The 288358-nt window shown below is 38.8% G+C and overlaps 1 protein-coding gene across 5 annotated transcripts; it reads left to right on the plus strand.

Annotated features, from left to right (window-relative positions):
* Positions 1–8161: 8161 nt before the first annotated feature.
* On the plus strand, positions 8162–196964 carry RAPGEF2 (Rap guanine nucleotide exchange factor 2). Of its 5 annotated transcripts, XM_075708717.1 has the most exons (31): positions 8162–8230; positions 66987–67057; positions 70629–70685; positions 85327–85410; positions 106329–106404; positions 108828–108995; positions 111846–111863; positions 149619–149750; positions 159018–159195; positions 160986–161122; positions 161679–161837; positions 163649–163801; positions 164168–164332; positions 167313–167420; positions 167511–167714; positions 167804–167912; positions 170114–170360; positions 175438–175595; positions 180208–180448; positions 180700–181083; positions 182744–182955; positions 183043–183166; positions 183799–183822; positions 184880–185103; positions 185956–186141; positions 187893–188045; positions 189101–189175; positions 190511–190736; positions 192334–192893; positions 195399–195704; positions 196931–196964. In XM_075708717.1, the coding sequence occupies exons 1-31, from the start codon at positions 8162–8164 to the stop codon at positions 196954–196956; spliced, it is 5034 nt and encodes a 1677-aa protein (XP_075564832.1). In that variant the 3' UTR covers positions 196957–196964. The 5 variants fall into 5 exon arrangements, with proteins under 5 accessions (XP_075564832.1, XP_075564833.1, XP_075564834.1 ...); XM_075708718.1 differs by lacking the exon at positions 189101–189175; XM_075708719.1 differs by lacking the exons at positions 8162–8230; positions 66987–67057; positions 70629–70685; ... (2 more) ...; positions 108828–108995; positions 111846–111863 and adding an exon at positions 128667–128726 and having other exon boundaries at positions 189101–189223.
* Positions 196965–288358: the final 91394 nt, after the last annotated feature.

Raw genomic sequence — 288358 nt, forward strand, 5'->3', positions numbered from 1 at the left:
TCTACCCCACAGTTAGTGACGGCCTACCTGTGCAGTGCTGCTTATTTTTGTCAGTTCCTTCATGTCACTATTTTTGTATTAGTCAAGGACTTCTTGCTCCAGCTTAATTCAGTAATTGAATTTACCATGGTGCATTGGTACAGAAGCCAACGGAGGTCCCAGTGGAAACAGGGATCCCTTTGTATTAAGTTCCCTACAAACAGAAAGCAATAGAAAGTCTTCATTTTCACTGCTGACATTACTGGTGATCGTAGAGTTTGTGGGAAACAAACTTGGTCATAACAATGTTTTGAACACAAACTATTTATTTTTTTCTATGACCCGTGTAATAAGGGTACTCTTGGACTACGGATGCAGCGAGGAGCTCTGTACACACAGGGTTAGGCATATTGTCATTAAATAGTCAGGAATGATCAAGACAATTCCATGGTAAGCTTAGATCACCTTGTAGCTTGCCTCAGTGTTGATCTATCTTGAATATGCTTTCTTGGGATAAGGTAAAATTAGATTTTAATGCCATTTTATTCCAGGTACTAGATGGTTTCTTCCTCGAAAAATAAATGGAACATAAATTGATGGAGTGTGGTATCACTGATTTGTAAGTAACAAAAATATTAACTTTTCTAGCATTTACTGAACTTAAAGTTGATTCTATCCATTTAAATTGGTACCTAGTACTTGTCACATTATGATATAGGTGTGAATGTGCTTTGCCAGGATATGTATGCACAGCACAGAAACATTCACTTAAGTTCACACCCACACATCCCCATATGCTTTGAACAGATCTAAACAGTGACTGAAGGATGAAGAAGGCTGAACCGCATAAACATTATACACAATGACTATTAATTTCAAAGCAACGGAATAATTTATAAAGGTTGTTAGGAAGCAATGTAAATGCAAATTCTCTTCTAATAAGGACTGGTAGTATCATGTTGGAACATATCTGTGATGCAATATAGTGAGTTAAAGTGAGCGGGGAAGAGCACGGACAATTTCTGTGGAAGATGGTGACAAGAGTAAAGAGGTGAAAGCTGATGGGAATGCGGCATTCAGGGACTCAGTCCAAGGAATAGTTCTAGCATGGGCTGACTTAGCAGTGCAGTAAGCAATGCTCAGTGGCTGAGTGAGGACAGGCATTATCTGGAATAATTAATCAATAATTCATTATGGAAAAATGCTACCAGCTGTAAACTTAATTTGTAGAATAATGCCCTGTGGTAATGCTGAAAGTTATAAATATATTCATATTTTTTGAAACAGCTAGGGCAGACTGAAGCCAAGCACTTCAATCATATATAATAAAGCTGACTTTTTAAAAGAAAGGTTTCATCTGGGCCAAAAGAATTGTGGTGAATGCAGTTAAATCCAGTTGGCATCCAGTCACAAGCGGTGTTCCCCAGGGCTCTGTATTGGGGCCAGTCTTGTTTAGTAACTTTATCAATTATATGGATGAGGGGATCGAGTGCACCCTCAGTAAGTGTTGCAGATGACACCAAGTTGGGCGAGAGTGTTGATCCACTTGAGGGAAGGAAGGCTCTACAGAGACATCTGGACAGGTTGGATCAACAGGCTGAGGCCAACTGTATGAGGTTCAACAGGGTTAAGCGCCGGGTCCTGCACTTCAGTCACAACAACCCCATGCAATGCTACAGGCTTGGGGAAGAGTGGCTGGAAAGCTGCCTGGCCAAAAAGGACCCAGGGGTGCTGGTCGACCCCCTGGGAGTATTGGCCAATGGCCACCTGAATATGAGCCAGCAGTGTGCCCAGGTGTCCAGGAAGACCAATGCATCCTGGCTTGTGTCAGAAATAGTGTGGCCAGCAGGACTATGGAAGTGAATGTGAGTCCTGTGTTCAGTTTTGGGCCCCTCAATACAAGAAAGACGTTGAGGTGCTGGAGCGTGTCCAAAGAAGGGCAACGAAGCTGGTGAAGGGTCTGGAGCACAAATCCTGTGAGGAGCGGCTGAGGGAACTGGGGTTGTATAGCCCAGAGAAGAGGAGGCTGAGGGGAGACCTTATCGCTCTCTACAACTACCTGAAAGGAGGTTGTAGTGAGGTGGGTGTTGGTCTCCTCTCCCAAATAGCAAGCGATAGGATGAGAGGAAATGGGCTCAAGCTGCACCAGGGGAGCTTTAGTTTGGATATTAGGAAAAATTTCTTCATGGAAAGGGTAGCATGGAACAGGCTGTCCAGGGAAGTGGCTGAGTCCCCATCCCTGGTGGTATTTAAAAGACATGTTGTAGATGTGGTGCTTAGGGACATGTTTTAGTGGTGGACTTGGCAATGCTAGGTTAACAGTTGGACTCGCTGATCTTAAAGGTCTTTTCCAACCTAAACAATCCTATGATTCTACGATTCTGTGATGGTAGACAGTGAAAATTGGGCGATCAGTATAGAATCCTAATACTGAAAATAGTACATTTGGAGTGAAAGGTCTTAGTAATAGAGTTAACAACAAATTTTACTCTTATAAATGTTTCACATCTTTGTGCAGGAATAAAATTCCTACCTCCTATGTGTTTCATTTTCATTGCAGAGCTTTACATGTTTTATTCATCATTCTGCATGATCTATTAGATAACTTTATCATCTTCTAGTGTTTTATGAAAAGCAGTATCATTGGATATTAATGATCATCTGGCTATCTACCATTAATATGTATGAGTTAAATTCTTTTAAAGACTTGGCCAGCTTTGAATAAATAGTAATAGTCTAACAGTCTAGATAAATCTGATAGTCTAGATAGTCTAATAAATAGTCTAGATTGACTTCCAGACAATTTCCCCTTTTCATACTTCAACCCAATCACTTAATGTTTGGGTTGTAGAAACTTCAAAAGATTATTTTAAACAACTCAATTACAGTTATTTTAGGAAGAGTAAGTTTGTGTTTTCTTTTAGGAAATATATTGGTTTAAAAACAAACCACTAAAATGTAAGTTTGGGCTTTAATTTGTCCGGTAATGAAGACTTCAAAGGCAGTGAATAAGAATGAAATACTTTTCTTTACTTGGGATGCTATTTATTGAAATATAATATTTGAAATATATGTGATACCAAATATATAGTTCACAAAACTGTGTTATCATATACTTTCATCAGCTGAAATTGCTCCTATGTATATCCTGCCTGTATTAGATTGTGGATGAGGATTTGGAAAGGAGTAGAGTACATTTTTTAACCTATAAATCATTCAGAAATTATCATCTATCTAAAGGGACCTTGTTTTTAGTCTGCCTGATACCTTTGCCATGGTGTAGCAGGTACAATTCAAGAACCACCACAGGGCACCTCTCCTTGCTGGCAGCCTGTCCCAGAGTGCACCAGCACCGAACCGTAGATTTGCTGCTGTGTGCTTTGCTCCATCCCAGAGAAACAACCTTTCACTACAAAAGATGTTGTTTGACTGTTTCTATGTCTGTGGTTAACTTTCTGTTTAAAAAACTCAAAATGCTGTTAACGTTATTAGTAACAGCACTTTGCAGTGCTTTCCGTAAGTCTCAGAATACTTTACGTAAGAAGTCGAGTCAGTACTTTTGTGCCTCTCTTCCCAGAAGGAGAAGCTGAAGCAGATGCTGTTGAAGCGAGGTCTTGAGCACCCCTTCCCCAGTGGAGGTACCAGGACAGGAGACTCACAATCATCTCCCATCATCACTTCCACTCCTGAGAGCTAAGGGGCACACCTATACCGTGGTCACAAGCACAAATGAAGCTTGTGTAGACATACCTGAGCTTACTTCAGAAATACAGGCCTGACCTTCAAGAGTTACTGCTGGTGTGTCCAGCGTTCATCCAGTATGTAGCACAGGGGGCTACCATCCATTAGCAGGCCTCCTAGGTGCTGTTGCGATAGGGATTTCAGCCACCCTTCCTTTTATCCGGGCACCTTTATCGGTGCAGCTGAAGGGAACACTGTGAATTCCTCTCAGACGACGATGTAAATACTTGGACAGTCAGTTCATGTTGGTCCCTGTGCTGCCACCGCTAGTATTAAACTAACTAGTTAAAGCCAGTTTGCATGCATTTCCAGCTACAGCAGAAGTCGAATGATAAATATTCCCAAATGTAGCTACGCAAATAGTGGCAGATTCTGAATAAATGTATGAAATGCATTATAGTAGTCAGAAGTTCTTCTCTTCTTCTTTTTAAGAAAAAACATAAGACAAACTTTGCTTTATGCCACAGGCCAGGCTCTCTTTTATAACCTTTTGAATTTTGTACTGCCTTACAAGTACAAAAGGACCGTAAACCGATGGTAAGCATTCAAGAACTATCTTAGCATGGACTGTGTTAACTCGCTGATATCTTTCTATCCTACCCTCTGGTTCAGAGGCACAGGATGGTGGTTACATACTGTGCCTGTACGCTAGCGATCGCTAGTTGACAAATAGCCACAAAACTAGAGGATGCTGTGTAAAAAACCTAACAAACAAAAAAAACCCAGACGAACAAAAAAAACCCACATGCCCTTCACGATGTTGTAAAGATGATAAAAACTGGAGTTGCAGATGGTAATAATCCCATCCATGTATAAATCTGAAAAGGTGAGACAGCATTCTTGGCAAAACATTGCCATCCCAAAAGACAGCGCACGGAGGCTAATCTTGTTCAAAAGAGATAGTTTCCCCTTGGTAGTGGCCTTCCTTGTACCTGAAATCATTCACCTGTGACTTATAATCCAATAAAATTGGCTTCTGCCCAGCCCAATGGGATGGCTGCAGTTCTCAAGGAGAGCTTTGGAGTGGTTCGCCAGGCCGATACCTCCGTTCCCCTTTACTGTCCACCTCCACAAATGGTTATGAAAGTAACTTTTTGTGTTTGCTGAGAAGGTGCCAGGAGAGAGCTGGGAAGGAGATGGGCACTTCTGAGGGCTGGAGCTCAGCTGCATGAATCTGCTTCAGCTGCCTTGCAGTCTCCAGAAGATAGATGAAAATGAGTGCTTATCCAAAGAAAGGCGATAAAAGGACGTCCATGGGTTTATACTCATACTGACTGTATATAATTTACTAAACTCCCCAAAGAGGCAATGTTCTGTCTCTCTATGAGGGCAGACCCACCTCTCCTGAACAAACCAAGCATTTAACTGTGGGTGACCGATAACTAGTGTCATGAATTAAATGCTGTGTGGCTAAGTCAAGTACAAGCCTTTGAAAGTGAGAGTATCTTTTTAAAAATGAGGGTTACCAAATGAACAAAGAGCTCACAGAAATGCTGAATTTGTTTCCCTGGCATTTTAGTAACTGTTTGACCCGACCATTTCAATTTATCCCTTAAAAGAAACTGAGATATTCAGGAAGGCAGACACTCTGTATTTCTAAGGCAAAATACTTTTCTAAAATACCTTAATATAGCGCTTAGTTATAGCTATTCAAAAGGATATTATGCTGATCTGTCATATTTTGAGTTGCAGCCTTTTCATATTGCTGAAATATCAATACTGTATGCAGTGCATATAACGTACATGGTTAACTCTTGGTTTCCTAGTGTAATATAGGGTAGGAAACCTTTGTAATGTAATAACGTGACCAGTGCAACATCGCTCCCCCCCCCCCCCCCCAATTCCATTGTAAATCAGGCTGGATAAGGTAGACTGAGGAATAACCAAAAGGCAAATGCAAAATGAATGGTAGATTCTGGTATGTGTGTGTATTCGAAAATATATACTGATCTACCGTTGAAGCTGGAAAGCAGGAAAGACAGTGAGGCTAAGAGAATGTGAAAGTTGCAAAAACGTTTGACGCTGTATATTGTATTTGCATGAAAAATAGGGGTTTCCAGTGATAATCGCATGTGTTCTCTAATAATTATTGTCCTTAGTCTGTACCTTGATGATTATTTGCTGGTTTTTTTTTTTCTATTGAGATGTAAGAGCTATTCTAATTTCAGCTAGCAAAAACAGCACAAAGGACAGACTGATATCCACTATGGAGAACATAAACGATCAGAAGCATCTGCGTTATACAGTTATGTTGCTTACAGACACTAAAAAAGGTGTAAGTGCAACATATCCTTAAATATTATTAAGAAATTGTTGAGTATATTTGTACCTAATTCTCTAGCTTCCATTCATTCTTGTTTCTAACAACTCACGTGGTGTGTGATAGGCCTTTGACATACGTCTATAACCATCGAGATTCGTTACACTGATCAGAGCACAGAGCCCCCAAAATCCCATCGGCTGAAGTTAAATATGGCTGTGAATCACAGGTATTGTGTTACCAGATAACGCAATAAAAATTAATCAGAGCAAAACACTTCACTTGATGCTGTTACAGCTAATAGGTCTGAAATGGAACATAATTGCATATTAAAATAGAGTGGGTAGCTCTGTTTTGATGTAGAGATATGAAGATGTCAGGCAAGCTAGTCTGTAGCAGGAGAGAATGGGTGCCCTGAAGTGATTGAGGAGCGGAGCCCAGGAGAGCATTCCTCGCATTCCTGCGGCACTCGCCCTATACATATGCCCCACAAAAAAAGGGAATCTTAGGACTCTGGGTTGGTAAACTGAGCTTCAGAAAATCTGGCGCTTTCCTATAGCTGCAGGCTTGATTAATTTGAAGAAATAGTACTCTCTGGATGATGAATGTGAGGCACATTTAAAGCTGTCATTTTTTAGGGCAAAGGACATTACATTTTCAATCTGTTAGTTTAAAAAAAAAAAAAAATCACCCGTAAGGACCTCTAATAAGCACCAACAAGCAAGATGTAGTCGGGATGGAGAGCCCTCCCTAGTCTTTTGCCATGGTCTGCCCAGAATTATCGGTATTAGCTGCAAAAATATTTTGCTGACACATAAGAGTGGGATTAGCCCAAAGAGTTATCTTTGTTAATGAACTATATGTAGAAATTCAGTAGGTTTAGTAGATTACTGTCTGAAGACACAGCCTGTTTGAGCGCCACGTATGTCTAAAAGTCTAAGGTTTTGTCTCCTGAGACCAGCAGTGCATGTTGTGTAAGAAAAAAGAAACGGTTATCCCTGTGAATTTTTGCAGATAAAAAAACCCACAAATAAAAATTGCACTACCTTGCTTGCGATTAAAATGTGTAAACCCCTGCTAGTGACTGGGAGTCAAACAGCTTTCTTAATGTTGCCATTATTTACATCGCGTGACCCATATCAGCAAAGGGTACACATCGCTTGGAAAAGCAAATACATTAATAGCATTACACTGCCGTTAATGGCACATTAATAAGACTTCCATGATTCATATTTGTCAAGCCGCCGTTGCGATGCGCTCGGCGTCGCGGTAAACAAAGAAAATCAGCCATGTTTGCAAGACCTGTGTTCCATAAAAAACTTGAGTTCACAGGGGAAGAAGCAGCCGCGAGGTAACCCCCAGGAAAGTGTTAAATTAAAGATTTCACACCCTTCCCTTCCTCGGTTGCTGCCCCATGTAGCAATGACAGAGGGGACAGCCGGCTGATAGGGATTACTCTTGAGAGGAGTGACAACAGGTGGCCTCCCCAAAGCGGGGACTCACTAGATCCAGCAGACCAAGTCTTTTTTTTTTTGGGGGGGGGGGGGGGTTGTGGTTTTTTTTTTCTTTTTTCCCTTCCCATGTCCAGCCTGCTGATCGTAAATATCCATAGGGATGCGGGGGGGGGGGGGGGGGTAGAAGCGAGGAGGGGGGGGTCCAGGGAGGTTTGGGGGGGGGGGGGAGGATGCTGAGGTACCGCTGCTGAGGGGGGGGGGCGGGTCGCTGGGGGCCGCGGCCGGCGGGGTCCCCCCGCCGGCCGCGGCCCCCAGCGACCCGCCCCCCCCCTCCCCCGCCCCGCCCCCGCCCCGCCCCCCCGCCGCTCCGCCTCCCCGAGCCAGCAACTTCCCCGTCGGCGAGGCGGGCGCGGAGCCCCCCATCAGCCCGGATGGGAGGAGGAGGAGGAGGAGGAGGCGGCGAGCAGCGGCGACGGTGCCCGAGGGGATGCGGCGGAGCGGGCCGGCGGTAGAGCCGGTTCGAGAGGGAGCGCCGAGCCCTTGTCGCCGCCGCTACCGGCGGGGCTCGGCCGCCGCCTCCTGCTCCGGGCGGCGGCGCTGCTGAGCCCGCGGTGCCTCCGCGCCGCCCCCCGGCTCCTCGCCCAGCGCTCCGGCCGCGCAGCGCCAGGCCGCGGCCGGCCCTTCCCCATCCCCGCCCGGCCGGCGGCGGGAGGCAGGAGGGGGCGCGATGGCGTCCTACGTGGATAACAGCTTCCGCCAGGCGGTGATGAAGAACCCGGCGGAGAGGAGCCCCCAGGTAAGGCGGCCCCCTTCCCCGCACCCCCGCGGCGGGGGAGCCGCCCCGCTGCCCGCCGCCAGCGCGCACCCCCGCCCGGGGGGGAGCCCCAGGGCCCCGCTCCCGGGGGAGCGCGGCGGCTCGGGGGGCGGGTTGCACCCCCAAACCCCCCAGCGCTGAATTCCTGGGCGGCAAGCTCACGGGAAGAAATGCGTTAAGGCGAGCAACTTTCCTCCTACTCCCTAATTTGGAGGGGGGGGGACGGGGACGAGACGACACACGACACGCCAGCTGAGTTTATTTTGAAGGTTGCTTCCGGTAAAAAGGAAAAAAAAAAAAAAAAAAAAAAAGCACTGAAGAGTATAACGTTTTGGGGTTTTTATTTTCCTGTTTTGTGTTGTTATTATCCCGCAGTACGCGGTGGCTCGGGATTTGAATTCAATCCCTGCTTTCGCATAGCTGGCTGGAGCTGGCAGCGCTGTTTCATAATGTTGGGGCTGAGGTCAGCGGTGTTCTTGGCGAGTCCTCGCTCTCCAAAGTAGGGTGAAATCCTTACACAATGGCACCAGGCAGGAATTTTTTAGATACCTGCGCCGGGCTCCTGGAGCCCTCTTTGTCGGAGGAGTAGAGGAGTTGAAGCTGTTCGTAAGCGTAATTGCGCTTGGAGAGGCGAAGAAAGGTTAAATTGGGGACTGGAGTACGTATACAAACATTTTGACTTAACATGACCTGCAAAACAACTAAACTGAATGAGTTCCTTCTGCTCCCGAATGGTTGCTGCAGTGGCTGTTGCTGCCAACTGTCCAAAGACTAATAAGCTTTACACTGATCCCCACATCAAGCCGCGGTTCAATAGCTAATGATACAAGGAGTTACTTTGCTTGGAGTTGTAATGCCATCTGTCCTATTTTCTAAAGGCTTGCCCAGCTCTCTGAGCACTCCCTGTGTTCTGGTTTTGGGGAAGAGATGGTATTACTGATTATTCTGGCAGGCGGCTGATTGGCTGGTGACGTTTTCAAATTGGGGGCAAAGAGGAAACCTTGACTTTCGGTCGGCACCCATAAGTCATTCCTCCTACTATAGATACGTCATTGTGGCAATGTTATTTTTACCCTCATGCTCATGGAATATGTGTGAGAAAATAAAAACTCCCATGGAAAAACAGACTGACTGCATAGCCGTCGTATTTAGCGTGTCTTTTTTGCAAATCTTCTTCCTTTTTTTTTTTTTTTTTTTAAAAAAAAAAACCAACAAAAACACACAACTGCTTCTGGAATGTGTTTTTGTGGTGCTAAAGTTGTTTCTCTGTCCTTGGTTGACCTTTTCCAAATGTCTGTTTGCCTTCAGTGCCGGACCCAGCCCTTTAGCGTGTTGTGAAAGCTGAAGGAGGCCGAGTGCTCTCTCCTGGGAGGACATTCTGCAAACTCGTAGCCAGGTCCCTCGTGTTGGTAGAGGCATAAATTCCAGCCAGGGAAGCCTGCCGGCAGTGTCCGGCCTCGGGAGATGGTTATCGGAGGATGGTCGGTTGTTCAGGAGGAGCGACACCGGTAGACACTGGGAAACCAGTTGGTCAGGTAGTGGGGCCACCAGGCTGGGCTTGGGGGATGACGCTTCCCCTGTGCCACGATCTGTGCCATGCAAACTGTTAAACTTCCTCCTGTCCTGGCCCATTGGCCAGTGCTCTCTGGAAGGGATAACAAAAAAAAAAAAGGGGGGCAGAAAGTAAGAAATGATGCAGTGAAGAAATCAGCCCGAATGCAGGGATAAAGCTGGTGTGAAGGGCACGGAGCAGAGAGCTAAATCGGGAACGCCAGGGCTGCGTTAATGCTGTAAAACTTCCCGAATCAGCAGACTGGAAGCCTGCTGTGGCAATTGCCACAGGAAAAGAAACCCACCCTTAAATCCACGACGCTGACACTGGCCAAAATAATCCACAAATAAGATCAAATTTGTGGGAAACATAATGTGTTGTTAGCACTGGAAATACTTGAAACCGGTGATCAGGCGTGCCCTCCTGTTGCTGCTGGGGAGAGCAGGGCTTGCAGCAGAAAACTCAGTTGGCGTTTTTGTGAATGGCTTGTGTTGAATTGTGTCTGTTGAGGAGTTTTCTAATGTTGGTTCTCTGTTCTGGAAATTCAGTTTTATTTTACAGCAGTATTGGAATTTGAAAGAAATATGCTTATGCACATCATCTTTCAGTCATTAAATAAAGAAAAAAAAGCGTTTATCTAGGAAGACACAAAGACCTTGTTTTTTCTTCCTCCCTTAAAGTAACTTTTTATCATCTCTTTACTTGTATTTTCCTTTCCTTGCTAGGCTATCTCATAAAGATGGTTACTTAATTTTGGCTTTTGAGAAGTCATGAGGTATCTTTAAAGTTGAGAGAGGGCTGGAAAGAGCAAATGTATTTATCATATTCATGTCAGTACAGGAAGTAACAAGAGAAGTATGTTAGTAGTGTATGTGCTGCTTACTTGCGTTATCAAACTCACTGGGGCTCAGCTTCTCCCAAATCATCAGGAGGTAAATATGCGTTTGACATTCCTATTCACCCTGGATTGTCATGGTGCAAATTTGGCAAAATGACTTCACTGCAGGCTCAGAGGAGAGGAGTGACAGCAGGAGAGCCAGCTCGTATTTGTATGAACAGCTTTGAGAACTGCTAGATCTGATACATAATGTCAGAGAAAGCAAACTTAACATTGCATGAACTGTAGTGCGAAAGTCTCTTGGTAATTTTGAACTGGACTGATTTTTTTTTTTTTTTTTTTTAAACAGTGTGTTCTGCAGTTGCTTTGGAAAATTCTTAGCTTTGTATCTCTGGTGGATCCTCACTTACAGAGTTTTTCTGAATTTTGTGAATTATAACTCAACACTCCATTGAACAAAGAATCTCAAAATAAAAAAAAGAATATGTACATGGCCTGTACTTTAACACGCCTGTTGTGTAACAGAGCTCTCCTCTTTAATTGCTTTATTAAACTATTCATTTTCTCTTTGAAGACGTGAACTAGGAAGTTAATTTAACTACTCTGGGGAATCTAACTCCTAAATGTTCATAAATTACAAATGGTTTTATGCCCTTAAGCTGTGAGTAATAGCGATCTATTTCCCCCCCCCCCCCCCCCCCCCCCAAATGTCGTTTTATATGAACTGTTACAGCTTTAAGTCTTTTCGAACCAAATTCCAAATTCTTACTGGCATCATAGGCCATCTTAGAAAGCATGCAGTTTTATACTGGTGTAGCTTAATCTGAAAAAATAGGGCTGCTTTTGTTTCCAAACAAGAGAAGCCGAGCCCTAATCTCTTTCTTTATCCTACAACTCATTTGCATGGCATGGTATGTGAATAACTAGTTACCTCAGAAACTCCGCATACTAGTTCACTGTTTTCATGCCACGTAGTGACGTCTGCAGGAAGAAATTTTGTTTTCAATGTATGCCTTGATGTATGTTAGGTGCCTAAGGTTTTCTTCTGGAAAGTGCCGGTGTGGTACATTGAGGCAATTCAGTACGGTAGTAATGAATAGCAGAGAAGTAACAGCATCAGGCCACATCTTAAGGGGAGAGGGGAGAACTGTACAGTAGGCCTTGGTTTGATACTAGCGCGTCGTTTAATGTCAGAAGACATCTAAACAGGATGCTACTGCTGAGCAGATACTCCCTTCTCGAGCACTTGGGAGGAACAATGGCTTGATTATAGGATGTACCTATGCTTTTTCCAAATAAACTGTCAGCTTGTTCCCCAGTCCTGTTATTGTTATACTTGTGACCACTGATAGCACGATTGTGTGCAATCTTCAGATAAGCCAGAAATGAGCGTTTTCTTCTTGCTATAGTGATCCCTTAGCAAATAAATAGGAGGCGGTCTGGTTTCAGGCGATCATAGAAAATAAGCGTTTTACGTGTGAGTCTGGCACAAAGGATTATACTTAGTCTTTAAGTTCAGGCTTAGTGTCTGTGTGTTTGTATCAAATACACCAGAAGACTAAAATTACCGTTTTCAAAAGAGCTTATTTGGGATTTCTTTCGTTTGGACAACAAGTATTTTGGAGCTTGAGTTTTCATTTCAGGTTTTTGTGACTGTCAACATGCTACCATCTTTTTAAAGCTAGCATTTCAAGAGGAAGATAACCCCTGTTATCATGCTGCTAACAGCAGTATAATGCTGAGAACTGGTTCTGTTGCTAAATTCTCCTGCTGGCTCTCGGTGGCCCTGAAAAGTGTAGGACTGTGACAGCTGATGCCTGATATTTGGCTGTAATACATCGTTATAATGGTCTTGCCATCATGCATCTCAGGGCTTTGTAATGTGGTTATTCAGGAGTAGCTTTAGTGTGAGAAGTTTGGTGTTCTGTTTTTTTAGGGGGGAGCCCGTTTGACCAACAAAATAAGGTTCCTAACTGCCCTTCCCATGGTGGTGTTCAGGCTTTCTGCTGTCTACAGTAACTAATTCTGAAGTGTGGGCATGAGCCCGTTACATTTTGTGCTAACATTGTGAGCGTGGTTAGTAGTGCAGCTTAATGAACAAAGGCTGTTGCAATTTCTTGGTCCCTGCATTTCCCTCTTGCTTGGCAGTTGGCTTGAAGTAAAGTTGCCATCATCAAGTCAGCTGTAAGGGTAATTGGTCTGAGCAAAAAAAGCCCTCCGGATGCAGCAAGGTTTTGGAAACTTGGTCAAAACAGTTAACATCCCCAGAATGTGTCTGATGAACTGTAAGTTAAGTGGTGTCTTTTGGTGGCTCTTGGTCTGTAAGTGGGGGAGATGGATACAGATAAAACAGGAGAAGTGATAATGGACATGTATAGCTAGACCTTTGGCCGTAGACGTTTTTCTTGCCATGTTTCAGCGCTTAACTGGGAGGATAAAAAAACCCTAAAGTAACTATTTGGAAAAAGTGAGACCTTTACCTGACAGAGCAAGTAATGCATTTGTTTAGTACAGAAATAATATAAGAGAATGTCTTTTTGAAGTAAGCATACTTTTTTTCCTCCTTAATTTTTTTTCTTGAGCTAGTATTACTGTGCAGCATAATTTCATGCCCAACAAACTTAACTGTATGAATACGTCTTTCTGTGGCTGATAACTAAAACCGAAACCCCTTGTGTGTCTCAAGTTTTCTTGCGACCCCTCTAATCTCAGTCTGTCGAAGCAGCCCTGGAATGTCTGATTTTGAACTTCCAACATCAATTTTCATGTCCTTCCCAACACTAAGGCCATGTACTGCAACAGGCTGCCCAGTATCCTGTTTGTTTTGAAAGAAAATATGTTTATTTCCCGGTCTTTCTGATGGAGGGTGCATTTTCCCATAGCCGTTCATATCTTTGTTGCTAAGAGCTTTGAGAACATCAAGAACATTGAATTTTTAATTTCTTTTGCAGTGGTTTTCCCCTGTCATTGGGCTGGTACTTTCTGCATTTGTGAATTTGTGTCCTGTAGTAATACGAGTTACACCATCGCTTGCAAGGACCTCGGGGTGATCAGGAAGCCTTCACCTATAGAGTAGAAATGGCCTATTTGAAGCCTTGTCCTAAACACTTGTCTGCTTTCTCATTACATCAGAAGATTGCAGCTCAGTAAGCTGTACGTATCGGAGCCAATATGAAACTAGGTAACTTGGAAAGTGAGGGTTTAACTGTAGCACTGATAAGCTCTGTGTAATTTCCTGCGTGATTAATTAATTATCTGTTTGGTAGAGTTTGCTTTTGATTTCTGCCCTGCTGTGGCTGCAGAAGTGTTTGCACGGGGTTCAGGCTGGGTATGTTCCTGGGAGCTGCGAGCATGGTTTTGACAGCTTTGTGGGCATACTCTCCTGCACTTAAAAGCTGGGAGCGTAACGACACTGCCTTGCCTTCCCATGGCAATCTTGCCTAGGAAAGTTACTGAAGTGAGCAGCGCCGGGCCTGAAGCCCAGGGATCTTCTACTCAGCCCAAGCTTTTTTTGTCTGCTTGCTTCTTAACGCGCTGTTCAGCCGTAAGAGCGTGTGTCTGTCCCCTCAGCGGTGCCCAAGGGACAGCACTGTCCCACCCATCCTCACTCACCCCTCTGGGGAGCCAGGGGCTAGCCAGCGCGGCTGCTGGGGAGGCTGCGGTAGAGGAGGGCTATCGCAAGGCAATACTGATTGCCGTGGCTAGGCTTGCCCTTCTGCTAAAGCTAGTAATAAGCAAAATCATCGGTTGAACTTCTGAGACAAAGACAACTGATAGTTTGCTCTCGTCTTGGGTGTTAAAGTGTAGATCAGCAAAAGTAAATGTCACACAAGCATTTTCCCCAAATCCTGTTTTTCCTTGGTAGAAAGATACAGTGTTCCGTGGATTATGAGGTTACTCATGGAAAACACTTTGTACCTGGAAAAAACACCCAGATGTAAGTGTAATCTCTGAAGATGCTTCTTCTATTGTAATAAGCATAAAATAAAAGTCAGCTAAGGTTTTGTGAAAACAGTCACTGTTTCTTGAACTCCATTATTTTTAAAACTCTGTATGCTTAAAAGTCTTTAAAAGTCTGTATGCTTATGCGAATTATTGAGTGGTAGCTACTAATTTGTTCTGATGAATTACTGATCCGATTTTGATAGCTTTTTTTCCCTAAATTGGAATGCTGCTACCTAATCTGTTAGCATGTTACAGGAATAACCGTATGTATACTGAACAGTCATTGTAAGAACTTTGACTTCCTCATTGAGAGGTTTTTTGTATCCTCATGAGAAAATATATTTTGGCTTGTGTTTTGGGAACTTTCCCACAGTAGGAGATCTAATTTTTGCGAGGTATTGTTTGGGAATTCAAAAGGAGCGCTGGCAGAAAGATAGCTCTACAAAGATGCTTTGTGAAGGGCAGCTGAGCCTGCGCGCCTTGTTTGCTGCAGCCAGTGTTGCAGATTTAATTTGCTGGATATATTTTGCATGAAGGGATATATTTGAATAAGTCTTGAAATGCAAGTGGTGCTCCGCTTCCCTTTTGCTGAAGGTGGTGAAGTTGACCGCTTTTCTTGAAAAGAGAGAGAGAGAGAGGAGCCCTACTGCAGTGCTTTTCTTACAGCTTTGTTTTGGAGTTAAAAATAGCTATTTGTTCTCTCTGGGTATCTCTGTGTTATGCCCATATATCTGTAGATGTATTTCTTTGTGTATCTCTGTCTTGTCTGACCTGAATAAAAGTGATTTAATAGTTGATTTTCAGCAGTTCTACAGAATTCTGGCCAACAATAAGGAGCAGCATGTATATCATTACCTGATTAAAACACTGAAGGAATAAGATAAGGTTAAAATATTTAAATGTTCTTAGAAAAAAAGAGCATGAGCTTCCTTTTCAGCACTGATAAGATTTGAAGGAATTTTCTTGTAATAATGTTTCTACGCATAGCAAGATTTCCCCATTTTTCTCTTATTTGTATCTATTCTGATAAACACAAGCAACAGAATGAAAATGCATCTGGTATCAGTGTAAATTACCTGGGATAAACGTATTAAGTTTCGTGGAAGACATATTGGTCGAGCATGCCTGTTGTTGACTGCCTTTACCAGACTGTTTTTGTTTGCTTGCTTTTTGTCTTAAAGTAAAAATAAACTTGCCTTAATAAATAAAAACATTTATTTCATAGTTATATCAGGTTTCCAAAGGGGAAGAGGGATTCTGTTCCCTGTGGGATGATGCTTTAAAATTTTTGAGGGTGGTTTGAATTTGCAGTTCTGTATTTTTAAGGACACTCTTGCCTCCCATCTTTATTTACTTTTTCTGTAGTTGGGGGAAAAAATATTGGTACAGTCTTTTCCAGTTGAAATTAGTCATTCAGACTTCTTGTCCTGTTAAGCAAAAAATAACCCCAAATTTAGAGGGGTGAGATAGAATGTTAGGCAAATGTGGTTTGTAAGCAGTTGATGGGAAAACAAGGCTGTACCGCCAGTACAGTTGGAAGAAGCTTCTGCTTGAGATTTGACTTGCTGAAACAAAAGGCTAAATCTTTCACGGTATATTGTATTTTTCTAGCAGCAAAGCTTGTTTAAGAGCTTTGTTTCCCATGCTGATGTTCTCTGCTGCCTCGTTTATGCTGATCCAACTGTTTGTGAGGCTACAATATAAACAGGATAAATGATACAATCTTGTTAGCTGAACAAAGGAAAAGTGACTTATTTTTGAGAGGTGGTGTTGTAAGGGTTTTTTCTTTCTAAAATCTAAGTGACTCAGTCTGGTTTAGATTATGGCTCCAAATGTCAGTGTTGGTGCAGCTGAAGATGTGAAGACTTGCGCTGCAAGATTGAGAATAAATGCTTATGGCTGTGTGTAGGAACCTCTGAAACAGCTTAGCCTCCTCCAGAGACTATACGGTGCTCTGTTTTCAAACACTATCTTGAAGTATAAAAAAAATTAAACTGGATGGAATATTATGAGATTTTTTTCATTCTTGATGCATTTCCTAATAAGAATGTTTTTTCTGCTTATGAGGCATAAGTGCAAGATGCTTCTTGAGAGAGAAGTCTTCCATTTTTGTTTGTTCTGAGGATTAACATCAAAGGAAAGTTTTGTAGTAAGTCTCTAGCTCTAAGGTTTTTCCCCATTAAAATATAGCAATGGTAAGAAACCTGGGTAGTAACGCTACCTTTGCATGCACTGAATTGGGTGGATAAGAGATGCTAAGGCCTGATGTATTTTTGTATTGCTAATACCGAATCTTGTCTGTATTTATGTTGCTTTGTTGTATGGTAGCTGAAAAAAGGATGCTGGGGCGGGAAACAATGTGAAGGGAAACTTAATTTTATTGGTATGCAAGTTAAGCCATGTGCACACTTTTCCATTTGGTATCTGAAATCTGTTGGGACATACCTAAAATATGTACCCTATAACGTTTTTGTTTTGACTTTGAGATAAGTGCTTAATCTTGTCAGGAGACCGTTCCCTCACCCCGACAGAACATTTTCTTAAAATATGTAATCTTGCTGAAATCAGTAGTATGTTGTAACTGAGTAGCCAGCACCCATTTGAATGGTTGCGTGGATTTCCACTATTTGTCAAAAGCCATGTCCGAATACACAACGTATGCAGTAGTAAGTATTTAGGTAGGTTTTGCACTGAGAGAGAGACTTGGCTGTGCAATATTACAGCCTTCTTTGTGTCTGTTGTCGGTGTTGCTGTGGGGGCCAGGAGTGCCCTCCCTCAGCTGCATTAACTTGTATCATCGAGGAAGAGCAGGCCCTACAGCAGACAAGATGATCTTGTTAAAGTATCGCTGGATTCTGTGATAGCTGATTAGAAAACATTGCTATTAAAAAGAGAGAGGAAGGGAGCTGACTGTGCCGGCACTGCTGGGGACCTCTGCCTGTGGAATCGTTCGTTGACCCTGGAGGAACCAGAGTCTCCAAAAAGATTAAAGAACTGGAAGAAAAATGCGGGTGCCGGGTGCTGCTGAAGCAGAACGTGTGGCAAAGGTGGTTTGCGTGCTTGGGCTTTTTATCCCGGTTACTCAAGTGGTAACAAGGTGCTGAAAGCTGAAGTGAGGTAGTCGATCTTGATGCACGTTGTGATTTCCTGTTGAGGGTGGTTAGTGACTGGCAGCTTCTCCAGTGAAAGCAGTAAGTGGCCCATCGATTGAAATTACATTAGTGCTGTTCCTTTGTAAAATATTAATTTAGCTTGTGGATGAAATACGTGCTGAGAACATGGAGAAATAGAGTTTGATTGTATAGGTTACTTTCCGTCTGTAGTCTCAAAGGAACAAGTAGCAACTGTGTCTTAAGAAAAAGAATAAATGGCCGTATAGTTAATGGAGGATGCTCTATCTGAGTATAAAACAAGAAACAAGATTTTGCACTGGTTGATGATGAGTGCTGGTCAGGTGGTCTCTCCAAACTCGTCTTTATTAGTGCAGTAGCTAAGTAGTTTGTTCAACGTATTCCCTGCTAAGGGGGTCGTGAGCAGATGGTAAACGCTCCCAGCGAGGCAGTTTTCACTCTGAATTATGGAAAGGTAGTTGTAAGGGTCTCAGCCTGAGTTGCATTTCATGTTCTCCGTCAATCTATTGTACGCATTTCTCGATGGTACATCAAATTTGTTGGGGGTCTATAATATATTTGTTATAAAAAGCACAAAAAAACCCAGATCCCTGTGTGGTCTGAAGACTGAAGTATTTCACATGCACCATAGGTATGGAAACAGAAGTGGCTCCACCAGCTACTTGCTGAGCAGGAACAGGCACTTGCTGGAATGAGGGTAATTGAGTTTCCATCCTTGTCACTGCTTCTCTGTTACTGCTGAAAGCTGCTAATTGGCGCTGGTGCCTTGTTTTAATTCCTGATGATTTAGTTCGAAAATGCCAGCTCCTTGGTCATAGGGCACTGAACGACGATCAGATGGCAACACAGTTCCAACTCAGCTATTAAGAATGATTTGAGGTAACAGCGCCAAGGGAAGGATGATAGTTGTAGATGTTTGCCAAGGTGGAGGAGAGCAGTATATTCCATCTCTGCCAGATTTTAGGTAGCCATCTATTTTAGTGCTGTTAGCTCTTATTTTACCAGACTGAGTATTGATGGATAGCTGGTCTTCACTACTCCTAAATCCTCTTTAAGAAGCTTGCAGACTCTCTTATTGAAGGTAACTTTTAGAGGGATATGGCTTTAGAAGTCGAACTATTTCTGGCCTACTGGATATTGCTGGAAAATGTGATTGTGTACGTGACATGGTGGTGTATAAAGGTCTTGTTAGCTTTGTAAAGGAGTTCTAAGGAACTGGAACAAAGAAATTTGAGATCTGTGGTAGAATACTTTTTTGATCCATGTGAGAAGATGGCATGTTTCTGAATTCCCAGGTGAATTATTCATCATCTTTAAATTTCTCCCTTCTCTTACTTGTTCTTTGTACCTAGCCTAACCCTGTACAATGTTTTAACCTCTCTCTTATTCATTTGATGTCTTGTAGTTTCTCCCTTTCTAAACCTCTCTTGGTGGTGGTTTTTGATTTTGTGCCTTAAAGTCATCACTTCAGTTGTTATTTTATTAGGAGAGCACTTAGAAACAGCAGGGTGGTTTTGGCTAACGCTTTCACTCACATGCATTAAATTCTGAGTGGGAAGTAAACTCCTCTTTACAAATTGCAGTACAGTGTCTGTTATACGAGTTACTGTCCAGTTTTAAAACAAAAAGTACAAATACCCTTAGTATGTCCTCAGCGGAATTGGCATATGTCAAATTTCTAACTTTACTGGGTTGATAAACTAGCATTGCTGTTAAGGTCGAATGTTCTTAAGTGAATTTAAAAGTAAAGAGAAAATATAGGCACTTTCTTATAGTCCATCTTAGCTCGATACTAAACGAACATTTAGCCATGACAAAAGTAACATGGTTTACAGTGACACAACCTACATATATCCAGTTGGATTTGCTGTTGACGTTGGCCCATATTCCAGCATACGAGTTACCTTACATTTCTTTTGAACAAAGGAGGTTTGTTTGAAACAGGTGCTGTAATGGTTACCCTGGCCTTTACAAATAGCTTTTAGGTGAAGTATTACTTCTGTTAGCTGTGGGTAACTTCACAAGGCATCTTGGTTTATTGCGTGAGGTTTCCATTTAAAAAAAAAAAAAAAAACCCACATCTTGGCTATAGCTTCATGATGTTTACTGCCTCATTCATTGCTATTTATTTTTAGAGTGTGCTTGTCGCAATTTGTCAGCCAAATATTGGCCTGTCACCTCTGCTGTTAGATAGCTGCTGAAATGCCATTCCCAAGCCGACTTTTTAAACTGCACATAATGAATTAATACCTATCCCGGTTGTTCCAGGGTAATCTTAGTTTTGGTAGAAAATAATGCAGCTAGAACTTGCCAGCTTTGCAAAACCCGTAAGCGGTAGAAAAAAAATTAGATACTCTTATTAAGTATTGCGACCATACCGTAATGTGTTAAACTCAATTAACATGCTAAAATGGTTTTGAGAGTCTGTGGTAAGTTGCCTGAGCGTGTCGAGAGGCTTGAATGTTATTTATGAACAGTAGTGAAGAATATTTCTAAATCAGTTGTAAAATGAGCCAGGGGATAACAAAGAAATAGCAGGGCCAGTATCTGGGCTGGTAAGACACAGCTACTTATACACTGTGCATTGCTTTCGGAAAACTATATCAGAAATTCTTTTAAGGAAAAATGGAAGTTCTGCTTTATGCAAGTGACATCTGATACCTTACTTGATTGCTTTTCCTGTTTCTTCTGTTTATAGATGTTGAGTTTGGGATTTATCTGAAAGCTAAGGTCAGGAAGTGCCTTCCTCCAAAAATGCTACTTGTTGTGGTTTTCTGGCATGTCCTCTCCCCTCTCCTTCCCAAAAGGAACTGTACAGATAGTATTTTTCCACAGTGAAACACAGATCCTCAGCTCTGCAGATTTCATGCTCTGACTGTGGCATATACTGCTTCACCTTCAAAAATGAAACTTTTAAAAATCATCTCTTGGTGTCTGCATCAGTTATATGACTGTCTGATTAAAATGCAAAAGGTAGTAACCAGTTTATTTTGAATTATTACTGCTTTGAGTAGAGTCTACATGTGGGTTGGGATGTGGAGGCAGAGGAACATAGGATGTATCCTATTTGGTAGGACTTACTTCCCATGTGGATTTTCAGAAGACCTTAGTGACTTTGTTTCAGACAGGAGTATGTATATATGTTGAGGAAATGCTCATCCATTCCCTATGCTTCCACCAATCATTTAAGGTCATGGAGGACCTTAAATGTGAAAGGTCTCTCCCACCTTGGAGGCGATGAGAATAAAAAGCGCATGGCCATGGAACACATGAAGTTTTTTGCGAGTTTTGGTGTATGGAAGAGGTTCTCACCAAGTGGTTAACAAAAGGCAATTACTTAAACCAGTCCTCTGAGAGAGTATGGCAATTCTGAGGGCAGCAAAGATGTGGGAGTGCAATGAATGCTTTTGACTAAATAACCGGTTTTGTCATAGTCGGGGTTCAGTGCAAGGTCTTAAATTCAGGATTGAGTTCTCAAAAGCAGCCCTATTTAGTCATTAAAGTTTGCACTGTTGTTCATGCAGCAGAGCAACTGAAATTGTATGCTTGTGGTATGACCACTTACAGCAAACATGTATCTTAAAGTACTTTTGAGGAATAGCTGTTGCTATAAGGAGTTTAAAATGAAGTTATATTTGAAGACATGATTAAAATCTTTAACTAAACAAAGGACCTGCCCCCAAGTCTTCTTGTGATGTTCCCCTTTTTTAAATTTATTTAAACCTCTGTAGTTATTGAAACTACTGATGACCAGTAACTCCTCCTTTTTGGAATACAGATTTGACAGTATGTTATACAGTCTATAATGACTATTTTGTCATCTGACTTTGTTTTATATTTTTTTTATACTTCCATATGCAGCAAACTAAACTGCATTTAGAACTAGGACTGTCAACAGTAGTTGAACACTTTGTTTAACTTCAGTTTCCTGTATCTGGCTGTTGTATAACTTTGTACAATGGACCTGATTTGTGTTTAGTACTTTGCATTTACTTTTAAGAGACTCTGCAATCTGTTGTCTTGAACAAGTTTCAAGAAAACAAATTGTGAATTTACTTGTCACTGTTTAACAATCTCATCCTCAGTGTGCAGTGCCAGTTGAAAGAGGCTTATGAAACCAGCTCTGTATGTCTTAAAGTTTTCTTAGCTGTTGAAATTCAAAGTACTGACCAGACTGCTTTAAATTTGTTCCAAAAGATAGTGTGGCATTTGTTAAGAAACAACCCTGCTTCTAACCTTCTACTTACCCTGATGATTGGGATATCGCTTTTTAATTCTGTATTTAACTAAGAGATGGGATTAAAAAACAAGTTTTATTTTGATGTGAGTCCCAGTGTTCTGAAGGCGTATGAACTGGACCTGCTCCTTTTTTCGTGGCCAAAATCCTCCATCGGCTCTGCAGAGGGAGAGTGTGCGTTTTCACAACCTTACTTTTCTTTTGCTTTCAGTTACCGTAATAATTAGGCTGCTTTCATGTTTTTCTTGTATTCCTAATTGCTAACCCTGTAAAATAACAGGGACCTACAGTTGAGACAAAAAAAATCCTTAACATCTAACCTCTGTGTCTTGTCTTCTAGCTGTAAAATGTAGAGGGGCGGTAAGCATCTTTTCATTGCTTTGCTGTCTGTTGAAAGTTGGCCTTGGAAACCACTGGAATCAGGTTGCATGTCAAAATGAGTAATTTTGTATTCAATTTAATGAGTAGAATTGGTAGCTGTAAAGTAAGGTGAGAGGCCCCATGTTGAGTGCTGAAGATGATCCTTTTGGCATCCGTTACTCTGTTTCTTAGCTTTGTATCTGAATGCTCTCTAAAATGTTAGAATAGACATTTACCTTTTGAGATGGTTGTGTTGGTTGTGGTTTTTTCAGAAGAAAATGACAAAGTAGTGTCTTTAAGTAGTTGTAAAAGCAAGATGTAATTGTTCTGTAGATGAGCTATGACTGCACCCAGTGACAGACCATCACACGCGGTGGTCTGCAGGCAACGCAAGGGTGTTCAGCAGCTGGTTGTTCATGTTGAGGCATTTCAGCAAATTCCAGCTCTAAGGAAAGTGTGGCCCCTGTGACACCTGCATTGCAGCTGCTCTGTAAGGACAGTCTGCTTGGAGTACACTTCCAAAACTTGAAGATGCTGCAGTCATGAGTCATTTAGAAAATTTTAGTTAGGAACCCGCTGTTTAGGATCGTACATTTATGTACAGTAGCTTTTCAAATAGATTCTGACTTAATTCACTTACAAATTCTTTACTTTGAGAATATTAAAAGGAAATTATTCCTAGGGAATTAATTCTCCATTTTAATCTTCTCAGGCGATCTGTGAAGAACTTGATAAAGGCTTTTCCTGTCATTAAAAAAAAAAAAAAAAAGGGAAGGCAGGGAGTAAATAAGTGATGTGTGAGACCACCTGCTAACCAGAAGATTGTCTTTTGATCCAAGTTAGATACAGAAAATGGAGTGAGAACCTTCCAGGTAGGGGCAAGATAGCAGCCTGATAAAAAGCCAGATACAGAAAAAATGTTGGACTTTTTAATACTTACATACTGGATCATCTTCGTGTGTGTCAACTTGCATATTATACAGCCATCACCTAATTCTGCTTCTTGGATGAGCAGAAGGCTTTTTTCTTTATCTAACTGAGAATCTCCCAGTTAGTATCACAGTTGCGATTTTTTTTTCTTTCTTTTTCTGTCTACTCTCCTCCTTTTACTGTTTATTCTTGCTTCTCTTCACATTGCGTTCACAATTGCAGGCATTTCTGTGTGGGGATCTTTATTTCTGATTGGTTTGTGCTGCTAGGATTCAGCTTTCTAAAATTCCAAAATTATTTACTTTGGTTAATGAACAATGCAAGAAAAAATGCTTTAGGGGTAAATGGGAATTCAGTCTGTCATAATCACTAAAGTGTACTTGCTGCTTATGGACAGATTCCTTCCCCAACCTCAAAAATGCCCCTTTTATACATCTCATATACTGTCAAAATCTGAAAGATAAGTGTTTGCACTGACATCTCTTAGTATGCTGAAATTTAAAAAAAAAACAGGGTTGGTTTTTTTTTTTCTTCTTGTGAAAGTTCTATGTAATCAATAGTCCGTGGTTTACATTTGCTTTTTATTAAAAAAATACAGTTCCCCGTAATAACAACATGATACTGAAATGACACACATTAGAAATGGTTTCTGACTGTGTTTATATTTTAAAAAAATCCATTCAAACATCTGTTTACACTTGGATAAAATCAAGAAAATGTCCTTGCTGTCCTGTAGGGTGTGTGTGGTTTCTTTGGTTTTGTTTCATTTTGCATTAAGAATAAATGAGTTATGGCAACTGAAACTAACTTAGCTACACTGAAATTGTATTGATTGATAGCATGAAATGTTTGAAACAACAGGAATATGCTCTAAATGTTCAGTTGTGGAGTGTTTTTTGTTATTTTGTTCTCATTATGATGTCTTTCTTCAGTTAGTGTGAGTTACAGTTGCTATTAATATAGATGTAACATTTCATAATTATCTTCGGTTTTAACAAATAAAGTATGTTCTTTAAAAAATGAAACAAAACTTCTCCACTTCACGTAGGTGGACTGTAAAATACCATAAATAAGTGCTAAGAATGAGGATGTACTTTCCAATTCGGTATTTCATATTTGAGGTTGCGAGTAGCAGTGTGTCAGTCTTTCCCCTGGTCTGTTAAGGCTGTAATCTGCAAAGTCAGCTGGCAAGTAAATTATTTAAACATTATGCCAGCTTTAAAAATATGGATGGCATCCAGAATTAAGTACTAATTAATAACTTTTAGTGCAACGCTGAAGGTGTTGAGTTGGATTTCTATGTAGTTTTGAGAAATAAGCTTTATCTCGTGCATTTTCTGTTAGCTGCTGCTCGTTTGGCACTTGACAAAGTAGTGGTAGGAAAAATTGTTGATCTGGATAGCAAGAAATGCTTTTATAGTTAATGTAAACTTAGAGTGAGAGTAAAAGGTATATTTTTACTTGTGTAATCAAATATTTTGATGCCAGACTGTTTTGCTCTCTGTTGTCATTAGAGCTGGGAGAGCGAGCAGAGGACTCGAGTGCTCTTTTTTCCAGCCGATTTATATTTGCTACATGAATGTGTAAGGATCATGTAGTCTTCAGTAGCTAATGCAGTTAAACCGCATCCTTATGTGGGTTCTTGGGTCTCCATAGGTTAGCCTATAAAAATCCTCAAAATTCTGAGGGTGAGATAAAAGCTTTCACCAATCAAACTTAATAGCGACAAAAACTATTATTAGTGAAACTGTCTTTGGATGTTTTTTCTGTTCTCTTCCCTGTGGGGCTTGCCCAGATGAGATGCTCTGTGTCAAGCTGAGCACTGCTGTGCTGCTGTCTGTGTAAGGCTTTTATTGAAATAACCATCTGTAATTCTTTTTTTTTTTTTTTTCCTTCGGAATGAAGAAACCATCCTGTAACTCCGTTGAATGCATTTCGTATACAATTAGTGTTTTTCCATGTTAATATAGCCTTTTCTTCCTAATGGAATATCCTCCATTTTCCAAACCCAAGAAAGATAATTTGGTATTGATATTTTTGTCCTGTTTCTCTTAAGAGAAACTTAGTGTAGCTTATTTGGGGGAGGGGGAAAAGTGTTTGTATGCAAAAGAAATGTAGTGGCCAGCTTGCAAGTGTACATTGTATCGTATCTTATGAACGGGTGCTAATATTTAGGAATAATATGGGCAATAATTACTGTCTTGCACAACTTAGAAATATTAGCTGCAGGCATTTTAAAATGTTAATAGCCTTTATGCCCACTAGCCCAGACAGTTTCTGAAGGCTGAGGAAGCTGTTAAATAATGAAGTGCGGTGCTGTTCACCAGAAGCAGCCTAACAGCTAACAGAGTAGGTACTACTTTGTGCGACGTTTTAACATGTAGTAGAAGAATTTTACCACTTTACCAGAATGATGTCTTCCGAAGAGCTTGGTGGTTTTTTAAAGGCTAAGCCCCAGATGGGTAATAGAGGAAAAGGAATGAAATAGAAGAGGATAGGAGGTCAGAGCATGTGGTGGATGTTTCCAGGTAGCTCCTTTTTGCCCCTCTGTTGGCACTTGATTTGTGGTTCTTTTAAAGACATATTGTTTCATTTACCATAGTGGCAGAAGAAAGTAACTTTCAGAGGAAGGTTATGTAAGGAGAAAGTGGTGGACTTGAGTTCATAGCGACTCAGGCCCTTTTTTGCTTAAAGACAACTGAGCCGAGTTTTAAGATAACCTCATTAAATTTTAATTTACAGAAGCAAGTATGTGAATATCTTTTATTGCAAAACAGCGTGAAGGACTTTTTCAGCTTGACCAGCTCATTAACTTATTTCTGGTTTGGTTTTTTTTTTCCACCCGCTATTTGTTGCTTTCATTCAGATCCAGGCAGAAGTGTGCTTTAACTGGAACTGGATTTTAGCAACTCCTTGATTTAAGTGAACTGTATTGGCAAAGCTGTTCATCCACTGACTTAAAAAACTATAGTGTCATACGTAAATCGCATACAGTACTGTAGCTGTGGGAGTTTGGACTGAGATTCCGAGGAGGGAGATGTTGGTGATGCTTATCTGTGCAATGGTACCAGCCTAATTTATGCTCTGATCAGTTTTTACACCAGCAAAAATGCTTTTAACCATGCCATATCACCAAATATTCATTTTGTTCTGAGAAGTGACATAAACTGTACTGGCAAAACAGCTTTTGCAAATGTCTCTGCTTGTGTCAGCTAGGTTTGACTGCCTTCACAGGCTGTTCTTTTTATAGCCCTGTCTGGAGAGAGAGAGAGTGTAGGAGTGATAATAACAGCTTTCATTTTTATGAAATTTAGTGAAGTGTTTGCAGTCTCCTTGATGTCTTCCTGTACCAGTATTACTTCACCAATGAATGAAATGACTGTTAAGCTAACTGATCTGCAGGTGTTCCTAAATTTTTGGACGTCTGTGATGTCGATAGGTGTGTCTCATCTCACTATGCTGCTATTCATAAGAGAAACCGAAATAGTCCTCTAACTTTTTCCAATAGATTACAAAAATATGGTGCAACTTACTATGAATCTTATTTGGAGAGCAAAAAGGGTGAGAGAAGAATGCTAAGGTGACTAAATGTTGCTGTATGAAACCATTAGGCAGGCTGATTTAAAAGTAAAGGTTGGACTACTGACTGTATTTCGTATTTCAGGAGGATGAGCAGGGGCATGGGATGCCGGGATCTTTTGTAGTAGTGTTCTGATCTTACTAGTCTGGCATATCTTTCAAAAAGAAAGCGCTGCTATTGTAAAGGGAGGGGGGAAGTCCATAGATTCGTGACTGTATGGTTTGATGGGAAGGAGAAAATTTTCCTGTGGGGAGACCAGATATAATTTTAGTAAATTAGTAAGATTAACAACCTTTCTTTACTTCTATGCTTGGCTACAAAGCAGTGCTTGTAGGGGGAAAATCAGGAGCTAGTTAACCTTTTTGTCCCTCTTTCGTTGACAATATAGTATCTGTAAACACAGGTCCGATACTTTAAGTTATTACTGCTTAAAGTTGGTTGTGACAATTTGAAATTGAAAGCAACACTGCTAATGTCAATTAAAACAAGCAAGAGCGTTGGGTCCGTCTTGGAGCCAGCTGGCATTGGCTCCATTGGACACAGGGGAAGCTTCTAGCAGCTTCTCACAGAAGCCACCCCTGTAGCCCCCTCGCTACCAAAACCTTGCCATGCAAACCCAATACACATACATTCTTTTTTCTTTACTTAAAACCAGGCAAACCAGAAGAAAACTGAAGGAAGTTATCTGTGCTGGCATTGGTGGATACACTGCTAGCGCTGCTTCAGAAGAGAAGCAACATCCAAAATTAATACATGAAATAAAAGTTGTAACTTGCGAGCGTGAAGTAAATAACACTTCAAGATCTCCATTAAGCACCAATTTCTTCTTTTACAGTAAAGCTTATATTCTGTCTTATTTCTGTGCAGAAACCTGTGCAGAAGCATAATCTAAAACCTGACAAAGGCTCAACGTTTTGTTGCCATTAGAAATGAAATACCTTCACTCCTTGGTGTCTAAGAGAGCCAAGCGTTTCTGTGACTTTAAATGGTCTTGAAGTGTAAGAGTAGGATCCGTATTTGTGTTTGGGATGCTCTTGTTCTCTCAAAGAGTGTATTGCACGCAAGGGGTTGAAATAAAAATCATGGCGTAACGTTCATAAATACATAAATACTTTAAAGTTTTCTTTCTTAATTCTTGGTTCCAAACTATACTGGAGAAAGACGTTATATTTTGGTAATCTGAAAACAGATCTGTTTCCATCATAGCTAAACAGTAATTTTGGAGACAATGCTGCTTGTGTAAACTTTAGAGGCAAAAAATAGACTTCCAGTAGTTGCTCGTTTTTCATAGCTGCGTTGCTGCTCATAGGAAGGTACACAATTTGTTTAATTAAAACTTGCTCTGTAAACAGTGCAAAAAGGTATCGCTTTTTTTTACCTGATGATTCTTTTTATATCCTTTGAAAACTGGCATGCCAAATTTGACAGGAAAACTGACAGTGTGTTTTCTATGTTTGCTTGTTTTCCACATCTGAAGTTAAGAAGGAACTTCTTTAAGTAGTCATAAACGAGATTACCAGATTTAAAAGTGAATCATTTTAGCGCTTTTGACAGCATGCATTTAACAGCACGTGTTGCGCGTAGCAAATAGAGGGAGCTGCAAGTAGGTGGAGTGGTCCGTCAGCAGCTGCCAAAACTGTACACTGGATTGAAGCCATAGCTATTAATCAGCTCTGCTATGAACGGGGGGGCAGGGGGAATCATCAAAAGCCTTTAGGGCGTTGGGAGGGGAAATTCCTTTGCTCTGCTAAACAGAAAAATATACTTTATTTAGTCATCCAGCAGCTTCTTAAGTTCTCTGAACTAGTGGAGTTGCCTTTAAACCACATTTCACTTTGGTGAATTTAATTTGTTGCAAATACGCTAATAAAAAGGTTTTTTTCTGAAAATGCAACTGAGGCTATTGGGATTAATGTATTATCTTGTAAACGAAGCTGCAAAGATTTTAATCTATTAAATTTTCTTTCTGTGTTTCCTCAGATCAGAGAAAGGAAGACATGAACCAAAATTGGTTCTGCTGTTTCTTTCAGGTCTTGCAAATTCACTTTCCCTATATTTCCATCCAAAATACCTTTTCTGAATCCCAGGAAGATAACGCTGTAGTATTTTTAAGTTACAAATTATGCAACACTGAAAATTACTGAGACATTCTTTATTTGTGTGCTGTTGCTCAGGAAATATAAGTTGTGCTGTATTTAAAGCAGAACTCTAGAAGTCGGTATGTTGGTGGAACCTGAGGAAAATGTTTTCTTTCGAATTTATATAAGCTACCCATACTGCCTGACTTCCTCAGATTTAAAGGGGTATATCTGGCAAAACCTCCCACAGTGAGTCACAAACTAGATCACTGATATTTTTCAAGGCCCAGAATTAATCAAGCGGAGTCAATAGTAGTTGTGCAGCTTTTGAATGATTTTTTTAAAATTTTTTTTTTTTCTAGATCACTAATGCTAAAATAGTTGCAAAGATTGGAGATGGATATAGCTATAGTGAGTCTCTGTTTTGATTTGCTTCTTTAAAACTTTGAATTAGGGATTTGGAACAGGGGATAGGGACTATTAAAGAAGTTAATAAATAGCCTAATATGCACTAGTATTTCTCATTTATACTTGAATCAGTAAAAGCTGGATTTTTGTTATGAAACTATTCTGCATAGACTGAAAATTAAAGCTACTCTTGGGTCACGTAAGGAATTCCTGCCTCTCAGTAGTCAAAATGTCACTTCTGTTGCATTGTGATTTTAAAAAAGCCTCTCTAATACAGATCACAACTCCAGAAAAATACCTATTTTGTGTAGCTGTTGAATTTGTTTACATGAACTTGCGTATTTGGTTGAGTGCTACAAGAGGTGGTATTTTTCCACACCAGACAGACACCTTAAAATTTCTCAAATAAATTTTGCAGATAGAATACTGATGCTTCTGGTTTTCTACCTGAACTTATTCTAAAATGTGCCCTTAATATGAAAATAAACCTGATTACAGGTACTTGCATATTTCTGTTAATTTGGAAGTCAGGGTTTCCCAGTTTTTACTATAGTATCTTAAAAGATGTCTACAAAAAGGAAATTTCTGGCTTATGTTTGTTAAGATAGGGACATTTGACAAGTTAAAGGTGGGGTTTTTTCATTCTGTATTGTCACAGCCTCAGCGTTTCTCCCGCTGCATATAACTTTTTCATAGTATAAGAGAAAAATGTCTTGGCAGCAGCGAAATGAGAAGAAAGATGCCATTACTCTTAGGAGATGTAGTTTCGTTAGGCATCCACAGAGGAAAGCTTGCACATACATTCAGGCTGAGGGAGGGGAGTGTGGACCAGATACGAAGTTAGAAAAGGGGATCTTGTAGCTAGTGGAAAAAATAAACCTGCTCCTGAAAAGAAGAGGCCGCTATTAGTGAATGATGCTACTGCTTGCTTTTGACATGAGTAGGAGTGGTACAAAACTAACTTACTTGACAATACTGGCTTTCAAGGCTTTCTCAACCTTCTACAGATTCCTTATTTTGCTGCAAAAGTGACTAGAGGGGAATCTTAACAAAGGAGAATCCTAAATTAGTACCAAAGCATGCAAGGAGGAATGTTGCCAGTATCTCTTTTAGTCCCGACCCTCCTCACGTTTTTCATGTTCTGTTCAGCAATTATGCTGTCAGGGATGCTAACTGATTGACAGCTATGCTTTGCATATCGGACAAGTGAATGACGGGGGGGAAAAAAAAGGTCTTTGTGGCTTTGAAAGAGGTCTGATTTGTGTTGGGTGGAATATATGCGATTTTATGCTGTTACTTAAAATGCAGGATTTAATTGAAAGAAGTAATGCCAGCTCACTTGTGTAGCAAATAGGAAGGAAGTAAACATTGTAAAATAAATATGCAGATATATTCTTGTTTTCTAGGCTTATTAACTTGCTATAATGTCTTCATGGTACTGCCTAGTAATAGCAAAGTTATCAATCCTAGCGATCTCGTTGAGATGGATTTTTTTTTTGTGATTCTTCCATTGTCCCAACTCATAAAGACACTAGAGAGTAATGATACTGTGGGAGAAAAATTAGTAGAAGTTTAATATTATACTGTAATTAAATACCAAGTTAACACGTCTCAATGGAAGACAAAGTACTATTTGCCTGCCAAGTTCAAAGACTTAGCGATGTCCTTGCTGATACTGACCTGATGATAAAGGCCTTTCTTATGGCAACTTCCCTATGTTTGACAGGTTTAGGAGGCTTGGCTGAAATTTCTGTAGTGTTGAAATATTTTGTTGTACATGTTTCTTGCTTCTGTCATTCTCCCAGGTGCAGGACTTTCTAAGGTGAACCACCCAGGTAAACAGAGCTCTTGAAATGCCCATGTCTCTCTCCACTGGAAAGACTGTGCTACATCCTATGAGGGCATTTTTGATGTGCACAATCCTTATGCTTCTTATACATGTGTTTAGAAATATTTTAAACACATCAAAGGACATAGAACAGACTCCCTTGCAATTTCTCTATATACAAGCCTCAGGTTGAACAAAAACCTTAGTGGCCAATTCATTTGAAAGGATACACAAGGATTTCTTGTAAGTACTTGTAATAAGGATTTTTGAGCTCTATGATGTGGTTACACCAATCTGTTAAACACAATGCTGTTAAGAAAAAGGATGTGAATACAGTTTTTATGGGGTAATTAAATGAGGCCTGAAAAGATAGCCCTCTTCAGTCCTGACCCGGTGAATTGATTTAGCTTGCAGTCTCGTTATTTTAGTTAAGAGACTTTTGTAATGCTTGAACTTGGTGATATGAACTACATGCCTTGCTCAGATGCTTTCCAACAGTAAAATAGTAGTTCTGAGTATATAAATTGTATATGTATTGGTTGGCATCTACCATTTATCACCTTAACCTCTGAGCTCCTCTATTCACAAAAACTGTCTTTTAAGGAGTGTGTTCTCTTTCTGCTTCCGTAGTCCATTGTGGATATTGTGGGCTGTGACCTGAGAGAGCTTCTGACAAGGTGCTTAAAGCCTGTAGCTTGGTTTCGTGGTCTTGCTTCATACAAAATGTTGTAAAAATAAAGATTTGATTTGCACTGAAAGAGAAAGTGAGGTATTTTAACCCAAACCAAATATGTAAGTAATTCATGCTGTCCAAGGGAACGTAGAGTTCATTAAAGTTCATTAGTCAAATGTCTAATTTCCTGGCTTTCCTTGTCATGAAAATATTTTCATGTCACTGTGATGCATCTAAAAATAGTGACCATATCCCCATATTTTTGTGCAGTTCCAAACAAAAATGCATCCTGTTGATCATGTAAAAAATATGTAATGGATATCTATTTTGAAAAAAGCTGTTTTGTTTTCTTGAACATTAAGGATGGGGTCACTGGTCAGGAAGAGAGATGTTTGCAGACAGGAACTCTCAAATTTTTTGAACAAAGATCTGTCTTTCAAGAAGAATGAATTATTTTATTCTGTTCTTTAAGTTTATATGAGCCTCAGAGTACCATATAATCCGAATAGAAAACAATGTAATGGAAGCCATTTTCTCACAGTATTTGCTACCTGAAAACAAATGGGAATAATGCATGCTTGTCCTTTCCAGGGGAGAAACCCAAAAGTCCAGGAGTCTAATGTGCTTAGACCAAGCACAGCTTTTTGCAGCGGTGGGGATATTCTAGAAGCTGTAACTTGCTTTAGGGTATGTTTATAATCAATCTTATACTTAGGGATTCATTTTTGTTCAAATCATGTGTGAGTGTGTTTGTTACCAAAGACAAAATTCCAAGTTTGTTAAGGTAGGTATCCCCCCCCACCCCCTTTTTCATAAAGGTCTGATTTCTTGTATGACTTCATTTTGTAAGAATAAAAAGTTAACTCATTGTATATGGTAACGAGTCCTACAGAAAGTGTAGAAGGGTGGATTGATTTTTCCCAAGGAATGTGTACTCCAAATAATGGCAGGGTCAAGAATTGACTGTCAAATATGCATCATGACTGAGGAAGACTGCACCATGAGTGGTGGCAGTCAGCACAAGATGTAAGCCTGAATCATACTGGAAGGTTGACCTTCAGGGTGAGCACAGGCTTGTGATGAGGTGGTGAGAGTTGCGCTGGAATCTCTGAGTCTTGGAAAACTGTTGGTATGTGTTGTAGAGCAGGTGAAATGAACAGTTCTAACAACGCATTTCGGTATATCAAACTATCTATTGCAGTATGTGAATTTGACACACCTGTTGGAACAGCAGGCACGAAGAGAGATGAATTTCTATGGAGTAAACAAAAAATGACCACTAATTCTTGTATGCTTGAATAAGTTGCTATCATAGATAGTCCTGCTGATCTGTAACACTTCCTGAAGGCAGCCTTCAACAGTTTGTCTCTTACTCACCTAGCTTCTGTTACAAATATTTTGCTTCTCACCTTCTCATCGTGATCCTTTACCTGCTTTGACTCCGTAACTTAACATTTTCTGTAACCTAGCTGATAGTCCTTGTCAGGTGTCCCTAAACTCCTTTTGACTTTGAAATTAAAGGAGGTAGATATTGCATGGATTAACTTTTGCCACAAAAATGATCCGAGGGCCGGAACGCGTCTGCTATGAAGAAAGGCTGAGAGAGTTGGGGTTGTTCAGCATGCAGAAGAGCAGGCTCTGGGCAGACCTTCCTGCAGCCTTTCACTATAATAAAGGCGGCTTAGAAGAAAGATGGAAGCAGACTTTTTACCAGGGCTTGTAGTGACAGGACCAGGGGCAATGGTTTTAAACGGAAAGAGGGTTGGTTTAGCTTCGACGTAGGGAAGAAATGTTTTACGATAAGGGTGGTGAGACACTGGAACAGGTTGCCCAGAGAAGTGTGGATGCTCCATCGTTGGAAGTGTTCAAGGTCAGGCTGGATGGGGCTTTGAGCAACCCGATCTACTGAAAGATGTCCCTGTCCATGGCAGTGGGGTTGGACTAGATGATCTTTAAAGGTCCCTTCCTACCCAAACCATTCTATGGTGCTTAGCTGTTACATTTGCGTAACTTAGCAGGGGGAAGGAAAGAAGAGAAAAGGTTGTGATGACTGACTTGCAAGTGTTTTCTGGCCTGGAATTCAGAAAACCCTAGAGAAGAGGAGTGGTAGAAAAAAAGGTGTTTATAGAACTAACGAGAACGTGGAAGGAAGACAACATGGAATCGGAATATTCAGAAAACACGTTTCTAATCAGATAGTGCACAGAGAAAGTTTCCTGCAGGAGGACATCACAGAAACCATGCTGACTCACTCGCTGCTTGGTTGCACGGGGTGGCCAGGGGTGTGCTGTAGAGGAAGCTGGTGTGCATGTGCTTGCGGAGGATGTGGCAGTTGATGCGGTGGTGATCTTTTTGGCTCTTCATGTCTCTGATTCAGTTTTACAGCACAGCTGCTGTGTGGGACCAGCTCCTGTGTGCAACTGTTGCGGTATTTATGAAGTGCAAATGAATAGGATTTGTCTTTGTTTGCAGCAAGGCAGGTTAGAGATAATAAATGGTAATTGTTTGGTAATGAGGGAGGTGTCACTTCCCAAATGAGCTTAAGCTGCAGTTTTCTTTTAAGCAACTGTAGTCTTTTGTTTGCTACAGCGAATGACAACTTTTACATAACAGAAAAAGATGGTGTACGGAAATTATCCTAACACTGAATAAATCTGTTCAAGTATGATCTCATTCAGTTCCCTAAATGGGCTTTGTCCTTACCTAAAGCAGCAGCTGGGAAGTTGGGAAGTGTTGTACCACAGAATACTGGCCTCCCAGAAAGTGCAACGGTGCAGGTTTCTCCCCACCTGCACCTCTTGAAGCTTCTTCCTGCAGTAGGAGATGTTATTTTAAAAATGAACCAAACAAAAACATTTGGGATTTTTCAGATCATAGTGAAACTTCGGAAAAAATGGGATAATGCGTTTCTTTTAGAAGTACTAATTCTGGGTAGTGGGACTTGCCACTCAATACCTAGGCAAAGGATAAACATTGTGCTTTTAATGTCAATATTTTTAAAGCTGGACTCACTGTGCACACTACTTAATGCTGAGAAATTAGTTTAATACAGGAAATCCTGTTTGGGTGCCACTGGGAGGATAACAAAGGAACGTGCTTCAGAAACAAACTTATTTGGCAGAACCAAGAGCTGGTTTTGAACCCTGTTGGCAGACATTGATAGCTCTGACTGTTGGGTTTGTGTGGTATTTTTTGGGTTTTTTTTTTTTTTTTTCCTCGTTAATGTTGTGGCTGCTGTTTTCCTGTTACCTTTCTTGTATTGGCTTTCTTCTTTTTGAATACAATTTTTAATTGGTACTCTACAGCACAATTATGGAATTGCCCCTTTACAGTCCAGATCATAGAATCTTATGAAATTAGAATAACATTATCTGACAATTTTGAGCTGGCATTTTCCTTTCTGTGCCATTGTTGAGTGCATTAATTAGGGTATATGAGGTAAGCAATGGAGAAGGCTGGAGTTCTGTTGAAATGATGCTGGAAGATACTGCATGCCTGATATATAGGTCTGAAAAAGGACTACCCAGAAGGCATTCCAAGGAACCACCTGAATGATTTGAACTCTGATAGAGACTTGGATTTTGCGGCTTTTTCCCCAAGCCTTTACTTTTGGGGGGAGATTCCTGATTAGCAGAAGCCTGGGGTCTAGTAGCACTGAGTATGGTGAGACCACGAGTTAAACCAAAGTAGTTCATAATCTGAATAACTAGGAAAATGTTGTCAGTAAGCGCTTGAGGCAGGGGACTGTTGGGGTCTGAGCAGATTCTTTTGCTTGAAATCATAGACCGACTACTGTTCTCTACTGGTGGGTGTAGAAGTTGGAGGTATGCTCCTGTATGTGGTGGTATGCGATCTGCTGCGTATGGGAGATCAGACTGGTGGTTCTGCATTTAGAACTGATGAACAGCACACTGCGGATTCCAGCTATTACTCTTTTTCTGGAATGTTTTGAGGTATTTGGCATGATTTAGTTGGAGTCCAGCTTTTTGCCATTAAGGTGTTTAATGAAGATGGGCAACTGTACTTTGTGTAGGTTATCTTGATATTCTCTAGTTTAAAGTATCTCATAAACTAGTAAGGTCTCTGTACTTGCCTGGATCAGCTGGTGTCTGGATTTAGTGACTGACTCTAAATTATATTCCTTCTGAATTTCTCACTTTGGGTCGGTAGACTTAGTGCTTATAACAAATCAGAGCTTTTATTAGCAGCTTAGTATTTTTAATGTAACTTTATTTAGCTATACTAGCTTTTCTAAGTTTTTTATCGTGTGCCTAGTCTCATTTGTAGGCACTGAACTATGAATTTGCAGATCCATCTCCCCTTCTCCCTTCTTTCAAAGGAATCTGTTTATAATTTTACAAAGCAAACAACTTGCCAACACTGATTTTTTTTCTTGAGCTGTATAACTGCTGTGAAGCATGAGAAGTAAAGAGCTGAGGGAATACTTAAAGTTGTTATTCTCCTAACTTTAATTGGTTTTGCCCTTCTCACTTCTTACAAAAGAGAGGACTAAATTGAAATCTTCTTTTACAGTAACTATATTCAATAGGAAAAAAATTAAAGGATAAAATGGGGAAGTAATTTTTCATCTTCAAAAAAAAAAAAATGGTGAGGACTTTCCTGTCTTGTTGATTGTGGTGGGTTTATTGAATGCTGAACTGGGCTGGAGTTACTCATGAGGCAGCCCTGCTTCCCCTGTTACCACAGGTGCTGATCAAAAAGGATGCAGCTAAGGATGTAAGTTGGTTTTGGTTTAGCTTTGTTTGAACAAATGTTGCTAAGTCATGTTTAAACTCAAGTTTATGAAGAAATTGATACTAAGTACTGTTCTGTGTCTGTGTTCAGAAAGCTAATTGTTATGTGGGCAGCTTAATTTTTTTCTCAGTAGTGGAGGCCTGCCCGCATATTTAGTTTTCTCCTAGTCCTTTCCTCTAACTTTTGTTTTTCTTAACGTAGCTAAGTGTCTTCAGTGTGCGTTAAGCTAGGAAACATGAGTTTAATACAACTGTGACCAGTTTGAAATTCTTCAGTCACCTTGAATAGCTCAGTGCTGGCAGGAGGAGGAGAGAAAGCAGGAGAAACAAGAGTTTGTACCCCCAAATTGAGCAACAAGTTATTACTGCATGTGGTTCTGAGAAATCCGAACTGTGTTGATCTCCAGAAGATGGAGCTTTAATTATACCTTCTGAAATGTTCCTTGCCCTTATTTATCTTTTCAAAATTCTGGTCAAGCTTTTCTGTCCGGCATTATTCCAACTTTTGAACTAAAAGAACGTGCTCTCCTTTCACAAATGCAAGTGAACTTTTATGTTATATGTCTTACAGCATTGGTGTCAGTTCAGAGTTGCAGGAAAAGGAGAATAAAATGCTTGGCATCTAGACAGAGTGAATCTTGACACTGGGAGTTGATGAGTAGTGGAGGGGGGAAAAAAAAAAGGCATTTTAAGCTTAAAATTATGCTCATTAGAAGAATCTTTTGATAGGTTTTGTGAAGTGGAAAAAACCATAGGCTTTATGTTCAGTGTTGATAGCCGCACTTCATGCAGTGAAGTTTTTGCTTCTCTTTCAACTGTTTTAATTCAGTAATCAGTGTAGTCTATGCAGCTCTTTTTTCTGACAGGATCAGGTAGACACAGGTATTTAAGATGGGGCATTTTGAAAGCTTTAATGGCAAGAAGAGATCATTCAGCTATTTGTAACTCGTGGCTCTCGGGGTGTAGGTGAAGGCTGAAAAAGGGCTGTGTCTTGGAGGTACACAAGAACTACGATTTCTCTGATTCAGCTCATGGAAGAAAATGATCTATGGTTAATATTGTCGCCTTCCTTCTCGTAATTCAGGTGCCAAAAGGCAGGAAGGATAATGGGGCAGGATGTATGCCAGAGTTGAGATAAGTATCAAAGACTCAAGGGAACTCAACTTACTGGTTTGAGTCCTGAAACCAATTACTGTGCCTGGGCTGGTACTAAAGAATGAGGAACTGGGGATACCACTCTCCTTGGTCATATTAACTTCCTAAGTCTCAAACTGATGCTTGAATGTAATCCCAAGTGTCTGTCACTCACTCATCCGCATGTCCTATTTCTTAAGCTGAAAATGAGTAGCCTAAGCGTGGGGCAGACGGTGGGCAGGGCCTCATGAAAAGCGAGTGGTGTCACTCATCAGTAGGTGGTATTACCCTTGGTGAATTCTAGAAACTTCCTAGCTAATCTGTTAAATTGTGATTACTGTTCCAAACAGTAAAGTATGCAACTATAAACCCTTACCTGTGAAATTTCCCTGTGCAAAGCGGGGCACTAGTCTGCCTACTAATAGTAGGAAACGAATGAATTGATTTTTTTTTTTCCTTTTTGAGGGGGGTGAGGGGGCACAAATTGCAGTTCTAAAGTGGGCTGGGACATTCAGCTTGAATGAAAAAACCCTTGCTAATATTTCAGTCGTGGTGGTTTTAATGCTTTTTTAAGCTTTTATATAGCTCTCCCCAATACTACGGAGAGTTGAAGAACACTTCTTGGTAACTCACTGTGCTTACTACTCCTTGATTTGGCAAACTGCACACGCTCTCTATTCCTTTTTATTTTATGGCGAGAATAACCATCATCTTAAAAGCTAAACATCCTAATTGAGGTAATAAATGGTTGAAGTAGCTGTAGCCCAATGATGCCGAGCCTTTGTACTGTCTCCTACAGGTGTTTTCTAATAAAGGGCAGATGGCTGATATGTAACTGTCTCCTCAGGGACAGCAAGTTAGGAGAAGGCAGCTATAGCTTACTGCTTCTAGAAAATAAATCTAACTCCATGTAATTTTCTTCTTTTAAAGGTTTATCCTTGTTTCTGTCCTTGCTAGAAACTTTAAACGGTTTATGTAGCTTTTATTAAAAGCAAAATTAAGAAAGAATACAGAATTTTGATCTTGCTGTTTGATTAAGTTACAAGCCTTTAGGAATTGTTTGTGTGGGTGAGCATGTGTAAATTATCATAGTTTGTACATATAATTTGGAGTATAGGTATTATTAAATCTAAGCAATCAAAAATCACATGATGGACCTCAGCTATGAAACTGGCTTATTAATGAAAGGAGAAAAAAGTTTGTTGTTCTAACATAATGCACTTGAGCCTTGTTTTAGGACTGAAATAGAAGAGCCTCCTGGGTGACTGAATCCATCTTTTGCAGTTACAGACTGTTACGCAGCACAGCATTTCCTAAACTGTTTGTACTCCTTCCCAAATTTCCACTGCAGTGGGGCTCATGTTTTTAGGCCAGCTTTTTCTTCTATTAGCCTGTATATTCTATTTAACTTTATTTCTAGAGACCTGCAATTGCAGTATAAGCTCCTGTGTTGTCTTAACATAGCCAGCTTTTTGGGAATCCTCTCTTGCAGAACAGATTCTTCTCTGCAGCTTTTCTGATTTTGAATTAATTTGAAGGAAATGACTAGATGGGGTCTCAAGAGCAGTTTGAAGAAAGGCTTCAATAGTTCTGCTCTTACAGGATTTACTTCTCTTATGGCTATGCTAATGGGCCCTCAAAACTGTCATGTTATCAAGTAGTATGCAAGTATTTTTTTTTTATTAGTTCATATATGTTTTTGCATTGTGCGTGACTGATTTTTTTTTTTTTTAACATGGTGAAAATCCATTTGTTTATGTATGCTGTTTTTGTCCCCTGACTGCACCCTCCCAATTTGGTACCTTTTGCAGATATTTTTTTTTGTCATAGGCATAAATTTGGGAAAAAGCTTAATAGTGAAAAGATTGGCTTTAAAATCAGCCCACAAAGGTATTCTAGTAATACCTTTCTACAATACTTTGCTGTATTCCTTTTTAACAAAATCCTTGGTTTTTGTGTTTCTGTATAAATAGTTACGTTCTCCAGCTTTAAGAGTTTTCTACGTGGCACTGTATTCAATGTGGTGGTCATTAAAACCATCTAATCTTTCTGGATCCTGACTAAGAATGCAAAAAAAAACCCAAAAAACCAACCCAAATGTAACCAAAATGTAACTAAAAATGTGATTTCGGTTCTATTGTTGCCTGTATGTTGTCATGACTTATATTTTTCGATCTGTGCCTTTTAAATTGGTTCAAAAACCTTCTGTGGTGACAAGCCTGGTTTCTTACATGTCCTGTTTAAATGAAGGCCCTTCAGGCGCTCTGTTCCTCTGTGCGTATGTGCCCATCACTCGACAGATACACTGGAAATCCTAGCATGGGTGAGCTGTTGTGTTTCAGTATTACGGGATGAAAATGATCCAACCCTCTGATTTAGTGCATTGGCCTTTTTGCCTTTTGCTTGCATTTTGTGTACGGTAGTTTACACTTCCATATCCCTTTTCTATTTTTTTTTTTTTTTTGTAATTAATGATTGATGTTTTGCCTCTTACACCCAGTGTTACATGTTGTTCTTGGCTATTTGTAAAGATACAGTTAATTTTGAAGGCGGCGATACCTAATCTCCCATTACGTGTTTTGGAACAGCCCTTTCTTCTTTCTTTGCTCTCTACTAAGGTGCTTGAAGAAGCTTTGGATGTTTAATTTGGCTTGAAAGCTTTAGCTCTGGTTTGATTTATGATGGTTCCACTTGCTATCACTGCACGTCCTGGTGTCCAACTGTGGCCGCAGTTACGGAGCGAGTAACACGGTGTTGAGAATACGCGCGGGCTGCTGCTGAGCAAAGAAGGAGAGGAGACGAGTGCTTGGCAGCGTGGGGAGGTGGTGAAGAGATACAGTTCACAAAAATACCTCTCCAGATTTGGTGTCACTGTTTTAAGACATTACTATGGCAGAATGAGTTCTTAAACTGCATTGGTAATGTCTGAGTAGCGAAACATCTGCAAATGGATGTAAACACATGTAGTCTGAAAGTAAAGCACTTTTACCAAAAGAGGGGAGCGAAAGCGATGTTTCTCATTTTGTCCTTGGTATCCAACAAACTCGTTCCTTTTGTCTAAGGGATGATACATGATCAGACTACACCTGTATACGCCTTGGGTGGTTGCAGATCAAATTTTTTTAACAGGCTGCATTGATTGTATCAGTGTTTTTTTTTTTTTTTCAAAACTATTGTTTCCTCAAACATACAGGCAAATTGATGCCTGTGTCACATAACAAATGCTGTAGGCTAAGCATTGGTGATGTCAGTTAAGGAGAAAAGTGTAGACTTGTTCACACAAATACTCAATTTTGTCTAAAATGATTTCTGAATTACTTTTTCTAGTTCATCTGGTAATTGTCCAGCTTCTGGCTGGGTAGGTCAAAAGACCAACAATATGAGAGTTGCTTGTTAAAATGATGGTTATCCTTGAAGAAATTGAAAAACATTCAAATGCTTCATGTTGAAAAAAGGTAACTCACCTTGTTAACTGAAATAAGGTTAATGTAATGAATCCGTAATTCATAGGGTTCCAGGCTCAGTGCAAAACCTTGAACTAGTTGAGCAGGCAGACTTCCTTTCTATGGAGAATGTTGATCACCTTTGTCCAACCACCTTTCCTCAGAGTGTGCTCTGGCAAAATAATAGCAAATATTAAATCCTAACATTCTGCCCTTGCAAATCCGTGTTCCCAAAGATGAATGGGAAGAGTAAAATTTGAAGATCCGCAAAAGTCTGTTCAGGAGACAGTGTCTCTTCTGCTCAAAAATAAAGAAAATAAGTTCTTTTCACAGACAAGAAATGAAACAAGCAATTTTTGCTCTCGTTCTGGAACAACAAGTTTTCTTCTTCAACTTAAGAGGCCATAATTATTCAGTGTGCAGCTATTGTTAAATGATAACTGTACAAAAAAGATAGAAATTGCACATGCTTATTCATTCACCACAAATCCAGTGAAAGGTCGTAGGGCTAGTAATCATGTGTCTATTTTGTGCGCTGTTTTGGCATTCAAATCTCAGATGCGAGTACAAAGTAAATTTGATCTTAAATATTGGTGCTGTTTGAAAGAATATGAAGTGGTATGTGACTTTTTTTTAAAGCAGAATCAATAAAAATATATTAATGTAAAAGGCTCGTTGTACATAAACATTTGTATAGCAAGTGCCTGGGGGTTGGGAGTTGTGCAGAGGAGAGAAGGAAGGAAAGCTGAGGCTCCCTTAATTTGCTGGTACTGTGATACCTCTGGGAAATAAAAAGTAGGGAGAACAGTACAGGTCATGATCTTTCCTGATCGTATCTTTGCTATGGCGGAAATGCTCAGATGGGTTGTACTGCTATAGCTGTTCTTCTGAAGAGATTGTTTTGCTGGAAAGAAGGGGATATTTCCTTATGCAATAAGGAAGGTGCTTCCTTTTACTTCCATGTCTTTGTGTTCATGCTGCAGCTGACTTGCTCAAATCCTTCTCTGTGTTTTGAGTGGCTCTTTCTTTGCTAACATGGTGATGCTTTCTGTTGTCAATGGCTCGTACTTAACAATGCAACCTCAATGCATATGGTATATAGTTTTGCCTATTTTACGCATGTATTAGAGTAGAAAAAAAAATACAAAAACTGGAGGAGGAGTTGCTTTGTACTGGGACACAAGAAATACCTATGTTAAAATCTGTCTGGAAGTCACCTGGCAGCTTCAGATTTGGACAGCTGGAAATATTTCTTTCTAATGAGAATGTTGTGCGTGGCCTTGTTACAGGGAACAGTCATGCAAAAAGACTTCTAGATATTCAGCTCAGTCATGTTATGTATGGTACCTAATACAGACAATAAATTGAGTGCTGCTATAGCTTATCTGGTATTCAGTTTAAGTAGACCTGGTATATTATTACTGTGCTTTGAGCATATGCTAAAGAAATAATGGTTTTTTTTTTTCCTTTAGTCTAATACAAATTCTGTCAACTTGATCTGAAACTGGAAAAATACCTCTTTGATATTGTATGGGGTATGATGCTTCACAAACTTTGCAGTGTTCTTTTTTTACTATGACATCTTTTTTTAATTGGTGGAATGTGTGTAATGGACAGTTGGGGGGGAAAAAAACCTCAAAAACATTATTAGACTTAAACAATGCAGTTTTGAAGCTTTGTCCAGGGTTTTTTCCAAAAATAAGACAACACACTTTTCAGGAAAAAGGTAAGTGGCAGATAAGTATTACATTAAGATAACTTTGTAATGTCAAGACTCTTGACACATTGCTGTAAAAGTTAATGTGTTTGACTACACAGTTGTCTATCTGATGAGATTGTATAGCTACTGTATGCTATTTTTTTTAATTTATCTGGAAGTTATTTCAAGTCATTGAAATCCTTTGATTGATTGATACTCAAATGTTATTTTTTAAGAAGAATTGGAAAAATATAGTCCTTTCTGAAAAATGATTTGAGAACCTAAGTAATCCATGTTGCATCATGTAAATGTGTGTAGCATATCCTCTTACCAGCTAATAAGTGACTTAGCCTGTTTTCAGATGGGATTTTTTTTTTATTGTATTTCCAGATGTTTGTAGACTTGTGTGATTTGACACAAAAATGATTTTCAAATGGTTCTGGCCATGACTAAGAGGGAACTAGATCATCCGGTAGTCTGGGGACATGTGTATCGGTGCAGAGTCTATTTAATTTTTAATCTAGGCTTATTCCTCAATTTGAACATTTGTCAGAGGGATGAATGTGTGTGGAGACAGCACAATTTGCTGTAAACAACCTCTAATGCTTTTCTTTAATAAAAACATGCAAGTTAGTTATCTGAAGACTGGTATTGGTGAATACTGAGTTTCACTTTTTTCCTCTTGATGGAAGTCACAGTCTTCTGCTGGACACAAAGAAAGAGCCACTAATTGATGCTAGAAGCTTGTGGCAGTGTTGAGTGTTAATTAAAAAAAAAAACAAAACAAGTTTTCCTGCTAGTAAGCAACATAATGCATGTGAACTTTTGAGATTAAAAAGCAAAACAGAGTTGTGTTCTAAGCTGTTGTTCCTTTATTTATAACAACTACACTCATTTTTAAGCACACTCTAGTTTCTCTTGGGTTGTGCTTTTACTGTCAGAAATGCTTACCATTTTCATTCTGACTGCAACTGGTTTCCTTCTTAAGTGCTTCTGACAGTTCTTCCCCCTACCCCCATTTTTAGTGGTTTGTTTTTGTTTTGGTTTTTTTTTTTTTTTTTTCCTGTGGGCATGCCTACCTTTCAAGTCCATGTAGACAACCCAAAACTTAACCCTAAATTTGCCACAGTGGTATGAAGCTCAGTATAGACAAACTGCCGAAGAATGTATATAGCTTGTCAGGAATAGCTATGTATCTTCCTTATATGCATATATAAAAATATGTAATATATGTTTATTTTTAGGCTGTGTAGGACAGGTGCAGTCTTGGTTGGCTCAGGCGTTCCTGGAGCCTGCTGGGATGTATTTTCCTGCCTGGCAGACTGTGGTGTAGATGTGTACCTTGAAAGATGGAAACACTTTTTTTCTGCAGGGTGCGGTTTCTCTGTGGGTACCAGTGTTAGGGCTCGGGGCACACCCCTATCATAGTAGCCTGGCTGATAGGAGCTGCTGTGAAGAGCGAGCTAGAAGACACCTCAGCAGAGGGTCTATGAGTTGTTGGAGAAGGAAAGAGTTGCCCTTCTCCCAAAGCGGAGCAGCCAAACAAGCTCCGCTGCCACCAGCAGCTCCTGAGTATCAGGTGGAGCAGCCAGATCCCAATGGTAGGCTTACTACTTAGCCCTTACTACTTAGCCAGTGCAGTACTGTTGTCTTAGTAGGCTTTCTCAAGAAAAACTTAAATTATACTTTTATGAACTAAAGGTGCTGATGAAATATCTAAGTATTTCTAATGTAATTTAACTGATAACAGAGCTGATTTGGGTTAGTGGATGGTATAACAATGTAATTTGTATCATCAGGAAGAAAAAGTACATCAGAGAGGAAAACTTTGACACGGATCAGTGAAGTTTCAGTATCTGATGAGGGTAGGTAGCGGCTTTCTCCTTTTGCCCCTCGTTGTTTGTGGATCCTCTGCTGCTCACGGCACTGGGATCCATCCTTGTCTCCTTGAGATGCAGTTTCACAAACTGGTGCTGAAGGCATTTGGATTTCCTCATCCTCCCTCCCCTCTTTGTGTCTCCATTGGTCTTTTGGTCACTTGGGGGGTGAGCTCAAAGCGCTGGGTACTTACAGATTGGTTTGGAGTGCGATACATGTTAAACACTTCCTAAACTCATCCTCCTAAAAAAATGTACTCCTATCTTGGTTGGCTGGTAATGCAAGCTTTTATACTATATTTCTTCTATGTCCTCCTTGAACATTTGAGGAGTGATTAAAATAAAAGTAAATATGTACTGATGGACCTTCCAGCTACAAAAATCTTAATGAAAGCTCAGATTTATTCTTTCCCACAGGTGTTTTAAAGTATTGCTGGATGTACGGAACATGACAGCTCCATAATCTGATAAATGAATGTTAAAATACAAAATCAGTTCCACCGCTTAGTGGTTTCTGTCATTATGGTTTAGGTTTGTCTCATGTCAAGAAGCTAGAGTATATGGGAGGTGACTTGCATAAACTATTGTATGTCTCTTCTGTTTACCATTTTGGTCTTTTTTTTTTTTTTTAAGATAGTGGTCCTCTCAATTCAAAGAAAGGAAGAAAAAATACACCTTGACCCTTGCTTCTAATCTTCTCATGTAGCCGATGGACTGCTGAAACAATAGCAGTCCCATCTGATACAACAACATCTTATTTATAGATGGAAGCAGCTGCATCCTCTGTCTTTGCATGCAAGAAGCCCTATTGTTTTCAAGTCACCAGGTTAATGAGACTGTGGGAAAACGAAGGCCTATTCTAAAAGCATTATTAAAGATAATTATTTAACACAAAAAGGAAGGGAGGATGTGGCTGGTACAACTTGTGTCCTAGAATTGAGTTAGGTGCGGTGTAAATGCAGCACTGACAATTTAAGCTATAGTATAGCCCCGAGTTTACTTGTGGATTCTGATATCACGCGTACGTTTGGCTATATCAAAAGCATTTATTTCCACAGGCCTGCAATTTCTGATGACTGAGGGTTGAACATTAAATAAGGTCAGTATGCAGGGTAAAGTCCCTGCCCCATTATACTGCTTTTCCACCACTGAACGCTTTCTACTCGTAAGCTCCCCCTCGGGTGGGTTATCTGCCCGCGCAGTGTGGTTTATCAGCAGATACTTCTTTACCGTCCTCACCAGGCCACTGGGGCAGGGCACGGCCGAGGGCGCAGCGGGGAGCGAGCAGCACTGTCTGCTGGTACAGTTTCTTCAGCTAGGAAATGCTTCTCTGGGATCTGTGACCAGCTGGCTGGCCTCCGAAACTGGAGCGTGGAATTTGGGAGCTGTAATAGGTTGTTAATCCCCCGTTGCCATCCTCATTTTTCCCCTCTGTTGCATGCCCTAGATGGAAGGAATGATTTCTGTCTTCATGTGAGTGCTCTCCCAGGCTTACGGAGGGCATCTGGAGCTTTGTTAAGGGTTCCTGAAAGTCTGTGGATGAGCAGCCGGGACCTCTTCCCTGTCCTGTTTTTGTCAAGTGTCACTTTAAAGACCATAGCCTGTGAAGCAGGGAATACAGCTTAGTCCAGCTTGTGCTCCCCTTCTGTAGCATGTGCTCTTAGGAGCTGTAAGGTGTTTCCCATCTAGTTCATGCTGTGTGAATTTGAAGAAAAAAAAAAAAAAAGCTAAATGGAAAATATTGGATGATAGGAGCATTAAGAGTGAGCATTTTTTTTTCAGTGCAAACTCAGGTGACAGGAGTGCTAGATTGGTTTAAAGTTTTTCATGTGAAATACTCTTTATTAAGAACATACTTTCAAAATTTGTGCAAATGGAAGTCTCTGACTAAATAATCAAGAATGTGTTAAGACCAGTTTGGGTTTCTCTACAACATACAGGAACTCCTCTGGTGTATTCTGTAGCATACCTGTAACTTATAGTGAAGGAGTCTTTTGAAAGCTGTCCGGTCCTGGGGTAAAGCGATTGGATTTGCGGAATCCTTTGGGTAAGCGGACTGAATGTCTGTTTTCACAGTCTACAAGAAAAACAACAAAGATTCCAACAGCCCCTGAAATTTCTAGTTTGACTTGCCTTATTCCAAGTTCTGGGTTATTGAATTTCACTGTACCATCTTCTGTTGAACTGGGATTTGGAAGTCTGACCTGTGATGCTTGCCTGCAGCTGGTCATCAAGTCTAGGTGCCTCAGAGCCTTCTTTTGGTTCAGTGAGGATGAGCTGATCAGCATGGTGTGGTTTTTCTTTTTTTTTTTTTTAAGCTTAGTAAAAAGTTTTTGTTCTAGATCTGACATTGGTTGTTTTTCCTTCCCCTTAAAGCGGTTATAATAGTTTTGGGGAAAGAATCCCATATCTGAATTGTGGAATATATTGAATAGAAAATGTTTTTACAATTTGAGTTTTAGACTTTTTTCTAATTACAATTAAAATTTAGCTTTAGTGTACTGATTTGAAACATTATGCTGTTCCAAGATATGGGATTTCTTTGGGGGGGAGAGAGGGGAAGTCGGGTAAGGCTTTTTTTTTTTTTTTTTTTTTTTTGGTGGGGTTTGTTTTCATTTTTTTGGCATCCATTCCTGATCTTTAAATGTAATTAAAAAGAAAAGACTTATTTTACTGGTCAGCTTGTTAATTGGCTTATGTTTTAGTGTGTTGATAGTAATTTTGGCTCATAATTTAATCCATCTAGACAGTTTGTTTTTTTCAATGAAACATTTTTATTAAAAGTCAGCAAGGTAATATCTTTTTCCTCTGGAACGTATTTTTATTTTTAAAAGAAGCCATTATTAGGGAGATGTTTTGCCCTGTTTAGGCCTCCTCACCTTTCCTGTTGAAAATCTAGCTTCGGTAATCTTTTAGTATTAGACTGCTTTGTTGCATGGATTCTTTGGTGAATAGATTAATCTCTGGGTCTTGTGACTGTATTAATCTTGCCCTGCTGCTTAGGTTTGTTGAGGGATTTCTAATAATGAGGACGTCTTTGTGCTTGGTTTCAAAACAGTTACTGTGTTTTCCCAGGAGTCTAATGCTGAAGTAGGAAACAGTGGACACAACCAGATGTATTAGCAGTAAGAGGTTATTTGGTTACTCTTGGTTTCCATGTTGTGTAAAAAGCTTATAAATATTTAAGTAGTTTTTGTAAGATACTGACCTGAAACAGAACCTTCTAAAAATATATTAAGTGTGGGATTTGGTGTTGGTATGTTCATGTAGGAGATGTTAAAAAGAAAAAACAGACTTTAAAAAGTGCAGGCATTTTATTGCGTCTTCTGATACTTCAGTATGGGTGCTTGTAAACTGTGAACTACTGCTAGGCTAAAGCAAGTACTCTAATAATGTCAAAATGTATTTCTGCAGTAACACAGTTCTTTAATGGCATCCAGGACTTTGGACAATCGCATGGTTTCACTTCTTGCTGAAAAATGTATACTTATCAAAAGAGGTTGTTTGATTTACCTCCTCATGCCTTTCATTAATACGACAGTCTGAATAAAAATGTTGACGCCAGAGCCAGGTATCAAGAGGCAGCGGAATATTTCTTGTGAAGAAATGAAAGCTATTGAGTGTATGTTTGTTGCAAGTCTGTTTCAGCATATTTCTTCCAATTACTTAATTTTCAAAATTTTACTGTTGCTTCAAACTGTTTTCGGATGCTTTTTAGTATCAAGTGAATAGCGAATACAAGAAGCCTTTGTTTTACATGATGCTGCTTGGTCAGGATTGTTTTGTTCTTTGGATAAATTGTCAACCCATAAACCTTTTTCCATATGTGATGTATGTTGTTTTTAGTGAAGCATGCACTCACCAACAAAACACACTCCAGGAGTTAATCTGGACGCATGCGAACCATCTCAGTGTTGTGAGTGCTTTCCAGGCCTCTGAGACTTTCCTCTGCTGGCTTGAGGTCAGAAATAAAACTTATTCTTGGTAATAGTCGTATTAAGCACTCAAACAGCAGGCTGTTTGAGTGAATGAAATGCCATTAACCAGAAGGGCAATGAGAGCATTTTTTTTAATATATTTAATTTGCTTAAGAGAATGAGATTACAGCCAGAAAATTGTCTTGTCAGGCAGCCAGATACTGACTTCTTGGTTTCCATTGCCAAATGCTCAAGCTTCTCCAGCTCACCCCCCGAGCCCTCTGCCAGCTTGTCATGAGAGCCAAGAGTGGAAGCTTGGGCTAGTCCTTTCCTTGTTTGTTGGGCAAAATGTTACCCGTCAGAGATCTAAGCTTTATTTGTTACAAGATCTGAGAATCTGGGTAAGCCGTGTTTACTTAAAAACTAACAAAGCTCTGTTTTTTCATGAAGTCACCTTTTATGTGGAGGTGATATAAAAGTATAATTGTAACTTGAAGGCGAGTAGGGTGCTCTGATTTGCTAACGTATAACTCACTTTTAGTAACCGTACTAAGGGAAACTCGGTATTAAATATTAACTTTAATTTAGAAAGCCTGGAAAAGCTGAACTTCTGTTTCAGGTCACTTGTGTTGGTATGAAGTACTTGACAGGTTTTTGGATTTTTAAAAAGAAGTTACTCGGTGAGCATAAAGAATGTGTGTAAATATTTGTGTTTTGAAGTGTTTGATGTTCCCAACTTGTGCCTTCTGTGTGCTTCCCAGCCCTTTAGCTCGTTGCTTCCAGTTTCTTTGCGTTTCTTGATTTCTTCCCTTCCTGTTGTAAATCTTCCATGCTGTCAGATAGGTTTAAAACTAGCTAGCGGGCTCATAAGTGATGAAAATCAAGACATATACACGTTGTGTACAAAAGCCTTCTTTCTCCAGTCAAGAGAATAAATGTATTGAAATAAAAGATGGGGTCCTTGAGTCACTTGTTTGATATGTACCTTTTGAAAAGCTAGACCTTTGTGTCAACTTTAGCTTTTCCTATCTCTTTTCTCCTTTTCTCCGAATTATCTTTCATCTTTTTTAGATCAGGTTTGCAAGTTCAATCAGTTCATGTAAAGCTGTAGCATAGTACTGATTCCCACTGTCCCCCCCCGGCATAAAATCAAGCTTAAAACCATATTTTCTTTGCTGATAAACCTTTTATAATTCCACTCAAATTACTTCTATAAAATGATTTCTTTCTTTTTTTTTTTTTTTAAGACTTCCTAGGTTTAATTGAATAAAAAAGAGAATTATAAGTAACTTTTGAAAAGTCTCTGTGAAATCAGGCCTGCTGCAACTCAATTAGCTTGTTACTGGGACTTGTGCTTTCTTCTTTGGGTATGTCTTTGGATCAGTGTTGAATACAATATTTGTTCCCCTTCTGCTGTCCCTTGGGAATTCTAAATCACTCACAGCAAAAATAAGACCAGTTGGCCTTGGATACTCCCACTCCTATAGTTACCAAGTGAGACCATACCGATGCCACAAGGTGCTCAGCAATTGCCAAAGCTGAAGAAGGAGAAATACCTAAGCATACAACATTGCTGCTCAAAAAAATCCTTTATTCCACTGTTTATAAAAGTGATGTAATTAATTACCAAAGCATTTAATATTTTTGCAGTAACTCCAGAAAGCTCTATTACATAGCGCAGTACAAAGTCGACCTGTAGACTTACAGTAGCCTGAGCGTAGTGTTGTCCTGTCATGTCCCTGCACCCTCACTGTTGTGACCATTCCCACAAATGCCAAAGGAGGCCCCTGCCCGACACCCCCACCATCCCCAAGATAACAGTTAAGGATATGTTGTTGACCCTAAACTACCTGGAGTTATCAGTGTTCACCGAAGGGCAGATAGTCTTTGCATATACTTCTGTGGCCAACTGTGCTCCCTACACGCACTGTGTGTGACTGTAACCTTAACCTAGTAAATAGCTAACCTCTAATAGCCAACCTCTTACCTCTTACTCAGCTTGTATATTCTGTAAGTTCACACTGCAAGTTAATAATTTCAGAGGGTATGTGTTCTTGCATTCAATCTTGAGTTTAGATTTTTTTTCACGTGCCATTGGAAAGAAAGTCAAGATATCCTTGGAAGGAAACTGTTCTATATTTTCAGGTTACGTGGGTAGAAATACATGACTTCTTGATACACTAAAATGAAAATGTAGTATTTCAAATAAACAAAACACTAAAAACACAAACCAAGGCATTTGCTGTTCTTGACTTTTAAATTCATTCGTAAGTCTTCCAAAAAAAAAAAACAAAAAAACAAACCCACCACAATGGAGTGCAAGTCAATGGCAAAAAAGTGCAGAAGTGACCTCTGGGTGAGACAACTGCATAGCTAAATCATGACTGTCATGTTGGAGAATCTCCTCTGGTAAAACTTGCTGTGGAAACTTGAGGAGCAACTGTCTCTGTCTGTCAGCGTGGTCTTTCATCTATACAGTACCCACCCGAGCAGAGCTGGCAGGAGGGAGCACGTAGTACATGTGCTGCGTCAGACGTAGCTTGTGATTGTAAAGTGATCGCTGGGAGGTTGCAAAAGGCCTTCCCAATCCTCTGGGGCAGAATTTAAATTTGGTGGGGGATGCCAAGGATGCTAGCGGGTGCAGGTTCTCCCAAACTGCGTGCTTTTTCAAGGCAAATTTTGGGCTACTGTATGTACTAACTGGAAGTGCGCAATTAGGATTTGGCCGAAGTGGAGTCAAGGTGTTATGTGAACTGCAGATAGCTGAAATCTGTTGCTTGTGACAGCGATCCACAGCCCAATCTTGCTTTGTTTCTAGTCCATTCAGTTATGGAAGAATACACAGCAAGGATAAGCAGTGCAATCTTGGTGTTCTGCACTCACAGTAAGGAAGGGAAGGAAGCTGTGGGGTCCCCTATTTGAGAACAGCCATAAAGTAGAAACAAAATTTTCAAGAAAATTTTTGCATTGCTGATTGTTTTCATAGATATATCCAGCTGACGTACTTGTTCTAGAGTTCCTGGCTGCTTCCCATACCTTCATAAGTGCCAAAAAACTTTAGTTAAAAGTACAGCTGGAACTTACATAGAACTTTTACCAGATTTTGCAGGATTTGGCTGGCCATAAAATGTGTGGGGCCTTGGAGCTGCTGCTGTATTCATTCAGTCTTTTTCTAGTATCTGAGACTGCCAGGAGAGGTGACAATTTCTTTTCTCCCCTGGTAGTTTCTTAGGGCTCTTTGCCCTGTAGCAGCTGCTTTGAGGCCTCTAATTCATTTTTACGCTGGCCATCAACCATGTGTCTGCCTGTTGTGGCTAAATGCTAGTATTAGTAAAAATATAGAAGGGAATGTAGTAGAAATGTAATGAACTAATTTTTTTTGAATTAAGGATGAGGAAAAGCAAATGGCAGACCTGTTTGCCAGCCTACAGCAATTGCTAGGTTCATGAAGGAGCAAAAAGCCTCAGATCTATATGAAAAAGTGGAACTGGTGAAATGGGTTAAAAATGCTAGTGAGGGAGGGAAGGCAGAAGTAACAAGGACTTTATAACCCGAAACCACTGTAGTTGTATTGCCCGTTGCGGATGAAAAGTTTACAGTCTGACTACTGTTCTTGAACTAGACAATTTGCCTGGGGCTACTAACCATTTGCAGATTAAACAGATAAAATCCGACAGACAAGCCACCCTTTGATATGTTGGACACTAGAAATAATAATCATGATCTGTGTTAAATGTAACCGAGGCTGTTGTTTTAAAAGGAGAAAGTCTCAACCCTTACAGGCTTCCCTGTCAGTCGTTATCTGGATTACACGTGCTGTGGTGATCTTTCAAAGAGAGGTCAGGTCCCGCCGGATGCTTTAGCGGAGACGCAGCACTGCGTGGAGGCAGCAGGCACGCTCTGAGGAAAGCTTGTGACGATGCAGGGATGGCGTGAGTAACTCCTGAGCTATGTTTCTAGACCCGGGGGCAGTGAGCAGGATGCAGAAGACACCTTGGATTTCCACGGAACTAGGTTCGATCCAGCTCTGTTGCTCTTGAGCCGATTCCGTGTGGATCTACTTTCTGCACCTCCCTCTCCAGGGTTTCTGTGGCTTATTTCACCAGCAGAGAAGTGCCGTCTAAATGTATGGAGACTGTTGTGGGTATTGTCAGGCTCCTGACTTAATGAGCCCTTCCCAGTGGGGTTGGACAGCAAAGAGCAGAAACAGTAATTAGCTCTAGTGGTACCCGCAGAAGGCCAGTGGAGGCCAAAGCTAATAACAAGGCTGCCTGGATCTTGGTTCCTTGTGCTGAACACCACAGGTGTGGTGTCCTTGTGCCTCGCCCTCCCAGCCCTCTGCAGCCCTGGAGCCGATTTAGCTCAGTCACTGTGCCCAGCCTCTGTAGCAGTCCTCTGCTTTTAGTCACACCGTCACTAATCATCCCTCTTCCTCTGTGCCCAAAGCTCAGGAGTGCTGCTGAGCACGGTGCGGCCACAAGTCCCACCAGATGCTCCTGGAATAGCCTCCTGGCTACCACCTGGCTCCTGGAGGAGACGGCAGTACTTCTGCACAGGTTTCCCATTTCTTGTCATCCAGCATCACCCTAGGCCATTGTATCTTTAGGAAATACTCACTGCTGTTTGAAATCCCATTTGTCTCTCCTATGTTCTTATACTAGACTCGGGAAAAGGAGTGGAAAGGTGTTTGTCTCTTTTCCATGTTTTAGGACATTCTAGGGCTGTGCAAGCAGGTAATTAGTGTTGGTCATGTTTCTTAGTCCACTCTTAGGAACGGTTAGATACTGAGGTGGTGCTCAAACCTGTTTGGAGTCGGGTTTCTAATAGCATTGCAGGGCTTCTGTGGGGCACTGATGGGAGAGATCACACCTATTGTCCATGGGAGCGCTTTGGGTGGGGGTGGGATGTTTCACTGCCGTGCTTTAGCTGAGCTCTGCTTGGAGTTGCTTGTAGTGTTAAAAGTGAGTTGTCAGACCCAGTGGTAAATGACTAACTCAAGAGATAAGCAGTAATCTCTAACAAGGAGTGTGCATACTTTTAATGTCCAGTTTTGGAGTTCAAACACATGATTTTAAGCTGCTGTGAAGGTATGCATTCAGTGTTTAAGAACAAATGTCTCTTGCTCATCAGCTGATAAGCAGTATCTTGTTAAGATTTTGGTACATTGATGGCTGGCATATGGTCAGTCTACATTAGTTTGCAAAACAACTGGTAAGCTTTTCCATAACAAGACTTGGTTTTAAAGTTTGTAAATAATGATGCTGAAGATCTGGGCCAAAATACTGTGTTATGAAACCAGGGTATGCATTTTATTATACACGACACATTCAGTGTTATACCTCTAACTCTTTTTTAACTTACACTAAGCAAAGCATGTGGCGTATGCTACTGCTCTGGAAAGACTATGGAGGTTGAAAAACCTGTTTCCCTTTAACATGGATTGGATTAAGATTCTGAGAGACTGCCCGCTGCTGTCCTGTGGATGGGGTTTTCATGTGTCAGTGTGTTTGGTTTCTCCATCCCACCACACTTGGTGTTGGTCCTTCGGCAGCCGCGCCACCCGCCGACTTGTAAGTGTCTGTCTTGGTTGAGGCTGGTGGGGGAAGAAACTAGCATAACAAATGGAGGGACATTCCTGAACTTTAGTAAATAAATAAAAAAATCAGTTGTGACATGACAGCCATTAGCAGTTATTAGATATTAAAGTCTAGTTCAGTAGGCAGTTTGTAGACCAGCTGTTAAGCAGTCTCTGCTATTGGGTTGCCTTGTGTTCTTAACTACGAAGCCCCTGGTCACAAAGAAATAGCTGGCAGTATCTCTGTCTCTTCACAGTTGTTGGTGAAGTTATCGAACAAAAAATACAGAGCCAGCCAAGTCAGGGAACAGAGTAAGCAGTAAATCGGCTTTATTCATTACTTCTAGACTTTTCAGGATCTCGTGTGGGTGTGATGGTGTAAGGGAAAATCATGTCCCTATGACCATCTCTGTAACCTGTGCTACAAATGCAGCATTTTAAGGTGTAGAGTTGGAGATTTGACAAACAATATAGGTGTTAGGTCTTGGTGTTGAGCTGTCTGATGAATGGAATTGGGTTTAGATCTGATGGATCCCTTCAGCAGGTGTGATGAGATGCAAGAGATTTCAAAGTGCTGAGAAAGAGCTATCTAGAGCTGCTGATGGGGGATGTTAAAGAGAAGGGTGTTCCCAGATTCCCTCTGAGTACGGTTTAACAGTACAGCCAAACCAGTTTGAATGGCTTGTTCCCTCCAGAAGGGATTTTTAGGGGCTGGCAGAGTGTTCCATTGAAGTTTCACTGTGTGACTTCTCTCTTTAGATTCTTTAAGTTTCAGTGCTGTTCCTAGTAGTTCTCCCTCATGGGTGCAGTGCTGGGTAAGACTGAATCAAGAGAGTTGAGTCCTTCCCCGTGAAGAGCAGTGATCCATTACATCGGCTGAAGCCGCTCTGTGTCACTTCATCTTAGCAGGCAGAAGCAGAGCAGATGGGCTGAACCCGGCTCATCCGCCTGCTCTGCGGCCAAGCCAGGGTGGTCCTGTGTGCCCTTCGTGATGGGGCAGCCTCATGGGGGCTGCCTGCGGGTACGCACATGACCTCTGCTCCTTGGACTTGGACCATTAAAGGGTTCTGACCCTTTAATGACCCCTATTAGCCCGAGTCAAATAGGAGGTGGCTTTGGCAAAGTGGGGTTGGCTCACTGAGGCGTCAGATGCTCTCCCAGGGCCCGAGAGAAAGTTCAACCTGTTTGGCAATGGAAGGCTGTTAATTTGTTTTTTCCATCTTGTTTTATGGTACTCAGAGCTGCATTTAGGTTGCAGGGTGGTGACCTGAGAGGGGCTACGCTTCACCACCTCCATAACCCTACAGATGCTTGACCTCTATGGGTGTTTCCCCATTTGATTTGAAAATTTCTTAGGTGGTTGGTGTTCGGCTTCTAAGAGTGCAAAAATCTGCTCAAGCTGGATCAGAGCAGTGTTCCCAGTAAGTCCAGGTGAGATGGAAATTGATTCATCCCCAAGTGATATTTAAAAAAAAACACCCAAAACCTCAGGTCCCTTTCAGAATCCTACCGTTGCTCATAGGCAGGAAAAAATACCCCTAAACCCAAAATAAACATTTGGAGTTATTAAATGCAGCCTCTGTTTCAGGAAATACCTGAGCTAACAAATAAACTCAGGCTTGGAGATTATTCTGTGGAAAGTACTTTAGCATTTTTCTAATGTTTGCCTCCTTTGCACAGAGGAGTAATCCCAGCACCGGGAGGATGTGACCACCAGCAGCTTTTGAGATGAATTTTTGGGTGAGGATTGATTTGACATACAAATATGCACTTCAATGTGATCATTTGCCTGATAGTCTGGGAATAATTTTCATGTGACCTACTGTTGATGCTTCAAGTAGGATTAATATCTAGTGGAAGAAATGCTCTGAAATATGCTGCTGTAAGTTTAGCTGCTCCAAAAAAATAAATGAATACGGTTATTTGTTATTTGATTTCATGTCTTTAAAAGATAGCAAAGCTTTTGTTTGAAGTGTAAGCTGAACTAAGAGGAGTTGTATGATTGAATGTTGGGAAAATTGTATCCGTCTAAATGAATCTTAATGCTTTGTTTAAACACATGAATATAAGAGATGTATATCGGGGTATAAACCTTTGAAATTAGGTGTGGTGTAATCTCTTCTCCCCCTTCCTCATGCTTTTATTGTATCTGCTTTTTTATTCATAAAAATAAAGAAGCTAAGCAATACAATTTTTCTTAAATAAAACCAAAACTGTCCAAAGCAAAAAGGAATGGTGCAGTTTTACTTCGGCTAATATCCGCTGTAGCCTCAGTGGTTGGAAAGGCGAACTTTATTTTTGTTTTGTGTTTTTGTTTTGGTTGGTTGTAAGCCAGCAATATAAAATGGTTGTAGGCCAGCCACAGAACATAACTCACTGTATTTTCTGTTGATTATAGTACTACTGAGATACTTCTGTTGCGAGTTCTGGCAGAGCGCAGTTTCCAACGCGTGCTGGTTCTTTTGTTTCTGGATGGGGGTTGTCATGGTAATAAGCCAGCGAGCTGCGGCGCAGAGCTCCGTACCGGCTCGACTCGGGGTCGGTGGTGGCCATTTGCAACAAGTGACATTTGGAGGGGTGGCCGGGGTCTCCCGTGGCATCAGGGGCTTCTAGAAAATCCCAGTTTACAAAGTGGAGGAGGTCCTGATGCTCTGGGTGATTCTGGAAATGCGCGCGTTGCTGGTTGGGTTAGGATTCAGTTGTGCTGTGCTTGGGAACTGATTTTTCTCAACCAGAGTGTGAGGTTTGTGTTTCTGGGTTGGTTTTGGTTTGTGGGTTTTTGTTTGTTTGTTTGGGGTTTTTTGTTTGTTTTTTTTTTCCTTTTTTTGCTTGCTTGGTAATGGAGAAATGCAATAAGCAGGGGCTGGAGCATGATGATGTTCAGCACTCGGGACAGTGCTGAAACCCCCAGTTTGTTGCTGTGATTCTTCTGTCCCAATGGCACAAGAAGGTCTACTCCAAGGTCTTGTTTTAAAAGCAAGGTAAAATACTGTTATTCCCAAGAAGTTAGATGAAACGTGAACAGCTGGGACCATTAAAGCTTCAGATGCAGACAGATGATCACAGGTGACTGTGTGGAGGTAGGCTTACTGGGTTACCTCTTCATCGGCCAAACAACATTGCTGCCTTAGCATCTTACTAAATTTACAAAGCTTGTTTGCAAAGGGAAGCTTAAAATGTTCACATGAGCAGCTGTCACAGATCAGTTGACAAATGACAGCTCCTTAATATCACTGCAGCTTATTTGCTTGTGATTTGGAATACCATTTAACAAATCTGGTACGCTGTGAATACCAGTATACTACAAAATGTATGTCGCTGTCATCATTAAAAATCACCGCCTTTTTAATGATGCATTTGAAAAAGGAATACTGTGTAGCTGTGGTTACCACTTGGCTATGATGTTGAAGTACCGTGACCTAAGCTTTTACAGAAATTAAGGTTTCTCAGAAAATAGATTGCACTTGCCCATTACAAGGAAAATTGTTTGAAGATTTAATTTAGGCCAAGTCGAGTGATGTGCTGCCTTCATGGCAATTTGTTTGACTGGCTTAGTTATGCCTAGCTTGTCTGGACTACAGTCCTTGTTCTTAAACTGGCATCGTGGATAGTAACCCTGGCTGCTTTGAAACCTGTAGACTAATTAAGCACCCTAAAAAATCCCCACCACCAGCAAAAGTACCTGAGAATTGTCATATCTTAATCTTGCTCTGACAGCTCTTGGGGAAATCCTCTAAGCAAAGCTAACCACTAACCCTATTTTTAGTAGGCAACCCTACCCGATATACTGTGGTCTCCTTCTCCTGGCCACCCTAGTTGCTCTTCCTGATGTTGTTGTCTAGGCTGAGGTCCTTTAAAATGCTTCTATCATCACAACTAGGTGCCAAGTAGGGGGTTACTTTTTGGCTGTTACACAAGCATCCTGGATTTATCACTTGATTTCCCCTGTTTGGTTCTTTGTTCCTAATTAAAAAAAAAAAAAAAAGTTATTTAAAAGCTGCCAACCTATAGTCATCTGTATGTGGATAAACTTATATAAAACTCATCCAAGCTACAAGTACTTGTTTAAAAATAAGTCCCCCTGTATTTAGTAGCTGATATATTTGTTAGTGCAAAATTGATTTTCAATTTAGTAGGATATTGAGTCTTATTCCATATAGCTAGTGGAAAATATGGGACAAATAACAGTCTGTCTCAAAACAATTTGAGACTCTCCTTAGCATTACCAAAAAAAAAAAAAAAAAAAAAATCCCCTAGGAACTAGCATAACTCTGCAACAAAAGATGTGAATGTGAAAAAGGAGAGAACAGATTTAATACAAGCTTCCAACTGTTGGCTATAAATATTGAAAAGGCGTGAAAAGGCAATTATATTTTTAATTGTGAATAACTTAAGTGCCTTTCATAATTACGACTGTGCAGTCAGTAGGAGAGGTCTTTTGTAGTGAATCCATTTTGTTTGCATTTGGACATGCGACCAACGTTTGGATTTTTGACTACAGAACTTAGCTTTTGTGTTAAGCATTTAATTGTCTGACTTTGGAGAGTCTGGAAACCAGAAAAGAAATGCATGGCACTACCCTGTAATTTCCTACGCTCATTAGTTTGTTCACTGACTTCTATGAGATGGCAGGCTTTAATTTCCCGTCTATGCTTTGCACGTTTATCCCCATCTTATGGGATGATTATAATAATGAATGTCTTAATTTTTTTTACTGTATTCTGCAAAAAGCTTTATGACCAGCAGGATATGTTGAATCAATTGTACTAATCTTGAGCCAGTGTTAAAAGTCTGTTAAGTGTGGGTGGGTCATTGAACCTGCTGACTCATTTTTATACATTTGAGCAGGTTCTGCTGGCAGGATTGAAAACCAAAACCTGTTTATATTATTATATGTAAATCTGTGAAGCATTACATGGAAGTAGAGGTTTTTAACCCACTTGCCATTAGAAAAAAAATCTAAAATGCAAAAAAAAAAAAACATGTAATGAAATTGTCCTTTGAGGGAAGCTCATTTAAAAAGACAATAATTCACAAACAAACAAAATATATTTGAAAGACAAGAAGGCTGATTTAAGTAGCCCATTGAAACATCTTGTTTCTCCACAGCTATTTTACTGTGATCGTATGGTGTTTCTCCAGCTTCTGACTTTGAGGCAGTAATGCAGTTGAAGTCTTTGGAGAGCGTGTTTTTGTTCTGTACTGGGATAACTCCCAATTAGGACAAACTAGGAAAATGGGGTTTCTCCTTTTTTCTTTACAAGGTTTTGGAGTTGTTCCTGATTAGCTTCACGTGTGGGTACTTCAGTTCCAGATTAAAATCGCCTGTTCCTCCTGTTTCTAATCCAGTTTAAAAATTCCACCCGTAACCCAGAACAAATGTCCCCACCCTCCCCATAGTGCAGCTAAAAATAACATTTTTTTTTGTGTCAACAAGTCTTAACAAGATCAATACAATTTCCATATTCCTTTTCCACTGCCTAGCTGAAGCAGAGTAAGTGAAGACTTGGGTTGGCTTGATGGCCTGTAAACGGCCCTTCTGATAAAGGCTGATTTCCAAGCTTAGTCATGCCTGGTTGCTGTGGAATAATGTTTTGTCACAATTTTGCTGAACTATAATGCATGTTAGTCGAGACAAATCCGTATAGGTTTAAGGTGGTAAAATTTTTCAGAGCTTTAGTGGCCGCTAACACATATGGCTGAAGTTCAGATAACTAATTTGGCATTTGATGGCTCTAACAGACCTTTAAATTGAAAAGTTGCCTTTAAGTCCCCGTCACCTGTTTGGAGTATGAGTAAGAAGGTATTTGTTTTTCTAAACTCCTCAGTTTCAAATTGTCTCATCATTGACTTGGAGAGCTGCGGTTTTGAGGTAAGCCAAGCTAGTGTCTGGAACAGGCAGTTTATGAAAAGGTAGATTAGGCTGGTGGGTGGCAAACTGGGGACAGCAAAGCTACTCTATTACAATCGGTTGTCTTCCTACTCATGTACGTGGCTTTGCTCCTCACCTGTCCCCAACAATACTTGTTCTTCCTTCCCACCCCTCCAGTTTGTACGTTTTTCCTGTGCCAAGCAAAAGAAAAGGAAGAAATGGTAACGGCAATGTGGTGTGATGGATGGTGCTCAGCAGAGCAACTCTGCTGAGCTGAGTCCCCTTGAATCTGTCATGAATGTTGAGTTTCCAGGCTTGCAGCTTGTCTGGGAGCTGCTGGTGCTGCACCTTGGGAAGGGGAGGGCTGTGTTGGGCTGGGTGGTGGCTGGATGGGTCTGGCTTGCTCTTGGCAGGAACGCAGGAGTCCCACCGGAGCAGAGAAGGTCAACTGGGATCTGAAACTGTGCTAAATGTGGCAGATGAACAGGATAGGAACTTCTTCAGTCCTGCTGTGAGATTGTTGAAGAGAGTGGCGTCACCTGATTCTGTAGGCTTTCTGTTTGAAAAATCAGATTTCAGTATTAAAAATGTCAAGTTTGGCTAAAGGAAATGTGAATTGTTTCATATGCAAAACTGATAGACCAAGTTTTGTATCCTAGACTAAGAAACTGAATGTATTAAGAAGTAGCAGCTTTATTCTACGTTCAGGAATGAACTTTTGTTAGTCTGATGGCTTACAGTTTTTTATATACTTCAAAACAGACTGATATAAAGGAAATAGTTGTTTCAGGTAAATTTACAAAAGTAAATTACATAATCTATATTAATCCTTAAAATATGGCCTATGGGATTTCATTCACAAAAGTACCAATTTGGGCGACTTGACAGATGTAATTTCACTCACTTAAATATTTAATTTATATCTGTGTAGCTGCCAATTCAGCATCAAAGTCAATAAATTGTTTTCTGTAACTTTGGCTTTAGTTTTTTTAAGCCATGGATCTCTATGTAGCTTGCCGTACACTAGTAAGAACGGCTTGCAGAAAAATGCGGTGGTAGCTTACAGTGAAATTAAAAAGAATAATCTATCTTAACTGGTAGTGTGATAGTTTGGATTCTGGCAGGCTTCCCATGTGGCTGCCCCCCACCCCTGAATATGAAGGTCCTGATACAAGAAAAAGGATGTCAAATATTTGTAGTACATGACAAATACTTCATTTTAATCTCTTCAACAGATTAGCCTTGGTATGGCTCACTGATAAGTCCATACATACCTGGGCATGCTCCTGCGCAGCAACCATGACTGTGTTTAGGTTTTTTCCACTGCTGGGAAGCTGGAGGTGATGATGAATACTTCATCTTCATGTGTGCGTGGCAGGGATTTTGGTATCAGTAATACTGGATTTTTTTTTTTGTCATGGTGTGAGTTGTTTTTTGTGGTTTTGCTCCTGACTTCTGGCAGCTTAATATTTGCAAGATGTGAGGTCACCCTTAGGGCAAAGTCTTGCCTTCGGAGATAGGTTCGGCTGGGATAACTGGCATATATATATATAGATATATATATATATAAAAAAAAAACAAAACAGGCTGCTATCTCTGAAGGCAGTAACTCACGTCGTCTCCTGAGCTGCTGTTGGTGAGAACCTGGCATGTTAGTGTGAACCAGATGTGAACCAACCTACTTAGGAGCAGACATGTCTCTTCTGTGGACACGGAAATTTCTGTTTAAGCCAGATGGAATCGATGTTGCTGTAGTTCTTTTGGCAATGCTGGTGCTGCTTTGGCCTTGGTGAGCCAGTACAGGCAGGCAGGTGCTAAATCAATGCTACAGGAAAAAAGAAAATATAAATGCTTGGTGTAGCTACCTGAGTGGCTGCAGGTCAAATGATTTCAGGTGCTGGATTCAAGAAGAAAAGGGAAAAAGACAGGATCCTGCTGGTATAAAGAGAGGCAGGACTTCAGCAACCCGAGTTTGGATTGTGGCTTCATTGCTCAGTAGGCAGATCTTTTTCAGCCTAAGGTGAACATCAGGTGCTTTGAAAAGATCCCTTTTTTTTTTTTCTTTGTCCAAGACAGTGAATTAAGGAATTAGCTTTTATTTTATTTTTACCCTTTGATTTAAAATAAAGCAAACTATTATAAGATGAAAGTTTCTCTCTGCTTGTTTGCCACTTCACAGAAATGAGTGGATTTCTCACTAAGAGAGCAATGAATTTCTCGGCTCAGCATTTTGCTTTTTAACCGTGGCAAGGATGAATAGTTGAGTTGGGCCTGTAGTTTCACATCTTAATGCAAACTAGGACTGAAACCAGTGTAAGTCTGCGATTTTTAGAGAGGTTTAACTTTTTCAGTCCAAAGTAGCAAATTTTCATGCGTCTATCACTTTACTAAAGTAAAAATTTCTTCATTAGGCTAGTATGAATTTGGGGTCAACATTCTGGTTTGGGTTTGTCTGGTTTGTGTAACTGGCATTGCCCAATATGTTTGAAACACAAATGAAATGGCTAGAAATGTCTGGGCATAAACATATGCAGATTTTTATTAGAATGGAGAGCAGAGGTAAGGTTGCAGACCAATGTGTTTCTACAGACCTAATTGAACTTGAGCTGTGTTAAAACTTGAGTCTCTTCATTTTGTTTCAAAGTACAGTCAGAACTTTAAACTGAGCCAGCTGACCCTGTGGAAACAAACAAATTAAGAAATAACACTGAATTAAACAAATTTCGGGCTGCTCCACACACAGCAACCCAAGCGTATGACTTTGGCTGCAGTACAAATGTAAGCGTAGATTCGATTTCAGTCGTTTAGCCTTCATTTAAATAAAAACACACTTTAAAAACTGCCCTAATTTGTGCTTTGCATTTAATTTTTGGTTTTGGAGTTTCCAGCGAGATGTTTTTTCAAGCTGTTGCCGCAATCTTGATGTGGAACTTGATTCTTGTAGCAAGATCAGCTGAGCCTTTGCATTGCTTTTGCTGTCATCCTTGTTCGATTCTGCAGGCTGGATAAAACTAGAAAGCAGAAAATTGGTGGTTCCTCTGTGCTTTTGTATAAACAGTCCTTCCTGTGGCAGAATATTTAACCAGTTAACCAGTTGTATCGGTTAGCTTTGCTTTTCTTGACTTTTATAAACTGTTATAAAGGTATATTTTTTTGAAATAAAGGGAGAAACTGTGTAAAGAATGACTTTTTCTGAAGTTTTGATGGCTCAGTCTGCCACCTGGTGGGAATTTGAGTATGTCTAGTGTAAAAACACCCGCAACCAAAAAAAAGTCTTGGACCGCTGCTGTCACCTGCGTGTTTTTATATATTCTGTGGATTAGTTAGAGGCAGCTTTCAGGGACACTGCATGCTGGCAGAAGTGTTCGTGTAAATCACACTGGGGTTGAATTTAGCTGCTGCTTTAAGGTTTTCCTCAACTAGCTGGCATAAATCACAAAGGCAGGTTATGTCCTTGAAAGACAAATGTCTTTTTGTGAGAATTTAAAAACTTTAGCTTTTTGGAGGTTTTTTTTTTTTTTTGTTGTCGTTGTTTTTAAGAATATCCAAATTGAAAACTTCTATAGCTTACATGCCGACTTTTGTGTGCGTGCGTTTTTTTTGTGAAACGGCTTTTTTTTCACCACTGTTTCAAGCATTTGGAATCTATTTAGGATTTTACAGCACTTGGCACAAATATTTCTGAAGGACTCTTTCATTCCATTAATTCACTTCTTAATTAAGAAGTTGAAACAGCTATTTATGTTCAGTAATGAGGATGTTTGCTAAGTAAGCAAAGCATATTTTTTTTCCTGAGATAAATGGAAAACTGAGGTGACCTATGACAATAACTTGATATTCTGATTTTATTCTTTTTTTTTTTTTTTTCAAATTGCTTTCCTACTTTTTAATGCTGCTGACTGACTGGAAGTGTGCAGTGTCTACTGACTATATACGAAAATGTCAGCTTTTTTGAATCAGCTGTAGTTTTCTGTACCTTGCAGCGTTATGGAGAACTTAATTGGAAGCAATGGTGCTGGCTGTTACTTGAATTTCAATGCCAAACTTTTGGTGCTAGAGGGAGCTCTTTCCTGATAGATACCCTCTGGAAAGGTGCAGCTTAAAGAACGGGCTGCAGCACCCTTCTCAGAAAAGTTGTCTGATTTAGTGCCAGTGCACATCAGGTGCAGTGTTATAATGACTATTTGCTTTGGTAGGACCCCACTGTCTGGAGCACCGGTCTGTTTTCTTGCTTTTTTTGCAAGTCAAAAGAAACACCTTAGTTATCTCTGTGATGAGATGTCTTCAACTTTATCTTCCCTGTATGGCTGCAGCTAGCAGCCATGATGGAAGCACAAGTAAAGATTTGTTTAGGGGCTTTTTTTTGTTGGGTTTTTTTGTGTGGTGTTTTTTTTTTTTTTCCCCCCTACTCCCCTTTTTCAGATCTCCAGGTGCAGATTTGAGAGGCAAGGAGCTCCACTGTCTGCAGTTCCTGGTGTGGGGACCTATGGGATGTATTTGCAAATATTTGACAAATATGCTTATATTTTGAGGAGGGATTTTTTATTTTTTTAAAACCTGTTCACTAAACTTATCTTGTCTTTTGCTTGTGAAACTAGTCAAAATGACACCTTTCGGTGATTGCATTGCCCCTGCTTTGAGTCCCTTCAGCTGCATTTCTCAAGGAACATAACCTATGTTCTTTACTGCTTTGTACATCTGCAAGAGTTGTCGCTAGGTTTGTGTCACCCAGCAGTTTTGGAAACCAAATGTCCATGGATCCCTTTTACCATGCTCTTCCACTTTTAGATCTGTGGATCCCTGTAAGCCAGAATCTTTAATGGTTCTTTATTCATCTGTGAATCCTTTACTGCACATAAAATCTGTGCCACTGAGGAGAAACCTCAGTGCAAGCCGGTGGCAGAGGGTTATTCTCCTTCTGTTCTGTGTCTGCTTGTTGTTAGACAGACTTCCTAGAAATGAATTACAGTAGCACCTTCTGGCCAGGCTCTTTTCTATGTAATCCACTGCTGTGGGCATCTTCATAGAATCATAGAATGCTTTGGGTTGGAAGGGACCTTGGGAGATCATCGAGCCCAACCCCCCTGATCCACAGTGGTCCACTCCCAGCTTCCCACGGCAGCCGGTGGCTTGTGCAGCAGAGTCTGGCATGTCCGGATGAGCAGCGGTGGTGCCACAGGGACTGCTGGGCTTGTGTCTTAACCCTGCCGCCAGCGCAGGGCTCCGGGGAGCCTCTGGTTGCCCCCAGCCTATCTGGCAAGCGAGCAGGTCACTGACTGCGGCAGATGTGCTTTCACATGCTGTTATGAGTATTTTAAAAAAAAAAAAAAAAAAGATGGGGGCAAAAAAGCAAGCAACTACTGTATTTTCTCTTCAAAGCCTTCTACGTGTAAGGTCCCTCCATCCCAAACCATGCATAATTACTTTTGCCCTTGATGTGTCCTCTGCTCCTCACAGGACCACCAAAGCCCCTAGAGGGCAAGGGAGCAGAAGGACCAGAACAGAAGCAAAATCGCAGTATTTTGGCTTGTGCATTTCCTTTACTTTTTCAAACTGAATATTTGCTTTTTCTATTGTGAGAAAAAGATGTTCTTCTAGATTCTGAATGAAAGACATCTATTTAGTCTTAACCATTGAGTGTAACTCCTGGTATCTTTTCTGATCTGTACCATGGTTTAAACGAGTACAGTAACGTTTCTACACTTAATGTATTTAACTAGATTTTATTTTTATTTTTCCTACTTCAAGTTCTCTGTGCAACTTCAGTCCTAACATCTTTGCCCAAATACCACATCTAGCATTCTTTCATTGGTCTGAAAACCAAAGTATTTCTGTACTTCATGGTCAGTTTAAATAAACAAATATTTCCTAGTGACCAAATCTGTCATAAATTTATATCTTTGATATATTCCATTACTTGCAAACATCTTTTTACAGTAAGTTATGAGAGTGTTTGGTATTGGTGTTAGTTTATTCTCAACTTTGTCAGCCTCAGCTAGTGGTTGAGAGCCACTGCTCCCTTCAATGAATTGTGGACAATACATTGCCTCTTAACTAGCCTGTGCAAAAAATGGGTAATGAAACAGCATCAAACCCATGAGCTGAAGTTAAATCATCCTAGAGGTTGTGGGCTGAACTGATGCTTTCTCTTAAGTGCTGCAGTGATTTTAAGTATAACATCAGCAAAGCCTCTACACTGACATTAGTGTTTCCGTAGTTGCATCTTAGGAAGTTTTAGTCTTGGGTGTTGTTTTCACATCTTTATTAATAAAGTTTTGTGAGCTGGATATTGGAGGTTCACAGTGGTTGAATGTAACACTTTGCCATGTAACTAGGACTGTATTTATGATTTTTTTAATTATCTCATGCCAATAATTTTCTGTTCATGCCAACTTTTTTTGTCATTTAAGTTTGAGGTTTACCCTCCATTTGAAGAGGATACAATTTTCTAAGTATTGATATGCAGTGGGGGTTTTTTAGACTGTTTTGTACTTTTTTTTTTTTTCTTTCCCCTGAACATGAAAAGACCCATTTCCATGAGCTTACTTTATGGAATAAATCAAGGTTTTAGGGTACATTGGCATTGGGAAGCAGGACAGTGGTAGTTGCAAAGTAGCTCACTGGACTTCTGGACCAGGCTTGTTTCCTGGGCATGAGTAACGACAGCAAAAGCAGGAAGGTTGCCGTGTTTGTATTTTTTGATGTGGACTTACCATCATTCTTCCCCAGGTCAGGTTCCAATGTATTCAAAGGTATTCCTGCAATGTGCCTTTAACTTCTTGTAAATGTGTTATTCCAAATATTCTTGCTGCCCCTATCAGGAGAGCTGTGAATGCTTTGCAAAAACAGTATTTTAACAGCTTGTACCAAATTGAGAATCCTAATAAAGTTTTCCTTATGTTTGCAGGATTTGGAGATTGTGTATTCCTATTTACATGGGATGGAAGCCTTGTCTAATCTGAGAGAGCATCAGCTAAGGTATGATACTTTATCATTAAAAACACATATATGTTAATGCACTAACAAAGCAAAGGAACTACTGTTCCTTTGGTAACTATACACTACTCTTGTGTACCTTACCTCAAACTGAAAAGCTGGCGATCATGGCATCCTTTTTTTCCCTTCTTTATTGTCCTACCACTTACTCCTTGTGTGTGTGCATATGTGCATCCCTGTTTGTTCCTTCTGATTTCTATTATGGATGTGTTTGTTTTTCTTTTCAAACTTTCAGACTAGAAGTAAATGCTTTATATACAGAGTACAAGTTTCCAGTCCTGAAAGTTCATATATAGTCCAAATCATTTTTGTAATATGATAATCATGGGTCTGTTATTCAGCTTCTGTTTCAGTTTGTGCTTGCTTTCATGTGGAAGTTTTAGACAAATCATGTGCTACACACATAAATGATACTTAGTAAAAAAATTACTAATAAATATAATCTACATATTTTTTATTAAAATACTTCATGAAGCAAATAAATTCAAGTAAAAACTTCCAGATGAACATCCTATTTTCTGTAAAGACTTGCATTTGTTTGATTTTTCTTTAAAGTACTTGTTTCAGTTGTCCTCAAATAAACATCTTACAGTGGAGGTTTCTAAGGGTATTTAGACATCGGTGTGAGGCTGGCAGGTACAGAAGGAGGCCTGTCCATGTCCTGTACGCTTTATGGGGACGGAGGGTGAAGTACTGTTATTTTGCATCCTAGGGTTTGCCAACATTTGCCACATCTGAAGATGCTGAAGCAACTTTGACTTGATTAATGCTGGTTTAGATTCTAATTTTTGGCCTCTTGCTTCATCATTCTGTCAGAGTCCACATTCCCAAGCCAATATTCTGTAGTTTGGAGGAAAAAAAAAAGGCGGGGTTTTCTTTTTCCGAAGTGCTCAAGACACATTTTGCAATATGAATGTTGACTTCAAAGTAGTCTCTGTAATGACTTCTGTTTTGGAAGGAAGCCACGATCACATTCAGTTAAAGTATTTTGTGTTATGCTATTATATGCAAGACTTCTAGCACATCGAGTTTTGCATAGCTGGAGTTGAACCGATGTTAACTTGTTTACAAAGATCAAAGTGTGCACATATGGTTGCGTGGTATGTTGATGTGTGCTTTTTGGCTTCCTGTGCAGAATGAGGTTCTTGCTGAGGAATGTGTGGAACTCGGGCTCGCTCTCCCAGCACAGTGAATTCCTAGAAGAGAGCTTCTGTTTACAGTACCATACATGGAAAAGGCTGGGCTCCAGGCAGATGTGGGACAGAAAGCTTTTATAGTGTCCTTTAGGATACAACATTTTTTTGTGGCGATGGGACGCCACAAAAACCTCTGAGATGTATTAAAAACTAGTGTATTAAATATAGCCTCTAGTAGTGAATACCATACCTTATGGCTTGCTGATGATGTCATCTTGAATTTATTACAGTTGTTTAGGAAGCAGAGAAAGATCACGTTCGAGTGAAAATTAAACACGAGTATTGACCAGAACTAATTCAATTTTTTAAATATTTGAGGGAACAATCTAGTTCGTACTACTTGGTCACTGTAACTTCTAACTGTTCCAGTTTAACGGAAGAATTGAAACACTTGGCTACCTTCTGTAAGAGGCATTTTCTCCCCTATTACTGTCCTAATAACGGGACCAAAGCGCTGTAAAACTCAGACAGTGCCAGTGGTGAACTTTTGTGACTTTATCAAGAATGTACTTCCTTTGCTCCCAATTCAGAGGGGAACAAAAGTTGCTTGTTAAAGTGATTCTGTTTCCTATAACTCCTACTCTTAGATGGCCCATTGCCCAGCATCACTTCAGACCAGTGGGGTACAAACTATCCTTGAGCAGTATTTTAATTTTTAAATCTGACTGCTAGCAATGACTTTTCTGGTCTCTTCTCACCAGTAACCTCATGTCTGCTTTCCCCCTCCCTCTCAAAACAGAGGATCAGAGAGAGAAGGTGAGGACCCAGGAGGTAGAAGCAGACAGTAGCTTTCTGGTGTCTGTAAAGGATTTGGGCAAGACCTGATTTTATGGTGGGGAACAGCATCTGAAAAAGAGGTGGTTCTGTCATTCAAAAAGGTCTTTGCTATACCAGGAAGCAAGAAGATTTTTCATTAGCTGAAATTGATATACAATGCATAATACTTAATTATATACACCACAGAAATTGTCTATAAGAAAAGTTCTCAAAGATGGTCCAAAGAGTAGATCTAAAATACTGGGGCAGGGGAAAGACCGCGGTAGTAAAAACTTGACTTTTTTTTTTTAAGCAAACAAAATGAAGATCTCAATTTTCTATTCACATTTTAGGAATTATCAAGATATCACTCTAAGCCTGCCACTTCTGGACAGAAAAAGCATTATTTGTTAGGGGGCTGAACTAATAAGTAAAATCTTGCAAGAGATGAGTGCTAAGGTAACTTCTGTAGCAGCCTGTTGGCTATTGACATGATGGGAAATGGCAATAAGAAGCCTTTTAAGTGTCCCATCAAACTCAGATCAACTTCCAGGCCTCAGATCAACTTTTTTGAGACTTGTTGCCTGAGCAGGAATGCTTCAGCACTTTTGTCCACTTAGAATACCATTGCAGGCCGGTCATTGGTGCGCTGAGGTTCTGATGATTGATCCTGCGAGGAATGAGAATTTCCTTCCCAAATTTAAATATAGTTCCTCATTTGAATGTTCACATGAGCCTCTTGGGCAAATCTCTGTCTGACTGTCTGTCAAATAGCCTTGGTGTTTGCAGTTGGCTTCAGAGCCATAGAAGGTCCAAGGGAGGTGGTGGGGTTTACTTCCTTCCCACCCCCCCCCAGTAATTTACAGGGTCCATTTCCTTAAGACAATAGACAGAAATGGCATGTTGATTTTTTACAGCAGGTTAACATTGCATTTCCTAATACGTGGTAAGTTCTATTATAGTTGCTCTCTATTATGCCGCATTTGTCAGGCAGGCAGTGAATGCAAAAGTGCTTTAATCCTCCCCTCTAGACAGACAATTTTTCCTGCAGGAAATTCTCTCCACTTTGAGCCCTCTGGGACTTCAGCATCAAAATCTCATGGTTATTTTTAAGTTGCTGGATTTTAGCAAAATGAGAAGCATCAATTTACCATGCAACATAATTTCTTGTTTTATCTATTGGGCCTGACTTGAAAAAGGGAGCAGTTTTTATATCATGGTATCTCTGATTAGCATTACAGATCATAAATTTCCATCCATTTCTAAAATTCTGCATTGTTTCCTTATAAAGCAACTTTTATCACATCAGTTTATAAAATGAGATCAGTATTGTTGTACCTGTTCTATAGAAATTTTTTTTAGGGGAGCAATTACATCTGTTGTCCTAAATCAAATCTGATCTGGGATGAACTAACAACTTCAATGCTTAGATTTAACAATTTGGTCTCTTAAATTAAAAACCAGCTTAGCTTTAAATTAGTTGTTGAGTTTCTGCAAGTGCTGGCAGCAAACATGGAAATGCTGACTAACTTGAGAAAGTGAAGTCTTTGTGGCACTGATAGGAATCATAATTAAAAATTACTTCTTTCCTTCTCTTTCAGACTGATGTGTGAAACGGTTAGATATGAAAGACATGAAGCAAATGAAGTTCTGTACTAGTAAGTATTTCTGCTTCTTTTCGCACGATGTTGAAAGAATTAATTCATTTTAAAGTGTGTTAAGGACAGCGTTTAATGCCAACTCCCTCACCCAGTGCACAGTCTGTAAACATAAATGAGCCTCTTCATTTTAATCGTCAAACAGAGGAGAAATTTGCTGGTGCCAGGGAGGGAGCTAACAGTGACTCTTGCTTGGTGATGTGTGTTGTATTAATTTTTGTAACCAGTGAGATTATATAGAATTAGGGGATGTGGGATGTCTTCTCATTAGAGTAAGTTGTCATTTAGTCTCACTTCAATTTTGTCAAAGTAGTAGCAACCAGCTTTTCGTGCCAGAGGTGCCAAATTGACATATCTATCACGGCTTATAATTAGCAGGGTGTGATCTAATGTCAGCTCAGATTTTACAGCAGAGATCTGAGGAATGCAATTGCTTCGTTTCTGCAAGCAATTTACTGAAACAAAAGATTTGCCAGGTTTTCACTTGCTGCCCCTAAACCAAACTGTAAATGCAGATTTTTCTGGGTTGTCTGGTAATATTTGAACATTTAAGCATACAAAGAATGCACCTGTATGCCTCCTTTTATACATGTGTAATTTCTCCTGTATTGACCATCAGGAGGAAGATGTGATTGAACAAACTTTAATGCTAAGCCTTGACCATTCAGCAAAGTTAAATTAATGTCTAATGAACACCAGTAATCAGTTATGTATGGGAAATGCACAAGGTCAAAATCTACAGGTGGATAGATAATTTTAATTAGACCAATATAATCTTTATTTGTTTTACAGACTAATTTGCTAGTGACCATTGTGCTGGTGATTTGTCTTTTTCTAGGCAGTTGGCTTGTGTCCATTATATGTACTAGAGTTTTTGTTCAGACCCAGTATCTTGGCTCATTCTAACTGTTGGTTTAAATTTGAATTATATGCTGAATGAATCAAGGCTGCTAGTTATGCATATAGTCAAGGCAGGCAAAAGTTACACCAGGAAATACGTGCCTGAGAAAATACGGTTCACAAACAGAAAATTGTGAAATCTGGGTTAATTTGAAGTGTTTTTTGCAATTCTTTTGCACTGATTTCCTTTGTTGCTCCTTTCATGTGACTTCATTTTCACTTTGGTTGTTTGCTTGTTATTCCTATTTACTCGCTTCTTGACATTTTTTTCCCCGTGATTTATTCAGTAGGTTTAATGGGCAGTTTGGCAGTTTTTGGATATAGACACTAATGCAAAATGTGCTTGCTCTAGCATTTCACATCTCTGATTTAATGTTTAATGGGCTAACAAACACAGAATATTTTTTTTAATTTAAAAAAAAATTAAAAATGCAACGTTTTGAAGCCAGAAATATGTTACTCTGAGTTGCAGCTTTACAGACTATTTTAATGAACAACTGGAGATCTTGGTAAGAAAATCCCATGGAACCTGCAGTCTAATTTCAGTATTCTATTTTTAGGATAATTAACTTGGAGGAATCCTTTTTTTGTTTCACAAGTTCAGCATATATATTGAAGATGTATTCTTCTAAAAAACACTATTCCAATTTTAAACTCTGCACATTTGGAAAAATTCTTTGAGTACAGGAGATAAGCAATGTGACAGCCAGGTTAGAATCAATCCACTTGGTTATGAGCTATAGGAGATGAGCTTGGAGCATACAACCTGGTCACTTTTTATTGAACATGCCAGAATTTATCACTTGGAGTTCTTATTTTGGTCATGAAGGCTCAGGTTTTAAAAAAGCATTAAATTTGAACTCTAAGTTACAACTTTTTTTTTTCCCCCGCTGAGGCTATGACTTGCATTGAAATCTGAAATTGGGTGCTAATCTTCTGTGTTCATTAGAAATACCTATTAAAATAGCTGCAAATGTTGGAGCTGTTAATTGACCTGTGTGTGTGACCTCCCTGAGGCACAACTTAATGTCTCAATGCAGATAAGCTAAAACTTTATCCCTAAATGCTAACATGAAACCTGCTGTGTATTTGATCAAAACTTTTTGATCGTGAAAATTTTGTTCATATCTGCATTATCAACTGTACTTATAAAAAGGTAAATTTCTATTGCATGTATGCAATGCTGAAAATAATTATCTGCATTCAGTACAAACGCTAATTTTTTATCCTCTGTTTTTTTAAAAAGTTGTTAATTTTTGTAGTATCTCTATAGATTTTTTTTTTTAATGGCCAAAGGGATAAAATGGAACACTGTTTAAAATTGGCGCATCTCATCTGCATTTACTTTACTATCAGCGGGTGTACATGGTAGTGACAAATTCTCAAACCCTACGGCCATCTCCCTGTTTAAATGGAAACTAGGTTATTAAAAGTGGCAGTTCAGCTCAAGTTATTCTTCATTTGCCAGTCATCCTACTACTTTCATTTGATGGAAAGTTAATGATAAAAAAGGCTTAAAACCTGCAAGGCAAAATTTCAGAATTGAGGTTTACTTGACACATATACCTGACTTTTTTTTTTTTTTTTTTTAAATCTACTACCTTTATTCAAACCTACTTAAAGATCCCATTTAAGAAAATACTTAGTTTGGTCACTTGATATATATTTTATCAGTAGTTCAAAGGAAAAAAAAATAGTTCTTTTGCATAATAGTCATTCTAGATGTTTTCAACAGTAAGTTTCTAATTAGCATTTTCTTTGGAAACCAGAGTTTTGGCAGATTTTTAGGGGGTGTGTATACCTCTTGACAGTTGAACAAAATTTTTCAGATCAAAATTTAAATATTTGCTATGATGGCAGAGAGGAATTAGGTAATTAGGAATCTTTGGTAATAAATGTTTTGCTTACGAACACATGAATATGTCTCTAATAAAAGAAGAACCTCTTTTTTCCCCCCTCATTAGTAATATAGGGGCTGTATGTGGTTTTCAGCCATGCTGTTTGATATTTCTGTATGAATGCATCAGTGGTGTTTGGCTTACTCTTTCTGTAAGGAAGTCTTGTATGTCTTTAAGCTTCCGTTATTTTCTTCTCTAAAGATACTGGATTGGCAGAAAATATTTCAAGTTTAGATAACCTGCTGTCCGAAGTCACTTGATAATAAAACCTCATGTGTTTCTGAATTGCCATGCTGTAGGACAACATGTTTTTGTGATCACATTCTCTTTAGTTTCTGTGCAATTGAACCTGGAACTAACTTAGCTGTGCTTATAATGTTTTTAAAAAACTACAGAGAAGAACCCAGCCCGTGTTATTGTAAAGTGTGTTTTAGTTTTTTAGAGAACCTTCCACTCAAAGCCTGATAGAATATATGCTCCTACGTCCCCCATGTCCCTTCTGAGAAGATTGCAAGATGTGCGTTTTGGAATTAAGCTCTAATCAGTAACAAATATCTCAGTCTGTAGCAATTTAGTAGTATGCTAGTGGTTTTGATTGTGTTGATTCTTAGAAAAGGGCAAGTGTTTAAAGAAGAGTAGTTATCGCTTGGACATCTTTAACTGAATTTTAGTGTTAACATCTATGGTTGGAAAAAGCTCTTGTCTGATGTCAACATGTTTGTGTGCTTTCATGTCATTCAGTTGTGCAGCCTTCTGTGCTTTAATGAAATTCAGTGTTTTCAGAGAACCGTATTGTGAAACAAAAGTAGAAGGCATACATATAAACTTGAGATGGGAGAGAAAAAAATGTTACAAGTAAAATTGAGTTATTACTACAGAGAATGTCCACAGCCGAAATAAGAAACAGCAATCTCTTAGTTTCTAAATTACTGACTGTAGTAGGCAGGGCATGTAACAAAGCCCTGTTTGTACAATTATGTTTTGTCTTGCTTTTTTCCCCTCATTCCCCACTTGTCAAACAATCTGAGATGAAAAACATCCACTTGTGTTAAGACTGTAGTGCTTATATTGGGGGGGAGGGCAGGGGAAGGGAAAAGGGGATGAGAAGCAGAGAAGGCTACGAAAAGGATAGAGATACATAATTTCAGCTGGTCTTTTTGGATGTTTTCCGTGTTTGGAACCAAATTCTCAGGTCCAGTAGCTGTAATGTCATCATCCAGTCTTACCCAAGTTTTTTGAGTTACATCACTGTGGCAAATCACAAGATCCAAAATAGGGATTATTTTGGGCTAGCCGTGTGGCCTTCTCCAGAGCTGGCTTGGCCCAGCTGCTGGAGCCTGAAACGAAATCTGGGAAGGAAATAAAGGAGCATGACTTTTTGGTTGGTACTAAAATACTTATGGTTTTCTTAGATGAAAATGTTAGTGTCTTTCATGAGGCAGAACAGAATGATTGAAAAATGGCGGAGGGCATTGGCTTTCATAGAATCATAGAATCGTTTAGGTTGGAAAAGACCTTTAAGATCATCCAGTCCAACCATTAACCTACACTACCAAGTCCACACTAAACCAATCAAGGGTAGACTAGACTAAATCATGTCCCGAAGTGCCACATCTACCCGTTTTTTGAACACTTCCAGGGATGGTGACTCCACCACCTCTCTGGGCAGCCTGTTCCAATGCTTGACCACCCTTTGTGTAGCTTTGGGACAGGCGGTGTTAGAGGATCGCCCGAAGGCACTGGGGGGACACGCTCGGGGCAGTGCCTGGCAGCGAACTTGCAGATGCTCTTCCCAGGGAAGAGGCGTGCTGTCATCTGGCCAGGTATCATGCGTTACACAGAAAGTCCAGTAGGGATTTTGGATGTATCTGTAAAGCGTTTGGGCATGTCTGAGCTAGATGGCTAATCTGTAGTTTGATTTGCAGCTGCAGTTAATGTACAGTAGTTCTGTGCAAGGACAGGTGAGAAATAGATCTGAGAAGTTTTAAGAGTGGGCATCTGGAATCCCACAACAGTCCTACGATAAAAGTGACATTTAGCAAATTCATGGTTCTTCCACGGTAGCGTATTGCCCTGAAGACCCTCAGGATAGAAGCAGTGTGCACAAAACAACAAAAAATGATGCCAAAATCGCCGTACGTTTCTGCATAGCCTGGCTTAATTGTGCAATGAAGTGTGACAAAAATGAGCTACAAGCTTCTTGTGTAGCTACTGGTGCATGATTTTTAAACAGAACAGCTCTGCAGAGACCACCTCACTGAAATTTGTCTTCTGACGCATGCAGTTGTACTATGAAGGAGTGCTTTTAAGTTGTGTGCATGTTCAAGAAGTTTTATGATGGTGGTATCGCCACCATTTGTATAGATACTGTATATGTGATCTATAGCTATATATGTTTATATCTTATAAAACTTAAAACCTAGAACATTACAGAAAGGAATTGCTAGCGAATTGTATGAGGATCAAACTGATGTCCACTAATGATAGTCTAAGTTATCAATAAAATTGTTCTCTTGAATTCTTTAATACTTTACTTTTGATGAGAATTTCTGATGTTTGGACAGGAGGCACCTGTTCGTGGAGGTTTAGGTCACATTTCTGCATTGACTGTCTTTTACTGAATGTCCTTGACTTCAGAGAGCCCCTATAAAATTTTCTTCCTTGGTTTTACAGAAACATGAGACACTTTGAAAATTATTTAAAATGCTCTGAGAATATGTCTGTTTTGAAGCATCTCTCTGGGTCAGCATCCTAATTTTCAGGTAGATCTCTGCAGGCAATATATATTTATTCTGCTTGTGCATCCATAGGTTTCTGTGGAAGTCATGCAGCAGTATACTTAACGCAAAGAACTGCTGCAGCAGGGCTGGTCTCTTCTGGTTTTGGTGGTTGGTTTTTTTTTTTTTTCTTCTCCTTAAAGTATTCCTAAAGGTGTATTGCACCCTCTCATAGTCGGGCAGTTGCCAAAGTAGCATTGGGATACTGCCAGTTCTGCACTGCAGTAAATCGGGAACCTGAATTTATACATTGTGTTGTATATATATGCAACACGTACATTTCCTATGGGGAATTTCTTAGGCAATATGTATCATTAAAACAAATACATTCACGGACTTGGCAGTTAGCTCTGTATAAGGAGAGACTGAATCAAGGCTTCTTAATAGTGTCAGTGATCAATGTTACAGTCTGTTGGCTTTGCATAGCCAGTTCCAAATTTCTGTGTTTATTGTTTGACCTGATTTTGAGACTACTTCGAAGACTAAGGTTTTTGAGAGACTTTAATTTGCATCTTCCTTACTGTAAATGTTTTACTAAAGACTATCACGTTTTTGTTGTTCTAATTTTAAGAACAGAATATTTGATTTTGGAGAAATATTAGAAGGGTATAAGATTTTAATAGCAGGATTGTCTGTCTTGATTGACCTCAGAGTATTTTGGATGCAAGATGATTTTATTTTACTATTTCTGTCATTGTTTTCCTGATGATTTAGGAATTTCTCTTCTGATATCAAGGGCCAATTCACTGTACAAGTTTAATACCAAGACTTCAATGACAATAGATCAGTTAGTTTGCATATCTATATTTGCATAATGTGTTTATTGATTGCCTGTTTAATCAGCTATCTTAGATTGACACTCTGCAATAATTTCTGATCTGACTGAATTTTCTGTTTTACTGATTTTATTTCAAAAGTGGAAAAGAATAAAAATAAATGAAATAATTTCAAGAAAAACATGCTTCTGATTATTTGTTTTCATGTATACTGAGGAATTGTTTCCTGTGGCTCCTTCCTACTGGGAGATAAGACATCAGTTTTCATCTTGTGTTGTTAATAAAAGATAACCATGGATATCAGTTGAAATATGCACTTCAAGAGGACTTTTTAGTGAAAATTAGAAGTTCTGAATTCTGAGTTATTAGTGTTATTACTGGATATGTATACGATTTTTTCTTGTATTTAGAGTAAAGATTAGAAGTAAGAATAAGTTTAATGTGCTAATCTAGAAAAGAAAAAAGTATATGGAGATTTTGCGTGGCTGATGCATTAAGTGCCCAATCTTTTTTACTGCTGTGTTTGGGATATACCTTTTAATGTCATCAAGAGCATTTAAAATGCTCTGGCAGATGTCAGGTAACTGCTTAACTAGCTTATTAAGGAAGGTTATAGACAGTGCTGACAATGCGAGTAAATGGTTTTCTGATTATTCTGAGTGTTATAACAATACAGTGCTAGTGGGCAGGATCTTCAGGCAATGAGGTGTCTACCGAAGATTGTAGTTGCACTTGAAGACAGACATGTTTGCCATCCCAAAGCACTTCAGGGCTAATGTCTAATTGTGGCAATGGTTATTCAATTAAACGGTAAACTACCTATAGCTTTCAGCATACAGAGGATAACCAAAATGAGCAAAGAGAAACAGATTAATCTGATGAAACAATATCCTATGGAGCATTGGCTTGCAGAGCAATGTTCTAATTTCTTCTGGTGTAGTATTTAAATGGCTGAAAGAGGTCCCAGTTCTGACATGTCAAATTTTCGTTGTTTCTGTTCCTCTCAAATGGAGATCTAGGAGCATAAACAATGTCTGTTCTGAATTGCTCCATGTTTGCTTTCTGAAAATTATTCAGCTTTCAAAAACATTGAGTGTGATTTCATGAAAATGTAGTCTGCTAGGTACATCTTGGTTTGTAATACAAGTTCTTTTACCAAAACGGTTAGAGATGTTATTGCTTGTAGGCATGGTACTATATCCAGTTTAAATGTAAGTCTTGAATGAACTTTGATTTATGGAGAGAATAATTCTAACTAGCTCTTTCACAACCAAGAAATCGTTCTTGCCAATTTCATAACCTTTTTATGAAGTAGGTTGGAAAAAACCTCTGAATTGGAAAGTAATTCTGGATGCTGATGTTTGACTTATGTTAGAGGTCCTTCCAGCATCTGATGTTGCTGGACCATTCAGTCCAGTGTTGGAGAATGACACCTCTGTTGTTTAGATCTCAGGATAAACACAGCTCCTGTAAAAGGAATATTAAGCAGTGATTATATGGAAGCTTGTTTCCATTGAGACCTGCATACTGCTTAACTTTTTCAAGTGCTGTCTCGAAGGAGTTGGCTGAGAAACCAGATACCAGAAGGTGGTCAGAGCAGCAAAGACTTCTGTTTAGCATGTGCTTTCAAGCCCAGGTGCTGAATTTTGCACTGAAGTGGTGTCTTATTTGACAGAATTCAAGCATGTTTGACAGCAGTCATCACAAAGACCTGCAGATTCTTCCCACTGTACACAGTTATGACGTTCATTATCTCATTTGAACCAAATGCACACAAGTAAGCAAGTGCTGAATATGATTCATTATTCCAGAGGTTTTAGTAGTGCTACATCTCATCTTGATGGACAATGAGAATTAAATGGATTAAATGGCTCTCATTATAATGTATCTATTTCTAAAGAAGTTTTAAAGGAAAGTGATGCATCAGGACTTGTTAGGATAGAGGAAACACTGGAGATGGTGTAGATATTTGAGATTTATTGGGTCTTTCAGCAGGTGGACTTAAATCCTTATTGCAGCTGATTATTTTGGAAGGTTTTCCAGCATCTTACGTGATCAGGACACCTGAAAGCTAAAATTGGAACACCTGTGCTACTGTAGATAGATGACTTATAGAATCAGTACGTGTGGGGGACACGTATTGAAACAAGTTATTTTTTGTGCATAATTTCTTTGATATGCTGTTAATGTTGATTCAGATTTACAGTTACAAACCTGGTGTACAAGTGCTGCAGATTGCTTTAAATCAAAATAAAATAATTATAATTAGAAAATAAAACTTCAGTTTTAAGTAGTGTGTATGTAGCTAGTTGGGGTTCTGGGAATAAGAAGCTGCCCCTTCCAATGCAATAAATAGCTCACAGCATGAAGAGTTTGATACAAGTGCTGAAGACTTTGAGAGAGCCTGCAAACTTCTTGGGTCTTGGCAGTCTGGAGATTTATAAATGCTTCCTGATTTTTGAACTTTGAGTACCTCTGAGGGCTCAAAGAACAGTCATATGCTAGAAAATGTGAAGGCTTAAGTCTGAAAATATGGTCTAACCTTATAAGCAGTGACAGCTTGGTGATGTCGTCACAGACTATTGCATAATTATGTAGCTGAAGTTTTCAAACAGAACAGTTAGAGACAGCTGTGAAGTACTCTTCAAAGTTCTGTCTTCAGTTTTTTGTGTCGTTTTCAAAGCGGAGAAGTATGCTGTCTGGCTGCAGGTTGTAGTTACGTAAAAGGACTACGTCAAGGAAGCTGGGGAGGGAAATGCAATGGGAAGGTATTGCAATCCAGTCTCTGGATTTCCGTTTCTAGCTCCCAAATTCCTGTAAATCAAGCTCTCTTGTATTCTGGGAAATTAAATATAGATTCCTCAGGAAATCCCCAGCTCTCAAAAGTGCTGTAATACAAGAGTTAAGAATTAAAGTAGCTTTATTTAAATTTTGTACAACTACCTTAAGTCCAGATTATGAATAAAATCTGTTTATTGGTGACTGTTTTGGTATTGGCTTTCAGTTTTGCACCACCTTAAGGCTGGTGCTGGAACTCGAGTATTCTGAAAACTTTGAGTAGGTAGCTCTATCATAGTAGTTAGAAGAAAGTTAAATCTTGGTACCAAGAGTCCTTCGGTTGTTGTCTTCACAGAATATAAATCCTATCTTCTGCTAAAGATCTCTTGCTTTTCTGCTTCTTACTTTTAGGATTTAGGCTCTTTCCTCTGCACGGCAGTCAAATGGTTTGACTGCATGTAGACATCTGGGCATTAGTCTCTAGTGCGCTAACACAAGTTACAGTTGTAGTGCAGCCAGTGTCTTGAATCTGGCCATAGTCCTGTTCTGTAAAGGATGGATGGAAGTTTGTGTCACCAAGGTTTCACTGGGGCTTTTTTTTGGCTTAATACAGCTAGGACAGAATGACAACATGTATTGATTTTGTTCTTCTGACTGCCCCTTAACGTGTGACTTCTGGGTTGACTTAGTCCTGATTCTCTACAGGATAAATTGCCTGAGCTATCTTACTTTCTTGGTAATAAATCTTGTTTTCTGTAACTTGGGGAAGTGGATAGCTGTGCTGCATTCAACAGGCAACGTGACTTTAACAGTCCTGAGTTTCATCCAGATGAATATCCAGAACAGTAGATGAGCTGAAAAAAACAAACAAAACCCAAACAACCCAAAGAAACCCCCACCAGTCTTATGTATTTGAAGCAATGTTCTCCATCATTTAAGGCCAACAGCTAAAGTAATTTCTTGCCTGCAAATGAGATCTGTGAATGTCTGCCTGGAAACGTGCAACACGTGCCAATAACTTCTGATTTCAAGTATTTCCACTCCTGCTGTGCGTGCAGCCTTGCAAGACTGGAGGGAGGGTGGGGAGAGGAGCTCTAAACTAGGTAGAAGTGCTGTTTGCCTGCACTGGGTGGGCTTTGTTTCCAGCCTGATGTGGATTGTTCACTGCACTTCCAGTCTCCTAGTGTCTGGCAGCTGCTGCTTTAGTGGTGGTGGTGGACAGCAGTGGCACCCTTACAAAACTAGTGGTTGGAAAGATCTTGCGTAAGCAAATGTCTTTCCTTTCTACATCAGCTTGACTGATGGGTACTACTGGACCCTCCCCTCAACTGTCCCCAGACCAAAAAAGCCCCCAAATCTCCTTCTCAGGATGCCTTTGAGGGGAAGACATCAATGTCTATTCTGCTTCAGCTAATTCTGGATGAAGTGCTTACGTGCACTTAATACCCTTCTGTAAACCCAGTCAGGGACATGTCCTGTCCACAAAAGAACCCTTTTTAGCACAAAAAATTGTTGTCATCCCTTTGACTTAGGAGGACAAATACGGTTTATAGATACTGTCGACTGCCAGTGGTAGGCAGTATTATAGCAGTGAAAGAAAACTCCATAATTAGGCTTGGATTTATTTTCCAGAATTCAGTTTTGATGTTGCAAAGAAAGCCTTTCAAATGTGAGTATCCTACATTGGGTAAAATGGTATTTGCACTAGTCCTTGCATGGCTTGACAAAATGCTTTTGTAGTTCAGTACAGGCTGCTTCTGCAGGTCCTTCTGTCATTCGTTGCAGGCACAGAATTCCTGAAGAATGCAAAATGCATTGTTGTTGAACAAATGTCAAGTGTAATACAGAAAACAGGGAAACTTGATTGAAAGCCACCTGATGTTTGAATAGGATTGTGGAAAGCCCAGGATGCTGAAAATGAAAGAATTGCATGTGTTTTTTGTACCAGCACTGTCTAACAAAAGCTGGTTGCCAAATGACTGCTTTGAGGCTTAATTCTAAACAACTGGAAGTGTAACAAGTGTTGAGAAGTGCAGGAGTTAATATATTTTCATATGAAAGGAATAGATGACTCATTTGTAGTTTGTTTTGTTTTGGGGTTTTTTCTTTTTTTTTTTTTGGGGGTGGGGGGAAGTATGTCTGTCCTGGAGGAAGGAGTGTATTTGCTATATGTGTGGGTTTTTTTTCAGATGTTTTGTTCAAGACTATATTAAGACACTAGTAGTTGTAAGAATGAAGACAATGAAAATCCATCAGTGTTCTTTGCTCCTGAAGACTGTCTTGGAAATATTTATGATGTTTTAGCTGGCAATGAAAGTTTAAAAGAATACACAGTGTATTTTGGGAAGATACCTCGAATACAGACATGTTCTGCTGTAACCTTCCACTATTGTGATACAGCAATATTGAAGATTTTTTTTTATTTAGATAATTAAGAAATTGAGTACAGTAGAATTCTTTGTTTTGCACAACATGATGCAAGTACCTTAGAGCTTAGAAATTCTCAAACATGACTGTAAGAATAAAAAGTTATCTAAGTACACATAAAGCAAAAGGAAACCAAACCCAATCAGATGGTGTTCCTAAAGTTTGATTTATTTTTTTAATCAGCACTTTCAGCTGTCAAATGAACAGATGTTTCTTCTGATTATGTATAAAGTGGAATAAGTATGATGCTCATGACAGTTAAGTGAGAAGGAGCAACAACTGTTGAAGAGCTAACTTGCAGAGAAAGTGGATAAACCTGTGAACTGGCAAAAAACCCCCAACTGAGTTGGATGATTAACTGAGTGAAAAGTCATGCTGTGTGTGATCAAATAGGAAAAATGTAAACCAGTGCAGTTAAATGTATAATCACTATAGCTGTTTGTTAAATGATTCAAAGGGAGATTCAAAAGTAGCATTAAGATGAATTTGAATATTGAACATTTTGACTGATGCTTGTGAAAGCCAGTGGCTGCCTTTCTCTTTGGAGATAAAGTTCCCCAATGAGAAAGGATAGCTGAAGCCCCTTACAAATAGGTGATTTGACAGAGGGATTTAAAATAGTTCATCAACTCTTAAAGGAGGGAGGAAAAAAAAGCTTGTGTCTTGCTAGATTTGCAAAAGTTAAAATATTTTAATATTGGTTTCATTTTTTTAACTTTTTTTTTCTTGTTTCTATTAATTTATCCTTGGAAATGGCTTTCTGTAAAAGTATAAACAGATCTTCTAGATTGCTTTTGCTTTAGAGTCATAAAGCCTGTGACCCCAGGTGAGGTTCTTTCAGACTACACTTTTATACATAGTCAAACTGACAGTTTTTAGGAAAAGTGAAAAAAAAACCCCAAACCAACCCCACCCCACAAAAACTCTTATATGTTAACATAATGCACTGTAATCCACATGGAAAAATTATCATTGATGTCCTAATAGTTACTTCTCAGCAACTTGGGAAATCACTCAGTCTAACAGCCATTACTGAAAATTACTATTTTCGAAACTTTCAGCTATGCTATTTAGTGCGGTGCAGATTATTTGTATTTAGACTGGTATCTATTAAAAACCAGAAGCAACAAAAGAAACCCCAACAGACTTGCAGTTCAGCAGCAAAGCTGGCTCTATGCTGTATTCCTTTCTGTCAGCTTAGGGCTCATTTTGGGGGGAAGAGAGTTTGAAGATGTGTGACTTAAACTCAAGAAAACCACTACTTCAAAAGAAAATATTGTTCTCAAAAGCATAAACATGAACCTGAGTTGTCTGCTTTAACCTTCTTCTCTGTACTTACGGACAGTGTTGGTTTTTCTAAGCTAACAAGTTTGAGTGCAATACATGTCCATGTGAGAAGCAAGCGTGTGAAGCACGCTTCAGAGAAGGCAGCTTGGTGTGCTTCAACTATGTAAATCAAAATGTTTTGTTGTTTTAGCTGTGACGCCATATTATGGCTTCATTTTCTATTGTCTGTTGGTATAAAGAAGTATCTCCTGAAGCCTTCATTTTGAAGATGTTAGGTCTTCACTAGTCAGTGTGGCTTCAGTGGTCAGTCAGGTCATAGACTGGTAGAAAAGAAATATATGCTGCATCATCTTAGTTCTTGTGTTCTTGGTCATAGATTGTGTCCTCAATTTCATCTGTTAATTTTCCGTGTTTCTGATGTTTGTCCTTTCTCTTGTGGTTGTATTATAAAATGCAAAATGGAAATAGAGCACGTTTCTAGATTTACGGTTTGCTGTTTTGCTCTCGGCTGTTTTAGGCCAGCTCCCTCCCTCTCTTTCTAACTTCAGCTTTCCCTTTAGAAAGTGTAATACAGTGAGTGCCGAGGAAATGGAACTCTTCTTTTGAGGATTTGCTGTGTAGGTCCTTCTTAAATTGAAGTTCTTCAAATGTAAGACATGCTGCTAACATGTACATAGCTTACTTAAATCTAAGATTGGGTTTTAATACTATGCTGTCATCATCATTAAAAGATGTGGGCTGTTCTTGCCTGAAGTTAGAACTAAATGTTGCTAAAGACTTGAGAGACGTAATTTAAAAAAATGAAGGTGCTACAGATTAATTAAGTAATCTGCATCTCTTAGTGTCACTAGGGATGTGGTTTTCAGATAAGAATGCTCATGCAGTTCCTAACGGTGTACTTGAATCCAATTAGTGAGTTTCTTTGGAAGAAGCAGGAGTGGTAAAAACTGAAGTAAAGCAGAAGATATTCTCAGTGTTGACTGTCGAAATGGCACAAGACTTCTCCTGCAGCTATTTCTAGTAACCTTAAACTATTTTATTTTCCTGTCTAAACATTATTTGAACTTATCCAAGAAGAGCCTAAGCCTATGAAAAGGATTTTGTATTACTCAGGGAGCAAGATCTGAATCTGCAGTAGAATGGATGACATATGGATGCCTGGATGGCAAAGTCCTTGCCCAATGGCTTTGTAGGATGAAGAGAAGGGAGAAGAAACTTTTTCTCCCTTTTATTGAGAATTTATTCTTGTGCTGGGAAAAGGCATCAAAGGGGCAGCACGTAGCAGCAGCAGATAAAGTTGATTAACAAATCTGATGTAGGTTTACCATCTGCAAATGTATCCGATGCTCTCTTACCTTGTGAGAAGGCAGACTGATGCTAAAAGGCAAATTTGTCTTGAAAAAAGGGGGAAGAAGGAGATATCTAGAACTGGGGAAGAAAAGCTTATTCATAGAGCAGAAGATGCTACAGTTCTCTTCAGCAAGAGGAAAGTAATGGATTTGACAGAATACAATACATTCACTGTAACTTGACTTAATTTTAATCACTTTTATATTTCATTGGATTTGTGCTGTTACCAAATGGATAGATTTATGCTTTTTAAAAAGTGAAGTAAATGAAATGGGGCATTCTAATGTATATATTTGCAGGTGGAAATTAGAATAGTTTGATGGAATTGTTCTGTAAATGATTGAACGGTGGCTTTCTTCTGTATTGTTTTTCATACTGCAAATTTGATAGTGCTATAAGTAACTTAAAGCAAGTGTCTTAAATGATGTCCTTTTTTTTTTTCTTCCAGCCCTGATGATATTGGTACCTGTTGGTATATCCTGCTGTCTGGTTCAGTCTTCATTAAAGAATCTATGTTTCTCCCAAGGAGCAGGTATGTCAGCTATGAATGCATGGCATTCTGTATTTTAAACAGAAATCATGAAACGTAGAGAATTTTTAGAATTAGAAGGCAACGTTTTATGCTTAGTGAAACACAGAAGTACACACATAAGCACACTCTTCCTACCTTTACTAGTTGTAGTAGCTATTTTATGCCCATAGCCAGAATTGAAAGCCCATCATTGTGGACAGTGTACAAGCACCTAAAGTGTCATGCAAATGCTGTCAATTTAAAAATAAAACCACAAAAAACCTGACAAATGGAATGAAGTACCGAGCAGTCTGTTCCTGTGAGTAATCAAACTTTAAATCAGAGGATGCACTAGAGCTTAAGGTGCTTTTCTGAGGCTTTACTTTTACTGCACACAAGTCTTCAGTGCATGTTTTAATGTATACTCGGATAACGTTACTGCCGGTTTTGCTACTTCTGTTTAAGGTTGTGCTTCATGTAAATGAATTTGCAATAAGAAGTGATATTTTACATGGAAAAAGATAAGTTTGAGTGTGAGACGCTCAAAATTTACATTGCTACAGTAAAAATTAAATTATTTTGAGCTCTGGAAAAAAATGAGTGCAAGGATTTTAGACTAAGGTGGCTGAGCTTCTTCATTTTAGTGGAAGCAGAGCAGAATCACTTTAAAATGCTGGTTATATGCATATTCATTCAGGCTACTATAAAAGGCCTCTTTGAAGTAAATAGCATGTAATAAAATTTGTGAAAGGCGGAATGGAAGAATGACCCATCTCTGTATGGTATGATGAGAATGAAAGCACTAGAAACTTCCTTACAGTTTTAAACAGTGGGAAACCAGTTGAAAGCTAGTGTTGGTTGGCATCTGAACAATCAGATGTTCAAAGCTGCCTTTCAATGGGCGAGCAATGCTGGGCCTGGGATTTCCATGTGATGATGGTGGCATGTTCTTGGTGTATGCAAGTGTTTTGCATGTGTAAGAGGACAGGCACTGCTGATAAAATGATGTATTTGGTGTGCCATCAATCAGTACTGTCTAAGATAAAGGTGCAAAACTGGTTATTGTAAAAAGTAACGCAACAACAGATTATAGGATCCCTGCTGCTGGCAGATGGAAGAAAATTGTCCCATATGTCATCCATGAACAGGCAATGCCAGGAAAAAAGCTGGCAGAAAGTGCTACCTGCAGATGCCAGGTGAAGGGATATGCGATACCTGAATTAATGTAGGTTGGTCGTATATGGTCTGTGGAAAGAATCTTCTGTTCCTTTGAATTGTAGCAATGCTTGTGCTTCAGACATTGTTTGACATGTGAGAAGAGGTGAGATTTAATAAGATAAACGATGAACTTGTGATTCTTCCTGAAAGAATGAACAGAAAATTACAGGTCCTGTGAATCTAAGTAGAGCATTTAAGGGCTGTTCACCTGGAGAAATTCAGAAATGACATCTGGGATAGTGTCTGAGACCTTGATAAGTTTCAAGTGTGGAATTTGAAATCTGAAGTTGTTTCATAGCTGTGGATGAAGTCAAGTAGCTGCCAAAGCTGGTGTCTTGGGAAGCAAATGTAAGAGAGACGATTTGTTAATTAATAAAGAAAACATAAGTCTGTAAAAGCAAAATTAAGAAACTTTAATGGTATAAGTTAGAAAGTCTTTCTGGAGAGCAAAACCAGGGTCATTCTAGTGAGCAGCTTTGTGCTCAGAAGCTATAGTTATTAGGAGGATAGAGGAGGGCCTTATTTAAATTTAGGACAAGGCTAATCAGGATGTTTAGTTTGTAAAGGAGTAAGCTGCAATACCTGGGCCTTGGGCTCATCCATGAATAAGAAACCTGGGAAAAGTGAGGGGGCACCCAGGCTGAATTTGTGGTTTGGAATAGTGTTGGGGAATAAGTAATTTTTATTTTTCTTTTATTTTTTTTTTTAAAAGCAAAGGCTTGAGAAGAAAACTAAGTTTTTCACCTTTACTTACGTTGCCAGTGAATTGCTCACAAAGAAATAGTAAACTGCTCAGATATACAGACTGGGTAGAAGAGGCTGATTGCTAGCAATACTAAAGTAAAATCTAACAGTGCTCTAGAAAAAAGGGAGCGAGACCTTCTCAAAAGGCTGCTGTCCAAAAAGAACTGGTAGGGTGGTATTTTGAAAGAGTAGTGTCAAAAGTGGGCAAAAGGCAGTTACTGGATAACTGCTTGAACTGACTATTTATGCATACAGGGAGTAATAATTTGAAGAGCCTTTTTGAGCATTGCATAATTTGGAAGTCTTGATGTCTTATTGCTGTTAAGATGAATTTGCTACGCTTTAGCAAATGGAGCACATCCTTATGCATCATTGATGTCAGGTAATAGGAAGAGACCTAAACATTGCCAGGTGGAGATCATCTAATTTTGATCTTGTTTGGCCAAAACATTGTCATTTGAGTAAACGTACTGTAAATTCATATTTAGACTGTTTTAGTGTTGGGTTTTTTCAGGTTTAATCCATTGTATCTTTGCCCATCTAGAAAGCACCAGGAAATAGTTTTGCAACATGTGAAGCTTGTGGGGAAGAGAGCAGGATGGAGCTGGAAAGTCTGTGTAGGAGCAGAAAGCAAGATGTTCCTCTCCTCAAATCTGACTGACACAGAAAATTCTTGTTTCCCTAACTTCCTTTTCCCAGAGCTCAGAGTGATCAGCGCATACTATCCCTGAGTCCCCCATAATCCCACCATCCAAAAGCCTTATTTTTTTTCCTACCTGAAAATTATTTTCTCTTCTTTGACAGCTTAACCAAGCCTGCCCCGTGCACCTACAGTAAATTGCCTTTGTACAGGTTCCTTTGGCCCCATCCAGCCTTCTCAGCAGGACCTCGGGAGCTGCGGGTGCCCCTCAGACTGCAGGCTTCCCCTTGCCCCTCCTGCTGGCTTTGTCGAGCTCAGCTTCACTGAATGATGGCTGGGCAGTAGCTGGCCAAATTTAAAATAAAATACATGTCCTCCCTCCCCGAGAGTTTCAAGAGCATTTGCTATTCTTTGTTGGATTTCACTCTTAAAATGTATGTCTGTACAAGCCAGGGTAAAGGTAGTGTGAAGTTAGGGTAATTCAGCTAGCCCTAGAGAATAAATCTGCCTGCAATCTTGGAGTTGCTTTCTCAATCCTGTGCTGAATTCCATCCTACTCTTAACTTTGTGACTGTTGGCACTTGAGCCTGTAAGAATAGGATGGAATGCTATCTTCGGACTTATAGCTGAAACTTGGAAGTACCTTAGTGCATTTGACTGCATATGATCAGCATATTATTTGCATTTGGGGCCTCTATTAGCTAATTTAGTTGTATTAGTTTTAGATACAGCATCCTCAGGCCGGTTGGTGGCTAACACTGGAAATGCCATTTCATTGTGTATTTTTTATCAGGCAAACTTTTTTTTTCTTCCAAATAATTGTTTCCACATCTTTGATTCCTAGTGTTAGATACCGTTTAAAATTCTTTGGGGAGAGGGAGTGGTGACTAGGGTTGGCAGACAGATAATATATAGTTGGGAAGAAGAATGTCTTAATAATAAGAAAAAAATCAAGCAGTCTAAAAGCATAAGAAATTACCACCCCCCTGCTTTCCCACTCAAACCACAAATAAATAATAGTATAGCAGACCAAAAATAAGCAGCTTTGTAATGTACTATATATGGTCAAATAGCTGCTAGTTGAAATAGTTTGAAATGAGCGGCATAGCTGCCAGTTTTGCCAAAGTTGTATAATCTACTGAGTGACTTGTAAAACTACTTGACAAGTCTTCAATTCAAAATTAAAAAAAAAATTGTTCAAGATGGAACATGAAGTTCTAAATCAAGTAACTTGTTTTGGAAACTTTAACATCTAAACCATGTCTGTTTTGTGAAAACAGCATGAGTATCATTTTGTTTCCCTGTTGTAATGTAGTTTAGCTTGCATTTGTTCAAATGCCAAGCCATCAGCTAGCAAATAGTGTTCGTAAGATGAGGCTGGATTTTATTCTGTTAACTTAATATTTTGGGAAAATTTACAAGTCAGTTTTAAAGAATTTTGACCCGAACATTTAAAGCTGCCATATTTTTTGTGACATAATGTAAAGCTTAATCTTGTTCTCCTATTTTTCTGTAAATTGTAACAGTGAAATTTATTCCGACAGCTTAATGAGAGGAAGATTGTGCCCCCCCTCCTGCCCCCCCCATTTTACTATTAACAATTTTCATACTTATTCCTTTTCTTTAACATATCAGGCATATATTACAGTCAAACTAAACACTCCTTAATTCCCCTCTCCCACCATGACCACCAAACTAGCACAAATTGGTACTTGGTCCCCTCACCGTTTCCCCTGAGCATCTGTACCCTGAAGCAGTTCACATGCGTAGAATGAGGTATATGTATGAAGTCCAGAAAATAAATGAGCAGAAAATGCAGTTCCCTGAAGGTTGTCCTGGCTCTCTTGTGTTTTCACATGGTCAATGACAGCAGTAGCGTGACAGTCCCTCAAAATATCTTTTGGAATGGCCTCCAGCATCCCTAGGTCTGCTCCGTGCTCTCATCACATTTGTTCAGCTGCTCAGACTTCACGTGTGGCTTTTTGTTCCAGGACTTTGCTTCTCGTGTAAATTTTACCACGGTCTTTCATCTTATTTGATTTGGAGCTGCACTACAAAAAGGTGTCCTAGATCTCCCACAGCTAACCTTGTGCTTGCCCATGGCCTCCACAACTGGAGGATGCAACTAACTCTTAGCAGCAACAAAATACGGAATTGCTGGGCAGTTTTTCTCAGGTTGGTAGGCTCTGGTGCTTGGGCTTTTCTGTTTTTCTCCTAGAATTCTTCCGAGACCGTCTGGGTGCTGTGCTGTGCTGCTCAGGCACACTGCAATGCTGACTTGCCATGTGCAAACTGGCTTTGCTCTTGACTGTAACTACGCAATTATCTACACGCTTTCCTTGCTGTAGTCCCTTCTTTTCCTTCCTTACTGTCACACCCAACCAGTTCTTCCCTCACCACTTTATATGGTGATGGAGAGCTGCTCTCCCTTTGGCAAGTTCACAGATTTTACATACGAGAGCAATTATTTAAGTTTTTTCCTCTAATTAAAAGATTAAATTTTGAAGTTGAGAGAACATCTGTTTTTTCTTTCTTCACAATTAAAAGGGTTGTATCTATTTAAATGTAAATGATTTAGCTCTCTGGTCTTTCCTATACTAAAACAACTTAAGAATGGAATAGAATATAAAATTCTACTGGAAAGCCATTGAAGAAACTATGGACTTGTTTTGAATGTGTTTAAAGTAATAACAAAACTCAATTTCTGCAGAAAAGATTTGTCCTCATCCAATCCCCATCCTGATTAACTTAAGAAAGTAACCTCTCTCAGAAGAAAATTTGTTAGGGATTTTGGCAGTTTTTTTAAATTTTGACAGGTAATGCATGTGAGTATAATAGTGTTGGAGCAGAACTCTTGGCTATGTACATGCGTTTGTACAGCTTTATGTATCCTGAAACATACTTTCTAATTTTGTGATGCCTGGGACATGCTGTTTGGTGTGGTTTGCATATATCTGACTGATGATACATTTATGTTTTGAATACAGAACTGTGTTTTGTCCATCTTTTCAGTGAATAAAATTATATTGATAGCTTTAATCATGACGATAAAATCCTTCTCTCAGTATAAGACCCTAATATATTTACAACTTAGTGTTTATTAATAATGGCTATTGGTAGCTGAAACTTAAGAGACAACAGAACAAAACTGGTGTTTTAACTGAGAGTGACCAATATACACAAATACTTAAACCAAGATAAATTTTGAATTTGGCTAAAAAGGAATTTTTTTTACCCTGAGCAGGACACTGAGAGTTTTAGAACAACAGATCTGAGGGGAGGCTCAGGGTTGTACTGCTGGGAGCTGCTGGTTTAGTTATTTAAGCTGCAGAGGGAGTTGATCAAGAGCTCTGCTGAGCTTATTGAGCTTTTCTCTGTTTCTGAGTTTCGCATATAGCTAAGGATTTACATTGTCATGATGACCATACGTTGGATCTTTGTAAAAAATAACAACTCCCCAGGTTCTGGTTTCAAGTCTAATTACTTGAAAATGTGTGCTTTGGATTTAGTTTGCCCTCAGAACTCTTGCTCTTTAATATTAAACTTTTTTATTTTGCTGCTAGTTGTTGCTGCTGGATTTTCCCATGACCTGTTTGCTGCTTCATTATTTCTGTAACCAGCTAGTGCTGTTCTGAAGCCATGCTGATGACTCTCTCAAAGCTGGTGGGAAGGTATAGAGTATGGTGGTGTTGTGGGCAGACCCCCAATGCCATCTTGTCTTCTGTCTGGTTTGAATGCTTTGGTTCACTGTTTCAGTCCATCAACTGAAACTGAGGCATGGAAGAGAATGATCTTAGGGTTTAATCTAGGAAAAGCTGAGATCGTAAGCTGAAGACAGGTTGGAAGTAGTAGTGGAGATGTCAGTCCATTTATGTCTGCCATGAAGTATTTGCAAGGGGTTTCAAATAGACATCAAGAAAGTAATGCTAATTGCTTTGTACCATCTACATCTACCTAAAAGACTGTGTATGTCCTTTTGGATAGAGATGTTTACTCTTAGCTGCAAGCATAAAATTAGACTATCACAGTGCATGTGACTATAATTACTTTTTGAGACTCAAACTCCTGGAGAAAATCAAAGCTTGCTTACAAGAGGAAACATTTTATTGGGAGTGCCTGGTCTGGCCATCTACCTTGAATCTGGTATTATGGCCAGTGTTATCAGTGAAGCCTGGAGCTCCCTGATGTGTGGCATTGCCTTCTTCCTCACGAGGTGCTGGAGGAGCTGGAGCTGCCATGGGTTTGTCCCCAAACACAGCTCCCTGAGGGCTGGCCAAGCAGGGAAGCTTGAGGGTTTCAAGCTCGCTGAGTCTGGCTTCCTCACTTAGTCACAGTCAACTCCAGATGTAGGTGAATTAGCTGATCCATAAATGAATGGGGCTGTTTCTTGTCCTATCACCTGCTATTACAGCAAAGTTTGTGATGTACGTGCTACTTGAACCAGTAATGTCATCTGAAACTGTCCTTACTGTTTGCAGAAATTGGTGTACAGTTTTTTAAATACTAATACTTAAAATATTTTTTTAATAGCTGAGTTTGTTATGTACATTTCGCTTTATTCCACCCATCTCCTGTTTTGCTGAATAATTTAAGAGTTCATTGAGGTTTGAAATTGGTCATCTTCCAAGTGTGCTGCCAGTATCTGACATGCTGGGAAATAAAAGAGGGGGCGGTTCCTAAATGATGAGATTGGGTGGTGTCTGGTGTTGTTCCTGTCAAAACACTTATTTCAATGCTACTGGAATTTTGTTCTTACACAGCTGATAAAATGTTAAGGGATTTAATCTATTACGCTGGCATCTTTTGAAAATAAAAATAGAAATCTAGCTTGGTGGGGCTAGTGCTACCAGGCTTTCTTCCAAGTTTGTAATGAGGAGATAAGAAGATAACAAAGAAGTAGAAAGTGTTAAATGACCTGGTTAACTTTTAAGTGAGCCTGAATATTTCTGATTCCTCTTCAGGCGAGGGAGGTTTTCAGGGATGGAAATGCTCTGTTGCAGGAGAGAAGCCAAGAAGCCCTCACAAGCTGACAAATGTAAGCCTTGTACTAGTTTCTAGGTTTAAATCCTAGAGCTACAGACTTCTGCCTCTTTCCATACGAAAGACCCAGTGATGGACTTGAGATCGCCTGCTGATGCTCAGGTGCATTGGTGGAATGTTCAGAACAACTTCATGCACTTTCTATAGGAGAGACACCATTAATTGATGGTGTAGAGCTTGTAGATTCAAGAGTCCTTGTTCCGGTCCAGTTTTTCATTGTTTCACAAACAGTAATTGTAAGCTAAGTCAAGATGGCATTACCTGCCACTGTTGAGATAGATATATATATATAGATATATATCTATATATAAAAAAAACCCAAACAAAACCAACCAACAGAAAAAAAGGAAGTAGGCTTTTCTTATGCTGTGCTTTATTCAGATCAATGGTGTTAATCTTCCCCATTGAAACCGCAATTGTGTAAAAATACTAAAAAGTTAAATGTGTCTATTTTAATGTCAAAATTATGCTTAGGAACTTGTAATATGGAGCATAGAAGCAAAGTATATAACAGTATAAATCTAAACCACTGTTTTTATAGCAAGTCCTGCCTGTGAACCAATTTTGGTTATTTTTGCACTTGCTATATAGAATAAGTATAATAAAAATTTTTCAGTGTGATAGGAGTATGGGATATAGCCGATGCTAAGGAAAACCAAAATCTGAGGTAACATGGTGTATTGGGATTGCGTGGCAAGGTTTTGGTAACACAGAGGCTACAGGGGTGGCTTCTGTGAGAAGCTGCTAGAAGCTTCCCCTATGTCAAATGAAGCCAATGCCAGCCGGCTCCAAGATGGACCCACTGCTGGCCAAGGCTGAGCCCATCAGCGATGGTGGTAGCACCTCGGTGATAACATATTTAATAAGGGGCTCCTGGCAGGCCCTGTGGACCTTTGGAGAGAGGAGCCCAGGCTGGAGCAGGTTTGCTGGCAGGGCTTGTGACCCCGTGGGGGACCCACGCTGGAGCAGTCTGCTCCTCAAGGACTGCACCCCATGTAAAGGGACCCACGCTGGAGCAGTTCATGAAGAACTGTAGCCTGTGTTGGAGGAGTTCATGGAGGACTGTATCCCATGGGAGGGACCTCACGCTGGAGCAGGGGGAGAGTGTGCGGAGTCCTTTCCCTGAGGAGGAAGGAGCAGCGGAGACAACGTGTGATGAACTGACCGCAACCCCCATTCCCGGTCCCCCTGCGCCGCTTGGAGGGAGGAGGTAGGGAAAATAAGGAGTGAAGTGGAGCCCAGGAAGAAGGGTGGGGTGGGGGGGAAGTGTTCTTAGGATTTAGGTTTTTTTCTTAATTACCCTACTCTGATTTGATTGGCAATAAATTAAACTGATTTTCCCCAAGCTGAGTCTGCTTTGCCCATGATGGTAATTGGTGAGTGATCTCTCCCTGTCCTTATCTCGACCCACGAGCCTTTGATTATATTTGCTCTCCCCTGTCCAGCTGAGGAGGGAGCGATAGAGCAGCTTGGTGAGCACCTGGCCTCCAGCCAGGGTCAGCCCACCGCACATGGAGAGTAGAAATCTTTTGTGTAAGCATGAATGTATCTTAATAGCTTAAAGTAACTGAGAAGGACCTTAAGGAAAAACTAAAATTAAGCAAACAGAGGGGTTTAACAGTCTAGATTCATGGGGGTTAATCTTTTAGCAGAAAGAAAGCAGAGGAAAGGAGAGAATCCTTGAAGGTAGCTGATAGGGGAAATATAATCTTTGACATCTATGAATGATACCAATTCTCACATCCCGTTTTTTTAAATGTTAGAAAGTTGGGGTTAAAGTTATGGCTACTCAGTGTTTGAAAAATGTGCTGCAATTGTGGGCTTTTTGGGTTTGCTGTTAGTGTTTTAGAATGCTCTCTAGGATGGATGAGAAAAACATTCATTCCACTGAAAACTTGTTTTTCCTGAAAATGTTTATGTATTCTCATTGTTGAAAAATTTTGGTGCTGCTTAGTTGATACCTGGTTTCTAAAATGATCTGCAATGAAAGTTGGCCTTGAAACAGTATGGGGTTTATTGCTGACTCCTCGCTTTAGCTTATTTTGTGTCTCATTAGTTAGAGACACCTTTCTAATCCCAGCATTAGGGTTTCTAATCGAGCATGTCACAATTTGAAGTAATTGAGAACAACATCTAACCAATCTTGGAAACATTGTTCATCTTTGCTTTTGCTTTTATTGTTTTTCCGTACATTATTATTACGTGATATTCATTTAATTTCAACAGTTCTCACTTACACTGGTATCTTGTTTGTAAAATTTCAGGCTTGATTTTAATATTAAAAAGCTGTTATCTGAAATTATTGTAAATTACTTGCATACAAATGGGGATGTGGAAAAAATTGAGAATTTTTTCTGAGAAGTTAAGGAGGGGAAAATTCTCTGTGTAATAATTATGTGGTTATGTAAAAGTTAAATGTGACACCTGTTATACCTGGACATTCACTAGTGCTTACATTATTAATTAAAGACATCTATCAGAAGAAGACTGTTGCTTTTTCACAATTGATATTGCAGCTGGTGAGATGACCTGTTCTGCAATCTGCTCCTTATGATTTAAGGTTCCTTCTGATTTAATACTTTAGTATTTAAGGTTTTGGGTTTTAGTAAAAACCTGCAAAACATCAAAAGAACCCCTCAGTTACTTGAGAAAACTGCATTATGAGATTCCTGCTGAGGGCAAAAGGAAGACTCTGTCTGTTTTACATGCTCTTAGGGTCTCTGGGCAAGTTTTATAAGTGTAGTGAACTGAGAAGTTACCTGGTCATTGCTTACCACAAAACAACAACAAAAATGAACGATGTGCAAAAATAGCATAAAGAATACCAAAGAGGGAGAAGTATACCCATGTGTAGAGAGGGGACCGAGTGTACTGCAGAGCAAGAAGGTGAGGATGCTGGTCGGGGTATGATACATTGGGGAAAAGACCATTTTCAACAGGGTGGTGAAGTTTTCACAGCCTAGGGAACAATATTAACTAGACAGAGAGGTCCATTTTAAATGCTGTAATTGGAGATGATTTATTACTGCTGAACAATTGTACTTAAAAGAATATACAGAATGGAAGATTATGCTCACCAAAATTTGTGTACTCTACAGAAACATCAAGAGGTACCTTAGAGTCCATCCTGTGCTTACAAGTGCAAGACTTCCAAGTCTTTTTTGAGATATGTATATATTTTTTTTTACAAAATGTCCAGGAAAACTCTTGAGGGAAGTCCAATATAAAGGTGTTACGGGATGGCTGTCCCTGCATTTAGGTTTGGGGTGTATGTGGGGAAGAGATGTTTCTTTGCCTCATGTGGAACTCGGGTGATCTAAACTTCTGTAGACTTACCTTTGGTAAAGGACAATCTTGATAAGCTGAAGTGATGACTTTTACTTACTTATGTATTTGCAGGACTATAGAAAAGTGGAAGGAATCAAAAGTATTGTTTTGATTATTAGCATGATTCTGCTACTATAATTCTTCTACAAACAGTGTTTTTAACAAAATGTTATTCCATACTGTGGAAGACTTTGAAATGTCTGAGAGTTTTCTTTCAGGTGATGCTAAAATCTTCAAATGTTTCTGAAAAATAAATCCAGGGATACTAGACATAATATAACATGCTAAGTAAGGGATAATTTACTTTCAAATTATAATCTAAATAGCTAAACCAAAATTGTCACTATTACTTCATTGTTTTAGTTTGTTTATTCATTTACAGTTATAGAGCACTTATTACAAAGATACCTTGAATACATCTGCATCATACTAATAAGGCTTATGGAAACTAATTATTGAGGTTGTGTTTAGTCCTCCATGTGAATGAATTGGTTGTATTGAATTAGGTGTATAAGCGGGGGTGGAAAATGTCTATATGTATGGTCTTATTTTACTACTAAAAACCTAGATGACATGTCAAGTTACTAATTTTTTTAAAATTTTTTAAAAAGGTTACAATTTCTAGTACCTTAATTATGAAAATCTATAGGGGGACTTAAAGCTTACTGATTATTTTTCAATGTAAAAAATCTTGATTTAGGGTCTAACATCTAAAGGCTTTGTATGAGGTTGGAAAAATAGTCCTCTGTTTTAATGAATTTCATTAATGTTAGTAAGCCAAGCTGTTCAGACAAGGTCTTGACTCTTAAGTAATGTTTTCCTACTACTTCTCATTCTTCGTGACCATTATGTAGATCTTGTGATGTCACAGTAATCTCCATGGCAACACAGATGTCATGAAGCATAAGCAAAGCTGTCTTTATTCAAACTGCTTATTAAAATATTTTTTTTAAAAAAAGGAATAATAAAAAAGTAGGTTAGAAAAAAAGCTTTCATCTTTGATTGTTTTCCAAGATAAAATAATATGAGAACTTCTAATTTAAAAATAAAATGAGGGTGATTTTTTCCAAATAAAGATCTCTCCTGTCAGCTTTTCTGATGAGGTACCTGCCTTCTAGCTTTCTGTACTAGAGACACTGCAAAGTTGAACTGCTGCAACAAGCTAAATTTTGTCATTGCCACTACTACTATGTTCCATTTAGTTTAGCTATATATTTGTGTCTATAGTTCATAAATACAGATCTTGAATTTCACAGAAAAATTTCATAAACACATGTCTCTTGTTTAGTATATATGAAAGTGTCATAAAGAATCCTAAATGGTATTTTAGTCTGAAAAGTATTCCGGATCACCTGCTGCTCATTTGCAGTAAATTTGCAAAACAATTAGTTATTCTTCACAACACTTTTTCAGATTGGGTTTTTAACCATTTTTCAGCTTAACTTTAGTTTTAACTTTTAAGGTTGAAACTTTACTCTCTTTTTTTTTTTTTTTTTCCCCATAAACTAGTCAAACTTGCTACCATACTCAATCTTTTAACTAGGTAAAATTTTAAAATTAACCACACTCTTCAAAAGAGTAGTCTGTACTAAAAGAAAAACTATGTGAAGATCATAAGACATATGTTTCAGGGGTTGACTGAAGGGACTTTCTCTGGAAGGTAACCTCCAGAAGCTAGCTGATTTCAAATTATTCACTGTTGGTTTTCTGAAACTTCTTTTTGAAGTGCTTTCGGTAGTAAGCTATAAATTACCAGATTAATGCAACCTCTGATCTGGGTTGTATTTGCATAAGAAATAAAGAAATCCCTATGAGTATTATGTAGGTAAAGTACTATAGTCTGTCATCTGTAAGGATGCTAACTAAATGTGTTCAAAATACTGAAGAAGTTTACTAAAGCTTTCAGCTGGAGTTCAAATTAACTTTCACACGTTTTTAGCAGGAATTATTTAAAGCATTAATATACTATAAATGTGCTTATCCTATAATTTTAGGGTCCTTCACACAGACTAGTTAGTCATCAGGTGTTCTCTGTCTGGCTTGCTGGGTTCTTCCCTGCTTTCCACCCTTGTGCTGCAGCACCGGGGTTATTGCCCTTGACTCCACGATTCCTCTTCCCCCACGGGCAGCGGGTAGTTTGGGTCCCAGATCAAGCAAAGGAGCTGCAGTGACGTCGGAGGCTTTTTCCTCTTGTGAAACACCCCCCAAAAATATTATTAAGTGACATGTACTTAGCTGTCCCTTCCCTGACACATGAGCTGTTGTATCAGAGGCTGTAAACATCTAAGCTGTCATATGCCACGGGATAAGTCTCATCATCTTTATCCATGGCGTGTAGTGAGCTCATGTCTCCAGGATTTGCAAACAGTGACAGGCCTGCAAATGCCTCTTCAACTCATATTCCAGTTGCTAGCATCTCAGTTTTCCTTTCAACTGAAAAGCATTTCTGTAAAGCAGCTATTTCTCTTGCTGAAAAAAGCGCTACAAATATAATAACATTGTGAGAATTAAAGAAGTTAAAAGAAATAAAAAAGTGAGTCTGTTGATTATTTTGATACGTAGATGACTGCCATGTTTTAATTAAAAATAATAGGTAACGCAAGTCAAAGAGCAGCTTGGGGATTCACTCGCATACTTGCTTACTTTTTCTAGAAGACAGGCACTAATTCGAATGAGAATCAGAAAAGTCAGCCTGTATTATGCAGAAGATCAAGTGATATGATAAAGATCCTCTTCCTTTTAGTTGACAAACCCTTGCTTTCATAGTTTCCGGTGTGCAGCTTTCAGCGTAGGGAAACCCACTGCTGCTTTCCCTCCTTGCATCATCCCCGATGGAGGGCTCTTCATGTTAGAGCTGCTCTGCATGCATGAAGGGCTCTGTCTTTTTTTTTTTTTTTTCTGAGGGGTCAGAAAGCGGCCATGCCAAATTTAGTTTTCGTCAGAACACTTTAAGTGTTCCCCTAGGGATGGCTTGGGCATGTATACACGCTTCTAAATTGTAACTTTTTTTTTCATCCCTGGCCAGGGCGAGTTGAGTGGAAGAACAGTCTGAATTTCACAGCATGTTCATGTGAAACCTACCTTGGTTAGAATAAGCCATTAACAAGGGCTGATGTTTTAATTCTAATCTGAACATAGCAAAATGAAATGTGTTTTTTTAATAAAAGAGGATACAGGAGGAGCAACTTGACTGAATCCTTTACTGTCTCTGTAAGTAGCAGATAGAAAATAGTTCCCCTTTTTTTCCATCTAGACTTCAAGTAACTACTACTCTACAATATTTCATTCGTGAATTTGGTGTAACTGGTTTGCTTCAGAACTAAATCTAATGCATTTTGATGTTGCAAGTTAGATGTTATTACATCAAGATTTGACTTGGGATTTGTCAGAGACCAGACATTCCGCTCGTGTTTGCTTCTGTATCATCAGAGAATAATGGATGCAGTGATGGAAAGCAGCTGCTGGTCATGGCTGAGGTCATGGCGCTGGTATGAGGAAGCAGTGCCATGCAACGTGTGCAGGCGGGACGTGCAGCAAATCATCTGTCCAGAGGAACGGTGGCTCCTCTGTGCTCCAAGTTTGACAAGTGAAGGGTAGAGGGAAGATGGGAAATGTGGTAGAGAGCATTTGAATGTAAATAGTGATGGCAGTAATATCATTAGCAGGGTGGGTGCTACCCAAAAGCAAATGGAGACTCTTTGCGTTACGTAACTTCAAATTCTAAATATGCTTAACGTGATACCTCTGTACTTAATTTTGGCAGTTTTCTGTGGTTCTCCTAAATGTAGATGTCAACTGGAGCAATGTAATTTTCACACAAAGAGTTTGGAGGTATTTGGTTTATGTAACTTAAGACCTGTTTTTATCATTAATATGTTAAAAGCTTGGGAAACTGAACTGAACTCAAGCTTTGTGCTTATAGATTTATTCAGCTACAGTCTAGAAGAGAAAAGGATTAATTTCCAGGGTGGTGGGGGAGGGAAAACATTTACTTTAGTCTCCATGTATATTTAGATTCCTGTACTGGCAAATACTGCACAGCAGTGATCGTAAGCCATAGGCTTTTTCGTACATCCCATTTGAAAACTTCAGAAGAAAGGTTTTGAATATCTGATTGCTAGAGTTTTGGTATAAATCATTTCAATAATCATGCATTACATTTCTGGTTTCAGTATCTGGTAGAACTTTTTTTTTTAAAAAAAAGCAATATTTATATGGAATTTATTTGCTTGCATAAATGTACCATAGAAAATTCTAACAACTTGAGAAGCAAGAAAATGTGTTACTTGTATTTTTCCTTGCTCTAGAACACGTCTAATTGGAGTATGCTTTTTGACTTAAAGGAAATGCCAGTTAAGTAGACTTTATTCTAAATCAACAGCTTTATTCCAAATACTGCATTTGCAAACACATAAAACTATAACAATATGTTGCACTTTAAAATGTGCTGAAGAATGTGTACGATATAGATGACCGCACTTCGTGGAGCTTTCTTTGTGAGACTTAGATGCAGTTTCACAAAGACTTGTGATTCATTGTGGATTAATTATTACTTTAAGCTAATGGAAGGTGGTGAATATCAGAAGAAATAAAGGTTAAGATTACACGATAGGAGGAAAACATAATGTTTTACATGTCCGTTTGAAAAATAGTTGTCACTAGTGAAACTGGGTTTTCTGTGAGCAATCTTTGATCTATAAGAGGAAGGAAGAAAAGGGCTTTTCACTGAAAAACCTCTTCTTGGTGTTCATCGTCAGTGGAGTTTTCTTCAGATTCTGCATCGCTTTTGATGAATGCGTTTACATTCCAGTGTGGAGAAATAACTTTCCATTTGGGAGCTGGGCTGATGTGAAAACAGGAATGTGGAGGCCCCAGGCGAGGGGACAGGGCTGAATGCTGATAGGGAAAATGTTCGCTCTTCAGTAGCTGCCGCCTTTCCTGCGAGCTTTGAAAAGAGCATCTGTGTGCGTGTACGAGTGTGTCTGGGGACCTGGGGAAATGGATGGGTCACGGCTGGAGAAAACTGCTCTCTCCTCCAGTGTCATGATAATAGTAGAAAGGATAGAACGAGTCATCCTCAATACCTGGAAGTTTCTGGCTGTCTCTATGTGTAAGTGCTTGTGAAAATTAATGTGTTGCTTGTATCCTTAAGTGTTTCAGTTAATTGAGGTACTTTGTTGTTTTGGTTTAATACCAAACCTAATAAATTTGAAGGGGAAGAAATGCAGACAGCAGTCTTAAATTATTCTCATGTTGCTGTTAGCCACTGCACTAATTATAGTTTTATAATTGTAAAGGTTTTTTTAATGAAAACTGAAAGTATAAACTTGGAAAACATGGAAACCCTTAGCTCTCACTTAAAACTTGTCTTCTATTAACCAGTGTTTTGTAAACTGTAATACATCTGTTCTTTAGCCAACTGTGTATGTTTTGAGTATAATGAGTTATGAGATATATATGTAGTAAGGTACACTTTCAGAGAAGGGAACTGTCATCTACAGTCAGTGTAAACTCAATTTTAGAACACATCAGAATGGAAGCGAAGTTGTAAATTACTTATATGGATTAAAATGCCTGCTTTTAATACACATAGTGACCAAAAGTTGTTTGGTTCTTTTTGTTTTGTTTCAGTACTAATGGATTTATTTGGAAATGATGCTTTTGAATACTCAAGTGGGAAATTAGACTTTTTGTCAGCTGCTTCAGGGAATAGTATAGTTAGGGAGCAGTTGCTTGGGGAGAATATTTAACCTTGTAAGAGCTGTTGTGGGATTTTTGTCTGTGTTTGGTTTTTTTATCAGCCAGTTTCAAAATTGCTACTGTAAAGTGGATTCCTGTAAATAAAATTGTTTTGTATATCTTCAAGGTTTTTTCAAAGTAGATTTGTATTCACATCATGCATTCAGTAGCTTTATGGGGAATAAAAGTAACTGTAATAGAAAAGGACTCCAGAAGGGAAAGAGTCTCTAGGACAGGTACTGAGGAGAGCATCTGTGAAGTTTAATACTCAGAGAACCTCAAGTCAGAGCTTATGTGGTAGCAGGAAAAAAAGTGTTGGAAAAACTGCTGCCAGACAAGGTTCTTCGGGGAAGTTAGGTGAGGCAGCAATAGCCTAATTTAGACAGCCAGAATGCTGCCTGGTTACTGTTATAACCTCTACATCCCATATTGACAGCCACCATTGCAAAGATAACTTTAAACTGCCTGAGCTTCCTTTGGTGAAATTCTTTCATGTGCATCACTGATTTAGAGAAAATAGTTGCAAAGCTGGGATTCTCTCAGGTGCATCGCTGACTTAATAGTTGCTATTTTTAGGAGTTGAAATTAGTAAGGCTTAGGTAGGAGAGAAGATTTTATCTTTATGTAATAAGACAATTTTGATTGAAATTATTAAGGAATAATATGATACAACCAAATATGAAGTGCATATTATGTAAAATTCTCTACTGCATTTTAAACACAAAAATGTGGTTTAACCTTAAGCTCCCTAGTGAAGTCATATATCCACAGGCTTATTTCACACTACAGTAAGGGAAAGGAATATTTGTCAAATACCTGGTCCATTGAAATTGGTTAATAAAGGCTTTCTACATTTTATTTTAGTTAGCCGGTGCTCATGTAGGCTGCATAGTTTGTGATAAATCTGGGTAGTCAAACTGACTTTCCATGGTAAGTCTGGTCTAGCATCAAAATTTGGAAAGAACAGTGTCTAGCAGAAGTTACTAAAATTGAGCTGGTTTAATGAAGATAATCTGTCAACCCACCAAAACTTTATTTGTTGCTACCGTTTCTTTGCGATACCTAGGATCCCTCGAGCCAGCTTGCATGCCAGCTTGTGGTCCCTTGCATGAAGCTTTTTTACTGGTATTTTATAAAAGGCTTTACAGCCTGGGCTTTCTGATCGGCTCAGTAAACAGACTGTATGATGTGTTGGGTATTTGCTGCTTCTTACTGATTACTAATATTTTAAGTTACTTATTTTCAATTAAATCAAGCTTGTTTGGTTGCTTCCTCTGCCTAGGGGCTGGTTACTGCAGCTAGGGATTTCAGGTGGAGAAGAGTGTCAGTGAAGGCCTTTTTCATTGGTCTCTGCTTTTTGCTCTTGTGTGAAGCTCTGAGAAATTAATTGTGATGAGACTTACTAACTTTGATACCAGTCTTCTGAATTGAAACAGTAGGATTGGCGATGCCCTAAGATCCCAGTTGTTTCTCAAAGTTGCATGTCAACAGGTACTTGTGTGGCCGTGTGTAGGTATCAAAGCGTGGTTCTGCAACAGATAGTATGCAATACTGTGAGGGGTGTTCTACCACAGTCAGAGTTGGACACTTCTGAAGTATCCAGACGTAGTGGACAGTGACAAGAGAGTTTCCTAATTTTCACTGATTATGTGAATTCCTCACTGATGATGAACTTTCAGCAGCAGATGGGAAGTCAGGAGGTTTAGCTGGCATGGCATATCTCAGAAGAGAACTGCAGCACTTGAAAGGTCATTTAACTTTCTTCTGCCTTGATTTACTTGTCTTCTTGCCTATAACACTTCACAAAGATTGCAGAGCTGGTTTGCAGCCTGAAGTGCCTTGTGATCTTTGCTCAAAGATAACATATACGTGTGATGCCCTGTCTGCTCTGATAAATTTTGTGCTGTCATAGGAATCTGAGCAGTACAGCAATGATGTGGTTATTTGCTGCGAGAACCAGTGTGTTACTGGGAACAGAAATCAAGAATTTTCTTTATAGTAATTCAGTGCATGCCTTCCGTCTTAATATGCTGACTACCTGTTCCCTTGTGCTGAAGGGTAAAATCCAAACAAGGTATTCAAGAATAGAAAAGCATATCCAAAACACAGCTCTTTCTTTTTACTGTGTTTGCTAAAGCTTGAAACTCTTGAATGTCAGTAGTGATTAGCAACAGGCGGAAGTTTAAAGTTGATACTTGCAGACAGCAATAGAGGAAGAAGAAATGGTGGAGTGGGAAAGCGTATATGCATTTTCTGTTGAAATTGGTGTTTGCTGTGAGGCTAGAAAATAGGCTGGCAAAAAATACAGCAGTAGTGTATTCTAGGCCAAAACCAATGGTTACAAAGAGGGGGGCAAGGATCTGCAAGAGGAAAAAGAATATTTCTGTGTTTGTTTTCAATTAGAATATCAAATAAGTTGACTTCCTAATCACCATTTTTCCATTGTTGTTTTTCAATCAATGATTCACTTTCTCCTTTCTCTCCCTCTTCTTTCCTTTTTTTTTAACGGAAAAACTGTGTGTATGGATCAGGTTAATGAGCAAGAAAATAAGTTTGTCACTTTTGCAACAGTCTAATGAATCAAGATAATGGCTTTATTTTCTGATATCTTTAAGAGGAGTTGAAACTGTATAAAATTCAAGATGGAATTGCAGAGTAAAGCCCTCCGTGTTTTGTTGCTGGACTACAGGAGGAAGCATGTGTTTGCCTCTAGGAAAATACGCATTCTGTCGAGAGATTTCTTTATTGAATGTTTCTTTTCAAGAGGCTTAGTATTCTGGAAAATTTTTTCTATTATAGAAGTCCCATGTACCATTAAATGCGATTATTATTTTGATGAATAAGCACAGCTGGCATTTCTTTTCAATATCTGCCTGCCGCCTTTTTGAGCTATAAACGTGCTGTTGTCAAGAGATTAGCCTTTGGGGTAGCAAGTTAAATTGTTCATTTCTACTAATCGCCAGGCAGGGCAGGAGAGTAGATACAAACTGGCTAGATACACTGTTCCAAATGGGATATGAACTTCTTCAGTGTGCCTGTTATGAAATAAAGCTTAAAAAAGTTACTTTTCACAAACATCGTAGCTTAAGCTTGTCACCATGACTCTGCATTATAGGATTGGTTAAAATTCAGATTTTACAATTTTATTGAGTCTTGTTTGTTTATCATAAACTTAATAGCTGTTGCCCCGTGAGCTTCAGATAGGGAGGTTTCCCATGCCTGTTGCACAGTGACAGGCTGAAGAAAGGGAAAGGCTAAATTAAATAGTTACATTGGCTCTTGGCAAATTTTAGGTCAGGTTTGTTACAGCAGACTGCAAGAGGTGTCCTGAAGTTTCAGCCATTTTGTCGTATGTCCTGCCTTCCTCTCTGCGACAGGAAAGGTCTGGCATTGACCTGGCAGGCTTAAATATGAACTACGTGGAGGGGGAAGCACACGCCCCAGAAACTTCAGCTGGTTGTCTTTTCTTCCACTCTGACAGCGTATGATTAAGGATCTAACCATAACGGTCTTGTATTTCACTGAATTATGTACTGGTTCTCTGCACTCCACCTCTACCGCTGCATTTTGAGGATTCTTTGCAGTTGAGCCTGCAGAGAGACACATTCATTTAATACAGGCAGAGCACTTCAGAAACTGAAATAGCTTTCCATTTTATCCTACAGGAAGCGAAATAGTATCATGCTTCATTCTCGCACTAAGGTGGGAATGTGTCATGAAAGGCAGAAGAACCTGTTGTCCTCATCTGTTCAATCTGGGAATACTCTCATGTTCAGCATCCTTATTTCATTAATTTATTTTAAGTAAAAAAGAGCTAATTGAAGTTGATCAGCCTCTTCATTCTTTCCTTGGTATGTTAGCTTGCTTTATTGAAATGCAGATAGCTCAGGTAACTTAATACTGTAATGCCAGAAGACACTAGATCAAAGTCTGTAATGTAGTTCAGAATCAACCACGCATCTTCAGCAGACAGCACTTGATTAACACTTATTTTAGTCTTAATAGAATTATTTAGCAAATACTCTTAGTAAACTATGTAAATACAAATTACACAGCTCGGTGTCTTCTGGGTATCAGTTACTTGTTGAAGGATGTATGCATGAAACTTGTATTGTGCAGAGGTATGTAAATTTTTTCTATGCTTTACAATATCTGGAGAAGATGTAAATATGCTTATGGATTGTGTTACAGTTCTGATCTTTGTTCTGATTGAAGTATTTTTGTTCTTCAGTTTTGGCAAGCGTTCCGCAGGAAGCTTCAGGCGTGGCTGTGAATGCATTGTTTTAGAGCCGTCTGAAATGATTGTGGTAAGAATATCTTCTTTCAGTTGCTTTCAAATTTTACAGACCAGCTTTGGTAACACTTCAACTTCCAATAAAACTCGAAGAGTTTTCTGGTTTGCACATGATCTTTTTATAAATCAAAGATGTCATACATACCTTTCTTGCCATTCTTTGCACACATACTTGCATTGTTTGAGTGATAAAGGCATCTTTTATATTGTTACATTTACTTTTGGAGTTTTCTTGTAAAACTAAAGCTTTCTTGTGGTAGCAGAGTAGCAGAACAGTTTTTGTGAAACACGTTTTTTTAAAAGGTGTTTTATTATTATAGGCAAGCATAGATGCTTTAAAGTATTAATCTCAGGGTAGCTTAAGTAATTATTGTTTGATTGAATTAAACTTATTCTCAGCTCTCTGAGGGTTTAAGAAGCAGTTTGAATATTTGAAAATTCTGCTGACTTTGCTGGGTGAAGGTTATTTTGTTATCAGTATCTGCTGTAGTCCAGTGGCAGAACAGCATTGTCTCTGAGGGTTCACAGCCTCAAAACTTTTTAGTTGCCACCTCAGGGTGCATCATCTGAACAAATGCACGATCGATGGGCTAAATGTGGTGTGTGGGGTTTTTTTTTTTTCCTCTGTCACTGAGATGGTGATCAGTTCATAATACAGGCACAACAATTATCTAAGCCATACATAGATGATAGTTCAAATGTAGGCTGGGACACTAAGAATTCTTTTCCTAAAAAGTGACAGTTTCTGTAAAAGTTGCAGAAGCTCATGAAATTGTGGTATTAGCTTTAGGCTTGTAGAAGAGATGAAGTTACTTGTTTGAAGTTCATTGGTAAAAAAAGTAGCTTTCTGGCTTACCTTTATGCAAATGCAGGCATGCTTTTGTGGGTTTTAAGCTGTCTGTCTGGTGCGTTCCTTGATAAGTTATAAGGAAGAGTGATCAAGATAGGCATGGGGAAAGGAGATGACTAAACGGAAGTCCAGAAGAAATCTTCTGGACTGGTGGATAGTGTTGGATCAGGGGCAGGTACTCTCACATGTGTCATCTTAGTCCAAAAAACCTGACCTCTAGAGTTTTGGGAAAGCTGAAATTGAACATTAAACTTCAATGCAGCCTTTCAAAGGAATAATTGTACCTTGAATGGAAAGAATCCCATTCCCAGAGTTTGTTGGGCACAGTAACTTTCAGTCTCAGGGCTGGATGGGGTCACTCTGTGGGGAGGAGCAGTGGGAGAGGTGTAGGGTGTGTGTGTGTCAGATATGAAGTAACTACTCCAGTGGTGAGGGGGTGGATGTTACCAGCTCTACCCGGTGAACCAGCAACTGTGCTCAACCCCTTGTATTAGTACACTGAAAGTTGTATTTAGTGACATGAGCTGACTAGTAGGTGACACTTCTGACACAGATACGCTGCAAATTCTTAGGAGTATTTTGTCTAATATTTCTTTTCCTTGCTGAAAAATATGGAGGAAACTTGCAAGGTGCCTCATAAGCTCTTCTCTACGTTCTCAGAAATACTGCTTATCCATGGGGGGTGGAATTGAATAGAAAGAGTTAACTGAATCCCCATATATAGCCAATGCTGAAAATTGGGTTTTCCCCTCCTTCCCTCATTTCCATTAGTCTCGAGTAAGGTTTCTATTAGTAGGGTGAACACAGAAAAGATGTTGATTTTCAGCCACATTACAGTAAAAAGATTGCTCTCTTTCAGGAAAACCAGAATTCCTAGTTCAAATATTTTCATTGCTGTATACTGTTGTGTAGTAATTTAGAGCTATTACTTTGAAGACTCTTAAACTGAAGAGAAGACTAATTTTATATTAGGATATACCTAATAGGTATTTTTTTTTATTCTCCCTGTTGTTGTTTTGAAGTGATTTGTTTTTATGTAAATCCAGTCTATTAGAAATCCTCCTTTTATGCCCTTAAAATATCTAAAGTAAATAATAAAACCAGTGCTCCCTATTGGAGAGCAAAGACTTTGCCATAGGTTGGTTAGGGAAGATACCAAGTGACAAATGGAGATCAGTAGGAAAACTACCAAGTGCTCTCTCATACCAGTTTTCTTTTGCAATGTATTGAGTAGTGAAATGTTTGTTTTTGTGCAAAAGTAAGAAGGCGGGGAGGAAGGGAGAATTTTTCTTATGTCATTTTTGAAAAGTGGCCATATTCAGTGATGCTGTTCATAACAATGTTGATCCGCCCCCCCCAGAGGTGGTTTCACACTTAGTGCTGAAAATGCAGGAAATTCAAAGCTAACTGCTGTTTTTTGAAAATAGGATTTGTTGTGTTTCTAACAAGAAGAAACATTTTTATTTGGTATCTTGGTGGTGTTAGGTTAATGGTTGGACTGGATGATCTTAAAGGTCTTTTCCAACCTAAATGATTCTATGATTCTATTTCTTGTGGCAAATTACACTCTCTTGCATTTATTGTAGGTTGATTACATGGATGAAAATGAGGAATATTTCCAGCGTCAAGCTTCTCATAGGCAATCTCGAAGAAGATTTAGGAAAATCAACCAAAAAGGGGAGCGACAAACAATTATTGATACTGTTGACCCTTATCCAGTGGGGAAGCCACCTCTACCTAGAGGCTATCATACGGTAAGCTGTCTGTATTTATGGTTCCCAAAAACATAAACAAGAAAATTACTGAAAACAAAACAATTAAAATGGCTAAACTTGCTGGTATCTTTAAAGAAATGTGCTTCTGTAGGGAGGTTTCCCCTTAAAATACTGTGAATTTGGCTCCATCAGTACATGAACATGTGTGCAGCTTGCATCCTAGTTCAGGGTTGAAAGCACTTTTCTTAAGACCGTGAATGTCGTGTATTATTTCTTAATGTTCCAGTTATTATTTGAAATGTGAAAGAAACTATGTTCTCATTTCCTTTTGGTATTAAGTTACAGTACAAATAGTTTAGTGTACAGTGTTAAAAGGTCAGTTAATGAAGCACTCATTCACATACATGATAAGAGTTGTTGCCCGAAAAGGACTGTGCTGCATTGCAGTAGGCCAAATTCTTGGATTAAATCTGTCATTTCTTGTTGGTATCCAGAACTTAAATGTCAAATTAACCTTTACTGGGGTCTGCATTGAGTCCTTTATACTGGGGTTTCAGTGAGCCACATAGTCTGCCCGTCATCAGGGATATCATTTGGCCATTTTACTCCATTTCTTTTTTTGGGGGGGGGGATAATCTTACATGTTGAAAGTTTCCAGACTTTCTCTTGAGATGAAAATAAACTAATATTTAAAACAAAACTTATTCTACTAAATATTTTATATGGCTTTTAAATTGAGAAAAGCTCTATTAGATTAATATGTAAGTTTGGTATTGATTTCAACTGTAAGCAAAATACTGGAAAAACTGTTTGTCTTTGGCTCTCACTTATTTGTTTAAGCCCCCAAATCTGCTAGAACCATAAAGGCATGGGCATAAATAACTTCTGTGCATATTTGATCTCATTGAGTTCATTGGGCTGAATTTTGCACAGTGTAAGCCACATGAATATAAATTTGCAGGATTAGAGCTTTAGTGTTTTTAAAATACTGTCTTCGATCCAATGCAGTTCTAGGTTTGTTTTTTTTTTTTTTTCAATTTTTCCTTCTTTATCCTTATTCCTTGACTTGTTTGCCAGTTCCCTGTATATTCAATGTGTGTCTGTAAGTGTGTAGATGTTTGATTACATCTGTTAATTATACAGGCTTTTCCTCATGAGCTGAATAATTACATTTTATGCCAACAATTTGTTTTTGTTTATACAACAGCTTTTAATGGTTTAATTTTCAGTGCAGTTTTAATTGCCTCTAAATTTATTACGGATTGAGCCAGTTCACTTGGTTTGAAGATGAAACGTTTTACTGGTCTGTTTTTGAAAAAGTAAATATGTGGTATTGTACTGTGTAGGAATTACAGGAAGAGTTACTTTTGTTCGTATTATTCAGATGTGTGTGTTGTGCTCAGCAAACAGTTTTAGTGTGATTTTTTTTCTCTAACTCTAGAAGGGCAATATTTAGATTACACATAGTGCCATTTGCATTCATAGGTCCATGCCTGTTGTATAAATTTGCCTTTAGGTATGCCTGATGATTTTTTGTAAGCTTAACACTGGTACTAAGAGCAAAAGCCCATTGTGTGCCATTCTGTTGTGCGAGTTCATAATGATTTTGTGTGTGTGTTGGGAAATTCATTGCAAGCGAGATTTCATATTGAGTTGGAAGAGATTGCCAAATAAACTGTAAAATTTGCAATAATTACAGACAAATGTTACTTTAAAAAGTGTAATGTGATGCATATGACTGACTTCCCCCCCCCCCCCCCCCCCAAACAAATAGAGTCAAATAAGCTCAAATGAGTTTTACAATGTAGTCAAGACTCTCCATGCTGGCCCACTCCCTCCTATTTTTACAGTACTTGGTGATCTTGTATACATTGTTCTCCCATTCACTTCTATTACCAATGCTGCTTCTATTGCTTTAATCATACATGTTAAAGGCTGCATTGTCTTTTCTCCCTTCCTATTTTATGTCCCTTGACCTCATTTTTTTTTTTTTAGTCTTAATTTCTTGAAAAAGTGACTGGAGAAAACAGGGTTTTGTTGGTTTTGTTGATGTGGTTTGGGTTTTTTGTTGGTTGAGTTTTTTTTTGGGTTTTGGGGTTTGGTTTTGGGGTTTTTTTTTGGTTTGTTGGTTTTTGGTTTTGTTTTTTTTTTTTTTTAAAGAAACACAGGAATTCAAATCATATTATGGCACAGATCTTGTGGGTTTGTTTCCCGTTCATTCTTTGGTCAGCATCTGTCAGGGTCTCATCTTTGGTTCTACTTCTGAATTTTGGATAAACAAACAAAGAACCATTAAAAAATGCAGATGTTGAGATATTGCAGTAAAAATGTGTTAAGGCAAATTGAAAAAGGATTAACATGGTGCATTTGTTTTCAAGTTTGCGCTTTCTTGTGGATGTGTTCTGGTTTGTTAGGTACATGAGATTCAAAGTAATAAAGCTGCTTGATAGTATCCTCAAAATCATCACAAAATGTGTAATTTACCTATATTTTGTTTTGCCCTACATATGTAGTTACCATGTAGAACGATTTTTTTTTTGTTGATGAATTATTGATGCTTTATTTGCAGTAGTCTCTGAATGCTTTTCTTCAGAAAGTTCAAGCAATATTTTCTGAAGAAAGTTTTCTATATCTTTGTGAAAACGTAGAGTGAAATGTAGAGCTTAAATGAAGATGCATGGCTGTGCTTCTCAAGAATTAAAAATTAAATACGGTGCTCTCAGTTATAGCATGGCATTCTGCAATAGAGTCAACTTGTAGGGGATGGTGGACCCTCATTAACATAATTTTAACATTATCTTCATAGTGGTGGAATGTACTATGGCATGTCTGATAATGTTCATCTTTTCCTTTCCTCCTATATGGCATTCATTTCATTTTGGCTCACAGGAATGCACTAAACCTCAGGTATTGTAACTTACTGTGTATGGTCCACTAACAAATTACTTGTGGGTTTGCAGTGTGATATCGTAATATTGATGCAGTGTTATGACTAAAATTGTCTCCTAGCCTTTGCTTTGGTACTTGAGCAATCTCACTATGATATAAAAATACTAATGTAAATGTGATTTGGTGACGGCACAATGTCTCTTGCCCAGCTTGATTGACCTTTCTTCCTTGCTTTGATGTCCTGTGATTTAGAGAAAATGGAAAACAATAAGCCAAGGGTATATATAAAATATTTAGTGTTTGACAGACACTTTACTCTAGTATCTCCTCCGTGACATGGAGGATGGAATCTTTGATATTGATTTAAAAAATAGGCCCACTGTAGCTGCTTAGTACCTGCAAGTCACTAGAGGGAGTATGGCAAGATGAGCACCGAAGATGCAATGGGAAGTTTTTCATTAGCTGAAAACTTGTAGCAGTGCTTCTTGCTTGTTTTCCATCCTGATAATGTGTACTGATTTGATATATGGCAGTTGGATTTTGTAGACTCCCATCAAAGTACGTGTAAATAGCCGTTACTTGAAAGGCTGAAGGGTTGGGCCCAGGCTTGCCAGGCTAGGGAGAAAAGTGTGCCCAAGTGAGTCAAGTGTCTTGGAATGGCACCAAACTGAACAAGGTGTAGTTTTGACTGACGTCGGATCTTAAATACAGTCAAAGTAATATGAAGATCTCAGTGGCATCTTTTAAACTTAAGTTGTATTTGTAATTGCATTTGTTGATGCCAAAGTGAGTAAATACTGAGCATCCACCAAATACAACATTTGGTAAGAATGTGTCTTGTCAAACTGTTAAAGGTCTCCACTGTTACGATTGAGAAATCTCTTCTGTTAGAGCTGAAAAGAAATTAAAAGTATTTTCCTTTAGCTTCAAAAGTCTTCCTTTCCTCAAATATTACTTTTGTCAATTCTTCCAATATTTTATCAGGAAATGTGTTTATTTTAAAAGTTCCTTCTGTTACATTGTTCAGTTCATTTCTTTAAAAAACTTCAAGGGTTCAAATTTCAATATGGTTCCAGTATCATAGGCAAGTGATTTCTGTGCTGAAATTCTCTCTTCCTTCAACAAATATGCTACATTTCTTTTAGGAGCCTAGTTCCTTATCGTGAGGTCAGTGCTCGCCAGTTTTTCAGTGGAATGAGCCCTGAGTAACCTACAGTTACTAAAATATTATGGCTAAGAGTGATAATATGCTCCTCAAATTATGATAGGAATTTGAAATACTTCATAATATTTTGATAACTTACCCTAATGCTTGAAAGACCATTTAAAATAAAATCTAATGTTGAATATTGTACTTAAGCATGTTACTTTTGGAAACATCCTGATTTCTAGGATGAGGAAAATAGAAACTTCATAAAATATGGAAATAAAATGAATGTGTTTGTATCAGACTGATAAAATGGCATCCTTTTTGCCACCCTTTGTAGTTTGATACAATGAATCTGTTCTTTTTCAGGGAAGGAAAAAAATCCTGATAAGTTTAGGCTGAGCTGCTGTTACTTGAATCCGGAAAACCTTGTTCAGATTTTTTTCATGGAAAATTTTTGCTTGTACTGCTAATGTGTCAGAAACTGTCTTTAACTAGATTAGTGTAACACTGCGTTACTTAATAATAGAAATCGGGTTTTAACTTCTGAAAGTAGATTTTCTTCCTTTTGTATCTATACTTAAGGCCACTTAATGTTTTCAGTGAAAGCCCTTGTTTTGAGTGACTGGACTGAAAGAGTGTGGATCCTTTCTCCTGAGAACCTACATGGCTTTTCTTCTGCTTTAGGTTGATTTTTGGCGTTTTGGGTTTTTTTTTTTTGTTTGTTTTGTTTGGTGTTTTGGTTTGTTTGTTTTTTTTTTTTTTTTTAATTTTAAAATAGAATAGTCACCTATGGAATGAATTTTAAAAAGGGTAGACTTTTCTTGCAATATCTTATTGCCAATAAACTTTATGGCTGCTATAGTGCATCTGTGAAGAACTGGTCATAACCCGATCTGAGTGTTGCTGAGCTGGTTATTACATATTTCCTTTGCTAAAGGCAAAATATCGAAGCTTACTGTGGAATATTTAGAGAGATGCAGGTAGGCCTGTAAATAAAATGCTGAAGCACCTGTGAATAGCCCTGAACAGAAACTGTAGTGTGTAGTTTTTTTTTACTCTGTGAGAATCTGTCCAGATTTGAATTAGTTAACAGGCTTATGAAAACTGCTGCTAGTGCATCCTCAGCCAGGCTTTTTAAAGCTAGCTGCTGAAATCCTTGCAAAAGGGCGCTCTGCCTTTAGTGGCCTTTCTTATCCCATTCAGCTTGAGATTCACGTAAGGTGACAACCCGTTTATCCGGTGTCGGAAGGAAAAGAGCGGTGGGCATGGAGCCATCAATAACCCCGGCTTCTTCCCCAAGTTACAAGCATGTAACAATTTTATCCTCGCACACTGTGTTATGGAGCCAGTCGTCACGCCGATGCATTAAGGGCAGACAAGTATTGTCCTTCTGGATTTTATTTGAAGGAGGTGACTGAAAATTTGAATGAGAAAAGGGCTGGAAATTGAAACCATGTCTAATGTGGCTGAGTCAAGTCTCATCTGCAGCCACAACTCCCTCAAAAAATAAGTATGAGGGTTTTTTCTAGCTTTTTAAATAAGATTTTAAGTATTAGAACCTGCTCACCTAGAAAGTCAGTAGCAAATTGCAGAAACCTTGCTTCCTGCCCATATCTTCTCTTGTAACTAAGTTATTGCAAAGTGTTGGCAGAGTAGCCTTTTTTCCTGATACCATTTGCATTCACATGGTCTGCAAGAGAGTCTAAAAGTCTGGGATTGAAAATTTACGTCGATTGCTCTATTTTATGAAACAAATTTGCCTTTTCCTTTGTCTGCAAAATAACATTTTAAAAATTGACAAAGCTGTTGTATGTCATATTTCTACATTTAGGAAGGATTTAAAAAAAAATAGGAATTTTAAATTTTTCTGCCTGAATTTCATGCAAAAGCCTAGTTGTTTTTCTCTATTCAGTGTGTGGCTACTGAAGCAATGTGGAAGTTTACAAGATGACAAGCAGTGTTTTCTAGTGGTTAATATAGTAGATGAGAATTCAAAACAGCTCATTTTATTTTGGGACCTTGTTACAGATGTCCAGCATAATTTGGGAAGAGACTTCATGTTAAAAACCAGCATAATACTATTGCTTCTCTGCATGTGTATTTATGTTTATATGGTAAAACACATATTGCTGGTTGTCTTTCCATGGTCCACTACAAATGATCATGAAATACCTCATATGTGCTTCTCAACAATGTGGACTTTAAAGTATTGTCATCTGCTTTGCTATAATATGTTCTTGTTAGTGCATTGTGTTCTACACAGTAAATTGATGCCAATACAGTAGTGTGCTTAGTCATCTTTATTACATATAGAATTTCAGTCATTTCAGTTTAAATTTGTAGGAACCGTTGTCAGATACCCAAACTACAAGAAATTAGTTTAAAGGAATACTGTCAATCTTTCAAGCCTGTAAATAGCTGCAGCTTTTAATGTTCGTGATGATTTTTAGGATTATCTAGCACTTTCATTCTAATACAAGTTCACTTAATAAAACAAAAAACAAACCACAGAGTCAATTGTGAGTATTCACATTAAAAAACAAACAAACGAACAAAAAAACCAGCTTGCTTGTAGGAAGAAAACACACCAAAAGTTTGACATTATACAACATTATAAAGTATATGAAGAGATCGTGGGGAAAAACCATTTTTTTTTTTAAACATCCTTGGCCTCGGAAGTCTATTTAAAAAGGAGAAAAGGCACAGAAAAACTACTGGGGGTCCTGGTGTCAGGTACGCTTGGTAGTCAAAAATGTTTGGGGAAGCAGGATGTTTGAGGGTTTGGGCTTTTTTGTATAGAAGTTGGATGTTTCTTTATGGGAACATCCACTGGTAATGTTATAATGGTAATACGTAATTCCCATCCCTATGTTCTGTGTTTTGTGGCAAAACACAACCTTTTTAGCCCCATGGCTTCCTTCCTTGATCTGTGTTGTAAGGGACTAATATGGTTTAAAATTATGCATTATTTTAGGTATTATTGTTAATATATGAGCAATGCTCTCATTTTATTTTGTGTAGCACCTGGAGCAAGACAAAATTGTTAGTTCAGCATCCTTTTAGTAATGTCTACTGGCAAGCTAATGCAAAATTAATGACATGCAGTGTGTTATTTAGTCAACTTGCAGCTTCTGTCAGAGGATGTCTAGTATTATGTATTACATCATCCCTGCTGCAGAACTCGTATATCCATTGGGATTTACTGTTCTTCAATTCCCTTTGGAAGGGCTCACATTGATGTCATAATTGGACTTGTAATTGTGATTAGATTTGGCAATTCAAAGAGAAACATTGAAGCTATGCAATATTTTCTGCAACTGAAGTGTCAGTCATATTACTGTTTCTTTTTTTAGATATCTTACTGATATCTTACAGGATCTTACTAGGTCCTGTTTCCAGCTTGTAGAGTTGCCAATGCTTTATGACCACACATATGTGAAACTTTGGTTAATAACAGCATAGATTTTCCAGAGTAGCGTGAGTTTTTTGCTGTTACTGACTTGTGATGTTCTCTTTTATATCATGTAAAAGATTGCTTTTCTGAGATGCAGGGTATAAAACTTAATATGAAGTTTGTCATCAAAGCAGAAAATTGTTCATACAGCAGAAAAATTAATTTTTCATAACTTTTTAAAACTGATTGTTGCATAATGTAACTAAATACAAATATTGAATTTCCACCACTTACACTTGATTAAAACTGAAGAAGATTAAAAAAACCACACACATACATGGGTTCTTAAACATTTTTTGAATAGGATATCCTCATTAGTGTCAGGTTGTTCATTTGGAAACAACGTTTGCATATAAAGAACATATGGGGAAATGGGATCTGCCTATGCATTCTATTTGTAGAATACCAATACAGATCCTTTCAACACTGACATCTCTATACAGATAAGCATCGTGAGTGATAGTTCTAATGTGAATATTTGCCCACTAAAGCATGGAAAGAAGCTGCCGGTTCATTTTTTTTCCCAAGCATCTGAGCCACTGTTATGTGAGCTGTGCTGGACGTAGTGACTTAAAGATAAAATGATTAGTATTTGATGTCAATCTTTCCACAAAAGGTTCTGTTTCTGAGTACTTTTAATAGTGCTTTTGTATTTGATTTCAATCATTTAAAATGATCATTTTAGAGCTTTGAAATTCACCCACCAAAAAATTTATAAAAATAGTCGTTTAAATATCCTGAGCAACTAAGGAAGTATTGAAACATGGGAAAGATGAAATGTTCCAAGAAGGCCAATGGCATTCTGGCTTGTATCAGAAATAGCATGGCCAGCAGGAGCAGGGAGGTGATTGTCCCCCTGTACTCGGCACTGGTGAGGCCGCAGCTCAAATACTGTGTTTAGTTTTGGGCCCCTCACTACAAGAAGGACATTGAGGTGCTGGAGCATGCCCAAAGAAGGGCAACAAAGCTGGTGAAGGGCCTAGAGAGCAAGTCTCATGGTGAGATTGTCGATCTGCTGGAGGGTAGGAAGGCCCTGCAGAGGGACCTGGACAGGCTGGATCGATGGGCCGAGGCCAACTGTATGAGGGTTAACAAGGCCAAGTGCCGGGTCCTGCACTTCGGTCACAACAATCCTATGCAACGCTACAGGCTTGGGGAAGAGTGGCTGGAAAGCTGCCTGGCCGAAAAGGACCTGGGCGTGCTGGTAGACAGCTGGCTGAACATGAGCCACCAGTGTGCCCAGGTGGCCAAGAAGGCCAACAGCATCCTGGCTTGTATCAGGAATAGTGTGGCCAGCAGGAGCAGGGAGGTGATTGTTCCCCTGCACTCGGCACTGGTGAGGCCGCACCTGGAATACTGTGTCCAGTTTTGGGCCCCTCAATACAAGAAGGACATTGAGGTGCTGGAGCGTGCTCAGAGAAGAGCAATGAAGCTGGTGAAGGGTCCGGAGCACAAGTCTTATGAGGAGCGGCTGAGGGAACTGGGGTGGTTTAGCCTAGAGAAGAGGAGGCTGAGGGGAGACCTTATCGCTCTCTACAACTACCTGAAAGGAGGTTGTAGTGAGGGGGGTGTTGGTCTCTTCTCCCAAGTAGCTAGCGATAGGACGAGAGGAAATGGGCTTAAGCTGCGCCAGGGGAGGTTTAGGTTGGATATTAGGAAAGATTTCTTCATGGAACGGGTTGTCAAGCATTGGAACAGGCTGCCCAGGGAAGTGGTGGAGTCCCCATCCCTGGAAGAGTTCAAAAAACGGGTAGATGTGGCATTTTGGGACATGTTTTAGTGGGCATGGTGGTGGTGGGTTGATGATTGGACTGATGATCTTAGAGGTCTTTTCCAATCGTAATGATTCCTAGTTTTTACTTTCATTATAAATAATCCAGCCACCAAGCCAGGAAACATGAAATTGCTACTCTACCCTTAACTGGTTTAGTGGTGGACTTGGTAGTGTTAGGTTAATGGTTGGACTGGATGATCTTAAAGGTCTTCTCCAACCTAAGCAATTCTATGATTCTAAGATTCTGTGAACTGGGGTTGTTTAGCCTGGAGAAAAGGAGCCTGAGGGGAGACCTTTTTGCTCACTACAACTACCTGGAATGAGGTTGTAGTGAGGTGGGTGTTGGTCTCTTCTCCCAAGAAGCAAGCAATAGGACAAGAGGAAATGGGCTCAAGCTGCGCCAGGGGAGGTTTAGATTGCCTATTAGGAAAGATTTCTTCATGGAACGGGTTGTCAAGCATTGGAACAGGCTGCCCAGGGAAGTGGTTGAGTCCCCATCCCTGGAGGTATTTAAAAGACACCTACAATCTAAAGTTGTAGATGTGGTGCCTAGGGACATGGTTTAGTGGTGGACTTGGCAGTGTTAGGTTAACGGCTGGACTCGATCTTAAGGGTCTTTTCCAACCTAAATGATTCTATGATTCTAAGTCCAGAAGGTGAGTTGTTTCACGTTCTACTTTGGATTTGCAAATACTTCTTTCTTCTTGGACAACTGGCATATGTTAGTTCTTCACTGGTCTTGCAGTTATCAACTGTGAAGGGGAAAAAAAAACAAACCAAAACAAAACTGTTTCTCCATATTTGGGAATATTAGTGTTATAGTCATGCCTAAAGGCTCCACTAAAGACTGGAACCTATTCCAACACATTTAAACGTCACCCTTCCATGATGAGTTTTGGTGCATGAGTATCAAATGAGTTTGAGATGAGGAAGGAGGAAAATAGAGGCAATGCAAGCATCTAGTAATAAAACAAGAACTGTAACCTGCAACTCCTGGCTTCTAGTCTGGTGTCGTGATCTTAAACAGTAATTTGTGAAAGTAAATCAGAATGGTGATAGTAAATTAGAAGTAAACTGTGTATATTTAGTTTAACATAGCTTGGATTTTCATGTGTTTGAAGCTTTGTGGTACTTGTAACTTTTGCTACGTGGAAATAATGCTATGATTCCTATTTGTGTATTATTTCAATATTTTTTTTTAATAAAAAAAGGTGCCAGAAATCCTTAAAAATAAACATTTCAGAGTCAGAGATTTAAAACATGCTTAAGGAGTAAAGGAGTTGACCAAGGTCTCAGGATAGATCTTAGATGTTGTGTCTGTGATGGTAGTTTAGTGGTGGTGGATTTCTTGGGGTGAAAGAGAGGGAGGTGCTTTGTTTTCTTTAAAAGCTGTGTTTGTTTAAAGTGAAGGATATACAGTTTTGAATTTTGAATTGCACATTCAACATAATTCTGTTTCTAAGCTTTTAGTTGAGAGTTAGTACCCCAAGTTACAGATACCAGGCTTCTCTCAAAGTGCTGTCACAGCCGCTAATGAAGATGCAACAATGTCCATCATACCTTCCAGGTAGTCTTAATATTAAAATTTAAGCAAAGATTTGTCTTGGCCAAAGGTGCTGGTTAGGAAAAAAGGTGGAATAATTTGCTTTATTTAAAGACTAATAAGTCTGAGAGAAAATCTTCTAATCTGTAAACCCTTTTTACTTTATTGGGTAGATGTGTATATCACAGTGCCCTAGCTAGTCCTGCTAAGGGTAAATGTCGTTGTCCATGCTTGTGTCTTCCAGTAGGTGACAGTTCAGTTCAGGGGAGCTAACATGTCTGTAGTAAAGCAAGGTAGTTACCTTGAATTTACCACAAGGTTTGTGTGTAAATGCTTTCCCTTTCCTTCACCACCCTGTTAACATGCTTATGTAGCCACACCCAGGTCACTGTGAAACAAAGTTGTTTTAGATTTCTGGTTAAGCACCCTTGAGCACTTTTTAAATTCCTGGTATTTACATATCTCTGATGGAAAGATTTTTTTTGTGTATGTGTGTAATGAAAAAAACTTTTGTTTTATGTAAGGACTAGTTAAAGTGTTAGTTATTCTGTTGTATGAGTAATGGGTATGGGGAGCTGGGCTTTGGTTTTGACTGGTTAGCCTTAATTGTCTTTGAATTTTCAGATAGTAAAGTTTTGACATGCACCTGGAACAGCTGGCAGGTGTTATGTGTATTGTTGATGTGGCTGGCATAACAATGACACAGATTGTGTTCTCACTCAGCTTTGCATTATTTGCATATGCATGTGTGTATGCATGTGCTAAAATGTAAAATATTTTACCTTTTCCTCCTTTCACTTCACTAAATTATATTCTCTATATTACTCTTGAATGTTGTAATTTTGTGAGTATAAAGGCCTACAGCTAACTGGTTTTGAAGTCTGCAAATGACCCATGGCACACAAAAGATCATCTTCAAAGTAAGCATGCTGACAGCTTTTCTGGTAGTAATCTTGGAATACAAAACAGTGTAGAATCAAATTATTAGTGAGACTCAATCTGGTAGGTGCACTTCTACCTCATTTTATTTAGCACCTCTGTATCTAGGTAAGCGATCTTGTAATTGCAAGGGAAAAATGTAGTGTTAAATTTGCAAAATGGGACATCCCTCAGTTGATGGTAGTTGGCCCTCTGATTTATTTGGTTGGGGAAGAGGAGAGGGAAAGGGCATTTCTTAGAATTTTATATACAGGTCTCTTTATTTGAAGGATGTTATGTTGTATTTTGACCTTTTTCCTATCTAAAACCAATTTGGCTCATTTTGCTTGATAATAATTTTTAAAAGTAAGGGACAACTGAAGTTGCATGGCGTTTGTTACTGATAAAAGCGAAAGGTCTGGGTAAATGATTTCTGTACAGTTACTAGAGCCAGGGCACAAAGCTCTCGAGATACGTTAACGCATGGTGCATTACACAAGGAAGGATATGCAGAGGCATGAGGAGAGTTCTTGAAAAAGAAAATGATCTTATGCTGGTAAACTGGTTTTAGCGTTGATTTTAATTGGGAACTCCTGGAGTAGGCTCTTTGGAGAGTGTCCTTGGATAAGACTGTGGCTGGAGGCAAAACCAAAAGTTATTTCCTTCCTACAGACAATTGAAGTGAATGAAAATCCCCTTCAATAGCAACCGGCCCTTGCAAAGTTAAACTTCCTCAAAATACTGGAGATAAGTAGTTAGTTACCCCAGGAGATGTCCAAATAAACATTCAAGAAGATGGACAAAAAGGACTCAACATCGCATATGGTAGTAAAAATGACACACAATTTCCACCATTATTTGGGGAGTCTGGAAACCTAACGGCAGACTGGAGGTTTTCTGCCAGTCCCATCTATGTCTGCACCTTGAACATAGTGATGAGATTTTCCCTTAGAGCTTCTAAGTAACTTCAAGGAAAACTGTTCGAAAGCATACCGTATTTGCTTAAAACAAAATTCCTCCCTCTCCGCTGCTGCTGAAATCTCCCAATGAATAAACAAACAACAAAACCAAACAGAAAACTAGCTAGTATTTAGAAAAGATTGGAAAAATCTGGGTTTTGTTTGTTTTTAATCCATTAATATTTTATACTGAAACATTAAATAATTGTTCCCTTGCCTTGGGTGGTCTCAGAGACATTCAGTTCTGTGCAACAACAATCATCCTTGCAATTCAAACTTGTCAGTCTACTTCAGGTAACAGGATTCAATGGGGCTGGTAAAGAACACAGCAATCTAGAATTTGGGCAGTTGATGGACCTCAGAAAAATCCCTGAGTTTTATTCTTACCTTTTAACAGTGCAGCAGTAGGATACACATGAAAGTATGCAGTTATCCAGCTTCCATGAAGTTTTCCTGCATTATTATAGAGTGAAGAACATGAAATTTTGGGGGTGCCTCACATAAGTGAAGAACTTGTATCCCCAGTTTCCTGTTGTGAAATTGGTATGGACACAATGATATGTGGGGTTTTTTGTGGGTATTTGTTTTGTTTTTCCTCCAAGACAGTAAGGCGATTTGTACCTCGGTAGTGAACCTTGTCCCCAGCAGGTATGGACGTCAAGGTATTGTTTAGATCTGGTAGAGAGGCCTTGCTAGTTCTATACGCCCGATATCATAATCCTTGACCTTAAAAGAGTGTTTGTGTGTTTGCTTTCATGCTTTTTTTCACAGTTTAAAAGCAGAAAGCACATTCTCATGTTGTCTGATTTAATTAACACGTTAAATTAAACTCTTGTCCTTACACCAAGGTGAGAAAATTTTATGAGCATTGGGAAAAACTTCATCTATCCTGACAGACTGCATTTTTTCCACTCCTGAAGTACTGAAATAGTTAAGGAAATTAAACTAGTCTGTGACCATTCTGCCAATTGAAGTCACTAATATCTCAAATTTTAATGTCTAATTTTTAACATTTAATCATGATAATATATACTTTTGAAGCCATGTTATATGCATTAAACTTGAGGCTTGTGTAAAGTAATAAACCTTTGCTTTATGTAAAAACCACAGGTAAATCAGTTAAACATCACAAAGTGACTTCACAGATGTACATGCTAAATATGATTTTGATCTTGCAAGTAAAATTTAATAAGTAAGACCTTATAAGTGTTGCAGGAACACAAAAGTTATGTTGATCTTGTTGATCTTTAATTTTTTTTTGTTTGGTTGTTTTTTGGTTTTTGGTTGGGGTTTGGTTTTGTGGTGGTGGGGTTTTTTTTTGGGTTTTTTTTTTTTTTTTTTTTTTTTTTTTTTGCTAAAAGCATTGTTAGATTTAAAGCATAAATAAATATATAAATATGGAGTCCAGACAAAAGCTTGGTGCTCTGTTACTGTGGTGAGCCTTTGCTCAAGTTGGTTTTCTAAGCTAAATTAGATACTCTGGAAATGGGACATCTTGTCACATTTGGCATGAGTATCCATCAGTTATAGGTTTTCTTCATGTCTATTCTAACATAATTGTCAAATGTAAGAGAATTTGATGGCAAGTATTTTAAATGAATACTCTAACTTGCTCCCATTTTAAGATGGATGGCATGCAAACAGAAAGTTTGCTGTACTGAAAACAGAGCTGAGCACAGAAGGTGACAAATGAATCTGCCATCAAGGGGAAGATTGGCAGTCTACGGCACATCCACCCAGCTGAGGCACCAGTCTGACTGCTCTGGGCTTGTCATTATTTTAAAGATCCGGATTATAGATTCATCTGCAGCAGCAGCTCAACAGAAGGGCATTTGTTCAAATGGTCTGTAACATTAGTAAATGTGTTAGCAAAACAGCACGCATCGCTCCATTGTAACTGTTGTTTCGGTGTTGCCAGTGGTGCGGTGAACATCATTATAATGATGATAATGCCACAGCTTTACGAATAAAAAAAAATATTAATTTGGCAAATACTATTACTTTATCCATGTGTTTCGGCCAAAGAGGTATTTTAGTCATAGAAACTCACCTTGGAGAACATATTTGGTAATTTTCCTTTATTCAACAGAGTTTTATTTAAAGTTCTCAAAGTTCTTGAGAAAATGCAGCTAGGACAGGTGTGCCTGGACCATCCCACGTCTGTGTTATGTTATAAACAGGAACTCGCTTGCATGAAATTGGGTCATATGGCCAGAGATTTAAATTACTGGCAGTAAATTGGCCTAAATACATTAGAATAAGACTTTCATATTGTGTGGGACATTTAAATGTATTGTAGCATTTGGAGTGAATTATTGTTCTGGGTTTTTAGTGGTTTCAGTTGGTGTTTTTAAATCTGGTAGGAGCATCAGATTGTTATTTAGTAATCTCTCTCATAAGGCTAGTGGGAGGGAGAGAGCATCAGCATTATAAAATTCAGAAGCATGCTTCTGGGAGCTTAACAGTTTTGCGTTCAGCAGCCCTGATCTTAAAATTAAGTTTTAAATGTCCATTTCCTTCCAAGTGAGGAGGGCGGGGGGAAGCGAACATATCTCTGCCTCATTTTCCTTAAAATTATGTACTCCATTCTTGCACTCTTCAATTTAGCTGTCTATGTTCCACCTACACAACTGTTTAATATCTTTGTAATAGTCCCTTCACTGTGAATGTTTTTGGACTCACATAGTGATTGTGGGGTTTTTGCCTTATCCCTTGGTCTTTTTTTCTATTTCTTTGACTTCCCCCACCCCCTGCCGGTTTTGTAGCTACTGGAGTCATGAAGTGGCAGTAAATTTGGTGACCTTACAGTGTTCTGTTGTCTTTTGCCTAAGTTTTTGAATATGAAGGAAATGATCTTTACATTGTGTTTAAAGGGAAGGGAAAATGTGCTGATAACTTCTGGTTTTGAGGTACTTCAGGAAAAGAATGGTTTCTGTGTAATCTGTATAAAATTTTAAGCGCTCCTTTAAATAGTTGTGAGTTAAGGTGACTGCTTGAAATTGAAGATTTGAGGTAATCTGTTGTTGCAGCATTTGTCATTAACCTAAAAAGGTTTAATACTCCAAGTGTTGTTGACACTGTTTAGGAGAATAATATCTGTGAGATTACGTTCTAGAATGTAAAATAGTTGAGAGGCATTCCAGTCAGACGGTACATACATGCTGCTGAGATCTCTGCCACTTTTTACCTTGAATTCAGAACTACTGTTTATGAATCCTGAATCCTGTGGGTAGTCCAAGGATGTCCTAATGTTTGTAGTTACTTTTGAAAGGTTTTTTTTAATGTTCTTTTCTGTGACTCATAAAGAGATGCCAGCTCTCTTCTAAGTACAATATTTTGAAAGCAGCTGGGGATAGCCCATCATGGCCAATTATTACATGTCAGGTTTATTAACATCTCGCTTTAATTGCCTAAAAGCATTTGCAAAAATGTCTTGCTTTTTCAAACTTTAAGTCTAAGCAAGGAGTTCCTACGTGGGTTTTGAAATACACATGAACACAAGGTTGCGGTTAGGTTTTGTATATTCGTACTTGTTTGTGATAGAAACTCTCCACGATATATTGTTCTGGTGTCTCACACTGATTTAAATTACATTCATTCTTCACTGAAACATGTAATGATTCACTGAACTTCTGCTTTAATTATTTTTTTATAAAATATAATTTAATTTTTTTCTGAACTGATAGTGGACAGTACCTACAATTACACTGCACCACTGTACCTGGAAAGTGAGGAGGAGGTAGGAATAGGGAAAAAGAATCAACCATTTATTTGTTGAAATTCTTTTGACTCACAAATTACCTGTGAGTGGTGTTTTCTCCACCTAATTACATAAATATAACTTTTCACATTTTGAATATGAAAAGGCTTTTTTCTATTTTGGAAACCACCAAGTTTTCATCAGTCTGATGCACGTGAACATCAATTAGACTTTGTTAGGTTGATTAAAATTTTACATTCATGTATGAAGTAGTGACTTAATTTTCTAACAGGCAAGTAGAGGTGTATAGTAGTGACCACCGTAAGTAGTAAGGAAGTGTTTCATGGCATTGTCATCTGGAAGTTGTGACTTTACTACTGTTTTAATGGTTTTATTCATGTTTCTGTGTTACTCTTCAAGGCTTATGCCACAGAAACCTCGGCTAGATTTTGGTTGGAAATACCAACTAATGCAGAGTAAGATGCATGTTGATAGTTATATGTAAAGGAGTTCAGAAAGTGGTGTGCTCCCTTCCTGCACTGGGGGGACGTTTCTGTCTTGGCAGAACTTCATTTTTTGCTGACATGAGCGTAAAATGCCACACTCAAATTCTGCTCGTGGTGTTAACCGCAAGGCTACCGAATCAGACTCAAGAGGATTTTAATTGCTTTGTCAACAAGTAATATTTTTTAATTTTGTACTAGAGAGGGTTTGTCTAAGCTTCCTAGAATGAATAACTTCCGCTATTTCTGGTCAGCACTTCATCAGAAAATTGATTGCGCTCAGCATAAGACCGTTTTACAAGGCTTAAGCATAATTTAACATTTTAAAATCATCTGTTAGTTGCAGTGGCACATTACAAAGACTTTTAAAAACTCTAATTTTTGTAATTCAATGATTTAAAGAATAACTTACCTTTTAGCATATACTAGAAGACCAAGGGCACAAGTGTCATCAAACTCTCACAAATGTAAATATATTCAATTTAAAATGTGCTGTGTATGAAATAGTGTCCTTAGAATAACTGTGCAAAAAATAGACCAGGAATTTCAGGATCTTTTCTCGCTTTACTAGAATTCATTTCCACTAATTTTTATAGCTGCATTTACTAGCAGTCATTGTAGGTACCGGAAGAAATCACAAACTAAACTCATTATCAGTGGACATATTATTTTGGTGGAAGGCAGCTGCAGATTGTATGACATAGTATTCTGTAGTACTTTTTTTTTTTTCCCCCCCCTGTGTGTTTATGCCTGTGTAACAACTGTTAAGTCTTTTTTCTGTTGTTCTTGTTAAAAAAACCAAAAAAAAGAATACTTTGAAGTTACTTTAAGGACAGATGGTCTCTGATTTTAAAGAATGTGTTGTAAATGCATTACAGAGAACTGTACTGAAGTTGAAGCCTGGCACGAAGAGTGGCATGTTCCTTTTTGCCCTGGCTTGGTCTCCCCGGCGCCAAGTGGCGTGAATTCGTGGCACTTAAGATGTACACCGTATAGGGCTGGCAATTAGTTTATCGCTTGGGCACGTTCCCCGCGGCGTTTCAGCTCCTCTGCAGTATGATGTTGCTAGTGTAACAGGAGAAGCGGTGTAGCGTAAATGGGAGTGACTGGGGAAATTTCCGAGTTTAAGATACAATTGCAGTCAGAGAGGAGAATTGTGAAAGCCATATGTATGTCAGTCTCCTCCAGACCTCGCATTCCCTTTTGGTTTTAGTGGAATTTGTGCATTTGGTGTGCACGGGGAGCCAGGGGCTGTATTCAGAACGACTTAAATGATGCGTTAAAGGGTTCTGGACGTTTACCTGCCACAGCCCCTGCGTATCTGTGGCCTGCGTAGCAGCGAAGCTGCTGAAAACCTGCGAGAGCTCGTCAAGTGCACTGTTTATAAATAGTTGATAACAATGTTTACAGCTCTGCAGCAGCACTCTTTTGGGTGGGGGAAAAAAGGGAGGTGATGTCAAACCCTCTGCTTCATCCTCATCTTCATGAAAAGTCGTGTTGGGTTCAGGATTTGGCGAGGTGAACGTGGGTCCGTATTCCCGCTCTGACTTCAGTGATATCCTTAGGAGCCAGCAGCGAACGGATCCCTCCCCTCTGGGGCTGCCTTGATCTTCAGAGGCTGATACCAGATACAGGCAAGAGCTTGCTGTTTCATCTGCATTGTCCATCTCTACCTTAATGAGTGAAATGGTTAAGTATCTGAGGGGGCGAGCCTCGAGGAATGTGCCTTCCATTTGACTTGAATATTTCGGTGGATAAAGGGAGAGGGAGGGAGAGGAGAGAGAGAGAAATCCACTTACATCACTCGAACTGCATTGAGTGTGTGCCTGCGTGCAGGTTAAGAGACAGACTACAGTGTCTTTGCTTTCTGCAGGAAGCAGCAATGCCGTTTGTATCCTAAGAGGAATTTTTTATTTAGAAAAGGAAGCATTCTTTCTACCCAGGAAATGGCTTTCCTTGTGCGTTGCTATGCCAACTGCCTGCAGCCATGGTCTTCCAAAGTAAGCACAATAACGTAATTATATTGGCGTATTGCATTCAGACTCATGATTCTCTGGGTTTTTGTGTGTGTGTAACTGTGTTGTATTTTTGTTGCTGACTCTTTGGGCGGTAGACGTGCTTGTCTTGATTGCCAGGAACAGGCATCGTAAAATTAAATGTCCATCAATGTCATGCTGCTAAGATTAATTGTGCAAACTTGGTTAGCTGAGTGGAACAGAGATCACTGGTCACTACTCTGTCAGCATCATTAGCAGCCAGGGGAGGAGGTCCCTATTCGCGTGCTCTGCCCTGATTTTGGGGGAGTGGAGGGTAGCGGTGGAGGGGGAGAGGCTGCGTGTGTGAGTGTGTGTGATTGCAAATGAAACAGGAGTATTAACAATGCTGGGCTGAATGCTGGAGGCTGGTTCCTGCACCCTGACTAATATAATACTGTATTAAGCCTTTTGGAAGGAGTCTCTGTGCAGTCAGCCATTTTAGCTTTTTTCCTCCTTTTTCTTTTCTTCCCATTCCTCAGGCTCAGGGAATGGTTTTGTTCCTGTGGATGAATGCTGGATATGTAGGGTTTCATCAGGCTCTGTACGTCCTGACATGCTTAGACTTTCAGTGTTACAAAAATGGAGACTAACGCTGTCGTTTGGATTGCTGCTCTGCACTACAAGTGCGAGGGGGGTTTTGAGCTTGCCAGTAGTGATACTTTTAGCTCCAGCTTGGTTTCCCCCCCTCCTCCTCTTTTTAATTTAATGCTGTAGAGGGTGACTTGCCATCCATAAGAAATTGGTACATGATGTGTACATTCAGTTCAGTTTATGTTTCTTCATTATGAAACCACTTGCAATCCCAGCTAACCATGGAGTTATGGGCCAGCAGGAGAAACACTCAGTAAGTATTGCAAATTCTGTTTGTTCTATCAATAACCTGTCATGGGCAAACTGCATGGAGATTGAAACTGCTTGTCGTCCTGCTGACGGGCTTTCCTGCTTGTGAATTTAATAGCGGGTTTCGAGGGAAAGCTGTACCTGCGGTGGCATGAGACTCGGTGGCTGTATTTAAGATTGTTTTTAGCTTAGAAAAGGCAACTCTGTAGGTTCTTTTTGGATGTTAAAAATTTACTGAAAAAATGCTGACGTACTTTCAGTGGGCAAGAAGCTAGGAGCATTCCGTTAAAATCGTTATGCATTTGTTCAAACTTTAAAGAGATATTCAAGCTCTGTAACAAGTGATATAATTGTAGGTGGTGATAAGGATAGATTTGGTCTGCCTAGTGTATGGTACTAGCCTGCCGTTGCCTTGTAGCATGGCGTTTAACATCTGTGATACACTTATGCTGAAAAGGCAGAAACTGTTAGTAAACCATGGAACGAACAAAAGGCATAAGTACTGATGCTTTCTAATTGATCCCATGAGTCAGCTACACCTTTGTCATGCTTTAATCCCATAGGCTGCCTGTGTTTATTGTTTGGGAAAATGCATTCATAAGCAGAAGAGCAAACATTATTTAACAAGGCCTCAGGTGTCAGGAATTAGAAATTTAGGTTTTGCATGACAAAAAGATTCTAGAAGTATAGATTCTTACCGCTCAGCTAACCTGTTTAAATCTTCATGCTAGATTTTATACAGTTCAATATAATTTTCAATCTTACAATTCGTTTCTTGAAAAGGTAGTTTTATATATATATATCTGTTCCATGCACAACGTGTGTTAGAATTTGCATGGGAATGTGTACAGTATGTTCAGCATATACAGCTAAGAATCGTAAATATTGGGAAGATGCGATAGCAGGAACTTTTTAAAGGAAGAATATTTTTTTCAAGAATTCAGTTTTGATTGTGTAGTAATATGGAAACTAATCTAGAAACATTTCAGAATGTGACTAGTTGGATTTTTCTTATGCATGTAGCAGACATATCACAGTTTCTTGTTGTAGACTGTTTTGTTCCTTCCCCCCCTCTTAATTACATTTTAAGTATAAAGGGAGTTCATGTTACCAAATCATTTAGTGTTCATGAAATATTTAGAACTTAATCTAAAAAAAAAAAATTATCCTTTTCTCCTGAAACTCAAGTACTGAAGAAGCTGAAATTGAGCAATGAATTTGCAAATAGGAATAAAATGAGAAAGCTGCATATGTATTGGCTTTTTCTGCTCTTTCTACTCTCCAGAGAATGCTGACGAAAAGTTCTAGATTGATTCTGGTAACACAGCAAGTCTAACTAATATAAAATAATTGCTTACAGGTAAAGGAAAAAATTCACCTGGCATATTAGACTCTATGTTATAAGCGCTGTCATATTTTAGTTGTATTACTTTGAGTTAATTAAATCACAGAGTTAAATTTCACTCTCTGGACCAAAATGTAGGAATAATAAAAGGGAAAAGGTCAAGGTTATCGCTTTACAAGAAAATTAGTTTACCTTAAGAAATGTCCACATATATGTAAGAGAAAGAAATCATACTTTGACATAGGGCTGGCATGCAATTGCAGATTTTGCATGAACAAAGCCATAGTTTAGAGTTAATATAGAAGTTTAAAATGAAACTTTGAGGACACAATGTAGCTCAGCAAAACCCACCACTTTGGCAATGAAACTTCTCCATGCTTGTTTTCCAGGTAGAGGTTGTTTCGCTTGGAAAATGGGACTGAAAGATGTGAATTCTTGGTAGAGAGGGAAGGCAAGCTTTGAGTTTCAAGACAAACTTTGTCTTGCTTTGCCTAAAAGGAAAACTTACTGAATGAATTGTTTTGGGTGATGAGTTATTTTCATGCTAGTATGTTCCTAGAATCCTAAATCTCTTATTGATATGTGACTTGATCAGATTTCAAGGAGAGAGCCGTAATTACTTCTGTGACATCTCTGCCTAGAGTCTCACAGCTTGATTTGCTGGGACAATCTGGAATTGAATGCAAAAAAATCTCCTGTGCAAGGTGTCACAGAATTCTGTGAACTAATTTTAGTTAATGCTGTTAAATCTTAATTTCACACTAGTTTAGTTAGAAAATGGGGGATATGGGTTAAATCTACTGTTCTGTGAAAATGGCTTGCAAACTGACCGTTACGTTCATCGTGGTGAGAATGGAGGGAGGAAAAGTGAAAAATTGTGTTGCGTTTCCTAGATTGCTTAATATAAGAAATAAAATCATCAGCATTAGTCAAGTGTACTGGTCCTACAAACCTCATATTTCATAAATTGGAAGAGTTTGAAGCAGTGCTACCAGTGCCTATCTGAAGGTATTGATCCTTGATACACAACTGAAGGTGATGTTCCTTGATACACAACTGTTGTTGAATGAGGAGGAAATGAGTGGTATTTTGAGGAAGAGTCCTGAGGGGTAATTGTTCAAATATGGTTGTTTTAGTTTGTGTAGTAAGGGTGTTAGTTTTATATATCTGGGGGGGAAAAAAAAAAAGTATGAAAAAAAACCTCTCCGACTAGGTGGTAACCTATTAGCTACTTTAGCTGCTAATGGTTGTGATTTTGTTCATCTTAATGAATTACATTGTGCTGGGACTTGATACAGATTTTTTTTCTGTTGTTGTTAGGCGCCTTTATTTTTATCACTTATTGAAATCAGATTTCTGGTTTGGCCCTTTCTGATTATTCCTTTCCTTTTAACTTGTATATTTTGAAAAAAATAGCCTCTCTGAAGACCAATAAAGGAGTTGTGGATTTTTCATGTGATTAGGAATAGTGTTTCACCTCTCCATAGATGCATTATGATACAGTCTTTAATTACATGACCATGTATCTTCCACAAGATTCACCTCAAGATAGATAGCTCTGGTTTAATGAGCAGCTGTTTGATATTTTGGGCTAGCTTCATTGCTCAAATGGCGTTGTGTTGTGTTTATGATACACTATTCAAGTCCTACTCAAGATGAAAGCATTAATTTTTTTTTTTTTCTTCTGTGGCTTTTCAAGGTATTTGTAACTACAGCATTCATGCAATTTGTTAAAGTAGTGCGGGGGGGCATTATCTTCATTTTTCAGGTAGATCTGCTGAATCAAATCTTTGGCAAAAAGTAAGGACAGAATTTTGAGAACTTAAGATTGCTAGGCCTAAGTAAGTGTTCAAAGTATGGATTTTATTATTTGAATTTTCTGTGTATTGGCCCAGTTGAGGCACCCATGGCATAATGATCATCTGAAACGTTGATTTTAAGTGACTTGCCTGGCATCCTACCAGAGATCTGTAGTAGAGTCTGGCTAAGTTCCTGTTCTCCAGGACAACATTTAACTGCAGATTTTCACAAAAGCTTATAAATGGCGAAATTTGGGTCATGTCATAGGAATGAGAATGAATGCATTAGTGACCTGTAGAGATGGCAATGAAAGCATCCTTGGCGCATGGGAGATGTCCTGCTATCTTTCTGTTACTGTTTCAAGGCCTGGAGATTGCACAATGTATTTAAAAGAGGGGAAAAAAGAAAAAAGAAAACCCCACCAAAAAAGCCACCATCTATATGTATATTGTATGTGTGCGCACACAAAACTGCTTTCTCTACTTTCTTAAGAAGTAGCTGAAATTTTTTCGGGTCAACATGGATAGTTGGCATAGAAGATCTCACAGTAGGGCATTTGTTTAGCAAGTTTATGAAGTAGGAAAAGTTCAGACCTCACGATGAGAATTGGGAAACTACCATAATCAATATTACTGGTTCTGGTTTACGTTCCAAAGTGGTCAACACAGTGGTGGTGTTGGAGTGCTTGCAAAGTGATATTTATGATAGTACACACTGAAGTGTGTCATTTATAGTCACAATACAGTCACAGATGTGAACCTGAAAAGGATAGTCAGCTTCTTCCAAAATGCTATTTTGAGACCAGCGAATACTATTTATCATTACTGAGTTGTAGGCACTCCTGCCTGATCTTCAGGCATGCTGAAAATTCAGCTGCAATTGAGAGCTGCTGATACCCAACAATTAAAAAAAAAAACCTCCAAGCAACAAAAAAGCCACATGTCAAAAGAAACAAAAAATCCTGAATCCCTTAAGGTATTGTTGATTTGCTCCTGATTCTACGAGTTAATAAAGACACGGGAATAATAGAAGCTCTAAAAAGCAGAAGATAATGGACTGTGTTGTGCTAAGTAGCGTAGATTAAAAATATCAGGGAATTAGCAATATGCATGTAGAGTAGCATGAAGTGCATTTTAACTGGAAGCAAGCACAGTCAACCAAGGAAATCCTGTGCCTCAGTATCTCAAGTTGATTCTTCCACCTGCAAAATATTTACATTCCCTTGCAGAATACTGGCTCAAGAGTTTTAAACAGTGGTACTTAAGCTTGTACTTAAACAATTTCAAAGTGATGTAAACTTAACTGTTTAGCAAATGGACCTATAAAAATATTCCAGCAAGATAAATTAGATTTTTGGAAATTTCATTTTTAATTATCTAAGACAGGGAATCTCAGTGATATGCAAAGAAATATGTAGCTTCTAAGAGGATTAGAAACTGCTGTCAGTTGTGTTGCTTGTTTTTGCAGTTGCGATTGCCGCCGCTGCTGCTGCTGGTACTACGCTAGTGTGCAAAAGCAAGGGGAAGCGTCTCGTGTTCTGTATTTGATGCTGAGATGACCTGAAGTTCATGTGCAAAATACTTCTGTACTTGATAGCTTTACAGGTGGTCTGCAAAATCAATGAAATACCAAAAGATAACTGCATGTGATTTAACAATATGAGCATTAGGAACCATATCTAATTCTAGTTTAGAAAAACATTTAAGCTGTGTTCAGACCATCAGCGCTCTGGGATAATGAATGCTGTTGATGCTGGAAACTCTTAAGTCTAATTTTTTTTAAGCTTATTTAAAGTTCGTTTTTCTTCAGCTATCTTAGATATTTTTTTTATTCCGTGGTGCATTCTAAGCTTTAAATTGCTACAAATTAGTCCGTAACAGCATCCTTGGTGTTTGAAAAGCTGAACTAATTTTACTAACCATTTCATGAATACACAGTGGTGTGATTTTTCTTTTTGTCTGACTGAAATAAATACAAGACTTTCAGGATCTCAGGATTGTTTTAATGAAGTTTGATTTTGATTTTTGATATCTTAGTTGCAATGGCAGATATATAACTAGAGTATTAATTATTTTCACTTGCTATTATTGATGCATTCTTGTTAGCATTCTCTAAATTTAAAAATTAAGAGAAGTAATTAATAGATAGTAGGGTATTTCAGGAGTTCATGCAGGTGAGAGTAATACTGAAGCAGTGTTTCCAGTGTTCTTTATTACCAATGGATGAGAAGTACTACTGACTGTGAAGACCCTATGTGATAAGTATAGTTAATGTTAAGGATTTGAGAAAAATTAAATATTAATGTCTCAAGATTTACCTTTGACCAAGAACCCTGTATGTGCCACACTTAATTTTCAATATTGTATTTAAAAGAGTCTGGTAGCTGTAGTGCAAGAGAAGTGTGGGATAACCTCTGCAGTCTTTTTAGGACTGCAACTTCTGCGTGCTTAACCCATCAGTCTGTTACTGGAATGTAACTGGCACTCCTGCGGTATCCCACTACTGGATGGTTGGTGGTTCTTCCAATTTTGTCAGCTTGCCAGTAGTGTTTTTTGCTGTTCATTTTGAGATGGTGATGATTCAGCTGAGAACCACAGGAAGAATAAACTGTACTGAAGGGGTCTCTGCTCAGTGGGTTGCTTGTGAAAGCTGATCCTATGCCCGGGAGCTAGAATTTATAGGAGTGTTTGTCATTCCTTCCTAAACTCTGTGTTTGTATGGGGATGCTAGGAGGGCAGATGAAGGACAACAGATTGCAATGCTTTTATGTGGGTGATGTTGAAGGTAAATAGCCTTATGTTAACATAGCACCTGACCCAAATAGTGCTGCTACTTAGTCCCTAGTACATCTGAGACTTACGGGTGGAGATGAGCTATTGCCTAATATTCTCCACCCCCACCCCCCGCTCCTTGGAAAAGATGATCACAACCAATTGCATTTGGTGTTATAACTGGAAGATAGGATGAAATTTGTGTAGCTGGTGTTTGTAATTTGCACTTGTGATGCTGGACTTGGTTATTAGACTAGTGCAGTACGGTAATATGCAAGAATGTGGGTCCAGCCTTTGGCCAAAAGGCTTCATCTGTCTTTTTGGGTTGCTCTCACTGCAAATGTGAAACTTGCTGCCATGAACCAACTTCATGGTATTTAGCTAACCTGGCATCCTCTACTTGGCCTAAACCTTAAGCTGGTCAAAAAGCTAAAAATAAGGGCATCACTCTTTTTGTGAGCCATGGTCTCCATTGCAAATGTTGGAGCACAAAATCCCAGCATGTTCAGTTCCCTTTTCATGAAAAGGAAAAGAGGATTTTCCTAAATGGGGAGTAGCCTGCTAAATCTCACAGCTTGGACTGGCTGGTTTTCTAGCCTTCCCAGAGTCCTGTCTGATAGGCAGTCAAGTTGATGTCTCCTGTAATGTGTCCTTCCCACCAAAGCCTGTCTGGAGCACCTCAAAAAGGCATGAAATAATTTGATCTGCTACAAATTTCAATAGTTCCTGTGCTTTGTGGTCCCTGTGCTGTGAGTGCCCCTCATTTAATTCAGAGAGGCTTTCTGATTTTCTTTACGTGTCTTCTGAGTTCCAGTTTAGAGAATACTGTAAACGACAACAGAAAGCTCTCAACTATTTGACAAAAACGCAAAGATTTTGCCTTGAATGTGGAGATGGTTGTGACTCTCTATACTCAAATATATGCATACCGCCATGGCATTTGCAGCTTGTAATGGAGATAGCACTTTCCTTTGGACTGGGAATATGCAAACTGGTTTAACACCAGCCTTCTTTTTCAGCCCCAGCTTCTTGACTTGAATCAAGAGCCAATTCCTTTTCAAAATAGTGGAGAAAAGCAGCCTCGTGAGTTAGGATGCAAAGAAGTGCAAAGTGTTGCATTATAGCTGTATTTAGTATCTGTTAATAAGCTAAAAAATGCCATGGCAATGGTAAAATGTAGCTCCATGTAGTGCTTGTTTCTACCTGCAGATAACTTACTTCAACTGTCCCAGGGTTGGCTGGTGACCAGATGCCAATGTTTGGTAGCAGTAACGTGTCCTCTTGGTAACTGCAGTTACCTGATCTTCAGAGGTATATGGACAGCCAGGAACCACATTGTAAACCCAGACAATAACCCAGTGGTCCAAATTCCTCAACCTGTGATTTGTTTTACTCAGTCTATAAATATTGCCTCTTTTGATCTGACTGCAGCCTTTCAGCTTGCTTGCTTACAAGCGTAGGCGCTGTGTGCTGGGTCATTTGGACACACTGACTGGGTAGGATTTATTAGTTTATAGCTTGACTCCAAACTGTGACTTTGCAAGTAAGAAAAATGGATTAAAGCTTACTTTTTCCCCCTCTGAAGAATGATTTCATAAAAATGACGTCATGCTATTTTGTAGGTCTGCTCCCTTTGTGTATTTAGGCATGTTGGCTTGCTTTATAGTTAAAAATAGGCTTTTAGTGTTCTGTGCTTCTGTTATCCCTGCAGAGCCAGGAGAATGGGAGCTGGGTTGTGCTGTTAGGACTCCATCCATAGCATTGTTTCCTAAATGCCTGTCTGCTGCTGCACGCCTGCCAACCGACTGACTGCTGTCGGAGTTCCACGAGTGTCAGGAAGGTCTAACGGGATGATTTGAAAGGGCATGGTAATGCCTGAAAAAGAGAATATGGCTGCAGAACTGGACCATAAATTTAGTATTGGTAGTGGGATCGATGTCTTGAAAGTGGGGTGATGAAGGACATTTTATCTGAAAACTGGATGTATTTGGTTGTGGTTGAAAAAAAAGAATTATTCTAGATATTGTGAGATATTTATGTGAATTGTGGGAATTATTTCTTAGTTAGCTGTAGCCTAGGTTTGCTGAACCATCAGCCCTGTTCTCATTTTAACCCAACTACATTTTTCGTGCTTTTGATTTGTGTTTTTTTCTTATATGTAAGCAGCTAAAGGTACTTAAAAACTTGCATTGTACACTCTCTGCCTCTGCTGCTTCACCGATCAGGGTACAGCTTGACCTCTAAATCTTAATGTATTCCTGATAAGAAGCTGGGAAAAAAAAAAAATCTTCCAAATACTTGGCAGGCAGTAGCTCTTTACTATTCTAGATTGCTCAGGAAAGAGCCAGATGTCAGACTTGGATGTGTCTCCCTGGTGTGCTTGCCTTTTCAGTTTTGACTCACGTCACCAGTGGTTTTTTAGCTAGGTTTTCGGCCTTTGAATGAGAAGCTGACTATTGGGGGCTTTTGTTTGAAATATCCATAAATAATGTAGAAGCATCTTTTTTCTGTTGTCCTTGCTTTTAAGGAGCCATGACAAAAAGGAAAATGCCTGAATTTATGGATTTTGGAGCCTTTGTAAAGTGTCCTACTTAAATAATTAACTCCGCATCTGGAAGTGGTGGTCCACTGAATATTTTAAGGCAACAGAGAAGTCTCGTACTAATTCTTTTGAAAGAAGTGAAGCTGTTCACAGCTGTAGGAGCAGAAGAAGCAAACTAAAATGATAACAGTGTTAGTTTCTGTTAATAACTGTAGAAGCCTGTGTGCTAGGTCCTTTCCTTGCCTGTTGGAGGTTCTTTTAGTTGTTGGTTTTTTTTTTTTTTTAGGTTTGTGAGAAGATGAGAGATTTCTTGCATGTCAAAGCAAAGGATTTCAGATATTTCTGTTTTAGCAGAGTTTCCGAGGTCCCCGAATACAGCTGCTAGTCCTAAATAAATAGATACAAAAGCATAGTTTCACAAAGTGGCGTGCAGGTCAGCAGTAGTATACAGAAAATCTAGTTATCTACCTCTTTCCTGTTGAAGGAAGAGGTTGTTTAGACAGTTAAACGTCACTCCTACACCTGCCACTTCCATTAGTATTGTACATTACTGTTCTTTCTATGATGATGGTACCCAGGGAAAACTAAATTTAGGAATTCCTGAGTTAGAGTAATAAGGTTTTGTTTTGTTTTTTTTTTTAAGTGGAGGTTCAGTGTTCCAGCTGAGGTTTTATTCAGTTAAGCATGCAGAGATAACATGTTTAGTGTAGTAAATGACTAAAATGTCTACCACATTTATGAAAGAAAGTAACCTTCTTTATCTCCTGCATCATGGAGTGGTATAGCAAAGACCATTCTAGCGCTGTCATAAATCAGTGGTTAAGATTTGACTCTCAAATTTTCTGCTTATTGCAAGGTGACCTAATGCAGTAGGGGATGTATATGCACATCCTGGGTCTCTGTGGCTTATCTTCTGGTAGGTGGGAGGAAAAAAAAAAGGAACTTCACTAATGGTATTTGTAGAACAGACTTCAGTTGTTGGTCCTACTATTTACAGCTGATTTCCGTGCTGCTCATGTTTTTTTGCAGCTTGGCAATCTCTGATTTAAAATCTCTTCCTAAATAGGCACCACTGAAATATTTCATGGTGTCAATGGAATATGTATGTTGCTACACGAATTGCTGGTTTTAGTATGCTGTTGACCTAAGGCAGGAATATAAGGGATGATTTAAACTCTGTGTGCACACCTGCACAGACACAAATAAATAAATTTCTGGAAGTCACATCTGAATGTCAGCATTTTAAGCTGACATTTAAGTAGAATAACATGGTGCTTCAAGTCAATTGACAATGTCTCCTTGCTCTAAAGCAGTCTTGGTTTTAGCAGGCATCATGTAGGGCCTTCTTATTTTGCTTCGTCGTTGAAGAAAGTTGTGAAACCGTTACGTTGTGCATATGTTGTTGTGGACATTTTGAAAAGTTAGGTGATTTAAAAAAAAAAAAAAAAGGCTGACTGAACTTAGCATTTGATATTACAGTTTTAAATAACTGACACTTGGACTACAAAGAAAAGCTCTGCAGGTTGTTTCAAAATTCAGTGGAAGTATTGTTCATGTAAAAGATGGTTCTGTGTTGATTTGTGCAAATAATTTTGAATGTCTCTGCACAGTTGTTGCTACATGGTGCGCCCGAATTTAGGGAACACCTTTGCACTTACCTCAAGACTCTTCAATGAAAAGAAGAAAAATGGTCCTTTACTTCCTCCCTTCCTATGATCACAGTGAGCACACACAAATAGGTCTTTTGCGCAGACTAGTAAATATTTGTGGTAGTTCAAAAAAGTCAGAATTTTGTTCTGTGCAACAGAATAGAAACTCTGGGGGTATTAGGAATGCATGATACCACATATAGTTTTAAGAGTTTGTGTCAGTGTGAAAAATTTTCATTAATTTTCTTTGGCTACCATATGGGGGAAAATGTAAATAAAATAATGTAGCAAGAAAAGCTGGAAATGCTATAGCAACATTCACTGCTGTTATATTGCTATGGCATGAGTACAGTTGCACTTTCAAAACTCATAAAACTAGTAATAAAGTTGTTTAACTAGTAGGCATGTTAGTATAGCATTGAAAAAACATAGATAAATCACGCTATTTTAAGATTTTGCAACATCAGTCATGTATAAAGGGAAATGCTTGTCATTTAAAAATATTTTGAGTTGTCTCGTTGCTGTGCTATTTTTATGTTATCCAGAAAAACAGCGAGACATTACATATATTACTTCATAATGCAAATGTGAAACCTTTTTGCTCTCTGTACATCAGTCTCAGAAGTATTATCTATAACCTTTGTTTCAAAAATATCCTTGTTTTAAAAATGTCATCCCCATTTTTAAACAAAATTATTTGTCTTTTTATCAGCCTTTTTTAAAAACTTTGTGTCATTACTTTGAAATATTGTTATGCAATTAAGAATTTCAAAACTTTGATTATGGTAATACACATTTTTACTTTGTATCAAAGAATGCCATAGTCAGAAAAACAAGGTTGAGCAAGTGCTTTGATAGCCTCTTGTGTGTTGAGAATATGCGTCCTGCAACATTGCGTTTCTTCAGGTTCTTTGCTTGAGATGAAGCAAAAGTGTGCATCTTTCATTGTCAGACAAGGAAAATAGAGGAAACTTCCACTGTAGAGCAAGAACGTGGAAAACAAGTAGTTGCAGTGCATGATTTCTTATTAGGAGCCAGTCATTAGCAGAAGAAATTATGCAAGTTCCTCTCCTATTGCTTAAGTTACTGCAAAGTAAGGTCATTGCATGGGGGGTGGGGAAATCCACTTTTCTCATGAACTATTCTGTGATACTATAAAGCAAAGATAATCCTTCAGTTAAAACTCCAAGGGTGGTGTTGACATGGCTGCAGCCATCAAATGTTAAAAAAAAAAAAAGTCTGTTTAATTGCTTCTGAATTGTCACATCTCTCTTTAAATAGTCATCAAATTTCTTTCAATTAATTTGGTATTTTGTAGAGGTAGGACTCAGTGTACAAATGGAAATCTCCAGTTTTTGCATGTATGCACAGCAACTCCCTATGTATCTATATCTTTTAAAAATATTTTCCTTGGAAGTGTATGGAATACTTAAGTTTTTACTAAGAAGCTACCAGTAAGAAAATCTAAAAAGTTATGATGTTAATCAATCATGTTGATTTTTGTCTTTTTTCCTCCTTTGGTTAGTCTACTTCTGAATGATAAGTATGTTAAAAAACCAGGCTGGCTTCAGATTTTTATGCTTGGAGGAGTGACATGGATCTGGCAGGGATTTTCTGGGTCACTGCCGTTACACACTGTTGCACAGCACGTTCATAACTTTGCCTAGCTTCGGTTTGAAAGCCTTCTCTACCACAGCTCCTGTTGAGCCAGCTTTTAAGAATCTCTGTGGTTCATTAGATAGCAACCTTCTTTCAATGTCCTGCTTGTTAGGCTTTGCACCTGCATTGCCTTTTACTGGAAATATTTCTTTTTCCTCCTTCCTATTTCTAGATAGTGATCATACCCTCTCTCAACTTGGGCTGAATAAGCCATGCTCCTCTTGCACTTTCTCAAACACTAGCTTTTCTTCCTCTGATAATCCTGATAGTTCTCTGAATCTATGTATCTGTGTGGCTTTAAGTTCATCCTTATTGAAAACACATAGCTGGGAATGTGTGCTACAGTTCCAAAGAAGGTCTCTGCTGGGGCTGTGGAGAAGAGCCCAGAACTTCTGTATTTCTGGATGATGCATGCTGTGATCTCATTGGGTTTGCCTTCTGCTGCATCACCTGAACAGTTCAGTCACCTTCTGATTAGTGAATAGGCTGAAACTCTAGGACAGGTAAGTTCCTAGATTCTTGGGCTTTGTCTCCAAGTGCATGATCTCACATCTTATACTGCATTTTATTTCTCTTACTCCAAGTAGGAGTCATCCTACTGTCACAGAAGAGTGTCCGGCTCATCCCTTGTACCAAGAGTGTCTCTTTGTACCGTACTACCAGCAGGTTTTACCAGCGCGTTAGGATTTTCCCCCCCCACTTGGAAAGAGAGGAATTAGAAGATCTTACCTATAGCTGTCATTTTTCGTATCCCATCTTTGAAAAATAGAAATTACTTGGGTAGCTCTTAAGTTTTTTTTATTCTAGAATCAATTTGCTTTGACTTATTTTACTGTGGTTAGTTCAGTGCAGTAAAATTCAGTGCTGTAGTTCAGTAGTAAACTGCAGTACTTCAGATTAGACAGCTGCAGTTCAAAATTGATATGTCCCCTCATGAATGTTTTGAAAAACTTAACCAAGCCTAGTTAGATTGCCTAGAGTGCTGTAATCATGAAATGAAATATTCCATGATCAGGTATAAAACAAGAAAAGCAACACATGCTCTAAGAACACCCTACTGATGGAGGCTTCAGCACTTGAAATGTATACATATCATAGCTCTTTGCTTTAACCATTTAAAATGTGCCCAGAATAGATGTTTTCACCTTTGGGCTAGACTCTTTACTTGTCTGTAGTGGTTTTCAATCCTGAGTGGTGCTTAAAGCTGAAAATAAAATCTGGCTGCAGATGCCATCAGTTTTACCCCTGCTGGTGCAATTGCTCTTCAGCATCCCCCATGTCTGCTTGTTAGGCTGCTGTAAAAGAAACCCAAAATGAGTCTGTATACGAGGTATACAGGAGCATCCCCTCACTTAAAATGTTCTGCAGGATTTAAAACTTCTTGCTTGAAAACGTTTGAATTAACATTTCCTGTAAACATATGTGCCCACATAGAGTGTTCTTGAACTTTTTTTGCTTTTACATCCTTAGGCATAAATCTTTTGTCTGATTTCCTGTGGAAGCAAAGTTTGTGACCAGGTTCTCTGTTCCTTCCTCTCCCACAGTTATTTGTAACAAGCCAAAGAGTTCAAAATTTAACCTTGTAGATCCCCAAAAATCCTGAAAGTAGGCCCTTGAGTTTCTAGCCCAGCAGTAGTTCTTAGCGTATTAAACACCCAAACAGCCACAAGAGGAAGCATTTAGAAATATCTAACTGTGGCAAAAACATCCACTGGAACATGTATTGTGTTAGTATGAAAATCAGTTATTCCCAAGAGAGAGATCTTTGCAAAGCCAGGCTTTATGAATTTTTTGTCCTCCATGTCTATTGCTATTAAATAATGGGGAACTTTTACTGAAGTTCAGCGGTTGAGCTCAGTTTTCTATGCTCCTACCCTAGAGATATTTCAGAAGACCTGAAAATCCTACGTATTCCCTTCTGCAAGGTTTTACTTCCACTGCACTGTTTAGGAAAAATTTTAGCAGACCATGTTTCTTCATGTGGTTGAAGTTGTCAGAGAGTTGTCAGTACTTAAACATATATCCACAGTCAAAATGCTTGTGGAATGGTCGTCTTAGTTTGATCCTTGGAGCAGAACCGCTCTAACTTTAAAACCACCACGGATTCTGTATTTTAAAAGTCGTAAATTATCCTTTCTTGCCCGCTGAAGAAGTTATGCTTTTACCAGGTATTTTCTGACTGAGACAAGACTTGTGAGTAAGGTTCTAAATAAGAATATTCTGATCTTGCAGATTTGTTGCAGTTCATTGTAAATACATTATAATGGTTTGAGTTCAGAATTTCAAAAACCTGAGAAGAGCTTTGGAAAATCATTTAGCACAATTTAGTTCAGTATGATTTAGTTCAGTTTAGTATGATTCAGTTCAAATCTGTTCTGCATTTTTTCCTTTTGTATTCTTGGTTCACAGTCACTGTAAATACCTGTATGATACAATGTTTCCTTTTTTTTTTTCTTGTTTTTTTATATCAGTTGAGCTGTTGCCAATAATTTGACATTCGTGTTTGCAGAAGGAATATTGTTTATGCCAGATTTCCCAAAGAAGGCACTTTTCAATATGAAGTGCTGCATTGAATCTGTGACACAAATGCTGTCAAAAGAAAAAGCAAATACTAACAGATCTGGTCCTACAACAGATAAGGTAGTTAGGTTAAATAAGAATGGGTGTGTGTCAGTGATGCATTTCATACTTTTCCTTTGAAAAGAGTTGTCCCTGTGAGCTTTTCTTCATTCCCCAGACACCCATTTACATTTCACCACCTCTGTCCCTCTGCAGAAGTCAATAATCCTTGAAGCAAAGTATAAATACGTTCAATGCATTAAATGCCATAGGCTTAGCTGCTGAGAGCTACGAGATGTACAGTAAGTAGCAGTCATTGTGTGTTCTGTAAGGGAAACAAAATGAAGTTCCCATGTACTTGCTCTGTCTCTCTCTCTCCCCAAGACCAGCAGGTCACGCTGCGTTAGTTTAAACCTCTGAATAGTTTTATGGGGGGCTACCTAATAGCAAAGTATCAGTGCAGGAAAATATGGAAAGCTTTCCAGAAAAGATCCTCATAATGCTTATTTTTTTTTTGTTAGCGACGTTCTGCTCTGGGATTTGTATATAAACAACCACTTAACAGCAATAGTACCCAAATGCAGTATTTTCAGAACATGCATCGTGTCTTGTGTTGTACTCAAGATGAAGAACATATTTTTAAGAGTAGGTCTTCATGAAGTTTGAGCCACAGTTTCATATAAAGATGTCTATCTGAGGAAAATTTTGAGATTTAAAATACATGAGATACTATTGTGTGAAGTGAATGATATACAGAAGACATGTCGGAAGGTTTTTATTTAACTCTTGCTGAAGTTTTCAGAGAAAATACATAGAACTTCTTAATGTTTTGCATCTCACCCATAAGTTCAAGGAAATCCTGCTTCCATGGGAATTGCATCCTAATTTGACCTGTGTATAGTTTAAACTTTTATTTTAAATTTAACTCTGCACTAGACATGTCAGCCTGCATCATGTCTGTAGGCAGAATCGATAGAAATTACTTTATTATTCTGTAATTACTTACATTGACTGCTGTGTTTTAAATCAGTGAACCGTAAAAATGTTTTCCTTGATGTGTCTCTTGGTTAGTGAAAGGATTACGTTGAAATAGCGTGTTGATGAATACCCACCATTATTAGAAGTATTTCTTCCTTCAGTCATTAAATATCATAAATCTGGGTATATCCTCAAAACGCGTACAACAAACTTACAAACATTTAATATAAAAATGAACATTTACATAAAATAGTGAAATCAAGTGTCAGTGAATTGATAGGATACTGAAGAATGCTGGGTTGGTGATCTACACTCTTGTAGTGCAATAAACACTTTAAAATTTCTATCTTGGTGGGGAAAAAAATGGGAAAGACTAAGGCATAGTATTTATTTTATCTGGTTGCTGTTGTTCTTCCTTTAAGAAAAGATACAGAATGCTAAAGTAATTTTGTAATTTACTAATTTAGGTTTGTGGGACTAAGTGCATCATCTGTAAAAGAAATAAGATATTTTCTTTGTATTATGGTGGCTTTTATTATATTATTTTTTTAGTGAAGAGGTACTACAGAATAAGTGCTCAGATGCATGTGTTTAGAGGCTGAAGAATTGGTGTTTGCTTGTGTTTCTTTAATTTCAGAAAGTGGGAAAAGAGGCTATAAAGGTGATGTTTTGTGTTGTCTTATGTCTACCGTACTTGCTTGGCTTGTCTCTGTGGCACTTAATTACTTATAGGACCATTCATTGGGAATTGTGTAACAGAATGTTACACCTTTGCTCTCTTAAATTCCATCTTTCTGCAGATGTACTTCAGTCACTTTGCAGGTGTTATAAATCTTTCATAAAGTGCTGACTGGCCTTCAGTAGAAGACCTTGTTTATAAAATGCTTACTGATGTGTTTGCTCTAAAATGAGTGGTATATTGGAGCTCTCCAACCAGAATTCCTCTTGTATTTTAAAATGACATTCTTGTGTCTGTCTTTACGATTGTTTCATTTATACTTGTTTTCACATACAACTGCATTTAAAAAACAAAGCAAAAAACCAAATAAAAAAAATCCTCAAAACAAAAAACTATAGAGGAATACTATTTAAATGAAGAAAAGTTTTTTTGGTAACATTTCACTCATGTTTTCCTGTTTTCATACCTTTTTGTGCTATATCCGAAGATTTTAATTTTTTATCCAGTAAATATTCTGAAAATATATGCTTTTTTAAAAATACTGTATTAGTAGGATGAACCCAACGATTTCTTGAGTAGAAGCTGCAATAGAAGTTGCCTTTTGTTATACAGAAAGGCACGCTGTAGGGTAGGAGAAAATCATGATGTTCTTAAAATAGGAGGAACATATTCAGAGTAAAGTAATTGTTAGCTTTGCATGCATAAAGCGGTGACTCACTTTGAGGGTGGAAGTAATAAAGTGCTGCTTTTAAGATAGGAAGATGTGATAGGGTTTAAGGCATTGTACAGTTCAAAATGGAGATACCTCTTTGTCCTTCAGATAGTTTCACATAATTGTTTAAGTTTTCATTTGTTTTAGGGTTTTCAAGATGTAAAAGCTTGGAGTTCCCACATGTACTGTTTTTCCTCTGTTTTCTGTACATGTGTGTAAACTGTTTAAATGTGCGTATGTGCACACGCATGCTCACTTATTAAGAGCTACATGTGTATTTATAAAATACTGTTTTGACCTCTGTCAAGCCTTTAAGATAAGGGCCTTGGTGTGAACTGTATTATTGGTTCATGTTTTGTATTAGTAACTTTTGCCCCCCTGTTATACTTCATTAGATTTATGCGTATGCAGACTTAATGTTTCTCACTTAACCTATTTTCAAGACAAACTTCTTATCAGGACAGTTACCTGAGGCTTTTAATGACTATCAATTATTTAACGTAGTGTACATATAATGTATCTTGAAACCATGTTTACTTAAGAACAAGTCATGCATTAATTTTTCTGAATTACCCTGCCATGTTTTCATTCGGATTGCTCCTTCTGACACCGAGTGTTCAGTAACAAAGTTAAGAAATATTGTAGTTGCTGGTTTCAGCAAAGCTGTAGTTTAGTGCTGTTGCAGAAAAAGAAGTGCTTGTTGTGTAAAATGTACAAGTTGCTTTTGATCCTTATTACTTTGAATGACTCCTTAAAACTAGCCATCATTTAATGAAAATGGAAAACAGGATAAAAATGACTCTTCAGTTCTGATGCCACTTGTGGTGTCTTCAGTCTGTGATGGTTGACGTTACTGAGGCAAAGGGTATGTCCTTAAGGCTTTCTCATATTGCTGTATGGTCTGGAAGATAAAGCACGTGCTAGGTGTAACCTGTACGCGCTTTAAAACATTCCAAGAAAACCTTTATTTTTACTGTGATACTAAATACTAACGTCAGTACTAAACTGTTGAGTGGAATGATAGCTGAATACAAGCACAGAGTGCTTAAAAATTTCATAATAAAGTGATATTCAGTAGCACAGAGAATGTACCTGTTGTAGCGAAGTTAACTGTCCTGTTTCCCAAAAGCAGAGATTGAGGTTCCTAGGCATTTTTTCACTGGATATAATAGCACAGTTTCATGATGTTATTTTCTAATCGTGCTCCACTGCAAGTAAGAAATTAGATACAATACCCGGGTGCGGGTCAGACAACTTTGTGCTGGTTGCTGGCACCACTGAGGTTGTTGAACATTGCATTTTATTCTTGCTCTGCTTACCAGAAACCATTTACCAAACGTTGTGCTCCAGGAGTGACAGGTGTAGCCTCTTATATAAAAGACTTAAACACATGTGGTTTTTCATTGTCATCAGTGCTTTACTTTTTTCCCCACTGTGTACAACTCTGTCCATCAAATATTTTAAATAGCAGTATGTGACTAAGATAGAAATGCATGTATTTCTCACACGCACTTTTCATTAAGCTCACAATTTAAATATTTCAGCTTAATTTGTGTATTTTTTTTTTTTTTCCTCGCACAACTTCTCACCTTAATTTTTTTGGGGGTAGGGCAGTGGAAGTGGATGCTGCTTTTGGGCATGTAGCACAGAGACGTAGTGTTCTGCAAAGATGTGAGCATGTGCTTTCTGCTTGTGAATAGTCCTATTTGATTAGGATCAAAGTGACTAGTTAGGTTGCCCAAAGTAAAATGCCTACTTCTGATCTTCTGCTGTCACCACTTGGCAAGTCCGGCTCATGCAGCATGCCTTTGACTTGAGGAGTTATTCTGAAACCAGTAATCACCAAACATTCAGCTGATTGTCTACAGTCAAAAAAATTCAGAAGGCTTGCTTTTATTTGCGATGTGTTTCATTAGTTGTTGTGGAATTCCCTGCCTCTTCCTATTGCCTGTGTAGTAACAAAACATAAATCCTTGCTGTTCATTTAAAACACTAAGTGCAGTCATTATATTAAACATAGCTTGATTTCATTTTTTAACATACTAACTGGATTTGCTTTGATGTAAGGTTCTTAGGAATTGTTATTGCGGTGATAAAAAATAAATGCAATTGTTAATGACATGGAGATATTTGAAGGTCACTATGAAAAATTGAACGTGTTTGGCTGGGCTCGACTGTGTTTATAAAATGTAAAGCTCTCAAAATATTGGATCTTTGTGAGTTATTAAATGTGTGAATCTTAGATGATTTGTGCATGTATCTCAAAAAAAAAAAAGTAAGATTTCTACTTGGAAATTAACCTGGACTACTTTAATTCTGAGAGATTGTACTTTTAGGAGTATTTATCAACACATTGCAAAAGCTGAGGTGGTTCATTTGCTATACATTCTACCTATGGATTTTATACTTATTTGTTGGATGGCTGGAATCATGATAAAAAATGGATATGATGGCCTGAATATCAGTAAATACTGTTCAGTTTTGTGCTAATTCAAACTTACAGATTGAAAAGGGAAGTAGCAGAGACAACAGATACTATAACTAATGCACTCCTTCATGCTGTATTTTCTCCTTCTGGTATATCATCGACAGTGGTGAGCGTAATTAGATTTTTCTGGAGGCAGCATCCATGGCTGTATGTATTAGAGTATTGCTTTTGTTAATTGCCCTTTCTTTGTTGATTGGTATATGAAGAACAACTCTAGCTCTGGGCTTACTGAAGCTTTTTAGGATTATTAAAGTCTGGTTCCTGTTTTTAGGCCTTCTTTCAGGTAAAATATTAAGAAAGAATTGTTTAAAATACAGCCATTTTTACTATCACTGATGTAGTCATGCTGTGATAAGGAAGAAATCCTTTTTAGGTGTATTAGAATAGGAAATGTCAGTCAGTCTAAATAAGACTAAGGTTTCCCGTTGTCTGTGCTTTCACCACAAGTCCTAAAGCCAAGGTTCTTTCAGGGCATGTTCCATAAACAGACTTAAACCAGGCAAACAGCAGTAGAATTCATTCAGGACCTTTAACCGTATAGAGCTAATAATTTTCTCAATCACACTCTCTTGTCACTTTTTTCATAAGTTTTTATACTGATTGACCTATTATATCTCAGTGCTGAATGAGCTCTTACTGTCATTTCCACCCAGGGAGGACGGCAATAGTGCCTAGGTAGCATTCATAACTGACATGGGTGGACACGCTGCGTATGACATTCTTGGCACAAATACACCTCCGGAGAGAGTATCTACCTTGTCTGAGTTGAAACAAAACAAATAATGAGCAAAGGGTTTTTTTAAACTATTGAAGCACTTACTGTGTACCAAAATTGATACGCTAACATACTTTTATTAACCAGTGGTGGGATGCAGGCTTCTTGGGGAGAGGAGTAATTTGCCCCTGCAACAGCATTTAAATATTTCTTCAGACAGCAAATATTTTCCCTTATCAAAGCTCACTTTCTGCAGTCTGGCAATGTTAACAGTTCTGAAAGCTTTTCACGGGAGCTGTGTGCATAAAGCAATAGTAAAAATATATATCAGAAGTCTTGGTGGATGATTGTTAAATAATCGAATACGCTGTCTCCGTTCGTTCTTCAGCACCGCGTGTGAGCAAACTCATTTCAGGATTTTTGCAGTTGTGTCAGTCTTCCCATGTTTATTTGCCGTCATATTATTTGGCTCAAAGTATAACTGATAGCTCAGTGGCTTGGATTTTACTTGTCTCTAATGTACTTTGTCAACTTCAGAAGCAAAAGAGTTAGCCAAATGCAGAGCAGTGCTTGGTTTTTTTGTTTGTTTTTTTTTTTTTTTTAAAGTGTGTGACTTTACTCACTGTTAATCCGTATTCTACAGGAAACCATTGATATCCAAACTAGCACAATATTTATATGCACTTTAATTCTGTCCAAACCCCATAGCAAGATACAGAAGAGTTTTGGCATAAGGGTTATTGCTTCACTGGTGTTTTTCCTCAGATATGTTTTTTTTAAATCTCTTATATTTGCAGCAATTTGGTGCTATTTTGCTGACCTCTGCATGAATTAAAAAAACTGCAAAACTCAAACTTTTATGCTGCATTCTCAAGCCCCAGTGGTTTTTTTAATACCCTTGCTACTGGCAGAGAGTGAAGTGTGACATAAATGATGTGAATTAATTTTGCTGTGTATCTACCGCAAATTGTAATGATGCTTTTTCTGCTCCACCTATAGCTTCCTGCAGATTTCACAAAGCTGCACCTTACTGACAGTCTCCACCCACAGGTGACCCACGTTTCATCTAGTCACTCAGGATGTAGCATCACTAGTGATTCAGGAAGCAGCAGCCTTTCTGATATCTACCAGGTAAGACTGGCATGGGTGCTGATGGGAGGTGCACTTGCCAACAGTTTTGACATTAACAGCTGAACGCCTGTGCTATTGCGTATTGTCAGTTTTTGTCTGAAGCAGCACTCAATAGATTTTAAAAAACTGATTTTTTTTTTTTGTTGTTGTTGTTTCAATCATAATAATTTCAGTTTGATCTGCCGTGTACTAGATCTGATAGCGAGTAATCTGCAGCACAGCGACATGAGGTGTGTTGCCTTAGTTCGTCGGGATCCGAGTCAGCAATGTAGAGGTGGAGTGTTTGGCAACATTTCAAGATTATGCTTTGTTAATTTTGTTTGTCACTTGTGATTTTGGGGGAGGAAGTGTTCCTGAACTTCAGCATGGAGAGCCAGCGTGGCCTCTCCAGCATAGGTCCCTGGTAGGACCTAGGAGGTAAAGGGGTTGTGTTCCTGGCTTCAGCACTTCATCTCGTCTTTCTGTCTGTCCAATTTGCCATGTGTAAAACAGCTGTGGCATTTAGGTCTTGAAGACTAGACTTTGAAATCCGCTGACCAAAAGTGCACGTGAGCTGGGCATTATGATTAAAAGCTGGACCAGAATTTCAAAACCATAGGTTTTGGACCTCGTAATGTGAGGGATTTTTCATCTTCTTGATGCTGTATTTTATAGTTCTTCAAGGTATTGGCTTCAAAATCTAGAACATATTCAGTGGTAGGGAGAAAGCAATATGCAGTGAGCAGCCTGTGCTGGCCTGACTTGAAGGGCATATTCCAGTTTCCCCACCCTGTAGAGACCTGGTGCCAACATCTCGGTAGTGCTTTGTCTTCTGGCTGTCCTGGGAAAGATGGAGAGGTTGAACTGGTGAGACTTTTTAAGTTGTTATACTGCTGGGGGTGCTTCTTATCATAAAGATGTATGCTCTTCATTTGGAGCAGCTTGAGTCTGGAGAGATTTACTGTGAAACTGATCCAGAGGGTCCCTAGAACAGCCTTTAAAGAGGAAGAAATGCCACAGTCTGGCACAAAAGTATGAAATGTAGTGTCATTTCTTAGTGTACTTTTAGTTTGGGGTGTGCGTGCTTCCTCTAAATAAAAATTAGAAAAACATCTGAAATAAAAGTTCTAGATCCTTCATTTGAGGTTTACAGTTCTTGCAGTGTCGAAGAGGAGGATTTGTCCTTCTGATAAGAAATGATAGCAATTTGTTGTTCTGTTAAAAAAAAAAAAAATCTAATTAAAATGTTGTTCTGTCAAAACAATAGTAAAAAATTTAACAAGACCAGTTCTATGTGAAGTGCTGTTTACTAGAAGGGGAGTAATGTTTCTTTGGGATGCTTTTAAAAATGCAAGTGTAGCCATTTAAACAATGGGAAAAGCATCCTCTATACGAATGCATACAAGTTCAGTTGTGAGCATAGATGTAGTCTGCTTCAGGTGCATAAGCTTTTCTGTGGGAGAAGAGAGGCTATAAAAAGGCCCCAGTTCAATTTAGATAACCTTTGCATTATTGCAATTATTTATTTTTGTGAAAAATTCCGAAGTAACTGAACACTTCAGGCATAGCATATGCCAGTCAAGTAAGTTTGTCAGAATTTCTTCTGAGAGAGGATTACTTCGAGGTAGGATTTAGGCTTATAATGTGAGAGTGAAGAAAGTGTAAAATCAGCTTTGTTCTTCAAGTCTTTCTATAGATTTTCATACCTTTCATTCCAAAGATTTTACCTTTTAACATAAAAATAACAAGTACCTCGAGAGAGACAGTTGTAGGTGGCATTTAGTTATAGTCGTACAGTTGCTCTCTAGATAAGTTGGAAGTAAATTTTTGCAGCGTTTCAGCAAAACTTTTATAACTATGAAAAGGATCACTAAATTTCTAGGAAACTAAAAAAAACCCTACTGTACAGCAGCTTCGGAGAACTACATCTTTCTGCAGTCACCAACCTGGTGTATGACTCCCATAGTAAGTTTTGTTTGCAATAACGGAATCAATGGGATAGTTGGTGTTTGAAGGGAGTTAATGGTTTTGTGAAGTATTTACATGGGGAACATTTACTTTTTTAATATTCTTTCCAATTTAATTTAAAAAAATAATTTGAGGATACCTTGTTGTTCTTGGTGGTGGTAAAAAAATATTATCTGGTTTCTTAAACAAATTACAGTTAATACCTCATTTAAAGATTACTTGGCACAGATGTATTGAGAACTGTGTAATTGTACAATGTCACAGTAATTATTAAAATGACTTATGTCTTTATCAACATTGAGAAATATGAGCATGTATTATGGAATGTAGACCCATGTTTTTGTGTTTATGCACATACTTGAAGAAATATTTATTGAAAAAAAGAATTTATAAGTTCAGGTATGGAAACTGATAACAAGTTTTAAAAATTATTTAATTTAACTTTATGTACCAAGTATTGTTTGATTTAATGATTTCTCATACTGTGGTAAATCATTAATTTCTTACCTCAAGTTCAGTTGTGAAGGAATATAATGTAGCAATGTTAGGTTAAAGTACTGCCAAAAAAAGCCACAGCAAAATGAAATGGTTGTAATTTCAGTTCTCTAGGGTCAAGTCAAAGTTTATATAAACAGAAATACGTTTTGAAACTGAGATTGGATCACTCATTCTCTCTCAATCATTTTTATTGCCTCCCAAGTGTTTATTCAAAACCAGTAAACCATAACCAAATAATCTACATGTTATTTTTTTTTTACTTCAATTTTAATAGGTCTTAGGCAAAGCTTAGTATCGTTGTTCCTCTGATTCTTATGTTTTGTATATGTCATTTTTCTGTTCAGTAGAATGGACTTCTGTTCATTATGCCTAAGTAGAAAGGAATGATTTAGAAAGATTGCCATCTTATCTTTCAATTGATAAATAAATGTTTTCTTTTTTTCAATTTTTCTATTGATTAGATCTTTACTGTTAAAATCTGAGTTAATGATACATCAAGTGTTGCATCCTAGTAAGTTTTAGTTCTGTAGCCTTAAAAGCAGCTGTTTGCAGTGAAAATACATTCATGGTCTTTTAAGATTTTTTTGAATAAATCATGAAGCTGAATCTTCAGATGCTTTCAGCACTGAGCTGAGAATATTTCCTTTTAAATATTAATGCTGTAACTAAATTTATTTGTCAAATGTTGCACATGAAAGAACTTCTAGGATAAGATGTACTTACCAAAATAAAATAAATAATCCTTTTTGTTTACCCCACCCGAGTCTCAAAAATATTTCAGGTGCCAATCAGTAAGGTTCTTAAATGTTGTTACTTTTATTTTAGGAAATAAGTTCATGAAGTGACTAACTCTGTAATGTGACTGGAGAGGAAGGGGATGCTGAATGTTAATAGATCGTGCGCTGGCTTCTATTTGCCAAGAACAATACTTGTGTTGACTTGGCAAAGCAAATCGTTCACTGCTGCTTCTCATGTATGGCTGTTCGCCCGTTTCTCGTGCTTCGTTACTGCTTCCTGTGTGGAAGCATATACCTGTTCCTATATGCTCCTAAATGCTTCCTATACCTGTCACGTATATTAGCCGGTGATGATCCCAGTTTGAGAGCGAAGAGATTTAAGCCCATGAACGCGTGTTATTCCCCCGCCCTGTTTTGGGAAGGCGTTGTTGCGTTGGCTCAGCTCTTTCCTTTGCCAGCCTTTCTTTGCCTTATCCTGTCCTCAGCCCGCTGGCTTCCTGCTGGCCCTACGTGCCCTCTGGTGTCTGCCCGCGTACTCCTGGCAGTACAGGAAACCAGGAACATCCTTTCCGAGACCCTCCCAGGATGTGTGTATTGCTTGGAAGTTTTCAAGATGTCAACTTTGTTTTCTCACGAGTCTGGTACGGTAACCCTTAGAAGAAAGGCCCACCTTCCAGAAAGTCTTCCTGAGAGAGCCCAAACCTTTCTTTCTCTCAAACCAGAGAGTCCATGCAGCATGCCCCTAAGTCACTGTATGCAAAATAAAGAGGTTTTACCATAAGATTGTCAGTCTTTCTGACTGTGTCAGCCTCTGCAATGCAGGGCTCTGGGTAACGCAAGAACGTCTGAAATGGCTCAGGTAAACTAGTTCCTACTGAACTCCCCACGGCAGTTTCGGCTAAGTCCTGTGCAGTACCTTATCGCTCTTGGTGAGCTTGGGTCCTCTTATCTATTCTGCAATTAATAGCCTAGGAGTAACTTTCAGAGTCTGTTCTGTATGCCTGTGGTCCCAGCAAACATTGCTCCATTTTCAAAAAAATGGCAATTAGTTGGCGATAGGGGAGGGCACAGTTCTTGGTCTGCGTAGTCCGGATTATTGTATTTTTCCATCTCTAAGGGAGGAATAGTGCTCAGGCTGACTCCTGTGACAGATGTGGGCTGCTGTGCTGTAAATGGAATAGTAGATAATGAAAGAGTAAGTATGAAGAGAAAGAGCAGTAAAAATCTTAGACTGAAGGACTTTTAAGGTATTTCGTGGCCATTTGCACTCATGTTAGTAGAGTATGAAAAACAATTTTACTACCTTAGGTTTAAGTATAATTTGTATGCATCTAATAATTATGATTTATTATTTTTTACATATATATATGATGATTCTTTAACAAACAGATACATATTCTAACTACATGGATTGGATTTCATAGGAATTTATTTATATTGTAAACTTTTGCCCAGTGAGTTGAAACCTAATGTAAAACAAAACCCCTGCCATGTTTTCTCTCTGTGGAAAAGCTGGATCCAATGTGCCTATATAATGACAGGAGGAAATCTTTTAAACTAATGGAACTTTTGCAAGTGATTTCACAAGAGGTGTAGTGCCAGTGTTCTTGATGTTTTGTATCGGTATCGCTTATAAAAAATTGAATGTTTTCACTAATAAACCTCTTAACTTCATTTTTTAGTTTATTTTTTAGCCCTTAAACTGCAATGATTGAAAAATAAGGTGGGGGTGGCTTTTTTGAACTGAGCTTGGCTGCTTTCTTTGGCAGTTTCACGGACTTGAAGGACTGCAGCAGACAATTAACGTATTTCTGGTTTGCGCAACAAGTGTCTTCTATGCTTTTTAATTTTTTTTTTTTTTTCCCAGTATTTTTCTCTTGCATGTTTGCAGATTTTGGATTGTGAGTTTAGGTGGTGACATTAGTCACAAAGGGGATTTATTATTCAAAATGATGCATTTTTTTTCCTTAATGTTTCCTAAAGAAAGTGGTTAAAATAAAAACTAAAAAAAGTCTAGGCTAAAATATTCTGTTTAAAATACTAAGAAACCAGTAGTTAATGTGGTTAATTTTAAGGGTTTTCTAGTTTTTTCTCTTTATATTGTTAAGATCAGCTGGAAGCTTTTTCCTCAAACCAGTGTAGAAAAGAAAACAGCGAAGGCCACTTAAAACAGAGCTAGTCATCTTGTAAGCAGTTATGCAAGTCTTCCCACTTTCTTTCTGATAGTAAAGTTGGTATGTGTGTGCAGGTGTGTGTGATGAAGCACTTATAATACCGGAGGGAGAGTTAACTTGATTGAAAAGGTATAGATCTGTTGGGTAAGCCAACATTCCCCTTGGCCTCTTCCGATCTTTTTCTCAACAGACACCCCAAAATTGGTTGGAGAAGGAAATGAGGCAGTAAAGGAGTTGGTCATCTTTAGCTGTTCATGTAGTCCGTCACCTCTATCGTTATGTCCATGTTCATGATGCCTCCAAAACCAGAAAGACCAGTAGAGTTGGGCATAATCAGTTTCCTCTCATACCAGTCTAAAGGGACCAACAGAGTCTTCCATTTCCCCAGTCTGCTCAGTTTGACCTAGGGGGAATGAATGATAGTTCTTTTTCTTTTTGTTTTTTTTCCCTCCTAGAATCAGTCAAGGAGCCAAAGGCTAATGGAGAAAATTTACACAAGGCTCCTTTACTTTCCATCTTTTCCTAGGTATTTCATGGTGTTTGCTTAACTAGCTGTTATTACTCAAATCGAGAAGTGACTTTGGTCTTGGAGATCCTTAGCAGTTGGACCAACTGTTTTTGTGTTACTGCAATATTAGCCTTTATAGACACTGCTTAAAATTGGGCAGGTCTCCTTAGGTACCTGATGTGAAATAACTCTTCACCTCAGGCTTGAAAGTGTCTGTCTTAAGTCTCCTGACTTTCTTGTTGGTGATGTGACAAATAAAATACTAGGCTGTCACTATGTCATTCCTCTGAAGCTTCAGCAAATTTTTTATGCCGTCTTTCCCACTGTGAAGAAAATTTTCATTGCAACTGGTGTTCAGACTTTGGAGAGACATTGTTTTTTACTTTGAGCTGCAACTAGCATTTTTCTAGCATGCAGTCTCTTTAGATTCATTTAAGTGAAGCTAATTTCTCTTATTGCCCAAGAAACAAAGGACAATATGCACCTATGAAAGCACTGATTTCTGAAATGTATTTTCATCCTTGATTAAATGCCCTGGGAAGCCCTAAGCCTCACAACTGACTGTAGTACAAATTCTGTAGGGTATTCATCTTGTGTTCTGGATTTTCTGCTGCTGAGGTTTATAAGGAAGCCTCTGTCCTCAGAGGAGCTAATCAAGGTTTTTCCCTTTAGTATTACACAAATGCATGGCTATTGCTTCATAACTAAGGTTTCCTGTGTGGACATGCTTGATTTTGCTGACACAAGAGGGAGTACAAAAGTACTCAAAGTAGGTGGGTTATGAAGTTTAATGTGTCAGCAAGAGGACCTTAATCTTTAATGTCATACTTGACGCTACTGAGCCTAAAGAAGCTATTTGTGATTTTTTTTTTTTTTAGATAAATTGGTGCATGCTTTTAACATAAAGACAGATCCAGTTATTCTTAATAATATAACAAAACTCATGCAAAACTTTTTGCATGTGTAAAGAGAAGGAGTCCTCATGGCATGAGTTGTTTGATTCTTTACTACTATGAATGCATATTGCCTATGTGGAAAGGCTACATTTGTGTTCCTCTGCTAACTTTTGCGTAATCATAACATTTTCAGAAAGTTGCTTGAAAAAAAATTTTTTTTTCCCCTCAAAAGATAAGGTTTATTTTTAAAGGTGTCCTAAGTTAAATTAATACATTTTCTTACTATTCTGTGGATTGTTGCATTCAATTCTGAGCTGCTTTGTTGCAGTGGTTTGTATTTTTTGATAACTAGTAAGTTAGAAAAAATTGCTTTATCATTCAGGTTTTTACCAATACCTTCAGTTGTCAAACAGATTTAATTAGCCTGTCAAAAGTTATCATCTTCAGGAAATGCTTGTAGCCTTTAGTAGTATTTTTAAAGTATTTTCTGAATACAAAGTTGCTTTTAATTTCAATGTGAGAATTTTTTTAAAATAGCATCAACTTTTCTTAATAATAGAGCTTCAACTTCTGTCCGGTTTTGTTTTATCGTTTTAAGACAGTCAAATAACTTGTCTTTTAATAATCAGATTTTGTACAATATGTGGAATTTTCTCATATATGTTAGCATTGTGTGACTAAATTTAGTTCTGCATTCATTTTACTAACGTGCTTTTGAGAGCGCTTAATCTGGGCAGGTAGGAGGGGTGCTTGTTAGTAACGGGAAGGTTTGCAAAATTGACTGTGAATTAGTCAGTCCCACTGTCACTGGAATTGTCACTGTTGGAGATTAATTCTGACAGATTGGTGTCATAAGCTGTGTGTCTACTGACTCATCGTCACTAATTTTTCCACCAGTCGCTTTTGATGAAGGCTATTTTGTAAGATGAGTTAGAACAACTGTTTCAAATACATCATAGGGAACATGCATGTTAAGCACAGTAGGGCTGCTAAAGAAAATACTGCTATCAGTGCTATCATTTTTTGTGATTTGTTTATATGCCAGTGTAGCATCCTTCTTTATCCTGCTTAAGAAATGCTTAGGATTTTTTCTTAAAAAAAAAAAAAAAAAAAAAAATCACAAAGTGAGAATAATTTGAATATTGTATAGGTGCTGTTATCGTGCTTTTTATATTAACAAGACCCTGTTACAAAGCTTGTGTTGTGCTGTAGGACAGAAGCATTTAAGAATGCCACTAGCTGCCCTGGTCTGTCTCCAGCCATATGCTACCATTCCTAAGGTGGCTGTGTATAATGGCATTAAAGTAACAGATGTCAGCCACAGCTAGTGGGGCAGGAATAGGGAAGATGATTCTATGAAAATACCAACGTAACTGTCTTACCTTCTCTGTGTTTGGAAGGTGACCTAGTTTTGGGTGTTTTTTTTTTTACCAGTGTGAGAGACAGATCAATAAAACAGGCTTTAGTAGCTGTGTTTGCCCCATGTAGTGTTTTTAAAGTAGACATGAATGCATTGTGTGCTTCCAGAGTCTCAGAAACAAACCATCCCTGTAAGGCATGTGAAACTTCATTTCTCAAGCCATGGCTTAAAACTTGCTCATTAGAAGCTTGCATTTCCTTAAAAATCATCGTAGCTGAGCCTTGGCAGCTGCTGTGGTATTAAAACAGGTTCTGAGAAAAAGCAGCTTTATCAGCTGTGACAGACAAATATTTGTGGGATTTATGAAGTGTTTGGTCTTAAAACTGAAATGTATTTACCTTTAGGTACTATACTAATGACCTCAGGCTATATATAGACTATGTTTTCCTTCATTTTAATACAATTTAACGGAGGTTGAGTTTGGCAGATACTCTGTGTAGTCCATCTGTGGTGTTGAAGCAGTGACTTTGCATTTTTTTCTGCATCTGTAAATTCTTATACTGTTTATCAGAAAATGAAAGCCATATTTAACTATGTTCAACTGGAATTGTTAAAAAAAAAAAAAATACAGTCCTAGGTTACTGGGAGATAGCAAAATTCCTGTAGTGTTTTGATGCTGTACTTATTTCCCCAAACTGTCTACTTAAAGTTACATTGCATTTCTAAGTGTAATGTAATTCCTAAGTGAAAATGTAAAGTTAGGGTGGGAACAAGAACAAACTGTTTTAAATTAACTGTTTAGTTAAAAAAAAAAAAATCTGCTAATATTCCAAGAAATTGTTCCTTGAAATATAAGTGCTTTCAATGTCCCCCAAGACCCACTGATTAAATAATGTACGTTGAATCCTGTTTATGTGGCTGATTGAAAAACAAGTGTTAAAAGCCCTGCTTAAACAATGGTTTCGGGTTGATTAATGGCTAGTTGTTTCAAAAAGATATGTAAAGAAAAAAGAAATATGAAATATTGAGTGGATTTCAGTGATCTGTTAGGTGACAGAATTCAGTTCTGTATACTTAACTAGAAAACTGTAGCAGTGAAGAACACATTTGAACATTTTCTCTTTTTTTTGTTTATACATGAATCTAGGCTACAGAAAGTGAGGCTGGTGATATGGATCTCAGTGGGTTGCCAGAGACAGCAGTGGATTCTGAGGATGATGATGATGAAGAAGACATTGAAAGGGCATCAGATCCTTTGATGAGTAGGGATATTGTTAGAGACTGCTTGGAGAAAGACCCAATAGACAGGACAGATGATGACATTGGTAAGTATTGCAATGTAGTAAAACACCGTCAAACTTGTTCTCTGTCACAAAAAACCAACCAAACAAAAAAATTTACTACTTGAGGTTTTATTTTAATCATTGCCTTTTGTAGCTGGTAAGTTTAGTGTTTATTCTGTAAGGTGATTCATAAATGCTGTAAATTTAGCCAGTGAATGAATACAGCCAAAGACGACGACGAAAACACACGTGATATGGGTGAAAACTGTTAGTTGCTGGCCCTTTAGATCTCAAGTTTCAACTTCTAGTTGATATCAGAACTGGTTTATGAAGCAAACATCACTGTGTACTGGAAAACAGAACCTTGGCAAAGTCAACATTAAGGTCAACGCTGGATGCTTATCACATTAAATTTTTTAATTGTAAGTTCTGATGTTGTGTCTGTTTTTAAACAGATAGACATTTGTGTTAAACATTGGAGCCCTTAAGACCTCTACATAAATGTATTGCTACGTTAACATACAAGCTAATACGTTGAAAGCAAAGCAGAACTAGAATGCAAATTCTTACAGTTTCTAATCTAATCTCTTTCACTGGCTTAGTTTTAATTTTTTTCTTTTGTCAAAGTATGACTAAATGATGATTAAGGCTGATTATCAGATGATTAAGGGACTAAAGCACCTCTTATATGAGGAAGGTCTAAGAGAAGTGGGACTGTTCAGCCTGGAGAAGAGAAGGCTCAGGGGGATCTCATCAATGTGTACAAATACCTGGAACGAGGGTGTAAAGAAGACACAGCCAGGCTTTTCTCAGTGGTGCCCAGTGACGGGACCAGAGGCAATGGGCACAAACTGAAACACAGGAGGCTCCATCTGATGACCAGGAAACCCTTTTTTTTTTTTTACTGTAAGGGTGACTGAGCACTGCACAAGTTGCCCAGAGAGGTGGTAGAGAGGTCTCCCTCCCTGGAGGTATTCAGAAGCCATCTGGACACAGTCCTGGGCAATTGGCTGTAGGTGGCCCTGCTTGAGCAGGTGGGTTTGACCCGATGACCTCCAGATGTCCCTTCCAACCTCAACCATTCAGTGATTCTGAGTGAATAAAAATTTAGGGAAAAGATGGGGTCCTATTGACTACTTTCAGTAGGTTTTTTAGATCAAACTGAATGAAAAAATGCCTAGCATTTAGGGCATATAATCCCTCAGCAGGACTACTAAGAAAAATGAGCTCTGTAGTTATGAACAATGTAAAAAGCAAAAATATGGGAGAAGTTCACAGCTGTTCACAGCTGAGTACAGGTGCAACTCCAGCGCATGCAGAAGACAGAACAGCAGTAGTCACCTTTAAGACAGTAATCCTGTTCTATCTGGAACTTTGTGAATGCACCAGATGATGATCATGTACAATCTACTGTTAGGTCTAGCCTAGGAGGGGATGGCTTTACCAATGAACTTGCTCAGTTTTGTGAAATTTCCCTTCTTAATGTCTTGCTGTGTTTTATATAGGCCAATCGTAGCCCTCATGGACTTACTGCCCTGGCTGACTGGAGTATTACAATTTCATTGGTTGTGTTCGGAGCTCTTGGTTACATTACAATTCTTCTATTGTACTGACTTCTACTTTGCAGGGCTTCTATTGATGATATGACCAGCCAGTCTGTGTCTACAAAATACCCAGTAATTACAACGGGCCACTGTACATGATTTATTAGTATACAGAAACGATTGTGCAGCATTTTAGCTTAAGTAGCCTCAGGCATCTTGCTGAAGAACTGCCTTTGCTGTGCTTTGTTGTTTTGACATGCGTGACTCAGTGGGCTTTTTCTCCTTCAGAACAACTACTGGAATTCATGCATCAATTGCCTGCTTTTGCCAACATGACAATGTCAGTGAGGAGAGAGCTCTGTGCTGTGATGGTGTTCGCAGTTGTGGAGAGAGCAGGAACCATTGTACTAAATGACGGGGAAGAGGTCAGTAGAAGTTACTTTGGACTCTCCTGTTATACCAGACATCCCAGATTCCACAGGGTTCAGGTCCTTTTTTGTTGCTTAAAAATCAAAAAAGAAAAAGTGACATTGATCAGGTAAATTATGCTTCTTTTTGCTCAGCATTCATTTGAAAGCTTTTGTCGAAGCACTCGCACAGTATTTCTTATGCAATAAAAGCATAAGAAAATACTCTTCATAATGTACAAAATGCTTCCTGCCTATTGGATCTGATTTGGGGAGTCTATTTCAGTGTTTAAATGCTGTTTTAAAACCACCTTTTTTATTTTTCTTTTTTTGCTCTTTTTTTTTTTTTTTTTAAATTTAAAACACTTAACATTATAGTTAAACATAGGATTCCAGTTTTCTTGAGCTGGAAATAGCTGCACATTTAAGGTAAACTAGCTTATGAATGTTTTTAATAGGTGCTAAAAAAACACCTTTTCCTTTGAGAAAAATGGTAAGGGTTGTATCTATATAGTATGATATTACAATGTTAAGTGATTCAATCTTCACGTATCCTGCAACATTTGATTTGTAGCTGGATTCCTGGTCAGTCATTTTGAATGGCTCTGTGGAGGTGACGTACCCTGATGGAAGAACAGAGATACTTTGTATGGGGAACAGTTTTGGTGTCTCCCCTACCATGGAAAAGGAGTATATGAAAGGAGTGATGAGAACCAAAGTGGATGACTGCCAGGTAGTGTGTCGGACTGTAATACACACAATATCACGTACATAAAGGCATAATGCAACTCAATAGCCAGATACAGTTTCATTTTAAACTGAATACATGTAAAATCTCCAGTGTGTAACCCTGCACGATAGTTGGGAAATATGGCTCCTGCATACCCACAGTCTGGGAAATTAAATTCTCTTCATCATTTTGGATTAAGAGGTTTGTCTGCATGCTTTCTCCAGACCTTGAGGTCCAGCAACCTGTTGCACGTATCCATTGCTTCAAACTGTCCTTTAGGATCTCAAGGTCCATTAGCCGTTACAGGCTCTTTTGCTTCTACAGGCAAAAGCCATTCTTCCTTACTCAACTCAGCTACTAGAATCTTAAAGTAATACAAGCTCTCTGTCCCATGGTTTGAGTAGAAAATCTCATTTCAGCCCATCTGGCCTTTCAAGGAAAATGCCTTGATGTTTGCTGTAACACAGGTAGTCAGATTTAAGGAACATTTTCCATAGCATAAAAGTACTAGCCTGCTCTGGATATAGAATCATAGAATCATAGAATCGTCTAGGTTGGAAAAGACCTTTAAGATCATCCAGTCCAACCATTAACCTACACTACCAAGCCCACCTATATATATGGGTGGATATGTGGGTTGCTATTTACTTATTCTCATCCAGGAGATAATAGCAAAACCCTGGATGAATTAAGCATTTTGCTTGGTCCTGATGGCTAATTAGCTTCCAGTAGATGCCATTTGAAATGGGTGTAAATGTGTGTTAATGTAGTCACCTAGTTTGGCTTGCACATCTAACTTCCAAAAAGTGCTTAAATGATTTCTTGTTAGATAATGTTTTGCAACAAATCCAAACTGTGGGAGTTCTGTTTCAGCTACTACTAGCTGCTGGAAATAGAAAAGATATGTAAATGAATTATGAAGAATGCAGGAGAAAATACTGTCTCTGTGAATCTCATGCCTTTGTCCTAAGTACGTACATGATCATTTATCAACTTTTCAATCAGAAGAAACACTGTCATTTCCTTTCAGTTAAATACCCATGTTTATATAAGGTGACAGTTTAATCTTGAGTATTTGCCCCAAAAAAGAGACAAAGGTATAAAACTTTTAACAAGTTATGGAAGACAATTTGTAGTGTATACAGTATGGTTTTTTTCCTAAGTTGTAGTGGGTGGTCTTAATTATATTTGTATAGTGTAGGTGCTAGGAATATTCTTCAGCTATTTATTCTTGCACTTATTCTTGGCTGAGTTAAGATCGTTGTAGAAAATACTTTTTCCTGATGTATTCTTTAATCCAGAAGTAATTTGTTTCTGTGTGCCCCCACTCATGTAGTTGAATAAATGTTAGTTTTCTTAATGATTGACTTTATTAATAAATGGCTATGAAAAATGAAAATTATTTACAGTAGCAGTAGGCACAAAAACCCAAAAGCTATGTTTTCCCTTCAATTTCTTAAGCCTGCTAAATACTACACAAAAGCTTGCATGGGAGAAAAAATACCAGCTAGGATACTGAGCTTCATCTCCAGCAGAGGGGAGGTCAAAGAAGCTAAACAAAAATGGCTGATAATGCTAAATGATTTTTTGCTCTGATGAATCTTGGTCTCCTCTAACTGCAAGATTGTAGTGGAAGTACTGTGCTTGTGTATTCATTTGCTTACTGCAGCTGAACTGCTGGAAAGACAAATTTGGCTCACTGCAGGTTGAGAAACTACTTTATCTCTTCTATTAATAGAGTACTTGCATCTTAAGTCTAAGTGCTTTTCTGAAGATTTTACCTTTTAATACTGGTGCGCAATGATTCTTTCCAGTTTGTTTGTATAGCCCAGCAAGATTATTGCCGCATCCTCAATCAAGTGGAAAAGAACATGCAGAAGGTAGAAGAGGAAGGGGAGATTGTGATGGTGAAGGAGCACAGGGAGCTTGATCGCACGGGAACAAGAAAAGGTCATATTGTCATCAAGGTAAAAGGAAAAAAGGAAGTGTCTTGCAGAACTCTGTGTTCTATAAACTTCTTAACTTGGCAAGTTAGGTCCAGGATTAGTTGAGATATATATTATAAAAATACATATTTGAAAATAGACATTTAATATTTCTAGTTTTTATAATTATGCACATTGATAACTAGGTGATTTCTGTAGAAATTAATTACATAAATTTTTACATTTCTTATCACAATGGTTAAGCTGTTATGTTTGCTTAGCTCATCAGTTAATAGATGCCAGTATCCTTTCTAGTGTAATACCTCTTCAGTACATTACAAGAAAACAAATTTGCATTTATTGAAAATCTGGTTTAATACCTAAGACTTTTTTTTTTTTTTTTAATAGGGAACAGCTGAAAGGTTAACAATGCATTTGGTAGAAGAGCACTCTGTGGTAGACCCAACGTTTATAGAAGACTTCCTGTTGACGTATCGGACCTTTCTTTCCAGCCCAATGGAAGTGGGCAAGAAGTTGTTGGAGTGGTTCAATGACCCCAGCCTCAGGGATAAGGTTAAAATCCCCTGAATTACATACCTGTCACCATTTACATTGACATATAAGCTCTTAAAAATAAAACATGTTTTAGAGACAATGACTAAACTGAGTAAGACACAAATAGCTGGTGACATATTTTAATGACAATGTATGGATAAAACTAAGAAATTTTTTTTTTCCCTTATTTTACTTAAGTATTAATGTGCTCAGCAAGGTAAATAGCCATGTTTTACCTTGTTGTGTTTTTACAACATAATTTATTTGCTTGCAAGTATAGGGGAAGCTTTTTTCCAATAATCAGTATCTTTCTTTAATATAATTCAATAGAATTATATTGTGTCTCGAAATTTCAGCATACAGCTAAGGTCTGTGTTTTCCATACATAATACTAGTTAACTCAACTTGGCAAACATTTTGTGATAATTTATTTTTATATAAAGAGACTAGAAAATATAGCCATTGTTAAGAATCTGTTGAGCCTTACACAGCATTAGAAAAAAAACCAACCCAAACACAAGAAAGCAATCAAACATCCTCTTCCCTAAACAAAACTGCCATGATGGAAGAATAAGGCCCTGTATATCCAGTTTTGGCACACTGTCTATTGAGGCTGTACTGTGCTTCACACTGTAATGCTTTATTTTCAACTTTCTCATATGTAAAAAAGCTAGTAAAAGTTTCCAGATGTTTTTGCATATTTGAAACCAAGAGAATTATATCAATGAGGTTAAAGAGAAATTTGTTTTTCAACTTTTATTTAAATCTGGGTATTTCTTCTAGAAACGCTAGTATATCTGTGCCTTGGAGGAAGGATCTTCCATTTGGCAGAGAGGATAGGCTTTACAGCTAATATTGTTTAGCATAGGGTTGTTGCAGCTTCAGAGCTATAATATTGGAGTTCATCTTTAAACTTATTTTTCTTGTCCTCCAGTGGATAATCCCCTCTGTAAAAGCATGAGCCAGCACAGTTGCTGGTATCAGGTCTGAAAACAGGCTCTCTGTTCTGCCGTCTCAATAACCAACCCTTTCTGACATCTAGTAGCACTGACAGAAAGGCAGGAGTCAGTCAACAGCTTGGGACAAGTGGAGATAAGCAAGTGGGGAACAAGGAATCTGGAAGATTTTGGCTGTTTTATGTTAGGGGCTGATAAGCAGTGAGGAGAGGGAAAGGGGTGAGTAGAAATTCCTGAGGATGATCAGTACTCAGTAGTAATCAGGCTGGGACATTTGAGATTCAGCCTTACTGATGATTTTGCCCAGCAGCAGGGTACTTGACTTTACAGCTTTAATCCTCTTTTAATGCTGTTCCTGGTTGTGACACAAGTAATGGCATTCCTCTGGAAGTTACCATTCAACCCTTTCCAGCGCAGTGTTGTTTGGGTGTACATTAGTAAGTCCAGACACTGAAAGCAGCATTGATATTGAAGCTATCACTGCAGTGATTTAAAATATATTACAAGGTATGGATTGCAACTTCCCAGCCAATTTTAAAAATCTGCGAATAGCCTAAATTTAACCAGATGTCATCTGGATCTTCCAATGTCATCCACATTAATGAAGAACACTGCAGATGTTTAACACTGAGGAAGTTCATCTTCAATTTCAAAGGTGGAAAAATCTCGAATATGTCAGAAATGCTACCCCTAGCCTACGCCACTGTGGCTGCAGCACATAGTGCTGTGCAGTTGCCTCCTGTTAGAAATCTGAGCTCTTGAGGAGTTCTAAAGTACTTGATTAGTTTGGCCGTTAATCTTGGCAATTCTTCTGAATTCAGTTGCTTCTCTGGAGTAAAAGGCAAACTATTTGGAAACTGTGTATGAGGGTGGCAGGGTTTGGTTTTGGATGCCTGGTGTCAGACAGTTAGCATAAGAGGCTGCAGAGGTTTAGATTTTGTGCAGATGCAAAGAACGGACAGGGGTTAGCCTTAGCTGATTAAAATTTGTATGAGATTTTGTTCTTAAGCTCTAGTTTTTGAAACTTTTAGAGGTTTTCTCGTACTAACTTACTTTCCCAGCACAACAGAAGAAATGCAGCTGTATTTTTACAGATAACTGAGTGGCACAACCATTTTGGATTCAGGAGCTTTTTAAAAACAGCGTGAGTCGATACTAATTCAAGACGTCAAAACTCTCTTATTTTGTCAGGACAAGTGCTGCTGATGTTCCAGGTCAAATCGCATACTGAGATAAAATTTTATAGTGGTAGCATGTAGTTTTTAAAAAATGCAGCTCTTATTTTATGGCTTTACCTTTAATCATATTAATTGATAGTATTCCTTTAGGGCTTTTTTTTCTAACAAACTGTCAAATACCAGCTAAGATCCTTCTGAACTTGATAATTGTAGTTGCTCCGGGTGAATAGGGGTAGAGAGAAAGGAGTAGTAATAAATTGAAAGATCGACTCTAAGGGAAAAGAATTGCATGTATTTGCTGCTAAAACCTCTTTCCTGCTGCTCACAGTAGCTCCTTTTTCCTGCTTCTCTAAACATACAATAGCTCTTTTACACATGTAAATGCCTAATGAAGTTAATGGTGGCTTATCTAAAGATTTGTGAGATTCAAAAACCAATATAAAGCAGTATCAGAAGCCTTATGATCACGTGCTTGAAGAATTAAGCAGATTTGGAAATGTACATGAACAGGAAATTGTTATAAGTCGGAAATGGATCTAACTCATTGCCTTGTACCTGTGTGCTCTGTTCCCTACTCAATCAAATTTGATACAGCCAGTGTTAATTTTCTAACTCATAGTACTCTTTATGAAATACAGCATACAATTGCTTACACAAGTGAAAGCAATTTTAATACTTAATTTGTTCTATCCTCCTGGTAAATGATTGCATATTACTAAAGTTAGGTTTGGGTGTATGCATACAATATTTAGGATTCCAATGGAAATTTACAGGGGCTTTAAGGAGCAGTATTTTTAAAGGACTTAGCACTAGTGCTGTTCTGGGTATTTCTGGAAAGTATTTATATTACTGATTAATTTCCAGGTTACACGGGTAGTGTTGTTGTGGGTGAACAATCACTTCAATGATTTTGAAGGAGATCCTGCTATGACTCGATTTCTGGAAGAATTTGAGAACAATTTGGAGAGGGAGGTAAGAGTGAGGGGTTTTTCTGACAATTTGGGATGGCAGGGAGTAGCCAGGCTGTTGTTATGTATAACTCATTATGCTTTTCTCTTGCAGAAAATGGGTGGACATTTGAGGCTGTTAAATATTGCTTGTGCTGCTAAAGCTAAACGAAGATTGATAACCTTAACAAAGCCATCTCGAGAAGCCCCTTTGCCTTTTGTCTTGCTGGGAGGGTCAGAAAAGGGATTTGGAATCTTTGTTGACAGTGTAGATTTTGGTAGTAAAGCTACAGAAGCAGGCTTGAAACGTGGAGACCAGGTATGTAATTTTAAACTGTCTTCCCCCGCCCTTTTTTGTTTCCTTTCTCTTCACTAAATAAAAATAACACTACCTGTTCGTCTTTTTAGATACTGGAAGTGAACGGTCAAAACTTTGAAAACATTCAGCTGTCAAAAGCCATGGAAATCCTTAGAAATAACACTCATCTGTCTATCACTGTGAAAACCAATTTATTTGGTAAGTTTGTGTGCACTTTCTGTTCTAATTTCTGCTCTAATTTAGATGGAGTCTTAAATTATTTTTTTAATAGTTTAAAATAGTTTTGTTTGAAACACTTTTGTACTGGGAAGAATAGAAAAAGGAAGCTTGCAGGTCCTGGAATACCTTAGTTCATAATTGCAGAGAAAAATTTATGAATAGGGTCTTATATTGAAGTGACTTCACACTCACAAGTGCATGTTTCTGGATTAAGAGGAACTGTTGTGACCATGTAGCTCGAACACGTGTTTGTACGTGTAGCATTTAGTCCTTTCTCAAGAAAGAAGCCTCTTCCGGAATTTCAGTTGGTCAGTGATCTTAATTTGTCTGCTGAATTTGTTCATAGTTTTTCAGTCCATGCCTACAATGAGCACGACAAGGTAAATAAAAACTTTCTTGCCAGCTAAGTGAAAACAATTTTGCTACCTTCTGAATCTATTCTCTTAATTTTTCCTCTAACAAGTACTAAAGCAGTTTTGAAGGAGCCTTTAAGCTGCTCAGGACCTCAGTTAGCATCATAAGTAGCTAATAATTTTGTGCATTTGGTTTGATTTTTACCACTGGATACTTGGATTATTTATATAATTTAGTGATGTCTTCCCCAAGTATCTCTTTCAGGATCAGGTTCTTCATCGCAAATAAGTAGGGCAGAATATTACCGCAGGATGTCACTGTACTAACTGATGATTAAATATGCTTAGGTTATCTCCAAAAGTCATTTGTCAAATCTATAAATCTATTTCCTGGGGATTTTTTTGTTTCTTTGCAGTAAAGATTCTAATATTTCAATTGTTTCTAATAATTAAGGCATTTCTTAATATATCCATATATGCTTGTTTAGCAGTATGTGCTTGTTTCGCAATGTGTAAGCTCTGTGTAACCATCCTTCACACACTAGGTTTTTGGATCTCATGTGTTGCTTTAGTGTGTTAAAGATTAAACCCGATTTCTTCAGAAGTTGTGTTTTTCTAGGTTTTTAATCTTGTTGCTCCACTGCAAATACTGAAATCACATCACAGTAGAGTCTCAGAAGTTACTTTGTGTGTTGTATGCGGTATTGCTCATCAACAAATTCCAAAAGGAGAGTCTCCTTTAACAGCATCTTCTTATCTGTATCTAAGTTGTCTCTCCAGCTCCCATTCAACGATGCAGTTATTGGCTTGGATCACTCTCCTCCACTTGTCTTTGTGTGTCTTAATTGAAGTTTTTGAAGTTTCTTGGTGATTTGTTGTGTACCTCTGGAGATAAGGATGAGTATTAAGGACAAAATTAATACATAATAGTAAAACCTAGCCCCTAATAGTCATCCTTATCTAGTTGCCCTTGTTCCCACTTTTTCTACAATTCCTTGGTTTTAATTATCAGTTTGCATTTATTATTACAAATCAACTCATCACATGATTTTTTTCCATTTATATATGGAGACTTCGTCTCAGAGTCAGAATATGTGACTTGATCTCCAGATCAGTTTTGTTTGATTTATTTCAATATATCCACATTTTTGCAATGCTAGAAGTTGCATTAGAAGAACTGATTCACAACTTCATCAGGTATTTCAGCCCCAGAGATAGCTCTTTGCTAGGGAGCTGAGGGAGCCTGTGAGGTTTGGGGTTTTTTTGCATATCTGGCAGATGGATGCAACAGCCCTGTCAAACACCCAAGGCGTCTCTAGTCTCATCTTTCTTATATTTTCCTTATGACTTTGCAGTTTCCCCTCTGATTTCTGATTTTTTTGATCCCTTTGATAATAATTTCTTGTCCATCTCAGAGCTTTTGTTGCTGGCTATCTGTTTAAAACCTTCCTTCTCAGTTGTTAGTTTTCCTATCTCATTTTTGTCCAGTGTGTTGGTTTTATGCTACTATTCTGCAGAAGCCTGTGTCCTTATGTTGAAAAGTCAAAGTTCCTCTGTTGACACCATCCATGCAACCATGTGGTTGGTCATCGAGTGTATTTCTATTGTGAGCTGGGCCAATTTATTGATTTTCTGATTCATACTACAGAAAATGAATGTCCTTTTTAAAAGTTTTTTAAAGTCTTATATCTAAATTCATTTAATACTTGAATTGACAGAATATCTTAATCAGTTTTTTGTAGTGATTAATATTAAACTGGTCTGGTGCACAGAGCTTTCTTTTTACATTTTTGTTCTTTTTCTTTCCTCTTTTCCTGTTTTGTGCAGTTTTTAAAGAACTCTTAACACGGTTGTCAGAGGAAAAAAGAAATGGTGCTCCCCACCTGCCTAAAATTGGTGATATTAAAAAGGCGAGTCGTTATTCCATCCCAGACCTTGCCGTTGATGTGGAGCAGGTAATAGGATTAGAAAAAGTAAATAAGAAAAGTAAAGCCAACACAGTTGGGGGAAGAAATAAATTAAAGAAGATACTTGACAAGACTCGAATCAGTATTCTGCCTCAGAAACCATACAAGTGAGTTTTTTTTCTTCTAAAATATTTGCTTTGTGTTAAATTTTAATAATTTCTCATGATACTTATAATTTGTCATGATACTTTTTTTTATTAATGCAAACCATGCTTATCTATGAAAAAATAGACTAGAAAATACTAGTCTGAGTATTTGAATGCTCATAGACTGCTAACAATACAGCTCCTGACATCAATATGGAAGTATTTTACTTCTTACAGGTAAAGTGGTGGCACAAATAGTTTTTCATGTCATGTACTGTTTTCTTTTAAGACTGTTAACTGGAAGCATCCCAGGCAATTAATTTCAGAATAATTCTGCAAGCAGGTTTGCTTGCAAATGGTTGATAGGAGCAATGATTTCAGTTTTTCCACATTCCAGTGGTATGTAAGAATTTCTACGTACTGCCATAAGGGAGACAGGTTAAAATTTTAGCTTGGGTTCTTTGATAGAATTGAGTATTTTTTAAATGAAAGTTATCTGATGAAAGGTATCTGATATCTTTTGTTCTATTAACACTTTCTAGAAGTAGAGTTCTGATAAGGATTGTTGGAAACAATAGAAGAATGAGTTTTATATGATGTTGATGAATCTGGTTCTTGGCCAAGACAGATGGCATTGATGGGAAAAAGGAATTGTAGAGGGTAGTTGATGTGTTATCAGTGTTTTCTCTGGCATTTTTCTTTTCTGTGTCCCATTGAGGAAGAAACCTATTCTATGTAAATTCATGAAAAAGACACTTTTGCTGAAAATCTAGGCTTTTTTCCTGCTATTACTTAAAAAAAGTTTGCTTAACTAATATTTGGTATTTCCTACTAAATAAATACTGTTCTGAAACATTATAAATAGATTGTTAGTAATGTAAAGGTTAAATTAATATAAATTACTATATCCAAAATAATGGATATTTCTTAAATTGACGCAGACACATTTCAGTAGAGGAGAATCTGTAAATCCTCTTTTTATGTTGTTTGTCTTTAGAATGTTTTCTTTTATTTCACCAGTCTTGTATCTTTGTTCCTCCAGTAAGCCATACTCTTAGGCGTGATTTTTTGCATTGTTCACCATTGTTCGCAGCTTTTGCATAAAATTTTCTTGTTGGTTTTCTTTTTTTCTTTGATTCCTTTCATTTTTGCACTTTTTCTGTGCAGGGATCTCTTTGGGTAAGACTCAGAAAAACTGTACGCTTGACCTATTTTCTTTTCCTTTTGCTAGCTTTACTTCATGTGTTATATAGCGATTTGTCTGCAAAGCCTGTTGACATTCAGTTGTGTCTGCACAGTTTCTGCATAGAGATGTGTAGCTGTAGACTTTCCTGTTCGTGCTTTTTTTACCCCCTCTTGTGTAGAAACCTTTATCTTGTTCTTCCTAATAATTAATGGTATTGCCTGTATTAAGGGGCTTTACCTATTCTCACATGTTTTTAAATACCAAAATACAAGAGAGATGAAAAAGCTGATTTACTTATTAATTAGAGTAGATATCTAAAGACTTAATGAGTCAGCTAGCTTATGGGGTGAAACTGTCCACCTTTTTTTGAACATGAATACTGCAGAGGTCTCCAGTGCCTCCAGAATGTATCCGGATAAAACCAATCTTTAAACTAGAATGAGGTCACTCTTAGAGGGTCTGCTGCGTGAGACGTTAAATCAGTATCAAAGATGAATCAGTCTGAGCAGGAGATAATGCCTTCCTTCACTCTTGCTTTTTAGTCCAATAATGTCAAGTAACTTCCTGAACTAGAGCAGACACCACCATTTCCTCTGCGTCTACTGGGAAATCTTCTCTGCCAGCTGCAAGGCAACTCTTGAAGCGTACTTCTGGCTGCAGCCTCCACTTGAGCTCTTTGCCTTCTTTACTCCTGTAATCTAGAGTGGTTTTGTGGTCTGTATGCTCAATGGCTCCAATTAAGGATTAAACACAACCCCCACCTCCATCTCTAGCAAAGTTCTGCCTGGTCCATAATTCAGCATCCCAGACAAAGCAGCACCCCCCTCTCTGCTCTCTCTATTTGCAGCCCTGCAGTGGGATGTACAATATACTGTATTTTGAAGGAAGAAGCATTCAGACAGCTCTGCCGTTCCATTATCCCTCTACCCTGTTTGTCATTCAGCTGGAAAGTTATTTCTTAGTTAATGCTATCTCCCTGCATTGCAAATGCATACAGAAAGCAATAGAAATGCCTTTCCTTTAAAACCACAATCGCCTTTCACCGGCATAATAGAATATTTTACTGAGCAGCAGGGGCAGTTGATTTTCATGGGACCTGGACTTTTCTAGTGTTGCTATTTGTATTGGAAATTTCTGGGGTTCATTTCTTGTCTGCATAAGTTAGAACTCAGATTCTGATTTAAGTTTTTAAAATAGAGTAGACTGAGTGTAAGGTAAATACTTTCTAAATTAGCATATGAATACTTAGAATCGAGAAGAATTTTAAAACATTGCTTTTACTTTTTTTAAAACCTACTATTTGTCAGTTGATCCACTTTACTGAAGCTGCGTCATGACGCACAGGATAGGTATAAGATTATATAAAAGTGACAAACTGCAAAAGGAATACATAATGCAAGTGAAACTATTAATATAAGGAGGAGGGTCACATTGTCTTCATTTGAATTGAATTTAGAGAAAATACTGGTGTTGGCATATTTATGAAATATACTATATAGTTGTTTAGAACCACCAGAAAGCATTTTGAGGTTCAGGGGCTTTGGGGTTTTTTTTTTTTTAGTTGGTTTTTTGTGTGTGTGTGTGTTGTGGAGTGGTTCCTACTTGAAAGACAAGACATCAATTGCTGGGAATGCTTTTAGTTGTAGTGAAAGACTTGCTCGCTTGTAGCTTAGCATACGTGTGCTGTGTGCTGAATTGATCATCACTGCTTGTCACAGTATTTTGTGCTTTATGTGGAGGTACAAGAATACAGATGTTCAGATTCAGCTTAACTTCTGATTAAGAGAGAATCCAAGCACTTTTTTTCCAGTGGACTTCAGTGTTTCTGTCACTCTCATGACTTGGGGTTTTATTGTGGTTTAGCCCCAGGTGGCAACCAAGCACCACACAGCCGCTTGCTCACCCTCCCCTCCTGCAGTGGGATGGGGGAGAGAATCGGGGCGGGGCGGGGAGTAAACCCCATGGGTTGAGATAAAGGCAGTTGGAAGAGAAAGTAATAATAATGAGAAAAGAATATGTAAAACTAGTAATGCACAATGCAACCGCTCACCACCCGCTAACGGATGCCCAGCCAGTCCCCAAGCAGCGATCCCTGCCACCCAGTTTATCTACTGAGCATGATGTCATATGGTATGGAATAGCCCTCTGGCCAGTTTGGGTCAGCTGTCTTGGCTGTGCCCCCTCCCAGGTTCTTGTGCGCCTGGCAGAGCATGGGAAGCTGAAAGGTCCTTGACTAGTATAAACACTACTTAGCAACAACTAAAACATCAGTGTGTTATCAACATTATTCTCGTACTAAATCCAAAACACAGCACTGTGCCAGCTACTAGGAAGAAAATTAACTTTATCCCAGCTGAAACCAGGAAACCATTTTTTCACTTCGTAAAATAGTCTGGTAATACAGAGTTATTTTGTTTTTTAAAAACAAAACAACGAGAAAACCCAAACACATCATACGGAGATACCACTCTTGCCTTTTTTAAGTTGCGTTGACTTCTAAAAAGCAGTTGCTGTGTCCAAGTAACTAAAATTGTCTTAAATGCAGAGAGATACTGTCCTAGCTTCCCAGAGTACTGTTCAATTCATAGCACTTAAAGACGTGGTACAAGAGTCTACTGGGTAAAATAATTCATTGGTAAACACAAAAGGATGCTTGTGCTGTAACAACTCAACAAGGATAATTATCAGGCCCTTAATGACTTCTGTTTAGGTTTTCTGAGGATGGATAGAACAGTAGACAAAAGCTTAAGTGCCCAAAATTAGGGTACAAATGGTCATTTGTGTTGCATCATTTAATTTAGTAGCTTGACATTTTAGAGTTGCAGCAGTTTGCAATGATATCTGAGTTCTGGTTTATGCTTTATTTACATGTGTAGATAAAGATTTAGATGTGCTTGCCTTTTAAAAAGGCTTTGCCTATTGTAGCTAAATTTGTAGTTATTTTCATTTTTTATAATGGCTGCTATTCAACATTTTTCACCCTCAGAATATTTTATTAAGGATTTGCATCTATATATTTATAGAAAAGTTCAATGGCTAGCTCCAACTCTACATCCTGTAGCAGTTGTTCTGCTTCGCATGTTTATTATGAACTCAAAAGCAATAAGCAAATTAGTGCCTGCTATAATATGATGAGAGCTCTGTCTCTGATCCATCTAGCACTACTGACCTCCTTTGGGACTCTGCCTTTCACAATTTAATAGACAAAATCCTTCACCTTTATCACAGAATACTTTATTTACAGCTGTCAGGCACTTTGGAGGGGATACCGATAGCACCCAAGCGTGAATGCTTACCTTAGCCTTCCGAGGTAGCTGGCATCACTTCAGTCACATTCAGTGAGGAGAAACTCAGAGAAGGTGATACAGGGCAGGAAAATGGATTATCTCAATGGTCCTCTCTTACTTGTCTGTTGAAAGATCTTAGGTTGTATGGCTACAATCCGTCCTGAAGTACAGTTGCAAATTCTGTCTGTGATGGGGTGAAAGATCTGTGAAATTCAAGTCTTATAAAAGAGCACTGAGGGACAGCAGTATTTGTCAAAGTTTGGGTGATGGGGTGGTGCAAGAATGGTGAGGTATGTACCACCTTTTGAATAAAGATCTTTGCCACTGTCAGAAATTGTCAAAAAACAATGAGCCTAGCAGCTCCTCAGAGCTTAGTGGTGAACATGAGGATCTTCTGGCAGTGTGAGCAGGCGGATCTAATCACTTTGAGTGGACATTTGGGTGCTGTTGACAAAATGTAGACAGTGAGCACTGTTGTCTAGAGAATTTTAACTTCTAAATAGTGATTACTGTACTAACAATTGAAAGCATGAAAATGTAGTAATACAGATGTCCCTGCGTCCCTCTAGTATGTCCCAGGCTCTGAATGTCTGTAAGTCCTGATTTTATTTCTTGCTGGATGCAGTGACATTGGAATTGGCCAGTCTCAGGATGACAGCATCGTGGGACTGAGGCAAACGAAGCACATTCCTCCTGCTTTACCTGTCAGCGGAACCCTGTCATCCAGTAATCCCGATCTACTGCAGTCTCATCACCGCATCTTAGATTTCAATACTACTCCAGGTAAGGATCCTTTTTTGTTGTTGTTCTTGACCTTATAATTTCCTTTCATCGATTTCTTCCCTGCCCCCACCCCGGCCCCAGACTTCCAGAGTCTGAAGATGCATGTGAGTTTTTATTAACTGTATGCTGTCACCCACGGATTGCATTAGGATTTATTACATCTGCTCCAAGATACTTTACCCGAATGTATTAGATGTTTATTTTTCAAGTATGTTGTATACAGAGTGCCTCTTACTGATTGAATACTTTTGGCCAGTGAAAACTTATTTTGTTTGGTATCTTATAATTTGCCCTGATAGATTGGCATTTACAAGACTGCAGTATTTTCAAATAGCACAGTAGATCATTAGCTTACAGTAAAGTGAAAGGGCATTGGACTGGGACACAGGACATGCGTTTCAGACTTTTTCTGAACAGACTTCTATAATCTTGTACTACATCTGTAAGGGACAGAGTTTCAAAGTTCCCTGTTAATCACCCTGCCCTACAGCTGTATGCTGAATTCTTCGTATATAAAGCGATTTAAAATCCCATTCTGAAATAGATGAAAAATGAACACATTTAGCAGAGAGGAACAAAGCATAGGGGCGAGTGATGGAGAAAAAGGGGGAGAATATGAGAAACTTGATAGTCTTATCTTATGAGAAGGGTATAGCTGGAGCTCCTGGCGGGTCTGGGATTTGGGCTCTTATCTTGCTGCAGGAAGGTTCTTAGCAGGAAACCTTCTCTAAGTATCCAAATCTTTGCTATTAAAACATAGCTGCTGGACGAGGATATGGTGATGGTAGCTGTGCAGACACTCAGTTATTTTAGTCTGATCTTTAGAGTATTTCTCAAAAGTAGAACTAAAAATTCAGTGCCCTCCTAAGTCTGAGGGATTGCAAACCTTACCTAAGGGGACTGTGCTTATACATCAGCCTACATACTGGTCAAGTTGGTGCAATCATTGCACTTGAAACTGTGATACTGAGCATCACTTCATCTCAGGTTCTTTAGGGCTAGAGAAAGCTACATGAAGGTGGTGTGTGATTTTTGTCCCAGTGTCTAAGATTGCTCTTGAGAGAGTGGGAAGATTGGTATTTTTTTGTATTTTATCTAACAACTAGTGTCCAACACTTTGAATATATTCTTTATCAATAAGAGCCTAACTTTTCATTAGCACTTGATCTATAAATGGGTGAAGATTCTGTTCTCCAGCTTGCCATTTACCTAGACCAGACGGTCCTAGATAATTAATGTGCCCCTAATGCCGAGCACAGCGACTTCCAGAGCTGTGGGCATTGCTGTCTCTCACAGCTCAAACAAACTCCATTAATTGAGAAGGAAACCCATTACAGGTCTGAAGATCCTTCAATCACAGATGGAGTTTGGAGAAGTTTAATAAATGAATAATGCTCTACTGTTTGCCTTTTGCTTTGAGGAAAGGAGATAAATAATGATGTAATGCCATTGCTTCACCCTTACAGCAGCTTTTCCATTATCTTTATAGAAAATGTATTAAGTAATTAGTGCTTTCTCATTTAAAAAAAAAAAAAAGCTCTTTGCTTAAAATTTGCCCAAATGTCTACACACTGACTATTTTTTTAAGTAATTCACAGGTTTAATTTTTCTGTGTGTGGGAAGGAGGGGAAAGGGGGACTGAAATGAAAAACATATACCTTAAGGGCTTTAAGGATGGTTGCATTGTAGATAGAAGAGTAGAATTATACCTCTGTATACTTTAAGACTTGGAAAAAATTAAAGCTTGCATTTTTAATTTCTTTTATTACCTTGGACTAAATTAAAGATGGAGATGGAGGCAGCTTGCAAGAAATTGAATGCACTGGAGAAGAAAGAGAAAAGTGGTAGAACAGCCATCCTTTGAGGCTTTGGGGAACATCCCTCAGGATGGGAAAAAAAAGGAAAAAACAACTTGCTGTTTTGGAAGGGTAGTCTTTGAGGAGAAAATGAGAACAGCTTGAAATCTCTGAGGAGTCATTTTAGTTTCTCTTCTGATTTGCTCAGGCTTTTTCAAATATACTTTTTAAGGTTCATTTTTAAATGTTCAACTAGTCAATAGCACTTTGATTTCTCTTCCTTTGTGCTGTCTTTGCTATTCGATTGGAAGTCAAAATACTATAGTAATGATGAGCTGCCAGTCACTAATACTTTTTTTTCCCCTCACGTAAGCTTTCTAAGGGACTGGATTCCTATCATACAGCATTGCATTCTTCAGCCTGCCACTCCAGTTTCCTTTTTTGAAAAGGAGTGAAGGGGGGTGATTACAATTCTTTTCAAGTGCTGTTTTATTTAAAAATTATTGTGCTGAATTACTTGCTACCATTGCTATAGCTGTAATCATTTCAATTGCTGGCAGACTTCTCTGTATTCTGTGTAGTGCTTTTGCTACCAGCTCTGATAGGTATGCAGCCTGAGAAATTGGATGGTAAAATACAGTGCAAAGATGATACTTTTCTATTTGCTGTTCTCTGCATTTCTTCATATTGACTTCAGCAATGCAGCAGAACAGGTTATTTTCTCCTTGCACAAAACACTTGTTTCTTGGGAGGAACATTAAGCGAGTTCCCACCTTGGTATTGTTTACAGTAGCTTCCCATCTTCATAGCGTTTCTTTGAGTGGCAAGTATTTCTGTAACAGCAAGAGGCAAATAGATCTAGAGAGCGGTCTGGTTTTTAATAATGTCTCTGAAAGGCTGCGTCTTTGTCATCTGCCTTCCTCAAGATGTCAAAAAATGTAGAAATTATTTCAGGCACTGCTCTGTATCCCTCAGCTAATTACTGAAGGAAGGCAGGTCAATATTGAATTGGTGATAAAAGGCAAAATTGGCTTGTTTTAGTTATAAGGTATTTGTACCTTTGAGTCAAGTACTTAGAAAGGGCTAAAAACTGGCCTGTACGGATACCCATTGTGTGTAACTGATGATGTAATCACTCAGTTCTAGTGTGTCTCAGTGTTAGTGCTTCTCAAGCTGCAAAAATACTATTGTGAGCTTAAAAGTTATGGGCTTAGTTGCATGAAATTTGTAAACTAATATATTTCAGCCTAAATAGCCTTTGTGGCAAGTAAATCAACTCATATCAGAGAGATTTATTTTAATGCTTTCCAAATGATTAGTTTGGAGACATGCAGCAGCAGTGGGAAGATGTTAATTTTTGTTCTTTTGTCACAAGATTTCTGTTGCTGAATAGATCTTTCTGCAGTAACTTGGATACGTTATGCACATTCAGGTCTTGTCAAAAAATATTGTGGTTGTATCAAAGTGGATGTTTTCATCTGACAGCTGGTTTTTTCAGGTTTTTTTTTTAATAAAGATCATTTTTCAGCTGTAGATTCAGAGGCTTTCTGTTATCTGTTTTCTTGTTCATATGACCTTTATGATCTAAAAAGAAAAGAAAATACTATTTTTTTAAAACATCTTCATTAAAGAATAATGACCAGATGTCATGTCACACAAAACTGGAAAAGGTTATTTGTAAAAGAGGGAAGAAATTAAATTAATTGAAAGTACTTGTCAGTTAAAAATACCTTACATTAAAAAATCCAGTGGTGGATAGCTGTACAATTTCAGCTTTTTTTGTCTTTTTGTAATACAATGATAACAATCAAACTTAAGTTGATTAATGGGTCTAGATTTCAGTACATTAATGGAAATATGGAAATATATATGGATTTGGTATTTCCATATAGCTTATAGAAATACCAAATCCAACATTTGGAGTTAGGCTGGTAATTCTCCAGATTTCCTAAAAACAGACACCTTGTAGGTGTTCACTGTAAGTTTCTGTCATCAGTCACTTGAAATAATAATATATTTAGAACTCGAAAATTTGTAAAGTGTTTTTCTATCTCTGGCTGCTTTATTTCTTAATTACTAAAACATTGGCACAGAGAAATAAAGAGCAAGTTTTCAGTCTGTTACTTATGCATTGATTTAAATGTATCAAGGGTAGAGTATTTTTGATAATTAAGTACTTGGATGCACTAATACTCCTGCAGTTTGTTTGTTTATACATGCATGCTGTCCATTATACACGCATCTTCCTGGCTACTTACATGTTCATGTCTTCCCTTTGTGTTTGGCACTATGGTTGAGCATCAGACTTAGGTAAACAAGTCTATTTTCTTAAAAACATCTTTAGGAAGATTGACATTCTTATCACCTAATTTGCTTAAACTTCTTATATGTCAGGGTATAGGGTAGTGTTGCTGAGTGTCCTTGATTTTTCTCAGACTTAAATGGAATTTGCCAGTACTCAACACCTGTGAAAATCAGACTACTCACTAGTTTGTCTGCCCAAAATTTTGAAATGTTAACATATTTTTATGGCTTGCCCCATTGATAGCCTAACTAACTTCTTTTCCTGGTTGCTCATAGAACTAGACTTCCATTAAAAAAAAAAAAAAAAACAAAACAACAACAAAACAAACAAAAAAAACCCCAAACCACAAAAACCCAGCTGTTTTGTAAGGAGAGAGGTGAAACAATGATACTGAAGTAAAAACTCATAGCACTAGTAATTAGACTCAATGTAGCTGATATTCTTGCTTGTTCTTATACCTTTTTTTTTGCTTTACTAAATTGCATACCTTGCATGTAATTTTTTTTTCCAGACTTACCAGATCAAGTTCTGAGGGTTTTCAAGGCAGATCAGCAAAGTCGTTACATCATGATCAGTAAGGACACAACAGCAAAAGAAGTGGTCATCCAGGCTATCAGGGAATTTGCTCTCACTGCAACCCCTGATGCATATTCACTATGTGAAGTCTCTGTCACACCTGAGGGTGTAATCAAGCAAAGGAGGCTTCCTGATCAGTTATCCAAGCTTGCTGACAGGATACAGCTGAGTGGCAGGTGAGATTGGAGACTGTGAGCTAAAGCTGACGATGCCAACTTATTAAGTCAAAATCCTGTTAATAGGAGCATTATTTAATTATTACTGTTCTGTTTCTTTACAACAAATTGCTCCTTATGCAACTTCTAATTAATATCTAGGCATGGTGAAATTCAATTTATTCTATGATTTCAACTGGATCATTACTGCAACTTTCACTAGTATTTGAGTATATTTTATCTAGTGTCTTTTTTTAATTTTGTTTTTACAGGTATTACCTGAAGAACAACATGGAAACAGAAACTCTTTGTTCAGATGAAGATGCTCAAGAGTTACTAAGGGAAAGTCAAATTTCCCTACTGCAGCTCAGTACTGTTGAGGTGGCTACCCAACTCTCCATGAGAAACTTTGAGCTCTTCCGTAATATTGAACCCACGGAATACATAGATGACTTGTTTAAACTCAAATCAAAAACAGGTTGCACTAATCTAAAAAAGTTTGAAGAGGTGATAAATCAAGAAACATTCTGGGTGGCTTCTGAGATTCTAAGAGAAACCAACCAGTTGAAAAGGATGAAGATCATTAAGCATTTCATTAAGATAGCACTACACTGCAGAGAATGCAAGAACTTCAACTCGATGTTTGCCATCATTAGGTATTGCCCTTTAGTAATTTTACTTCTAAGTAAAAAACAAAGTCTTACTCATGTCAGTCTAAAAAAACATGTATTTGAGTAAACCAATTAATACTGCTAACATCAACACTTGGCAATCCAATAAGGAGGGCATTTTCCAGTAATCTAAACTTGACATTGAAACGTTTCCTGAAATATTATTTGGAATGCTACTATTATGTACTTATTGCTCAAGACAGTGAGACAAGAGTCATTGGTGAACATGGCACTAGGGAAGCTACTGTACTTATTTAAAAACAAAAACCAAAAGAAATGGCAGTTATATGAAGAAAAATTACAACATTGTCATAAATGAATGGGTTAATTTCCCAAAGGGAGCTCATCATTTTACACATAGTTCCCAATATCTTTAATTCCTTGAGCCATGATGTGTTGCCTTTGGTTTTCTTTGTATCACCACTTTCTTTGTATCACCAGATACACTTTGTATCACCATATCTCTGATAATAGTCGATAGAAGACTACAGTGACATACAATAAGCTGTAAATAAAAATCTTTTAATAAGACTAAAAAAAGTACTGAAAATCTCAGACAGAAAGCCTTTCTTAGTTTTGGAATGAAAAGGAGGAAAGGAAACTCTAATGTGTGTGGTTATACCCATTTTTTTGAAACATTCACATTTCCTTTAGAGTCTCCCAAGTTAGGCAGATAGAACCTAACAAAAAAAAACCCAAACAAACCCAAACCCTCAATATTCTGTCTTATTAGAAAGCTTGAGTAAGTTGCATTAAAATGACAATTTTATCACTGTCTCTGGCAAAAGCCTCTGTCACATTCAATCAACAGACTGAATGTGACACTTTTTCTGAAGATTGCTGGTTTTGAATACCATTCAGTCAAACGTGGCAAGCTCCAAAATCAAGGATCCATGCTGATAATCAGTCAGCATCTCTGAGACATAAAAATCTTGAGATTTAGTTCAGCTATTTCAGCTGATCTCAATGAGAAATAAAAGCAGCATGCCTGCTAGCAAAAACTTGAGTGAAGGAAAGATTCTAGATACCAAACTTGCCCATAGGTAGAAATAATAGCAAGACAGGCAATGCCATTAAAGGAAAAAAAAATGGTTTCTGTACCAGCTACTGCTTCAGAATAGCCACAAATATGTAGCGTCTGTTATAACAATTTGATCTAGACATAACAAAGAGATGGACTATTGCAGCAAGAAGGTGGGTTGCTATGCTGTCACCACCTAAACATTATGTAGGTGGAAGATGGTTTTTCCTGCAGTCTAGTAATCTGGAAGTAAGTGGTGATCCTGAGGTACACCTAGATTATGATATTTTTATCAAATTCGGACACTGTTCCAAAGTAATAAGAATAAGTATGTACTCTCTATAAGGTTTAATTACTCATCCAAGTGTAACTTTTATCTGTTTATGGTTACATCATGCAGATATCTGCAGTTTTTATAGTTTTTATAAAAATTATCGTAATTGTTCTGTAGTACACACTAGCAAAAGGAAGTTTTCATTTTCTATTACTTTATTGACATTGTTGTGCTATGCTATTCTGGCTATATGGTATTCTCCCATACAAAATTTAACATTGTCTTTCTAGGATTTTTTGTTTCTTTCTATTGTTCTTGAACATTTTTGCACTTTTTTTGTTTGTTTCAAGTGGCCTGAACTTGGCACCAGTTGCAAGGCTCCGAACTACTTGGGAAAAGCTTCCAAGCAAGTATGAAAAACTGTTTCAAGATCTACAGGACTTGTTTGATCCATCTAGGAATATGGCAAAATATCGTAATGTCCTTAACAGCCAAAACCTACAGCCCCCCATTATCCCCCTGTTTCCTGTTATCAAAAAAGACCTTACATTCCTTCATGAAGGTAAAAACAGAAGTACGTCATCTTTTACAACCTAAGGAAAACTAACTTTGCTGCCTAATAAATGATGTTGTTAATTGTTGATTGTAGGAAATGATTCAAAAGTGGAGGGCTTGGTTAATTTTGAGAAGCTGAGAATGATTGCGAAGGAGATACGCCATGTTGGTCGCATGGCATCTGTGAACATGGATCCTGCTTTAATGTTTAGAACGAGGTAAGCGTGTTGTATTAGGCAGAGCTTTTCCCAGCTGAGAGAAGGCTAGGTGTCAGCAAGAGATGCTTTTCAAGTGCCCCTTGTTGTATTGGAAAAATATGCGTTTTGTGTTTGTTGTTAACAATTTACCAAAATTACGTGGTGTTCTAAAACTGGAGTAATAATTACATTTTGTGTTTATCAATATATATTAAAATGTTTTATATTATTCCTTAGCTACCAGTTACTTTCTAAAAATTATATTCCATCGGGGGGGGGGGGGGGGGGGGGGAGATACTGTCTTGAACACATATGTATTAGTCTGTTGGAAACATTGATGTGTGCCAGCCTTATTGTTTTGATTTAGTAGAAGAGGGAATGTATCTGAAACGGTGTCAGCTAGCAGTGTTAGAAAACGTGGAGTGAATGCTGTTTGGCGTCATGTTAGACCAGCTTATTGCATACTCTTTTTCTTAATTTGAGCTAGAAGAGTTTGTAATACCTGACTGTATGGCCGAGTCAAGGCTCTCTTTAATGTTTGTGGGCTTCCAGAACTGCTTGTCCTGAGGTCTGGTCTTTTTCTTTCTGAGCTTGTGATCTTTCTCTGTCTCTTCTTAAACCCATGCTTTACTCTTCCTGGCTCTCACTTGCAGGAAGAAGAAATGGAGGAGTTTGGGGTAAGTGGTTGGAGACAACGCACACAAGACATTCATTCTTCCCTTACCATTTGCATTGTTTCCTACTTGCTATCTTTAATTTTCTGGTGCTTTGACATTGTTTTCTTTTGTTAACCCTTTTTTACTGACAATACATTTTAATCCAGGAGTGCTTTTGCTTTTGAGGTTAAAACACAAAAGTTGTAAATTATTTATAAGTGGTTGTAGATAGGAGTGGGGTGTTGTTCTCCCCCACCTCCAATTTAAATTGCCAAAGGAAGTGACTTTCAGTAAAAGAGAAATTGTAAAATGGCAAGGTTGCAACAGCTGAAAATTGCTGTTAACTTTCTTATGCCTAATAAGCAATTATCACAATCAAATACAAAAGTTAAAACTTACAGTATCTGCTAAACTAACTTATTTTCATATTACAATTCAGCCATCATTTTTACTCTTAACAATACAGGAACAATACATAGCTTTCATATAGATATACATACATTGAAATGTGCATGACGTTTATTTCATTGTGAACTAGCTGATCATTTTATTTAACAAAAAGCTGTCCTCAACCTAGCAAGTTACAAGGAAGTTCTGTTCTGTAAAACTGAGCTGTACATTTTGTATATGGTCTGATTTAAGAAGTATTTAGAGAGCTTTCAAAATGCCTTCTGTATATGTATTTAAATTTGAACCTCAGCTATAGTCTTCTGTCAGCATTGCCTTACTGCATGAGCTTTTCCTAATGCTCCAGTCTTCTCAGTAGCTGGCTTATGTGAGAGAGCTAGCTTGAATGCTTTTCTATATGTGTGAAGTGATATTGCCTAGTTGGAGCAGAACAGGTTAAAATATTTGCGTAATTAAAATAGTGCCTGTAACCAAGTAAAAAGATTTCCTGACCCTCATCTTTCTATCTGTTATAGCTGTTTGACTTACTGGAATGAGGCATGTAAGCTTTGACCGTAGACTGACATTCATGCAATCTTTTGCACGTTTCATGTTCATCAAGTGATACAGTGTTGGACTAAGTCATACTTTTCCCCTCTTCCCTCCCCCTCCTGCCCCCCCTTCACTCCAGGTCTCTCAGCCAGGGCAGTACAAATGCAGCCGTGCTGGATGTCGCGCAAACAGGGGGTCATAAAAAGCGGGTCCGTCGCAGCTCCTTCCTTAATGCTAAAAAACTGTATGAAGATGCTCAGATGGCACGGAAAGTAAAGCAGTATCTCTCAAACTTGGACCTGGAAATGGATGAAGAGAGCCTCCAGACACTGTCTCTGCAGTGTGAGCCAGCCACCAACACATGTGAGCGTTGTCATTTGCTATGGATTTCAAGGAAACTGTTAAATATACCTCTGTTTCTTCTCCAAGGAAGTAACTGGGAACAGTAAATAGGCAATGAGGTAGAAAACGACGTGTCTAGTCATTTCCAAGTACTGAACATCTATGAATATTAAGGAAATCATCTTGCAGATCAACAATATAGAGACATAGCATTTATATAGGAGATAAGGCTTTCAGATGATGTCATGCAAAAGTGCACAAGGGTTCTTTAGATTTGTCCATACAAAAGGTATGGAGGAGCCAAAAGTTCCTCTACAGTTCTGATGTGCTGAGGCTATTGGTGTGAATAGGGTTGGTCATCCTGGATATTTCGACCTTGAGAGGGAAAAGGAGATTTCCTTATGTTGAAGTGTTTCAAAGACACGTGGAGGGCTGTACCTGGCTGTAGCAGAGGGTGACTTTATGCTGGATATCGTTTTCGTTTTGATTTGAGGGAATGCTGTATCTTACGCCCTTCCCTTTCTTCACAGTAGCAAAAAATAGTAATTACATGTCCATTCTAAACCAGCTGTAGCCCTTATGATAGCCCAGTATAACTTCTGGTAATGTTTTTGATAACTATAACAATACTCATTTATAAGAGTTTTCTTTTGAGAAAGAGAGTAAATGCTCTTTGATAATGTACATATTTTAAATGGAGTTAAATCTCCCCCTCTTTTCCTCTTAATCTTTTCTCTCTAAAGGTATCCTACTGCATTAATAGTACAAGTATTTGAGCACCTTTTAATTATTAATTGGAGGGCTTTGCACTGCTCAGATTAAAACTACCACAATAGTTTTAGCTATTTGTGCTTTTTCCCATTTCTTGCAAAGTGCCGAAGAATACAGGAGACAAGCGATCTGGAAAATCTGAAACATCACCGGTGGCTCCCCGGGCAGGCATCCAGCAGAAAGTGCAGCAGCAGCAGCAACATAAAGTAAACCAAGCATTGCAGGTCCCTGCCGTATCTCTTTATCCCTCTCGCAAGAAAGTGCCAGTGAAAGACCTCCCACCATTTGGTAAGTGGAACAATGAAACGTTTGGTTTAATACTTTGAAGTTTGTTTGCTTATGTCAGTGAGACATTTTTAATCAGATAAAACTCAGATGTTTATTTCTGCTGGTATATATATGCAGGTTATGCCAGTTCATGCAGTGTGTATGCGTAATTCTCTTCTCTAGAAGTGGAAAGACAGACATCTAGGAAAGCATCCTGTCAATTTAATCAGTATAAGTATTTACATGTTACTGGCAGCTGGAAGGAATGAATGTTTCTGACTATCTGCCCTGGGATCTTGGCGTAACTTTTCCAAAGAGATTAGTGACTTGGAGTTTTTGAGTGACCCATCTGAGATGCCTGAGAAGTTTTGGTGTTTTTTCAAAAGTTGAAAATTTAATGTGAAATTCAGGCCTGCTGAAACTGGTAGTCCTGTTAGAAATGTAGGCCTGAAGTTTCACGCTGAGAATTGTCCCTGTGGCTTCTGCTCCCTCATGCTTTTTTATTGCTGTTATTCAGTCGTTGCCTGCATGTCACTCGGAAAGATAACAGACTATAGGAATTTCTTCTAATCTGATTTCCAAATCTGTGTTCCAGCATGTGTACATAACATATATACATTACTAAAGAACTTCTTACATATCACTTAAAGTATGGTGATATTCCTAGTAAGTATATGTAGTATAACCATTGCATGATGGTAATTTTGCAAGAGCTTAATTCTGATTTCACTTTTTATTAGTTTTGCTTGTGCACTGCTTAGGCTGCTAGCAAAACATTAGAAGTGGCAAAACAAGCAAGAAGCAATTCAATATTCATCTAGTTCTTGTTGATTTTACCATTAAATTTTAATCTTGAAAGGACTTTGAAGCACCATAGACTGTGGTTTTGCTCATGGTCGGAAAGTTTCTGAAAACTGACTAGGTTATGTTGATGAAGCAGCTGTAAATTATTGATAGCAGCATTGTGATCCAACAGATCAAAGATAAATTCTGTAGAATGCTTGAAAATAACCTCTGCAACAAACATTGGCAAAACTGTCAGAGAGCTCCATCTTCACTTCTAAGGCTGTCCCAGGGTAGATTTTTGAGGGGAAGAGAAGAAAAAGATGGATAAATGTTGCCTGGGAAAAGCAATTCTTGATGCCCTAGATCTTTACATCATACATCATCTTCAGGATGTTTTTACTCTTTAGTTTCCCAAAATAAGCTGGTGCAGAGAGAGTTCTCAAAAATGAAAGAGAGAAAGGCAGCTGCAGGATGGCCTTGTTTTGTAAGCCTAATCTTATTAATCTTCTTTCCAGCTTTCTTTGACCTTCTAGGCTGCTCTGAATAGAAAAGAAACAGGAGAACAGTTTCAATTCTGACTATATAAACCTTCACTAACCAGTGAGATTTGTGTGTGTTTGTATTCAACATAATTTTAGTTCAAGTTTCTCAGTAACCATTACTATGCATATCCTTGATTTATATATTGTATAGGCAGTATTTTTCAACACCAAATCTGCATTGTGTTTTCTGTGACAAACTGTTTACTTTAGGCGGCCAGGATGAAAGATCGGCTGCCCTAATATGCAGAAATAAAGTGCTGTATTTTAAACAGAGTAGGTTTAAATGTTTTGCTTCGTTTAAGCTGGTGTCGGAAACTCACAAATATACAGGAAAAAAATTTAGGTTTTCTTCCTGTATGGTGTCTGCTCTATAAATGCATTGTGAAACAGAAAGATGTATTTATACTGGACTTTACATCTGCCTACATTAATTCTTATTGACAGGCATTAACTCCCCACAAGCTTTAAAGAAAATTCTTTCATTATCTGAAGAAGGAAGTTTGGATCGTCACAAGAAACAGCCTGAAGACGCAGTCTCAAGTGCATCTTCACAGCTGTCTTCTCCTCCCACTTCACCACAGAGCTCTCCAAGGAAAGGTATTAGAAGTGCAATATTTCTCATCCTGTTTCCTGAAGCTTGTAGGCTTTGGAAATTTCTGAGAGAGAATTTGGACACTCAGGATAAACTGCTGCTGCTCCTATTTTTGTCACATGTGGTCAGCAAGAGCGCAGGAAGTGTAGTGTAGAGTAGGATACATGAAAGGATACCACGGAACCTGATTTCAGGGACGCCTGAAAGCCCTCTGGTTAGCAAAAGCCAGGAAAGATAGCTGGATCTGACACTCGATTTGATGCAGTAGGTCACTCTCACTGCAGCTGCTTCTGACAAAAATATTCCCATCATCAGTGTTTCCTGCCAGTGGAAGGATGTGCAGATTGAAACTTAAAATCTTTGTACAGCATTAGGCACACTAGCCTATTAGCGGAATTATTTGCTGTGTCATGCATCTGGATGGGATGTGACCTATGTATGACAGGCAGGCTTAAGATATTTGGGATTCATATCACTAATACACAACATTTTACTAGCAGGCTGATTATTCAAATAATGTATACAGATATTTGAGGAATGGTATGACACATTGGAGCTTTCTTGACTGAGTTCTTTTTAAGTGACTTCATAGAGTTATTTTTTTTGAAAGTGAATTTAGGACTTTAAATGGATTTTTTTTTTTTTTTTTTTTTTTTAAACCTGTTTGTTTTTTCATTGTACTTGTTCTGGTTATGAATTGACAAAGCAGGGAATTGAGGCATTTTCCTGTAGTTTAAACAAACAACAAAAAAAGTCCCTTTGGAAGTATGAGAGCCTAGGTGTATTGCAGATAACTTCTAAGTTATTCTCTTTTCAGAATATTATAAAAGTTCAGTTTAACAGTTACATTGTGTAACATTACGGTAAAATATATATATTGGGGTTGAATCCTTGTAATAGAAGTTCAGAATGCTAAAGAGATGAGTGTGTTGGAGACTTCACTGTAGCAATAACTTTCCCTAAACTGCACAGGGAAGGTAAGGATTTGAAAGTTATGTGAGTATCACTTTTTCTACTTTCATATCAAATGGATAGCTAAGCCCTTTACTTAATGTGGTAGGTGGCAGTGCCGATCAGTTAAGGCCTTATGGCTCCAGACTAATAGACCTAACCAGTTCCTCCTCTCCTCTTGCAAGCGAGGACAGTAACAAGAATAACAATTCACCAAGGACCTCTGGGATAGGTGGGGCTTATGGAAACAAAAGGGGACAAAATAAGTCCAGTTGGATAAGCAGAGATCTGAAAAGGGGAGAGATGAATAAGACAAGAAAGTACAAATGCCTATCCAAAATCTCTATTGAAGTGATGTTTACTAAGGTCAGGTGGAGGAGCATGTTATGTGGAGAAGACTTAGATATCACCACAAGTCCTTGTAAGCTATCATGATTTCTCCCAAATACTACAGTAGCAAAGAGTGAATTTTTATAAATATGGTCATGCCTGTGCAGTTCTTGAAAAAGGAATTGGGATTCTGTACTTGGCTCGTAGTGGGAAAAGTACTTTATTTTTGAAAAAAGCAAATCATAAACATGATTATAAATTAAACAAAAAAATCCTTGGTTTGATGGTGACATGAAGCTATGTTCTTTCAGACAAAAATGGCAGCATTAATTCCACGTTCTCAGCAAGTGAATTGGGATAGATCAGTTGAAGTCCTCTTAACACATGTAGACTGAAAGCAAAAAATGAAAAGTGCGGTTACTTGTGGATGTATGTTGTTTAATGATATTTAACATAGCCGGCAAGAGCATTCAGCAAACTTTGTTCAATACTAAAACAAAAGCTGAATTTGCTGAATATGCCTCTGTGACATGGTTTGCAGATTTTATCTCAGTCTGGCAATGTCAATGCTACCTCCAAATTACGGTGTAATTCTGGTAATATATGCTATTTGGAATGTAATTAGCTAGCCAAGTAGCACAAAGAAAGCTTGAAAATCTGGCCCTCTCTCAGCCAAGATACGTAATAAGCAGTCAGCCCAGACATCTGGGCTTACTGTTGTATCTGCTGTTCATCTCTGAAGCGTAGCTTTGCAGAACAGAAAAACTCTGTGAGAGGGTCTCGTGGTTTACTTGAAGCAGTAATCTTGTCCAGGGCATCTTTTTCATTCCAATCTTGGAGACAGTGTTTACATACAGGCAGTTTTTTGAGAAGTGAGATTTCATAATGCGGGAATACAAGCATGATGATGCATTTGAAAATAGTTTGGGGGAGGAGGGCAGAGAAGAAGGAAGGTGAGCAGTTGGTTTCTAAGTGAGTAGTGCATGTTCCCACAATCTTAAACCTCTTATTAAGAGACAGAACACGTGGTGTTGCGCAGTTCTGCTGTGTATCTCTATCTTTTGCAGTGCTGCTTCTCTGTAAATGTAATCATATTTTTGATTTACTATGGTAGCAGTATTGCTGGCTGCCTGACAATAACTGAGCAGGCTTCTTGGAGAGTCTGATTAATGTGATGTTCCCTTTGCAGGCTATACTTTGGCTCCTAGTGGCACGGTGGATAACTTTTCAGATTCTGGTCACAGTGAAATTTCTTCCAGATCTAGTATTGTCAGCAATTCCTCTTTTGACTCTATGCCAGTCTCCCTGCATGATGAGAGGAGACAGAGGCATTCTGTCAGCATCGTGGAGACAAATCTTGGTGTGGGAAGGATTGATAGAAGAATGATGATTGAACCAGATCAATACAGCTTAGGGTAGGAATTTTATTTGTGCTTACTTATATTTTACTTTCATATAGTGTGTATGTAGCATGTATATGTGTATTTGTTCATGTAACTTTCCCTGTGTGTATCTCAAATATTTTTTTCTCCTCTGCTCTTAAAAACTACTATTTCAGTGCTGCATTTTGTGGTAATGCTCCATTTTCTGACAAGGAAAGGTTTTGCACTCTTGCGTGTGTGAGGTGGTCTACAGCAGTAAGACTTTACCTCAGTAGACCTTATCATCTGAGCATTTAGTAGTGCTGGAGATTATCCTCTTTATGACAGACTAGTATCCTAGCCTGTTTTCTAGGTGGGGAATTAAGAGAATTAGATGAGAAATTATTCATACAATTATGCAGTGATCAAGCTGAGAACAGAAATAGCTAGTAATTTTCCAGTCTGTTTCATAGAAAAGTGCATATTTTTCTAACTCAGAACTGGTTTACCCCAAATATCTCTTCTAGTCAACAATAATTGGAAGCTAAAATTCACATTAGGCTGCTGGTTTTCTAGGTAATTTTCTAGGTAATTAACTTCTGTAATGGTGGAGAAGCTAGTGCTGTGAGGAGTTCTCTAAATCTCTAGCAGTGAGCCTTGGTCTGAAAATAATTGGAGCTCTGTCTCCTATTTAGTCTCCACTTACTTTTCTGAGCTGTTATTTGGATGCTTCAGTTCTCTGAATGGTTTCAGGGTTTTTAATCCTGTGGGGTCTGTGGACGGCAGGCCTGTTCCAAAACTGGTGTACTTCAGCTTTGGGAATCCCAGGCTGTGCAAACTCTTTAATCAGATGTCTTAAATATTTGGAAGAGCAGGGTTCCAGTCTGCATAGAAAGCTGCCCTCAAAGGACAAATCCCAGGAGCCTGGATAGCTGTTATATAAAAGTGACATTTTGTCGGTTTTCTCTGCTGCTGTGTAAGTGACAGTGTCAGGCTTACTTAATCGCTGAAAGGCTGCAGAGAACATGCTTGCTCTGTGAAGTAGCATGTGTTTCCAAAAATAAGGTTAAAATGCATTTCCATTTGCAAGAAATGTTGAAAAGTTGGCTTTCAGAGTTTCCTAAGCAGAAAAAAAAATCTGAAAAGCTGAAACCTAAACCTGAATATTGGCCACCTCCTGCTAAAACTCCTTTTCTGACTTTTGATCCTTTGCTTCGCCTGGCTGGAAAAGCAGTAGAAACCCTATCCATCAGTCTGTTCCCCTTCATATACGTCAATGTGGTTTGCCTGTCTTAAAGGGCTGCTGCAAAGTTAAGATTTTGCCTTTTGAAATGACTCCACCGAAGTGTTAAGTTTCGTCAGGATATCTGTCCAGCAGTTTTGTTTGTTTGTTTTATTGAGGATGAGTTTGAAAGGAAAGTGTTCTATTCTTAAAATTGAATTAGTCATTAATGGAAATAATATAAATTGCATCAAAACCTTCAATCATAGAATGGTTTGAGCTGGAAGGGACCTTTGAAAGGTCATCTAGTTCAAACCCCCCCAATGTTTGCTTTTCTCTTGACTGTTGAATTCATGTGTCTTGTAAATGATCTCCAATTCCAATGCTGGATTTTTTTTTTTTTTCCCCTCCTCTTCAATGTGCGTCTAGCTCATATGCGCCACTGTCAGACACCAGAGGCCTGTATGCTGGAGCAACTGTGCTTTCTTCTCCTAGTACAGAAGAACTGTCACAGGATCAGGGGGACAGAGCTTCGCTCGATGCAGCTGACAGTGGCCGTGGTAGCTGGACTTCTTGTTCGAGTGGTTCTCATGACAACATACAAACAATACAGCACCAGAGAAGCTGGGAGACTCTGCCTTTTGGACATGCTCATTTCGATAGCTCAGGCGATGGGGCAGGACTGTGGGCCTCGGGCAGTCATATGGACCAGCTGATGTTCCCCGATCATGGCACAAAGTATGGCAGGCAAAGTCAAGGTAGGGAGGGTCTTGATCAAGCACAGTCCAGAGCAAGCTGGGCATCCTCAACAGGCTACTGGGGAGAGGACTCGGAAGGTGATACAGGTACCATAAAGCGGAGGGGTGGGAAGGACGTTTCGACTGAAGCTGAAACCGGTAGCATAACATCCGTACCAGCAGAGGAGTCAAAGCCAGCTCCCGTGCCCACTCATATAGCAGTATCATCTAGTAGTACAAAGGGGCTTATTGGTAAGTTAAGTTTTGTTTACCATGAAGTATTTGGGTTCATTTGCTTATGGTTCTTTGTATTGTTCTAAAAATGCATTTCTTTTGTCTGGTTTGATTTTTCTTATTTTTAAAGCAAAACCGAACACTTTGCAGTCTCTCTCAAATTTTCCCCTTTAACTGTGCATTTATTGCTAGGGAAAATATCACTTATTGTTGATCCTCAGTTCTGGCAGCACCTTTGTGTTTCAAGAGAGCCTGTCATACATCAAAAAACTAGCTCAACGGCTGGACAGTGTTTTGAGAGGCTGATGTATTTAGGTGTCTGTTCTGAAATGTGAATTTCTCTTCACAGTAAGGTTCCACATTCTATATTTAGATATCTTAATATATGTGGCCTGATTTTTTTTAGAAGCCTTTTACTTTATACACCTGTATGACTTGTCTGATAATTGTGAATATTCCTTACTTCTGAAAATGGGATCACTTTGTGCTTAAATACCAACTGAGAAGTTTCTTTGGACAGCTGAAACTGAAGAGGTTCCTACGAAATTAGAGCTGAAATACATTCAACAAACGAAAGATCAGATAATATATAAATGAATATGAAGGTGTCTTTGGCAGTGCTTAAAATTTTTCTCATATCATTCCTTCTATGCATTCCAGTCCTTGGGCCATCCAAGACCTCTGCATTTTTGTGCCTCTCATTCCTTTCATTCCCCTTCATTTTGTCTGTCTTCAGGTTAATATGAAGAACTATCTAAAAGCCATTTTGTGCTGACATAGCTGAAAAAGTCTGCCACATTGAGGTCATGCTGAGACCACTGTGATAAACTGTTTTTCCATTTTCTGCCCAAGTATATTGCTTAGCAATGGCCCATTGCCTCAAAGCTTGGGTGCAGATCTGAATCCCTGAACTATGAAGAGGAGGAAGCTGTTCAGTTCAGGGATTCCAGGTTCCGATTCATGCCGTTCTCTAATTTTACTCTTTGATGCCCTTGGTTTCCACCAGAACGTGGAACAAGCATGTTCAAACTTGCCTGTCAAGGCAGTGCTTTCTGCTGCATTTTTAGAGACTTGAGAGAACGCGAGAGAGATCTGAAAAGTCAAGCCACACATTTCCATACACTTCAGTACTATTAACTAATTATCCTGCAAATGTAACTCTGCATATCACTGTCCAACAGAAACCACTATTTTTACATGGTTCTTTTGCACTGAATAGGCATTGATCAGTTGCAGTATTTCAATAGAATTTTTCTACAGAATTTCTTCTGCATCAAAGTTAATTTTCAGAAATCTTTGAATAAAATTTCTCAGAAACTTCTTCATACTGCTTTGCTCAGTTAAAACAATTTGTCCAAGAAAAATACTTAGATTCTTTTGGAAACTATTTGGTTTTGTTATAATACCAAGCCTTTATTTTTAGTCTATAAAAACTCACATCCAAGCAGCACCAGTCCATTTTAAGCTTGCACTGCCCTTTCAGTCAATTCCGCGCTGCATAATGCAGGGTGATGTTGTCATCACCACTTGTGCAAGAATATACGGTGTATGACAAGCTGTGGAGAGTAAATTGTCTGTGTCAGTGGTTTTTCCTGCTGTGTTTGCCTTTGTACTGTATGTTAAGTAGTCATGTGTTAAAGGGCTAGACCCGGAAAAAGTGTTCAGTATCAAAGCCCCAGCTGACTTCTTTAAGTACATAACTCCAAAATAGAGAGTCATGCCTGTCTGCTGTGTGTCTCTGCAGATGCTTAAAATTCTTATTCGTTTCCTCCCTTGGAGTTCTCTGCAAGAGAGAACTTCTAAGTGCCCAGAGTTAAGCCTTATTCAGGTAAACAGTTGCGTCTCAATGAGATCCACAAACTAGGTGGTGGTCTTTCCATCTCCTATATAAAATCATATTCAATCATTGTTCTTACAGGCATACTTTCAAGTTTTAATTTTGCAGGTAATACAACCACAAGAGCAGCGGGCAGTAATGCATACGGAAAATATGAAGATGAAGCCCACTTCTATTCCTTACCTTTATGTTTCATTAAGGAGTAAGATTTGTAGGGAGAAATAATGTATCAGGTGCTTCCTGCCCCCCCAGCAAGATGCTAAAAACAAGAGATGAGCTCTTATGTACAAAGCCCATCTTCAGGATTAAGATAGTCATGCGTTTGGGGAGATGCCAGTATTCCTGATGGTTGCCACTTCTGTGGACTCTTGAGTCTTCCACGTTATTTTGATCAGTGTATGATTTATTCTACACAATTGATGGAACAGCTTCAGTTGCTAAGTTTGAACAATTTGGTGAATTTTATTAGAGTAATGCTTCACTACTGGAAGAATACCTATATCCTGTGTAGGTTGTATATTCTGTACTTTCTTGCGTGGTTTATTTGTCAAGACCTCATTGTCTACTGTAAGTAGTTAGCTTTTGTCTTTAGATTTTCTACTCCTGGAATGTTGAGTTGGTTGATGTTTATTTAACTTTCACTGTTTATTTTGCTTTGAGCAAATAATCTGTTGTTTTTCCTGCAGCACGAAAAGAGGGTCGATATCGGGAACCACCTCCGACTCCTCCTGGTTATGTAGGAATACCTATTGCTGAGTTTGCAGAAAGTGGTTCCCATCCAACCAGAAAGCCTCCAGATTACAACATAGCACTTCAGAGGTCTAGAATGGTGGCACGGACATGTGAGACACATGGGACATCAACTCCACAGCAGCAGTCGCATGGCCATTCACCTGGCAGGCCTGTGAACAAACCTCAGTGGCATAAACCAAATGAGTCAGATCCACGTCTTGCTCACTATCCGTCTCAAGGGTTTTCCACAGAGGAAGATGGTAAATTTCTAATTGTTAGATTCTGAGTGTGCTGCATGCAAAAATGGTCAATGCTTTCGCAGACACAAAGCAAATTATGCAAATGCTTTCTGCCATTGAAATTCTTGCCATAATTTGAGCTCTCTTCCATCTTTCAAAACTTGCTATTTGTTATCATTTTGGAAGGGGAGGAATTCAGTTCATCCTAAATATAATTTAAAATTTGGAATGTAGGTCCACCTGAATCTTGGACAACCAAGCATTTGGCTTGGGCAACTTCTCTGGAGGTGCCTGTGTTCACCAGGTACAGCCCTGGCTGCCCTGAAAGTTTCCAGCAATACCTAGTGTTTGGCACTAACCGTGTATTTAATGGTCAAAAAAGTATCCTGATCTATAGAGTACCTGCCCGTCCGCCCCATAAAGCATCATTGGTCAGGTTTATTTGGATAGTCACTCATGTTCTACCTGAAACTCATACACTGTGGACACTGGGTCTTCCACACCAACTGCTTCACATAATGAGCCCAGTACTCTTTTGCTACCTTGCTTGCCCAAGTGTGTCTGTGTCTTTATGCTTTAGCTCAGCTGTAACGATAGCTGTTTTTCTGTGGAGTGCAAGTGTAGCTGGATTGCATCTTTAGGGCTAGGTGCTCAAAATTTAGGCAGGGCAGTGCCCAAATCACACATTTGAATGCTTTGTTTTGCTTAATGATAGAAAGGCTGACTTTCCCTTTCCCTCCTTAGCTGCTTAGTTACTAAGGTTCTATGTGCAGGATGAACTCTGCAGTTGAACATGATGGAAAAAAATGAAGCCTACCTTAATTGAATTGCCTCAAACTTTGAGAATTACCATGACAGAGAGTTTTAATTGTTTCTGCCAATGATGACTAAGTCTGCACTCAATTTTCATGCAATCTTAATTTAAATAAATCACAGATACGTTCAGGGAAAAATGTAAGATGGCTCTGTGAAGCTATTGCATATCTAGGAGTAGTAGTTGTGTTCCGCAGGCTGAGGAACTGCACCTAGCTCAGTTATAGCAATTGTCTTATTTTCTTCGAGAACAAAATTACAAAGGAATATTTCTTATGAGACCTGAAATGTACAGATACTTAGATTGTTTTAAAATGTATACCTAATAGGCCGAAATGGAAAACGTATGAGCACAGTACAGGTTGTTTCATTCAGTAGCAGTCTTGTTCTATATGAACTAAATTCTATTTCCCCCTATCCTATTGTGTTTGCAGAAGATGAACAAGTCTCTGCTGTCTAAGACTTGGGGCTTTTCTGGATCCAGAGTGAGCCACCTTAAAGGAGAGCACAAGAAGACGTCCCTAGAATAGGAGCCTTGGAACTATAGTTAAAGGATGGTGGACCTATTTGCCTCCTTCCCTGCCTTAAAGCAGCATGGGGCTTCTTCCTCCGCCCCTCCCCCTTCTGTCCCCTCTCCCCTTGCATGTGAAATACTGTGAAGAAATCGCCCTGGCACTTTTCAAACTGTGTTGCTTGAAATGCACAGTGCAGCAATCTCCAAGCTACCACTGTCGCTGTCTGCCACATCACACAGTATCATTCCAAATTCCAAGATCATCACATCAGGATGATTAACTCTGGCTGCACTTCCCAATGCCTGGAAGGGTTTTTTTAAATCTTCCTTTCTGGATTTTAATCGCAATCCTAGCACTTAGTCTCATTGGGATAATGAGATAAGCTAGTTGTCAAATTACATTTGGCCTTTAACCTACAAAGAGAAAAATGCATTGAAATCCTTCAAGGAGGCAGTGCTTATTTGCTTGTTTACAATGCCTTTGTTACGATTTTGTATGTTTGCGTTTCGGAGATCAAATACTGCATCTGCATAGTAATTACAGTATTATTTCATACCTGTAAGTAGGGTTGCCAGCCTGATCTCCTGGTAAGAAAATTGCTGTCACGTAGCTGAGCAGGGCAGAAGGGAAGGCAGAGGTTACGGGATGCAGCCTTTCCTGGACCATCTCGCTTCACTCTTAACGTGCCCCACCCTGGAATCTTCAGAAGTTTGTAAATGTTAGCGTTAATGGCGTCCCCAGCCGTTAATGGCATCCTCAGCCGGGTCTAGTGTCAATGCAGAAACGCACGCTTGCAACTGGCCGGTGATGGAAGAGGACACTGTGTGTCTCATACCTGTGCCTTGCGGAATACAGGATGGCATACTAAATTAGAAAGTGTCCCATTCTAATGAGGCAGACGACAACCCCACCTTTAAGTTATATATATATATATTTTTTTTTTTTTTTTTTACTATATAGTAGTTACATTAAAAGAAAAATTAACTGGATAACATTGCAGTGAAGGCAAGTTGGGATGTCACAGCTCGTGTCAGCTGTTAACACTGATCTAATAACCTCCATCTATGGACTTTGGCATTAGGGGATAAACGAGCCTTTAAGTAATGAAAAATAACACGTTTAGATTTGCCAGCCTTTGCAATGCAGAAATAGTCACAACTGTTAATGGCTTCATGGAACACTGCATGTGTAGAGAAGGCCAATGTGTAGCAACCACCTGCTCACAGCTGCTATTAACCCTATAATGACTGAAATGACCCTCCCCTCTATTTTTGTGTTGTTTTTGCACAGACTCCGGAGAAGTGAAGGCTGCCAATCCGAGTAGTACTCAAATGTGAGGAACTGCTGGTCTTGGATTTTTTTTTTTTTTTTTCCATTGAACTCAGCTGATCATATTGATCAGTAGATAAACGTAAATAGCTTCAACTTTTAAAGATCAAATTGCAGTGTTTTTTCACTGTATCAAACAAATGTCAGTGCTTTATTTAATTCTCTCTTCTGTAATCATAGCTTTTGTCTATTTGCTTATATATCACATTGTCAATTATGCATTTGTAATTTTACATGTAATATGCATTATTTGCCAGTTTTATTCACAAGGCTATGGACCTCATGTGCATATAGAAATACAAAATCCTAGCTCTGTCACAAGTTGCACAAATGTTATATAAGCATTAAGTAATTGTAGACCATAGGACTGCTAATCTCAGTTCGCTCTGTGATGTCAAGTGCAGAATGTACAATTAACTGGTGATTTCCTCATACTTTTGATACTACTTGTACCTGTATGTCTTTTAGAAAGACATTGGTGGAGTCTGTATCCCTTTTGTATTTTTAATACAATAATTGTACATATTGGTTATATTTTTGTTGAAAATGGTAGAAATGTACTATGTTTATGCTTCTACATCCAGTTTGTATGAAGCTGGAAAATAAATAAATATAACATTAATGAAGTCCATATTGATTCTTATGCATTTTACATGTTCCACATACTTGAACAAATTTATGAAAAAATTTTACTTCTCTGTGTATTAATATTAAAGGGACATTGCCAAGTGATGTGGGCAAACCATTGGTGTGGAGTTTTTTCTTAATTTACAGTTGTGTTGCTGATTGAAAAGTCTGGTGTGTGTACTGCTGAATGAGAATGACTGATCTTGTGTGTCCACAGCAGAAACATTTGAGATGTCGAAAAAGACGTTCCTATCAGTATGGTCTTAGGTGTATATATAACATGTAAACAGTTTTAAAGGAAGGATCGTGTTGATTTGATATTCTGTATGATGTAAAAGTAAGGAATGCATGTTTTAACATTTGGGTAGGGAAAATTATGGAAAGTGATCCATTTGATCTTTTTTACCAAAGAAGGTATTTCAAGTAATAAAGCAATAGCATCCCCGGCAATAAAAGTTGATGTTAATTCAGTGTCAAATCTGTACATTTCTTTTTTCCCCAGATGTTAGATTCTCTCATTATTTTCAGTAGTATGCAGAAGACTGGGTTAAAATGTCACTGCTAAAGCATTATCAGCTATATCCCATTTAGCTTTAAATTGTTTGACAGGCATTGTTTCCAAATCTAAAATTAGTTCATTGCAAAGGGAAGCAACAAAATGCTCTGTATAGATTTCATTTTCCTAACGTAACTCTAGAAACATTCTACAATTAAAATACAATCATAAGCAAGTCAAAAATCATTGAAAATATAGGACTTACATAAACATTCTGTTTTTATCACTGGAATCTCTAGCACGGTAAGGAGACTGTTAGATTTGTGTGGTGTGCATGTGGGTGGAACTAATCTCTGCCTGTCTGTGGCTGCATGTTGGGTACTTGGGGGTACGTTTCAACAAGCTAGAGAACTACTGTTGATTGTGACATGAGCAGAATGAAAGCATATTTTTACATATCTTACCTGCAAATTTGTCTTTTGCTAATACTAGGGGTACACTATTAGGGAAATAATTCCTCCTATGGGCTTGTGAGGTATGTGAACTGTTTGCACATTTTTTTTTCTATATTGGTATGGTACTGAATTAGGCAGCATTCCCTATCCTCCTGTTTAAGCTTCCCTTTTATAATTAATATTTTTAGAACACATTAGGTAGAGACATCCTTGGCACTCATCATCCGATACAAATAGCTTAATTCATTGTGGATTGGAAGACAGAACACTTAACACAGCAACCGATTTGGTACAAGTAAAGGCATTGCTATGGTATGACTTTTTATGAAACAGATTTGATAGTCGTTCTAGTACGTGCAATCTGAATGTTGCACTTACTGTGTGGATGCAGCATGATGCAGACAAGTAAACTACTGTTTGCTGGGTTTTGGTTTGCATTAACAAAAGTCACACTGAAATCTAAGGAAATTTTTTCTGTCTGCAGAAATGTCATTCAATTATCTGTACTCCTGTAACTTCTTTTACTGAAACTCACTGAGGCAGAGGCTACATCTTTATGCAGTACATTACACACCTAGTCAGCCATAAAAGTCTTAAAAGCTGAGGTATTGAAGGTACTGCCTTACTGGATTAACCTTGGTCATCTGGAGAAGCATTCGTGTTTTACATCTATAAATCTGAGACTAAAATATTTGGTCCACCTAAAGTGGGCAACAGTGTTGCTACTTTAAAACAAACAAACAATTTCCTTATAAAGTTCCAGACTTCCTGTCTCGTACGGGTTGTACAATAGTTGAGGCAAAATCAGCTTTGGGGAATGCAAGTAATTAATACTTATGTATTATTTGGTATATGACAAAACTTCAAACATACTTTTGTGGACAAAGCTTATCTAGCAGCAACAGCCTGTCTAACATTCATTAAATAACACAGATCTATTGAGGAAAATATGAACATTGTTGAAATTACTCTGAAAATTGACCCACTCAGGAGAAAGCAGCCATCTGAGATGATTAGTATAACTCGGTCACCTATCCCTAGGCCATCCTTTAAGGTAAACTTTACAGTCTTGCGTCTAAAAATGGCATGCTTTGAGAGAAGGCTGGGAGTGAACGTAGGTTTATTACTCACCTAAGATAGAACGAATTACTTTGTTTTCCACGCCACTGAAATTGTGATAAATGAAAATTTGTAGTTTTTACTAGAACACAAAAATCTTTAAAGCTCTATCTTGCTTATATGAAATGACTATTTAGGAATGAGTAGATATGCCCCAGGTACCAGAATATTAGCTATTCTTCAAATTCATAAATTGACGTAATTGTATCATAGGAACAAGCTAGGAAGCTATAAACCTTGACGGCATTCAACTACTAGCAACCATCAGCTGCATAATATAAACTATTCTCATTTGGTTTGCCTGGGATTAAATTTATACGGTGACACTCAACACCCACAACTGCACTCTCTGGGGAGAATTGAGTCTTTGCTTTCTGTGTAAAGACTCAGTTTGTGTTAATTAGAAGTGCTGGTGTCTCCTTAAGTGTAGATTGTCTACCTCAGATCTTTATTTGGTGACATTTGGTGACCATGGCTTGGTCTGCTTAGTTGTTGTCTTCAGTTTGCGGAATTTGTTTGGGTAAGTATTTATTTTTTGGTGGATCCTTAAACGGGTAGCATTGTCCTAGGTAGTCTAACCTGTGACAGTAGGACCACTTTCTTTGCAGCACTGTTGCTCTTGCTGGCAATGAAACTGTGTACATATATATGTAAAAAAACCATTGTGTACTAATGCAGCATTCACTTTTTTTTTTTTTAGCTAGGTTATCTGCACTGGAAAAGAAGCCCGTACAGCATTATTTAAAGGCATTTGAGGGGTACAGTTTGTAAATATCTTTTTTTTTTTTTTTTCTGAAACTCCTATGAGAGTAGTGATGTTTGAAATACCTTCTCAGTCATTGCCAAAGTATTTTGACATGCAGTTGTTATCTTCTGATACAGTTCCAGAAAAAAATTGCCACTTGCCCCAGGGTCAGTAGCTGTGGCAGAGATAAATTGCCTAGGTGGTGTGTTCAATATTTTTTGAGGCTTTTCTCATCACTAGAGAAATATGAGGGGGTTTTTTAACTAGTTTCTGTTGAGTTTTGTGTAACAAATAAGGTCATCTGAACTGTGGCTTTTTCTAACAGAAGGCAGTCCATGTGGCCCAGGATGGCTTTGCTTCCTTGATGTCTGTGGTCAGAGTCCAAGTAAAACATAGGGAATTGTACTGATAAAAAGCAACCTTCCAGACTGAGGCCCTGCTTTTCAACACCAGTGTAGAACTGGAAGGGTTGTTCTGATTTGACAGTGCAGGGAAGCCTCATATAACCTTCTTGATACGTGTGGTTTGCTCTTAAGAAGAGACAGCCTTTGTGGCTGCATTTCTGAATTGGAAGGCTGATCCACAGCCCCAGCAGTGAAACAGTAATGAGCCTCCGTGTGCTGGTTTACATGTGTACGTGATTCTTCTTAAACATTCTTTAAGCTGAGTAGCTCTCTTCCTTTCTCTTTTCTTGTACCTATGTCTTCCAATGGCTGCATATTCTTCCTGTCTTGTCGGAATAAGCCAAACTTCAGTAGGACAGGTGGAAACTTGCGTAGCCACTCTGCATCTTGTGTAGTTTGAGGGTTTTTTAACGTAGATGTCCAAAACTACTGCTTGAAGTGATGCATGATCTGAATTTTATCCTATTTCTGTCACTGTGATTATTGTGTCATCACATCCTCCTCATACAATATTCTGATCTGTCTGTTGTCAATGCCTTCCAACACCGTATTCTCAGCCAACTGCATTTGTGCTATGGTGATTATTATTAATTATTAAATTTAGTCCCAACCTGATCATCGAGAACTCCAGCAGTAGTCCCTCTCCAAACTGACACTTCGTCATCTTACAGCACAGTTTAAGCACAGCTTATTTCCACCTCCCATGCAGGTAGGTAGTTTCTTTTACTTGGTATCATCTCTACCTTACATTTTATTCCTTTCTGTGTTTAGTTCAGGATCTATAAACAACTTTCTTTTTTGAGACTTGTTCTCGAGGTTTTATTAGGTGAGGCTGGTGGATTGTTTGTTCCCCCCACTTCTCTCATATGTTCGTTATTCTTCCGTCAGCCGGTATAGCTCCTCATGTGAAGTTTTGTTACTCAGTCAGTGATATCCGATACCAGTTCTTTCAGAACTCTGGGCTGGATACCATCGCTATTTGCATTAGCTTCCGTATTTAATCATAGAATCGTTTAGGTTGGAAAAGACCTTTAAGATCATCCAGTCCAACCATTAACCTAACACTTCCAAGTCCACACTAAACCAATTCAGGGTAGAGTAGCAACCCCACGCCTCCTGGCTTGGTGGCTGGATCATTTGTAATGAAAGTAAAAGCTAAGAATCATTAAGATTGGAAAGGACCTCTAAGATCATCAGTCCAATCATCAACCCAAAAGCCCCATGCCCACTAAACCGTGTCCCAAAGTGCCATGTCTACCTGGTTTTTGAACTCTTCCAGGGATGGTGACTCCACCACCTCTCTGGGCAGCCTGTTCCAATGCTTGACTACCCTTTCCGTGAAGAGATTTTTCCTAATATCCAATCTAAACCTCCCCTGACGCAGCTTGAGCCCATTTCCTCTTGTCTTAATGACAGTCTCCAGACTGAAGAAGAATATTTCACTTTGTGTAGGTAGTTATAGATGGATTATTCCTGAGCTCTGTTCTTTTCTGGCCATATTTTGCCCCTGATGACTCATTTTGGTTTTGAGTTATTTATTCAGTTGAAGAATCTTTTGCTTTTTGTGTCAATGAAAGTCTAATTCAGCTTGACTTCTGTCAATTTTTCATCTCTATCCTCCAAAATACTAGCTTGTTAATCTTTATTTACTTTGCTGATTTTGGTTTGGATTAGAGGATAGAGATGAGTTTTTTTCTGGTTACTACAAAAACCTTTGGTTTGTTTGTTTTTTGTTGTTGTTGTACTGGAGCCTTGCCCTACATGTTCTTTCCCCTTGCTGACAACACACATTCTGGATAGCTTCTGTATCTTGGATAACCTGTGAAATAGGTGAATCATTCACTCTATGTAATGTTAGTTGAGACCTTGGCTGAAGAATTTTACCTAGGTTTTAATGCGTCTGAGTCTGTATGTCGTGAGTGGAGACAGCACAGCGCAACTGTTTAAGCTGAACAGACCTGCAAAGTGATGGAGGTCTCTCTGTGATTAAGGCTGAACATAAAAGTTTCTAAAGAATTTTGAATTTTGTTTTATGTTCAAATAATAATGTTGGCAAAAATGACCAAGCTTCCTGATTTTTTGCATGCTGTCTCGGTCCATGTGAAGTTCATTTGGCAAGTCAGTTCTTACATTTGTGAAAAGCTCATAGCAAAGACTTTACTGAAATTCACGTTCCTAAGGCTTATGTATTTATTGCTCTTGAATATGATTCAACAAATCATTCATGTTTTAAGTGCTTTGTTGACTAAGAAAGGGTGTACTTAGCTGCTTCGCCTCTTCCCAGCACATACATGTTTCTCCTCCTTCTCATGCCTCGGCTGTTGTTCTTTAGAGGCACAATTCTCCCTCCCTATTAACCTCTTCCTGTTGCTTATATTAGCTGCTTTCTCACACAGCTTCTCTTTGCTCCTTTGTAGAACACAGTACCACCCATTTCCTTCCTCCCAAAGTGTGTTTTGTATGCAGTCTTCAGAAACAATGGAAGGAGGCAGCACTTCAGTGCTCAAAAAGCTTGGAAGGAGTGTACCCAGGCAGGGCAAATTCAGACTTCAGTTCTTTGTCTGCACATACATAGCCCTTTTCTCAGTTGTTTCCTGAAAGCTGGTTTGTTCAGGTTTCTGTGTGGTACCCTATGTATATTCATGGCATAACGCTTACTTTGTTGTACTTGCAAGAGTTATGATCTGATGAATACAGAACTTTTTTTTTTTTTTTATTTGCTGAAGTCTTTGACAGATACAAACCGAGCGTGGCTTAGGACAAGCGGAGGTAGTTGGGGAGGAGGGGAAGCAAGGGAGGGGGTGGTGGTTCTGGCAAGACTTCTCAAATTCAAAGAGTAACCTTACAATGTACAGGACTCTGTGTAATTCAAGGGGTCTAGGCTATCTGACTAATAAAATCTGCTGCTTTTAATCATGGTTGACCAATATACATTCTCTCCGGAAAAACATGATTCATGTTGTTAATGACCTGTACAGGTCTTAACTACCTCCACCTTGTGTGTTACAACGTTTTGTTGGTTGGGATGTCTCCATTCTGGCACTTGCTTTTCAGATGGCTGGCTTTCCAGAGCGATGAGCGTAGCCACTCTTTTTTGGCGTAGCTTTACGTTTGGATCTTTTCCATTCTCTTTATGGAGACTGGCATGTCACAGGTTTATTTAATGTTTTTGAAGCCTCCCTGTATCTTGTAATTCATTGAAGACTGTTTCCAGTTCCTGGTTGCTTATGCTGCAGGGCTACTGGGGTTGAAGGAGCCAACCGAATACGTCCTACTTCATTTCTTGTGATGTTTAAGTGGGGTGTAAATGCAGCAATTTCAGGCAGTATGGAGTATTTTACAATTCTGATAGTTTCTGAACAGCTGAAGTGAAGTAATGTCTTCAGGCAGTTAGTGTCAACCTTTTCCTTTAGGGGGTTGGACTAAGGCTTGCAGAGGTCAGCATGTGTCCTGTAGGTACAATTGCAGCCAATTTTAATTTCACTTTTGCAGGTTTTTCTGGCAGGCATTTGAAGGTTGTGGCTAAAAAGATCCTTCGTGTGATCTTTGCATTAGGGACATAAAAATGTCATCACTTGTGGGCAAGGGTCCCTTAAAGGCCTATTTGCACATCTGGTTGATACACTGAGCACAAATATAAATTTAAAAATCTTTGTCCACTTGCAGGGAGAGTAGTTACTCATTTAGTCAAGTGATACTGTCTATAATTATCACTAACTGGGGATGAGTTGGTTTGGTGTTCATTTAAATGGCTTGGACCTGATGCAGACATTGTTTTGGTGTCTTTACAACTACTGGTCTGGGGTTTAAGTGCTTAATTTCAGCAATTTTGTTTTTGTTTTCCAGGATTTGTTTTTTCTTTGAGTGCAATGGATTCTTCCTGAGGTAGGTGTTCCATGATCTGCATCTTTTTAAATCTTTGCAGACTTCTAAGCTGCTGGGATGTCACACTACATTATTTGCTCTTAGTACTTTTTCAGCTTGTTCTTTTTACTTGCCTAACTATTGAATGAATTATTTGGTTCAGGTTTAGGATCACTGAGGTCTCTGAATTCGCGTGTTTTAACTGAAATCAGGAGTACGTAGTGGTTTCGTAGTACCTGCAGCCTTTATTGCTGCCTTAGTTGTAAAATTGTCTTTGGTTGTAGAGTTGTCCTGATGATTGTGTCCTCGTAATCTTAATAGCTTTGGCTGAAATTTCATTTTCTTCTTCTGCATACTGTTAAAGAAATCATTGCAGTTGAATGCATTTGCTGCCTGCTGATGTGCTGATATTCTGTTCTTTGTATCTGGTGCTAGTCCAAGTGCCACAAACAATTTCTTTTACTTGTTTTGAAGCACACTAAAGCTATATGCACGAGATACACTTAATGCTTAAGATGGGCTTTTCTTGGGCATGCTTTCATTTGCAGTAGTTAGTGTCTTTGGCCAACAAGCAGGACAGTTTCTCTTGAGGATGCATCTCAGCATGTAGGCAGATGGCTATGAAAGAAAATGTTGATTTTTCTGTATCCCAAGAAGTCCTGGCTTGTACTGTTATAATTGTTAGTTCCTCATGCAATTCAGAGGTGCCTGAAGAACTTAGAGTTTCTCCGGGCAGCCTGTACTGTAATGTCTTGTTTGCTGATTAGTTTCTTGAAACAGTCTTCATTACTGCATAATGATACTGGTTGTCCTGACAAGATATTCCTAAAGGAACCATTTTTATGGTTGGGAAACTAAGTAGCACAGATTTGCAACTGTTTCTGCTGCAGATAGCTACTAGGTTTTCCTTAGTCCCTCCAGTCTTTGCCAAATGGAGAAGTGCGTAACTATCTAGGTACATAGTTGGCATTCTCAACACTTTACTACTGTGAAGAAATGCGCTTATTTGTAATCAGTGGAAAACCAATATGCTATATTTTTTTAACAAGAAATATATAAGCGAAAGTTACACTTCTTTGGATTAGGTGATCTACCTTTAATTCCTCCCTCCCGCTCCCTGATATTGCAGCTGTATTATCCAATATTTCTGTTCTAACACTGATTAGGATTAAGACCTGAATAATATTTCATTCTAGTGAGCCATCCCAACGGCTACATGATTTGCTACGTACTTGTACCACAGCAGAAAGTCCCAGTTTAGTTCACACTGGAGTGATCTGTGCTCTGTAGCTGAGAAGGTCCTGCCCTCATTCCCTGGACACTGGTGAAGGTTGCCTGTTGATGTGGGTTACTACAAAACAGCATCGTGGGTGAAGCATGAGCTTCTGCAGATTTCTGATGCTCTGAAAGTGTGCATAAATAAAAGGGGAAAAATGCAAATTGCTGGCCTGCTGAAAGCGGTCGTGTCCCCCCTTCATGCCGAATGAGCTGCTTGACAGTAGTTCAAGTTCCTGTGGCATGGTGGGCTGAAGGCTCTCTTGTGGGCTGTCCCACGTTGAGTGCATTGTGGATCCCTGCCTGCTCTGTGCCCTTGTGGAGACAAGGGCATAAAGCTGTGTTAGCCTAGAGATCAGCGATGTTCTTTTGATTATTCCCCTAGGACTGTCAAATAAATTGCTGTTGCTGCTGTTTGGGAGTTTAGGGGTTGTAGGTTAATGTTTTATATGTTATTTTACTACTTTCCTTCTCCATTCAGCTGTGTATCTTGCAATCTTTGTAAATTTAGCCTATACCAATATTTATTTTACATATGAACTTTCACTGCATTGTAACAGCACAATCTGCCCTTAATTCCAGTCTCTCCCCACTGTTTACCTTCACTTACTACATCAAATATGGATGCTTAATTTAGACTGGAGGCCCATTGAGAAAGGCAGGATGCATTTATAAAATAATATCACTGGATAACTCTTATTTCCCTAGCAAATTTTTTTTCTTTCTTGAAGCATGCTCTGCATTGCCAAGGCTAAAAAGAAAAAAAAAAAAAGCCCATTTCTCTGCAGATTTCTTAAATTATAGATGCACACTTAAATAGTTTAAAAACCACTGCTTGCTCAGTGAAGGTCACCTTCTTTCACCTGAAATATTATTTTATAAATGAAATATGCTGGGATTTTAGAAACATGGAATTGGCCAGATGTACCCAATCAATAGCTTTCACAAATCTGCTAAAAATATGTACTTAATAGAATACTGCATGTTGATGACATAGCATTTATTCTTATTACAACAAATTGGGTTTTTCAAAGATGAGAGTTCAGTTAAATTTATTGACCTTGTACTTCATCCATACTTAAGGAAGAAAAATAGTGATGGAATGACTAAGACTGCTATTGTTGTAATGGTCTGGAGAATGTGAACAAATATAACACTTACTTCAACCTTCGCCTTTCACCTGTTGCAGACAATGACCTTAGTGCCTCCAAATTTTTGTTACAGAAGGGCATGTTTCACTCCAAGGAGAAAAATGTACAAGGAAGGTAATTAGTCCAAACCGCAGAATGGACATCACGCTGATCTGATCTTCTCTCAGTAATCTTTTAGGTATGCTCACTTTCTGGCCAAACCACAAGCATGCAGAGCATGGGTAATACACACACACACAAAATCTTGAATGCATTTAGTTTTGCAAGACAGCGGCAGCAATTCTTTCACTGGCCATTAGTGTTAGAAATGTCAATCAAATGAGATTAGATCCCTTTTGTTTACCGACCTCATTTCTTGTTGTAAATGACTGATAAAAGTAATCCAAACTAACACAAAGAACAAAGTACAATTCAGAGAACAAGGTACAAAAATAATGTGAGAAAATTACTGGTATGTTATGGGAATTAATACCTGAAGATAACAGTTCTGAAATTTTGTGCTTTAAAATCAAATTACCTGTATTCATAATTATTTTTATAAGTTGACAGGCTGATTCTGCCTGCTGATCAGTACTTTGAGATTTTTTGGGTCTCCTTTTCATCTAAGATGCAGTAAGTGATAAACCGTCTATACCTACAACATATCTACAGATGAGGGAAGTGCTGGGGCAAACAAGGCTCAAGGCAAGCTCGGTATGTTTGGCATGTTTGTTGCGTCCTTTGACTGTAATCTACATGGAGACAGAAGATCAGGTTTTTACTTGTATACACAGTGTATGCTAACTTTTTAAGATATCTAGAAAAGATCTGGAGAAAAATATGGATGGGACAACAAAGCATAGAGAAATTATGTTTGAACAAGTCACAAAGAGGAGTGGAAAAATCAAGGCTGTATTCCTAAAATTCCTAATACCAATTTGTGCCCGAGTATTGCAATGTGCTCCAACAGGAACATGCTAATATTATATTACAAATAGGTGGTATAGCTGTGTACAGAGTGGAAATAAAGAAGGGAAAGGCAGGATGAGGAGCGATGAGAGTGTGACTGCTTTGAGGATGTCCCTGCGTGCCTGCAGCTGAAGGGCAGCAGTACTTCCCAGGTGTGGTTTTTATAATAATAATAAAAATGTCAGCTCTCCATTTCTTTTCGAAAATACTTGCAGTTTGAGGGTTTGGCACCTTGCTTATGTGGGCCTAGCTGTTTCAGGGAGAGCTCCCAGATTTCAAAGCTAACCTGTGAAATGCTGTTTCTAGTGAACTATGTGTGTGTGAGGAGAGGCTGAGGAATGAGTCTCTGTGTCTGCTAGAGACCTCGTGTGCTGGCTCTGCGGTACTGCACTTCTGGGCATGCCTGAAAAGCTTATTTTGATTTTTTTGCTTGCAAAAGTGTTGCATGTCTCTGCCTAAAAAATCCTGAGATGATTTCTTAGCTTTTGTTTTCCTTTTTTTCTCCCCTCTCCCCTAAAGATGCTGCTGCAAAATACTTGGATTTTAAAGTAATAATAAAGAAAATTGAATCTCCTACGGTAGGAACAAGACTAGAAGAGCAGCTGGATTTTAGAAAATGGTATGCTATCCACGCACGGTAACCACTTGTATATTGAAGAGGTACCATTTGCTGTAGAGTAAATTTCAGAGATGCTGGAATTGCAGGGGATTTTTTTGTTGAGTGGGGTTTTTTTTCCCTGTTGTTCTTGTTGGGTTTTTTTAAAAAGTATGTGGTGATCATGAGCCAGCCCTGAGTTCTTGGCAATGGTTAACATGTCCTAAGAGAATGGAAGAGTTAAGCTGTTATAAATAAAGAATTCAACTTCAACATCTTTATTATTCCATTTTGAGTACTCTGCTTTCAAGCCTAAGTTCTGGGAGAACATGTATCCTGTTTACATTTGGAGATTGTTACTCTGAAGATGAAGCCTGTGACCTGAGGTGAGTGAGTAAAATTGCACTTCAAAATGGTTTACGGGACCCCATGTGCGTATGTCCAAACGATATTGCATCAAAAATGTACTCAAGAAAATATAGTTACTAGCTAATAAGTAATCTCTAGAACTGAGGTCTCTCTTCTGGAATGAAATATTGGTCTTTCCAAACTTATTTCAGTTACATTGACTTTCTGTTATAAATACATTAATGTGTAACTGCAGGCCATATGCAGTTTGAATTTTTTGGTCATGGTAGGGACCTATGTCAGGTGCTGTTACTGCACCAGTATCAAAAGAGACAATCTAAAAATGGCACAGCAACTGAAAAGAAGAGCGGGAAACAAAAATACTTGATTTTTTAATCCCTGTTTCCTGTATGGATTTTCTGACATTTGAAGCCAAATAACCTTTCTCCTACAATTTTCTATGCACAAGAACACCACTAGTTACACATCCCAGGGATGTTGCCACATAGATGCGAGCTGTATGTGAGTACAATATTGTGTAGAAAATTTTGGTTATTCAGGAATGTAGAGGAGTGTCTTAAACACATAGTTGGGGTTATCAAAGTTTGTGGATTTTCTTCAGTAATAACTAAATGCTTGGGGGGAGGGCTTGTCTTCTGCAAAAATGCTGTTAAGAAGCATGTTTCAAGCTGCTTTATTATCATATCAGAACTGGGAAGCAAAAATCTGGGCACTGGAGCTTTTTAGAAAAAACATGCACCAAATGCTGTGAGCCTTTAGAAAAACAAAATCATGTAAGCTGACAGCAGGTGGCTGTTTTCAACTTGATCTATCAGCAGCAAGTGTGTCACTGAATGTTTCTTGGCGGTCAGCAGGCTGTCTTGGATAAGGACTGGTATGCAGACATTTGGCAAACCGGCCAATGTCCCCACTAGCTTTGCTCCCAAGCTGGTGTTCCACTTGACTACTCGGTCATTGCCTTTAGAAGAAAAAACTTAATTTGCAAATACTTTTCAGCAGTGGGAGACACATAGGAACAGTGCCTTGTTAAGTGTTGCCAATAGCAAGACAAAAACCCTTTGCTCTGGAAGGTACCAACAGTTATGGCTAAACAGAAAACTTGAAAAATCTGTCAAAAAACCTAGAATAGCTCTAAAGATGTCAAAATCAAGTGTAAATGTTGCTCAGTAGAATGGCTTTTGGAAAACCTAGAGGGAAACAAATTCAGTTCATGGGGGATTTAATCAAAAACTTTCCTTGTCAAATAAACTGTTTACATTTATGCTCACTGCTGAACATAGATCTGTCCCTAAGCTATTTGACATTTGGAATGGTTTTCTGCAGCTCTGCTTGCCAACTCCTTGTGCATGATGTTCAGCTTTGCCTGTGTCCATGTTCTTGCCTGCTAAATGTATGCAGCACTTGCAAGGTGTAGCTTGTCCAAGTTTTCAGAGTCACAGAATGATTGAGGTTGGAAGGGACCTCTGGAGGTCATCTGGTCAAACCCGCCTGCTCAAGCAGGGCCACCTACAGCCAGTTGCCCAGGGCCATGTCCAGATGGCTTTTGAATATCTCCGAAGAGGGAGACTCCACCACCTCTCCGGGCAACCTCTGCTAGTGCTTAGTCACCCTTACAGTAGAAAAGCATTTCGTCATGTTCAGATGGAGCCTCCTGTGTTCCGGTTTGTTCCCATTGCCTTTGGTCCTGTCACTCGGGACCGCTGAAAAGAGCCTGGCTCTGTCATCTTTACATCCTCCCTCCAGGTATTTGTACACATGAATAAGATCCACCCTGAGCCTTCTCTTCTCCAGGCTGAACATAGAATCATAGAAAAAACAGCCATAGCACTCTCAGCCCTCCCTCACAGGAAAGATGTTCCAGTCCTTTATCATCTTAGTGGCCCTTTGCTGGACTTTCTCTAGTACGTCCATATCTCTCTTGTACTGGGGAGCCCAGAATTGGACACAGCACTCCAGGTATGGCCTCACCAGTGTTGAGCAGAGGAGCAGAATCAGCTCTCTCAACCTGCTGGCAACACTCTTTCTAATGCAGCCCAGGAATCTGTCATCCTTCTTTACGGCAAGTGCACATTGCTGGCTCATGGTCAACTCTGTGTCCATCAGGACACCCAGGTCCTTTTCTGCAAAGCTGCTTCCCACCCGGGCAGCCCCCAGCATGTATTGGTGCCTGGGGCTGTTCCTTCCCAGGTGCAGGACTTTGCACTTAGCCTTATTGAACTTCATGAGGTTCCCGGCAGCCCATTTCTCCAGCCTGTCGAGGTCCCTCTGAATGGCAGCACAACCTGTGGGCATATCAGCCACTCCTTGCAGTTCTGTGTCATTGGCAAACTTGCTGGGGGTACACTCTGCCCCATCATCCAGACCATTAACGAAGATGCTGAGCAGGACTGGACCCAGTGTTGACCCCTGGGGTACACTGCTAATTACTGTTTTTTCAACTAGACCTCCATTGATTTCCACCCTCTGGGCCAGGATGTTCAGCTCGTTTTCAATCCACCTCACTGCTCGTCCAGCCCATGCTTCAACAGCTTCTCTATGAGGATCTTATGCAAGACAGTGTCAAAAGCCTTACTGAAGTCCAGGTAAACAATATCCACCACTCTCCCCTCATCTATCAGACTAGTCATTTCATTGGAGAAGTTTGTCAAGTTGGTCAAGCATTACTTCCCTTGGGTGAAGCTGTGCTGATGACTACTGGTCACTTTCTTGTGTTTCATATGCCAGGAAATGCTGTCCAGGATTAGTTGCTCCATCACCTTCCCAGGGACTGGCGTGAGGCTGGCCGGCCTGTAGTTCCCTAGGTCCTTCTTGAAGACAGGAGGGACATTTGCTTTCCTCCAGTCTTCGGGCATTTCTCCCAATCACCATGATCAATCAAAGATTATCAAAAGTGGCCTCACAATGACATCTGCCTGCTCCCTCAGCACTTATGGGTCCCAGGGCCCATGGACTTACGTAAATCCAGTTTGCCTAAGTATTCCCTGACCTCTTCTACCGAGGGTACATCTTCCTTGCTCCAGATTTTCCCCTTGGTGTCTGGGACCTGGGGTTCCTGAAGGCCGGACTTGCTAGAAAAGGCTGAGGTGAAGAAGACATTTGGTACCTCAGCCTTTTCCATGTCCTATGTCAGCAGGGGCCCTGCTTCATTCAGCAGTGGGCCCATATTTTCCCATATGTGCAGGTGTAATCAAGCTCCTAAAAGTGTTCATAGACAAAATTTTCCGAGAATTTACCTTTGAAATAATTTACCATATTAACATAAGGGCCTTGCTACAAGCATTGTGTACAAGGAAAACTCTCTCTTCTGTTACTGTATTAACATAAGGGCCTTATTACAAGTGAAACCATCTCTTCTGTTTCACAATCTGTTACATTATAATCATGCTCTACATGCTGTTATTGCTGTTGGGGATAGATCCAGCTGGTACTTATTATCTCAACAGATTCATTGTATAACAGGAGACTTCATGTACTTGCATCAGTTGACTATAACCTACTTTAAGAATAGAAAAATACAGCCTATTTTAGTGGGACAGCTATCCACTAAAATAAAAGAATAAAAAATATTCTAAGAAAATGAGGTGGTTTTTTTTTTGTTTCATTTTGTTTTAATCTGGGGTTTTGTCCTCATTGGTATTCCTAGAATTTATTCAGGAATTTTATTATCATTGTCCTGGTTTCGGCTGGGATAGTTAATTTTCTTCCTAGTAGCAGGCATAGTGCTGTGTTTTGGATTTAGTAGGAGAAGAATGTTGATAACACACTGATGTTTTTAGTTGTTGCTAAGTACTGCTTATGCTAGTCAAGGACTTTGCAGCTTCCCATGCTCTGCCAGGCACACAAGAAACTGGGAGGGGGCACAGCCAGAATAGTTGATCCAAACTGACCAAAGGGCTATTCCATACCATATGACGTCATGCTCAGTATAGAAACTGGGGGGGGCTGGCCGGGGAGCAGCGATCGTGGCTCGGGAACTGTCTGGGTATCGGTCGACAGGTGGTGAGCAATTGCATTGTGCATCACTTGCTTTGTATATTATTATTATTATTATCATCATCATCATTATTATTTTCATTACTTTTTTACTTTATTTCAATTATTAAACTGTTCTTATCTCAACCCAGGAGTGTTTCTCACTCTTACTCCTCCGAATCTCTCCCCCATCCCATCGGGGTAGGGGGAGTGAGTGAGCGGCTGCATGGTGCTTAGTTGCTGGCTGGGGCTAAACCATGACAATCATACATTTTCTTCAAATTGTGAACTGATAATTGTTCAGACATATATCCAAGGAATAGATTTGTGGAATAATGTCAGCCACATCTCAAGCATCTTCAGTACACATTGTATGTCTCTTCACGTGCAGAGCTTGTGATGTATACATGGAAGCTGAGAATGTGTGCAGCAGCAAAACTGTTACATGTAGGTTTAAAAAAAAGGTGTAGTTCTGTTTCAAAGTAATGTGTATTAGCAAATTCATTCACAAGCCTAAGAAAGCTTCCGCTTTCAAACAATATCCTTCCTAGAGTCGTCATCTTAATGTTGCCTAGTGTAATAATACATTTTGAACCCTCAAATATGAGGGTATTAAATAATTGAAGAGAAATTGGTCTATTTTAAGAAGAAAGGACTTCTCAGATGACAAGTTTCACACATCCAAAATAGGGCTTAAAGCAGTGCACTCTTTCTGGGGAGTTACTAGACATTTTAAATGGAAAACATTTGAGTTTAAGTCTCTTTTTCATTAGCAAAATTATCTTTCTCTCCTTGTTTCTCTCTGCATTTCCCTTCCCACACCGCAATGTGCAGCTTCACAGTGTTACTTAAGCCAATCCAAGCATCAGCTCCCTTTGAAACGGGCAGCCCCATCTTTGGCAAGCTGTTCCCACTTTGTGTTAGCACAGACATTTGATACGCCAGATACAGAAACTGATATGGCTGGAAACAACTTCAGGGAAAAAAATGTAGCTGGATCAGTTTCCCATAGCAAGTGGTGACACAGAAGAAGAAAAAGCAACATGTGGCCAGGAAGGGGAGCGGCGCAGAGCAGAATGATCCCATTTTGGCAACTGCTGCCTTCACTTATCCTGTAATTCTTTATCATCCCAGCTTCTGTTACCTTTGTACGGTGCTGGCTGATACCCTGATATATGGAAATGTGCAGCACTTCACCGGTCCTGCCACCTCATGCAGTTTTCTGCCCTGCCCCAAGGCCCAGGCAGTCAGTGCAGCCAGGTTTGCAGGGGAACGTAGGGTTTCTGTCTGTATTACAGAGTCTGCTTGCTTCCAAGTCTTGTTAAAATGCTGCTTTAGACAATGCCACACTCACGCTGCAGCTAAGCCATTTATTACAATAGCTTTTTCTATAAATGATGTGACACTGCAAGTGGATCTTCAAAGAAGAGTGAGAGAGGGAGAGGATAATTTGGTGCGGGAGGCTACAGAAGATTAAACATGATGTTTATTTTCTCCATTTAGACATGAAATGTAAATTCAGGCGATGCGTGCTAACATTAGTCTAGCTACTTTCCTTATATTTTAGCTGGCTCTCTCCTTGTATTTTACTTAAGCCGTCTGCATGTGCATATGACAACATATTTATACTCTGTATATGTAGTTAGCAAGAAAGCCTCAGCGAACTTGTGATTCCATCTATGGTGTTTGTTCTAGGCATAAACTGAAGTTACGTTGTTGATACAAAGGCAAGTGGCTCAGCTTCCTTTCAACAGAGAGGAATTCCTGATACTACTTATATAAGAATCTGAAGGGGGTGAGCAAATGGCTTAAAAAAAATGACTCTCAACTCATTAAAATAAGATACAATCCCAACACAGATTGTGTGATGAAAATAATGCTAAATTTAATTAAACCTTCCCTCCCCCCAAAAGACCCCAAACCCAACAACCTCAAACTCCAGTGGTTCCTTGGTTGGTCACAAAAAAAGTAATAAATCTTTATCTAAATAAGTTTCTAAATAAGTTTATGTGATCTGTGTATTAAAGTGATCAAGTTCATTTTTAACAGAGGAAATACTCTGTAAAATACTCCTGTTTTCCCCCTTGATTTAGAGATACTGAATGTGCTGTTTTGAGAGTTTAAAGATTTCTTTGAACTCTGAACCGCTTACAGCATAATTCAGTTCTCAGTTTCAGGTAGCTGATTTCATAATTGTTAACTTCACTTTAGTTTCTCAGAAGTTAAGAGCTAATCCCTGGTTTCCATAGAGGTAGAAGAATGATATTCTTGATATTGCAAGAAGTTAACTCAGGTGAAACTACCATTATTGCCAATTTGGGCATATTGACCTAATATGTCAGTACTATTTATCTTTACAGAATAGTTTATGGAGAGGGTCCACCTAGGGTCTGCAATGCTCAGTACTATACAACAGCCATGCCACTTGCTTTTTGCCCCTAACTTAGAAGAGCTGTGTTTGGGCGGAGTTAGCAGGTAATGTTCTGTAGGTACCTGGCAATGGGGTCTGTCTGAAAGTCAGTATTTCTTGGGATAATTACAAAGGCAAGTTCATACCTCCTGAGGTCATGTTTTTGTATGTGTGTGTGTTATAGAAGGTATTAAAGACACCTCTGCAAGCAGATTGAATAAAAATGCAGTAATTCTTGGTGCCCATCTAACCCTGCGCAGAAAGTTGCAGCAGGAACAGCCACCTATGTGCCTTCAAGTCTAAGGTGGAGGATCTGTGTTTTCTTTTGTTGGACCTAAGGAGACTCAGCTGAAGGATGTTGTTGCAGTTATGCTAGAGAGACGCAAGTGATAACTAGATTTAGTATTTTACAGAAGTGCTATGGTGAGAATACACATAACATAGTGGTTGCCTGAACTAGGAAAGGTGAAGAAGAATTTAACATTTTTGAGCTAGGGTTGTGTTTAGTTGAAATTTATTCTCCTTCAGCTAGGGCCTTTGAGTTTTCAAAAGGTGAAGTAGCAATGGCTTTTTTGTGTCTCTGTGTGTGTACACACATATATATATAGACATATGCATGTATGGGTTCCGTTCCAAGTTTGATCTTAACTAACATATCTCCTCTAATGTTACAGGTAAGTCCATTCAGTCCTAAGATGCTTGGGGTTTTTATCTTTATATAAATATATATACTTTTAGGCAGAATGAGGCTTTGTTTTACTGCAACACAAATGAACCACAAAACACAAGCTCACTTTTAAGACCAGTTAATATAGTGTTAACAATTCTTCTTGGAATATGAAGCTTAGTAATGTCTGTAGTATAAACACAGAGCTAGAATTCAAGTCTGAAAATAATTGTATTTGGAAACAGTTCTGGCCCATGGTTTCTATTGTTTTTGACTATCCCAAGGCGGGGAGGGTGGCTTTTTGCTTTCAGAATTTGAAGCATAATGACATGTTATAGGAATGTGATGATGATTGAGAAAGCTCGTTTATTTTTCTTTCGGTTTCTCTAAGGCGTTAGTAATTTTCTTTAGCTGCTCTTACTGTTAAACAGCTGCTTTGCCTTGAGCGTGCTGGTGGTGAAGAGTCTCCCCACGGTGGTGACTTGCAGTAGCTGCAGATTGGCGGCTCGCGTGAGGAATCGGAGAACGCTACGATCCAAGCGCTGTTTAAGGATGCATATTCAAGGAGTGCACTGTTTCATAGTTTACCACTTATGCAATCTAAACTTCACCTCTTTCTGTAAGACTTCAAATGCACAGTTAATATAGATAAGTCATACATGAAAGCGCTTACACCTGTAAACTGCTCTAGATAACATGGAGCATATGGTACAGTGGCTGGTACCATCTCTAGCTCCCTTTGCATTTAGTTCAAAACTAATCTTATATAGTTTTGGATTCTTTGTGATCTATATTACCTAATGGGGTGATAATATCACATGTTCACATCCTACACAGAGGTGGTTTCTATGTATTATGCAGGTTTACTGAAAAATAATGACAGAACTAAACTCCAAATAGTTAGCCAGTGAGATCAGATTAATCAGTATTAACACTATTGTTTACTGAGTAATTGCCTGGGTCTGCTCCCCCTTCAGACAGCTGATTCAAACCCCAGTTTTCTGTGATGTAAGCTTAGACAACTAAATTTCAGATACCTACATTCAGGATCTGTCTGGAAGAGCTCTCACTCTTGGAGCTCAGTTCGGTTGTGCATGCATCAGTATTTATTGGAGGTGCCATAGGGTACCCCATCTGGTCTCTGAAAGGGCAAGGATCTATGATAGGTGTCTAGCACCGCAGTGAGCATGCGTAGACTATCCTTGGACACAAGGTGAGGGCAACTAAACTGAGTCCTAAACTGTTCGGTGACGTGAACCTCTTTCTTTCTTTTTCTAGTTGTTCCTGAAATTCTTCCTACCAGCAAGAAACTTTTCCTGACTGATTCTGTGTTATGTCTGCTCTGATATTCTAAATCAAGTTTTGATTTTAAAATACTGAAATACTGAATGCTACATTAGCTGAGCTTTGTTGTTATGATATTGCAACGCTACAAGTTCCATTTTTTCCATGGGCTTTACTGCTTAAATGTGTCCAAGGTGACCTAGAAACCTCGGATAACTGAGCTAACTAACTGATCTGAACAGTTCAGGCCTTGCTGTGTTGGAAGGAATGATTGACTGCAGTGATCTAGTGTTTCTGTAGACAGAGACTGAGTTGACTGCATATGTAGGCTATTAATATAGGGATATATTTTCCTGAGTTACGCAAGCATAACATTCCATTGGAAAATGTATTTACAGTGAAAAATGGTATACGTATCCTTATGCTGTCATGGATTGGCATTGACTGGCAGTGATTTAAATTAGATTTCCCTTTTGAAAAAGGATCTCTAGCATGAAACTGCCAAATACTTATTATTTAGTATTTATTCCGTGGTAGTATCCAAAAGATCCAATTCAGAATGGACCCCTTTGTAGTTTGTATTGTTATAAAAATATATACATAAAAAGACAATGCTTGGATGAAAGGGAATCTGATACTAAAGTTCTGGATTTAAACAGAAGTTAGTGGGCAGAAGCATGAACGCATCTGAGTAGGAGGCAGTTCAGTGTTCAAGGGCTAAGCTGACATTAGTGTGTTACTGCATATCCGGGTGTGTTTTTTAAGTCAATCTGCTGACTATCCTCACCTACTGTACTTTGGTTTGCAGCCTGGAGCAGTCTCAAAATTAGTGAACTGGATTCCCCTTGGATGAAACACTCACAGCAATGCTCCAGGAGCCACCTAATATTCACCAGCCATTGATGGGCGTTCTGTTCATGGGGAAAAGATGATGAGAGCTAGTTCAAAGTCAATAAACAGACAAATGCTAACGATGTCTGGTGTGGATGTCAGGTCCTCAGGATCAAATAGTTTTCATTATAAATCTGCTCCTATTTTTCCACAGTGCCTCCTGGTAAGGCTGTCATGTGCTGTCATGCTCCATTGGTAGGATTCGACTCCATAAAATGTTGTCATGGCTGATAGAGAATTACAGCAATGCTTGGTAAGATGTGAACTCACCTGAAACTAGTTTTGGGTAAGTAGCCTGAAGCTTGAAGTTGGAGTGGAAGGCAGGGAGGTATAGTGAGTGGGAGAGGGGATCCTTTTCAAATACTCTTTTCTAATGCAGCAGTGTCTTCTTGTCCCAAATGAAAGCAGTGTCGTGGGTTAAAAGTAGTGTATACAAGTTGGACAGAACCTTTCCCTCAGGAGCTCATGTCAGCTAAAAGAAGTTTATAAATAACTGAAATAGTGCCTACAAGAAAAAAGGAGCTCTTCCTCCTGAGCTAGAGCAATATATTTTCATGAAACAAGTGTCTGTAGTTAATCAGCTTCTGCTCTTTCCACAAGCAAATTAGACATTGATTTTTTGGGGGAAAGATCTTACATATACATTCAACATTAAATTAGTGATGTTCCAATCCTAAATGTATTTTTACAAGCAAATTGGTTTGTACATGAATGACATTCTGTGAGGCAATTACATTTTATTAATAGTATCTTCTGTGTTACTAGCAAGAATGTCATTAGCATAACAGGAAACTAGTTATGACTGAAGGTGTACATCTACTATGGGTAGTAGTAGACTACCATATGTAGTAGTAGTCTATCATATGAGTAGTAAACTATCATATGAGAAATGAATATCTGAGAGATGTGTTACAGTTATTTAAGTTTAATTTTGTATCAAAAATAACAGTAATATTTCAGGAGACTTCATGGTCTTGCAGTGTAAATTTTCTGCTCACAAGACAATTGTTAAAAGGAAGTTGACTATTCTTTTTTGTTTCTTCTTCATTAATAGTTGTTAATGACTTAAAATAACAATGTTAAGGACACATGCTTCCACAGTTTGGTAAAGTTTTCTGCAGTGTTTCAGTATAGCGTATAATACGTATTTCCAGAGATGCCTAAAATGAAGGACCAACAAGCTCCAATTCTAGAAAAATAAGAATGAAAGCTTATAAGCGTGGCTGTTGTCAGATTCTGCTATAACAGTGACAATGAGATCAAATGTTAAATATCTGTGGTTGCTGCAAAATCTAGCTCTCGGACCTTAAAGAGATGACAGGGAGCAGCAGTACTCTGTTGGTATGCGGGTAGGCAAGGTAACAATTATTTGCTTTGCCTGAATGCTGCTGCTATTCTGTGGTCCCTGGATCTACCTGGAATACACCCAGAGTCATTCTCAGCCTTTCAATGCTTGCAAAATCAGTGGAGACCAGCCATATGCATTTGGGTTCTCCCATGTAATATACATAATATAATGGTAGGGACTGTTCCCTGTATGTGCCACTAATGAGGCTGGTGGTGTAGAGCAGTCCCTGCTTTACAGACATGTTCATGAGGAATTCTTTTAAGAATCCAGTAGCATCACCTCAGGTATCTTTAATCTATGAATCCTGCTCCACCATGAAGTTCCATAATCCACCTCCTCTTCAGTACGTACCCTTACAGTTGAAGTGCAGGATGTCTTACCACTACCAGCTGTTGACAGCTAAATTAACCAGCTAGTAACACTCTTCTCTCTGCCCTCACTGACTAGAAAAAGGCTAATTTAGTGGGTGATTTATGGTGTCTCACTTAAATGCTCTGAATTGTGCAAGGAAAGACCTTCTTTCTCTTGACTACAGAAAGACTTTAGATGAGCTAAATTAAGTGCTTAGTTTAGGTAATATGAACTATTTTCTGTGCTGATAATGCTGCATTCAAATTAATTATTTCAGATAACTACTAATTAATTTCATATTTTCATATAGTCATACATTCTTTTCTCTTTATTTCCAATAGCTCCCTCCCCTACATGGAAAGACTGTTCCTCTAACATCACCAGAGAAAGCTGATCTCCACTGACTGAGCACCTAGTGACACTGGAACATGAAGAGAACAAACAAGGAAAGTCCAAGGATGGGAAAATGGGGCAGCTAAAACTTGTGCTGTTGTTAATAATCACTAGAACCTGCTGGGGGACAATGGGAGGAAGAGTTGTAAGTAGTTGTAGCTACAAAAAAAGGAGATTGTTAGATAGCTTTACTTTAACAATAGCTGGTTTTAAGCCATTTAGTCTTTCCAACTGTTAACAATCAAATTTAGTCCGAAGCAGCTGTGAATTACAAAGGGTCCAAAGTCCTGTTTGTTACGTAAAAAGGAAGATATAAGAAATGTTTTGAAGAGTGAGTGACCTTTGCCTCCCCCAAGGTAGAGAAATTATTTTTTCCAGTTATAGGACATGATTTGTAAGGGGAACATGAGCCTTAGAGAAAATAGATTGTTGCAAGGAGTTAACAAAAGGCCACTGAAACAAGGTTCAGAGCTAGATTAGGTATCTAGGAATCTGACAAAAAAAACCCCAAACAAACCCAAACCAAAACCAAAACCACACAAGGTGGCCTGTGATTGTTCAGGTGATAGCTGAGGAATTGCGTGAAATGATTAGGAAAACATGAGATAAGGTGTGTATTTACAGGTGTGTGAGTAAAGGCACTGTATTTTTACTATCAAACAGTGCTGAATGTAAGTGTTCCTGCTTGCGTGTTTGGCAGGAGGCAGCCATGTACCTGTACAGACTGCCTGCCCCTGCCAAGGGCAGCATGGTGAATGGTACAGAAAGGTTATCTGGGGATTGGAAAATCTAATCGAAGGCTCAGAGCCCCAGCCAACCTGACCTTGAACGTTTCTAGGGATGGGGCCTCCACTACCTCTCTCAGCAACCTGCTCCAGCGCTTCACCACCCTCATTGTAAAAAATTTCTTCCTTATATCCAGTCTAAATCTACCCTCCTTTACTTTAAAACCATTACTCCTTGTCCTGTCACAACAGGCCTTGCTAAAAAAAGATTGTCCCCATCCTGCCTATAGGCCCCCTTTAAGTACTGAAAGGCTGCAGTAAGGTCTCCCCAGAGCCTTCTCTTCTCCAGGCTGAATGAACAACCCCAACCCCCTCAGCCTGGCCTCGTAGGAGAGGTGCTCCAGCCCTCGCATCATTTTGGTGGCCTCCTCTGGACCCGCTCCAGCAGGTCCATGTCCTTCTTGTGCTGAGGGCCCCAGAGCTGGATGCAGCACTCCAGGTGAGCTCTCACCAGAGCAGAGCAGAGGAGCAGAATCCCCTCCCTCGACCTGCTGGCCACGCTTCTTGTGATGCAGCCCAGGATTCAGTTGGCTTTCTGGGCTGCAAGCGCACATTGCTTAATAATTAAGGTCATGCTAGAAAAGACAAGAGAATCACTCTGATCCACATTTAACACTGCTAACTTGCAGACTAATGTTAATGAAGCATATATTGTTATGTGCTAATAATTTGGTTGCTCCTTAGAAGGTTGTCTGTGGGGATTTGCAGACATATGAAGACCCAGATAAGGAAAAAATCCCCCAAACCCCCTACCCTGTAAACCTAACAAAGCTTGGCATGATTTAGTGTGCAGGGAATTCCGCCTATTTCATCTACACTGATGCAATGAGGCACTGTGCAATTGCCAGGACAGTTGCAGAGAGACAACCTCCCATAATGATGAAAGTTTGCATCCCAGGTTAGAAACATGCAGTGTTTTTACTGACCCTCCCAGAAAGAGGTAAGAATAAAAGGTTATGAGTCTTCTACTTATCTGAGAATAGAGCCGTTACTGCAGAGGCTACGTCTGCACCCCCATCCTCTCTGCAGCCAGACTGGATCTGGAAAGACTTAAACTAGCTCTGAGTAGATTGGTGTCTACCTGACCGTGCAAAGATGCCTGCTTGATTTCTGGAAGCATCATCCCCACATTATGGTGGTTGTTCCTGAGCTACTTAGCCATCACGACAAAGCTCGTTCGTCTGGGAGCATGCTGCGTGGATGTTACTGCATTGCTTCTGATGCTGGGGCTGGCTCAGGGATGCACGCACTGCTCTATGCAGCGTAGACGTGCCTTGTATACAACTGCTTGGGAAGAAAGGCCAGGGCTGTCACAAGAAATAACCTTCAAAGTCATATGACTTTGGCATGCCAAATAGCTACATGCTTTGGAGGAATAAGCAATGCTTATTGAACTTGAGATGGGAGGGAGGGAAGTGGGTCAGACTTGGGCATTTTGCCTGAAAGGGCATCACCTTTGTCTGGGCAGTGTTGACAGGGACAGATCAGAGCCGGTTCAGTTACTGAACCAGAGAATGCTGCAGCCAAGGTCTGGGGGAGCCCTCCCTGCTGTGACAGCTGAGCCTGCTGCACATTTGTATTTCCAGGTGATATGTAAAAAGTACTTGTCTCTCTTGGATAACTGAAAAACTCCTGTGTGAGGACTGCTGAATGAAGGGTCACATTCAGCAAGCATTAATTTAACCTCAAGCAATGCTATAGCTATGACGCAGTTTTGGACCAGTGAGGTTTGCCTACCAGTGCTGCTACCTTTTAGATTTGTAGATGTGTTTATCCTCACAGTTATTTCTCTTTCTTCTAATGCTATCTTTGGAATAGCTGCATATATTCATCCATTTGTGTTTTCATCTGCATACAGACATGCAATTATCTCAACCCTATTAATACATTTTACTCTGTCTCTCTGGGCCATATATTTAAAGAAGTGTGAAGTGGTACCAAAATGTGAGGTAGCATCATAAAGAGAAAACCCCAAAGCATTACCTGCGACAGATTTGTGTGTGGTATGATATAACTTTCTCCACAGTTGGAAGAGATGACTTTACTGTACCTACAGTTTTGGGGCAAAACCACAGCTGTAATTTGAAGGTATTTTATTTTTAGCTGTGTCACACTTTCTAGAAATGTATTAGAGAAAGGTCAATGAAGCCACTATGCAATTTCAAAGAGAGGTTCTTTTTAGAATGCATTTCTGAAGATACATTGAAATAAATATTTGCAATCCAGCTTGGTAATTCCAAGCACTGCTGTATCACTCATCAAAATGTTCAGTTGTGTAAAGCTTCTGTAAAAGCATGTGTTATTGCAAGCCAGTTTCTAGAGCAAACAATAGCTAGTGTCGATGTACAGTATTGCACAAAAATCAATGAGAGGTGATTTTGACTTCAGGTTTGCAGAGGTTCACAAAAGAATTTGTTCACTTCAGTCTCGGCAGTCGGCTGTGAGCTGTGTTAGCCTCCTGGTGAATGCATTCTCATTTCTTTGTTCTAGGACCTGTAGGTGCCTTGCTGACAGAGGATGCTATTGATTAAAATAACTTCATGGTTTTTTTCTTTTTGTTTTTTTTTCTTTTTTCTTCTTTTCAAGCCTTGTAGGGGTAAATTACTGAGCTGGTGTCCTCACTGAAAACCTTCAAATAATTCCAGTGTCCTTTATGAGGAAATGCAGTTGGCTCGACATACTACACCCTGTTCCTTTATCTAATATTTTGTTGCAATGAGAGAGGACACTATTACTGATGAAAATCATTGTTTGCTACTGAAAACTTGTAACACTTTCAGCAGGATAAAGTTAAACTCGACTTCCTTTGCGCAATACCAAATTTGGTACTGATCTACCAAAAAGTCCCCACTTCCTATTAAAAACTAATAATGCAAAGTATGGGGGAAAAAAAACCCTTGCAAAATATAAGATAAATATAAGAAGTAATTTGGATAGCAAAAATCCCAACTTTTTGCCTTGGAAGTGCATGACGAAAATATTCCTAATCCCACCTCAAAGACATTTTAAAAAATATTCTTGTGAGTCTGTCTCTCTCGCCTGTGTGGTCATATGCAAAGATGACCACAAAGGACGGTTGAAGGGGCTAGATAGTAATTTCATCTTGACGTACCATTTAAAACACATCTCTTCTGTACCTGCTGAGTTCCTTTAGCTCCACTTCCCAACAAGTTTGTGGCTTTGCACCATCCCAGCTGTACCTACTGCCAACAGATGGGATGCAAACACCCAAACTCCCTCCCCCCGTCCTTGCAGATGGGCGCGAGATGGGTGTTGCTCTGAAGCTATACCCCTGACACCGTCTTGCGGCAAGGAGTGACTGGCTGGTATTTAGAGAGGTGGTGATGAGCAGATTGATGCAAGAGGGTGTTACGCTGTGAGCTGCACAAGGAAGAAGCCAAGAAAGGAATAAGAGGAATTTTGAATTAGTGAGATTTGTCCAGGAGAGGAGCGGCCACCGAATTACCTTACAGCGGGGCATGCTAACTGGGTGAAAAAGGGAGCCTGATGCCACCACCTCACCCACACTTATATTTGTGGAAAAAGAATTAAAATTGTTCACGTTTTTTCTCTCCCCTTTTTTGTTTCCTTCCCTGGCAGTCAGTCCCAGGCACTGAGGTGTAAGAACAAATTCACCCAGGGAAACATCTGTCCCTGAGGCGGACGCAGGGGCGGCAATGGGCTGGGATCCGCCAAGCACTCAGCGAAGGCCTGAGGGAAACCGGGCGCTGCCCTGACGCCTGCCAGGGCCTTCCCTGCTCCAGGGGTGCCCCGCAAGCAGGGTGCACCGGGCTGTAGGGACCTCCCCGACTGGCGGAGGTGCTTCAGGCACCGTCGGTTTGCTGTCAGGTGAGACGCAGGGCTCTGCCTCTGCCCAAAACCCGCAGGGCTGGCAGCCACCTGCCCCGTGCCCCCCTTGCCTTCCTCCTGCCTCTGCCAGGCCTGGGCCTGCACCTCGCGTTCCCACAGCCAGCGATAACAGCCTGTACTCCTCTGAAGGGCAGGGTACTCGTGTTTGGATAGATTTCTTTTTTTTTTCAAAAAAACCCCATCTTTTGGAGGCTTTGCCGGTGTGCTGTAGATTACGCTGTGCCGTTGCTAGGTGGCAATGTGTCTTCAGGAAAGGCGGGCAGCGGCGGTGGTGCGGTGAAGGGGCCTTCTCTGGGGCCTGGCAGGGTCTGGGTAGCGGCTGCTGCCAGGCCGCACTCCGAGATCTCCGAGGTAACAGCCTCCCAGCTGTTGGTGTGGTTTATGTAAAAATAAATATATATAATTTTTTTTAACTGCTCAAAAGATTTTTTTATTATATAATTGATTTGCGGGGGTGGGGGAGTCAGGGTGGAACGGAACGCAAATCCCTGCTCTGCCTTAAGTTAATTTAACGTACAGGGCATAATACGGGTGTAGGTCCTGGGAGCAGGGGCGCAGCGGGTGCCTCTGCAGCCAGGGTGCTGCGGAGCCACCCCGCTGCTGCCCCAGCCTCTCCGTGCAGGGGGTGCCGTGCTAACAGGAAGGGGCTTGCTGCCAAACTTCAACATAAAACTTTATACCACTTAAAGTGACTATTGGCAGTGATAGGCTACTACTTTAGAGGCTGATGAGTATTCTTGGTTGTTTTTTTGGGTTGGTTTTTTTTGTTTTTTTTTTTTTAATTGAAATAGGAACATGCTGCAAGATGTGAACCAAAGATGTCTCGAAATCTGCCTGCAACCTTTGCATGCTCAAGAGTGCGTTACCTTCAGAGTGCCTTTCCTTCTGGCTTCCCTCCTCTTTGTAAGAAGACTTGGTGTTGGCTGAACATAAATTAAATTACCCTGTGCTAATTGATGAGCTGGAGGTAACTTTTACTCAAGAGCAAGACACAGTCCTGGGTTCAGAAAGCTTTGCTCTGTATAAACAAATGCCGTTTGTTATAGATGGTATAATGTGTTCCACCTTTATTTGTTCTGTGCAAGATGTGCCAAGGGATACATCCAGTATTTTTTTTTATGCTGCTAATTGGGGGTGGAAAGGAAAATTCTTTTCATCCATCTGATCCTGGTTGTTATTTACTCAGAAATGACAATTATTTTAAAGAGAATTAATTATGAGCCAGTCATAGAACTCTAGTTCAGTGCAGCTGGCTGGCAATGACTGATTCAAAAAGTGGTAATTATTGCAGGTTTGGAAAGAGAGCTGAAATGACCCAGATGGTTAGCCCGATTAAACTGATCCAAAAGTCACCAGAAGTAGTGCTAACCTTCTATTTCTACTGGCTACAGCAGTGCCTAAAGACCTGTGATAGCAGGAGACAGGTGCTAGTGAATCAGGTCGAGGCTACTGAGAGCTGTACCATAAAGACATCCTGCTGTAAGCCAGCTGGATAGACTTTTGAAGCACAGAGGCCCTGGTGGTGAAAAGCTGAGAGGTTCAAACACAGACACTGAATGAAATAGATCCCCTCTGCCAGTCTCTGGCTGAGTGGTTATTGGCCCATACACAGTAAAGGGATAAAACAAACTACAAAAATAATCTGAGAAGGAGAATGAGGGCAAGAAGAGCCCCATTCAGAGCTGAAACTCTTTGGAAAATAATCAGAACAGAGTTTAAGCAGTGTTTTGTTTTCTATCATATCTGCAAGCATTGTATTCTAACAAAAACCAAGATTGTCTGGCAGTAGTCTTACATGTGACTAGTTTTGGAGCACTTAATGTACTCTGGCAGTAATAGGTCTACAAATGTGTTGGCAGAAGCTGCTTCTCTATGATAAAAAGAAAAATGTGACAGGAATGTTTAAAAGAAGTGAGGAAAAAAGCAAAATTGCGTTGATGTGAAAATGTATTCATGACTGCTAAATCTGGTAATGTTGAGGGATTAGAATAATAGGTGAAAAAGAATGGAGGAAGGACCCCTAAGATTGAAAAAAAAATGAGAGAAAGATCGTAGGTGCTGTATGCTTTCTTCAGCTAAAGAATGACATTAAGGAAGCTTTTACATTGTGGCAAGTTGTTTCCAAAAAATCAGGCCCCTCATGGGAAAGAGTGCAGTAGTATCAGAGAATGCACTAGTCAGGTGGCTATGAGGTTGCAGTGAAGTATTGGTGTAGCATGTGTAATCCATGAGTTTGCACATAATAATTTGGTGGAAGAGGATGTCAAAATACTTGAGTGCCTACCGGAGGGGCATGTGGGTTCAGCCTGTGATCTCTTCTTACCTCGGCTAAATTACATAATGGAGACAGTGAAGTGGGGTTCATCATCTTTGACAGTTTGTTCAAACAGTAATTCAAAACAAAAAATGGCTCCGTAATCAAAAAAACAATGTCTGGGTCAGCAGGGAATTGCAGATGTATATGGAGGCAACTAAGGCAAATCAAACCAAACCTTGGTATGCTTTGGGATCCTGGGAGCTACCCTTAATCCATAAAGGTGAGGCTCGAAGTACCTGCAATAGAAAATAAAGTATATGAACAGCAGGAGTTTCTTGAGAGGTGGCCATTGGACTGAGTGAGGTTGTCATTCCAGACAGTCCTATATTCTAAAGTTACAGTTTCTGCAGATTCCAGAAGGGAACAAGATAGGGAATCTGAATTAACTGGCCTGACCAAGGAATAGGCAACAGACAGAGCAGTTTTAATTTGTGGAATTAATTATCTTAGTATCACCTGATAACTATGATGCCCGTGTGATGAGGAGATCACAAGAAAATGAAAGGATCCACAAAGACACCTTAAACATTGCTATTAAGCTTACATATCCATGTGTATTTCTGGCATTCCAAATTACATATAAGCTGGTGGTTGATTGTTGTTATATTTGCATGGGAAGGTAAGACACAGTGAACTGTCCCCTTAGGAGTTTCTGAAACAAGCTTGTTGTGTGACTACTTCTGTTGAATAACATCGTGTTAGAAGTCTGACACCAAATGAAGCTGATCTCCCCTTTTCTTGGACTTCTAAATTCTACAGTGTACACAAGACAGACGTGTATGCAACTGAGAAAAGTATCACACCAGACAGTCCTCTTTTAGGAAGACTAAACTCCAACATAGTAACGGATCTTTATAAAAGCTTAATGTGATTTAGATGGGGCTGTCCAAAAATTTGCAATATACTTATTATACTTTAAACAACAAAATTGGACAGTCTGTCTTCAAATAAACTAATCTCATCCTTGTCCTCTATAGTCATTGCTGTAGAGCTTAGAGAATCAGCAATTCCACTGTGCTGTTAATTCCATTTAGTTCTCTATATATTTTACATTAAAAATATTAAAAAGGGTAATTACCTGAAAAATCAAAGTTAACTGATCTTTGTTGACAGCCTGCAATGACTGAAATTAGCATCTTGTCTGCAGAGCTCCCCTTAAAATGAAAGCAGTTATAAAAGCATATTCATAAGTTTGCCTAGCCACTGTACAAATATTTCAGCAAATAAGGTCTTTGCTCCAAGAAATATCAGTTAAACAGATACTGAGCCAGCAAAGACACCAAATCAACTGGAAGAGATAGGGAAGGCCGTTAAGAGAAAGGATTAAGTTATTCATCTCTGAATGGCGTTTCCATTACTGTGAAACTACTTGGAAAGAAATGGGCAAATAGCTTTTTCTGAAGAAAAAATAGCTGCAGTGTGGTGGTATCATTTGCTTAGGTTATTATGAGATGACTTTGATTTGGAGGAAGGGTGAAGAAGAGTTGGAAAAGAATTTTGATGAGTGTTAGTAGCAAAAAAGAAAGGACAGAATGTGATTCATGCAGAGGAGCATACCCTGGGCAATGGGCACTTACAGAGCTGGGCAGACTGTGAATTAATTTCCTTGAGCATTGCTTTCTTCATCCTCTTTCCAGCCAGGCAGGCTGTGGGTAGATCAGGCAATGTTTGCACAGTGCCACACACAGCCTTCCAAAACCTGCCTCTACTGGTTAGTGAGATTGGCAGCGCACTGCTCTGTTCTGAACGGAGCATGGGGGAAAGAGGAAAGGGTTCATAGAAATGCAAAGGAGGGCAGTCTGAGGCAGGTAACAGCATCACAAGACTCCTGCTTTTGATCAGATTGTGTTATCACTGGTGACCTAAACATGGAGCCTGGATTTGCACAGGACGGTTCGAAGATTTTAATGGGCGTTATGGGTAGTCGGAGAACCAAACACCAGTGAAGGGGACTTGATTGGAATTGTGCCTGGGATAATACAGTGGTTGGTGCTATGTTCTTTTCTCTTCCCTGAGCCATTGTAAAAGAAACTAGTTTGACTTCAATTACCACAATGAGTTTTTCATAAAAATAAAGCAGGTAATGATTTTGGAAAGACCTGGAAGCTTCCCAGCCTGAAAAAGCTGCACCCAGCTCTCTTCTGCTGTTGTGAGGAAGAACAATACCCTGTGGGGACAAAGGGAGGAATTACTTGGGAATGCCAGATTTCTTTCCAGAAACCCCAGTGTTCTTGATATTGGGAAAGATGATCTCATGGCTGTTTTCACTGTTTAGGAAAACTGGGAGGGCTCGTTTGGGGGATTTTTTTTTTTTTTTTTTTTTTTTTAAAGTGGTAGGGATCCAGTTGCACAGAGGATGGAAATGTGTTTGTTTTGCTTAGTACTTCTTGCCATTTCCTGGCTTTTGAATTGCTCCTGTACTTTTACCCTATTCAAGTGCACACACTTGTCAAACAGGTCGAGATAGAAATATATCAGTTTCTCACTGGGGAGGAGGTATCCTGGTACCAAACAGGCACAGTATTTTCAGGATGCTGTGGAATGAACTTTGAGACAGAGGTGCAATTTCTGCTTTTTTTTCCCCTCCCTGACATAAACAGTGTCAGAGGAAACTGAGAAAATTGCTCAGTCTGGTTTATTGCTCCTCTGTACTATTTCAGAACCCTCCAATGCTTTGAGGTTCTGTTACGTTCAGAGACACTGCTGTCTTGAGCCAAAGATACTTAATTTTTTTTTTAAAAGAATAAGTGGCATAAATTGAGTCTAACCATTAAGTAAGGCAGTCAGCAGATCTTGCTGGCTCTGTGAGCTGGGTGGGAGAGCTAGGCCACAACGGATATGACAGAGGTGGAGGAGAAGGGTGATAGTTGGTTGGTTGCTGCATCAATTGGAGAGGACAGAGAGGGATGGTGAATTTCAGAGACAATATTTGGTACGCTCAGTCTGGAAAAAAAATTGGGGATGGGGGTGGGGGGAGGGAATGATCTAGGTCATAGTCTAAATATGCACACTTGCTGTCACAGAGCATCCATGTGACCCCATTTGGCAATTAAGGACAGCTGGTGGTAAGCACTGTTTGCTTCCTTAGAACTTGGACCCAGGGAGCTCTGGTGACTCACTATTATGCTTTCTATTAAGTATAAGTTGTTCAACTTTGATTTTTTTTTTTTTTATTTAGCTGCTACCTTTCCTTTATACTTTTCTTTATCAGCTCAACAGCCTGTTCTGCTAAGTTCAAAATAGTTTCATAACATCTTGTGATTTTGTACATCCCTAGTAAACAGAAACAATATTGAAAGAAGCACACAATAAAATGGTAAAATGAATGCAGTAGTGTACATCCTAATTTGTAAATTCTATGTGCTACCATGAAGCACTGATGTCAAACGGTTTTATCTATATATATATATAATGTCAAACAGTTTTATCTATAAATATAGACATACAGTTGTTCAAGTTGTCCAAAACTAGCCAAGCAGGAATACAAACTGGCTTTCATTCCGATGGCTGTGCTATACTGATAGTTCTTTGGAGTTTTTCTAGTCTACAAGTCAGTATAATTTCTTAAGTATTCTGATTCTAAGTACTCCTTCTGTGCAGCAAATGTCCTGCTCTGTAATACTATCTTTACTAATGCTAGTCTAAAATTGTAATCCAAACATTGCAGCAGAACAGACTCTTATACCCCAGATGTACAAAATTGTGTTTCAGTACTTTGTTCAGCATTTGCTTAGGGTATCAGTAAGGTACTTCAACTGGGTAACCACATATTGGATCAAATTTTGCTACCTAGAGAATAAATGTTTGCATCTAATATATATGATGGCTAGAAATACCATATTAATATTCATGCTGTTGGGAAGGAACAGAGCATCTCTTTATTTGCTTATTACTAGGCCAACTTTATGATGGGTCTTCAAAACAGGCATCTCAATGTAGTGTGAGGAAGGTGAAAGATGTCTTTCTAGTTTATATAGACTTGTTCACCTTCAGATGGGACAGGTAATCATTGCATATGTTATACTGATGGACTTGTTTTAGGAAACCTAGTTAATGTATGTTAAGTTATTTCAAAGGCGATGCCCATCTTGCCATCTGCAGAAGCACCAAACTTCTGTCATCACATTACTAAAAGGCAACTTGTCAAGAATGTAAGTTTCTGCACTGCAGGCAAAATTGTGACTAGAAGCAGAGAGTGTTGAATCCATGCTCCGTTGCTCCAGGGCATTGCTGTCTTGTTTCTTTAAATAGTGCTTCTGTTCCAGATCTTTTGTTGCTCTCCAGTGGTTCTTCCAAAAGTGCACCTACTTGATCAAGTTGGATACCAGTGTTTAGCCTCCAAGCATCAAAGCACTGTGCCTTTCATTTCTGTTACTGCTAAAAGAATGAATCTCTCCAATTTTCCCATTAAAAATATTTACCTTTAGTTGCATCTTGCTGCTCTGTAAGTCCAGTTTAACTAGCTGCTATTGAAGAGACATTAACATTAAAATGAAAATCTCTCATTTTCCTTCCTGTTGGTATGCTTGCCTGCTTTGGAAGTTCTTTACCTATACATTGGACTGAGACATCTGTGTAATGTTTGCTCCCATTTTCAAGCAAATTCAGGACTCCAGCATTTTGAGTTTCCAATATATATTACTTATGTATATATGCTGTAAAGCCTTTTCAGCTCCTGTGCTCCTGCTGATGTGTAATCAGGTTGCTCTGATTTTTTTTACTGTGTTTTGACACCATGACAGAATATTAGATTATAGTAGTGTAATGTCATACGTAATAACATGAAAACATGTAAAACCTGGAGCTTGACTTAGCCACATCTTCAAACCCAAACTTGATTTCTTTTCAGAAGGCTGCTTCAATGATTAAAACATTTTGAATGCTTCCACAAGAAAATGCAAATATCTTTTTTAAAAGCAGACTTTTCAAAAGATTCACACCTTTATGAATCAGACATTTTGCACTCTGGAGCAGTAGATGAATAGATTAGGTTCTTGCTAGAAATGTTTTAAGAAGTTGGACTGGCAAGCACCGAATCAGACAGCATTTTAAGTCTTAAATAAGTCAGTATACTGTTTCCTATGTCAGACCTTGTGTTTATTTTCTTCTTCTATCTTTTCTCTATTCCAAGTTAAAATCTCTAGAACCACTAAAGGTCAGACATACAGAACAATTTTAGTGATGTAGCAGATCTCAAGACTGGGACTAGAGCAGAGCCTGAATGAATCCTGCATTTGGATAACAGTTTCTTGCCTTTCTCACAGGGTGTGCTCTGCTAATTAATCAGCCTTTGAATTGTGGCAAAATCATAGGCATAAAAATACATGTGTATGTGAAAAATAAGGCAATGATGATTTTATAGGTAGGGGCTTGTTTGAAAGCTGTCATTTTCAGGTTTAGATACCAGAAAAAGCCCCATTTACCTACCATGTATTCAAAATAGGTATTCTTAATCTTTGCAAGTTCTCTCAGACTAGATTTACACTATATGGAGTCCTCTTGCATATCCTGAAAAAATAATCACTATATCTTCTTTCCAGTGTAGGTTTTACCCATTTACAGCCATTCTGTGACAGCTGTTATAGGTTCGCAGAGATTCATTCTCAGATTTCTTATTATTTTTGCTTTGCTATCACTAACCATTTATACTGCCTGCCTTTGACTTTTTTCCAAGCAGTGAAAAATGTTGATATCTTCACATGGTCATCAAAACCTGGCAGATCACTGTAAAGAGTATCCAAAATGACACTCCCACAAATACATGTATATGTATGTGTATGTATAATATACATATTTAAGTGCATGCCCCAGTTTTAAAGCTAGGCAATCCTAGCCCCAGTGATACATATTTATGATGAGCAAACCTGACAAAAAGACTGGAAAGAAGGTACTGGGGAAAAAACCCAGCACAACAACAAAAAATCTCCCCAGAAAAAAATCTGACCTTATTTAACATTGTTGGCCAAGAGAAGTAGTATTGCATGAGCTTATGTGGAGCATCAGCCCTCTGAAAAGAGACAAGGGTTTCAGAAGCTGCAGGGGATGGCAAAACATTCCAAGTCTCAGGCAAGTGTAAAGCAGGGCACAGCTGGATATTAGGTGGAAGCAGGCATCTCAACATTGGAGGTCATTCAGACTTTTGCATGTTACTTGTGTAGGAATGGCATCACTTTCTACATAAATCTTGGGAAAGAGCCCCTGTGATGGTTAAATGGTCCAGAGAATAAAGCTAGCAGTTTGGGATTGAGACAGCTGAATTTTTTGGTTCAGTGACTGAAATGAGAAAAAAAAGTAGGGCAGGTACTATCTCACAACAGCTTAAAACCAGTCTTTTCGCCCTTGGTAAAAAAGAGACAAAAACCCCAGAATGATTCGCTTTCTCTTAGAAAATGGTTCTGACTGTTCTGATTAAATGTAACCAACTTTGAAAGGGGAAACTGACTTTTTTTTGCAATCTTAAAACAGATTTTTTAATGATATTAAACATTTGTTGGCTATAAAGATAATCCTAAACTTGAATTGAATTTGCAAGGGCAAACAATTGAAACCTCTCAGTTTTGTTATAGAAATGCAGAATTATCAAGTTTCAGTAGTTGCTTTTTAAGGCAATAACAACATGCCAGATGTCAGTCGAAGAAGCTGGAAGAAATTACAGCATGTGAAAAAGACAATTTTAAAACTACCTGTTTGGCCTGTCTACTGCTATCATGGCAAATCCTCTGTTGCTTCAATGAACTCCACTTGGATGGCTGTGTGCACTGATGTGAAATGCCCATTAAAATGAAGGGGGAGTCTGCAGAGGCTCAGGAGTTTGCAAGTGTAGAATTCACTGCTGCATTATTGACTAAACTACCCCTCTAAGGCAGGTATGGCTAAAAAATAGATCGGTCTCTGAAAGCACAAGATGCAAAAGGTCCCAATTCATGCTTTTGCCTTATTAAGTAAGGAATGTAATCCAGAATGAGAGACAGAAAAAAAAAAAAAAGTCATGATGGAAAGTTAAAATGTTGTGTCATGCTTCCTACTAGTGTGAGGTAGCTCTTTAGAACTTCAGCTTTACTCTTAATTTCTGCTGCAGCCTTTTTCTGCATTAAAAAAGAAGAGATACCAAATTTTTAGTTGACAGTGGGATGAAAATGATTGATGTTCCTTGATATGAGCAGGATGATTGAAAGGATGAATTTTAATGCTGTAAAAATAACAGCAAAGTGTTTGCTCTTCTGTCAGGCAAGATGATGTTTTCATTCCAGCAGCAAAAAGAGGGTGAGCAAATGGTTAACGTTAATGGGATGGGAAACCTATGCATCTAAGTAGAGGTCTGGACAAAATGGCTGCCTGCAGCCTTAACTGTTAATTAGCTCCAGTACTGGTTCAGCAACCACAGCCGTGTTTCGTGTGACCTCACTGGTGTGGCATCTGGGCAATTATCTTTGGGATAATGAGCCCCTTCATCCATAGCAGAACAACAACATCTCACTTGGCTTGTGAAAGATCAGAGCCAATCTGCTGCTCATCAGGGTGCCTGCCATCCCCTTTGTATCACACCTTATTTCAAACCTAACCTTTCACATCCTACATTAATTGTTTTTAGATTAAAAATTAATGAATCAATTTTAACAGCATTGGGGGGGAGGGCGGTGGTAATAAGAACAAAGTATCATCCAAGAGGTAATCTGGATCTTAAATATTCCTGAGTTTTGAAAAGAAAGAGAAACAACATTCCAGATCAGTGTTTACAAATGATCATAATCTTTTTCATCTATGAAGAACTGTAATTAACAGAAAGTGTGGTCCTTCTTCCTCAACAGTACAGTTTAAATGAAAATAATTCTTAAATAATTCTTACTATTTGCATAATGTACAAAAATTATAGAAACAGCCACCGAAAGACTGTACCTTTTTTCTGTTTTTTTGTATTCCACACCATGTTGTAGAGCAAAGCTTCTAAAACATTTGACCCTTCACAGAGGTTTTTCTCTTATTTCAGTTCATTCTTAAAGGGTAATGTGAGGACTTGCTTGATTCCACTGAAATAATTGAATATGTCATGGCTAAATTTCTCTAAGACTACTCTTTCATGTTTATTGATGAACTATGAAGCTTTTCCCCTTGCTTTGAAGAGTGCTTATAAAGGTATGTTGTAATTTCACAAGGTGTGGCAATCAGTGTAGGAACATGACATGAATTGCTAATGTTTTGAACTGCTTTGTTTCAACAAAGTATAAATAGGAAATACTTATAGAAGCTCGAATTCTGTCTCCATTCCTTAGATTTTGCAGACTTTATGTGGTTTCACCTTTTCTCCCCTACTTGTACAATACAGTTAGGCTTCTTCTGTAGACTTTGATTAAACTGAAAGAGAATTATGGTTTAATTTTCCTCAGGGTCTGAGGCAAGGGCACTTCTTCCAGTTAAGAGTAGTTATTGAGTTTCCTTGAAATGGCAGCTAGAAAGGTACCCATTGCCTAATATAAAGCAGCAACATCAAAATTTGTTCTGTTGTCCTCCCTTTTTTTTTACATGAGCTAACACTAGTAAGTCATCATTTTGTGAGACCTACAGAACATATCTTTGATGGCTGTGAAAATACCTTCCTTGTTTTTATTCACATGGCTATCTAAATTTGCTTTTATGTTCATTCAACTGTAACTCTCTATTTATGGTTTTCCATGACTTTGAACTGTTAGTTTCACAACTCTTGTTTTTCTTTCCTTTGGATCAAACTGATCAAATGCAAGTAATTAATTTACATTGTAACCCAAAGACTTTTCATTATCATGCTGGGAATATGAGAAACTAAAGAGATTAACATGTATGGGATATTGGCTTAAGAAAGTCAGGAGGAGATTTTTATGTTTTTATATATAAAACATATATAAAATTCTAGGTTGCCCTGATCATCCTTCTGCATGGCTTAAAAATTACTTTGAATTTCAGCTGTTCAACCTTCATGAATGCAGTAAGTTGAAAAACCTGTTATGGAGTTTAAATTACACAGGTAATTTAAAGGCAAGGTATTTACCCTCAAAAGTTACCTTTGTTGGAGTCATTCCACAACTCAACTTTCTGACTGGTTTGCATGGTGTGTTGTGAGGAATGACAGCAATGCTTTGGGAAATGCATATGTCTCGCTGGACTCGGCGTGCCTCATCAGCTAGTGCTGTTGCCATCTGATGGCTTTTTCTCATCAGAACCTGTTTCCTTTTATTTTGGATACCTAGTGAATCCAGCTTCTGTTGCTGTGCTTAAATAGCCATTTCCCTACATTAATTATCATCTGTGCAGTTCCTCTATTGATCCATTCCTGTGTTCTCTTTGCCCTTTCAAGTGCTGCCACAGCTTTGATGAGGGGAAAAATAAAAAGAAGTCTATTGTTACCTACAAACACTCTTCCTTTTCAGTGGATAGGCAATCTAGTATATAGGCTCTTTTGCCATTAAAATCCCCCTTATGAATCTTTATGAGACATCGCAAATGTGCAGAGTGCAAATATGGAGCACAGTTCAATCAGCAAAGGTTAATGAAAACAGCCTATTAGTATCCTGCTGGGTTTGTTACTGAATGCATTGTAGTAATGCCTAGAGGCTTTGCTTTCAAGGGAGGCCCAGTACAGTAAGGCAAGGCACACACCGTATGTGGACAGAGAAGTAGAGAATGCTTCTAAGTTTATAGACAAGGCTGACAAAAGAAGTGTAACTGAGATGACTGACTTAAAAATAAAATTTAAACAGCATGCAAGGACCATTCACAAAGGTCCCTGTCTCCTACTTTGCTAAGGTGTCTATGGAAATGGGTAAGTTATTAAGCACACGTCTTGAAAAGGGAGTCAGAGGAAATTCTGCGATTCAGTGAAAATGTGGTCCAAAAGAATGTCTCAGACTCCTTTTAACAATGGTGGGGTACTTTGCATTGTGACTGTCCCAGTCAAACCAGTATTATTCTGACTTGACAGAGGGAGACTAAAGATAGATGAAATTTCTTCTTGTAAAAGTGAATGGGAGTGACTGTCTAAGGCTTATGCTCAAGGTAAGGAGTGGCAGAAGATGTATGTCTGAGTTGCAAAATGAATTCCCATCTCCTTCATCAGACTTCTACATCAAAAGTATCATCTTTCCTTGCATTCTCTGTTATTATAAATCCAAGTGCAGTGTCTCATATGAAACTGGAAAATCTTCAGCACAGTTGTTTACCAGTTTTATACTTTTTCTGAATTTTCAAGGCATTATCCGTCTGTAATCAAACCCTTTCTTTTGTAAATTCAAACTAGCTCTTCTGTGTTTAGGGATGAGTCATATCTTTCAAGGCATTGACTTGCTGGGGACCACCCTGCCACCCTCAGTTTTCCTTTCAATTTTGCTTGGAAAATATTTTGTTGCATCATTCCTGGTGTTCTTTGCTCCTTTTATAATGAGTGTATTACTGTGTGGGTTTTTCACATTGAATAGAAATGTACTTAACAATTGCTATCTTTTTTCTTCCCTTTATTTGCTAGTTCTTAGCCTGCAAAACATCATTTGCTCTTTTTTAAAATCCAGTTAGATTACATTAAATGCATAGGTGTAAATTGTAAAAGACATCTATTAGCCTAGTGTCCTGGTTTCAGCTGGGATAGAGTTAATTTTCTTCCTAGTAGCTGGTAGAGTGCCATGTTTTGGATTTATAATGAGAATAATGTTGATTACACACTGATTTTTAGTTGTTGCTGAGCAGTGCTTACACAGAGTCAAAGACTTTTCAGCTTTTCATACTGCCCTGCTAGTGAATACGCTGGAGGTGCACAAGAAGCTATGAGGGGACACAGCCAGGACAGCTGACCCAAACTGGTCAAAGGGCTATTCCATATTATATGACATCATGCTGAACAAAAAAGTGGGGGGAGGTGGCTGGGGTGGCATGGCCACTGCTCGGGAACTGGCAGGGCATCAGTCGGCCAGTGGTGAGCAATTGCATTGTGTATCACTTGTTTTGTATATTCTTTTATCATTATTATTAATTTCCCTTCCTTTTCTGTCCTATGAAATTGTCTTTATCTCAACCCATGTGTTTTAGCTTTTTTCCCATTCTCTCCTCTGTCCCACTGCAAGGGAGTGAAGGAACGGCTGTGTGGTGTTTAGGTGCCTGCTGCAGCTAAACCATGACACCTAGAGCTTCCTATTGTCCCTCACTTTAAACGATCTTGTGCTCCTACGGTATTGCAGAAGAAGAAACGAGGGCTAGCGCTAACTGGGAGACTTACAGAATGCCGATGCCAGGAATGTGTTCCCAGCTCTGCTGATTGCTTGTTCTGAGACCTCTGTGATGCACTGTCATATTTCACTGAAGTTTTTCAACCTGGGCTCTCAAAATTACTCTCGCTAGTTGTCCATGGATAACATGCCAGTGCTGATTTTTCAGAGTTGCTGAATACATACAGTTTCCTCACACTTTAAATAATTGCAGGCCTGCACTGCCTCCAGCAAATCAGGTTGTTTGCTCTAATGCCAAGCTATGGATATAGACTCCTCATGCTGTGTGTACATTTGACTTCATAGGTCACCCACCACAGATATTTAAACTGTCTTGCTCTGATGCATTTTCAGCCTGCATTCCTGCCACCCCACCCTGCCTTCCCCCCGCCCCCCCCCAGCTCATGATTTTACCTCAGGTCACATAAGTTATTATTAATTGTACATCTTATATTGATAGGGGAAAAAAAGACATTTTAGATGTGTCAAGCTGAAATACTCCCCTCCCCCTTCTGTGATTATCAGAGGAAAGTGCTGCTCTTTGCTGCCAGGCCACAGTCAAGAGTTTGGGGGTAGGTAAGTAATCTGAAGGTCATTAAGGCCCAGGGTCTCGCTGCTTTATGTACCAGTCTGGTAAGGGATACTAGAGACCACAGCACAGAAGCTGAAGTTGCTCAAAGTTTTCCAGTCATTGCGGATGAGTACATTTGAGGACAAACACTGTTTTTAATTCTAGAGGTTGTGATCTGGAAAAGGAAGGCTGTTTTCGTACTGAAGTTATTTCTGAGGGGTCAGCTAGAGAGTAATCTTCTTGCTGATAGCAAATAACATCTGTATCATCTGTCAGAGGCCTTCAGATTCTCCGTCCTGGTTTTGAATGCCAGGGACAGGTCTGGCCTGTCTCTTTTTGGAGTTGACTGGTGACCGGTGCTATTTTAAACAAGTCCTTTGCTTCTCTGAGTGCTGACATATGCAGGGTGAAGTATTAGCATTTTATAACATTGTGAAGTGTTGCCAACTCAGGAGCTCCAACCTCACAAGTCAAACACCCAGATTACCAAGTGCAACTATTAAATTTGTTAAATTTTCATTGTTATTGAAACTTGAAGAATTCTAGTTTCCAGGCCTCTCTGTGTTATGACAAGAAGGGGTAGAAACACACTGCTGAAAACCACAAAGGAAAATCAGAGGTTCTTCAGTAGCTGATCCCCTTCAGCTGGAGTGAGAGCAATAAAAATAACAAATGTAGCATGGCCTGGTGACTCTGAAGATACCATATCTTGCTGCAGGAGAGAGCCACTTGAAGGTAATCTTTTTTATTGTGGTGCCAGTATTCTGGAGTCTGAAGATACCCTTCTTGTGTTACAGCCACCTCCTGCCAAGCTGTGTAAAATGGACAGTTTGTGCTGCAAGGCTTAAATGTGTGGCATTACCAAATGCTGTTGGAGAGCGATTGATAGGAAAAAATCCTCCTCCCTCTTGAGACATTCCTCGAAGCAATAGCAGAGCTGAGAGGAACAGTTTGAGAAATGTGTTTAATCTAGCAAAAAGTCCTGTAATTTGCAATATCTCTTTCTATGACATAGCGTGACAACAATGATTTTAAATACTTGTCTCTATGCATGATTTAACATGAGATTAGTGTTACACTCTTGTTACATATTCCAGTTATATCAGGATATGCTTAAAAGGCATGTTAAAAAATATAAGCCATTCATGTAAATATTTCTCTTTCCTGTGATTGACTTTAAGCATAGAAAGTTCTGATGTTTGAGAGGTAACAAATACAGTTATAAAGAAAATAATCAAGTCAGTGGTTTGTGAAGGATGTTAACATAATGCCATCTGGAAACCAATGATTAGGTGTAGATGGAGAAAATAAAAATTGGTGTCGCATAACTTTATTAGATGTTATTTGTCCATGACTAGAAGTCTAAGCTGTATCCTGAGTTTACTGGAAAGTTACCTTTATTTAAATTTCAGGTAAGTAAACATTCACTGAATATCGTAAGATTCAGTAAACCGTTTTCTGCTTAAGAAGTCACATGCAACTTCATGAGCTTAGCAGGCTTGAAAGTTGCTCTCTTTTGAGGCAGGTTGCAGCTATATGGAACAATAAATGTAATGATGGCTATAGTTTTTCAGATCAGTTCCTTCTGTATTCTTTTCTTTGATCCTTGGTGGTGTCAAAGAAGGTTGCATAGCTTTTCACTACTCCCTTTCCCTGCAGTGGAGATCTGCAATTCTTTAGTTTTTATGACATATCAACATGCAGAAGTTTAAGAACTCATCTTTCCCTAACCTTGACTACTGAATAACTCCTGTCTGGATGATGCACTTCAAACCATGGTGCTTTTTGTCTATGTGGAGTGCTGATCCTTGCTGAACATTCTGCAAGATAGGTCTGATAGCATCTACAGTATAGTCAAGCTCCAGCAAAAGACCTCCAGGATTTACATATAATTTCTGTTAGTTTGCAGAGGCCAGAGAGACTCAGGCTTGTGGCTGCGTAATGCACTGCTGGATGTTTCTTGTATGACCTCATGTTCTCTAGTCAAGAATTTAAAATTAATACTTTAAAAAACAACTATAACATATCCACATGGTTCCTATAAATTTAACAGGGTGTAATACAAAATAATGCATGTGTGCAAGAGCATGAATTATGGTACCTATGGGAACCATAACTTTACATTTCCTGACTTTGGAGTGTTAAAGTGGGTTTTAAATTCCTAGTCATATAGCATTAATATAGTTTAGTGCAGCAAATACCTTTCCTGGTCCTCACCCATTTTTCTTCCAGACCCCACCACCAGTTTCACTGTTTTTTGTTTTGGTTCTTTTTTTGGGGGGGGGGGGGGGCGGGCGGGGGGGGATGAACAAAATTCTTAGTATGTGCTTAGGATCAGCTGATTCTTGCTCTGAGTTAACAAATCCAGGTCAAACTTTAGATAAAATAACCTTCACTATTTTGCTTAGTTTGCACAGCAGGAATAAAGGAGACGATGAGAGAGCTATTCAGGTGTGGGTGCTTGTTAAACAGTGGGGAACTTCTAAATAAAACAAATCATGCTTGCAGGCAAAAAACTTGAAAAAATGAGTTTAACTAGAGCACTACTGCTTCTATTTAGCACAGAGGGGATTTCACAGTGCTGCAATAGCAATTTAAAGGTTAAAGCAGACCTGAAAATGAGGGGTTGTTTCAAACTTAACATGGTTTCCTCTCTGTGAATATTTAGTGACAATTCTGAACAGTAATTGTGTCAGCACTGAGGAAGCTGTGTTATTCTCAAAGGCTCTATCGGAAATATATTTAAAATTAAGACATCTGATGAGAAAATGGTGGGCCTGGACTAGAATACTGCTTCTCTAAGAGTCTGGAGTTTTGATCTTGGTACTGATGAACATGTTTCCTTGTTTACTTCCTTGAGTTAAAATGAAAAAATTTGACGTTTGAAACCATGGTGATGGGGAGCAATATCTTCTGCCTTCATGAAGCCCTTAACAGTCTCTAAACCATTGGTGTAGGGATATAAAAGAGAGACTTAAAGAATCAGCTGTTACTGCCTGACCCATTTCCTTTCTGAAATACTGGCAGGTGCAGCTGTAGAGTTCTCCATTGAAAATATCATCCTGGTACTGCATCAAATGAGTGTAAAAATATTCAGCATTCTTAATAATTCTAAGGTCATTCAAATTTCTGGCGGTTTTTTTTTTTCTCCATTTTGTACATCATGCTTCTTATTTCAAAGTAGAAAGATTACATTTTGGGTTGTCCTGTAAATATTTATATTTGTCCATCTTAATCACAAGTGGTCACAGTGGTTAGAGGCAGCAATCCTAGCCTGAAGTCAGATATTCTGTCCTTAGTTTAGAATATTTTCTAATATGGATAGAGAATTGTAGCTACAGAAAGATAATGCAATGCAGAGTACTCTGTGGTAGTATTTTTTATGTTGAATCATAGAATCATAGAATGGTTTGGGTTGGAAGGGACCTTAAAGATCATCTAGTTCCAACTCCCCTGCCATGGCCAGGGACACCTTCTCTGAGACCAGGTTGCTCAAAGCCCCATCCAACCTGGCCTTGAACACTTTCAGGGATGGGGCATCCACAACTTCTCTGGGCAACCTGTTCCAGTGCCTCACCACCCTCATAGTGAAGAATTTCATCCTTATATCTAATCTAAATCTACCCTCTTTCAGTTTAAAGCCATTACTTCTTGTCCTATTGCTACACGCCCTTGTAAAAAGTCCCTCTCCAGCTTTCTTGTAGGCCCCCTTCAGGTACTGGAAGGTTGCTATAAGGTCTTCCTGGAGCCTTCTCTTCTCCAGGCTGAACAACCCCAACTCTCTCAACCTGTCTTCATAGGAAAGGTGCTCCAGCCCTCAGATCATCTTCATATCCATCCTCTAGACTTACTCCAACAGGTCCATGTCCTTCTTATGTTGGGGGCTCCAGAGCTGAATGCAGCACTCCAGGTGGGATCTCACAAGAGTGGAGTAGAGGGGAAGAATCACCTCCCTTGATCTGCTGGCCATGCTTCTTTTGATGCAGCCCAGGATGCAGTTGGCTTTCTGGGCTGCAAGTGTACATTTCCAAGTCATGTTGAGTTTCCCATCAACCAACACCCCCAAGTCCTTCTCCTCAGGGCTGCTCTCAATCCATTCTCCACCCAGCCTGCATTTGTGCTTGGGATTGCCCCGACCCATGTGCAGGACCTCGCACTTGGCCTTGTTCTTGAGGTTCGCATGGGTCCGCCTCTCAAGCCTGTCAAGGTCCCTCTGGATGGCATCCCTTCCCTCCAGCGTGTTGACCACACCGCTCAGCTTGGTGTCATCTGCAAACTTGCTGAGGGTGCACTCAATCCCACTGTCCATGTCACTAACAAAGATGTTGAACAGCACCAGTCCCAGTGCCAACCCCTGAGGAATGCCACTCATCACTGCTTCCCACTTGGACATCGAGCTTTCAGGTGCAACTCTTTGAGTGCAACCATCCAGCCAATTCCTCATCCACAGAGTGGTCCATCCATCAAATCCATGTCTGTCCAATTTAGAGACAAGGATGTCATGCGGGACAGTGTCAAATGCTTTGTATAAGTCCAGGGAGATGACATCAGGTATTCTTTCCTTATCCACCAACACTGCAACCCCATTGTAGAAGGCCACCAAATTTGTCGGGCACTATTTGCCCTCAGTGAAACCATGCTGGCTGTCACCAGTCATCTCCTTATTTTCCATGTGCTTTAGCATGTTTCCAGGAGGATCTGCTCCATGATCTTGCCGGGCACAGAGGTGAGACTGACTGGCCTGTAGTTCCCTGGGTCTTCCTTTTTTCCCTTTTTAAAAGTGGGGGTTATGTTTCCCCTTTTCCAGTCAGTGGGAACTTCACCAGACTGCCATGACTTCTCAAATGTGATGGATAGTGGCTTAGCAACTCCATCTTCCTCAGGACCCGTGGACGCATCTCATCAGGTCCCATGGACTTGTGCACCTTCAGGTTCCTTAGCTGGTCTCGAATCTGATCTTCTCTTACAGTGGGCAGTTCTTCATTCTTCCAGACCCTGCCTTTGCCTTCTGTGACTTGGGCGGTGTGGCTTGAGCACTTGCCAGTGAAGACTGAGGCTAAAAAGTCATTGCATACCTCAGCCTTCTCCATATCCCACGTAACCAGGTCTCCCGTTTCATTCCAGAGAGGGCCCACATTTTCCCTAGTCTCCCTTTTATCACCCACATACCTACAGAAGCTTTTGTTGTTGCCCTTGATGTCCCTGGCCAGATTTAATTCTGTCAGTGGGCCAGATTTAATTCTATCAGTAAGTGGTGCTTTAACTTTCCTACCCTGATCCCTGGCTACTCGAACAATTTTTGTGTATGCCTCCCAGGCTGCCTGTCCTTGCTTCTACCCTCTGTAGGCTTCCTTTTTGTGTTTGAGTTTGTCCAGGAGCTCCTTGTTCATCCATGCAGGCCTCTTGGCATTTTTTCCTGACTTCCTCTGTTGGGATGTATTGCTCCTGAGCTTGGAGGAGGTGATCCTTGAATATTAACCAGCTTTCTGGAGCTCTTCTTCCCTCCAGGGCTTTATCCCATGGTACTCTATCAAGCAGATCCCTGAAGAGGCCAGAATCTGCTCTCCTGAAGTCCAGGGTAGTGAGCTTGCTGTGCTGCCTCCTTGGTGCCCTAAGGATCTTGAATTCCACCATTTCATGGTCACTGCGGCCAAGGCTGCCCTTGAGCTTCACATTCCCTGCCAGCCCCTCCTTGCTGTTGACAAGGTCCAGCATAGCACCTCTCCTCATTGGCTCCTCTATCATGTGGAAAAGGAAGTTATCATCAGTGCATTCCAGGAACCTCCTGGATTACTTATGTCCTGTGTTGTCCCTCCCACAGATATCGGGGTGGTTGAAGTCTCCCATGAGGACCAGGGCTTGTTAATGTGAGGCTGCTCCTATCTGTCTATAGAGGGCCTTATCTCCTCAGTCATCCTGGCTGGGTGGCCTGTAGCAGACCCCCACTATAATGTCACCTGTCCCTGCCCTCCCTTTTATCATGACCCATAAGCTCTCGGTTGGCTCCCCATCCATGCCCAGGCGGAGCTTCATGCACTCCAGCTGGTCATTGACAAAAAGGGGGACACCCCCTGTTCATCTCCCGTGTCAATCTTTCCTAAAGAACCTATATCCTTCCATTCCACTGTTCCAGTCATAGGAGCCATCCCACCATGTCTCCCTGGTGCCAATAAGATCATAGCCCTGCAGGCATGTGCACGTCTCTCTAACTCATCTCGTTTATTCCCCATGTTACATATGCTTGCATAGAGGCATTTAAGTCAGGCCCCCGATGAAGCTGACCTACTGGCTGAAGTGGCTGGAATTCCTTTCTGCTGCTCTTCAGGTGCTCTCTTGCTGACCTGTGATCCTTCTCCAGGCTCTGGGCATCTGTTGCTGGCACTGGCATCAAACTGGTAGGAGTGGGATGGGTTGAGGTTCCCCTCCCCTGGCAACTTTAGTTTAAAGCCCTGAAGTTGAATAATAGGTTCAGTAATTCTGGAAATCATTTATTATGTTAAGCCCATTTCATTTTATTGCATCTTCCTAATTTTGGTGTTCCTAGCACTTGTGCTTACTGGACTGGTGTAAAATTGACAAAATGTCTATCATTCAGGTGGCTGATAATCACATTTGTTAGGATCCATGATCATACAGTGCAGACACACAATTACACAGGAGATAATATTTTCATTCTATGTACTTTCACTTTACTATGGAGTTACTGTTGCTACTCCACTAGTTAACATTAAGCTTCATTTTTCACTTTCATTCTATGTTGTGGTTTAACCCCAGCTGGCAACTAAGCACCACATAGCTGCTCACTCCCCCCACAGGGGGATGGGGGAGAGAATTGGAAGAATAAAAGTGGGAAAACCCATGGGTTGAGATAAAGACAGTTTAAAAAGTAAAGCAAAAGCCACGCATGCAAACAAAGCAAAACAAGGAATTCATTCACTGCTTGCCATCGGCAGGCAGGTGTGCAGCCATGTCCAGAAAAGTAGGGACCCATCATGCATAATGGTTACTTGGGAAGACAAAATGCCAGCACTCCAAATGTCCCCCTCTTCCTCCTTCTTCCAGTAGCTTTTTATATGCTGAGCATGATGTCATATGGCATGGAATATCCCTTTGGTCAGTTGGGGTCAACTGTCCCAGCTGTGTCTCCTCCCAGCTTCTTGTGCACCCCCAGCCTCCTCGCTGGTGGGGTGGGGTGAGAGGCAGAAAAGGCCTTGACTCTGTGTAAGCACTGCTCAGCAATAACAAAAACATCTCCATGTCATCAACACTGTTTCCAACACAGATCCAAAACATAGCCCCATACTAGCTGCTGTAAAGAAAATTAACTCCATGTCAGCCAAAACCAACACATTCTATTAGTTTGGTGCAACTAAAGCAGCATATCTTGCCTAGGTCCACAACAATTCTTTTTGTGTATAGACTCAATGGTTTTGATAATTTAGCTCTTAGTTTTACTTAAACTTTAGAAATTCAAGAACCTCTGTAACTAGTCTTGTTTTCTTTGTTGTATTACACTTCAGAGCTTTGTATTGTTTTCTGCCGTCTCACTGATGAAAAACTGAATGCACAGGTGTCAGCCTTGTTTTTTAGGAAAGGAGGCTTATGTGATGTGCTGCTGTCAAGTTTATCACTAATGTTTTTTGAACTCATTGCCTGGCTTCAGCCATATTGGCAGAAGGTAGAGATCTCAAAGGTATGAAAGGCCTACAAGCCTGTGTAAATTGGTGGCTGGATAGAAAAGGGAGATCCAAATCACTGTCAATTACATGGTGTCAGCGATGCTAGCCAGCTGAGAGATGCGGCAGCCAGTCAGCCAGCTGTGTGGCCTGATCAGCCAGGGCAGGCCAAGCTCTGAACTGGCCCTGGCACTCGGTGCCTGTGAAAGAGGCAGGAGTCTGAGGGAGCAAAGGGGATGCGGTGAAGGAGGAGAAGGGGTTAGAGGGTGGCACCGCATACATATCCATACAGAACAGTGTGTCTTCAGTTCTGCTGCCTGTTGAACAGCCACTTACAGAGATTATGTGGTAGTGTAGGTAAAATATGAAGGACTGAATATATATGTAATTCCTTTGCTTATATTGGGTCAATAACTGTAGTTATTTTCAAGTAAACCCATGGTGACAGAAAAGGCAGTTTAATCAGCCATGACCCTGAGTGATTCTGTTGGTAGAAATAAGTGAGGGGGAGACTGAGCACAGGTTGGTCATACTGATAGATTACTTGGGCCTATGCCTTCCTCTGTAAAGGCCCCCATATGGCTGCATGATGGCTTCATATATTAGTGGAACTATTGCTTTAGCAAAATCAAATTTGTAATCAGATTCATGTCACCAGATGTCATCACTGAGGGGTTTGAGCAAGTGTGTCACTTGCCATTCCCTGTATCCAAATTTTGTTATATTCTCCACTTTGTATATCTTTGTAAGTTTTCTTTTCTTTTTGTCTAGGAAATTTAATGATTTGTTAAAGCCCAGGTTGTTGTGATATTACTACTGTTACATCTTGTAACTATTTACAATAAGAAAATGGCAAAAATAATGTGGATTGTTGTGGATTCCACATATGCATTACCTGAAAAATCTTCAGCTAGTATGATTTTAAGGTAATGGAGCCATAAAACTGTGTAGCTGCTAAGATCGTCTATGATTGTTGCTGACAAAGTTTATTATGCTCTATATTTGATGGAAAAATATGCTATTACACTTTCCCTTCATACATATGCCTCTGCCTGTATAGTGCACCAAGTTGTAGAATATTCTACATCATAGAATATTCTACTACCTGAGGAACTTTGGGGGCAAAACTTGGTGGTAGTAGTTTTGAATTACACTGCATGGAATTTTCTACATAATTCTTATGCATGCTAAAATATTGTCACATGCTGAATTTGAAGCCTATTTGATTTTCTATAAGGACTAAAGGACTAGAGAGCTTATTATGCAGTAGTGGGTAGTTTTGTGCTCCAGCAGAAATGTTGTGGATACGGTACATTGTAATGGGTAAACTGTTCTGAGGGCTAAACAGTGACTGTCCCTTCTGTTGGGATGGACCTGATTAATTTCAGGGATAACTGCAGTTATGAAGGGGTTGATAAACTGTGCAGTATCAGCATAGCTTGGTTGGCAGTTGCCTTATGTCCTCTTCTACTTTGATAAGAATTGTGATGTGAAGTCTTGCAGCATAGGCAGGTTGCCCAATATCCAGATTGCTCTGTATCCTGCAAATGGGATTTTCAGCTTGCTAGACTGGGGAAATAGTTGTGGCAAATAGTATCTGCCCTTAAGTTTCTGAAATCAGTATTACCCTGGGGCAAAAAAGAAAAGAAATCTCAGGCTGTTGCTAGTATACTTTTTGCAGTCTGGGAACACTCATGAATACATTTTCATTTTTTTGTAGGATGCAGATGGTGCTATGCAGCCATATGGTCCATCCCTGACAATGGCTCTAAAGCTGTCTGCTTGCCAGCAGAAATAAGAAATGGAAATGTATGCAGAGTCGTCGTATGAAGAAATGGTGTTTCCTGTACACCATGATTCATGTGGAAGCAGAAGAGAATGTATGTCAACATGTGTGCATATTCAATAAGGAGGCATATTCATATTGTGTATTTCATTGGTGAAGAAGCTGAGTCAATCAAGGTAGTTAATTTGCTTACTTGTGTCTTATTCTGGGTCTGTGAGAAGAGCAAAGATTGGTGGATAAGAATTTTGTAACAAACAGGATATGGTCTCCACTGCAAGAAAAACTTCAAGACATGAAAAGGGATATTTATGTAGATCTCTGAACTTTTTACACTTGGAGCAGTGATTTAACTCAGCTGCCTGAGGAGGTTTTGATTTAAACTTAGCATTAAAATCAGATTGATCAAAGTTCTGACTATGGTCACCTTTATGAAACAAACACCATTCTGAACCGGGGAATTCTTACTTTACACCTTGATATGTGACTTCAAATTTGTGTCCTTCCTGCGATTTGTGAACTTAAATGATGTTAAAAATTGCAAAAATCCCTTTTTTTTTTTTTCCTGTAGTCAAGGGTGATTTCAATATTTTCTCCACAGACTTCCTTGCCCTAGATCCAAATTCTGTTACTCTGTAAGCAAATGTGCTTCTCTACAGACAGTGGGGTTTAGAAGACAGTCAGTAGGAAACAGATAGTACTTCCCTGAGGCATCTAACACCTGTTAATAGTTTGATCATACAGAAGGAAGCTGCGCTTGATTACAGTCTTAGAGAAATGTAATCTAGTTGTTCTGAAATGTTTAATTCTTATAAGATTTTTAGGGTACTTGACTTTTAAAACTGTTTATAAAACCCTATCACATATCTAATACTTTTTGGTAGTCACAGTAGTTTAAAAAAAAACCAGAAGACATTTAAAAGCTGTTTTCAGTTGCACTTTAATGCCCTTTTTCATAGATACTTATTGTAATTGAACGAGCGGCTGTGTGAGGCTTAGTTGCCAGCTGGTGTTAAACCATGACAACATGGTAATGTAGTCTCACAAAAACTGATCTTTGGACTCAGCCAAAATCTTCCCCTCCCCACCTCCAATGGTTACTAGAGATAATTATGTAAAAGTTGTGGTAGTCTACATGTGTGTATTTTGAGCTGGGTGAGTGACTGCAGTAACAAAATGATTTGAGTGATAAATCTACATTTAAATAAACTCATTATTGAAATAGGTGAGAAGTAATAAACCAGAATTTGAACTATGAAAATATGTGTGGGAAGTTAATATAGGTATGAGAAACAGATAATGTCATAGTATTATTCTCCATTTATCTATAAGAAGGTTTTGCCTGTGTTTCTGATATTACTTATCATTTTAGACTCTGTTCTGAGAACAGCTGCAGCACAAGTATTCAATTAAAATTAATGTTGAGATATAGAATAATTAAACTTAATTCCTTTAAAAAAGAGTTACCTGGCTTTTCATGTACTGTGCTTTTTAATTTATGAAGTAATCTCTGCATTCTCCATTTTTAGAAAAAGTTTGTGTTTTAATCATGCCAGCAGTGAGGTCAGTGTTCTAAAAGAACATGGATTTCACACAACCTTGGGTTCTGGGCTAATTGACGAAGAACTGAAGATTATATTTGTTCTGAATTTAGTCGTCAGAATCACAGTAAGTGCTCTTTGACAATTGTGGAGATGGCATGTACCTCAAATCTAATTGCTTGTAGGCATTTTTTATTTACTGAAAATGGCATTTGCAAAGTAATATAAATTACTTGCAAATTTGGAGGGGATTTGGCCAGTAGTTATTTCAAGTGAATAAAAAGGAATAGATTTGGAGAAATCTGAATCTTTCATTTTAGCATTTTCAAGGTAAGAGTTCTTCCTTTTTCATCACTATGCAGCTATTCAGAAAAATGTGGAAAATTATAATAAAATATAGAGTAGTGGAAAAAATAACCTTTTCTCCCCTTTCCTCTTTTAATAAGTTATCAGAATGTAGCAATCTTCTGAAGGAGAAGGAAATTAAGAATTGTGTTTGATATTCAATTCATGTAGATAAGAAAAAGTAAATACACTAAATCCTTTACCCATCTGTTTCTAATGCAATCAGTGGTATTCTGTGTTCTGCTTAAGTCTTGTGTTAATATTCATCATATATTCTCACCTCCAGGAGTTTGCTGACCATTTTCAGTCATCACATTAGTAGGTGATAACATTCTGTGGAAAGAGAAACTGAGAGGGTGATGAAAGATGAGCATAACTTGGGGTGTTATTAAAATAGTGGATATCTCGGAACATGACCTCTCTTTTTCCTATTCTTCTTGGTTTGTTGGAACATTCTTTTCTTGTTGCTGGTGATAATATTAGTCACTGGTGAAATGAGCTTGTTTTCAAAATGTAACAGAATGTGCTTGAAAAATTCAAAGCACTAGGGAAAGATCTAGACTGTAACCCAGTGAAGTATGTCTCACAGGTTTGTTTGTGTACTCTGATTTTAATTTTACTTTCTCCTGGATATCTCTGTAATAACTGTCTTTTGTGAAGATCCCCAAAGAGTCAGAATGAAAGGGGAAGGAGATAGGATAATTTAGCTGACTTCTCTGAACAAGAATTTTACTACTAAATATGATACGTTCAGTCAGATTAAGAAAACAATAGGTGTTTGTGATTCCTAAGTGAATCATCTACTGCCAAGGAATAAATAAAAGCATAAATCAAATATATTTGTTTAGTAGTTACTATTCCTGTCAGAGTATGACCAGAAGCCTTTACTGAGACCAGAATTTGTTTACAGCTATCGGTATTCTGAATTATATTTGTTTGCTAGCAGAAACTGCTCATTCATGAAGTGAAATTAGTTTATGAAAATACTGGCTACAGCACTGAAATACAAGCTGATAAAATGATGAACTGGTATTGACAGAAGAATGATGAATAAATGCCTTGCTAAATTGATCTAATAGTCTTGACTGATTTTAACCTTATGAAGGAAGGAGTTTAAAATTACCCGGCTTTATACAGTTTAGTTCTAAAGTAACTAGAATGGTGGAGACCTGATTTCCATGGACTCTTCCTGAGAGACTCACCCTTAAGCCTCATACAGGTGAATATCAAATCCTGAGTTGCTGCATGTGATGATTTTTAAACAGAGTCAATCAATACTTCAAAATGACTGAATTTACTTGTGTCTCTTCCAAAAGATGTATCAAGGATGATCTGAAGTAAGCAGCACTGTGAATCTGCCATGTTTGTACTAACCATGTCAAGCATAGTATTGATATTTACTGAAATTAAATTTTAGGTGAGCAGCCTTAAAACATTTTAAATTTGCTCTTCACCTAGGCATACTGCTTGTACATTGTTTGTCTTTTATGTAGCTTGGTATGTGGTATCCAGAGAGCTGAAGACTGAGGAAAAAATATAATGAGCATTGATCTTACAGTTTACAGTTTATCAGAAGAAGTAGCACAGCAATAACAGAGAGCATAGCTGGAAGGGAAAATGTTTATATCATAGGAAATAGTCTGAAGAAGAAGGGGAAGATGGAGAAAAATAAGTAACAGTTGACCTCTGTGGGTCATTGTTGTGGTCTAACCCTAGCTGGCAACTAAGCGCCACACAGCCTCTCACACACTCTCCTGCCTGGTTGGATGAGGGAGAGAATCGGAAGAGTAAAAGTGAGAAAACTTGTGGGCTGAGATAAAGGGAGTTTAATAGGTAAAGCAAAAGCCATGTGCACAAGCAAAGCAAAACAAGGAATTCCTTCACTACTTGCCATCAGCCGGCAGGTGTTCAGCCAGGTCCAGAAAAGCAGGGCTCCATCATGCGTAATGGTTACTTGGGAAGACAAAATGCCAGCACTCCAAATGTCCCCCTCTTTCTTCTTCTTCCAACAGCTTTTTATATGCTGAGCATGATGTTATATGGCATGGAATATCCCTTTGGTCAGTTGGGGTCAACTGTCCCAGCTGTGTCCCCTCCCAGCTTCCTGTGCACCCCCAGCCTCCTCGCTGGTGGGGTGGGGTGAGAGGCAGAAAAGGCCTTGACTCTGTGTAAGCACTGCTCAGCAATAATGAAAACATCCCTGTGTTATCAACACTGCTTCCAGCACAAATATAAAGCATAGCCCCATACTAGCTACTCTGAAGAAAATTACCCCAGCCAAAACCAACACAGTCATGTTATATGTAAGAACAGCAGAAGCTATTTTTCAAAATGAAAAAAAAAAAAAACCCAAACAATCCAGCTCTAGTGAACAAAATAACACTTCCCTGGAGTCTGTAGTAATATGTTGGTAAACACTAGAGTTCAGAGCTAATCTCAGAGTATTTAATTCAGCCATCAGATTTTAAAGTTTACAATTGTATGAGTATTTTTCATTGAAGTAAAAATCTTACTTGTTTACCATTAAATCATTCTAAATTCATAGAATCATAGAATGCTTTGGGTTGGAAGGGACACTTAGAGGTCACCTAGCCCAAACCCCCTGCAGTGAGCATCTTTAACTGGATCAGGTTGCTCAGAGCCCCAGCCAACCTGACCTTGAATGTTTCTAGGGATGGGGCCTCCACTACCTCTCTCAGCAACCTGTTCCAGTGCTTCACCACCCTCGTTGTAAAAAATTTCTTCCTTATATCCAGTCTAAATCTACCCTCCTTTACTTTAAAACCATTACTCCTTGTCCTGTCGCAACAGGCCTTGCTGAAAAGATTGTCCCCATCTTGCCTATAGGCCCCCTTTAAGTACTGGAAGGCTGCAATAAGGTCTCTCTGGAGCCTTCTCTTCTCCAGGCTGAACAACCCCAACCCTCTCAGCCTGTCCTCATAGGAGAGGTGCTCCAGCCCTTGGGTCATTTTTGTGGCCCTCTTCTGGACCCGCTCCAACAGGTCCATGTTCTTCTTAAATTCTCCTGAAATGAACATTTGCTAATTGATTATTAAGAAATGTTAACTTCACAATATAAAAGGTAGTAGATTAAAAATTTATAATAGGAGATAAACACAATTCAATAACAAAATTTTGAATTCAACACGCTCACACTTTTAAGATGCTTTATAACTAGATTTAGCTTTGAATTTGGAAATGAAATTAATTTGTCTATGTCCTATTGGGACGGTACATCTTCACTGAAGTAGATGAGGCCAGACCTCCTCTCAGAACTAGGAAATGTTTCCTGTATTCCTATGGGACCGGACAGGTAGCCCACAGGGAAATGAATTTGAACATTTGAAAGTAGCTGCTCTCATTTTAGGTGTGTGAATTAAAATCTTCTGTTTGAAGTTTCTTAAATTTAGACATGCTGATAATCCAAGTTTTTTCAGCTAGATTCTTTTCCTAGTTAAGTCATCTTTTCTGATTGTTTGGTAAAAATACATTATACAGGCAAAATGAACAAAAAAAATTAAGTACTCTCTTTACTCGAAATATACCTGTCTGCTTTGCAGTTTCTTAATGCTACTATTAAATGCACAAAGGAAATAGCAGAAAATGCTCTGTTCCAGTCTTTAGTTGTAGTGACAGCAAGTGCTACTGTAGGTTCAAGGAAAGTAGAAATTAAAAAAAGATCAGTCCAATGTTTGTGAGAGGGTTGTCCTATACTGTCTAATTAAATAAAATTTGGAGTTCTGTCTGTCCAGCAGTCAGACAAATCTGCAATTCTGATCAAAGCTCCTTCATGTCTAAATTAGAGCAATTGCACCTGTCATCATATGTACAATTGTCTGGCAATAATGCAAGAAAAATGGAAATATTTCAAAGTGCATTTGGAAATTTATTTAGCAGAAATAGACCGAGATGAAAGTAAGTTAGTGTAATGGTGTCTCTCCCTGATACATGCTCTAGAAGAGGATTTACTGAATATTTACAATACCTGTATGAAGACTGAAATAACAATGTAAAAAAAAGGAATATAATGAACAATTCTCAAAAACATTGCCTCTGAGGAAATGTCGTGCAAGTTGCACAGTCTTCATACAGAGGGAGAAAAAATAAAGAAACAATGATTCAATATGTACTAGGAGAGAGGAACAGAGGATCCTTTGGGCTTTGGGAATCTGTTGGATTTGCTAACACTGGGGAGGAGAACCTGCAGAATTCCAAAGGAGTGTCAAGGGAGAGCCTGACCTCTCAATGAAGGTTGGTAATGGAGAAGAACGGAGAAATGAGACATCAAAGGAAAAAAGATATTGACCAAAGTATGTGGAATGGCACTTTAGCTAAAGCTAAAGTAATCTCTTCATCTATGCAAATGGCAACAGATATTTCTAAGATCAGTGGACCATTAAAGCCAGAGCCTAGTTTGATTTGGCATTGGGTTTTGCATTAATACCAGTGGGATGCAGAGAGATGAAGGTAAGGAAGGCAGGTTTTATATGATGACCAAATAGTGCCATTATTTGATTGTCATATTCAATGACATGAAAATGGAAAATATACTGTTGAGACAGTTACTGCATAATTTTTTAAATTTTCCTTTCTTTACCTGTCTCTCAGCTTTACATTTGTATTCTTCCCCCCTGCCCCCGTTCATGTATTTCAAAGCAGCTCCTTCTTTTCATCCCATAGAATCATGAATGAAGATAATTAATGTCATCATTAGGTTTGGCATTAACTCAAATAATGGAGGGACAGAAAGGGAGGCATAACATTTACCTGGATGTTTTTAAACTCCAGGACATTTTTTCAGGTGTACATAAGACCAAGTAAAGACATAACTCCCTCTAATACATGGTCTACTAGCTTATTTCTAACTTATGTTTGTAGTACAGAATTTGTGCAGGAGTGAGTTTCACATTCTTAAGAAAAAAAACAAAAACATTGTACAGCCCAGAATCAGATTAATCCCCACAGGTCTGATAAAGTAATTAGATTAGGTGAATGTTCATTAATGCTCATCAAATATTTACCCTCTTTCAGGAATATTTTGAAAAGTGGAAATAAAAATTGTTATCTGCGTAAGAGTACTGTGGGTCAAGAATCAGTGAAGAGCTAAAGAAAGTGAATTTGAAGAAGTGAAGAAATCGTATAATACAAAGGCAACTTCCACCAAACAACCTCTCTCTGACTGTGAATGAGGTATGTTATCATTTAAACTTAACTTCAGGCAACTGTCATTCCAGAGCAAGTGTAGAGAGTACAAAACCAGAAGCATTGAAGATAAAAGTAATGGGCTACACAGGAAAACATGCTGCTAATATTGCCCTGAAGACAATATTATGCAATGTAAGAAAGAAGCCCATACCTCTTGAATGTCCCCAAAGTGTAGAAAGATTGTAACATGGGGCTGAAATCAGTGCTCTAAGCGCAGTGTCACTCATTACCCTATGGAAATGAATGAACAAAACGTCAGAACTATGGCAAGTATTTAACTCTGGCTTCAAACTTTTCTGTGAACGATATCAGGTTTTGTTTTACTGGTGTGGCTGCTTGCTTGGTGATCAAAGCCGCAGAATATATCTCTACAGGAATATTGCAAATCTAATGTGGCTTATGCATACATTAATCATTAGTTACTCCTCTCCTACCAGTGGAATAACATGCGTATAACTCTAGGACTTGGAAAGGAAGGATGGTCCAGGTAAATACGTGCTCTTTGGGACATATTAGAAGTTGGATCTCTTTTCAAGTTATCCTGAACATTGCTAAGCAACTAAATGGGTACATTTTTATTTGCTGGGAGCCAATAGAATGCTGAGGTGAGATACACTTAGGCTCCAGAGACTTTTAATAGGGATATAAAAAGAGAACTTTTCAAATTTTCTGTCAGAAAGAAGACATGGGATCCTCAAAAATAAGTTGTTTAAGAATTAGGTGCCTCCTCAGTGTTTTCACAATTTGAACTAACAGAAACATAGTCTACTCTTCAGTAACAGGTGAAAACTAGGCCTTGTGGGAGTTGATAGGAATTCTGCCATCAGCATCAAGGGACCCAGGATTTGCATATTAATTTATGGATGTGTGTGCATTATATTCATGAATAGAGAGAGTGAAACTCTGTGCCTATATCCATAAATCTGCATTTCATGCTTCTACATACAAGATAGGTATAAAATTGCATATACTATACTCTGGGGCCTATAGTCTTGGATATGAAAAAAATGGGTCCTAAATATGTCTATTGAGAAACATACAGATTCCTTGATAAAATCCTTAGATGCAGAAATTTACTGCTGGCTATATACAGTATGCATGCATATCAATTGCAATGACAAAATAAAGAATATTATAGATTTTCTGAGGAGTAGTGTGATATCAAGTTTAAAAGGTGCTTGAGGAGTATAAACTACCAATGAAAACTGTAGGGAAGAAAAAAATAAACTGTGTCTCTATGTATTAAAAAAATGATGTTCAGAACATTAAACCTGATGGAGGTTTAAACTATCTGCATTAACATATACATTTTACAATGTATATAATATAGCACCATTTTTAGGAATAATGAATAGCTCACTGAAAATTTGTCAAGTTTTCTTGTAAGGGCATGAATTCTGAGAAAACATGGATCATTAAATTTTTTTGGTAAGCAGAAGAGGTGGATGACCATTCATATTTTTAAATTATATAATTTTTCTGTGTGCTGCCTTTTTGTTCACTTTCCATGTACATGCATGTGATTGAGCTTTACTGGCATGGAAGTTTTGCAAAAAGTGAGTTCCAAAGTCATGCATGATGATGAAAGGAAAATGGATGTTAAATTTACATGCATAAAGTAATCTCGCTAGCAGCGCTGGCACGTTCATCTACTCAGGAAATAGGTCTAATGGTGATGTTCGTTTGTGTCTGCTCACAATGAATGAGGTGCATAATAACCTGTGAGCTCTTTAAGATTATGCTGAGAACTAAGGCATTTCTCAGAAGATTTTAACAGTTATGTTCCTGTGTTAAATGATTGCAAAGATCTTGTCATTTGGTACAAAATCATTAGAAGACTCCAGCAACCAGATAAGCTGGAGAACATTTTGCTGTAACTTTAATGTAGATTTTATTTTCACTGACCTTTACAAATACCTTTATTATGCTATGTCACTTTTTCTTAGCTGCATTCTTCCAGCTTCCCCCTACAATCCATCCCAAACTCACTTGCTGCTATCTAAAAGAATAAATTTTCTGCCTAAGGGGATAAAAATTAAAAACCATTCGAAGTTTCTCAGAATAGCCTGTATTTTATACTAGTTATTTCCAAAAAGTAAAATAGTACTGCAGTTCTACAAAGCCTTTGGAACCTGTGCATACTGATGTTGATTTGCAGTATTCATATACCTTTCATGTGAATCTGATGAACAGAATTTAATTCTGACGTCCATTTAAATGTCTTGATCAGTTCGGGTTGAATTGTTTTATTAGGTCAGGACCAGACAGAGGGAAATTCTCATTTTTGGGTAGTCTTGTCTATTCCTTTTTGAATGGAACTTCATTTCCTCTTATGTTGTGCTCTCTGGAGCTTTGTTCAGGCTGGTTTTTAAAAGTTTGAGTGATGGGTCTTCCAGTGGGAACCTACAAGATCTTTTACAAAAAGCCTCTACCACTCTGATGTATGAGGGAATGGGATTAATGTATGACTTTAATTGGAAGTTTTGGGATACAGTCTAAGTTCTAATGGTTGGATCATTTTATTTCTCAATGAAAACCAAAACAGTGCTGTTATTTACATATTGAGCTATTAAAAAATGGAAACTCATGAGGTTCAACAAGGCCAAGTGCAAGGTCCGGCACCTGGGTTAGGGCAACCCCTGATATTAATACAGGCTGGGGGATGAAGGGATTGAGAGCAGCCCTGCAGAGAAGGACTTGGGGGTACTAGTGGGTGAAAAGCTGGACATGAGCCAGCAATGTGCACTTGCAGCCCAGAAAGCCAACCGTATCCTGGGCTGCATCACAAGAAGCGTGGCCAGCAGGTCGAGGGAGGTGATTCTGCCCCTCTACTCTGCTCTGGTGAGACCTCACCTGGAGTGCTGCGTCCAGCTCTGGGGCCCTCAGCACAAGAAGGACATGGACCTGTTGGAGCGGGTCCAGAGGAGGCCACAAAAAATGACCCGAGGGCTGGAGCACCTCTCCTATGAGGACAGGCTGAGAGGGTTGGAGTTGTTCAGCCTGGAGAAGAGAAGGCTCTGGGGAGACCTTACTGCAGCCTTTCAGTACTTAAAGGTGGTCTATAGGCAAGATGGGGACAATCTTTTCAGCAAGGCCTGTTGTGAGAGGACAAGGAGTAATGGTTTTAAAGTAAAGGAGGGTAGATTTAGACTGGATATAAGGAAGAAATTTTTTACAACGAGGGTGGTGAAGCACTGGAACAGGTTGCTGAGAGAGGTAGTGGAGGCCCCATCCCTAGAAACATTCAAGGTCAGGTTGGCTGGGGCTCTAAGCAACCTGATCTGGTTAAAGCTGTCCCTGCTCACTGCAGGGGGTTTGGGCTAGGTGACCTCTAAGTGTCCTTTCTAACCCAAAGCATTCTATGATTCTATGATGAAACTGGCTGAGTATAGAAGGTGTTTCTTCCACTGAGTTACAATTCCCTCTGTGACACTGAAATCCAAAATTAAACTTATAAGTAATCCAATCTAAATATTAAAATATGTTCTCTTCCACATGCAAGATGGTAATGAGCAGCCTGCAGTCACACAAGTTATGTTTCCCTTATTTAATTGCCTCCAAAATTAAATAAAAAAAGTTTTCTTCTAGTTTTCTCTGTTATTTAGTGAAAAGCATAAAAAATATTGCAGTTCCACTGGGCCAGTGGAGCTTTCATTTTCAGACTTTAATATCACATTTGTATTCCCTTTCTAGATTGCTCTATTACTTCTTCCATTTTATCTGTATAGAAATTAAATGCTGTAGCACAAATTCATGTTGCAGAGAAAAGTCTTTACTATTGAAGGTAGATTGTTTCCTTTCTGTTTGCAAGTTTTGTTTTATTTCCCTAATGAAAAAGTTGGTGGTTGAATTATGGAGTTAAGCTAGAGCAAGTAATTTCAAACTTTGTCCTTTATAGTCTATTAACCTAGCTTCTGTTTCTTCACATTTTTCATTTTCACATATGGATCCAGTATATTGTGCCTAACTGAAAATACAGTCTTAGAGTCAGAACATTTTATGTTTCTTTGGCTTGCAAATTAGCTTTGTTCTTTTTTTTTTTTTTTTTTTAAATCTCTGTCAAACTAAGTGTCAAAATTGTGGAAGAATTGTAGCCTAAAGAATCCTAGTAACGTAACTATGTTCAGCTTGAGCATGGCTGATGGCAAAACTACACAGTGCCTATGTCAGTTTAGAAGATAGTGGTTCTCAGGAGAAAACCCTTTGTCCTTTTATGGGGTGAGCCTGCTGATCAAAGGTTTACACACACCTAAAATGTAGTTGAACTTTACACGTACTCTGGATGAAAAGACGGACTGTGCACCCCACTTGGTATTCATTCTGCTGTCATGCTCTATTTTGTCTTCTGCTGATACAAGTACTTCTGTGTTCATATTTCAAGCCAAGTTATGGAAATGATAGAGGTTTAGAAAACAAACCAGTCACAGAATCATAGAACGGTTTAGGTTGGAAAAGACCTTTAAGATCATCAAGTCCAGCCATTAACCTAACACTTCCAAGTCCACCACTAAACCAATTAAGAGTAGAGTAATTATTAATTTCATGTTTCCTGCCCTAGTGGTTGGATTTTTTTTTAATGAAAGTAAAACTAGGAATCATTGAGGTTGGGAAGGACCTTGAAGACCATCAGTCCAACCATCAACCCAATACCACCATGCCTACTAAACCATGTCCCAAAGTGCCATGTCTACACATTTTTTGAACACCTCCAAGGATGGTAACTCCACCACCTCTCTGGGCAGCCTGTTCCAATGCTTGACCACTCTTTCAGTAAAGAAATTTCTCCGAATATCCAATCTAACTTGCTTCAAACTAATATAATTTAATTGTTCCAGCTCACAGAGTTAACTTTTCAAATTATTTCTTTGACACATCTGATGGGGAGACTGGCCTGGGAATGTGAATGCTCATCTTGGAAGAAGGATTGTTCTATACTTTCTTTTATATAAATTTTGAACTACATCTTAGTTGTGTCTAGGAAATCTCTACTACCAGTGGAAAAGCCTTAACAAAGACAATGTTTATTTTGTTTTATTTTGTTTAATATGGGAATGAAGTAGATGCACTTCCATATAGTAGCTAGATAACCTTCTGAATGTATTTTACTTGGTAAAACCTAGCCTTAGGTATCTTCAATTATCCCCAAACCACCAATTATCTTCATAATTATCCTCAATTATTCCCAAAATATTGGGAATTTTAGTGTTGCAAAAGTGCAAGAAGAAGAGACACCTTTACTTAACATAATTATTCGCATTGAGATGTAGAAGTTACCCCCTGTTCAGAGGTTATGTAGTGATTCTTTTTGTAAATCAAAAGAAAAACAGAAATATTTTTTTTTGTTAGATCATTTGGGTTGTTTATGAAAATTATTCTTATTTGTAGCAAGGTGCAAATGTAAGCTGGAAAAGCACAGTAACATGGTAAATGTTGCTCTTTGATCGAAAACTAAATGAATGAATAGTGTAACCAAATAGAATCTGATCTGTTAGTATAGTTAAATGTTTGAAATAAAAAATAGCTTTGTAGATAAGGTATAAAAAGCAGATTTGTGATGGGGTTCTTAAAAACCTTTTTTTCAGAACAATGCTTACAACAATTTGTGATATAAACATATGTAACAGGCTGAAGCTGGTCTTATTCTAGTGTTCTGCATTGAGCTTGAGAGGGGGAGAAAATGCTTTATTTTGTCTGCTAAAAGCATGTTAACTCAGTATCTCTTTTTGTCTATGCAAATACATGGATACCCTGTGAAATCTAAGTGACTATTCAGTGGAATAAATCTAACAAAATAATTGTTTATTTGGGCCCTTTGTGGTAGTCCATGTGCCATAGGTGCCACTACAGGAGCTAAGATTCACAAGTGAAGATGGAATCTCAGACCAGTGTATTGATTTAACCTGGCATTTTGAGTTAAAATTTTGATCAGATTCCAACGTTTTAATCAGACTACTTGGAGTACCAACACCCTCACAATCTTTATCCTTACCTCTTCCCTCAACAAGAGTGGGAGTCTCAGACCCCTTCAGGGTGTTTTCCCCTAATTAAAGATATTTTAGAACATTTAACTCTGATACTTCATCCAATTTTTAATGTCCCAACAAGAACCCTGTCTTATATTGTAGGCAGGAAGATGTATAGTACATAGACCCCAGGTAAAGGGGTCAGGAGAAACTCTATGAAGCCCTCCTTCGCCAAAGGTGTGCTAAATAGATGTTGATGTTTTTGCATCACTTCGTAATTAAAAGCAGTAAAATAGTGTTTTCCTTAATGATTATACTTTCTTTGTGTATGTCTTCAGAAAGCTATAATCCATGTGATCATAGTTATCGTCCGTCTAATGGTGGAAGAGGTAGAAGTTGGGGGAAGGGAGAATCTTATTTACACAGAATTTGGGTTCCTACAGTGGCTTGCAAACCAGCTTGCAAGATGCATGCAATGCCAAAATTATACATTCAGAGCCATAGCCTGGGTCCTCATAATGTTTCTTTGAGATTAATAAAACTCCTTTTTTATAGTACAGTATAGCCAAACATCAGTATTAAGCACTTCCATTCAGTCTGATGAATAGAACTAATTTAACTTTAATTAAGTCCAAAGTGACTGACTTAACTAAAAACATTACTGGGAGATGAAAAGTGTATAAGCAAACTGCTATCTTTTCTTCCTTCATTTAGACAGTTTTCCTTCAGTAGTTTTTTCTGTGGTGTATTGAAAAGAAACATTTCTGGTACCCAAGTAACAGATTATTTCACTCGACTCGCGTTTCTGCATAAAAGAAACAACAGGAAAACTAAGACACAGCACATTGTTTAAAGGGACACACAAGAAAAATGCCTTTTCTTGTTAGGGTATTGTGTATTTTTTCCCCAAGTATATGTTTTTTCATATGTATAATTCAATTTATCATAAACACTAATTTACTCTTTAGCTCTTTCAAAAAAGTCAGTTCAAGCTATTATGTGTATAGGTGAAATGTCACTGTATTCTGTTTTAGGGTTATCAATATTTTCCAACAGTGCTGTCCTGGTTTTGGCTGGGATAGAGTTAATTTTCTTCCTAGTAGCTGGTATAGTACTGTGTTTTGGATTTAGGATGAGAATTATGTTGATAACATAGAGATGTTTTTGTTATTGCTGAGCAGTGCTTACACAGAGTCAAGGCCTTTTCTGCCTCTCACCCCACCCCACCAGCGAGGAGGCTGGGGGTGCACAGGAAGCTGGGAGGGGACACAGCGGGGACAGCTGACCCCAACTGACCAAAGGGATATTCCATACCATATGACATCATGCTCAGCATATAAAAAGCTGTTGGAAGAAGAAGAAAGAGGGGGACATTTGGAGTGCTGGCATTTTGTCTTCCCAAGTAACCATTATGCATGATGGAGCCCTGCTTTTCTGGACATGGCTGCACACCTGCCTGCCGATGGCAAGTAGTGAATGAATTACTTGTTTTGTTTTGCTTGCGTGCATGACTTTTGCTTTACTTTTTAAACTGTCTTAAACCCATGAGTTTTCTCACTTTTACTCTTCCGATTCTGTCCCCCATCCCACTGGGGTGGGGAGTGCATGAGCGGCTGTGTGGTGCTTAGTTGCTGGCTGGGGTTAAACCACGACAACTATTTACATAGGATTTCTTTTCTTTACTGGTGAATTACGGGTAGGGTCAGACATAAAAATATTCCATAGGTAGTTAAAAAAATAGGTAAGGTAAGAAGTACTTTTTATTACAACACTTCTCAAGCATGTATTACCTATCTCCAAATACATAATATTTCTTTTTCCAACACCCCATGCTCAACTTTATGTGGAGTTCAACCCTTTGTTAAAGCTTATGCTTTCTTCAGAAAGCCAGAATTTTTCCAGAGCAAGTGATCAACTGAGGACTGAAATAAATGTAGGAAAACAGATGTTTGGGACTTACTGTATACCACTGCATGAATTCCCTTTTGATTTTTCTCTTCTTTACCATGCTGGTTTTTAAGACAAAGTTACATTTATGGACAAAAACGTAGTTATCAGTGCTTTGCTATGATTGCCTTGCATATGAAACATTATGTTATAAACATCACCCTATCTGAGAGTAAAAATTCTAATTTCAGGAATGTTTGATTAAAAAATCTTAATCTACTGTGAACAAGGTAAATTAGTATTTAGCCACTGAAAACATGACGTTCTGAGAATTTCTTTTCCTTGCATGTCTTTTTGTAATCTTGGTTACAAATGCAAGGCTTAGGATACCTCATCTAATGAAGAAAGGTCTTAATCATCAAACCACATAGAACGCTTTTGTTAAGGCACACAATTCTGTACAGATACAAGAAAATAAATGCAAAAGAATAATAATTTATAAATCTTTGGTAGCATCAGTTAAAAAAACCCACAATCATAAACCCACTGGCTTTCACTGTACATTCTAATTTGCTGGTTTCTACACTGGGAACTAGACTTCATCACAAGTTAATGTTGTTCTGTGAATATTTTATTAATTGGGTAATTCAGTCTTCCTCATTAGACAAGAGGATGAACTGAGACATACTCCTTAATGCAAGTGGAAAGTGACCACCCTTAGTGGCTCTCACCACCAGCAGCATACATTCTTTTCAAAATTAAGGAACTCAAAACCAGCTCAGGTAGATTGCACTACTTCAGACCAAATAAACTGAAGATCTGATACAAATGTAAAAATTTCTTTTTCCACATTTAGTAAGCTGATATCAAACCAGGTGTTTGCAGTAAGTCATATGATAAGCATCATCGGTATCTTCTTGCTATTACTTGTTCAATGATGTCTTCCTTCAAATCACACAATGAATTTGTTCAATCTGGAGAAGAGTAGGCAAAGGATATGATCTAATTTCGGTCTTCAATTGCCTAATGGGGGTTTATAGGGAAGTGAAAACTAGACTGTACTCTGAGGTGAGCAGTGAAAAGTTGAGAACCAAAGGACAACTGTTTCAGCACAGAAAGTTCTTATTAGATGTAAGGAAAGGAAGGTGGTCAAACAGTGAAACAGGTTGTCCTGAGAGGTAGTGGAATTTCCATCCTTGGAGATAGTCTGAATTCAGCTGGACAAGGTCCTGAGTGACCTAATCTGACTTTGGAGTTGGCCCTACTTTTGATAGCATTTGTGTTTGTAGGTTGGATTACATGATCTCCAAAGATCTGGCTTAAATTGTTCTATAATTATATGATACATCTGAAGCAGGAAATTTGTAGCAAAGTGGTAATGCCAGATGATTTTAAATTTAGATTGCAATAATGAGTATCCATGCAGAGTCACCTGAATGCCAGATGTCCTACAGGGTTTCAGTGGGATAGTTTGCAAAGAAACAGTCGTCATATTTTGAATAAGCATTACAGAAAGGATGGATATTTACTTTGGAATCTTTCCAGCGGGAGCAAAAAAAGTAAAATCTGATTCCAGAAATTGGGAGACTAGTATAAAGCTTCATTTCTGTGTAACTATGAGCATGTAACCTGAGTGAGCTTGGCCAAACAAAAATAGCATTTTCAAGTGATACATATTTACAGGGTCTGCAAGTAAAGAAATCTATTCCACAATGATGTGAAGTCTGTTTGAGTGGTCTTCTGATAAGCAATCCAATTTTACAAACACCAGTTATCTCTGCTATGGATGATCCATGCAAGAAGAAAAATCTTGGGCATAAAAGTGAATCTGAAAGCTCCTTAAAAAACTTTGATTTTTCTTGGAGCTCAAACTGAGGATACACCTCTGCTAGCTCAATAGAAACTATAGAAGATTAAAGGAAATCTTTAAATGATTATATGATATATATTACAGGACAGAAGAATATCAATAGCTTTTTCTGTCCACTGTACATCTTTCCTTCATACTGTTTCCTTCTTTCAACCACAGAATACTTCCTCTTCCTTACCCACTCCATCAGGTTTTTTCTATCAGCCAGATATGAATTTCAGCTCTCATTGTGGAATTGTGATCCTTTTTTTGGTGACAGCAACTGTAGCTTTCACCAGAAATGGGAATTATTTGTCCCTTTTTGGTGTCCCTTTTTATCTCACTCAATGTTATGGCTCTCTGACAGAGTTTTATATAGCCAAAACATTTTAGCAAGCTTTTATTTGGCTGTTCAGCAAATTTCCTTCAAGGATTTTGCAAAAGTTACTGCCAGATTCTATTTTGTAGAAGTATTTGAGAATTTTACATTATTTTTCATGGGAGCAACAAGCTTAACATCTAAGGAGATTCAAGTGTTATCCTACATTAGCCTTCCAAACATAATAACTCATTGCATGTTTGGTTACGTATCAAATCAAGAAGGCAGAAAAAGTTTGTATGCATGTGTGTTCAGCAGAGTGATGGAAATAGTGAAGCTAAGCAAAAGCCAGATTCTTTAGCTGGTCAATGTTTATTTGCAGCCTGATGGTGAAAGCAGAGGGAATAGCATAATAAGCAATTTTAGAATAAGAATGATTATAGCATTCAGTTTAGCCGAAGGACAGGATGGCAAGTGGATTAATCCTTCAAGCACTGTATCAAGGAATCTGTGAAGAACCCTCAATTTTCAGACAATCCCAATGTCTTGGAGTTGTTCTTAGTTGTAGCCTTAATACATTTGGTACAGATAAGAATTAAACTTTCCTTTTTTTTTTTCTTTTTTAAAAAAAAAAGGATCAGATTGAATATTAATGACAAAAATCCCATTGACCTCTGGGATGATTTTTGGGCTGGGATTTTACATACCTTGTCTTCTACAAAGATGTCTTGGGAAAAGCATGAATGAAAAAGCATTCTAAAATCTGAGTGAGTTTGTTATTGATGTGAATGAATGTGGTATTAGAATGAGGTAAGCTAGCAGACTATATGTCAAAAAAAAAAAAAAAAAGAAAGTGAAATCAATTCATGTTCATTTATTTGCTTACTTACAACTTAGATATGAAATGCAATCTGAGAACAAATTGATATTTCACTTTTGCTTAATAAAACTGAATTGAAATAAGTGATACTCCAGCTGAGTTCTGCATGGTACGGTGATTTTTCCAATTCCAGAAGAAATTAGTGGCCCAAATTTGTTTTGAAAAAACTGCTATCTAAACCATGAAGCTGTCTTAGTCTCTTGTTCAACTCAACACTAAAATAAGAAGTCATTCTTTAAAACAGCCTATTAGAGAGCTGAAGTGTAAATAACTATTTATTCCAGTTCTCTGGAGGAAAATACATCTAGTTTAGGTATTGATTCAGCCCTGAAAATAAAAATAAAAATAAAAAAAAAAGGAAAAGAGGAAAGAAGGAAGGAATTAATCTGACAGGGACTTATCAGCATCAAAATAGTGAGAAACAAGTTAGAGAAGTTAAAAAACTATAACTTGTCCTGAGGGAAATGAGGCTTTGACATGAAACATCTTTTGCTAATGTTAACATCCTAAAGAACACAGTCTGCAAGAACCACGCAGGGTGGAGAAGCATGTCAACAGATATGCAAGCATCACCAAGCTACCCATCATCTAACTGTGCTACGCAGAAATTTTGCTGGTGATAACATCTTTTAACTGCCTTAGCTGGGGGAAGGAGAAGGCAGTTTTATCAGTTTTTAGGATTTTGATTTCTTCTATGGGAATGGATCTTGCCTGAATTTCAGGTATTAAAAATATGTTTTCTGGAAAAAGCAGTAGACAGAGAACTGGTGACTCCTACTGAACCATCACAGAATGCTTGGTTAGTGAAAACACAAGAGGACTGACGACCAGTTAAGTTCAACACAGGAATGTTTAAACCCTTTGATCAGTGCAGCTATACATGGAAATACCAAATTCATTTGCCTGAAGCCACAGAAGCAGCAAGCACCACTCCACAACCCTTGACAGAGATTTCTATGCGGTTGGTCTCTGATAACCTATGCCACGGTCTCTAGGAGGCCAGTGATCATGTCAGGCTGTGGTTGTGGTTTCACATATATCTAGCACCATCACGGTTGTGAAAGGGAGCTGCCCTGGGCTTGGCTGCTGTGTGGTCCTGTCCTGTGCAGTCCCTTCTCAGCCAGCTGAAGGACTTCACCTCAGCCACAAAATCCTGACATCTTTTCTCCTTCCCTTCTGCACAGGAAATAATGAAATAATGACTGGAGCTTCAAGGTGCCTTTAGGAATTGGAAATGTTCCTCCCTGTCTGAAACCAATCATTGCTGATACCTAGTGGTTGCAAAAAGACGACCTACCTTTTTGCTCTTCTGCTGAAATCCCAGGTCACTTTTTCAGTATTGGCAGTCTTGCAAGGAACAGGTTCAAGGTTTGTCTACCTCAAATCCATCTCTTAGTTCACCTGCTCTTCTCCCTTTTCCCTTTCCATATGTAAGCAATCATTACGTCTGTCTGGATAGTATTTAAACACATTATTCAACAGGTGATAATTTATTCAATAACATTTGTTTTGTATTTGTTTGGTTTTCCAGCTGGTCTGATGCTGTTTGAATAGTGTTCTGTAAAACTAGCTGGAAGGCTGGATTCTGCCTCTCACTGAGCATTTATAGCCTCCCTCTCTGTAAATAGACCCTCACAAAAATGAAGAAATACCAACAGTGGGTAAGAATGGCAGAACAGAGACTAAATAGCTGGATTCCTTTCTCAGTGCTGCTCCAGAAGTGCTGCATTACTGACCTTTGGATGTGACTGGTCAGAATGCAAGAAGTCATAGTACTGCAGAGGAAATAGATAATAATCACATTTTTATGAGAACTATGTGTATCTCTCTCTGTCAACTCAGTTTTGTGTTGTGATGTACTGGAGGAGTTAATTTATGTTCTGGGACAAATGATTAAATATGTCAGCTGTGCCAGGAGAATGAATTTCTTTGATGAACATGCCTGCCTGTCAGAGATTATTCTGTGCTGCTGGTTGAACAGTTAGTACAAGTGCTTGTGTGCCTGTTTCAACTAAAATTAGCTGGGTTCGTGTACACTTTTTAAATAGTAGATCTTTGATAACTTGGCTCAGGTGGTGACAGTAACAGGGAAAAATTTGGTTCAAAATGCCAAGGGCTGTCAGTGTCATCTGATTGCAGATACACTAGAACTACAGCAGCAGGACATACCTTTTAACATTGGCAGCTAAAGACTGATGCAGAAGGGAGATCAGCACATGGTAAAAAAGGTACAGAGAGAACTTGAAGCAAAGAGAGCCACCATAATGTGGGGAAAAAATCTACCCTTCTAAACACAATAGAAGAGAAGAAATGCTTGATACCTTGGGCTAGAGAGGCAGGCAGCATTGCATGGTGCAGCATCCCTTTAGAATCATAGAATCCTTTGGGTTGGAAGGGACCTTTAGAGGTCACCTAGCCCAACCCCCCTGCAGTGAGCAGGGACAGCTTTAATTAGATCAGGTTGCTCAGAACCCCAGCCAACCTGACCTTGAATGTTTCTAGGGATGGGGCCTCCACTACCTCTCTCAGCAACCTGTTCCAGTGCTTCACCACCCTCATTGTAAAAAATTTCTTCCTTATATCCAGTCTAAATCTACCCTCCTTTACTTTAAAACCATTACTCCTTGTCCTGTCACAACAGGCCTTGCTGAAAAGATTGTCCCCATCTTGCCTATAGACCACCTTTAAGTACTGAAAGGCTGCAGTAAGGTCTCCCCAGAGCCTTCTCTTCTCCAGGATGAACAACTCCAACCCTCTCAGCCTGTCCTCATAGGAGAGGTGCTCCAGCCCCCAGATCATTTTTGTGGCCCTCTTCTGGACCCGCTCCAACAGGTCCATGTCCTTCTTGTGCTGAGGGCTGCAGAGCTGGACGCAGTACTGCAGGTGGGGTCTTATCAGAGCAGAGCAGAGGAGCAGAATCGCCTCCCTCGACCTGCTGGCCACGCTGCTTTTGATGCAGCCCAGGATACGGTTGGCTTTCTGGGCTGCAAGTGCACATTGTTGGCTCATGTCCAGCTTTAGTTCAAGAAACTTTAGTTCAACCCTTTTAGAAACCTAGACAGAGTGTGCTACTTGGTGAACAAAGATCAATTAACCCAGCTCCCAGGAAAGATAAATCTCCAGGGTTCCTTTGGAGCTAGATGGAGGGTGATTGCTATGATAAGAAACAAAAATGCTGATAAAACTGATAAAACAGGTTTTGGCGCTGTGGAGTTCGGTGGCCTAACTTTGTGTTCGTAATCTACTTTGTACCTACAACAGATTAACCTCTTATCCAAATTGTATTTATATTGTTAAAAATCTCAAACCTGGAGTCATGCTGACTACATTTTGAACATGCTGATGCTCCAGGTCTAGGGTACTTTAATATTAAAACAGAAGCTTTTGCCAATGTGCTTAAACATCAACTGGTTTAACCTTGTTCTGGGTGTACTCCTGGGTCGTCATGTTGGTTCTTCTGCGAATTTTGTTTCCCTGCTGCAGTGCTTTACCCTTGCACGGTGCCTATTTCTGAACCAGATCTCTGCCATTTTACAGTTTCCCACATGGCAAAACACTGATACTCAAACGTTAAAAATCCTAAATAATTCCTTTGTCTAATGACTGCGTGCATGAAATCTTGTCCTTTTTCTCTTAAACATGTCATCTTGGCTATGAAAAAGGGAGGAAGGATAACACTTTATGATGATTAACAAAGGATGTCTGAAAAACTTCCCTAGTTCACTCCAGCTTCTCACCTCAGTCACTGCTGACTGCAAAATCATTGACCTTTTGTACTCAGTCAGCAGTCCCCTAACACAGGAGTTGGCAAAAAAAGCAGAGACAGGGCTGGGAAACGCTATTTTTCTGCTTCAACAACTTGTTACAAGTTGTGGATTGTATTTATTGGAAATTTGTAAATGATTAGCAGTAAATACAATGGTTTTGCTGCCTAGCTTTAATTTCTGTGAAGGAAGAGGACCCAAAGTGCAAACACAACTCTGTACACACCTGTTTTACTTAATACTTCCCTTTAACAAAGCTGCCTTCACTAACTGCTGTGTACTTTTGGACTAATCACTGTACCTGTACCCTGTGTGATTTTAGCTCATGATCTGAAATTTAGGGATAATTTTTCCTTTGTTAAATCTTTTCCAGGATGCCTGAGGAAAATATTATGTTTGAGCCAAGTACTAAAATATTTGAAGTAAAAAGGATGCAGCTCAGTTAGTGGTGGTTTTTCACTCCTGTTCTTCCTAGTTTTTCAACATAGATTATGTCAACCCGGTAAATTGTAGTGGATCTCTTTCTTCCTTGTTTGTTGGTTTGATTAAAAAAATGGGGAAGGAATTTTAAGGGAAGGCATTTGCAATCTAAATTGATGAGGTGTTTTCTTAATATAAGACCTGTAGAAGATGATGTACCTAGTAGCTTTATACTCTCAAACAAAATATAGAAATTCCAAAGCCATAAGGCAGCTGATAGGAACTTTGGTTTCAATCTGCTTATTGTGGATGTGACTGCTGTACTTCAGGTGTTTTGATGTTGTGCTACTCAGTTTTTAAAATGAAAAATGAGGTTTTCTAATCTTAAATGCTGTAATGAATGGTATGATTCCAATGAATTGTGATCCATGTTACTACAGTGAAATATTTAAAATGGTTGGAAATCTCAGTTAGGTTATATGTTATTTACCAGATGGATTTTATGAAAAAGCGAAAGAAAGGTGGGGACTAGGAAAACTTGATTTGTTCAAATGCTGCCAGTGATACTCTGGAGATCAGCTATAATTCAGGCAAGTGTATTGTCTGCCGTCCTGGGGATCCATGGTCACCAAATGTCTGGACTCTCCAAAACAAGCCTGCATTAAAAAAAAAAAAAAAAAAAAAAAAAATATTTGCAGCTACACAGAGATCAACAGAGAATTTCTAATAATAAAAAAGGTAGTGATATCAGGCATGATTTGCAATATAGCAGTGTCAATTATTCTTGTAATGATGGGAAACTGTTCTTAAAGCATGCAAGCAGATCAGCAGGAGTGGAGAGTTTTCACTCCAAGATTTTTTTGCATGTTGTTTGGTGTCTTGTTCCTTGGCTTGCCATCAGTCAGAGGTGTCCATTTTGTGGAAGTTATTAACCAACTGTCAGATAATCATACTCCTAGTTGAATAAAGGAAGGGGAATCAGAACAGTTAAAGAAGCAGTTACTGAGGTATATCCTTAATACACTGTGAGCAGCTGATAGTGTTATCGGTCATTCCCTTTTTCATTTTCATGAAATATTGAGCAGAATCAGTCACATAGCAAATAAACACTCAAGAACTTGGGACTTTTATTCCACTCAATCTATCCTAATACATTGCCTCCACAACTTTGTCAGTAAAAATGGTACAAAAGCCTTATAAAGACCTGCCCTTCTAGTGACTTTGAAAAAGGACTTAAATAGAACAGAGATTAAAAAGAAAAAAAAAACATAGGAAAGAAAGATGCAAATCCTTTTAGAAATTTTTAATTTGTGTTTGAGCAGAGAAGTGGTCATGGGCTGTAGTGATTTAATTTATTGAAGTGCTGCTTTTGTTCTAGTTTGGATTTATTCATGTTTGGGTATGAGCAGAGGTTGATTCTCTCACTTTAACTCTTACTCAAAATGTAAAGAGAGGTAACTGCAGTATGTACTCAGTTAAATTATATTGCTGTAAAACTTCTATGAAAAGAAGATTGGCTTTGTAGCTGGGAAGATCTCACACTGAGAAAGTTAGTGGTAAAATTTATCCCTAAATTTGCATGAGCTGTGACATTCTTATATATACACATATAATGCTTTTATCATTGAGAAAGTACAAGATAATGGAAAAGTTATATAGCAGATGAAGAACAGCATTCTATAATTTTTCTGATCACGCCATGCCTGTGTATAATATTGATGACATTGCCCAAACTGGATGGACAGGACAGTGAATTAAGGACAATGAAAGAACAAAGAAAAAAAAAAGCTCCTATTAAGACACTTCTGTTGGTAGCTCTCCATCAGCTCTGATAAAACCTAGACTAGCAAACCTACTGAGGTAGTAACTACATTTGGGTAATGGCACAGGCCATTGTTGAAAAGTGCCGGTGACTTGTGTTCTTTTCTGTCATTGACTGTAGCTGAGAACCTGCCTCATAATGAAGTGAGTTAGCAGCAGAAAAATTTGTATGATTTATTCTAAGCATTCAATATGCACGTGCACGTCACTGAAAAAGTTCCAGAGGAAACTGTTCATACTTTAGATGGGGAAAACCCATGAGCAAGACATATGCAGAGACTTTGTACACTTTGACTGTCTACACAGAGACTGTGTACACTTTGTACACAGCTGCCCACAGCATTCAGATACCACAAGAAATACATCAGTCCTGGTTTCCTTTGTACTTTCTACTTGTACAGATCATAGAATCAAAAGTGTTTGCCTACCCAAGCTGTTCCAGTAGAGTTTTCTTTTTCACATCAGTATTGCATATTTTAATTAATTGGTTGCATCATAAATTGTGTCATCAGCCTTCCTCACTCCTGTTGTGGAGCACTTAGTAAAACTTAGACTCCTTGGCATTTTTGCCTTTCGGTATATGAAATTCATTACACTGACATTTAATCACTTCAAGATTTCCACCCTGATTTTTCTAATGCTAGTAGACTGACATCAGAGCAAAGGTACACTCTGCAATTTGGCTTACAAATGAAGTACTGGAAAGTCTGATGAATCAGAGTCCTTAAGCACATAGTTAACTTGAGCTGATGTCCTCTTGACTTCAGAAGGAGTACATCCTCTTCTTAAATGTTTGATCAGATCGATAAAGAACATCAAATGCTGGCCTTTTATGCATCACTTTCTGATTAGACCTTTGGAAGACAGATGACTGGTATGTGATTACCAAGTAACCTTCACGTAATTTTAAAAGGAGCTCCACTACTCCCACTTATGCTTAGGATTAGAACTGGAAATCTTTCAAGATCACTTAAGCTGTTACAGACAAAACGTGAACATGATGGAGGAACCCAAGGGACAAAGTCGGGATACGATCTGTGTGAGGTGTGGGAAAATAATTTTTTGTTGATCGGGACCTCGATGGGATGCTGAGAGGGGGAGAGAGAGAAAAGGAGGACAGATTTAAGTGTCTGCAAAGAGCAGCTGGAAAAGAAAGCAGAGAGATTTAGAAAATAAGGTTTCCAAAAATAGCATTTTTCAACTGGCTTTCCAGCATAGTTGAGAAGTTGCTGTATTAATAAGTATTGAAGAACAATACTGCAGCTTAGAAATTTACTTGTTGCTTACAAATCTGGGAGAAACTGGATGCCTGAAAGATCTCTAGAACAAAATTAAAAAGTGGTCTGGTGCACACAAATTTGTCTGGATCTATCTGACACGAATAGTTGGTGGAAATACTTGAACTGGATTAATATTTAAGATTATATTAGGTAATACACTTAGGAGTCTACTGTAAGGGAAGTTCATGTTCTCTGGCATGTCTTTTTCTCACTTCATTGTCAGTTATTCTGCAGTCTATAGAGCACCTGATATAATTATCTCTCAGTAAATAAATTCCTATTTAATTTCTAGCACTTAGATGTCCTACTCACCTGGTATCATATTCTTACCTGTAAAGGAAAAAAAAAAAACCAAAACCAACCAACCCATAATTAAATGTTAAGGATTTTTCATGCTTTCCACACACAGAAATCTTAGGGAAATTTTGCCATATGCTTTGTTTTCTTTTATCCAGAATTGATTTGCTTGAGCTTCTTATGGAATACCAAGATCACTGATGATGTCCACTAAGCTCTTGGAGTGAAGTGTGTTGCTTCTTTTCACAAAGCTGTGTTTAATCCTTGCTGTGTTAAATCCTTCCTGTGTTACACCTTGTGTTAAAAGTGACTTTTTTTTCTGTAACAAATTCTAAGAATGAAGAAAAAGTTTTAGTATGTGCAGGACTTTTCTCACTGAACTACTAACATTTTTTATTTAATTTCTAGTGGGGACTTAAAGTACTTGTGTTCCTTTTGCTGCAAAGTCTTGATATCTACTGAATTCCTTTTTCTTTCATCTTATTTGAAAGAGAGCTGAAGAAAGGACTTGCATCCGATACAATAGAAACATGCTTGGTAGGCTTTACTGAAAGAAGTGTTTTTATTGTAAGGAGACAATTTGAAATTGTAACAGAGATTCTAAAGGTCTTAAGACTCGCCATCTTTCATGGCTCTGTCCTCTAGCATATGGGTGGAGATCTGGACTACTTTTTAATCAGAGGTAAGCAGGAGGGCATGCATCACTTTCAACAAATAAATTACCTATTCAGTTCCTCTAAGAAAATACTGCTTACTTTTTCTTTATTACTCCCATCAGAAGTTATCCTGTTTTCTTTTAGTAATTATTACTGACTAATGAGCAGCATTCTGACAAAGATCCACAATAATGTTTAGTTAAACATCTGGAAAGTGTAGAGAGTACTAGTTAAAACTCTTTATTCAATAAATAAGATTTCAGCATTCAGTTCAGAAGTGCTTGAAACTTTTATTTGACATGTACTTTCTTTAGTATATTAGACTTTAACCTCTGTGTTTAGATTGGACTGTACTCTGCACACTGGGTATAAAGTGTATGTCAATGCAGGAACTGTGTGACAAAAATAAATAATTTTATCCTGTGAAAATGCTTAGACATAATGTTAGCATTCCTTTGCAGCAAAGCATCCTCTCTGATTAGGACATCCATCAGAAAGAAAGTCTAACTTATTATCTGTGTGGTTAGGAGAAGTTACATGGAAAGCAAAAGAAGGAAGCCTTTTCTGGCAGAAAAGGAGGACAATCATGTATTCTTACTGACCCAATATTTCCTCCATGTAAAGTGTGAAGTTAAGACTCCAAAGAGTTAAAGCAAAATGGTAGGTGAGCACCTGGAAAACAGTCACTGTTATATTTTATGTGGAATGAACTGACTTATTTTGCTTTTTTCTTTCTCTTTCTTTCTTTCTTTTTTTTTTTTTTTTTAAGAGAAAAGAGAAGTAAAGTATGCTGGAATACTTGAGTTACAAATGACAGGGTAAGTGTATGCTATAGGTGAGATTAAGCCAGTTAAAACTGGTGGATGTAACAGCAGCTCTTTATTGTGAAAAACAGAATAAAAGGAAGTCCTTTATTTGAAGATGTAGTCTCCAAATCTTAGCAATGGTCTACTCAAGGCAACTAGCCCTTCAAACATTTGAGTTGAAGGGTTTGTTTGACTACAGTTATCTGTATGAAACAGTGGGGTGGAAAATAGGAGAAGGGGGCAGAAGAAGCACTCCTGGAGTTATAGCAGAACCTTTAGAAAAAGTCTGGAGGTTCAGTGACAAAGAAATTTCCAATTGGTTGTTACATATTTTTCATTGAGTTCAAAGTAATACTCTTGAGCCAGCTGAAACAAAATATCAAGCAAAGAAAACTGTGTTGTACAAGGGGGTCTACTTTAACAGGATGTTCCCAAAGTGGTGAAGCATGGGAGGTGAAGGAGACTGGGAGGGAAGCAGCACTGCCTCATGGGAGTTACATTACCTTCTCTTTAGGGACAGGCAGTGCTTTGGGTCTAGGGAAAGGTGTGTGTGGGGGGGCTCGCTAGAGTCTAGCCTCTGGTCTGAAGGCTGAAATAGCACAGCCTCTCCCAAGGCTTGTTATCACAAGGGGACCGTGGCATTACCTAGATGCAGAGAGGTGGCAGCAGCACAGTGGCATTCTGCACTTTGCCCTGTGGGGGGGGAAGGTGACACTACCAAATGGATCATGCCCTGTGCTGGCATCCCTTGGCTTTCCCATGCAGTGAGGTCCATGATTGCTGACGCAACACTGAGGGGCTGGGAAGCAGAAGATGGAGCACATACACTACTGTTGGTCTGAGGAACTCAACAGGAAAGTAGAGAGGTCTGTGAGATGGCAGGAGAACATGAAGAATGTTGACTATGAAATCTGTCTAAAAGAGGGTAAAATAACTTTTGACAGGATGGCCTTTATTTGAATTTCTCTGCCTCTGCACACTGAGCTAGTACGTAAACTGACTGTAGCATGAAGAATATTTCCAGATATTCTTCCCATAACTAAATTAAAGGTATAAGGGAAGGAGGAAATCACTGTAGCAGGCTTCATATTTGTCACTGTTCGCATAGATGACAAACTGTAACACAGGTTCAAATTTCCCCACCCCTCAGGCTAGAGAAACTCGTAAACATCTTAATTTAGCTTTCTAAAAATGTATCTAGACTGCTGTCTTTTTTTCTGACAATAATGACCATATTTTGTGCTGTTAGAGAACAGTGAACTTCAGCATTGATAAATATGGAATAAATTTTTTAATGCTTTTAATAATTTTTTCACCATCCTTGGTGGCGTTCTTATTTTGCTTCATTTTTTATTTTGGTTGGTAAGGGCAATGAACTTTGTGTAGAATACAGAAAGGTTTATGTAACATCAGTGCGATATTTCATCAGTCATCCTCTATCTCATGCTGTGAGTAGCCTAACGTGACTTACGCTGATACAAGTGAAATGGGAGCTGAGAAGCTGATGGTGACATATAGAACTTGTCACAAATAAGAATGAGTTATGAATCTGCTGAAATACTCAAATTATTAGTTTTAGGGTGCTTTCACATGTATAATAATAAACCAACACATTTCAAAAATCACTTAACTCCAAAGAGGAGTCTAATAGCAAACCATAAGGGTGTTCAATCTCAGAACCTAAAAAAGGAAAGTCAGAAAACAGATTTTTCAAAGACGCTCTGAAACAAGTGATTCCCTCTTCTCCCTTCAAAGTTGTCTAGGCTAATTCCTAAAGTCTATAGGCAGGAATTTCAAAGCATAAGGTGAGCACAGGTTCCTTTCTGCCTTACGGACAGAGAGCTCTAGAGCCCTTGACTTAAGATCAACATGATAACCACGCTGTTGGGGATCAAAGGTACTGTCACTCTCATGAGAATTTCTACTGCAAGGGAAATAACAGAAATATTTGAATGACTTTACATCTGCTACATGAAGAACAACATTTGGTGAGTACTGATATAATTCAAGGTGTGAACAACTGGGACAATGTCTATGTTGGGTTTCACAAACATTTTTGTGTAAGTAATTTTTCTCTAGTTAGATTTGTATTTCTGCTTGTCTAAAAGCAGAAAGTTAAGTGAAAGTTTTGTATGATGTTCCAGACTAAGCCCATAAAATGGTGGTGTCACAAGGGCAGATGGCATTTGGGAACAACATGAAGCTAAGGTAAAGTCAGACTGCCTGCAGGGAGCAATATGCGTGCCAGGAGGTAGGCTTTGGGAATACCCTCAGAAAAGGAGGACTGTGAAATGATGGAAGGCTATGGCCAAGAACTACTCTTACAGCAAGGCAATCCCACTGGAAGTTGTGGAAGGTATTTCATGTGATTCTAAGAAATGCTCAGCTCATTCTATGTTATGAATAAAGAGAACTAGGTAAAGAGAGATAAGATATATGTAAAGTATTCTTGTATTTGGCTTTTGACTTTTCAGGTGAGTTACTTTATTTGGCTGCTGCTTTAGACCCCAGGATACAATCCTTTGGCCTGTCTAGAGCCAAGTGGACCTGTAAGTAGTATCGAGAGTATCTGGGAGCAAGAAGCTGGAGACTGATTGAACCTGAGCAAATTGCAGAATTCTACATATCTCAATACCAGGAGGTATAAGGGCCTGAGGGTAGAGACATGCCACAGCAGCTGAATATTTGAGTAGAACCAGGCTGGTTCCAGCCACGTTAACCCCATGTCTAGATGATTATTCCTCATAACTGAACAAATCCTCATTACCCTGGATCTTCCAACAAGGTCAGTGGGTCTTCACACGGTGGTGGGTGTTGTATGTGGCAATAAATTTTTCTTAGTTTCTATTCTCATTTGGTGAGAGAGATGTTCATGGCGCTAGTGAATTGCAGATGATACAAAAGCAAGGCGAGGGAAGCACTGAGATTTGGGTGCTGCCAGAAAAAAAGCAGAAGCTATAGCTCTATGGAACAGGAGCAAAACGTCCCCCAAATGCAGCTCTAAAAATAATATTCTCAGTTGACATTTAAGAACAAGTAAGTTGTTTGCTTACATGCCAGGCAAACAAATTAAATGAAAACTGTTTCCTTAGGTACTACACTTTTTTAAATACAGTGAGAAATGTGAGGGAAGGGCATCAGAAATAACTATAAGCTGTGTAAACTCCACAAATGGCAACTTAAAATGGCAAAAGATCCATTTTATATCATTCAGTACCTTTTTTCCTCTGTTGGCTTTCCTAAAGGCAATAATAGGAATTAAGGCAGCTTTTAACCTGTTTGTTGATAGAGAATTTTCAGTTAATTCAAATATCAAAAATGGCACTCACTTTCTCCTCAAATTCCAGATAATTTTGTCCTCTGCAGTTCCCCTTCTTCACCGTAATTTGATGTGGAATATATATGCATATATATATACAAAATATATAAAAATTGCTTCAGCTTGTATCCAGATTTGAAATCAGGTGTGATCTGGACACTCATTGCTTTGGGGCATCTGTCTGATGTTGGTGAGTTGGATGTTGGTCTCTCTCACATTCCACCATTATATGGGAAGGCAACATTTGATGTCAAGGCCAATCTCAGTCCCAGCTGTGTGCAGGCATGCAGACAGCCAGTTCAGTGAGATTTGAAAATATCTGCTAACGTGCTATTGTATATCACTTGTAATGGATGTTCCACGTTACTGTATAACGTTAAGGTTTGTAGTACAAGGGTGAAGGCACAAATAATGAGTCTCAGAAAGACATTGCGAATGCTCACCAGTGTCCCATCCCCTGCACTAACATTGTATTAGTTAAATGAAACTCCAATCTGAGTTTAGTCTATGCTGCATGCTATAGTGGCGAACATGAAAAAACAACCCAAAAACTCAAACAGTGAATGCTGCAGACCAACCATAAGGAAAGAATTCCTTTCTGACTCTGGTGATGATTACTGGTCGTCTTGGACACATGGTTTGGATACCTCCCATGTGTGTATGTAACTTCTTAAATATATGTAGCCATCTAGGAAAGCTTGTAAGAGGAATAAGAATTCTTATCACAAGGAACTCTTTTATCTAGTTATACATTTTTAAACATAAACATATTAGTCTTCATCTTGAAACAATAGAATTTTCTTGCTGCTTTCTTTACTCCATCTGGAATCCTTTTCCTGAACTTGTTGTAAAGATGTATTTATAGCTGATTTATTACCATTTGATCTTGTGCTGATGATATTGCTCTATTTAATTCTCTCTAATCATTGTAATCATCTTTCTTAGCAGTTATTCCAATTAAAGTTAATCTTCACTGAAATGTGTTGACCAGAACTGTACACAATATTCCTAATTAGGCCTTTTGGTTCCTCTCACAACAAATGTCTTTCCTCATGAATTTGTGAATTCATTAAGCCTTGCATAGCTTCAGCAATCACTGTTCATAGCCGTCTCCCAATAGACTACTTTCGGTAGACCACATCTTCCAATATACCTACTTTTTTTTTTTTTTTTTCCACCTTTCAACCTATATGATCACCCATAATTAATGAGCCAGGAGTTCTTAACAGATGTCCCCAAGTGCATGAATCTGCTCTTTCTACTATGAAGTTATATCTCATTCTATCAGTCAAATCAATATGGTAATTTAATGCTTTTATAAGATGATCTGGTCTTTGTAATAATGACAGTACTGCACAACTTTACATTGTCTGCTAATTTCATCTATACTTTTCCTTGAGATCTTTAAATAACTTATTAAACAGGGCTGATAAGACACCTAGTAAACTCTCCTCATTCCATGGCTATGTAGTCAGTATAAGCTATTGTTGATCCCTCTAGCCATATCCTTAGCTGCTTTAGAAACCTTGTATTAGCACCAGTCTTCTCCACCTTTAGCAAACCTTTTCTGCAGGAATATTGCATGAAATGTCTTATTTAAATCTCTGATATTCTCAAATATTCTTCTGTCTAATAAAGCAGATAACTTTTGAAAAGGGATATTAGACTGGTTTGAGATGATCTGCTGTTGATAAAGCCACATTATAATTTATACTGCTTTCCATTTATCTCTCTGCCCTTAATTCCTCCTTCAAACACTATTCTAGGACTTTTTCTTTTTTTTTCATTAAGTCAGTTTAATAAGTCTTGTTGTTCTAGAATTGGTCTTTGTTCCTGTTCTTTTGAATGTAGTTTCTATGTTTACTGTTTGCCAGTCATAAGATACTGCCTCCAAAAATCCTAGCAGTTGGACTTGCTATTTCATTTGACAGTTTCATATTTTTATATTCCAACATGGAGATTATCCAGCTCATCTTATTTTTGCTTTATGATGTATTAAGAATGTTAACATTTATTTCTCTCTCGCGTGTCATAATTTCTGAAGCTCTACCTTCATATTTACTCCTTACTCCACTAATGTCCTTGTCATTAACCTTATAGAAAAAGGAGGCAAAATATGCATTTAATATGTGGATCAGACCTAGATTAATGTTAATATCTATGAAATCAAACCTCTATTAAATCATAAATTCTACATTTACAGCACTAACTTTTTCTCTTCCCCATGCTGCTTTATTTTTATTTTTTGTAAAGAATTCTTGCCAATTGTTTCCATGGTAAATGTAAAATCTATCTCAAGAAATCTCAGCCATTTTCCATTTTTCTACATCCTCTAACTTCTGAGGAACATTGCTCTCTCTTTGTTCTTGATAGATCTGCATGTATACAAAAGCAGCTGATTCACTGAAGGAAGCCCATAAGCTTTTCTTTCTTGCTTGTAATGTGAAGTCTAAATAGTGTCTGCCCTTTGACTTAAGGTAGTTCCTTACTTTCTGTGTTTTAAAAGCTTGGCATTCCTGAATTCACTCTGTATGGTTTCTTTAGTTCCTTTCTAAAATCCCAAACATTAGTCATAGGCAGTCTTGCAGTTTGATAAAGACTGATACAGTTTATGATCACTCAATCCAAGATTATTTTCTATGAAAACTGTTCTGTAAGACCTTGTTTCTTGCTAAACCTATGTCCAAAGCAGCATTAATTTTCATTGCTTCACAGGGTATTTATTAAAGAAATCTGTCTTATAGCAAGTTCAAGACTATCTAAGCATTCAGCTCTTAGTGAGGGCATTTATATTGCATCCAAGTTTGGGAGATTAGTCTCCCATGTTCACACAATCATTACTCTTTATTTCTCATAATCTTATAGAGATTTCTCTTCATATTCTATCCCAAGCTTAGTGATTCTGTAACAGTAATCCAAAGCTCTCTCTTCTAGGGCTTTTCAACTTTTATCCTGAAGAGATTGTGGTTTTTTCACTACAGGATTAGTTTTCAACCTATGGTCCACAGGTCCAGGGAATTCCAGTGTCTACTTCTTTAGGGTGAGTAGGAGGTAATTAAGAAAGGCAAGTTTAGTGTCAATAGGCCTCTAATACCTATATTCTCTCTAGACAGCTTCATGCCTCCCTATTAAGTATCATACATTTCTATAACATGCAGAGCTGCCCAATCACCTCCAGTCTTATTTTTGTCCTTCCTGAATAACTGAAACATTTAGCTCTTTTACTTAAATCACAAATAATTTTTCTGCCTGTTTCCATTCCTGCAATATCTAGTTACATTTTGTGCTTGATGTTAGGCTTGCTAGAACTAGTTCAACATGTGTTACTCAAAAAGTAATTCAGTGGAGAATGGACACTTTTTTCTTTTTGAAACCAAATTAGGAAATGTTTGGGGTTTTGTGTAAGCTTTCAGCATTTTGTCCAATCCTCAAAAATACAGGTTGGAACCAACATATTATAATACTAAAACTTGAGTGTTTTCTAATTTTGGTTTTTCCTCAGAAACATAAAATATACTATTTAAAATAAAAGTAGTTTTAATGTAAATATTTTTGTGTTGGACAGTACATTTCTGAAGTAGCTCCTGACCAAGCTCTCCTTCAGAGGTTGTGCTTTGCCTCATTACCTGAACACTAACTAGTAAACTGACATTAAATGCTTCTGACATTAATGTAAATTAGTCAGTCCTTTCTGAGGAGAAGAAACTAAACAAAAATACAAAAGGCTGCAAAGCATCAAAGTCTTCTTGGTGACAGCTGTGCTTTTAAAGTTTAGGAAACAATAGCAGAGCTAGATGAGGTTAGAAAATTATAATAATTAACAGAAAAAAAAAGAAGCAACAATCCTTCAAGCAGCCAGAACTAATTAGTGAAAACATTTTAAAATCCTGTTATTGAAGAGACTGGATTTAGAATAAATATCACTTCCTTCCCCACAAGAAGAGAGAAAATGTCACCCGTCGTACTTTATTAGGATTATCGGGATTGCTGCTGAGCTATCAGGCAGGACTGCAATAACTCTCAGTACACTGGTCAGCAATTACTGCCAGCATCCAAGTATGAAAAGCTGAGTAGAGAGAACTGCCCGTTTCACTGGATATTTTCTTTCCATATAATTTGCTACCCCAGGTGCTATAACACACCTTGTTCTCAGGATTTCCCATGGTGTTCCAAAGGCACCGTGTGGCTTTCCCCAAGGACAAACAAATAATATCACCCCAAAATAAACCAATGAATGGAGCTGGGGGGAAAAGACAGTTTTCTACTGTCTGATGAAAGTAGATTCCTAGACATAAAATAATCAACAGGATTCTCAGGAAATAGAAGATTTTTAAAAGTCAATGTTCATCATAATATGTTAATATTTACAAACACTCCTATTGAACAATTGACTTCACTCATGTTATATTAAAACTAATATTAAATACTCTACTATTTTAGAACCACAGATTAACTACTTAGGATCTAGCACTTGCTTTCCGTTGTAGGATTCAGGTACTTCACTTTCAGACCTTCTTGACTGATGATAACTTTCTATATTTGTTCTTCTTCTGTCTGGAAGCATAATTGATTTAAGTGTATTTTGCAAAAGGTTTGCCAAGAAACAAAAGATTAATGACCATGAGCCCAAGTGAGTTATTCCACCTTTTTTTCCTTACAGATTTTAATCTTGATATAATGTATAACTTGAGCATTAGTCTTAGGTGCCTGATTAGCAGAAATACTAATGTATAGCACTAATACTTTGGCTTTATGAGTTCTTTCTAGTCTAGAAAGCCAAAGCTTGAAAGAGATATCTGTATTTAGTCTTTTGTAAAACTGAAAATAGCATCCCTCATTTGTAGGTGGGAAAATAATGTGCAAAAACATATGAATAGCCAAATGATACATTTAAGTCCTACCCAAAAATAGAATGTCCTGTCCTGCTTTTATGAACAAGAGGCAATATTTACTTATTTGTCCTGACTAGCAATTTTGTGGTGTCATTTTTATAAAATCTAGTGTAAGAGCTGTAAAAAGTATAAGTTGTTTGCACAAGGAATTTGTGGATTGATTTCAGAGTGTGAATGTATGGAAACAGGACCATATTTAAAAGCTTTCTTTAAAAATAAAAGTGAATATCTGACTTCAAAGCAATATTTAGAATATCTGGGTGAAATTTTCAAAAGCACAACATGATTGTTCACATTGAAAATAACATTAGCTATTAGCTATTGCAGTATTACTTATTAGTGTTAGCTAGTATTGCATATATGTGGGATTTTATAGGCCCTTAAATGAGACTGAAATATGTTGATGATAACGCTTGTGTTTCTCTTGAATTTATTTTGGGAGGAGGAGGGAATGAAGATTTTCCAGCATTTTGTATATATTCTAGGTTTTCTTTTAGCAACTGCTTTCTCTCACTAGATATTCCATGATGAGAGCTTTATGCCCATGCATGTTGAAAAAGATTAAATATCTCCAGCACGCTTATGTGCAAAATGTGTCCTTTGGAGTCAATTATAATTAAGGCTGGGGTAAATAGTGTGAAGCGTTTTGAACTGTGAAATTAATTTGTTTCAAACAAGCTTTCTCCTTTTCATCTCTTCTTGCTCTCTAGATAGTCCGACAACCCCAAGCATTCACAAAATGCAAACCCCAAGGGGTCATGCGCTGTAGGAAAGAGCCGTATTTTACTTCCAGTTGCACAACAGTCATTAGATATGCCTGTAAAGTCATCCAGTCGGGAGAGTATGCAAACATTCTGCAACACAGCTGACCAACTGCAGCTAAACACAGCTTGGATTTTGACTATTTCAGTTAAACAATGAGATCAATAGTTTATTAGATATGAATCAAATCTGAGTATTAAAATCAAATAAATTGTAGCCTGCTGGCAGTTTGTTCTGAGCACCCACTGTATCAGTATCATGGAACAAACTGTTCTGTGAGAATTATTCAGCGAGCTCTTTGCAAAGTGCAGGAATGTTCAAACCTTTCCTGCTCTTGACTGCCACAAGATAGCCTGACTTTCTGGCTTCATATGATAAAGCTCCACAGTTAGTGTGATACAGATGATGGCAGATCTTAGACTTGCATAGCTCTGAAGTTATTGTATGCCCATATTGCAACATGTGTCTATGTTGGAGGCTTCAGACAAACTCCAAAGAAGGATTTGTGAAACCTTGGAAGCAGTATTTTTGTAATTTACTGTTGGATCCTACCAGAGTATGTGAAAGCCTCAAAATAACTTTTGCAGTGCTGAGAGCTGCTTGGTTTTTGGTTCAGCTGGAGCTTCTCCAGAATGTCTACTACCTCTATGGCAACTGGGAACTACACTTGGAAAATATTCAGCAAACTGCAGATTGTTGTTGTTTTTTCTGCCAAAAAAATCAAGATCTGTTGAAACCCTGACAGCTGTACCTTGTCATGGAGAAAATACTCTGAAGAAAAAAAAAATGACCATTAATCTTGATAGTACATTACTGTCTAATGACTAGTTACATTTTATACATCAGTTTTTACTGCCTAGATATTGCTGTCATAGTTTCCCTGAGCAACTGCCAGGAGTTCATTTCTCTTTGCAAATCAGTCTTGAAGCTTCATATCTTGTCTTTTACTTTTAGTCCAAAATTACCATTGAATGTTATAGGAATCTAGGGAATTTGTCTGAATAAGAAAAACAGTATGAGGATCATTTAGAAAATAATATTGGACCTGAAATAACTAGGGAAATGGTTGATAGCAAATGGCTGATTAACTACCATGAAAAGGACCTTGCAATGAATAGCAGTTGTATTTCAATGTCACTGTTAGCTTTCACACATTCATATGGTGTCTGAGAGGAAACAATTTCATTAACATTTGGAGTTACCATTACTAAATACCATTCTTTTCTATAAAAGTTTATTGGGAAATTTTCCTTTGACATAGTAGCTTTGTGGCATATAGGTTAGCTTGACTGATTTTTCTGCAGCTATGGAAATTGAACCAATTTCATGATCCATATTGATAACAAACTGAATTAATGTTATCTTCCTGATTCTCTGAAGTGCACTGAGTCACAGAGAAAGTGTTACTCAGAAATACTGGCGTGTCTTTGGAGTGAATGCGAGAAATATGAGCAAAAGCTTTCATGCCAAATTACTGTATTTAGTTGTCAGATGTGCAAGGATGAGGTAAGTGGGCACGGGCACTACCGCCATTCCCATTGGATTAGGAAAAGCTGTTGTGGGAAAAGGGTCATGTGAGCTCTATAGATTTAGGGTCTAGATCTAGCAAAGCTCAACCTTTGTCTTATTTGAAAGAATTTTTCATTCTACTACTTTGCTCCTGCCTTCTTTTCACTTACTCTTGGCTCCGCAGTTCTGCCCTTCCCTCATGCCAGCTTTCATGCCTGTCAGACATTTATGGGAGCCAGCTGAGTTCCATAAGCCAGCAGAAAACACCCCCTGCCCCCCCCCCCCCTTTTTTTTTTTTGAGCTAGTTTTCTGCTAGATTAACGTTTCAAATTCTCTTACATGGAAGGTCCAACAAATGCCAGGGCTGATTCAAGGCTGATACAAGTGCAAGCAGTTGGGGTGGTGCAGTGGGAGGAAGCAGTGAGATCAGTGCCAACTGGAGGTAGTGAGCTGCTGAATATCAGTATCATCCAGTTCTATGGATTTTTTTGAGAATCAAGAGTGAGAAAGTCTCCTTAAGTGTTTCCAGTAGCCCAAGAACAGCCAAACACTCTAATGACTGGCAGCAGCTCCATTCCCCCAGAGTCAGAGAATAAGTATAACAGGATTTTTGGCTAGTTCTCACTCCCCAGCTCTAGAGGCACTGAACTGTTGCCAACCAGGGTGACACTCAATGAATTTGAGAAATGCTCTTATAAAATAGAATAACTTTTCCAGCGACTGTCTAAGTATCTGATACTACAGCTGAGGCAGTTTCAGTTGAGTTCAGTCCTTAAAGTAATGTATAACATAGTGGTGTGCAATTAGGTCTGTTAACTTTGATGTGGAAGGGAAACCACAGGAGGAAAAGTTGTTGATAATGCCAAGTTATTAAGAGATATTGGTAAACAGATAATCCTGCAATTGATATTG

Source organism: Pelecanus crispus, chromosome 4, assembly GCF_030463565.1.
Source record: "Pelecanus crispus isolate bPelCri1 chromosome 4, bPelCri1.pri, whole genome shotgun sequence".
NCBI lineage: Eukaryota > Metazoa > Chordata > Aves > Pelecaniformes > Pelecanidae > Pelecanus > Pelecanus crispus.

Bases quoted from the DNA above. Each gene is read 5' to 3' on its own strand.
- RAPGEF2 (XM_075708717.1), top strand. From the start codon at position 8,162: ATGGCGTCCTACGTGGATAACAGCTTCCGCCAGGCGGTGATGAAGAAC. The intron at 85,411-106,328 runs GTATGTCAGCTA...TTTGTTCTTCAG, and splicing joins ATGTTTCTCCCAAGGAGCAG to TTTTGGCAAGCGTTCCGCAG. The intron at 192,894-195,398 runs GTAAGTTAAGTT...TTTTTCCTGCAG, and splicing joins TAGTACAAAGGGGCTTATTG to CACGAAAAGAGGGTCGATAT.